The following is a 288,358-nucleotide window of genomic DNA, read 5'->3' as shown; positions in this document are numbered from 1 at the left end:
TTAGACATCACTTTTAGATCACTACTGCACAAACGATATTAAAAGGCATATAGTACCGGTAATACTACAATATGATGTTTCAGACCACCTGCCAACAGCACTCATACTACCATACCCACAACCACCAAACAGACAACAAACCGAACATACAAAAAGGCATTTAAAAAATTTTAACGAAGAACATTTTCTTAACGAACTCCAACAATCCCTTGACAGTAAATTCTACCAATTAGAAGACAACGTAACCTTAGAGGAAGAATTTGTAATGTTTATAGATACGTTTAAAAACATATTACGAAAACATGCCCCAATGCGACCCCTAACTAGGAAAGAAAAAAAACTAAAATGCAAGCCATGGATAACACCTGGCATAAGAAAATCAATCAAAAGAAAAAACAAAATGTTTCAAAAATACTACAAAACAAACGACACTGAAAAGCTCAAGGCATACAAAATATATAATAATCACTTAACCAAAACAAAAACTATGTCAAAACAACTATTTTACCAAAACAAAATAGGCAATAAAAAGACACAACAAAAATCTGGAAAGTAGTGAAAGAAATACTAAATAACAAAAAGCCTAAACAGGAAATTAAATGTTTATCAGTAAGTAATGATAATGTTACAGATCCTCAAATAATTTCAAACACACTCAACAAATACTTTCAAACAGTTGGGGAAACACTGGCCAAACAAATTCCATCTTCGACCAATGAATTAACAAAATACCTAAACAATCGACAACAAAACTCATTTTTTCGTTGGGCGACCACAGACTTTGAGGTATCAAAGTACATTGCACTTTTAGACCAAAAAAAAGGAGAAGGACCATACAACATACCAGTAAAATTTTTAAAACTTAGTTCAAAAGTCATTACACCATACCTAACGTATCTGTTTAATAAGTGCATAACTTCTTTCTCCATACCACAATGTTTAAAAAACAGTCATATAACCCCAGTTCCTAAAGTAAAATATCCCCATTTACCTGCTGATTTTCGCCCAATAACAACCTCATTAGTAACTGTAGCCCTCTATGAAAACATACTACATTCTTCAGATAATGGACAACATTACTGTACTGTATACATGGACCTATCTAAAGCATTTGACACAGTAAATCACTCAATATTACTCAGGAAGTTACAACATTATGGAATTAGAGGGGGGCCTTTAAATCTTTTGAAATTTTGTTAAACAAATCGCCTAAACGCAACAATTACCAGACAATGCAAATCACAATACTTACAAGTAAAATGTGGCTTACCACAAGGTTCTATCCTATCTCCAATATTATTCCAAATATACACAAATGATTTACCAAATGTCACAGACATGTCATGTAAAATGTATGCTGATGATACCATATTTTATGCGGCCTCTCTTGAATCAAAGGACCTACAAAAACAAATGCAACAAGAAATAATTAAAGTAGATGACTGGATGAGGACAAATAAACTATCACTAAATTATACAAAAACTCAATATGTAATAACACACAATAAAAACCTAAAATTGCAGATTTTTCACTTCATATAAATAATGTAGAACTCCACAGAAAGAACTCAGTTAAATATTTAGGAATTGTCATGGATGACAAAGTCAACTGGTCACAACACATTACAGCAGTATCATCCAGGGTCTCACAGTCCATTGGAGTACTATACAAAATTAAACAATACATAAATAAAAACACATTATTATTGCTATACTACGCCTTTATTCACTCCCACTTGCAATATGGAATAATAAACTGGGGACGAGCTAGCCAATCACACCTTCAGCATTTACAAATACTCCAGAACAGAGCATTGAGAGTCATATCTGGAATCAGCAATTACAGTCATATCCTTACAAAAACAATCTTCAAAGAAAACAAAATACTACAAATACAAGATATAACACAACTGGAAATTCTTAAATTCATGCACCATTACAAAAATAACTTACTTCCAGCTTTGTTTCAAAATTTTTTAAGACCTATATCTGAGATACATAGGCATAACACTAGACTGGGAGACGCAAAAAATTACTATGTTGAAAAAATACGTAGGATCTCGGGCCAAAAACAGCTTAAATATATAGGACCTAAAATATGGGCAACCTTACGTCAAGAACAAAAAAATCTCACCTTTAAACACTTCCAAGACAGTGTGAAATCGCAACTATTGCAATCGTACTAAATACAGCTTTATCATCTTCTATTGATTTTGTTTACTTTCTCACCATGACAACTAAATGTAAACAACGGAGCAGACGCTGCCCGAGGTTTACAAATTGGTCAACAACCATTTTACTTATTATTTACCACTAATTTTATTACTATTACTAATAATTGCCAGCCGTAGGCGCAGTCGCACAAACACGTGCGAAGGCACTGATTTAAAATAAATCCTGCAGTACGTAACCGTTGTATAGTACCTTCTGACCTTATCGTTTTTTGCTAGTTTTACATTGCTTTTTCGTATCTTATTCTTATTTCAAAAATTTATATAAAACCGTTAAAATCTACATACTTTTTATCTACGCACTTTTTGTTTCCAATTATTGTAACTTTCAATATTGCCACTAAATTTATTTATTTTTGAGGGGCAGCTCGACTCGATGACCGAATGGTCCTTTCGCTGTCCTTGTGTTATTATTTATGTTATTTTGTTTTTTCGATGTTTGCAAACATGCACAAAAATAAATTGAATCTGAATCTGAATCTGAAATGTGTGAAAAATATGAGTAAAGTGTAGGCGAAATGTTGATTGAGTAAAATGAGTAAAATGAATGAAATGTGAGTAAAATGTTTGTGAAATGTGATTAAAATATGAGTTAAATGTGAGTAAAATATAAAAGTGAGTAAAATGTGCGGAATATTACTGAAATGTGAGTGATATGAAAGGGACATATGTGAAACATCAAATAAATGAAATGTGTGTTAAATCTGAGCGAAAGGTGTGAAGTATTAAATGAGTGAAAGTGGGTGAAATGAGTGTAATGTGAGTGAAATGTGAGTGAAATTTGTAAAATAGTAAGTTAGTGAAATGAGTGTAATGTGAATGAAATGTGAGTGAAATATGAGTGAAATGTAAGTTAAATGTGATTGAATTGTTAGATAAATGTGAGATAAATGTTAGGGAAATAGTATTGCAATGTGAGAGAAATGTGAAATAAATTTGAGTAAAATATTCGTGAAATATGTTAAATGTAAAATGGATTAAATGTGAGTGAAGTGTGAGTGTTATGTGATTGAAATGTGACGGAAATATTACTGAAATGTGAGCGAAATGAGAAATGAGTAAACCGTGAGAAAGGTTAGAGAAATTTTACTGAAATATGAATGAAATGTGAGTAAAGTCTAAAATGGGTGAAATGTGACATGACTGAGATAATATTGAAATGAGTAAAATGTGAATGAAACGTGAGTGAAATGCAAAATGGGTGAAATTTGTATTGAGTGAGATGTGAGTGACATGTAAAATGAGTGAAGTGATATATTAGTGAAATGTGAGCGAAATGTGAAATGAGTGAACTGTGATTGAAATGTAGGTGAAATTTAAGGTAAGTGTGAGCGAAATGTGAGTGAAATGTGAGATAAATGTGAGTTAAACGTAAGTGAAATGTGAGAAAATTTGAGTGAAATGTGATGGAAATTTGGATGGAATGTGATTGAAATGTTACTGACTAAAAAGTGAAATGTGAGCAAAATGTATAAAATATGAAATGAGTGAAATGTGAATGACATTTGAGTTAAATTTGATTGAAATGTGAGTAATCTATCTTTGAAATATGAGCGAATTGTATTAAATAAGAAATGAGTGAAATATGAATGAAAGCCAAGTGAAATTTAAGTGAAATGTGAGTGAAATATGAGTGAAATGTGAGTGAAATTTGTGAAATATTAAATGATTAAAATGTGAGTGAAATGAGTGTAATTTGAGTGAAATGTAAGTGAAATGTGATTGAAATGTGTAAAAAATCAGTGAAATGTGGAATGAGTGAAATGTATGAGAAATGTGAAACAAATGTGAAAGAAATGTGCGATAAATGTGAGGGAAATGGCATTGTAATGTGAGAGAAATGTAAAAAAATAAATTTGAGTAAAAATATTCGTAAAATATGTAAAATGTTAAATGGATTAAATGTGAGTGAAATGTGAGTGTTATGTGATTGAAATGTGACGGAAATATTACTGAAATGTGAGCAAAATGTGAAATGAGTAAACCGCGAAAAATGTTAGAGAAATTTTAGTGAAATATGAATGAAATGTGAGTAAAGTCTAAAATGGGTGAAATGTGAAATGACTGAGATAATATTGAAGTGAGTAAAATGTGAATGAAACGTAAGTGAAATGCACAATGGGTGAAATTTGTAATGAGTGAGATGTGAGTGACATGTAAAATGAGTGAAGTGATATATTAGTGAAATGTGAGCGAAATGTGAAATGAGTGAAATGTGATTGAAATGTATGTGAAATTTAAGGTAAGTGTGAGCGAAATGTGAGTGAAATGTGAGATAAATGTGAGTTAAATATAAGTGAAATGTAGGAAAAATGTGAGTGAAATGTGAGATCAATGTGAGTTAAATGGAAGTGAAATGTGAGAAAAATGTGAGTGAAGTGTGCGAGAAATGTTGATTGAGTAAAACGAGTAAAATGTGAAATGAGTGAAATGAATCAAATGTGAGTAAAATGTGAGTGAATTGTGATTGAAATAAGAGTGAAAAATGTGTAAAATATAAAAGTGAAAAAAATATGCGGAATATTAGTGAAATGTGAGTGATATGAGATTAAAATATGTGAAATATGGAATAAATAAAATGTGTGCTAAATGTGAGTGAAAGATGTTAAATATTAAATGAGTAAAATGTGGGTGAAATGAGTGTAATGTGAGTGAAATGTGAGTGAAATATCAAATGAGTAAAATGTGAGTGAAATGAGGGTAATGTGAGTGAAATGTGAGTGATATGTGAGTAAAATGTGAGTGAAATGTGATTGAAATGTGAGCTAAATCAGTGAAATGTGAAATGAGTGAAATGTGAGAGAAATGTGATATAAATGTGAGGGAAATGGAATTGTAATGTAATAGAAATTCTAAAGAAATTTGAGTAAAATATTCTTGAAATATGTGAAATGTGAAATGGATTAAATGTGAGCGAAATGTGAGTCATATGTGATTGAAATATGACGGAAATATTACTGAAATGTGAGCGAAATGAGAATTGAGTGAAATGAGTAAAATGTGTGAAATGTGACAGAAATGTGATTTAAATGTGAGGGAAATGATATTGTAATGTGAGAGAAATGGGAAAGAAATTTGATTAAAATATTCGTGAAATATGTGAAATGTGAAATGGATTAAATTTGAGTGAAATGTGAGTGTTATGCGATTAAAATATGACGGAAATATTACTGAAATTTGAGCGAAATGAGAATTGAGTGAAATGAGTAAAATGTGTGAAATGTTAGAGAAATTTTAGTGAAATATGAATGTAAAGTGAGTAAAATCTGAAATTGTTAAAGTGTGAAATGAGTGAGATTTTAGTGAAATGAGAAAAATGTGAATTAAACGTGAGTGAAATATGAAATTGGTGAAATTTTGAATGAGGGAGATGAGAGTGAAATGTGAGTGACATGTAAAATGAGTGAAGTGAGAGAAGTGAAATATTTGTGAAATGTGATCGAAATGTGAAATGAGTGAAATGTGATTGAATTGTATCTGAAATTTAAGTGAAGTGTGAGTGAAATATGAGTTAAATGTGAGTTAAATATAAGTCAATTGTTAAATGCGTTAAATGGGTGAAATGTGAGTGAAATATGAATGAAATTTGTAAAATATTAAGTTAGTGAAATGAGTGTAATGTGAATGAAATATGAGTGAAATATGAGTGAAATGTAAGTTAAATGTGATTGAAATGTGAGATAAACGTGAGATAAAAATTGAGTTAAATGTGAGATAATGAGAGATAAATGTGAGTGAAATGTGAGAAAAATATGAGTAAAGTGTGGGCGAAATGTTGATTGAATAAAATGAGTAAAATGTGAAATGAGTAAAATGAATGAAATGTGAGTAAAATGTTTGTGAAATGTGATTGAAATATGAGTTAAATGTGAGTAAAATATAAAAGTGAATGAAATGTGCGGAATATTACTGAAATGTGAGTGATATGAAAGGGACATATGTGAAACATGAAATAAATGAAATGTGTGTTAAATTTGAGTGAAAGGTGTAAAATATTAAATGAGTAAAATGTGGGTGAAATGAGTGTAATGTGAGTGAAATGTGAGTGAAATTTGTAAAATAATAAATGAGTAAAATGTGGGTGAAATGAGTGTAATGTGAATGAAATGTGAGTGAAATATGAGTGAAATATAAGTTAAATGTGATTGAAATGTGAGATAAATGTGAGATAAATGTGAGGGAAATGGTATTGCAATGGTATTGCAATGTGAGAGAAATATGAAATAAATTTGAGTAAAATATTCGTGAAATATGTGAAATGTGAAATGGATTAAATGTGAGTAAAATGTTAGTGATATGTGATTGAAATATCACTGAAATGTGAGCGAAATGTGAAATGAGTGAAATGAGTGAAAAGTTAGAGAAATGTGATTGAAATATAAATTAAATTTGAGTAAAATCTATAATGTGTGAAATGCGATATGAGTGAGATGTTAGAGAAATCTGAGTGAAATATGAATGAAATGAGAGGGAAATGAGTGAAATGTGACTGAAACGTGAGTGAAATGTGAAAAGAGTGAGATGTGAGTGAAATGTGAGTGACATGTGAAATCAGTGAAACGTGAGCGAAATGTGAAATGAGTGAAATGTGATTGAAATTTATCTGAAATTTAAGCGAAGTGTGAGTGAAATTTGAGTGAAATATGAGTTAAATGTGAGTTAAATATAAGTGAATTGTTAAATGTGTTAAATGGGTGGAATGTTAGTGAAATGTGAGTGACATGTAAAACGAGTAAAGTTAGTGAAATGTGAGTGCAAATTAAATAAAATGTGGGGGAAATGTGAGATAATTATGACTTAAATGTGAGATATTGAGAGATAAATGTGAGTGAACTGTGAGAAAAATATGAGTAAATTGTGGGCGAAATGTTGATTGAGTGAAATGAGTAAAATGTGAAATGAGTAAAATGAATGAAATGTGAGATAAATATTTGTGAAATTTGTAAAATATTAAGTTAGTGAAATGAGTGTAATGTGAATGAAATGTGTGTGAAATATAAGTGAAATTTAAGTTAAATGTGATTGAAATGAGAGATAAATGTGAGATAAATGTGAGGGAATTGGTATTGCAATGTGAGAGAAATGTGGATTAAATTTGAATAAAATATTCGTGAAATATGTGAAATGTGAAATGGATTAAATGTGAGTGAAATGTTAGTGATATGCGATTGAAATATCACTGAAAAGGGAGCGAAATGTGAAATGAGTGAAATGAGTGAAAAGTTAGAGAAATGTGAGTGAAATATGAATTAAATGTGATTAAAATCTATAATGTGAGAAATTTGATATGAGTAAGATGTTAGAGAAATCTGAGTGAAATCTGAATGAAATGAGAGTGAAATGAGTGAAATGTGACTGAAACGTGAGTGAAATGTGAAAAGAGTGAGATGTGAGTGACATGTGAAATCAGTCAAACGTGATTGAAATGTAAGTGAAATGTGAGCGAAATGTGAGTGAAATCTAAGTGAAACTTGAGTGAAATGTGAGAGAAATGTGAGTGAAATATGAGTGAAATGTATGTGAAATGTGAAATAAGTTATATGAGTGAAATGTGAGTGCAATTTAAGTGTGAATGAAATGATGGTGAAATGTGAGTAAAATATGAGTGAACTGTGATGGAAATTTGAATGGAATGTGATTGAAATGTTAGTGACTAACAAGTGAAATGTGAGCAAAATGTATAAAATGGAAATGAGTGAAATGTGAATGAAATTTGAGTTAAATTTGATTGAAATGTGAGTAATCTATCTTTGAAATATGAGCGAATTGTGTTAAATAAGAAATGAGTGAAATGTGAATGAAAGCCAAGTGAAATTTAAGTGAAATGTGAGTGAAATGTGAGTGAAATTTGGGAAATATTAAATGAGTAAAATGTGAGTGAAATGAGTGTAATTTGAGTGAAATGTGAGTGAAATGTGTAAAAAATCGGTGAAATGTGAAATGAGTGAAATGTAAGATAAATGTGAAACAAATGTGAGAGACATGTGCGATAAATGTGAGGGAAATGGCATTTTAATGAGAGAGAAATGTGAAAAAAAGAAATTTGAGTAAAAATATTCGTGAAATGTTAAATGGATTAAATGTGAGTGAAGTGTGAGTGTTATGTGATTGAAATGTGACGGAAATATTACTGAAATGTGAGCGAAATGTGAAATGAGTAAACCGTGATAAAGTTTAGAGAAATTTTAGTGAAATATGAATGAAATGTGAGTAAAGTCTAAAATGGGTGAAATGTGAAATGACTGAGATAATATTGAAATGAGTAAAATGTGAATGAAACGTGAGTGAAATGCAAAAAGGGTGAAATTTGTAATGAGTGAGATGTAAGTGACATGTAAATGAGTGAAGTGAAATATTAGTGAAATGTGAGCGAAATTTGAAATGAGTGAAATGTGATTGAAATGTATGTGAAATTTAGGGTAAGTGTGAGCGAAATGTGAGTGAAATGTGAGATAAATGTGAGTTAAATGTAAGTGAAATGTGAGAAAAATGTGAGTGAAGTGTGCGCGAAATGTTGATTGAGTAAAACGAGTAAAATGTGAAATGAGTGAAATGAATCAAATGTGAGTAAAATGTGAGTGAAATATGATTGAAATAAGAGTGAAAAATGTGTAAAATATAAAAGTGAGCAAAATGTGCGGAATATTAGTGAAATGTGAGTGATATGAGAGTGAAATATGTGAAATATGAAATAAATAAAATGTGTGCTAAATGTGAGTGAAAGGTGTAAAATATTAAATGAGTAAAATGTGGGTGAAATGAGTGTAATGCGAGTGAAATATCAAATGAGTAAAATGTGAGTGAAATGAGGGTAATGTGAGTTAAATGTGAGTGATATGTGAGTAAAATGTGAGTGAAATGTGATTGAAATGTGAAATGAGTGAAATGTGAAATGAGTGAAATGTGAGAGAAATGTGATATAAATGTGAGGGAAATGGTATTGTAATGTAAGAGAAATATTAAAGAAATTTGAGTAAAATATTCGTGAAATATGTGAAATGTGAAATGGATTACATTTGAGTGAAATGTGAGTGTTTTGCGATTGAAATATGACGGAAATATTACTGAAATGTGAGCGAAATGAGAATTGAGTGAAATGAGTAAAATGTGTGAAATGTTAGAGAAATTTTAGTGAAATATGAATGTAATGTGAGTAAAATCTGAAATTGTTAAAATGTGAAATGAGTGAGATTTTAGTGAAATGAGAAAAATGTGAATTAAACGTGAGTGAAATGTGAAATTGGTGAAATTTTGAATGAGGGAGATGAGAGTGAAATGTTAGTGACATGTAAAATGAGTGAAGTGAGAGAAGTGAAATATTTGTGAAATGTGATCGAAATGTGAAATGAGTGAAATTTGATTGAAATGTATCTGAAATTTAAGCGAAGTGTGAGTGAAATTTGAGTGAAATATGAGTTAAATGTGAGTTAAATATAAGTCAATTGTTAAATGCGTTAAATGGGTGAAATGTGAGTGAAATATGAATGAAATTTGTAAAATATTAAGTTAGTGAAATGAGTGTAATGTGAATGAAATATGAGTGAAATATGAGTGAAATGTAAGTTAAATGTGATTGAAATGTGAGATAAATGTGAGATAAAAATTGAGTTTAATGTGAGATAATGAGAGATAAATGTGAGTGAAATGTGAGAAAAATATTAGTAAAGTGTGGGCGAAATGTTGATTGAATAAAATGAGTAAAATGTGAAATGAGTAAAATGAATGAATGTGTGTAAAATGTTTGTGAAATGTGATTGAAATATGAGTTAAATCTGAGTAAAATATAAAAGTGAATAAAATGTGCGGAATATTACTGAAATGTGAGTGATATGAAAGGGACATATGTGAAACATGAAATAAATGAAATGAGTGTTAAATGTGAGTGAAAGGTGTAAAATATTAAATGAGTAAAATGTGGGTGAAATGAGTGTAATGTGAGTGAAATGTGAGTGAAATTTGTAAAATAATAAATGAGTAAAATGTGGGTGAAATGAGTGTAATGTGAATGAAATGTGAGTGAAATATGAGTGAAATATAAGTTAAATGTGATTGAAATGTGTGATAAATGTGAGATAAATGTGAGGGAAATGGTATTGCAATGTGAGAGAAATATGAAATAAATTTGAGTAAAATATTCCTGAAATATGTGAAATGTGAAATGGATTAAATGTGAGTAAAATGTTAGTGATATGTGGTTGAAATATCACTGAAATGTGAGCGAAATGTGAGTGAAATCTAAGTGAAACTTGAGTGAAATGTGAGAGAAATGAGAGTGAAATATGAGTGAAATGTATGTGAAATGTGAAATAAGTTATATGAGTGAAATGTGAGTGCAATTTAAGCGAAGTGTGAATGATATGATGGTGAAATGTGAGTAAAATATGAGTGAACTGTGATGGAAATTTGAATGGAATGTGATTGAAATGTTAGTGACTAACAAGTGAAATGTGAGCAAAATGTATAAAATATGAAATGAGTGAAATGTGAATGAATTTTGAGTTAAATTTGATTGAAATGTGAGTAATCTATCTTTGAAATATGAGCGAATTGTGTTAAATAAGAAATGAGTGAAATGTGAATGAAAGCCAAGTGAAATTTAAGTGAAATGTGAGTGAAATTTGTGAAATATTAAATGAGTAAAATGTGAGTGAAATGAGTGTAATTTGAGTGAAATGTGAGTGAAATGTGATTGAAATGTGTAAAAAATAAGTTAAATGTGAAATGAGTGAAATGTAGGAGAAATGTGAAACAAATGTGAGAGAAATATTAGATAAATGTGAGGGAAATGGCATTGTAATGTGAAAGAAATGTGATAAAAAGAAATTTGAGTAAAAATATTCGTGAAATATGTGAAATGTTAAATGGATTACATGTGAGTGAAGTGTGAGTGTTATGTGATTGAAGTGTGACGGAAATATTACTGAAATGTGAGCGAAATGTGAAATGAGTAAACCGTGAAAAAGGTTAGAGAAATTTTAGTGAAATATGAATGAAATGTGAGTAAAGTCTAAAATGGGTGAAATGTGAAATGACTGAGATAATATTGAAATGAGTAAAATGTGAATGAAACGTGAGTGAAATGCAAAATGGGTGAAATTTGTAATGAGTGAGATGTAAGTGACATGTAAATGAGTGAAGTGAAATATTAGCGAAATGTGAGCGAAATGTGAAATGAGTGAAATGTGATTGAAATGTATGTGAAATTTAAGCGAACTGTGAGTGAAATTTGAGTGAAATATGAGTTAAATGTGAGTTAAATATAAGTCAATTGTTAAATGCGTTAAATGGGTGGAATGTGAGTGAAATGAGAGTGAAATGTAAAACGAGTGAAGTTAGTGAAATGTGAGTGCAAATTAAGTGAAATGTGGGGGAAATGAGAGATAAATATAAGTTAAATGTGAGATAATGAGAGATAAATGTAAGTGAAATGTAAGAAAAATATGAGTAAAGTGTAGGCGAAATGTTGATTGAGTAAAATGAGTCAAATGTGAAATGAGTAAAATGAATGAAATGTGAGTAAAATGTTTGTGAAATGTGATTGAAATATGAGTTAAATGTGAGTAAAATATAAAAGTGAGTAAATTGTGCGGAATATTACTGAAATGTGAGTGATATGAAAGGGACATATGTGAAACATCAAATAAATGAAATGTGTGTTAAATGTGAGTGAAAGGTGTAAAGTATTAAATGAGTGAAATTTGTAAAATATTAAGTTAGTGAAATGAGTTTAATGTGAATGAAATGTGAGGGAAATAGGAGTGAAATGTAAGTTAAATGTGATTGAAATGTGAGATAAATGTGAGATAATTATGACTTAAATGTGAGTTATTGAGAGATAAATATGAGTGAACTGTGAGAAAAATATGAGTAAATTGTGGGCGAAATATTGATCGAGTGAAATGAGTAAAATGTGAAATGAGTAAAATGAATGAAATGTGAGTAAAATGTTTGTGAAATGTGATTGAAATATGAGTTAAATGTGAGTAAAATATAAAAGTGAGTGAAATGTGCGGAACATTAGTGAAATGTGAGTGATATGAGAGGGACATATGTGAAACATGAAGTAAATGAAATGTGCGTTAAATGTGAGTGAAAGGTGTAAAATATTAAATGAGTAAAATGTGGGTGAAATGAGTGCAATGTGAGTGAAATATCAAATGAGTGAAATGTGAGTGAAATGAGGGTAATGTGAGTTAAATGTGAGTGATATGTGAGTAAAATGTGAGTGAAATGTGATTGAAATGTGAGCGAAATGAGTGAAATGTGATTGAAATAAGAGTGAAAAATGTGTTAAATATAAGAGTGAGTAAAATGTGGGGAATATTAGTGAAATGTGAGTGATATTAGAGTGAAATATGTAAAATATTATAAAATAAAATGTGTGCTAAATGTGAGTGAAAGGTGTAAAATATTAAATGAGTAAAATGTGGGTGAAATGAGTGTAATGTGAGTGAAATATCAAATGAGTGAAATGTGAGTGAAATGAGGGTAATGTGAGTTAAATGTGAGTGATATGTGAGTAAAATGTGAGTGAAATGTGATTGAAATGTGAGCGAAATGAGTGAAATGTGAAATGAGTGAAACGTGATATAAATGTGAGGGAAATGGTATTGTAATGTAAGAGAAATGTTAAAGAAATTTAAGTAAAATATTCGTGAAATATGTGAAATGTGAAATGGATTAAATGTGAGTGAAATGTGAGTGTTATGCGGTTGAAATATGACGGAAATATTACTGAAATGTGAGCGAAATGAGAATTGAGTGAAATGAGTAAAATGTGTGAAATGTTAGAGAAATTTTAGTGAAATATGAATGTAATGTGAGTAAAATCTGAAATTGTTAAAATGTGAAATGAGTGAGATTTTAGTGAAATGAGAAAAATGTGAATTAAACATGAGTGAAATGTGAAATTGATGAGATTTTGAATGAGGGAGATAAGAGTGAAATGTGAGTGACATGTAATATGAGTGAAGTGAAAGAAGTGAAATATTTGTGAAATGTGAGCGAAATGTGAAATGAGTGAAATGTGATTGAAATGTATGTGAAATTTAAGCGAAGTGTGAGTGAAATTTGAGTGAAATATGAGTTAAATGTGAGTTAAATATATGTCAATTGTTAAATGCGTTAAATGGGTGAAATGGGAGTGAAATGTGAGTGACATGTAAAACGAGTGAATTTAGTGAAATGAGAGTGCAAATTAAGTGAAATGTGGGGGAAATGTGAGATAAATATAAGTTAAATGTGACATAATGAGAGATAAATGTGAGTGAAATGTGAGAAAAATATGAGTAAAGTGTAGGCGAAATGTTGATTGAGTAAAATGAGTCAAATGTGAAATGAGTAAAATGAATGAAATGTGAGTAAAATGTTTGTGAAATGTGATTGAAATATGAGTTAAATGTGAGTAAAATATAAAAGTGAGTAAAATGTGCGGAATATTACTGAAATGTGAGTGATATGAAAGGGACATATGTGAAACATCAAATAAATGAAATGTGTGTTAAATGTGAGTGAAAGGTGTGAAGTATTAAATTAGTGAAAGTGGGTGAAATGAGTGTAATGTGAGTGAAATGTGAGTAAAATTTGTAAAATATTGAGTTAGTGAAATGAGTGTAATGTGAATGAAATGTGAGTGAAATATGAGTGAAATATAAGTTAAATGTGATTGAATTGTTAGATAAATGTGAGATAAATGTGAGGTAAATGGTATTGCAATGTGAGAGAAATGTGAAATAAATTTGAGTAAAATATTCGTGAAATATGTTAAATGTGAAGTGCATTAAATGTGAGTGAAATGTTAGTGATATGTGATTGAAATATCACTGAAATGTGAGCGAAATGTGAAATGAGTGATATGAGTAAAAAGTTAGAGAAATATGAGTGAAATATGAATGAAATTTGTAAAATATTAAGTTAGTGAAATGAATGTAATGTGAATGAAATATGAGTGAAATATGAGTGAAATGTAAGATAAATGTGATTGAAATGTGAGATAAATGTGAGATAAAAATTGAGTAAAATGTGAGATAATGTGAGATAAATGTGAGTGAACTGTGAGAAAAATATGAGTAAAGTGTGGGCGAAATGTTGATTGAATAAAATGAGTGTAATGTGAATGAAATGTGAGTGAATTATGAGTGAAATGTAAGTTAAATGTGATTGAAATGAGAGATAACTGTGAGATAAATGTGAGGGAAATGGTATTGCAATGTGAGAGAAATGTGGATTAAATTTGAGTAAAATATTCGTGAAATATGTGAAATGTGAATTGGATAAAATGTGAGTGAAATGTTAGTGATATGTGATTGAAATAACACTGAAAAGGGAGCGAAATGTGAAATGAGTGAAATGAGTGAAATGTTAGAGAAATGTGAGTGAAATTAGAATTAAATGTGAGTAAAATCTATAATGTGAGAAATTTGATATGAGTGAGATGTTACAGAAATCTGAGTGAAATCTGAATGAAATGAGAGTGAAATGAGTGAAATGTGACTGAAACGTGAGTGAAATGTGAAAAGAGTGAGATGTGAGTGAAATGTGAGCGACATGTGAAATCAGTGAAACGTGATGAAATGTAAGTGAAATGTGAGCGAAATGTGAGTGAAATCTAAGTGAAACTTGAGTGAAATGTGAGAGAAATGTAAGTGAAATATGAGTGAAATGTATGTGAAATGTGAAATAAGTTATATGGGTGAAATGTGAGTGCAATTTAAGCGAAGTGTAAATGAAATGTTGGTGAAATGTGAGTGAAATATGAGTGAACTGTGATGGAAATTTGAATGGAATGTGAGTGAAATGTGAGCAAAATGTATAAAATATGAAATGAGTGAAATGTGAATGAAATTTGAGTTAAATTTGATTGAAATGTGAGTAGATTACTCATTACTCATCTATCTTTGAAATATGAGCGAATTGTGTTAAATAAGAAATGAGTGAAATGTGAATGAAAACCAAGTGACATTTAAGTGAAATTTGAGTGAAATCTGAGTGAAATGTGATTGAAATTTGTGAAATATTAAATGAGTAAAATGTGAGTGAAATGAGTGTAATTTGAGTGAAATGTAAGAGAAATGTGAAACAAATGTGAGAGAAATGTGCGATAAATTTGAGTGAAATGGCATTGTAATGTGAGAGAAATGTGAAAAAAAGAAATTTGAGTAAAAATATTCGTGAAATATGTGAAATGTTAAATGGATTAAATGTGAGTGAAGTGTGAATGTTATGTGATTGAAATGTGACGGAAATATTACTGAAATGTGAGCGAAATGTGACATGAGTAAACCGTGTAAAAGGTTAAAGAAATTTTAGTGAAATATGAATGAAATGTGAGTAAAGTCTAAAATGGGTGAAATGTGAAATGACTGAGATAATATTGAAATGAGTAAAATGTGAATGAAACGTGAGTGAAATGCAAAATGGGTGAAATTTGTAATGAGTGAGATGTAAGTGACATGTGAAATGAGTGAAGTGAAATATTAGTGAAATGTGAGCGAAATTTGAAAAGAGTGAAATGTGATTGAAATGTATGTGAAATTTAGGGTAAGTGTGAGCGAAATGTGAGTGAAATGTGAGATAAATGTGAGTTAAATGTAAGTGAAATGTGAGAAAAATGTGAGTGAAGTGTGCGCGAAATGTTGATTGAGTAAAACGAGTAAAATGCGAAATGAGTGAAATGAATCAAATGTGAGTAAAATGTGAGTGAAATGTGATTGAAATAAGAGTGAAAAATGTGTAAAATATAAAAGTGAGTAAAATGTGCGGAATATTAGTGAAATGTGAGTGATATGAGAGTGAAATATGTGAAATATGTAATAAATAAAATGTGTGCTAAATGTGAGTGAATGGTGTAAAATATTAAATGAGTAAAATGTGAGTGAAATGAATGTAATGTGAGTGAAATGTGAGTGAAATGAGGGTAATGTGAGTGAAATGTGAGTGATATGTGAGTAAAATGTGAGTGAAATGTGATTGAAATGTGAGCGAAATGAGTGAAATGTGAAATGAGTGAAATGTGAGAGAAATGTGATATAAATGTGAGGGAAATGGTATTGTAATGAAAGAGAAATGTTAAAGAAATTTGAGCAAAATATTCGTGAAATACGTGAAATGTGAAATGAATTAAATGTGAGTGAAATGTGAGTGTTATGCGATTGAAATATGACGGAAATGTTACCGAAATGTGAGCGAAATGAGAATTTAGTGAAATGAGTAAAATGTGTGAAATGTTAGAGAAAATTAAGTGAAATATGAATGTAATGTGAGTAAAATCTGAAATTTTTAAAATGTGAAATGAGTGAGATTTTAGTGAAAAGAGAAAAATGTTAATTAAACGTGAGTGAAATGTGAAATTGGTGAAATTTTGAATGAGGGAGATGAGAGTGAAATGTGAGTACATGTAAAATGAGTGAAGTGAGAGAAGTGAAATATTTGTGAAATGTGAGCGAAATGTGAAATGAGTGAAATGTGATTGAAATGTATGTGAAATTTAAGCGAAGTGTGAGTGAAATTTGAGTGAAATATGAGTTAAATGTGAGTTAAATATAAGTCAATTGTTGAATGCGTTAAATGGGTGGAATGTGAGTGAAATGTGAGTGACATGTAAAACGAGTGAAGTTAGTGAAATGTGAGTGCAAATTAAGTGAAATGTGGGGGAAATGTGAGATAAATGTGAGTGAAATGTGAGAAAAATATGAGTAAAGTGTAGGCGAAATGTTGATTGAGTAAAATGAGTCAAATGTGAAATGAGTAAAATGAATGAAATGTGAGTAAAATGTCTGTGAAATGTGATTGAAATATGAGTTAAATGTGAGTAAAATGTGCGGAATATTACTGAAATGTGAGTGATATGAAAGGGACATATGTGAAACATCAAATAAATGAAATGTGAGTGAAAGGTGTAAAGTATTAAATGAGTGAAATTTGTAAAATATTAAGTTAGTGAAATGAGTGTAATGTGAATGAAATGTGAGTAAAATATGAGTGAAATGTAAGTTAAATGTGATTGAAATGTTAGAAAAACGTTAGGTAAATGTGAGGGAAATGGTATTGCAATGTGAGAGAAATGTGAAATAAATTTGAGTAAAATATTCGTGAAATATGTGAAATGTGAAATGGATTAAATGTGAGTGAAATGTTAGTGATATGTGATTGAAATATCACTGAAATGTGAGCGAAATGTGAAATGAGTGATATGAGTGAAAAGTTAGATTAAGGTGAGTGAAATATGAACGAAATTTGTAAAATATTAAGTTAGTGAAATGAGTGTAATGTGAATGAAATATGAGTGAAATATAAGTGAAATGTAAGTTAAATGTGATTGAAATGTGAGATAAATGTGAGATAAAAATTGAGTTAAATGTGAGATAATGAGAGATAAATGTGAGTGAAATGTGAGAAAAATATGAGTAAAGTGTGGGCGAAATGTTGATTGAATAAAATGAGTAAAATGTGAAATGAGTAAAATGAATGAAATGTGAGTAAAATGTTTGTGAAATGTGATTGAAATATGAGTTAAATGTGAGTGAAATATAAAAGTGAGTAAAATGTGCGGATTGTTACTGAAATGTGAGTGATATGAAAGGGACACATGTGAAACATGAAATAAATGAAATGTGTGTTAAATGTGAGTGAAAGGTGTAAAATATTAAATGAATAAAATGTGGTTGAAATGAGTGTAATGTGAATGAAATGTGAGTGAAATATGAGTGAAATGTTAGTTAAATGTGATTGAAATGTGAGATAAATGTGAGATAAATGTGAGATAAATGTGAGGGAAATGGTACTGCAATGTGAGAGAAATGTAAAATAAATTTGAGTAAAATATTCGTGAAATATGTGAAATGTGAAATGGATTAAATGTGAGCAAAATGTTGGTGATATGTGATTGAAATATCACTGAAATGTGAGCGAAATGTGAAATGAGTGAAATGAGTGAAAAGTTAGAGAAATGTGAGTGAAATATGAATTAAATGTGAGTAAAATCTATAATGTGAGAAATGTGATATGAGTGAGATGCTAGAGAAATCTGAGTGAAATATGAATGAAATGAGAGTGAAATGAGTGAAATGTGACTGAAACGTGAGTGAAATGTGAAAAGAGTGAGATGTGAGTGAAATGTGAGTGACATGTGAAATCAGTGAAACGTGAGCGAAATGTGAAATGAGTGAAATGTGATTGAAATTTATCTGAAATTTAAGCGAAGTGTGAGTGAAATTTGAGTTAAATATGAGTTGAATGTGAGTTAAATATAAGTGAATTGTTAAATGTGTTAAATGGGTGGAATGTTAGTGAAATGTGAGTGACATGTAAAACGAGTGAAGTTAGTGAAATGTGAGAGCAAATTAAGTAAAATGTGGGGGAAATGTGAGATATTGAGATATAAATGTGAGTGAACTGTGAGAAAAATATGAGTAAATTGTGGGCGAAATGTTGATTGAGTGAAATGAGTAAAATGTGAAATGAGTAAAATGAATGAAATGTGAGTAAAATGTTTGTGAAATGTGATTGAAATATGAGTTAAATGTGAGTAAAATATAAAAGTGAGTAAAATGTGCGGAACATTAGTGAAATGTGAGTGATATGAGAGGGACATATGTTACACATGAAATAAATGAAATGTGCGTTAAATGTGAGTGAAAGGTGTAAAATATTAAATGAGTAAAATGTGGGTTAAATGAGTTTAATGTGAGTGAAATGTGACTGAAATTTGGAAAATATTAAATGCGTAAAATGTGGGTGAAATGAGTGTAATGTGAGTGAAATTTGTAAAATATTAAGTTAGTGAAATGAGTGTAATGTGAATAAAATGTGAGTGAAATATGAGTGAAATGTAAGTTAAATGTGATTGAAATGAGAGATAAATGTAAGGGAAATGGTATTGCAATGTGAGAGAAATGTGGATTAAATTTGAGTACAATATTCGTGAAATATGTGAAATGTGAAATGGATTAAATGTGAGTGAAATGTTAGTGATATGTGATTGAAATATCACTGAAATCGGAGCGAAATGTGAAATGAGTGAAATGAGTGAAAAGTTAGAGAAATGTGAGTGAAATATGAATTAAATGTGAGTAAAATCTATAATGTGAGAAATTTGATATGAGTGAGATGTTAGAGAAATCTGAGTGAAATCGGAATGAAATGAGAGTGAAATGAGTGAAATGTGACTGAAACGTGAGTGAAATGTGAAAAGAGTGAGATGTGAGTGAAATGTGAGTGACATGTGAAATCAGTGAAACGTGATTGAAATGTAAGTGAAATGTGAGCGAAATGTGATTGAAATCTAAGTGAAACTTGAGTGAAATGTGAGAGAAATGTGAGTGAAATATGAGTGAAATTTATGTGAAATGTGAAATAAGTTATATGGGTGAAATGGGAGTGAAATATGAGTGAACTGTGATGGAAATTTGAATGGAATGTGATTAAACTTTTAGTGACTAACAAGTGAAATGTGAGCAAAATGTATAAAATATGAAATGAGTGAAATGTGAATGAAATTTGAGTTAAATTTGATTGAAATGTGAGTAATCTATCTTTGAAATATGAGCGAATTGTGTTAAATAAGAAATGAGTGAAATGTGAATGAAAGCCAAGTGAAATTTAAGTAAAATGTGAGTGAAATGTGAGTGAAATTTGTGAAATATTAAATGATTAAAATGTGAGTGAAATGAGTGTAATTTGAGTGAAATGTGAGTGAAATGTGATTGAAATGTGTATAAAATCGGTGAAATGTGAAATGAGTGAAATGTAAGAGAAATGTGAAACAAATGTGAGAGAAATGTGCGATAAATGTGAGGGAAATGGCATTGTAATGTGAGAGAAATGTGAAAAAAAGAAATGTAAGTAAAAATATCCGTGAAATATGTGAAATGTTAAATGGATTAAATGTGAGTGAAGTGTGAGTGTTATGTGATTGAAATGTGACGGAAATATCACTGAAATGTGAGCGAAATGTAAAATGAGTAAACCGTGAAAAAGGTTAGAGAAATTTTAGTGAAATATGAATTAAATGTGAGTAAAGTCTAAAATGGGTGAAGTGTGAAATGACTGAGATAATATTGAAATAAGTAAAATGTGAATGAAACGTGAGTGAAATGCAAAAAGGGTGAAATTTGTAATGAGTGAGATGTAAGTGACATATAAAATGAGTGAAGTGAAATATTAGTGAAATGTGAGCGAAATGTGAAATGAGTGAAATGTGATTGAAATGTATATGAAATTTAGGGTAAGTGTGAGCGAAATGTGAGTGAAATGTGAGATAAATGTGAGATAAATGTGAGATAAATGTGAGTGAACTGTGAGAAAAATATGAGTAAATTGTGGGCGAAATGTTGATTGAGTGAAATGTGTAAAATGTGAAATGAGTAAAATGAATGAAATGTGAGTAAAATGTTTGTGAAATGTGATTGAAATATGAGTTAAATGTGAGTAAAATATAAAAGTGAGTAAAATGTGCGGAACATTAGTGAAATGTGAGTGATATGAGAGGGACATAAGTGAAACATGAAATAAATAAAATGTGCGTTAAATGTGAGTGAAAGTTGTAAAATGTTCAATGAGTAAAATGTGGGTGAAATGAGTGTAATGTGAGTGAAATGTGAGTGAAATTTGTAAAATGTTAAATGAGTAAAATGTGGGTGAAATGAGTGTAATGTGAGTGAAATTTGTAAAATATTAAGTTAGTGAAATGAGTGTAATGTGAATAAAATGTGAGTGAAATATGAGTGAAATGTAAGTTAAATGTGATTGAAATGAGAGATAAATGTGAAATAAATGTGAGGGAAATGGTATTGCAATGTGAGAGAAATGTGGATTAAATTTGAGTAAAATAATCGTGAAATATGTGAAATGTGAAATGGATTACATGTGAGTGAAATGTTAGTGATATGTGATTGAAATATCACTGAAAAGGGAGCGAAATGTGAAATGAGTGAAATGAGTGAAAAGTTAGAGAAATGTATGTGAAATACGAATTAAATGTGAGTAAAATCTATAATGTGAGAAATTTGATATGAGTGAGATGTTAGAGAAATCTGATTGAAATCTGAATAAAATTAGAGTGAAATGTGACTGAAACGTGAGTGAAATGTGAAAAGAGTGAGATGTGAGTGAAATATGAGTGACATGTGAAATCAGTGAAACGTGATTGAAATGTAAGTGAAATGTGAGCGAAATGTGAGTGAAATCTAAGTGAAATTTGACTGAAATGTGAGTGAAATTTGTGAAATATTAAATGAGCAAAATGCTAGTGAAATGAGTGTAATTTGAGTGAAATGTGAGTGAAATGTGATTGAAATGTGTAAAAAATAAGTTTAATGTGAAATGAGTGAAATGTAGGAGAAATGTGAAACAAATGTGAGAGAAATATTAGATAAATGTGAGGGAAATGGCATTGTAATGTGAAAGAAATGTGATAAAAAGAAATTTGAGTAAAAATATTCGTGAAATATGTGAAATGTTAAGTGGATTACATGTGAGTGAAGTGTGAGTGTTTTGTGATTGAAGTGTGACGGAAATATTACTGAAATGTGAGCGAAATGTGAAATGAGTAAACCGTGAAAAAGGTTAGAGAAATTTTAGTGAAATATGAATGAAATGTGAGTAAAGTCTAAAATGGGTGAAATGTGAACTGACTGAGATAATATTGAAATGAGTAAAATGTGAATGAAACGCGAGTGAAATGCAAAGTGGGTGAAATTTGTAATGAGTGAGATGTAAGTGACATGTAAAATGAGTTTAGTGAAATATTAGTGAAATGTGAGCGAAATGTGAAATGAGTGAAATGTGATTGAAATGTATGTGAAATTTAGGGTAAGTGTGAGCGAAATGTGAGTGAAATGTGAGGTAAATGTGAGTTAAATGTAAGTGAAATGTGAGTGAAATGTGAGATAAATTTGAGTTAAATTTAAGCGAAGTGTGAGTGAAATTTGAGTGAAATATGAGTTAAATATGAGTTAAATATAAGTCAATTGTTAAATGCGTTATCTGGGTGGAATGTGAGTGAAATGTGAGTGACATGTAAAACGAGCGAAGTTAGTGAAATGTGAGTGCAAATTAAGTGAAATGTGGGGGAAATGTGAGATAAATATAAGTTAAATGTGAGTGAAATGTGAGAAAAATATGAGTAAATCTGGGCGAAATGTTGATTGAATAAATTGAGTAAAATGTGAAATGAGTAAAATGAATGAAATGTGAGTAAAATGTTTGTGAAATGTGATTGAAATATGAGTTAAATGTGAGTAAAATATATAAGTGAGTAAAATGTGCGGAATATTACTGAAATGTGAGTGATATGAAAGGGACATATGTGAAATATAAAATAAATGAAATGTGTGTTAAATGTAAGTGAAAGGTGTAAAATATTAAATGAGTAGAATGTGGGTGAAATGAGTGTAATGTGAGTGAAATGTGAGTGAAATGTGAGTGAAATTTGTAAAATAAAAATGAGTAAAATGTGGGTGAAATGAGTGTAATGTGAATGAAATGTGAGTGAAATATGAGAGAAATGTAAGTTAAATGTGATTGAAATGTGATATAAATGTGAGATAAATGTGAGGGAAATGGTATTGCAATGTGAGTGAAATATGAATTAAATGTGAGTAAAATCTATAATGTGAGAAATTTGATATGAGTAAGATGTTAGAGAAATCTGAGTGAAATCTGAATGAAATGAGAGTGAAGTGAGTGAAATGTGACAGAAACGTGACTGAAATGTGAAAATAGTGAGATGTGAGTGAAATGTGAGTGACATGTGAAATCAGTGAAACGTGATTGAAATGTAAGTGGAATGTGAGCAAAATGTGAGTGAAATCTAAGTTAAACTTGAGTGAAATGTGACAGAAATGTGAGTGAAATATGAGTGAAATGTATGTGAAATGTGAAATAAGTTATATGGGTGAAATGTGAGTGCAATTTAAGCGAAGTGTAAATGAAATGTTGGTGAAATGTGAGTGAATAATTAGTGAATTGTGATGGAAATTTGAATGGAATGTGATTGAAATGTTAGTGACTAATGTGAAATGTGAGCAAAATGTATAAAATATGAAATGAGTGAAATGTGAATGAAATTTGAGTTAAATTTGATTGAAATGTGAGTAATCTATCTTTGAAATATGAGCGAATTGTGATAAATAAGAAATGAGTGAAATGTGAATGAAAGCCAAGTGAAATTTATGTGAAATGTGAGTGAAATGAGAGTGAAATGTGACGGAAATATTACTGAAATGTGAGCGAAATGTGAAATGAGTAAACCGTGAAAAAGGTTAGAGAAATTTTAGTGAAATATGAATGAAATGTGAGTAAAGTCTAAAATGGGTGAAATGTGAAATGACTGAGATAATATTGAAATGAGTAAAATGTGAATGAAACGTGAGTGAAATGCAAAATGGGTGAAATTTGTAATGAGTGAGATGTGAGTGACATGTAAAATGAGTGAAGTGAAATATAAGTGAAATGTGAACGAAATGTGAAATGAGTGAAATGTGATTGAAATGTATGTGAAATTTAAGGTAAGTGTGAGCGAAATATGAGTGAAATGTGAGCGAAATGTGAGTGAAATCTAAGTGAAATGTGAGAAAAATGTGAGTGAAGTTTGCGCGAAATGTTGATTGAGTAAAACAAGTAAAATGTGAAATGAGTAAAATGAATCAAATGTGAGAAAATGTGAGTGAAATTTGATTGAGTAAAACGAGTAAAATAAAAAAGTGAGTAAAATGTGCGGAATATTAGTGAAATGTGAGTGATATGAGAGTGAAATATCTGAAACATGAAATAAATAAAATGTGTGCTAAATGTGAGTGAAAGGTGTAAAATATTAAATGAGTAAAATGTGGGTGTAGTGAGTGAAATGTGAGTGAAATGTGATCGAAATGTGATCGAAATGAGTGAAATGTGAAATGAGTGAAATGTGAGAGAAATGTGATATAAATGTGATGGAAATGGCATTGTAATGTGAGAGAAATGTTAAAGAAATTTGATTAAAATATTCCTGAAATATTTGAAATGTGAAATGGATTAAATGTGAGTGAAATGTGAGTGTTATGTGATTGAAATATGACGGAAATATTACTGAAATGTGAGCGAAATGAGAATTGAGTGAAATGAGTAAAATGTGTGAAATGTTAGAGAAATTTTAGTGAAATATGAGTGAAATGTGAGTAAAATATAAAATGGTTAAAATGTGAAATGAGTGAGATATTAGTGAAATGAGAAAAATGTGAATTAAACGTGAGTGAAAAGTGAAATTGGTGAAATTTTGAATAAGGGAGATGAGAATGAAATGTGAGTTCATGTAAAATGAGTGAAGTGAGAGAAGTGAAATATTTGTGAAATGTGAGCGAAATGTGAAATGAGTGAAATGTGATTGAAATGTATCTGAAATTTAAGCGAAGTGTGAGTAAAATATAAAATGGTTAAAATGTGAAATGAGTGAGATTTTAGTGAAATGAGAAAAATGTGAATTAAATGTGAGTGAAATGTGAATTTGGTGAAATTTGGAATGAGGGAGATGTTAGTGAAATATGAGTGACATTTATAATGAGTGAAATGAGAGAAGTGAAATATTAGTGAAATGTGAGCGAAATGCGAAATGAGTGAAATGTGATTGAAATGTATTTGAAATTTAAGCGAAGTGTGGGTGAAATTTGCGTGAAATATGAGTTAAATGTGAGTTAAATGTAAGTGAATTGTTAAACGTGTTAAATGGGTGGAATGTTAGTGAAATGTGAGTGACATGTAAAACAAGTGAAGTTAGTGAAATGTGAGTGCAAATTAAGTAAAATGTGGGGGAAATGTGAGATAATTATGACTTAAATTTGAGATATTGAGGGATAAATGTGAGTGAAATGTGAGAAAAATATGAGTAAATTGTGGGCGAAATGTTGATTGAGTGAAATGTGTAATATTTAAAATGAGTAAAATGAATGAAATGTGAGTAAAATGTTTGTGAAATGTGATTGAAATATGAGTTAAATGTGAGTAAAATATAAAAGTGAGTAAATTGTTCTGAATATTAGTGAAATGTGAGTGATATGAGAGTGAAAAATTTGAAACATGAAATAAATGAAATGTGTGCTAAATGTGAGTGGAAGGTGTAAAATATTAAATGAGTAAAATGTGGGTGAAATGAGTGTAATGTGAGTGAAATGTAAGGGAAATTTGAATAAATGTGATTGAAATGTGATTGAAATGTGAGAGAAATGTGAAATGAGTGAGATATTAGTGAAATAAGTAAAATGTGTGAAATGTTAAAGAAATTTTAGTGAAATATGAATGAAACGTGAGTGAAATGTAAAATGGGTGAAATTTGGAATGAGTGAGATGTGAGTGAAATGTGAGTGACATGAAAAATGAGTGAAATATTAGTAAAATGTGAGCGAAATGTCAAATGTGTGAAATGTGATTGAAATGTATGTGAAATTTAAGTGAACTGTGAGTGAAATGTGACTGAAATGTATGTGAAATTGAAGCGAAGTTTCAGTGAAATGTGAGTGAAATATGAATGAAATGTCATTGAAATGTGAGAGAAATTTGTGTAAAGTGAAATGAGAAAAATTTGATAGAAATGTAAGTGAAATGTGAAATAAGTTAAATGGGTGACATGTGAGAGAAATGTGAGTGACATGCAAAATGATTAAAATGTGAGTGAAGTGAGGGAAATATGACGAAAATATGAGTGAAATAAATGTGGGAAAACTATGAGATGAATGTGAGTGAAATGTGGGAAAAATGTCATTGAAGTGTGAGTGATATGTAAAATGAGTGAAATGAGTGAAGTGAAATATTAGTGAAATGTGAGCGAAATGTGAAATGAGTGAAATGTGATTGAAATGTATGTGAAATTTAAGGGAAGTGTAAGTTAAATGTTAGTTAAATGTAAGTGATTTTATAAATGTGTTAAATGGGTGGAATGTTAGTGAAATGTGAGTGACATGTAAAACGAGTAAAATTAGTGAAATGTGAGTGAAATTTAAGTGAAATGTGAGGGAAATTTGAAAGAAATGTGGGTGAAATGTGAGTGAAATGAGTGAAATATGACTGAAACGTGAGTGAAATGTAAAATGGGTGAAATGAGAGCGAAATGTGAGTGAAATCTAAGTGAAACTTGAGTGAAATGTGAGAAAAATGTGAGTAAAATATGAGTGAAATGTAAGTGAAATGTGATTGAAATTTGAGTGAAATGTTAGTAAAATATACAAGTGAGTAAAATGTGCGTAATATTAGTGAATATGAGTGATATGAGAGTGAAATATGTGAAACATGAAACAAATAAAATGTGTTCTAAATGTGAGTGAATGGCGTAAAATATGAAATGAGTAAAATGTGAGAGAAATGAGTGTAATGTGAGTGAAATGTGAGTGAAATTTGTGAAATTTCAAATGAGTGAAATGTGAGTGAAATGAGGGTAAAGTGAGTGAAATGTGAGTGATATGTGAGTAAAATGTGAGTGAAATGTGATTGAATTGTGAGCTAAATGAGTGAAATTTGAAATGAGTGAAATGTGAGAGAAATATGATATAAATGTGATATAAATGTGATGGAAATGGTATTGTAATGTGAGAGAAATGTTAAAGAAATTTGATTAAAATATTCGTGAAATATTTGAAATGTGAAATGGATTAAATGTGAGTGAAATGTGAGTTATATGTGATTGAAATATTACGGAAGTATTACTGAAATGTGAACGAAATGAGAATTGAGTGAAATGAGTAAAATGTGTGAAATGTTAGAGAAATTTTAGTGAAATATGAATGAAATGTGAGTAAAATCTAAAATGGTTAAAATGTGAAATGAGTGAGATATTAGTGAAATGAGAAAAATGTGAATTAAACGTCAGTGAAATGTGAAATTGGTGAAATTTTGAATGAGGGAGATGAGAGTGAAATGATAGTGACATTTAAAATGAGTGAAATGAGAGAAGTGAAATATTTGTGAAATGTGAAAGAAATGTGAAATGAGTGAAATGTGGTTGAAATGTATGTGAAATTTAAGCGAAGTGTGAGTGAAATTTGAGTGAAATATGAGTTAAATGTGAGTTAAATATAAGTCAATTGTTAAATGCGTTAAATGGGTGGAATGTGAGTGAAATGTGAGTGACATGTAAAACGGGTGAAATTAGTGAAATGTGAGTGCAAATTAAGTGAAATGTTGTGGAAATGTGAGATAATGAGAGATAAATGTGAGTGATTCTATTTGAATAAGATCTCTTGATATAATCTAAAAGTAAATAATGAAATGGCACAACTGAGAGGCATTTTGTTAGAATTGAAAGAAATGAAGAGCAAGCTTAAATTGCTTGAAAAAGTGTAAGAAAATGTAGAATTGATAAAAAACAGCACAAGTGAAACAAAAATCGAAGTTATGGAATTAAGAAATGATTTACAAATAGTGAAAAAAGAACTCCAAAAACAAAAAGAAGAAAACGAAAAACTAACAAGCCATTTACATTCATATGCATATAAAATGGACAAACTAGAACAATATGGTAGGCGAGAAAACATAAGAATTTATGGAATAGAAGAAACTGAATATGATAGAGATGACGGAGAAGAGCAATTCAAATTGCGAAGAAACTTTCAATAAACCTTACTTCAAATAAACTTAAAAGAGCGCATAGAGTGGGGAAAAAACGGGAAGGTAAAGATCGACCCATAATTGTGAGATTCAATTCTTTCAAAAAACGACAAGAATTTATGCAAAAAAGGAAAAAACTCCAAAACAGAAAAATCTACATAAATGAAGATATGACAACAATTAGGTACAAGATCTTTCCTTACTTGAAACAACACAAACAAGTTATAGCAATGGGAACAGTAAATGGAAAAATAGCAATCAAAATCGGAGAAAACTGGACACACATAGACACCCCGGAAGATCTGCTGCCAACAGGTTTGGTCATCGACTGGCAAGAATTAGCTAAAATATATGGACACTGACGCTAATGTTTAACATGTATAGTTTTGTTTATGTATATATATATCTGTAATATAATATTATTTCATTGTCATTATGAATAACACTAAAGATATAAATACTGACACTCACCCTAATCTCGCTGGAGATTTTACAACTCATTTATTAGGAAATATTGAACAATGTAAAGAACTAAACACAAAATATTTCAACACAGTACTAAACAACCAAGCAAACTCATCATTGGTCATACTTCATTGCAATGTAAGAAGCCTGAACAAAAACAAGCATAAATTAGAAGAGCTAATTAACCAGCTCAGCATAAAACCATCTTTTATTTTAATAACTGAAACCAGGCTATCTAACCAGAAAACACTCTTTGATACAAATATTGACGGGTATCAAATGCACTTTAAGCATTCCAACACAAATGCTGGAGGTGTGTGCATCTATTCTCAAAATAGTATATCTGTAAAAGAAAGGGAAGATTTACAAATCAGTATACCACAAGAATGTGAAAATCTATGGTTAGAACTAGGATTAAATAACAAAAAAACTATTATTTCTGTAATATACCGGCACCCTGAGCCAGACTTTGCAGCCTTTCAAAACGAATTTACAAAAAACATGGAAATCCTAGAAAAACAAAAAACAACATACTACATTGGAGGTGACTTTAATATTAATCTACTAAACACCAAAACAAATACGATACAAGCATACATAAACAATATAAATACAACCGGAAGTCAAATACTTATAGATAAACCAACAAGGTATGAACAACAATGTTAGCCATCACTTTTAGATCACTACTGCACAAACGATATTAAAAGGCATATAGTACCGGTAATACTACAATATGATGTTTCAGACCACCTGCCAACAGCACTCATACTACCATACCCACAACCACCAAACAGACAACAAACCGAATATACAAAAAGGCATTTAAAAAATTTTAACGAAGAACATTTTCTTAACGAACTCCAACAATCCCTTGACAGTAAATTCTACCAATTAGAAGACAACGTAACCTTAGAGGAAGAATTTGTAATGTTTATAGATACGTTTAAAAACATATTACGAAAACATGCCCCAATGCGACCCCTAACTAGGAAAGAAAAAAAAACTAAAATGCAAGCCATGGATAACACCTGGCATAAGAAAATCAATCAAAAGAAAAAACAAAATGTTTCAAAAATACTACAAAACAAACGACACTGAAAAGCTCAAGGCATACAAAATATATAATAATCACTTAACAAAAACAAAAACTATGTCAAAACAACTATTTTACCAAAACAAAATAGGCAATAAAAAGACACAACAAAAATCTGGAAAGTAGTGAAAGAAATACTAAATAACAAAAAGCCTAAACAGGAAATTAAATGTTTATCAGTAAGTAATGATAATGTTACAGATCCTCAAATAATTTCAAACACACTCAACAAATACTTTCAAACAGTTGGGGAAACACTGGCCAAACAAATTCCATCTTCGACCAATGAATTTATAAAATACCTAAACAATCGACAACAAAACTCATTTTTTCTTTGGGCGACCACAGACTTTGAGGTATCAAAGTACATTGCACTTTTAGACCAAAAAAAAGGAGAAGGACCATACAACATACCAGTAAAATTTTTAAAACTTAGTTCAAAAGTCATTACACCATACCTAACGTATCTGTTTAATAAGTGCATAACTTCTTTCTCCATACCACAATGTTTAAAAAAAAGTCATATAACCCCAGTTCCTAAAGTAAAATATCCCCATTTACCTGCTGATTTTCGCCCAATAACAATAACACCAGTACTGAGCAAAATTTTTGAAAAGATTATTCTTTTTCAACTTACCAACTTTTTTACTAAAAACAATACAATTACACCAGATCAGTTTGGATTTCGCAAAAACCACTCAACCTCATTAGTAACTGCAGCCCTCTATGAAAACATAAAACATTCTTCAGATAATGGACAACATTACTGTACTGTATACATGGACCTATCTAAAGCATTTGACACAGTAAATCACTCAATATTACTCAGGAAGTTACAACATTATGGAATTAGAGGGGGGCCTTTAAATCTTTTGAAATTTTTTTTAACAAATCGCCTAAACGCAACAATTACCAGACAATGCAAATCACAATACTTACAAGTAAAATGTGGCTTACCACAAGGTTCTATCCTATCTCCAATATTATTCCAAATATACACAAATGATTTACCAAATGTCACAGACATGTCATGTAAAATGTATGCTGATGATACCATATTTTATGCGGCCTCTCTTGAATCAAAGGACCTACAAAAACAAATGCAACAGGAAATAATTAAAGTAGATGACTGGATGAGGACAAATAAACTATCACTAAATTATACAAAAACTCAATATGTAATAACACACAATAAAAACCTAAAATTGCAGATTTTTCACTTCATATAAATAATGTAGAACTCCACAGAAAGAACTCAGTTAAATATTTAGGAATTGTCATGGATGACAAAGTCAACTGGTCACAACACATTACAGCAGTATCATCCAGGGTCTCACAGTCCATTGGAGTACTATACAAAATTAAACAATACATAAATAAAAACACATTATTATTGCTATACTACGCCTTTATTCACTCCCACTTGCAATATGGAATAATAAACTGGGGACGAGCTAGCCAATCACACCTTCAGCATTTACAAATACTCCAGAACAGAGCATTGAGAGTCATATCTGGAATCAGCAATTACAGTCATATCCTTACAAAAACAATCTTCAAAGAAAACAAAATACTACAAATACAAGATATAACACAACTGGAAATTCTTAAATTCATGCACCATTACAAAAATAACTTACTTCCAGCTTTGTTTCAAAATTTTTTAAGACCTATATCTGAGATACATAGGCATAACACTAGACTGGGAGACGCAAAAAATTACTATGTTGAAAAAATACGTAGGATCTCGGGCCAAAAACAGCTTAAATATATAGGACCTAAAATATGGGCAACCTTACGTCAAGAACAAAAAAATCTCACCTTTAAACACTTCCAAGACAGTGTGAAATCGCAACTATTGCAATCGTACTAAATACAGCTTTATCATCTTCTATTGATTTTGTTTACTTTCTCACCATGACAACTAAATGTAAACAACGGAGCAGACGCTGCCCGAGGTTTACAAATTGGTCAACAACCATTTTACTTATTATTTACCACTAATTTTATTACTATTACTAATAATTGCCAGCCGTAGGCGCAGTCGCACAAACAAGTGCGAAGGCACTGATTTAAAATAAATCCTGCAGTACGTAACCGTTGTATAGTACCTTCTGACCTTATCGTTTTTTGCTAGTTTTACATTGCTTTTTCGTATCTTATTCTTATTTCAAAAATTTATATAAAACCGTTAAAATCTACATACTTTTTATCTACGCACTTTTTGTTTCCAATTATTGTAACTTTCAATATTGCCACTAAATTTATTTATTTTTGAGGGGCAGCTCGACTCGATGACCGAATGGTCCTTTCGCTGTCCTTGTGTTATTATTTATGTTATTTTGTTTTTTCGATGTTTGCAAACATGCACAAAAATAAATTGAATCTGAATCTGAATCTGAAATGTGTGAAAAATATGAGTAAAGTGTAGGCCAAATGTTGATTGAGTAAAATGAGTAAAATGAATGAAATGTGAGTAAAATGTTTGTGAAATGTGATTAAAATATGAGTTAAATGTGAGTAAAATATAAAAGTGAGTAAAATTTGCGGAATATTACTGAAATGTGAGTGATATGAAAGGGACATATGTGAAACATCAAATAAATGAAATGTGTGTTAAATCTGAGCGAAAGGTGTGAAGTATTAAATGAGTGAAAGTGGGTGAAATGAGTGTAATGTGAGTGAAATGTGAGTGAAATTTGTAAAATATTAAGTTAGTGAAATGAGTGTAATGTGAATGAAATGTGAGTGAAATATGAGTGAAATGTAAGTTAAATGTGATTGAATTGTTAGATAAATGTGAGATAAATGTGAGGGAAATGGTATTGCAATGTGAGAGAAATGTGAAATAAATTTGAGTAAAATATTCGTGAAATATGTTAAATGTAAAATGCATTAAATGTGAGTGAAATGTTAGTGATATGTGATTGAAATATCACTGAAATGTGAGCGAAATGTGAAATGAGTGATATGAGTGAAAAATTAGAGAAATGTGAGTCAAATATGAATGAAATTTGTAAAATAATAAGTTAGCGAAATGAGTGTAATGTGAATGAAATATGAGTGAAATATGAGTGAAATATGAGTGAAATATGAGTGAAATATGAGTGAAATGTATGATAAATGTGATTGAAATGTGAGATAAATGTGAGATAAATGTGAGATAAATGTGAGATAAATGTGAGTTAAATGTGAGATAATGAGAGATAAATGTGAGTGAAATGTGAGAAAAGTATGAGTAAAGTGTGGGCGAAATGTTGATTGAATAAAATGAGTAAAATGTGAAATGAGTAAAATGAATGAAATGTGAGTAAAATGTTTGTGAAATGTGATTGAAATATGAGTGAACTGTGATGGAAATTTGAATGGAATGTGATTGAAATGTTAGTGACTAACAAGTGAAATGTGAGCAAAATGTATAAAATATGAAATGAGTGTAATGTGAATGAAATTTGAGTTAAATTTGATTGAAATGTGAGTAATCTATCTTTGAAATATGAGCGAATTGTGTTAAATAAGAAATGAGTGAAATGTGAATGAAAGCCAAGTGAAATTTAAGTGAAATGTGAGTTAAATATGAGTGAAATGTGAGTGAAATTTGTGAAATATTAAATGAGTAAAATGTGAGAAAAATGTGTAACAAATGTGAGAGAAATGTGCAATAAATGTGAGTGAAATGTGATTGAAATGTGTAAAAAATCAGTGAAATGTGAAATGAGTGAAATGTAAGAAAAATGTGAAACAAATGTGAGAGAAATGTGCAATAAATGTGAGGGAAATGGCATTGTAATGTGAGAGAAATTTGAAAAAAAAAAATTTGAGTAAAAATATTCGTGAAATATGTGAAATGTTAAATGGATTAAATGTGAGTGAAGTGTGAGTGTTATGTGATTGAAATGTGACGGAAATATTACTGAAATGTGAGCGAAATGTGAAATGAGTAAACCGTGAAAAAGGTTAGAGGAATTTTAGTGAAATATGAATGTAATGTGAATAAAGTCTAAAATGGGTGAAATGTGACATGACTGAGATAATATTGAAATGAGTAAAAATGTGAATGAAACGTGAGTGAAATGCAAAATGGGTGAAATTTGCAATGAGTAAGATGTGAGTGACATGTAAAATGAATGAAGTGAAATATTAGTGAAATGTGATTGAAATATCAATGAAATGTGAGCGAAATGTGAAATGAGTGATATGAGTGAAAAGTTAGAGAAATGTGAGTGAAATATGTATGAAATTTGTAAAATAATAAGTTAGTGAAATGAGTGCAATGTGAATGAAATATGACTGAAATATGAGTGAAATATGAGTGAAATGTAAGATAAATGTGATTGAAATGTGAGTTAAATGTGAGATAAATGTGAGTTAAATGAGAGATAATGAGAGATAAATGTGAGTGAAATGTGAGAAAAGTATGAGTAAAGTGTGGGCGAAATGTTGATAAAATGAGTAAAATGTGAAATGAGTAAAATGAATGAAATGTGAGTAAAATGTTTGTGAAATGTGATTGAAATATGAGTTAAATGTGAGTAAAATATAAAAGTGAGTAAAATGTGCGTAATATTACTGAAATGTGAGTGATATGAAAGGGACATATGTGAAACATCAAATAAATAAAATGTGTGTTAAATGTGAGTGAAAGGTGTGAAGTATTAAATGAGTGAAAGTGAGTGAAATGAGTGTAATGTGAGTGAAATTTGTAAAACAATAAGTTAGTGAAATGAGTGTAATTTGAATGAAATGTGAATGAAATATGAAATAAATGTGATTAAAATCTATAATGTGGGAAATGTGATATGAGTGAGATGTTAGAGAAATCTGAGTGAAATCTGAATGAAATGAGAGTGAAATGAGTGAAATGTGACTGAAACGTGAGTGAAATGTGAAAAGAGTGAGATGTGAGTGAAATGTGAGTGACATGTGAAATCAGTGAAACGTGATTGAAATGTAAGTAAAATGTGACCGAAATGTGAGTGAAATCAAAGTGAAACTTGAGTGAAATGTGAGAGAAATGTGAGTGAAATATGAGTGAAATGTATGTGAAATGTGAAATAAATTATATGGGTGAAATGTGAGTGAAATGTAAAAGGAGTGAAATTAGTTAAATGTGAGTGCAATTTAAGCGAAGTGTGAATGAAATGTTGGTGAAATGTGAGTGAAATATGAGTGAACTGTGATGGAAATTTGAATGGAATGTGATCAAAATGTTAGTGACTAACAAGTGAAATGTGAGCAAAATTTGTAAAATATGAAATGAGTGAAATGTGAATGAAAGCCAAGTGAAATTTAAGTGAAATGTGAGTGAAATATGAGTGAAATGTGAGTGAAATTTGTGAAATATTAAATGAGTAAAATGTGAGTGAAATGAGTGTAATTTGAGTGAAATGTGAGTGAAATGTAATTTAAATGTGTAAAAAATCAATGAAATGTGAAATGAGTGAAATGTAAGAAAAATGTGAAACAAATGTGAGAGAAATGTGCAATAAATGTGAGTGAAATGTGATTGAAATGTGTAAAAAATCAATGAAATGTGAAATGAGTGAAATGTAAGAAAAATGTGAAGAAAATGTGAGAAAAATGTGCAATAAATGTGAGGGAAATGGCATTGTAATGTGAGAGAAATTTGAAAAAAAGAAATTGGAGTAAAAATATTCGTGAAATATGTGAAATGTTAAATGGATTAAATGTGAGTGAAGTGTGAGTGTTATGTGATTGAAATGTGACGGAAATATTACTGAAATGTGAGCGAAATGTGAAATGAGTAAACCGTGAAAAAGGTTAGAGAAATTTTAGTGAAATATGAATAATATGTGAGTAAAGTCTAAAATGGGTGAAATGTGAAATGACTGAGATAGTATTGAAATGAGTAAAATGTGAATGAAACGTGAGTGAAATGCAAAATGGGTGAAATTTGCAATGAGTGAGATGTGAGTGACATGTAAAATGAATGAAGTGAAATATTAGTGAAAATGTGAACGAAATGTGAAATGAGTGAAATGTGATTCAAATGTATGTGAAATTTAAGGGAAGTGTGAGCGAAATGTGAGTGAAATGTGAGATAAATGTGAGTTAAATGTAAGTGAAATGTGAGAAAAATGTGAGTGAAGTGTGCGCGAAATGTTTATTGAGTAAACCGAGTAAAATGTGAAATGAGTGAAATGAATCAAATGTGAGTAAAATGTGAGTGAAATGTGATTGAAATAAGAGTGAAAAATGTGTAAAATATATAAGTGAGTAAAATGTGCGGAATATTAGTGAAATGTGAGTGATATGAGAGTGAAATATGTGAAATATGAATTAAATAAAATGTGTGCTAAATGTGAGTGAAAGTTGTAAAATGTTAAATGAGTAAAATGTGGGTGAAATGAGTGTAATGTGAGTGAAATGTGAGTGAATAATCAAATGAGTTAAATGTGAGTGAAATGAGGGTAATGTGAGTGAAATGTGAGTAAAATGTGAGTGTAATGTGATTGAAATGTGAGCTAAATCAGTGAAATGTAAAATGAGTGAAATGTGAGAGAAATGTGATATAAATGTGAGGGAAAAGGTATTGTAATGTGAGAGAAATGTTAAAGAAATTTGAGTAAAATATTCGTGAAATATGTGAAATGTGAAATGGATTAAATGTGTGTGAAATGTGAGTTATATGTGATTGAAATATGACGGAAATATTACTGAAATGTGAGCGAAATAAGAATTGAGTGAGATGAGTAAAATGTGTGAAATGTTAGAGAAATTTTGAGTGAAATATGAATGAAATGTGAGTAAAATCTGAAATTGTTAAAATGTGAAATGAGTGAGATTTTAGTGAAATGAGAAAAATGTGAATTAAACGTGAGTGAAATGTGAAATAGGTGAAATTTGGAATGAGGTAGATGTGAGTGAAATATGAGTGACATGTAAAATGAGTGAAATGAGAGAAATGAAATATTAGTGAAATGTGAGCGAAATGTGAAATGAGTGAAATGTGATTGAAATGTATCTGAAATTTAAGCGAAATGTGAGTCAAATTTGAGTGAAATATGAGTTAAATGTGAGTTAAATATATGTGAATTGTTAAACGTGTTAAATGGGTGGAATGTAAGTGAAATGTGAGTGACATGTAAAACGAGTAAAGTTAGTGAAATGTGAGTGCAAATTAAGTAAAATGTGGGGGAAATGTGAGATAATTATGACTTAAATGTGAGATATTGACAGATAAATGTGAGTGAAATGTGAGAAAAATATGAGTAAATTATGGGCGAAATGTTGATTGAGTGAAATGAGTAAAATGTGAAATGTGAGTAAAATGTTTGCGAAATGTGATTGAAATATGAGTTGAATGTGAGTAAAATATAAAAGTGAGTAAAATGTGCGGGATATTAGTAAAATGTGAGTGATATGATAGTGAAATATGAGAAACATGAAACAAATAAAATGTGTGCTAAATGTGAGTGAATGGTGTAAAATATTAAATGAGTAATATGTGGGAGAAATGAGTGTAATGTGATTGAAATGTGAGTGAAATTTGTGAAATATCAAATGAGTAAAATGTGAGTGAAATGAGGGTAATGTGAGTGAAATGTGAGTGATATGTGAGTAAAATGTGAGTGAAATGTGATTGAAATGTGAGCGAAATGAGTGAAATGTGAAATGAGTGAAATGTGAAAGAAATGTGATATAAATGTGATGAAAATGATATTGTAATGTGAAAGAAATGTTAAAGAAATTTGATTAAAATATTCGTGAAATATTTGAAATGAGAAATGGATTAAATGTGATTGAAATGTGAGTGTTATGTGATTGAAATTTGACGTCAATATTACTGAAATGTGAGCGAAATGAGAAGTGAGTAAAATGAGTAAAATGTGTGAAATGTTAGAGAAATTTTAGTGAAATGAGAAAAATGTGAATTAAACGTGAGGGAAATGTGAAATTGGTGAAATTTTGAATGAGGGAGATGACAGTGAAATGTTAGTGACATGTAAAATGAGTGACTTGAGAGAAGTGAAATATTTGTGAAATATGAACGAAATGTGAAATGAGTGAAATTTGGTTGAAATGTATGTGAAATTTAAGCGAAGTGTGAGTGAAATTTGAGTGAAATATGAGTTAAATATAAGTCAATTGTTAAATGCGTTAAATGGGTGGAATGTGAGTGAAATGTGAGTGACATGTAAAACGAGTGTAGTTAGTGAAATGTGAGTGCAAATTAAGTGAAATGTGGGGGAAATGTGAGATAAATATAAGTTAAATGTGAGATAATGAGAGATAAATGTGAGTGAAATGTGAGAAAAATTTGAGTAAAGTGTGGGCGAAATGTTGATTGAGTAAAACGAGTAAAATGTGAAATGAGTAAAATGAATAAAATGTGAGTAAAATGTTTGTGAAATGTGATTGAAATATGAGTTAAATGTGAGTAAAATATAAAAGTGAGTAAAATGTGCGGAATATTACTGAAATGTGAGTGATATGAAAGGGACATATGTGAAACATCAAATAAATAAAATGTGTGTTAAATGTGAGTGAAATGTGTAAAGTATTAAATGTGTTAAATGTGAGTGAAATGAGTGTAATGTGAGTGAAATGTGAGTGAAATTTGTAAAATATTAAGTTAGTGAAATGAGTGTAATGTGAATGAAATGTGAGTGAAATATGAGTGAAATGTAAGTTAATTGTGATTAAAATGTTAAATAAATGTGAGTGAAATGTGAGAAAAATATGAGTAAAGTGTGGGCGAAATGTTTATTGAATAAAATGAGTGAAATGTGAAATGAGTAAAATGAATGAAAGGTGAGTAAAATGTTTGTGAAATGTGATTGAAATATGAGTTAAATATGAGTAAAATATAAGTAAAACGTGCGGAATATTAGTGAAATGTGAGTGATATGAGAGTGAAATATGTGAAATATGAATTAAATAAAATGTGTGCTAAATGTGAGTGAAAGTTGTAAAATGTTAAATGAGTAAAATGTGGGTGAAATGAGTGTATTGTGAGTGAAATGTGAGTGAATAATCAAATGAGTTAAATGTGAGTGAAATGAGGGTAATGTGAGTGAAATGTGAGTAAAATGTGAGTGTAATGTGATTGAAATGTGAGCTAAATCAGTGAAATGTAAAATGAGTGAAATGTGAGAGAAATGTGATATAAATGTGAGGGAAAAGGTATTGTAATGTGAGAGAAATGTTAAAGAAATTTGAGTAAAATATTCGTGAAATATGTGAAATGTGAAATGGATTAAATGTGTGTGAAATGTGAGTTATATGTGATTGAAATATGACGGAAATATTACTGAAATGTGAGCGAAATAAGAATTGAGTGAGATGAGTAAAATGTGTGAAATGTTAGAGAAATTTTGAGTGAAATATGAATGAAATGTGAGTAAAATCTGAAATTGTTAAAATGTGAAATGAGTGAGATTTTAGTGAAATGAGAAAAATGTGAATTAAACGTGAGTGAAATGTGAAATAGGTGAAATTTGGAATGAGGTAGATGTGAGTGAAATATGAGTGACATGTAAAATGAGTGAAATGAGAGAAATGAAATATTAGTGAAATGTGAGCGAAATGTGAAATGAGTGAAATGTGATTGAAATGTATCTGAAATTTAAGCGAAATGTGAGTGAAATTTGAGTGAAATATGAGTTAAATGTGAGTTAAATATATGTGAATTGTTAAACGTGTTAAATGGGTGGAATGTAAGTGAAATGTGAGTGACATGTAAAACGAGTAAAGTTAGTGAAATGTGAGTGCAAATTAAGTAAAATGTGGGGGAAATGTGAGATAATTATGACTTAAATGTGAGATATTGACAGATAAATGTGAGTGAAATGTGAGAAAAATATGAGTAAATTATGGGCGAAATGTTGATTGAGTGAAATGAGTAAAATGTGAAATGTGAGTAAAATGTTTGCGAAATGTGATTGAAATATGAGTTGAATGTGAGTAAAATATAAAAGTGAGTAAAATGTGCGGGATATTAGTAAAATGTGAGTGATATGATAGTGAAATATGAGAAACATGAAACAAATAAAATGTGTGCTAAATGTGAGTGAATGGTGTAAAATATTAAATGAGTAATATGTGGGAGAAATGAGTGTAATGTGATTGAAATGTGAGTGAAATTTGTGAAATATCAAATGAGTAAAATGTGAGTGAAATGAGGGTAATGTGAGTGAAATGTGAGTGATATGTGAGTAAAATGTGAGTGAAATGTGATTGAAATGTGAGCGAAATGAGTGAAATGTGAAATGAGTGAAATGTGAAAGAAATGTGATATAAATGTGATGAAAATGATATTGTAATGTGAAAGAAATGTTAAAGAAATTTGATTAAAATATTCGTGAAATATTTGAAATGAGAAATGGATTAAATGTGATTGAAATGTGAGTGTTATGTGATTGAAATTTGACGTCAATATTACTGAAATGTGAGCGAAATGAGAAGTGAGTAAAATGAGTAAAATGTGTGAAATGTTAGAGAAATTTTAGTGAAATGAGAAAAATGTGAATTAAACGTGAGTGAAATGTGAAATTGGTGAAATTTTGAATGAGGGAGATGACAGTGAAATGTTAGTGACATGTAAAATGAGTGACTTGAGAGAAGTGAAATATTTGTGAAATATGAACGAAATGTGAAATGAGTGAAATTTGGTTGAAATGTATGTGAAATTTAAGCGAAGTGTGAGTGAAATTTGAGTGAAATATGAGTTAAATATAAGTCAATTGTTAAATGCGTTAAATGGGTGGAATGTGAGTGAAATGTGAGTGACATGTAAAACGAGTGTAGTTAGTGAAATGTGAGTGCAAATTAAGTGAAATGTGGGGGAAATGTGAGATAAATATAAGTTAAATGTGAGATAATGAGAGATAAATGTGAGTGAAATGTGAGAAAAATTTGAGTAAAGTGTGGGCGAAATGTTGATTGAGTAAAACGAGTAAAATGTGAAATGAGTAAAATGAATAAAATGTGAGTAAAATGTTTGTGAAATGTGATTGAAATATGAGTTAAATGTGAGTAAAATATAAAAGTGAGTAAAATGTGCGGAATATTACTGAAATGTGAGTGATATGAAAGGGACATATGTGAAACATCAAATAAATAAAATGTGTGTTAAATGTGAGTGAAATGTGTAAAGTATTAAATGTGTTAAATGTGAGTGAAATGAGTGTAATGTGAGTGAAATGTGAGTGAAATTTGTAAAATATTAAGTTAGTGAAATGAGTGTAATGTGAATGAAATGTGAGTGAAATATGAGTGAAATGTAAGTTAATTGTGATTAAAATGTTAAATAAATGTGAGTGAAATGTGAGAAAAATATGAGTAAAGTGTGGGCGAAATGTTTATTGAATAAAATGAGTGAAATGTGAAATGAGTAAAATGAATGAAAGGTGAGTAAAATGTTTGTGAAATGTGATTGAAATATGAGTTAAATATGAGTAAAATATAAGTAAAACGTGCGGAATATTAGTGAAATGTGAGTGATATGAGAGTGAAATATGTGAAATATGAATTAAATAAAATGTGTGCTAAATGTGAGTGAAAGTTGTAAAATGTTAAATGAGTAAAATGTGGGTGAAATGAGTGTAATGTGAGTGAAATGTGAGTGAATAATCAAATGAGTTAAATGTGAGTGAAATGAGGGTAATGTGAGTGAAATGTGAGTAAAATGTGAGTGTAATGTGATTGAAATGTGAGCTAAATCAGTGAAATGTAAAATGAGTGAAATGTGAGAGAAATGTGATATAAATGTGAGGGAAAAGGTATTGTAATGTGAGAGAAATGTTAAAGAAATTTGAGTAAAATATTCGTGAAATATGTGAAATGTGAAATGGATTAAATGTGTGTGAAATGTGAGTTATATGTGATTGAAATATGACGGAAATATTACTGAAATGTGAGCGAAATAAGAATTGAGTGAGATGAGTAAAATGTGTGAAATGTTAGAGAAATTTTGAGTGAAATATGAATGAAATGTGAGTAAAATCTGAAATTGTTAAAATGTGAAATGAGTGAGATTTTAGTGAAATGAGAAAAATGTGAATTAAACGTGAGTGAAATGTGAAATAGGTGAAATTTGGAATGAGGTAGATGTGAGTGAAATATGAGTGACATGTAAAATGAGTGAAATGAGAGAAGTGAAATATTAGTGAAATGTGAGCGAAATGTGAAATGAGTGAAATGTGATTGAAATGTATCTGAAATTTAAGCGAAATGTGAGTGAAATTTGAGTGAAATATGAGTTAAATGTGAGTTAAATATATGTGAATTGTTAAACGTGTTAAATGGGTGGAATGTAAGTGAAATGTGAGTGACATGTAAAACGAGTAAAGTTAGTGAAATGTGAGTGCAAATTAAGTAAAATGTGGGGGAAATGTGAGATAATTATGACTTAAATGTGAGATATTGACAGATAAATGTGAGTGAAATGTGAGAAAAATATGAGTAAATTATGGGCGAAATGTTGATTGAGTGAAATGAGTAAAATGTGAAATGTGAGTAAAATGTTTGCGAAATGTGATTGAAATATGAGTTGAATGTGAGTAAAATATAAAAGTGAGTAAAATGTGCGGGATATTAGTAAAATGTGAGTGATATGATAGTGAAATATGAGAAACATGAAACAAATAAAATGTGTGCTAAATGTGAGTGAATGGTGTAAAATATTAAATGAGTAATATGTGGGAGAAATGAGTGTAATGTGATTGAAATGTGAGTGAAATTTGTGAAATATCAAATGAGTAAAATGTGAGTGAAATGAGGGTAATGTGAGTGAAATGTGAGTGATATGTGAGTAAAATGTGAGTGAAATGTGATTGAAATGTGAGCGAAATGAGTGAAATGTGAAATGAGTGAAATGTGAAAGAAATGTGATATAAATGTGATGAAAATGATATTGTAATGTGAAAGAAATGTTAAAGAAATTTGATTAAAATATTCGTGAAATATTTGAAATGAGAAATGGATTAAATGTGATTGAAATGTGAGTGTTATGTGATTGAAATTTGACGTCAATATTACTGAAATGTGAGCGAAATGAGAAGTGAGTAAAATGAGTAAAATGTGTGAAATGTTAGAGAAATTTTAGTGAAATGAGAAAAATGTGAATTAAACGTGAGTGAAATGTGAAATTGGTGAAATTTTGAATGAGGGAGATGACAGTGAAATGTTAGTGACATGTAAAATGAGTGACTTGAGAGAAGTGAAATATTTGTGAAATATGAACGAAATGTGAAATGAGTGAAATTTGGTTGAAATGTATGTGAAATTTAAGCGAAGTGTGAGTGAAATTTGAGTGAAATATGAGTTAAATATAAGTCAATTGTTAAATGCGTTAAATGGGTGGAATGTGAGTGAAATGTGAGTGACATGTAAAACGAGTGTAGTTAGTGAAATGTGAGTGCAAATTAAGTGAAATGTGGGGGAAATGTGAGATAAATATAAGTTAAATGTGAGATAATGAGAGATAAATGTGAGTGAAATGTGAGAAAAATTTGAGTAAAGTGTGGGCGAAATGTTGATTGAGTAAAACGAGTAAAATGTGAAATGAGTAAAATGAATAAAATGTGAGTAAAATGTTTGTGAAATGTGATTGAAATATGAGTTAAATGTGAGTAAAATATAAAAGTGAGTAAAATGTGCGGAATATTACTGAAATGTGAGTGATATGAAAGGGACATATGTGAAACATGAAATAAATGAAATGTGTGTTAAATGTGAGTGAAAGTTGTAAAATATTAAATGAGAAAAATGTGGGTGAAATGAGTGTAATGTGAATGAAATGTGACTGAAATATGAGTGAAATGTAAGTTAAATGTGATTGAAATGTGAGATAAATGTGAGGTAAATGTTATTGTAATGTGAAAGAAATGTTAAAGAAATTTGAGTAAAATATTCGTGAAATATGTGAAATGTGAAATGGATTAAATGTGAGTGAAATATGAGTTATATGTGATTGAAATAAGACGAAAATTTTACTGAAATGTGAGCGAAATGAGAATTGAGTGAAATGAGTAAAATGTGTGAAATGTTAGAGAAATTTTAGTGAAATATGAATGAAATGTAATTGAAATCTGAAATGGTTGAAATGTGAAATGAGTGAGATTTTAGTGAAATGAGAAAAATGTGAATTAAACGTGAGTGAAATGTGAAATGGGTGAAATTTGGAATGAGGGAGATGTGAGTGAAATATGAGTGACATGTAAAATGAGTGAAATGAGAGAAGTGAAATATTAGTGAAATGTGAGCGAAATGTGAAATGAGTGAAATTTGATTGAAATGTATCTGAAATTTAAGCGAAGTGTGAGTGAAATTTGAGTGAAATATGAGTTAAATGTGAGTTAAATATAAGTCAATTGTTAAATGCGTTAAATGGGTGGAATGTGAGTGAAATGTGAGTGACATGTGAGATAAATGTGAGATAAAAATTGAGTAAAATGTGAGGTATTGAGAGATAAATGTAAGTGAACTGTGAGAAAAATATTAGTAAATTGTGGGCGAAATGTTGATTGAGTGAAATGAGTAAAATGTGAAATGAGTAAAATGAATGAAATGTGAGTAAAATGTTTGTGAAATGTGATTGAAATATGAGTTAAATGTGAGTAAAATATAAAAGTGAGCAAAATGTGCAGAATATTAGTGAAATGTGAGTGATATGAGAGGGACATAAGTGAAACATGAAATAAATGAAATGTGCGTTAAATGTGAGTGAAAGGTGTAAAATATTAAATGAGAAATATGTGGATGAAATGAGTGTAATGTGAGTAAAATGTGAGTGAAATTTGAGTGAAATGTATGTGAAATGTGAAATAAGTTATATGGGTGAAATGTGAGTGAAATGTAAAAGGAGTGAAAATAGTGAAATGTGATTGCAATTTAAGTTAAGTGTGAATGAAATGTTGGTGAAATGTGAATGAAATATGAGTGAACTGTGATTGAAATTTGAATGGAATGTGATTGAAATGTTAGTGACTAATAAGTGAAATGTGAGCAAAATGTATAAAATATTAAATGAGTGAAATGTGAATGAAATTTGAGTTAAATTTGATTGAAATGTGAGTAATCTATCTTTGAAATATGAGCGAATTGTGTTAAATAAGAAATGAGTTAAATGTGAATGAAAGCCAGGTGAAATTTAAGTGAAATGTGAGTGAAATATGAGTGAAATGTGAGTGAAATTTGTGAAATATTAAATGAGTAAAATGTGAGTGAAATGAGTGTAATTTGAGTGAAATGTGAGTGAAATGTGATTGAAATGTGTAAAAAATCACTGAAATGTGAAATAAATGTGAGAGAAATGTGCGATAAATGTGAGGGAAATGGTATTGTAAAGTGAGAGAAATGTGAAAAAAAGTAATTTGAGTAAAAATATTCGTGAAATATGTGAAATGTTAAATGGATTAAATGTGAGTGAAGTGTGAGTGTTATGTGATTGAAATGTCACGGAAATATTACTGAAATGTGAGCGAAATGTGAAATGAGTAAACCGTGAGAAAGGTTAGAGAAATTTTAGTGAAATATGAATGAAATGTGAGTAAAGTCTAAAATGGGTGAAATGTGACATGACTGAGATAATATTGAAATGAGTAAAATGTGAATGAAACGTGAGTGAAATGCAAAATGGGTGAAATTTGTAATGAGTGAGATGTGAGTGACATGTAAAATGATTGAAGTGATATATTAGTGAAATGTGAGCGAAATGTGAAATGAGTGAACTGTGATTGAAATGTATGTGAAATTTAAGGTAAGTGTGAGCGAAATGTGAGTGAAATGTGAGATAAATGTGAGTTAAATGTAAGTGAAATGTGAGAAAAATGTGAGTGAAATGTGATGGAAATTTGGATGGAATGTGATTGAAATGTTAGTGACTAACAAGTGAAATGTGAGCAAAATGTATAAAATATGAAATGAGTGAAATGTGAATGAAATTTGAGTTAAATTTGATTGAAATGTGAGTAATCTATCTCTGAAATATGAGCGAATTGTATTAAATAAGAAATGAGTGAAATATGAATGAAAGCCAAGTGAAATTTAAGTGAAATGTGAGTGAAACATGAATGAAATGTGAGTGAAATTTGTGAAATATTAAATGAGTAAAATGTGGGTGAAATGAGTGTAATGTGAGTGCAAATTAAGTGAAATTTGGGGGAAATGTGAGATAAATATAAGTTAAATGTGAGATAATGAGAGATAAATGTGAGTGAAATGTGAGAAAAATTTGAGTAAAGTGTGGGCGAAATGTTGATTGAGTAAAACGAGTAAAATGTGAAATGAGTAAAATGAATGAAATGTGAGTAAAATGTTTGTGAAATGTGATTGAAATATGAGTTAAATGTGAGTAAAATATAAAAGTAATTAAAATGTGCGGAATATTACTGAAATGTGAGTGATATGAAAGGGACATATGTGAAACATCAAATAAATAAAATGTGTGTTAAATGTGAGTGAAACGTGTAAAGTATAAAATGTGTTAAATGTGAGTGAAATGAGTGTAATGTGAGTGAAATGTGAGTGAAATTTGTAAAATATTAAGTTAGTGAAATGAGTGTAATGTGAATGAAATATGAGTGAAATATGAGTGAAATGTAAGTTAAATGTGTTTAAAATGTTAAATAAATGTGACTGAAATGTGAGAAAAATATGAGTAAAGTGAGGGCGAAATGTGAAATGTGAGCGAAATGTAAAATGAGTAAACCGTGAAAAAGGTTAGAGAAATTTTAGTGAAATATGAATTAAATGTGAGTAAAGTCTAAAATGGGTGAAGTGTGAAATGACTGAGATAATATTGAAATGAGTAAAATGTGAATGAAACGTGAGTGAAATGCAAAATGGGTGAAATTTGTAATGAGTGAGATGTAAGTGACATATAAAATGAGTGAATTGAAATATTAGTGAAATGTGAGCGAAATGTGAAATGAGTGAAATGTGATTGAAATGTATATGAAATTTAGGGTAAGTGTGAGCGAAATGTGAGTGAAATGTGAGATAAATGTGAGATAAATGTGAGTGAACTGTGAGAAAAATATGAGTAAATTGTGGGCGAAATGTTGATTGAGTGAAATGTGTAAAATGTGAAATGAGTAAAATGAATGAAATGTGAGTAAAATGTTTGTGAAATGTGATTGAAATATGAGTTAAATGTGAGTAAAATATAAAAGTGAGTAAAATGTGCGGAACATTAGTGAAATGTGAGTGATATGAGAGGGACATAAGTGAAACATGAAATAAATAAAATGTGCGTTAAATGTGAGTGAAAGTTGTAAAATGTTAAATGAGTAAAATGTGGGTGAAATGGGTGTAATGTGAGTGAAATGTGAGTGAAATTTGTAAAATGTTAAATGAGTAAAATGTGGGTGAAATGAGTGTAATGTGAGTGAAATTTGTAAAACATTAAGTTAGTGAAATGAGTGTAATGTGAATAAAATGTGAGTGAAATATGAGTGAAATGTAAGTTAAATGTGATTGAAATGTGAGATAAATGTGAAATAAATGTGAGGGAAATGGTATTGCAATGTGAGAGAAATGTGGATTAAATTTGAGTAAAATATTCGTGAAATATGTGAAATGTGAAATGGATTACATGTGAGTGAAATGTTAGTGATATGTGATTGAAATATCACTGAAAAGGGAGCGAAATGTGAAATGAGTGAAATGAGTGAAAAGTTAGAGAAATGTATGTGAAATACGAATTAAATGTGAGTAAAATCTATAATGTGAGAAATTTGATATGAGTGAGATGTTAGAGAAATCTGAGTGAAATCTGAATAAAATTAGAGTGAAATGAGTGAAATGTGACTGAAACGTGAGTGAAATGTGAAAAGAGTGAGATGTGAGAGAAATATGAGTGACATGTGAAATCAGTGAAACGTGATTGATATGTAAGTGAAATGTGAGCGAAATGTGAGTGAAATCTAAGTGAAATTTGACTGAAATGTGAGTGAAATTTGTGAAATATTAAATGAGAAAAATGCTAGTGAAATGAGTGTAATTTGAGTGAAATGTGAGTGAAATGTGATTGAAATGTTTAAGAAATAAGTTTAATGTGAAATGAGTGAAATGTAGGAGAAATGTGAAACAAATGTGAGAGAAATATTAGATAAATGTGAGGGAAATAGCATTGTAATGTGAAAGAAATGTGATAAAAAGAAATTTGAGTAAAAACATTCGTGAAATATGTGAAATGTTAAGTGGATTACATGTGAGTGAAGTGTGAGTGTTTTGTGATTGAAGTGTGACGGAAATATTACTGAAATGTGAGTGACATTTAAAACGAGTGAAGTGACTGAAATGTGAGTGCAATTTAAGTAAAATGTGGGGGAAATGTGAGATAAATTTGAGTGAAATGTGAGAAAAATATGAGTAAAGTGTAGGCGAAATGTTGATTGAGTAAAAGGAGTCAATTGTGAAATGAGTAAAATGAATGAAATGTGAGTAAAATGTTTGTGAAATGTGATTGAAATATGAGTTAAATGTGAGTAAAATGTGCGGAATATTACTGAAATGTGAGTGATATGAAAGGGACATATGTGAAACATCAAATAAATGAAATGTGTGTTAAATGTGAGTGAAAGGTGTAAAGTATTAAATGAGTGAAATTTGTAAAATATTAAGTTAGTGAAATGAGTGTAATGTGAATGAAATGTGAGTGAAATATGAGTGAAATGTAAGTTAAATGTGATTGAAATGTTAGAAAAATGTGAGGTAAATTTGTGGGAAATGGTATTGCAATGTGAGAGAAATGTGAAATAAATTTGAGTAAAATATTCGTGAAATATGTTAAATGTGAAATGCATTAAATGTGAGTGAAATGTTAGTGATATGTGATTGAAATATCACTAAAAAATGTGAGCGAAATGTGAAATGAGTGATATGAGTGAAAAGTTAGAGAAATGTGAGTGAAATATGAATGAAATTTGTAAAATATTAAGTTAGTGAAATGAGTGTAATGTGAATGAAATATGAGTGAAATATGAGATAAAAATTGAGTTAAATGTGAGATAATGAGAGATAAATGTGAGTGAAATTTGAGAAAAATATGAGTAAAGTTTTGGCGAAATGTTGATTGAATAAAATGAGTAAAATTATTGAAATGTGAGTAAAATGTTTGTGAAATGTCATTGAAATATGAGTTAAATGTGAGTAAAATATAAAAGTGAGTAAACTGTGCGGAATATTACTGAAATGTGAGTGATATGAAAGGGACACATGTGAAACATGAAATAAATGAAATGTGTGTTAAATGTGAGTGAAAGGTGTAAAATATTAAATGAGTAAAATGTGGGTGAAATGAGTGTAATGTGAGTGAAATGTGAGTGAAATTTGTAAAATAATAAATGAGTAAAATGTGGGTGAAATGAGTGTAATGTGAATGAAATGTGAGTGAAATATGAGTGAAATGTAAGTTAAATGTGATTGAAATGTGAGATAAATGTGAGATAAATGTGAGGGAAATGGTATTGCAATGTGAGAGAAATGTGAAATAAATTTGAGTAAAATATTCGTGAAATATGTGAAATGTGAAATGGATTAAATGTGAGTAAAATGTTAGTGATATGTGATTGAAATATCACTGAAATGTGAGCGAAATGTGAAATGAGTGAAATGTAATTGAAATGTATGTGAAATTTAGGGTAAGTGTGAACGAAATGTGAGTGAAATGTGAGATAAATGTGAGTTAAATGTAAGTGAAATGTGAGAAAAATGTGAGTGAAGTGTGCGCGAAATGTTGATTGAGTAAAACGAGTAAAATGTGAAATGAGTGAAATGAATCAAATGTGAGTAAAATGTGAGTGAAATGTGATTGAAATAAGAGTGAAAAATGTGTAAAATATAAAAGTGACTAAAATGTGCGGAATATTAGTGAAATGTGAGTGATATGAGAGTGAAATATGTGAAATATGAATTAAATAAAATGTGTGCTAAATGTGAGTGAAAGGTGTAAAATATTAAATGAGTAAAATGTGGGTGAAATGAGTGTAATGTGAGTGAAATGTGAGTGAAATATCAAATGAGTGAAATGTGAGTGAAATGAGGGTAATGTGAGTGAAATGTGAGTGATATGTGAGTAAAATGTGAGTGAAATGTGATATAAATGTGAGCGAAATGAGTGAAATGTGAAATGAGTGAAATGTGAGAGAAATGTGATATAAATGTGAGGGAAATGGTATTGTAATGTAAGAGAAATGTTAAAGAAATTTGAGTAAAATATTCGTGAAATACGTGAAATGTGAAATGAATTAAATGTGAGTGAAATGTGAGTGTTATGCGATTGAAATATGACGGAAATATTACCGAAATGTGAGCGAAATGAGAATTGAGTGAAATGAGTAAAATGTGTGAAATGTTAGAGAAATTTTAGTGAAATATGAATGTAATGTGAGTAAAATCTGAAATTGTTAAAATGTGAAATGAGTGAGATTTTAGTGAAACGAGAAAAATGTGAATTAAACGTGAGTGAAATGTGAAATGGTTGAAATTTTGAATGAGGGAGATGAGAGTGAAATGTGAGTGACATGTAAAATGAGTGAAGTGAGAGAAGTGAAATATTTGTGAAATGTGAGCGAAATGTGAAATGAGTGAAATGTGATTGAAATGTATCTGAAATTTAAGCGAAGTGTGAGTGAAATTTGAGTGAAATATGAGTTAAATGTGAGTTAAATATAAGTCAATTGTTAAATGCGTTAAATGGGTGGAATGTGAGTGAAATGTGAGTGACATGTAAAACGAGTGAAGTTAGTGAAATGTGAGTGCAAATTAAGTGAAATGTGGGGGAAATGTGAGACAAATGTGAGTGAAATGTGAGAAAAATATGAGTAAAGTGTAGGCGAAATGTTGATTGAGTAAAATGAGTCAAATGTGAAATGAGTAAAATGAATGAAATGTGAGTAAAATGTTTGTGAAATGTGATTGAAATATGAGTTAAATGTGAGTAAAATGTGCGGAATATTACTGAAATGTGAGTGATATGAAAGGGACATATGTGAAACATCAAATAAATGAAATGTGTGTTAAATGTGAGTGAAAGGTGTAAAGTATTAAATGAGTGAAATTTGTAAAATATTAAGTTAGTGAAATGAGTGTAATGTGAATGAAATGTGAGTAAAATATGAGTGAAATGTAAGTTAAATGTGATTGAAATGTTAGAAAAACGTGAGGTAAATGTGAGGGAAATGGTATTGCAATGTGAGAGAAATGTGAAATAAATTTGAGTAAAATATTCGTGAAATATGTGAAATGTGAAATGGATTAAATGTGAGTGAAATGTTAGTGATATGTGATTGAAATATCACTGAAATGTGAGCGAAATGTGAAATGAGTGATATGAGTGAAAAGTTAGATTAATGTGAGTGAAATATGAACGAAATTTGTAAAATATTAAGTTAGTGAAATGAGTGTAATGTGAATGAAATATGAGTGAAATATAAGTGAAATGTAAGTTAAATGTGATTGAAATGTGAGATAAATGTGAGATAAAAATTGAGTTAAATGTGAGATAATGAGAGATAAATGTGAGTGAAATGTGAGAAAAATATGAGTAAAGTGTGGGCGAAATGTTGATTGAATAAAATGAGTAAAATGTGAAATGAGTAAAATGAATGAAATGTGAGTAAAATGTTTGTGAAATGTGATTGAAATATGAGTTAAATGTGAGTGAAATATAAAAGTGAGTAAAATGTGGGGATTGTTACTGAAATGTGAGTGATATGAAAGGGACACATGTGAAACATGAAATAAATGAAATGTGTGTTAAATGTGAGTGAAAGGTGTAAAATATTAAATGAATAAAATGTGGGTGAAATGAGTGTAATGTGAGTGAAATGTGAGTGAAATTTGTAAAATAATAAATGAGTAAAATGTGGGTGAAATGAGTGTAATGTGAATGAAATGTGAGTGAAATATGAGTGAAATGTTAGTTAAATGTGATTGAAATGTGAGATAAATGTGAGATAAATGTGAGATAAATGTGAGGGAAATGGTACTGCAATGTGAGAGAAATGTAAAATAAATTTGAGTAAAATATTCGTGAAATATGTGAAATTTGAAATGGATTAAATGTGAGTGAAATGTTAGTGATATGTGATTGAAATATCAATGAAATGTGAGCGAAATGTGAAATGAGTGAAATGAGTGAAAAGTTAGAGAAATGTGAGTGAAATATGAATTAAATGTGAGTAAAATCTATAATGTGAGAAATGTGATATGAGTGAGATGCTAGAGAAATCTGAGTGAAATATGAATGAAATGAGAGTGAAATGAGTGAAATGTGACTGAAACGTGAGTGAAATGTGAAAAGAGTGAGATGTGAGTGAAATGTGAGTGACATGTGAAATCAGTGAAACGTGATTGAAATGTAAGTGAAATGTGAGCGAAATGTGATTGAAATCTAAGTGAAACTTGAGTGAAATGTGAGAGAAATGTGAGTGAAATATGAGTGAACTGTGATGGAAATTTGAATGGAATGTGATTAAAATGTTAGTGACTAACAAGTGAAATGTGAGCAAAATGTATAAAATATGAAATGAGTGAAATGTGAATGAAATTTGAGTTAAATTTGATTGAAATGTGAGTAATCTATCTTTGAAATATGAGCGAATTGTGTTAAATAAGAAATGAGTGAAATGTGAATGAAAGCCAAGTGAAATTTAAGTAAAATGTGAGTGAAATGTGAGTGAAATTTGTGAAATATTAAATGAGTAAAATGTGAGTGAAATGAGTGTAATTTGAGTGAAATGTGAGTGAAATGTGATTGAAATGTGTATAAAATCGGTGAAATGTGAAATGAGTGAAATGTAAGAGAAATGTGAAACAAATGTGAGAGAAATGTGCGATAAATGTGAGGGAAATGGCATTGTAATGTGAGAGAAATGTGAAAAAAAGAAATGTAAGTAAAAATATTCGTGAAATATGTGAAATGTTAAATGGATTAAATGTGAGTGAAGTGTGAGTGTTATGTGATTGAAATGTGACGGAAATATCACTGAAATGTGAGCGAAATGTAAAATGAGTAAACCGTGAAAAAGGTTAGAGAAATTTTAGTGAAATATGAATTAAATGTGAGTAAAGTCTAAAATGGGTGAAGTGTGAAATGACTGAGATAATATTGAAATGAGTAAAATGTGAATGAAACGTGAGTGAAATGCAAAATGGGTGAAATTTGTAATGAGTGAGATGTAAGTGACATATAAAATGAGTGAAGTGAAATATTAGTGAAATGTGAGCGAAATGTGAAATGAGTGAAATGTGATTGAAATGTATATGAAATTTAGGGTAAGTGTGAGCGAAATGTGAGTGAAATGTGAGATAAATGTGAGATAAATGTGAGAGAAGTGTGAGAAAAATATGAGTAAATTGTGGGCGAAATGTTGATTGAGTGAAATGTGTGAAATGTGAAATGAGTAAAATGAATGAAATGTGAGTAAAATGTTTGTGAAATGTGATTGAAATATGAGTTAAATGTGAGTAAAATATAAAAGTGAGTAAAATGTGCGGAACATTAGTGAAATGTGAGTGATATGAGAGGGACATAAGTGAAACATGAAATAAATAAAATGTGCGTTAAATGTGAGTGAAAGTTGTAAAATGTTAAATGAGTAAAATGTGGGTGAAATGAGTGTAATGTGAGTGAAATGTGAGTGAAATTTGTAAAATGTTAAATGAGTAAAATGTGGGTGAAATGAGTGTAATGTGAGTGAAATTTGTAAAATATTAAGTTAGTGAAATGAGTGTAATGTGAATAAAATGTGAGTGAAATATGAGTGAAATGTAAGTTAAATATGATTGAAATGAGAGATAAATGTGAAATAAATGTGAGGGAAATGGTATTGCAATGTGAGAGAAATGTGGATTAAATTTGAGTAAAATATTCGTGAAATATGTGAAATGTGAAATGGATTACATGTGAGTGAAATGTTAGTGATATGTGATTGAAATATCACTGAAAAGGGAGCGAAATGTGAAATGAGTGAAATGAGTGAAAAGTTAGAGAAATGTATGTGAAATACGAATTAAATGTGAGTAAAATCTATAATGTGAGAAATTTGATATGAGTGAGATGTTAGAGAAATCTGAGTGAAATCTGAATAAAATTAGAGTGAAATGAGTGAAATGTGACTGAAACGTGAGTGAAATGTGAAAAGAGTGAGATGTGAGTGAAATATGAGTGACATGTGAAATCAGTGAAACGTGATTGAAATGTAAGTGAAATGTGAGCGAAATGTGAGTGGAATCTAAGTGAAATTTGAGTGAAATGTGAGTGAAATTTGTGAAATATTAAATGAGCAAAATGCTAGTGAAATGAGTGTAATTTGAGTGAAATGTGAGTGAAAGGTGATTGAAATGTGTAAAAAATAAGTTAAATGTGAAATGAGTGAAATGTAGGAGAAATGTGAAACAAATGTGAGAGAAATATTAGATAAATGTGAGGGAAATAGCATTGTAATGTGAAAGAAATGTGATAAAAAGAAATTTGAGTAAAAATATTCGTGAAATATGTGAAATGTTAAGTGGATTACATGTGAGTGAAGTGTGAGTGTTTTGTGATTGAAGTGTGACGGAAATATTACTGAAATGTGAGTGAAATTTAAAACGAGTGAAGTGACTGAAATGTGAGTGCAAATTAAGTAAAATGTGGGGGAAATGTGAGATAAATTTGAGTGAAATGTGAGAAAAATATGAGTAAAGTGTAGGCGAAATGTTGATTGAGTAAAATGAGTCAAATGTGAAATGAGTAAAATGAATGAAATGTGAGTAAAATGTTTGTGAAATGTGATTGAAATATGAGTTAAATGTGAGTAAAATGTGCGGAATATTACTGAAATGTGAGTGATATGAAAGGGACATATGTGAAACATCAAATAAATGAAATGTGTGTTAAATGTGAGTGAAAGGTGTTAAGTATTAAATGAGTGAAATTTGTAAAATATTAAGTTAGTGAAATGAGTGTAATGTGAATGAAATGTGAGTGAAATATGAGTGAAATGTAAGTTAAATGTGATTGAAATGTTAGAAAAATGTGAGGTAAATTTGAGGGAAATGGTATTGCAATGTGAGAGAAATGTGAAATAAATTTGAGTAAAATATTCGTGAAATATGTTAAATGTGAAATGCATTAAATGTGAGTGAAATGTTAGTGATATGTGATTGAAATATCACTAAAAAATGTGAGCGAAATGTGAAATGAGTGATATGAGTGAAAAGTTAGAGAAATGTGAGTGAAATATGAATGAAATTTGTAAAATATTAGGTTAGTGAAATGAGTGTAATGTGAATGAAATATGAGTGAAATATGAGATAAAAATTGAGTTAAATGTGAGATAATGAGAGATAAATGTGAGTGAAATTTGAGAAAAATATGAGTAAAGTGTTGGCGAAATGTTGATTGAAGAAAATGAGTAAAATTATTGAAATGTGAGTAAAATGTTTGTGAAATGTCATTGAAATATGAGTTAAATGTGAGTAAAATATAAAAGTGAGTAAACTGTGCGGAATATTACTGAAATGTGAGTGATATGAAAGGGACACATGTGAAACATGAAATAAATGAAATGTGTGTTAAATGTGAGTGAAAGGTGTAAAATATTAAATGAGTAAAATGTGGGTGAAATGAGTGTAATGTGAGTGAAATGTGAGTGAAATTTGTAAAATAATAAATGAGTAAAATGTGGGTGAAATGAGTGTAATGTGAATGAAATGTGAGTGAAATATGAGTGAAATGTAAGTTAAATGTGATTGAAATGTTAGAAAAATGTGAGGTAAATTTGAGGGAAATGGTATTGCAATGTGAGAGAAATGTGAAATAAATTTGAGTAAAATATTCGTGAAATATGTGAAATGTGAAATGGATTAAATGTGAGTAAAATTTTAGTGATATGTGATTGAAATATCACTGAAATGTGAGCGAAATGTGAAATGAGTGAAATGTAATTGAAATGTATGTGAAATTTAGGGTAAGTGTGAGCGAAATGTGAGTGAAATGTGAGATAAATGTGAGTTAAATGTAAGTGAATGTGAGAAAAATGTGAGTGAAGTGTGCGCGAAATGTTGATTGAGTAAAACGAGTAAAATGTGAAATGAGTGAAATGAATCAAATGTGAGTAAAATGTAAGTGAAATGTGATTGAAATAAGAGTGAAAAATGTGTAAAATATAAAAGTGACTAAAATGTGCGGAATATTAGTGAAATGTGAGTGATATGAGAGTGAAATATGTGAAATATGAATTAAATAAAATGTGTGCTAAATGTGAGTGAAAGGTGTAAAATATTAAATGAGTAAAATGTGGGTGAAATGAGTGTAATGTGAGTGAAATGTGAGTGAAATATCAAATGAGTGAAATGTGAGTGAAATGAGGGTAATGTGAGTGAAATGTGAGTGATATGTGAGTAAAATGTGAGTGAAATGTGATATAAATGTGAGCGAAATGAATGAAATGTGAAATGAGTGAAATGTGAGAGAAATGTGATATAAATGTGAGGGAAATGGTATTGTAATGTAAGAGAAATGTTAAAGAAATTTGAGTAAAATATTCGTGAAATACGTGAAATGTGAAATGAATTAAATGTGAGTAAAATGTGAGTGTTATGCGATTGAAATATGACGGAAATATTACTGAAATGTGAGCGAAATGAGAATTGAGTGAAATGAGTAAAATGTGTGAAATGTTAGAGAAATTTTAGTGAAATATGAATGTAATATGAGTAAAATCTGAAATTGTTAAAATGTGAAATGAGTGAGATTTTAGTGAAATGAGAAAAATGTGAATTAAACGTGAGTGAAATGTGAAATGGTTGAAATTTTGAATGAGGGAGATGAGAGTGAAATGTGAGTGACATGTAAAATGAGTGAAGTGAGAGAAGTGAAATATTTGTGAAATGTGAGCGAAATGTGAAATGAGTGAAATGTGATTGAAATGTATCTGAAATTTAAGCGAAGTGTGAGTGAAATTTGAGTGAAATATGAGTTAAATGTGAGTTAAATATAAGTCAATTGTTAAATGTGTTAAATGGGTGGAATGTGAGTGAAATGTGAGTGACATGTAAAACGAGTGAAATTAGTGAAATGTGAGTGCAAATTAAGTGAAATGTGGGGGAAATGTGAGATAAATGTGAGTGAAATGTGAGAAAAATATGAGTAAAGTGTAGGCGAAATGTTGATTGAGTAAAATGAGTCAAATGTGAAATGAGTAAAATGAATGAAATGTGAGTAAAGTGTTTGTGAAATGTGATTGAAATATGAGTTAAATGTGAGTAAAATGTGCGGAATATTACTGAAATGTGAGTGATATGAAAGGGACATATGTGAAACATCAAATAAATGAAATGTGTGTTAAATGTGAGTGAAAGGTGTAAAGTATTAAATGAGTGAAATTTGTAAAATATTAAGTTAGTGAAATGAGTGTAATGTGAATGAAATGTGAGTAAAATATCAGTGAAATGTAAGTTAAATGTGATTGAAATGTTAGAAAAACGTGAGGTAAATGTGAGGGAAATGGTATTGCAATGTGAGAGAAATGTGAAATAAATTTGAGTAAAATATTCGTGAAATATGTGAAATGTGAAATGGATTAAATGTGAGTGAAATGTTAGTGATATGTGATTGAAATATCACTGAAATGTGAGCGAAATGTGAAATGAGTGATATGAGTGAAAAGTTAGATTAATGTGAGTGAAATATGAACGAAATTTGTAAAATATTAAGTTAGTGAAATGAGTGTAATGTGAATGAAATATGAGTGAAATATAAGTGAAATGTAAGTTAAATGTGATTGAAATGTGAGATAAATGTGAGATAAAAATTGAGTTAAATGTGAGATAATGAGAGATAAATGTGAGTGAAATGTGAGAAAAATATGAGTAAAGTGTGGGCGAAATGTTGATTGAATAAAATGAGTAAAATGTGAAATGAGTAAAATGAATGAAATGTGAGTAAAATGTTTGTGAAATGTGATTGAAATATGAGTTAAATGTGAGTGAAATATAAAAGTGAGTAAAATGTGCGGATTGTTGCTGAAATGAGAGTGATATGAAAGGGACACATGTGAAACATGAAATAAATGAAATGTGTGTTAAATGTGAGTGAAAGGTGTAAAATATTAAATGAATAAAATGTGGGTGAAATGAGTGTAATGTGAGTGAAATGTGAGTGAAATTTTTAAAATAATAAATGAGTAAAATGTGGGTGAAATGAGTGTAATGTGAATGAAATGTGAGTGAAATATGAGTGAAATGTTAGTTAAATGTGATTGAAATGTGAGATAAATGTAAGATAAATGTGAGGGAAATGGTACTGCAATGTGAGAGAAATGTAAAATAAATTTGAGTAAAATATTCGTGAAATATGTGAAATGTGAAATGGATTAAATGTGAGCAAAATGTTGGTGATATGTGATTGAAATATCACTGAAATGTGAGCGAAATGTTAAATGAGTGAAATGAGTGAAAAGTTAGATTAATGTGAGTGAAATATGAACGAAATTTGTAAAATATTAAGTTAGTGAAATGAGTGTAATGTGAATGAAATATGAGTGAAATGTATGTGAAATGTGAAATAAGTTATATGGGTGAAATGTGAGTGCAATTTAAGCGAAGTGTAAATGAAATGTTGGTGAAATGTGAGTGACATGTAAAACGAGTGAATTTAGTGAAATGAGAGTGCAAATTAAGTGAAATGTGGGGGAAATGTGAGATAAATATAAGTTAAATGTGACATAATGAGAGATAAATGTGAGTGAAATGTGAGAAAAATATGAGTAAAGTGTAGGCGAAATGTTGATTGAGTAAAATGAGTCAAATGTGAAATGAGAAAAATGAATGAAATGTGAGTAAAATGTTTGTGAAATGTGATTGAAATATGAGTTAAATGTGAGTAAAATATAAAAGTGAGTAAAATGTGCGGAGTATTACTGAAATGTGAGTGATATGAAAGGGACATATGTGAAACATCAAATAAATGAAATGTGTGTTAAATGTGAGTGAAAGGTGTGAAGTATTAAATGAGTGAAAGTGGGTGAAATGAGTGTAATGTGTGTGAAATGTGAGTAAAATTTGTAAAATATTGAGTTAGTGAAATGAGTGTAATGTGAATGAAATGTGAGTGAAATATGAGTGAAATGTAAGTTAAATGTGATTGAATTGTTAGATAAATGTGAGATAAATGTGAGGTAAATGGTATTGCAATGTAAGAGAAATGTGAAATAAATTTGAGTAAAATATTCGTGAAATATGTTAAATGTGAAATGCATTAAATGTGAGTGAAATGTTAGTGATATGTGATTGAAAAATCACTGAAATGTGAGCGAAATGTGAAATGAGTGATATAGTAAAAAGTTAGAGAAATATGAGTGAAATATGAATGAAATTTGTAAAATATTAAGTTAGTGAAATGAATGTAATGTGAATGAAATATGAGTGAAATATGAGTGAAATGTAGGATAAATGTGATTGAAATGTGAGATAAATGTGAGATAAAAATTGAGTAAAATGTGAGATAATGTGAGATAAATGTGAGTGAACTGTGAGAAAAATATGAGTAAAGTGTGGGCGAAATTTTGATTGAATAAAATGAGTGTAATGTGAATGAAATGTGAGTGAAATATGAGTGAAATGTAAGTTAAATGTGATTGAAATGAGAGATAAATGTGAGATAAATGTGAGGGAAATGGTATTGCAATGTGAGAGAAATGTGGATTAAATTTGAGTAAAATATTCGTGAAATATGTGAAATGTGAATTGGATAAAATGTGAGTGAAATGTTAGTGATATGTGATTGAAATAACACTGAAAAGGGAGCGAAATGTGAAATGAGTGAAATGAGTGAAAAGTTAGAGAAATGTGAGTGAAATTAGAATTAAATGTGAGTAAAATCTATAATGTGAGAAATTTGATATGAGTGAGATGTTACAGAAATCTGAGTGAAATCTGAATGAAATGAGAGTGAAATGAGTGAAATGTGACTGAAACGTGAGTGAAATGTGAAAAGAGTGAGATGTGCGTGAAATGTGAGCGTCATGTGAAATCAGTGAAACTTGATGAAATGTAAGTGAAATGTAAGCGAAATGTGAGTGAAATCTAAGTGAAACTTGAGTGAAATGTGAGAGAAATGTGAGTGAAATATGAGTGAAATGTATGTGAAATGTGAAATAAGTTATATGGGTGAAATGTGAGTGCAATTTAAGCGAAGTGTAAAGAAATGTTGGTGAAATGTGAGTGAAATATGAGTGAACTGTGATGGAAATTTGAATGGAATGTGAGTGAAATGTGAGCAAAATGTATAAAATATGAAATGAGTGAAATGTGAATGAAATTTGAGTTAAATTTGATTGAAATGTGAGTAGATTACTCATTACTCATCTATCTTTGAAATATGAGCGAATTGTGTTAAATAAGAAATGAGTGAAATGTGAATGAAAACCAAGTGAAATTTAAGTGAAATTTGAGTGAAATCTGAGTGAAATGTGATTGAAATTTGTGAAATATTAAATGAGTAAAATGTGAGTGAAATGAGTGTAATTTGAGTGAAATGTAAGAGAAATGTGAAACAAATGTGAGAGAAATGTGCGATAAATTTGAGTGAAATGGCATTGTAATGTGAGAGAAATGTGAAAAAAAGAAATTTGAGTAAAAATATTCGTGAAATATGTGAAATGTTAAATGGATTAAATGTGAGTGAAGTGTGAATGTTATGTGATTGAAATGTGACGGAAATATTACTGAAATGTGAGCGAAATGTGACATGAGTAAACCGTGTAAAAGGTTAAAGAAATTTTAGTGAAATATGAATGAAATGTGAGTAAAGTCTAAAATGGGTGAAATGTGAAATGACTGAGATAATATTGAAATGAGTAAAATGTGAATGAAACGTGAGTGAAATGCAAAATGGGTGAAATTTGTAATGAGTGAGATGTAAGTGACATGTGAAATGAGTGAAGTGAAATATTAGTGAAATATTAGCGAAATGTGAAATTAGTGAAATGTAATTGAAATGTATGTGATATTTAGGGTAAGTGTGAGCGAAATGTGAGTGAAATGTGAGATAAATGTGAGTTAAATGTAAGTGAAATGTGAGAAAAATGTGAGTGAAGTGTGCGCGAAATGTTGATTGAGTAAAACGAGTAAAATGCGAAATGAGTGAAATGAATCAAATGTGAGTAAAATGTGAGTGAAATGTGATTGAAATAAGAGTGAAAAATGTGTAAAATATAAAAGTGAGTGAAATGTGCGGAACATTAGGGAAATGTGAGTGATATGAGAGGGACATATGTGAAACATGAAGTAAATGAAATGTGCGTTAAATGTGAGTGAAAGGTGTAAAATATTAAATGAGTAAAATGTGGGTGAAATGAGTGTAATGTGAGTAAAATGTGAGTGAAATTTGGAAAAAATTAAATGTGAAATCAATCTGAAATTTAAGCGAAGTGTGAGTGAAATTTGAGTGAAATATGAGTTAAATGTGAGTTAAATATAAGTCAATTGTTAAATGCATTAAATGGGTGGAATGTGAGTGAAATGTGAGTGACATGTAAAACGAGTGAAGTTAGTGAAATGTGAGTGCAAATTAAGTGAAATGTGGGGGAAATGTGAGATAAATGTGAGTGAAATGTGAGAAAAATATGAGTAAAGTGTAGGCGAAATGTTGATTGAGTAAAATGAGTCAAATGTGAAATGAGTAAAATGAATGAAATGTGAGTAAAATGTTTGTGAAATGTGATTGAAATATGAGTTAAATGTGAGTAAAATGTGCGGAATATTACTGAAATGTGAGTGATATGAAAGGGACATATGTGAAACATCAAATAAATGAAATGTGTGTTAAATGTGAGTGAAAGGTGTAAAGTATTAAATGAGTGAAATTTGTAAAATATTAAGTTAGTGAAATGAGTGTAATGTGAATGAAATGTGAGTAAAATATGAGTGAAATGTAAGTTAAATGTGATTGAAATATTAGAAAAACGTGAGGTAAATGTGAGGGAAATGGTATTGCAATGTGAGAGAAATGTGAAATAAATTTGAGTAAAATATTCGTGAAATATGTGAAATGTGAAATGGATTAAATGTGAGTGAAATGTTAGTGATATGTGATTGAAATATCACTGAAATGTGAGCGAAATGTGAAATGAGTGATATGAGTGAAAAGTTAGATTAATGTGAGTGAAATATGAACGAAATTTGTAAAATATTAAGTTAGTGAAATGAGTGTAATGTGAATGAAATATGAGTGAAATATAAGTGAAATGTAAGTTAAATGTGATTGAAATGTGAGATAAATGTGAGATAAAAATTGAGTTAAATGTGAGATAATGAGAGATAAATGTGAGTGAAATGTGAGAAAAATATGAGTAAAGTGTGGGCGAAATGTTGATTGAATAAAATGAGTAAAATGTGAAATGAGTAAAATGAATGAAATGTGAGTAAAATGTTTGTGAAATGTGATTGAAATATGAGTTAAATGTGAGTGAAATATAAAAGTGAGTAAAATGTGCGGATTGTTACTGAAATGTGAGTGATATGAAAGGGACACATGTGAAACATGAAATAAATGAAATGTGTGTTAAATGTGAGTGAAAGGTGTAAAATATTAAATGAATAAAATGTGGGTGAAATGAGTGTAATGTGAGTGAAATGTGAGTGAAATTTGTAAAATAATAAATGAGTAAAATGTGGGTGAAATGAGTGTAATGTGAATGAAATGTGAGTGAAATATGAGTGAAATGTTAGTTAAATGTGATTGAAATGTGAGATAAATGTGAGATAAATGTGAGGGAAATGGTACTGCAATGTGAGAGAAATGTAAAATAAATTTGAGTAAAATATTCGTGAAATATGTGAAATGTGAAATGGATTAAATGTGAGTGAAATGTTAGTGATATGTGATTGAAATATCACTGAAATGTGAGCGAAATGTGAAATGAGTGAAATGAGTGAAAAGTTAGAGAAATGTGAGTGAAATATGAATTAAATGTGAGTAAAATCTATAATGTGAGAAATGTGATATGAGTGAGATGCTAGAGAAATCTGAGTGAAATATGAATGAAATGAGAGTGAAATGAGTGAAATGTGACTGAAACGTGAGTGAAATGTGAAAAGAGTGAGATGTGAGTGAAATGTGAGTGACATGTGAAATCAGTGAAACGTGAGCGAAATGTGAAATGAGTGAAATGTGATTGAAATTTATCAGAAATTTTAGCGAAGTCTGAGTGAAATTTGAGTTAAATATGAGTTAAATGTGAGTTAAATATAAGTGAATTGTTAAATGTGTTAAATGGGTGGAATGTTAGTGAAATGTGAGTGACATGTAAAACGAGTGAAGTTAGTGAAATGTGAGTGCAAATTAAGTAAAATGTGGGGGAAATGTGAGATATTGAGAGATAAATGTGAGTGAACTGTGAGAAAAATATGAGTAAATTGTGGGCGAAATGTTGATTGAGTGAAATGAGTAAAATGTGAAATGAGTAAAATGAATGAAATGTGAGTAAAATGTTTGTGAAATGTGATTGAAATATGAGTTAAATGTGAGTAAAATATAAAAGTGAGTAAAATGTGCGGAACATTAGTGAAATGTGAGTGATATGAGAGGGACACATGTTACACATGAAATAAATGAAATGTGCGTTAAATGTGAGTGAAAGGTGTAAAATATTAAATGAGTAAAATGTGGGTTAAATGAGTGTAATGTGAGTGAAATGTGACTGAAATTTGGAAAATATTAAATGCGTAAAATGTGGGTGAAATGAGTGTAATGTGAGTGAAATTTGTAAAATATTAAGTTAGTGAAATGAGTGTAATGTGAATAAAATGTGAGTGAAATATGAGTGAAATGTAAGTTAAATGTGATTGAAATGAGAGATAAATGTAAGGGAAATGGTATTGCAATGTGAGAGAAATGTGGATTAAATTTGAGTACAATATTCGTGAAATATGTGAAATGTGAAATGGATTAAATGTGAGTGAAATGTTAGTGATATGTGATTGAAATATCACTGAAAAGGGAGCGAAATGTGAAATGAGTGAAATGAGTGAAAAGTTAGAGAAATGTGAGTGAAATATGAATTAAATGTGAGTAAAATCTATAATGTGAGAAATTTGATATGAGTGAGATGTTAGAGAAATCTGAGTGAAATCGGAATGAAATGAGAGTGAAATGAGTGAAATGTGACTGAAACGTGAGTGAAATGTGAAAAGAGTGAGATGTAAGTGAAATGTGAGTGACATGTGAAATCAGTGAAACGTGATTGAAATGTAAGTGAAATGTGAGCGAAATGTGATTGAAATCTAAGTGAAACTTGAGTGAAATGTGAGAGAAATGTGAGTGAAATATGAGTGAACTGTGATGGAAATTTGAATGGAATGTGATTAAAATGTTAGTGACTAACAAGTAAAATGTGAGCAAAATGTATAAAATATGAAATGAGTGAAATGTGAATGAAATTTGAGTTAAATTTGATTGAAATGTGAGTAATCTATCTTTGAAATATGAGCGAATTGTGTTAAATAAGAAATGAGTGAAATGTGAATGAAAGCCAAGTGAAATTTAAGTAAAATGTGAGTGAAATGTGAGTGAAATTTGTGAAATATTAAATGAGTAAAATGTGAGTGAAATGAGTGTAATTTGAGTGAAATGTGAGTGAAATGTGATTGAAATGTGTATAAAATCAGTGAAATGTGAAATGAGTGAAATGTAAGAGAAATGTGAAACAAATGTGAGAGAAATGTGCGATAAATGTGAGGGAAATGGCATTGTAATGTGAGAGAAATGTGAAAAAAAGAAATGTAAGTAAAAATATTCGTGAAATATGTGAAATGTTAAATGGATTAAATGTGAGTGACGTGTGAGTGTTATGTGATTGAAATGTGACGGAAATATCACTGAAATGTGAGCGAAATGTAAAATGAGTAAACCGTGAAAAAGGTTAGAGAAATTTTAGTGAAATATGAATTAAATGTGAGTAAAGTCTAAAATGGGTGAAGTGTGAAATGACTGAGATAATATTGAAATGAGTAAAATGTGAATGAAACGTGAGTGAAATGCAAAATGGGTGAAATTTGTAATGAGTGAGATGTAAGTGACATATAAAATGAGTGAAGTGAAATATTAGTGAAATGTGAGCGAAATGTGAAATGAGTGAAATGTGATTGAAACGTATATGAAATTTAGGGTAAGTGTGAGCGAAATGTGAGTGAAATGTGAGATAAATGTGAGATAAATGTGAGTGAACTGTGAGAAAAATATGAGTAAATTGTGGGCGAAATGTTGATTGAGTGAAATGTGTAAAATGTGAAATGAGTAAAATGAATGAAATGTGAGTAAAATGTTTGTGAAATGTGATTGAAATATGAGTTAAATGTGAGTAAAATATAAAAGTGAGTAAAATGTGCGGAACATTAGTGAAATGTGAGTGATATGAGAGGGACATAAGTGAAACATGAAATAAATAAAATGTGCGTTAAATGTGAGTGAAAGTTGTAAAATGTTAAATGAGTAAAATGTGGGTGAAATGAGTGTAATGTGAGTGAAATGTGAGTGAAATTTGTAAAATGTTAAATGAGTAAAATGTGGGTGAAATGAGTGTAATGTGAGTGAAATTTGTAAAATATTAAGTTAGTGAAATGAGTGTAATGTGAATAAAATGTGAGTGAAATATGAGTGAAATGTAAGTTAAATGTGATTGAAATGAGAGATAAATGTGAAATAAATGTGAGGGAAATGGTATTGCAATGTGAGAGAAATGTGGATTAAATTTGAGTAAAATATTCGTGAAATATGTGAAATGTGAAATGGATTACATGTGAGTGAAATGTTAGTGATATGTGATTGAAATATCACTGAAAAGGGAGCGAAATGTGAAATGAGTGAAATGAGTGAAAAGTTAGAGAAATTTATGTGAAATACGAATTAAATGTGAGTAAAATCTATATAATGTGAGAAAATTTGATATGAGTGAGATGTTAGAGAAATCTGAGTGAAATCTGAATAAAATTAGAGTGAAATGAGTGAAATGTGACTGAAACGTGAGTGAAATGTGAAAAGAGTGAGATGTGAGAGAAATATGAGTGACATGTGAAATCAGTGAAACGTGATTGAAATGTAAGTGAAATGTGAGCGAAATGTGAGTGAAATCTAAGTGAAATTTGACTGAAATGTGAGTGAAATTTGTGAAATATTAAATGAGCAAAATGCTAGTGAAATGAGTGTAATTTGAGTGAAATGTGAGTGAAATGTGATTGAAATGTGTAAAAAATAAGTTTAATGTGAAATGAGTGAAATGTAGGAGAATTGTGAAACAAATGTGAGAGAAATATTAGATAAATGTGAGGGAAATGGCATTGTAATGTGAAAGAAATGTGATAAAAAGAAATTTGAGTAAAAATATTCGTGAAATATGTGAAATGTTAAGTGGATTACATGTGAGTGAAGTGTGAGTGTTTTGTGATTGAAGTGTGACGGAAATATTACTGAAATGTGAGTGACATTTAAAACGAGTGAAGTGACTGAAATGTGAGTGCAAATTAAGTAAAATGTGGGGGAAATGTGAGATAAATTTGAGTGAAATGTGAGAAAAATATGAGTAAAGTGTAGGCGAAATGTTGATTGAGTAAAATGAGTCAAATGTGAAATGAGTAAAATGAATGAAATGTGAGTAAAATGTTTGTGAAATGTGATTGAAATATGAGTTAAATGTGAGTAAAATGTGCGGAATATTACTGAAATGTGAGTGATATGAAAGGGACATATGTGAAACATCAAATAAATGAAATGTGTGTTAAATGTGAGTGAAAGGTGTAAAGTATTAAATGAGTGAAATTTGTAAAATATTAAGTTAGTGAAATGAGTGTAATGTGAATGAAATATGAGTGAAATATAAGTGAAATGTAAGTTAAATGTGATTGAAATGTGAGATAAATGTGAGATAAAAATTGAGTTAAATGTGAGATAATGAGAGATAAATGTGAGTGAAATGTGAGAAAAATATGAGTAAAGTGTGGGCGAAATGTTGATTGAATAAAATGAGTAAAATGTGAAATGAGTAAAATGAATGAAATGTGAGTAAAATGTTTGTGAAATGTGATTGAAATATGAGTTAAATGTGAGTGAAATATAAAACTGAGTAAAATGTGCGGATTGTTACTGAAATGAGAGTGATATGAAAGGGACACATGTGAAACATGAAATAAATGAAATGTGTGTTAAATGTGAGTGAAAGGTGTAAAATATTAAATGAATAAAATGTGGGTGAAATGAGTGTAATGTGAGTGAAATGTGAGTGAAATTTGTAAAATAATAAATGAGTAAAATGTGGGTGAAATGAGTGTAATGTGAATGAAATGTGAGTGAAATATGAGTGAAATGTTAGTTAAATGTGATTGAAATGTGAGATAAATGTGAGATAAATGTGAGGGAAATGGTACTGCAATGTGAGAGAAATGTAAAATAAATTTGAGTAAAATATTCGTGAAATATGTGAAATGTGAAATGGATTAAATGTGAGCAAAATGTTGGTGATATGTGATTGAAATATCACTGAAATGTGAGAGAAATGTGAAATGAGTGAAATGTGTGAAAAGTTAGAGAAATGTGAGTGAAATATGAATTAAATGTGAGTAAAATCTATAATGTGAGAAATGTGATACGAGTGAGATGCTAGAGAAATCTGAGTGAAATATGAATGAAATGAGAGTGAAATGAGTGAAATGTGACTGAAACGTGAGTGAAATGTGAAAAGAGTGAGATGTGAGTGAAATGTGAGTGACATGTGAAATCAGTGAAACGTGAGCGAAATGTGAAATGAGTGAAATGTGATTGAAATTTATCTGAAATTGAAGCGAAGTGTGAGTGAAATTTGAGTTGAATATGAGTTAAATGTGAGTTAAATATAAGTGAATTGTTAAATGTGTTAAATGGGTGGAATGTTAGTGAAATGTGAGTGACATGTAAAACGAGTGAAGTTAGTGAAATGTGAGTGCAAATTAAGTAAAATGTGGGGGAAATGTGAGATATTGAGAGATAAATGTGAGTGAACTGTGAGAAAAATATGAGTAAATTGTGGGCGAAATGTTGATTGAGTGAAATGAGTAAAATGTGAAATGAGTAAAATGAATGAAATGTGAGTAAAATGTTTGTGAAATGTGATTGAAATATGAGTTAAATGTGAGTAAAATATAAAAGTGAGTAAAATGTGCGGAATATTACTGAAATGTGAGTGATATGAAAGGGACACATGTGAAACATGAAATAAATGAAATGTGTGTTAAATGTGAGTGAAAGGTGTAAAATATTAAATGAGTAAAATGTGGGTGAAATGAGTGTAATGTGAGTGAAATGTGAGTGAAATTTGTAAAATAATAAATGAGTAAAATGTGGGTGAAATGAGTGTAATGTGAATGAAATGTGAGTGAAATATGAGTGAAATGTAAGTTAAATGTGATTGAAATGTGAGATAAATGTGAGATAAATGTGAGGGAAATGGTATTGCAATGTGAGAGAAATGTGAAATAAATTTGAGTAAAATATTCGTGAAATATGTGAAATGTGAAATGGATTAAATGTGAGTAAAATGTTAGTGATATGTGATTGAAATATCACTGAAATGTGAGCGAAATGTGAAATGAGTGATATGAGTGAAAAGTTAGATTAATGTGAGTGAAATAAGAACGAAATTTGTAAAATATTAAGTTAGTGAAATGAGTGTAATGTGAATGAAATATGAGTGAAATATAAGTGAAATGTAAGTTAAATGTGATTGAAATGTGAGATAAATGTGAGATAAAAATTGAGTTAAATGTGAGATAATGAGAGATAAATGTGAGTGAAATGTGAGAAAAATATGAGTAAAGTGTGGGCGAAATGTTGATTGAATAAAATGAGTAAAATGTGAAATGAGTAAAATGAATGAAATGTGAGTAAAATGTTTGTGAAATGTGATTGAAATATGAGTTAAATGTGAGTGAAATATAAAACTGAGTAAAATGTGCGGATTGTTACTGAAATGAGAGTGATATGAAAGGGACACATGTGAAACATGAAATAAATGAAATGTGTGTTAAATGTGAGTGAAAGGTGTAAAATATTAAATGAATAAAATGTGGGTGAAATGAGTGTAATGTGAGTGAAATGTGAGTGAAATTTGTAAAATAATAAATGAGTAAAATGTGGGTGAAATGAGTGTAATGTGAATGAAATGTGAGTGAAATATGAGTGAAATGTTAGTTAAATGTGATTGAAATGTGAGATAAATGTGAGATAAATGTGAGGGAAATGGTACTGCAATGTGAGAGAAATGTAAAATAAATTTGAGTAAAATATTCGTGAAATATGTGAAATGTGAAATGGATTAAATGTGAGCAAAATGTTGGTGATATGTGATTGAAATATCACTGAAATGTGAGAGAAATGTGAAATGAGTGAAATGTGTGAAAAGTTAGAGAAATGTGAGTGAAATATGAATTAAATGTGAGTAAAATCTATAATGTGAGAAATGTGATATAAGTGAGATGCTAGAGAAATCTGAGTGAAATATGAATGAAATGAGAGTGAAATGAGTGAAATGTGACTGAAACGTGAGTGAAATGTGAAAAGAGTGAGATGTGAGTGAAATGTGAGTGACATGTGAAATCAGTGAAACGTGAGCGAAATGTGAAATGAGTGAAATGTGATTGAAATTTATCTGAAATTGAAGCGAAGTGTGAGTGAAATTTGAGTTGAATATGAGTTAAATGTGAGTTAAATATAAGTGAATTGTTAAATGTGTTAAATGGGTGGAATGTTAGTGAAATGTGAGTGACATGTAAAACGAGTGAAGTTAGTGAAATGTGAGTGCAAATTAAGTAAAATGTGGGGGAAATGTGAGATATTGAGAGATAAATGTGAGTGAACTGTGAGAAAAATATGAGTAAATTGTGGGCGAAATGTTGATTGAGTGAAATGAGTAAAATGTGAAATGAGTAAAATGAATGAAATGTGAGTAAAATGTTTGTGTGATATAAATGTGAGCGAAAATGAGTGAAATGTGAAATGAGTGAAATGTGAGAGAAATGTGATATAAATGTGAGGGAAATGGTATTGTAATGTAAGAGAAATGTTAAAGAAATTTGACTAAAATATTCGTGAAATACGTGAAATGTGAAATGAATTAAATGTGAGTGAAATGTGAGTGTTATGCGATTGAAATATGACGGAAATATTACCGAAATGTGAGCGAAATGAGAATTGAGTGAAATGAGTAAAATGTGTGAAATGTGAGAAAAATTTTAGTGAAATATGAATGTAATGTGAGTAAAATCTGAAATTGTTAAAATGTGAAATGAGTGAGATTTTAGTGAAATGAGAAAAATGTGAATTAAACGTGAGTGAAATGTGAAATGGTTGAAATTTTGAATGAGGGAGATGAGAGTGAAATGTGAGTGACATGTAAAATGAGTGAAGTGAGAGAAGTGAAATATTTGTGAAATGTGAGCGAAATGTGAAATGAGTGAAATGTGATTGAAATGTATCTGAAATTTAAGCGAAGTGTGAGTGAAATTTGAGTGAAATATGAGTTAAATGTCATTAAATATAAGTCAATTGTTAAATGCGTTAAATGGGTGGAATGTGAGTGAAATGTGAGTGACATGTAAAACGAGTGAAGTTAGTGAAATGTGAGTGCAAATTAAGTGAAATGTGGGGGAAATGTGAGATAAATGTGAGTGAAATGTGAGTGGAATCTAAGTGAAATTTGTGTGAAATGTGAGTGAAATTTGTGAAATATTAAATGAGCAAAATGCTAGTGAAATGAGTGTAATTTGAGTGAAATGTGAGTGAAAGGTGATTGAAATGTGTAAAAAATAAGTTAAATGTGAAATGAGTGAAATGTAGGAGAAATGTGAAACAAATGTGAGAGAAATACTAGATAAATGTGAGGGAAATGGCATTGTAATGTGAAAGAAATGTGATGAAAAGAAATTTGAGTAAAAATATTCGTGAAATATGTGAAATGTTAAATGGATTACATGTGAGTGAAGTGTGAGTGTTATGTGATTGAAGTGTGACGGAAATATTACTGAAATGTGAGCGAAATGTGAAATGAGTAAACCGTGAAAAAGGTTAGAGAAATTTTAGTGAAATATGAATGAAATGTGAGTAAAGTCTAAAATGGGTGAAATGTGAAATGACTGAGATAATATTGAAATGAGTAAAATGTGAATGAAACGTGAGTGAAATGCAAAATGGGTGAAATTTGAAATGAGTGAGATGTAAGTGACATGTAAAATGAGTGAAGTGAAATATTAGTGAAATGTGAGCGAAATGTGAAATGAGTGAAATGTGATTGAAATGTATGTGAAATTTAGGGTAAGTGTGAGCGAAATGTGAGTGAAATATGAGGTAAATGTGAGTTAAATGTAAGTGAAATGTGAGTGAAATGTGAGATAAATTTGAGTTAAATTTAAGCGAAGTGTGAGTGAAATTTGAGTGAAATATGAGTTAAATATGAGTTAAATATAAGTCAATTGTTAAATGCGTTATATGGGTGGAATGTGAGTGAAATGTGAGTGACATGTAAAACGAGTGAAGTTAGTGAAATGTGAGTGCAAATTAAGTGAAATGTGGGGGAAATGTGAGATAAATATAAGTTAAATGTGAGATAATGAGAGATAAATGTGAGTGAAATGTGAGAAAAACATGAGTAAAGTCTGGGCGAAATGTTGATTGAATAAATTGAGTAAAATGTGAAATGAGTAAAATGAATGAAATGTGAGTAAAATGTTTGTGAAATGTCATTGAAATATGAGTTAAATGTGAGTAAAATATATAAGTGAGTAAAATGTGCGGAATATTACTGAAATGTGAGTGATATGAAAGGGACATATGTGAAATATAAAATAAATGAAATGTGTGTTAAATGTGAGTGAAAGGTGTAAAATATTAAATGAGTAAAATGTGGGTGAAATGAATGTAATGTGAGTGAAATGTGAGTGAAATATCAAATCAGTAAAATGTGAGTGATATGAGGGTAATGTGAGTGAAATGTGAGTGATATGTAAGTAAAATGTGAGTGAAATGTGATTGAAATGTGAGCAAAATCAGTGAAATGTGAAATGTGAGAGAAATGTGAGTGAAATTTGTAAAATGTTAAATGAGTATAATGTGGGTGAAATGAGTGTAATGTGAGTGAAATTTGTAAAATATTAAGTTAGTGAAATGAGTGTAATGTGAATAAAATGTGAGTGAAATATGAGTGAAATGTAAGTTAAATGTGATTGAAATGAGAGATAAATGTGAAATAAATGTGAGGGAAATGGTATTGCAATGTGAGAGAAATGTGGATTAAATTTGAGTAAAATATTCGTGAAATATGTGAAATGTGAAATGGATTACATGTGAGTGAAATGTTAGTGATATGTGATTGAAATATCACTGAAAAGGGAGCGAAATGTGAAATGAGTGAAATGAGTGAAAAGTTAGAGAAATGTATGTGAAATACGAATTAAATGTGAGTAAAATCTATAATGTGAGAAATTTGATATGAGTGAGATGTTAAAGAAATCTGAGAGAAATCTGAATAAAATTAGAGTGAAATGAGTGAAATGTGACTGAAACGTGAGTGAAATGTGAAAAGAGTGAGATGTGAGTGAAATATGAGTGACATGTGAAATCACTGAAACGTGATTGAAATGTAAGTGAAATGTGAGCGAAATGTGAGTGAAATCTAAGTGAAATTTGACTGAAATGTGAGTGAAATTTGTGAAATATTAAATGAGCAAAATGCTAGTGAAATGAGTGTAATTTGAGTGAAATGTGAGTGAAATGTGATTGAAATGTGTAAAAAATAAGTTTAATGTGAAATGAGTGAAATGTAGGAGAAATGTGAAACAAATGTGAGAGAAATATTAGATAAATGTGAGGGAAATGGCATTGTAATGTGAAAGAAATGTGATAAAAAGAAATTTGAGTAAAAATATTCGTGAAATATGTGAAATGTTAAATGGATTACATGTGAGTGAAGTGTGAGTGTTTTGTGATTGAAGTGTGACGGAAATATTACTGAAATGTGAGCAAAATGTGAAAAGAGTAAACCGTGAAAAAGGTTAGAGAAATTTTAGTGAAATATGAATGAAATGTGAGTAAAGTCTAAAATGGGTGAAATGTGAAATGACTGAGATAATATTGAAATGAGTAAAATGTGAATGAAACGTGAGTGAAATGCAAAATGGGTGAAATTTGTAATGAGTGAGATGTAAGTGACATGTAAAATGAGTGAAGTGAAATATTAGTGAAATGTGAGCGAAATGTGAAATGAGTGAAATGTGATTGAAATGTATGTGAAATTTAGGGTAAGTGTGAGCGAAATGTGAGTGAAATGTGAGGTAAATGTGAGTTAAATGTAAGTGAAATGTGAGTGAAATGTGAGATAAATTTGAGTTAAATTTAAGCGAAGTGTGAGTGAAATTTGAGTGAAATATGAGTTAAATATGAGTTAAATATAAGTCAATTGTTAAATGCGGTATATGGGTGGAATGTGAGTGAAATGTCAGTGACATGTAAAACGAGTGAAGTTAGTGAAATGTGAGTGCAAATTAAGTGAAATGTGGGGGAAATGTGAGATAAATATAAGTTAAATGTGAGTGAAATGTGAGAAAAATATGAGTAAAGTCTGGGCGAAATGTTGATTGAATAAATTGAGTAAAATGTGAAATGAGTAAAATGAATGAAATGTGAGTAAAATGTTTGTGAAATGTGATTGAAATATGAGTTAAATGTGAGTAAAATATATAAGTGAGTAAAATGTGCGGAATATTACTGAAATGTGAGTGATATGGAAGGGACATATGTGAAATATAAAATAAATGAAATGTGTGTTAAATGTGAGTGAAAGGTGTAAAATATTAAATGAGTAGAATGTGGGTGAAATGAGTGTAATGTGAGTGAAATGTGAGTGAAATGTGAGTGAAATTTGTAAAAAAAAAATGAGTAAAATGTGGGTGAAATGAGTGTAATGTGAATGAAATGTGAGTGAAATATGAGAGAAATGTAATTAAATGTGATTGAAATGTGATATAAATGTGAGATAAATGTGAGGGAAATGGTATTGCAATGTGAGTGAAATATGAATTAAATGTGAGTAAAATCTATAATGTGAGAAATTTGATATGAGTAAGATGTTAGAGAATTCTGAGTGAAATCTGAATGAAATGAGAGTGAAGTGAGTGAAATGTGACTGAAACGTGAGTGAAATGTGAAAAGAGTGAGATGTGAGTGAAATGTGAGCGTCATGTGAAATCAGTGAAACGTGATTGAAATGTAAGTGGAATGTGAGCAAAATGTGAGTGAAATCTAAGTTAAACTTGAGTGAAATGTGACAGAAATGTGAGTGAAATATGAGTGAAATGTATGTGAAATGTGAAATAAGTTATATGGGTGAAATGTGAGTGCAATTTAAGCGAAGTGTAAATGAAGTTTTGGAGAAATGTGAGTGAATAATTAGTGAACTGTGATGGAAATTTGAATGGAATGTGATTGAAATGTTAGTGACTAATGTGAAATGTGAGCAAAATGTATAAAATATGAAATGAGTGAAATGTGAATGAAATTTGAGATAAATTTGATTGAAATGTGAGTAATCTATCTTTGAAATATGAGCGAATTGTGATAAATAAGAAATGAGTGAAATGTGAATGAAAGCCAAGTGAAATTTATGTGAAATGTGAGTGAAATGTGAGTGAAATGTGACGGAAATATTACTGAAATGTGAGCGAAATGTGAAATGAGTAAACCGTGAAAAAGGTTAGAGAAATTTTAGTGAAATATGAATGAAATGTGAGTAAAGTCTAAAATGGGTGAAATGTGAAATGACTGAGATAATATTGAAATGAGTAAAATGTGAATGAAACGTGAGTGAAATGCAAAATGGGTGAAATTTGTAATGAGTGAGATGTGAGTGACATGTAAAATGAGTGAAGTGAAATATAAGTGAAATGTGAACGAAATGTGAAATGAGTGAAATGTGATTGAAATGTATGTGAAATTTAAGGTAAGTGTGAGCGAAATATGAGTGAAATGTGAGCGAAATGTGAGTGAAATCTAAGTGAAATGTGAGAAAAATGTGAGTGAAGTTTGCGCGAAATGTTGATTGAGTAAAACGAGTAAAATGTGAAATGAGTAAAATGAATCAAATGTGAGAAAATGTGAGTAAAATTTGATTGAGTAAAACGAGTAAAATATAAAAGTGAGTAAAATGTGCCGAATATTAGTAAAATATGAGTGATATGAGAGTGAAATATGTGAAACATGAAATAAACAAAATGTGTACTAAATGTGAGTGAAAGGTGTAAAATATTAAATGAGTAAAATGTGGGTGAAATGAATGTAATGTGAGTGAAATGTGAGTGAAATATCAAATCAGTAAAATGTGAGTGAAATGATGGTAATGTGAGTGAAATGTGAGTGATATGTTAGTAAAATGTGAGTGAAATGTGATTGAAATGTGAGCAAAATCAGTGAAATGTGAAATGTTAGAGAAATGTGATATAAATGTGAGGGAAATGGTATTGTAATGTAAGAGAAATGTTAAAGAAATTTGAGTAAAATATTCGTGAAATATGTGAAATGTGAAATGGATTAAATATGAGTGAAATGTGAGTTATATGTGATCGAAATATGACGGAAATATTACTGAAATGTGAGCGAAATGAGAATTCAGTGAAATGATTAAAATGTGTCAAATGTTAGAGAAATTTTAGTGAAATATGAATAAAATGTGAGTAAAATCTGAAATGGTTAAAATTTGAAATGAGTGAGATTTTAGTGAAATGAGAAAAATGTGAATTAAACGTGAGTTAAATGTGAAATGGGTGAAATTTGGAATGAGGGAGATGTCAGTGAAATATGAGTGACATGTAAAATGAGTGAAATGAGAGAAGTGAAATATTAGTGAAATGTGAGCGAAATGTGAAATGAGTGAAATGTGATTGAAATGCATCTGAAATTTAAGCGAAGTGTGAGTGAAATTTGAGTGAAATATGAGTTAGATGTGAGTTAAATATATGTCAATTGTTAAATGTGTTAAATGGGTGGAATGTTAGTGAAATGTGAGTGACATGTAAAACGAGTGAATTTAGTGAAATGAGAGTGCAAATTAAGTGAAATGTGGGGGAAATGTGAGATAAATATAAGTTAAATGTGACATAATGAGAGATAAATGTGAGTGAAATGTGAGAAAAATATGAGTAAAGTGTAGGCGAAATGTTGATTGAGTAAAATGAGTCAAATGTGAAATGAGTAAAATGAATGAAATGTGAGTAAAATGTTTGTGAAATGTGATTGAAATATGAGTTAAATGTGAGTAAAATATAAAAGTGAGTAAAATGTGCGGAGTATTACTGAAATGTGAGTGATATGAAAGGGACATATGTGAAACATCAAATAAATGAAATGTGTGTTAAATGTGAGTGAAAGGTGTGAAGTATTAAATGAGTGAAAGTGGGTGAAATGAGTGTAATGTGAGTGAAATGTGAGTAAAATTTGTAAAATATTGAGTTAGTGAAATGAGTGTAATGTGAATGAAATGTGAGTGAAATATGAGTGAAATGTAAGTTAAATGTGATTGAATTGTTAGATAAATGTGAGATAAATGTGAGGTAAATGGTATTGCAATGTGAGAGAAATGTGAAATTAATTTGAGTAAAATATTCGTGAAATATGTTAAATGTGAAATGCATTAAATGTGAGTGAAATGTTAGTGATATGTGATTGAAAAATCACTGAAATGTGAGCGAAATGTGAAATGAGTGATATGAGTAAAAAGTTAGAGAAATATGAGTGAAATATGAATGAAATTTGTAAAATATTAAGTTAGTGAAATGAATGTAATGTGAATGAAATATGAGTGAAATATGAGTGAAATGTAAGATAAATGTGATTGAAATGTGAGATAAATGTGAGATAAAAATTGAGTAAAATGTGAGATAATGTGAGATAAATGTGAGTGAACTGTGAGAAAAATATGAGTAAAGTGTGGGCGAAATTTTGATTGAATAAAATGAGTGTAATGTGAATGAAATGTGAGTGAAATATGAGTGAAATGTAAGTTAAATGTGATTGAAATGAGAGATAAATGTGAGATAAATGTGAGGGAAATGGTATTGCAATGTGAGAGAAATGTGGATTAAATTTGAGTAAAATATTCGTGAAATATGTGAAATGTGAATTGGATAAAATGTGAGTGAAATGTTAGTGATATGTGATTGAAATAACACTGAAAAGGGAGCGAAATGTGAAATGAGTGAAATGAGTGAAAAGTTAGAGAAATGTGAGTGAAATTAGAATTAAATGTGAGTAAAATCTATAATGTGAGAAATTTGATATGAGTGAGATGTTACAGAAATCTGAGTGAAATCTGAATGAAATGAGAGTGAAATGAGTGAAATGTGACTGAAACGTGAGTGAAATGTGAAAAGAGTGAGATGTGAGTGAAATGTGAGCGTCATGTGAAATCAGTGAAACGTGATGAAATGTAAGTGAAATGTGAGCGAAATGTGAGTGAAATCTAAGTGAAACTTGAGTGAAATGTGAGAGAAATGTGAGTGAAATATGAGTGAAATGTATGTGAAATGTGAAATAAGTTATATGGGTGAAATGTGAGTGCAATTTAAGCGAAGTGTAAAGAAATGTTGGTGAAATGTGAGTGAAATATGAGTGAACTGTGATGGAAATTTGAATGGAATGTGAGTGAAATGTGAGCAAAATGTATAAAATATGAAATGAGTGAAATGTGAATGAAATTTGAGTTAAATTTGATTGAAATGTGAGTAGATTACTCATTACTCATCTATCTTTGAAATATGAGCGAATTGTGTTAAATAAGAAATGAGTGAAATGTGAATGAAAACCAAGTGAAATTTAAGTGAAATTTGAGTGAAATCTGAGTGAAATGTGATTGAAATTTGTGAAATATTAAATGAGTAAAATGTGAGTGAAATGAGTGTAATTTGAGTGAAATGTAAGAGAAATGTGAAACAAATGTGAGAGAAATGTGCGATAAATTTGAGTGAAATGGCATTGTAATGTGAGAGAAATGTGAAAAAAAGAAATTTGAGTAAAAATATTCGTGAAATATGTGAAATGTTAAATGGATTAAATGTGAGTGAAGTGTGAATGTTATGTGATTGAAATGTGACGGAAATATTACTGAAATGTGAGCGAAATGTGACATGAGTAAACCGTGTAAAAGGTTAAAGAAATTTTAGTGAAATATGAATGAAATGTGAGTAAAGTCTAAAATGGGTGAAATGTGAAATGACTGAGATAATATTGAAATGAGTAAAATGTGAATGAAACGTGAGTGAAATGCAAAATGGGTGAAATTTGTAATGAGTGAGATGTAAGTGACATGTGAAATGAGTGAAGTGAAATATTAGTGAAATGTTAGCGAAATGTGAAATTAGTGAAATGTAATTGAAATGTATGTGATATTTAGGGTAAGTGTGAGCGAAATGTGAGTGAAATGTGAGATAAAAGTGAGTTAAATGTAAGTGAAATGTGAGAAAAATGTGAGTGAAGTGTGCGCGAAATGTTGATTGAGTAAAACGAGTAAAATGCGAAATGAGTGAAATGAATCAAATGTGAGTAAAATGTGAGTGAAATGTGATTGAAATAAGAGTGAAAAATGTGTAAAATATAAAAGTGAGTGAAATGTGCGGAACATTAGTGAAATGTGAGTGATATGAGAGGGACATATGTGAAACATGAAGTAAATGAAATGTGCGTTAAATGTGAGTGAAAGGTGTAAAATATTAAATGAGTAAAATGTGGGTGAAATGAGTGTAATGTGAGTAAAATGTGAGTGAAATTTGGAAAAAATTAAATGTGAAATCAAATGAATCAAATGTGAGCAAAAATTTGAGTGAAATGTGATTGAAATAAGAGTGAAAAATTTGTTAAATATAAGAGTGAGTAAAATGTGGGGAATATTAGTGAAATGTGAGTGATATTAGAGTGAAATATGTAAAATATGAAATAAATAAAATGTGTGCTAAATGTGAGTTAAAGGTGTAAAATATTAAATGAGTAAAATGTGGGTGAAATGAGTGTAATGTGAGTGAAATATCAAATGAGTGAAATGTGAGTGAAATGAGGGTAATGTGAGTTAAATGTGAGTGATATGTGAGTAAAATGTGAGTGAAATGTGATTGAAATGTGAGCGAAATGAGTAAAATGTGAAATGAGTGAAATGTGAGAGAAATGTGATATAAATGTGAGGGAAATGGTATTGTAATGTAAGAGAAATGTTAAAGAAATTTGAGTAAAATATTCGTGAAATACGTGAAATGTGAAATGAATTAAATGTGAGTGAAATGTGAGTGTTATGCAATTGAAATATGACGGAAATATTACTGAAATGTGAGCGAAATGAGAATTGAGTGAAATGAGTAAAATGTGTGAAATGTTAGAGAAAATTAAGTGAAATATGAATGTAATGTGAGTAAAATCTGAAATTGTTAAAATGTGAAATGAGTGAGATTTTAGTGAAAAGAGAAAAATGTGAATTAAACGTGAGTGAAATGTGAAATTGGTGAAATTTTGAATGAGGGAGATGAGAGTGAAATGTGAGTGACATGTAAAATGAGTGAAGTGAGAGAAGTGAAATATTTGTGAAATGTGAGCGAAATGTGAAATGTGATTGAAATGTATGTGAAATTTAGGCGAAGTGTGAGTGAAATTTGAGTGAAATATGAGTTAAATGTGAGTTAAATATAAGTCAATTGTTAAATGCGTTAAATGGGTGGAATGTGAGTGAAATGTGAGTGACATGAAAAACGAGTGAAGTTAGTGAAATGTGAGTGCAAATTAAGTGAAATGTGGGGGAAATGTGCGATAAATGTGAGTAAAGTGTAGGCGAAATGTTGATTGAGTAAAATGAGTCAAATGTGAAATGTGTAAAATGAAAGAAATGTGAGTAAAATGTTTGTGAAATGTGATTGAAATATGAGTTAAATGTGAGTAAAATATAAAAGTGAGTAAAATGTGCGGAATATTACTGAAATGTGAGTGATATGAAAGGGACATATGTGAAACATCAAATAAATGAAATGTGTGTTAAATGTGAGTGAAAGGTGTTAAGTATTAAATGAGTGAAATTTGTAAAATATTAAGTTGGTGAAATTAGTGTAATGTGAATGAAATGTGAGTGAAATATGAGTGAAATGTAAGTTAAATGTGATTGAAATGTTAGAAAAATGTGAGGTAAATTTGAGGGAAATGGTATTGCAATGTGAGAGAAATGTGAAATAAATTTGAGTAAAATATGCGTGAAATATGTTAAATGTGAAATGCATTAAATGTGAGTGAAATGTTAGTGATATGTGATTGAAATATCACTAAAAAATGTGAGCGAAATGTGAAATGAGTGATATGAGTGAAAAGTCAGAGAAATGTGAGTGAAATATGAATGAAATTTGTAAAATATTAGGTTAGTGAAATGAGTGTAATGTGAATGAAATATGAGTGAAATATGAGTGCAATGTAAGTTAAATGTGATTGAAATGTGAGATAAATGTGAGATAAAAATTGAGTTAAATGTGAGATAATGAGAGATAAATGTGAGTGAAATTTGAGAAAAATATGAGTAAAGTGTTGGCGAAATGTTGATTGAATAAAATGAGTAAAATGTGAAATGAGTAAAATTATTGAAATGTGAGTAAAATGTTTGTGAAATGTCATTGAAATATGAGTTAAATGTGAGTAAAATATAAAAGTGAGTAAACTGTGCGGAATATTACTGAAATGTGAGTGATATGAAAGGGACACATGTGAAACATGAAATAAATGAAATGTGTGTTAAATGTGAGTGAAAGGTGTAAAATATTAAATGAGTAAAATTTGGGTGAAATGAGTGTAATGTGAGTGAAATGTGAGTGAAATTTGTAAAATAATAAATGAGTAAAATGTGGGTGAAATGAGTGTAATGTGAATGAAATGTGAGTGAAATATGAGTGAAATGTAAGTTAAATGTGATTGAAATGTGAGATAAATGTGAGATAAATGTGAGGGAAATGGTATTGCAATGTGAGAGAAATGTGAAATAAATTTGAGTAAAATATTCGTGAAATATGTGAAATGTGAAATGGATTAAATGTGAGTAAAATGTTAGTGATATGTGATTGAAATATCACTGAAATGTGAGCGAAATGTGAAATGAGTGAAATGTAATTGAAATGTATGTGAAATTTAGGGTAAGTGTGAGCGAAATGTGAGTGAAATGTGAGATAAATGTGAGTTAAATGTAAGTGAAATGTGAGAAAAATGTGAGTGAAGTGTGCGCGAAATGTTGATTGAGTAAAACGAGTAAAATGTGAAATGAGTGAAATGAATCAAATGTGAGTAAAATGTGAGTGAAATGTGATTGAAATAAGAGTGAAAAATGTGTAAAATATAAAAGTGACTAAAATGTGCGGAATATTAGTGAAATGTGAGTGATATGAGAGTGAAATATGTGAAATATGAATTAAATAAAATGTGTGCTAAATGTGAGTGAAAGGTGTAAAATATTAAATGAGTAAAATGTGGGTGAAATGAGTGTAATGTGAGTGAAATGTGAGTGAAATATCAAATGAGTGAAATGTGAGTGAAATGAGGGTAATGTGAGTGAAATGTGAGTGATATGTGAGTAAAATGTGAGTGAAATGTGATATAAATGTGAGCGAAATGAGTGAAATGTGAAATGAGTGAAATGTGAGAGAAATGTGATATAAATGTGAGGGAAATGGTATTGTAATGTAAGAGAAATGTTAAAGAAATTTGAGTAAAATATTCGTGAAATACGTGAAATGTGAAATGAATTAAATGTGAGTGAAATGTGAGTGTTATGCGATTGAAATATGTCGGAAATATTACCGAAATGTGAGCGAAATGAGAATTGAGTGAAATGAGTAAAATGTGTGAAATGTTAGAGAAATTTTAGTGAAATATGAATGTAATGTGAGTAAAATCTGAAATTGTTAAAATGTGAAATGAGTGAGATTTTAGTGAAATGAGAAAAATGTGAATTAAACGTGAGTGAAATGTGAAATGGTTGAAATTTTGAATGAGGGAGATGAGAGTGAAATGTGAGTGACATGTAAAATGAGTGAAGTGAGAGAAGTGAAATATTTGTGAAATGTGAGCGAAATGTGAAATGAGTGAAATGTGATTGAAATGTATCTGAAATTTAAGCGAAGTGTGAGTGAAATTTGAGTGAAATATGAGTTAAATGTGAGTTAAATATAAGTCAATTGTTAAATGCGTTAAATGGGTGGAATGTGAGTGAAATGTGAGTGACATGTAAAACAAGTGAAGTTAGTGAAATGTGAGTGCAAATTAAGTGAAATGTGGGGGAAATGTGAGATAAATGTGAGTGAAATGTGAGAAAAATATGAGTAAAGTGTAGGCGAAATGTTGATTGAGTAAAATGAGTCAAATGTGAAATGAGTAAAATGAATGAAATGTGAGTAAAATGTTTGTGAAATGTGATTGAAATATGAGTTAAATGTGAGTAAAATTAGCGGAATATTACTGAAATGTGAGTGATATGAAAGGGACATATGTGAAACATCAAATAATTGAAATGTGTGTTAAATGTGAGTGAAAGGTGTAAAGTATTAAATGAGTGAAATTTGTAAAATATTAAGTTAGTGAAATGAGTGTAATGTGAATGAAATGTGAGTAAAATATGAGTGAAATGTAAGTTAAATGTGATTGAAATGTTAGAAAAACGTGAGGTAAATGTGAGGGAAATGGTATTGCAATGTGAGAGAAATGTGAAATAAATTTGAGTAAAATATTCGTGAAATATGTGAAATGTGAAATGGATTAAATGTGAGTGAAATGTTAGTGATATGTGATTGAAATATCACTGAAATGTGAGCGAAATGTGAAATGAGTGATATGAGTGAAAAGTTAGATTAATGTGAGTGAAATATGAACGAAATTTGTAAAATATTAAGTTAGTGAAATGAGTGTAATGTGAATGAAATATGAGTGAAATATAAGTGAAATGTAAGTTAAATGTGATTGAAATGTGAGATAAATGTGAGATAAAAATTGAGTTAAATGTGAGATAATGAGAGATAAATGTGAGTGAAATGTGAGAAAAATATGAGTAAAGTGTGGGCGAAATGTTGATTGAATAAAATGAGTAAAATGTGAAATGAGTAAAATGAATGAAATGTGAGTAAAATGTTTGTGAAATGTGATTGAAATATGAGTTAAATGTGAGTGAAATATAAAAGTGAGTAAAATGTGCGGATTGTTACTGAAATGTGAGTGATATGAAAGGGACACATGTGAAACATGAAATAAATGAAATGTGTGTTAAATGTGAGTGAAAGGTGTAAAATATTAAATGAATAAAATGTGGGTGAAATGAGTGTAATGTGAGTGAAATGTGAGTGAAATTTGTAAAATAATAAATGAGTAAAATGTGGGTGAAATGAGTGTAATGTGAATGAAATGTGAGTGAAATATGAGTGAAATGTGAGATAAATGTGAGATAAATGTGAGGGAAATGGTACTGCAATGTGAGAGAAATGTAAAATAAATTTGAGTAAAATATTCGTGAAATATGTGAAATGTGAAATGGATTAAATGTGAGCAAAATGTTGGTGATATGTGATTGAAATATCACTGAAATGTGAGCGAAATGTGAAATGAGTGAAAAGTTAGAGAAATGTGATTGAAATATGAATTAAATGTGAGTAAAATCTATAATGTGAGAAATGTGATATGAGTGAGATGCTAGAGAAATCTGAGTGAAATATGAATGAAATGAGAGTGAAATGAGTGAAATGTGACTGAAACGTGAGTGAAATGTGAAAAGAGTGAGATGTGAGTGAAATGTGAGTGACATGTGACATCAGTGAAACGTGAGCGAAATGTGAAATGAGTGAAATGTGATTGAAATTTATCTGAAATTGAAGCGAAGTGTGAGTGAAATTTGAGTTGAATATGAGTTAAATGTGAGTTAAATATAAGTGAATTGTTAAATGTGCTAAATGGGTGGAATGTTAGTGAAATGTGAGTGACATGTAAAACGAGTGAAGTTAGTGAAATGTGAGTGCAAATTAAGTAAAATGTGGGGGAAATGTGAGATATTGAGAGATAAATGTGAGTGAACTGTGAGAAAAATATGAGTAAATTGTGGGCGAAATGTTGATTGAGTGAAATGAGTAAAATGTGAAATGAGTAAAATGAATGAAATGTGAGTAAAATGTTTGTGAAATGTGATTGAAATATGAGTTAAATGTGAGTAAAATATAAAAGTGAGTAAAATGTGCGGAACATTAGTGAAATGTGAGTGATATGAGAGGGACATAAGTGAAACATGAAATAAATAAAATGTGCGTTAAATGTGAGTGAAAGTTGTAAAATGTTAAATGAGTAAAATGTGGGTGAAATGAGTGTAATGTGAGTGAAATGTGAGTGAAATTTGTAAAATGTTAAATGAGTAAAATGTGGGTGAAATGAGTGTAATGTGAGTAAATTTGTAAAATATTAAGTTAGTGAAATGAGTGTAATGTGAATAAAATGTGAGTGAAATATGAGTGAAATGTAAGTTAAATGTGATTGAAATGAGAGATAAATGTGAAATAAATGTGAGGGAAATGGTATTGCAATGTGAGAGAAATGTGGATTAAATTTGAGTAAAATATTCGTGAAATATGTGAAATGTGAAATGGATTACATGTGAGTGAAATGTTAGTGATATGTGATTGAAATATCACTGAAAAGGGAGCGAAATGTGAAATGAGTGAAATGAGTGAAAAGTTAGAGAAATGTATGTGAAATACGAATTAAATGTGAGTAAAATCTATAATGTGAGAAATTTGATATGAGTGAGATGTTAGAGAAATCTGAGTGAAATCTGAATAAAATTAGAGTGAAATGAGTGAAATGTGACTGAAACGTGAGTGAAATGTGAAAAGAGTGAGATGTGAGTGAAATATGAGTGACATGTGAAATCAGTGAAACGTGATTGAAATGTAAGTGAAATGTGAGCGAAATGTGAGTGGAATCTAAGTGAAATTTGTGTGAAATGTGAGTGAAATTTGTGAAATATTAAATGAGCAAAATGCTAGTGAAATGAGTGTAATTTGAGTGAAATGTGAGTGAAAGGTGATTGAAATGTGTAAAAAATAAGTTAAATGTGAAATGAGTGAAATGTAGGAGAAATGTGAAACAAATGTGAGAGAAATACTAGATAAATGTGAGGGAAATGGCATTGTAATGTGAAAGAAATGTGATGAAAAGAAATTTGAGTAAAAATATTCGTGAAATATGTGAAATGTTAAATGGATTACATGTGAGTGAAGTGTGAGTGTTTTGTGATTGAAGTGTGACGGAAATATTACTGAAATGTGAGCGAAATGTGAAATGAGTAAACCGTGAAAAAGGTTAGAGAAATTTTAGTGAAATATGAATGAAATGTGAGTAAAGTCTAAAATGGGTGAAATGTGAAATGACTGAGATAATATTGAAATGAGTAAAATGTGAATGAAACGTGAGTGAAATGCAAAATGGGTGAAATTTGAAATGAGTGAGATGTAAGTGACATGTAAAATGAGTGAAGTGAAATATTAGTGAAATGTGAGCGAAATGTGAAATGAGTGAAATGTGATTGAAATGTATGTGAAATTTAGGGTAAGTGTGAGCGAAATGTGAGTGAAATATGAGGTAAATGTGAGTTAAATGTAAGTGAAATGTGAGTGAAATGTGAGATAAATTTGAGTTAAATTTAAGCGAAGTGTGAGTGAAATTTGAGTGAAATATGAGTTAAATATGAGTTAAATATAAGTCAATTGTTAAATGCGTTATATGGGTGGAATGTGAGTGAAATGTGAGTGACATGTAAAACGAGTGAAGTTAGTGAAATGTGAGTGCAAATTAAGTGAAATGTGGGGGAAATGTGAGATAAATATAAGTTAAATGTGAGATAATGAGAGATAAATGTGAGTGAAATGTGAGAAAAACATGAGTAAAGTCTGGGCGAAATGTTGATTGAATAAATTGAGTAAAATGTGAAATGAGTAAAATGAATGAAATGTGAGTAAAATGTTTGTGAAATGTCATTGAAATATGAGTTAAATGTGAGTAAAATATATAAGTGAGTAAAATGTGCGGAATATTACTGAAATGTGAGTGATATGAAAGGGACATATGTGAAATATAAAATAAATGAAATGTGTGTTAAATGTGAGTGAAAGGTGTAAAATATTAAATGAGTAAAATGTGGGTGAAATGAATGTAATGTGAGTGAAATGTGAGTGAAATATCAAATCAGTAAAATGTGAGTGAAATGAGGGTAATGTGAGTGAAATGTGAGTGATATGTAAGTAAAATGTGAGTGAAATGTGATTGAAATGTGAGCAAAATCAGTGAAATGTGAAATGTGAGAGAAATGTGAGTGAAATTTGTAAAATGTTAAATGAGTATAATGTGGGTGAAATGAGTGTAATGTGAGTGAAATTTGTAAAATATTAAGTTAGTGAAATGAGTGTAATGTGAATAAAATGTGAGTGAAATATGAGTGAAATGTAAGTTAAATGTGATTGAAATGAGAGATAAATGTGAAATAAATGTGAGGGAAATGGTATTGCAATGTGAGAGAAATGTGGATTAAATTTGAGTAAAATATTCGTGAAATATGTGAAATGTGAAATGGATTACATGTGAGTGAAATGTTAGTGATATGTGATTGAAATATCACTGAAAAGGGAGCGAAATGTGAAATGAGTGAAATGAGTGAAAAGTTAGAGAAATGTATGTGAAATACGAATTAAATGTGAGTAAAATCTATAATGTGAGAATTTTGATATGAGTGAGATGTTAAAGAAATCTGAGAGAAATCTGAATAAAATTAGAGTGAAATGAGTGAAATGTGACTGAAACGTGAGTGAAATGTGAAAAGAGTGAGATGTGAGTGAAATATGAGTGACATGTGAAATCACTGAAACGTGATTGAAATGTAAGTGAAATGTGAGCGAAATGTGAGTGAAATCTAAGTGAAATTTGACTGAAATGTGAGTGAAATTTGTGAAATATTAAATGAGCAAAATGCTAGTGAAATGAGTGTAATTTGAGTGAAATGTGAGTGAAATGTGATTGAAATGTGTAAAAAATAAGTTTAATGTGAAATGAGTGAAATGTAGGAGAAATGTGAAACAAATGTGAGAGAAATATTAGATAAATGTGAGGGAAATGGCATTGTAATGTGAAAGAAATGTGATAAAAAGAAATTTGAGTAAAAATATTCGTGAAATATGTGAAATGTTAAATGGATTACATGTGAGTGAAGTGTGAGTGTTTTGTGATTGAAGTGTGACGGAAATATTACTGAAATGTGAGCGAAATGTGAAATGAGTAAACCGTGAAAAAGGTTAGAGAAATTTTAGTGAAATATGAATGAAATGTGAGTAAAGTCTAAAATGGGTGAAATGTGAAATGACTGAGATAATATTGAAATGAGTAAAATGTGAATGAAACGTGAGTGAAATGCAAAATGGGTGAAATTTGTAATGAGTGAGATGTGAGTGACATGTAAAATGAGTGAAGTGAAATATAAGTGAAATGTGAACGAAATGTGAAATGAGTGAAATGTGATTGAAATGTATGTGAAATTTAAGGTAAGTGTGAGCGAAATATGAGTGAAATGTGAGCGAAATGTGAGTGAAATCTAAGTGAAATGTGAGAAAAATGTGAGTGAAGTTTGCGCGAAATGTTGATTGAGTAAAACGAGTAAAATGTGAAATGAGTAAAATGAATCAAATGTGAGAAAATGTGAGTGAAATTTGATTGAGTAAAACGAGTAAAATATAAAAGTGAGTAAAATGTGCGGAATATTAGTAAAATATGAGTGATATGAGAGTGAAATATGTGAAACATGAAATAAACAAAATGTGTACTAAATGTGAGTGAAAGGTGTAAAATATTAAATGAGTAAAATGTGGGTGAAATGAATGTAATGTGAGTGAAATGTGAGTGAAATATGAAATCAGTAAAATGTGAGTGAAATGATGGTAATGTGAGTGAAATGTGAGTGATATGTTAGTAAAATGTGAGTGAAATGTGATTGAAATGTGAGCAAAATCAGTGAAATGTGAAATGTTAGAGAAATGTGATATAAATGTGAGGGAAATGGTATTGTAATGTAAGAGAAATGTTAAAGAAATTTGAGTAAAATATTCGTGAAATATGTGAAATGTGAAATGGATTAAATGTGAGTGAAATGTGAGTTATATGTGATCGAAATATGACGGAAATATTACTGAAATGTGAGCGAAATGAGAATTCAGTGAAATGATTAAAATGTGTCAAATGTTAGAGAAATTTTAGTGAAATATGAATAAAATGTGAGTAAAATCTGAAATGGTTAAAATTTGAAATGAGTGAGATTTTAGTGAAATGAGAAAAATGTGAATTAAACGTGAGTTAAATGTGAAATGGGTGAAATTTGGAATGAGGGAGATGTCAGTGAAATATGAGTGACATGTAAAATGAGTGAAATGAGAGAAGTGAAATATTAGTGAAATGTGAGCGAAATGTGAAATGAGTGAAATGTGATTGAAATGCATCTGAAATTTAAGCGAAGTGTGAGTGAAATTTGAGTGAAATATGAGTTAGATGTGAGTTAAATATATGTCAATTGTTAAATGTGTTAAATGGGTGGAATGTTAGTGAAATGTGAGTGACATGTAAAACGAGTGAATTTAGTGAAATGAGAGTGCAAATTAAGTGAAATGTGGGGGAAATGTGAGATAAATATAAGTTAAATGTGACATAATGAGAGATAAATGTGAGTGAAATGTGAGAAAAATATGAGTAAAGTGTAGGCGAAATGTTGATTGAGTAAAATGAGTCAAATGTGAAATGAGTAAAATGAATGAAATGTGAGTAAAATGTTTGTGAAATGTGATTGAAATATGAGTTAAATGTGAGTAAAATATAAAAGTGAGTAAAATGTGCGGAGTATTACTGAAATGTGAGTGATATGAAAGGGACATATGTGAAACATCAAATAAATGAAATGTGTGTTAAATGTGAGTGAAAGGTGTGAAGTATTAAATGAGTGAAAGTGGGTGAAATGAGTGTAATGTGAGTGAAATGTGAGTAAAATTTGTAAAATATTGAGTTAGTGAAATGAGTGTAATGTGAATGAAATGTGAGTGAAATATGAGTGAAATGTAAGTTAAATGTGATTGAATTGTTAGATAAATGTGAGATAAATGTGAGGTAAATGGTATTGCAATGTGAGAGAAATGTGAAATAAATTTGAGTAAAATATTCGTGAAATATGTTAAATGTGAAATGCATTAAATGTGAGTGAAATGTTAGTGATATGTGATTGAAAAATCACTGAAATGTGAGCGAAATGTGAAATGAGTGATATGAGTAAAAAGTTAGAGAAATATGAGTGAAATATGAATGAAATTTGTAAAATATTAAGTTAGTGAAATGAATGTAATGTGAATGAAATATGAGTGAAATATGAGTGAAATGTAAGATAAATGTGATTGAAATGTGAGATAAATGTGAGATAAAAATTGAGTAAAATGTGAGATAATGTGAGATAAATGTGAGTGAACTGTGAGAAAAATATGAGTAAAGTGTGGGCGAAATTTTGATTGAATAAAATGAGTGTAATGTGAATGAAATGTGAGTGAAATATGAGTGAAATGTAAGTTAAATGTGATTGAAATGAGAGATAAATGTGAGATAAATGTGAGGGAAATGGTATTGCAATGTGAGAGAAATGTGGATTAAATTTGAGTAAAATATTCGTGAAATATGTGAAATGTGAATTGGATAAAATGTGAGTGAAATGTTAGTGATATGTGATTGAAATAACACTGAAAAGGGAGCGAAATGTGAAATGAGTGAAATGAGTGAAAAGTTAGAGAAATGTGAGTGAAATTAGAATTAAATGTGAGTAAAATCTATAATGTGAGAAATTTGATATGAGTGAGATGTTACAGAAATCTGAGTGAAATCTGAATGAAATGAGAGTGAAATGAGTGAAATGTGACTGAAACGTGAGTGAAATGTGAAAAGAGTGAGATGTGAGTGAAATGTGAGCGTCATGTGAAATCAGTGAAACGTGATGAAATGTAAGTGAAATGTGAGCGAAATGTGAGTGAAATCTAAGTGAAACTTGAGTGAAATGTGAGAGAAATGTGAGTGAAATATGAGTGAAATGTATGTGAAATGTGAAATAAGTTATATGGGTGAAATGTGAGTGCAATTTAAGCGAAGTGTAAAGAAATGTTGGTGAAATGTGAGTGAAATATGAGTAAACTGTGATGGAAATTTGAATGGAATGTGAGTGAAATGTGAGCAAAATGTATAAAATATGAAATGAGTGAAATGTGAATGAAATTTGAGTTAAATTTGATTGAAATGTGAGTAGATTACTCATTACTCATCTATCTTTGAAATATGAGCGAATTGTGTTAAATAAGAAATGAGTGAAATGTGAATGAAAACCAAGTGAAATTTAAGTGAAATTTGAGTGAAATCTGAGTGAAATGTGATTGAAATTTGTGAAATATTAAATGAGTAAAATGTGAGTGAAATGAGTGTAATTTGAGTGAAATGTAAGAGAAATGTGAAACAAATGTGAGAGAAATGTGCGATAAATTTGAGTGAAATGGCATTGTAATGTGAGAGAAATGTGAAAAAAAGAAATTTGAGTAAAAATATTCGTGAAATATGTGAAATGTTAAATGGATTAAATGTGAGTGAAGTGTGAATGTTATGTGATTGAAATGTGACGGAAATATTACTGAAATGTGAGCGAAATGTGACATGAGTAAACCGTGTAAAAGGTTAAAGAAATTTTAGTAAAATATGAATGAAATGTGAGTAAAGTCTAAAATGGGTGAAATGTGAAATGACTGAGATAATATTGAAATGAGTAAAATGTGAATGAAACGTGAGTGAAATGCAAAATGGGTGAAATTTGTAATGAGTGAGATGTAAGTGACATGTGAAATGAGTGAAGTGAAATATTAGTGAAATGTTAGCGAAATGTGAAATTAGTGAAATGTAATTGAAATGTATGTGATATTTAGGGTAAGTGTGAGCGAAATGTGAGTGAAATGTGAGATAAAAGTGAGTTAAATGTAAGTGAAATGTGAGAAAAATGTGAGTGAAGTGTGCGCGAAATGTTGATTGAGTAAAACGAGTAAAATGCGAAATGAGTGAAATGAATCAAATGTGAGTAAAATGTGAGTGAAATGTGATTGAAATAAGAGTGAAAAATGTGTAAAATATAAAAGTGAGTGAAATGTGCGGAACATTAGTGAAATGTGAGTGATATGAGAGGGACATATGTGAAACATGAAGTAAATGAAATGTGCGTTAAATGTGAGTGAAAGGTGTAAAATATTAAATGAGTAAAATGTGAGTGAAATTTGGAAAAAATTAAATGTGAAATCAAATGAATCAAATGTGAGTAAAATTTGAGTGAAATGTGATTGAAATAAGAGTGAAAAATGTGTTAAATATAAGAGTGAGTAAAATGTGGGGAATATTAGTGAAATGTGAGTGATATTAGAGTGAAATATGTAAAATATGAAATAAATAAAATGTGTGCTAAATGTGAGTGAAAGGTGTAAAATATTAAATGAGTAAAATGTGGGTGAAATGAGTGTAATGTGAGTGAAATATCAAATGAGTGAAATGTGAGTGAAATGAGGGTAATGTGAGTTAAATGTGAGTGATATGTGAGTAAAATGTGAGTGAAATGTGATTGAAATGTGAGCGAAATGAGTGAAATGTGAAATGAGTGAAATGTGAGAGAAATGTGATATAAATGTGAGGGAAATGGTATTGTAATGTAAGAGAAATGTTAAAGAAATTTGAGTAAAATATTCGTGAAATACGTGAAATGTGAAATGAATTAAATGTGAGTGAAATGTGAGTGTTATGCAATTGAAATATGACGGAAATATTACTGAAATGTGAGCGAAATGAGAATTGAGTGAAATGAGTAAAATGTGTGAAATGTTAGAGAAAATTAAGTGAAATATGAATGTAATGTGAGTAAAATCTGAAATTGTTAAAATGTGAAATGAGTGAGATTTTAGTGAAAAGAGAAAAATGTGAATTAAACGTGAGTGAAATGTGAAATTGGTGAAATTTTGAATGAGGGAGATGAGAGTGAAATGTGAGTGACATGTAAAATGAGTGAAGTGAGAGAAGTGAAATATTTGTGAAATGTGAGCGAAATGTGAAATGTGATTGAAATGTATGTGAAATTTAGGCGAAGTGTGAGCGAAATTTGAGTGAAATATGAGTTAAATGTGAGTTAAATATAAGTCAATTGTTAAATGCGTTAAATGGGTGGAATGTGAGTGAAATGTGAGTGACATGAAAAACGAGTGAAGTTAGTGAAATGTGAGTGCAAATTAAGTGAAATGTGGGGGAAATGTGCGATAAATGTGAGTAAAGTGTATGCGAAATGTTGATTGAGTAAAATGAGTCAAATGTGAAATGAGTAAAATGAAAGAAATGTGAGTAAAATGTTTGTGAAATGTGATTGAAATATGAGTTAAATGTGAGTAAAATATAAAAGTGAGTAAAATGTGCGGAATATTACTGAAATGTGAGTGATATGAAAGGGACATATGTGAAACATCAAATAAATGAAATGTGTGTTAAATGTGAGTGAAAGGTGTTAAGTATTAAATGAGTGAAATTTGTAAAATATTAAGTTAGTGAAATTAGTGTAATGTGAATGAAATGTGAGTGAAATATGAGTGAAATGTAAGTTAAATGTGATTGAAATGTTAGAAAAATCTGAGGTAAATTTGAGGGAAATGGTATTGCAATGTGAGAGAAATGTGAAATAAATTTGAGTAAAATATTCGTGAAATATGTTAAATGTGAAATGCATTAAATGTGAGTGAAATGTTAGTGATATGTGATTGAAATATCACTAAAAAATGTGAGCGAAATGTGAAATGAGTGATATGAGTGAAAAGTTAGAGAAATGTGAGTGAAATATGAATGAAAATTTGTAAAATATTAGGTTAGTGAAATGAGTGTAATGTGAATGAAATATGAGTGAAATATGAGTGCAATGTAAGTTAAATGTGATTGAAATGTGAGATAAATGTGAGATAAAAATTGAGTTAAATGTGAGATAATGAGAGATAAATGTGAGTGAAATTTGAGAAAAATATGAGTAAAGTGTTGGCGAAATGTTGATTGAATAAAATGAGTAAAATGTGAAATGAGTAAAATTATTGAAATGTGAGTAAAATGTTTGTGAAATGTCATTGAAATATGAGTTAAATGTGAGTAAAATATAAAAGTGAGTAAACTGTGCGGAATATTACTGAAATGTGAGTGATATGAAAGGGACACATGTGAAACATGAAATAAATGAAATGTGTGTTAAATGTGAGTGAAAGGTGTAAAATATTAAATGAGTAAAATGTGGGTGAAATGAGTGTAATGTGAGTGAAATGTGAGTGAAATTTGTAAAATAATAAATGAGTAAAATGTGGGTGAAATGAGTGTAATGTGAATGAAATGTGAGTGAAATATGAGTGAAATGTAAGTTAAATGTGATTGAAATGTGAGATAAATGTGAGATAAATGTGAGGGAAATGGTATTGCAATGTGAGAGAAATGTAAAATAAATTTGAGTAAAATATTCGTGAAATATGTGAAATGTGAAATGGATTAAATGTGAGTAAAATGTTAGTGATATGTGATTGAAATATCACTGAAATGTGAGCGAAATGTGAAATGAGTGAAATGTAATTGAAATGTATGTGAAATTTAGGGTAAGTGTGAGCGAAATGTGAGTGAAATGTGAGATAAATGTGAGTTAAATGTAAGTGAAATGTGAGAAAAATGTGAGTGAAGTGTGCGCGAAATGTTGATTGAGTAAAACGAGTAAAATGTGAAATGAGTGAAATGAATCAAATGTGAGTAAAATGTGAGTGAAATGTGATTGAAATAAGAGTGAAAAATGTGTAAAATATAAAAGTGACTAAAATGTGCGGAATATTAGTGAAATGTGAGTGATATGAGAGTGAAATATGTGAAATATGAATTAAATAAAATGTGTGCTAAATGTGAGTGAAAGGTGTAAAATATTAAATGAGTAAAATGTGGGTGAAATGAGTGTAATGTGAGTGAAATGTGAGTGAAATATCAAATGAGTGAAATGTGAGTGAAATGAGGGTAATGTGAGTGAAATGTGAGTGATATGTGAGTAAAATGTGAGTGAAATGTGATATAAATGTGAGCGAAATGAGTGAAATGTGAAATGAGTGAAATGTGAGAGAAATGTGATATAAATGTGAGGGAAATGGTATTGTAATGTAAGAGAAATGTTAAAGAAATTTGAGTAAAATATTCGTGAAATACGTGAAATGTGAAATGAATTAAATGTGAGTGAAATGTGAGTGTTATGCGATTGAAATATGACGGAAATATTACCGAAATGTGAGCGAAATGAGAATTGAGTGAAATGAGTAAAATGTGTGAAATGTTAGAGAAATTTTAGTGAAATATGAATGTAATGTGAGTAAAATCTGAAATTGTTAAAATGTGAAATGAGTGAGATTTTAGTGAAATGAGAAAAATGTGAATTAAACGTGAGTGAAATGTGAAATGGTTGAAATTTTGAATGAGGGAGATGAGAGTGAAATGTGAGTGACATGTAAAATGAGTGAAGTGAGAGAAGTGAAATATTTGTGAAATGTGAGCGAAATGTGAAATGAGTGAAATGTGATTGAAATGTATCTGAAATTTAAGCGAAGTGTGAGTGAAATTTGAGTGAAATATGAGTTAAATGTGAGTTAAATATAAGTCAATTGTTAAATGCGTTAAATGGGTGGAATGTGAGTGAAATGTGAGTGACATGTAAAACAAGTGAAGTTAGTGAAATGTGAGTGCAAATTAAGTGAAATGTGGGGGAAATGTGAGATAAATGTGAGTGAAATGTGAGAAAAATATGAGTAAAGTGTAGGCGAAATGTTGATTGAGTAAAATGAGTCAAATGTGAAATGAGTAAAATGAATGAAATGTGAGTAAAATGTTTGTGAAATGTGATTGAAATATGAGTTAAATGTGAGTAAAATGAGCGGAATATTACTGAAATGTGAGTGATATGAAAGGGACATTTGTGAAACATCAAATAAATGAAATGTGTGTTAAATGTGAGTGAAAGGTGTAAAGTATTAAATGAGTGAAATTTGTAAAATATTAAGTTAGTGAAATGAGTGTAATGTGAATGAAATGTGAGTAAAATATGAGTGAAATGTAAGTTAAATGTGATTGAAATGTTAGAAAAACGTGAGGCAAATGTGAGGGAAATGGTATTGCAATGTGAGAGAAATGTGAAATAAATTTGAGTAAAATATTCGTGAAATATGTGAAATGTGAAATGGATTAAATGTGAGTGAAATGTTAGTGATATGTGATTGAAATATCACTGAAATGTGAGCGAAATGTGAAATGAGTGATATGAGTGAAAAGTTAGATTAATGTGAGTGAAATATGAACGAAATTTGTAAAATATTAAGTTAGTGAAATGAGTGTAATGTGAATGAAATATGAGTGAAATATAAGTGAAATGTAAGTTAAATGTGATTGAAATGAGAGATAAATGTGAAATAAATGTGAGGGAAATGGTATTGCAATGTGAGAGAAATGTGGATTAAATTTGAGTAAAATATTCGTGAAATATGTGAAATGTGAAATGGATTACATGTGAGTGAAATGTTAGTGATATGTGATTGAAATATCACTGAAAAGGGAGCGAAATGTGAAATGAGTGAAATGAGTGAAAAGTTAGAGAAATGTATGTGAAATACGAATTAAATGTGAGTAAAATCTATAATGTGAGAATTTTGATATGAGTGAGATGTTAAAGAAATCTGAGAGAAATCTGAATAAAATTAGAGTGAAATGAGTGAAATGTGACTGAAACGTGAGTGAAATGTGAAAAGAGTGAGATGTGAGTGAAATATGAGTGACATGTGAAATCACTGAAACGTGATTGAAATGTAAGTGAAATGTGAGCGAAATGTGAGTGAAATCTAAGTGAAATTTGACTGAAATGTGAGTGAAATTTGTGAAATATTAAATGAGCAAAATTCTAGTGAAATGAGTGTAATTTGAGTGAAATGTGAGTGAAATGTGATTGAAATGTGTAAAAAATAAGTTTAATGTGAAATGAGTGAAATGTAGGAGAAATGTGAAACAAATGTGAGAGAAATATTAGATAAATGTGAGGGAAATGGCATTGTAATGTGAAAGAAATGTGATAAAAAGAAATTTGAGTAAAAATATTCGTGAAATATGTGAAATGTTAAATGGATTACATGTGAGTGAAGTGTGAGTGTTTTGTGATTGAAGTGTGACGGAAATATTACTGAAATGTGAGCGAAATGTGAAATGAGTAAACCGTGAAAAAGGTTAGAGAAATTTTAGTGAAATATGAATGAAATGTGAGTAAAGTCTAAAATGGGTGAAATGTGAAATGACTGAGATAATATTGAAATGAGTAAAATGTGAATGAAACGTGAGTGAAATGCAAAATGGGTGAAATTTGTAATGAGTGAGATGTAAGTGACATGTAAAATGAGTGAAGTGAAATATTAGTGAAATGTGAGCGAAATGTGAAATGAGTGAAATGTGATTGAAATGTATGTGAAATTTAGGGTAAGTGTGAGCGAAATGTGAGTGAAATGTGAGGTAAATGTGAGTTAAATGTAAGTGAAATGTGAGTGAAATGTGAGATAAATTTGAGTTAAATTTAAGCGAAGTGTGAGTGAAATTTGAGTGAAATATGAGTTAAATATGAGTTAAATATAAGTCAATTGTTAAATGCGGTATATGGGTGGAATGTGAGTGAAATGTCAGTGACATGTAAAACGAGTGAAGTTAGTGAAATGTGAGTGCAAATTAAGTGAAATGTGGGGGAAATGTGAGATAAATATAAGTTAAATGTGAGTGAAATGTGAGAAAAATATGAGTAAAGTCTGGGCGAAATGTTGATTGAATAAATTGAGTAAAATGTGAAATGAGTAAAATGAATGAAATGTGAGTAAAATGTTTGTGAAATGTGATTGAAATATGAGTTAAATGTGAGTAAAATATATAAGTGAGTAAAATGTGCGGAATATTACTGAAATGTGAGTGATATGGAAGGGACATATGTGAAATATAAAATAAATGAAATGTGTGTTAAATGTGAGTGAAAGGTGTAAAATATTAAATGAGTAGAATGTGGGTGAAATGAGTGTAATGTGAGTGAAATGTGAGTGAAATGTGAGTGAAATTTGTAAAAAAAAAATGAGTAAAATGTGGGTGAAATGAGTGTAATGTGAATGAAATGTGAGTGAAATATGAGAGAAATGTAATTAAATGTGATTGAAATGTGATATAAATGTGAGATAAATGTGAGGGAAATGGTATTGCAATGTGAGTGAAATATGAATTAAATGTGAGTAAAATCTATAATGTGAGAAATTTGATATGAGTAAGATGTTAGAGAAATCTGAGTGAAATCTGAATGAAATGAGAGTGAAGTGAGTGAAATGTGACAGAAACGTGACTGAAATGTGAAAATAGTGAGATGTGAGTGAAATGTGAGTGACATGTGAAATCAGTGAAACGTGATTGAAATGTAAGTGGAATGTGAGCAAAATGTGAGTGAAATCTAAGTTAAACTTGAGTGAAATGTGACAGAAATGTGAGTGAAATATGAGTGAAATGTATGTGAAATGTGAAATAAGTTATATGGGTGAAATGTGAGTGCAATTTAAGCGAAGTGTAAATGAAGTGTTGGAGAAATGTGAGTGAATAATTAGTGAACTGGGATGGAAATTTGAATGGAATGTGATTGAAATGTTAGTGACTAATGTGAAATGTGAGCAAAATGTATGAAATATGAAATGAGTGAAATGTGAATGAAATTTGAGTTAAATTTGATTGAAATGTGAGTAATCTATCTTTGAAATATGAGCGAATTGTGATAAATAAGAAATGAGTGAAATGTGAATGAAAGCCAAGTGAAATTTATGTGAAATGTGAGTGAAATGTGAGTGAAATGTGACGGAAATATTACTGAAATGTGAGCGAAATGTGAAATGAGTAAACCGTGAAAAAGGTTAGAGAAATTTTAGTGAAATATGAATGAAATGTGAGTAAAGTCTAAAATGGGTGAAATGTGAAATGACTGAGATAATATTGAAATGAGTAAAATGTGAATGAAACGTGAGTGAAATGCAAAATGGGTGAAATTTGTAATGAGTGAGATGTGAGTGACATGTAAAATGAGTGAAGTGAAATATAAGTGAAATGTGAACGAAATGTGAAATGAGTGAAATGTGATTGAAATGTATGTGAAATTTAAGGTAAGTGTGAGCGAAATATGAGTGAAATGTGAGCGAAATGTGAGTGAAATCTAAGTGAAATGTGAGAAAAATGTGAGTGAAGTTTGCGCGAAATGTTGATTGAGTAAAACGAGTAAAATGTGAAATGAGTAAAATGAATCAAATGTGAGAAAATGTGAGTGAAATTTGATTGAGTAAAACGAGTAAAATATAAAAGTGAGTAAAATGTGCGGAATATTAGTAAAATATGAGTGATATGAGAGTGAAATATGTGAAACATGAAATAAACAAAATGTGTACTAAATGTGAGTGAAAGGTGTAAAATATTAAATGAGTAAAATGTGGGTGAAATGAATGTAATGTGAGTGAAATGTGAGTGAAATATGAAATCAGTAAAATGTGAGTGAAATGATGGTAATGTGAGTGAAATGTGAGTGATATGTTAGTAAAATGTGAGTGAAATGTGATTGAAATGTGAGCAAAATCAGTGAAATGTGAAATGTTAGAGAAATGTGATATAAATGTGAGGGAAATGGTATTGTAATGTAAGAGAAATGTTAAAGAAATTTGAGTAAAATATTCGTGAAATATGTGAAATGTGAAATGGATTAAATGTGAGTGAAATGTGAGTTATATGTGATCGAAATATGACGGAAATATTACTGAAATGTGAGCGAAATGAGAATTCAGTGAAATGATTAAAATGTGTCAAATGTTAGAGAAATTTTAGTGAAATATGAATAAAATGTGAGTAAAATCTGAAATGGTTAAAATTTGAAATGAGTGAGATTTTAGTGAAATGAGAAAAATGTGAATTAAACGTGAGTTAAATGTGAAATGGGTGAAATTTGGAATGAGGGAGATGTCAGTGAAATATGAGTGACATGTAAAATGAGTGAAATGAGAGAAGTGAAATATTAGTGAAATGTGAGCGAAATGTGAAATGAGTGAAATGTGATTGAAATGCATCTGAAATTTAAGCGAAGTGTGAGTGAAATTTGAGTGAAATATGAGTTAGATGTGAGTTAAATATATGTCAATTGTTAAATGTGTTAAATGGGTGGAATGTTAGTGAAATGTGAGTGACATGTAAAACGAGTGAATTTAGTGAAATGAGAGTGCAAATTAAGTGAAATGTGGGGGAAATGTGAGATAAATATAAGTTAAATGTGACATAATGAGAGATAAATGTGAGTGAAATGTGAGAAAAATATGAGTAAAGTGTAGGCGAAATGTTGATTGAGTAAAATGAGTCAAATGTGAAATGAGTAAAATGAATGAAATGTGAGTAAAATGTTTGTGAAATGTGATTGAAATATGAGTTAAATGTGAGTAAAATATAAAAGTGAGTAAAATGTGCGGAGTATTACTGAAATGTGAGTGATATGAAAGGGACATATGTGAAACATCAAATAAATGAAATGTGTGTTAAATGTGAGTGAAAGGTGTGAAGTATTAAATGAGTGAAAGTGGGTGAAATGAGTGTAATGTGAGTGAAATGTGAGTAAAATTTGTAAAATATTGAGTTAGTGAAATGAGTGTAATGTGAATGAAATGTGAGTGAAATATGAGTGAAATGTAAGTTAAATGTGATTGAATTGTTAGATAAATGTGAGATAAATGTGAGGTAAATGGTATTGCAATGTGAGAGAAATGTGAAATAAATTTGAGTAAAATATTCGTGAAATATGTTAAATGTGAAATGCATTAAATGTGAGTGAAATGTTAGTGATATGTGATTGAAAAATCACTGAAATGTGAGCGAAATGTGAAATGAGTGATATGAGTAAAAAGTTAGAGAAATATGAGTGAAATATGAATGAAATTTGTAAAATATTAAGTTAGTGAAATGAATGTAATGTGAATGAAATATGAGTGAAATATGAGTGAAATGTAAGATAAATGTGATTGAAATGTGAGATAAATGTGAGATAAAAATTGAGTAAAATGTGAGATAATGTGAGATAAATGTGAGTGAACTGTGAGAAAAATATGAGTAAAGTGTGGGCGAAATTTTGATTGAATAAAATGAGTGTAATGTGAATGAAATGTGAGTGAAATATGAGTGAAATGTAAGTTAAATGTGATTGAAATGAGAGATAAATGTGAGATAAATGTGAGGGAAATGGTATTGCAATGTGAGAGAAATGTGGATTAAATTTGAGTAAAATATTCGTGAAATATGTGAAATGTGAATTGGATAAAATGTGAGTGAAATGTTAGTGATATGTGATTGAAATAACACTGAAAAGGGAGCGAAATGTGAAATGAGTGAAATGAGTGAAAAGTTAGAGAAATGTGAGTGAAATTAGAATTAAATGTGAGTAAAATCTATAATGTGAGAAATTTGATATGAGTGAGATGTTACAGAAATCTGAGTGAAATCTGAATGAAATGAGAGTGAAATGAGTGAAATGTGACTGAAACGTGAGTGAAATGTGAAAAGAGTGAGATGTGAGTGAAATGTGAGCGTCATGTGAAATCAGTGAAACGTGATGAAATGTAAGTGAAATGTGAGCGAAATGTGAGTGAAATCTAAGTGAAACTTGAGTGAAATGTGAGAGAAATGTGAGTGAAATATGAGTGAAATGTATGTGAAATGTGAAATAAGTTATATGGGTGAAATGTGAGTGCAATTTAAGCGAAGTGTAAAGAAATGTTGGTGAAATGTGAGTGAAATATGAGTAAACTGTGATGGAAATTTGAATGGAATGTGAGTGAAATGTGAGCAAAATGTATAAAATATGAAATGAGTGAAATGTGAATGAAATTTGAGTTAAATTTGATTGAAATGTGAGTAGATTACTCATTACTCATCTATCTTTGAAATATGAGCGAATTGTGTTAAATAAGAAATGAGTGAAATGTGAATGAAAACCAAGTGAAATTTAAGTGAAATTTGAGTGAAATCTGAGTGAAATGTGATTGAAATTTGTGAAATATTAAATGAGTAAAATGTGAGTGAAATGAGTGTAATTTGAGTGAAATGTAAGAGAAATGTGAAACAAATGTGAGAGAAATGTGCGATAAATTTGAGTGAAATGGCATTGTAATGTGAGAGAAATGTGAAAAAAAGAAATTTGAGTAAAAATATTCGTGAAATATGTGAAATGTTAAATGGATTAAATGTGAGTGAAGTGTGAATGTTATGTGATTGAAATGTGACGGAAATATTACTGAAATGTGAGCGAAATGTGACATGAGTAAACCGTGTAAAAGGTTAAAGAAATTTTAGTGAAATATGAATGAAATGTGAGTAAAGTCTAAAATGGGTGAAATGTGAAATGACTGAGATAATATTGAAATGAGTAAAATGTGAATGAAACGTGAGTGAAATGCAAAATGGGTGAAATTTGTAATGAGTGAGATGTAAGTGACATGTGAAATGAGTGAAGTGAAATATTAGTGAAATGTTAGCGAAATGTGAAATTAGTGAAATGTAATTGAAATGTATGTGATATTTAGGGTAAGTGTGAGCGAAATGTGAGTGAAATGTGAGATAAAAGTGAGTTAAATGTAAGTGAAATGTGAGAAAAATGTGAGTGAAGTGTGCGCGAAATGTTGATTGAGTAAAACGAGTAAAATGCGAAATGAGTGAAATGAATCAAATGTGAGTAAAATGTGAGTGAAATGTGATTGAAATAAGAGTGAAAAATGTGTAAAATATAAAAGTGAGTGAAATGTGCGGAACATTAGTGAAATGTGAGTGATATGAGAGGGACATATGTGAAACATGAAGTAAATGAAATGTGCGTTAAATGTGAGTGAAAGGTGTAAAATATTAAATGAGTAAAATGTGAGTGAAATTTGGAAAAAATTAAATGTGAAATCAAATGAATCAAATGTGAGTAAAATTTGAGTGAAATGTGATTGAAATAAGAGTGAAAAATGTGTTAAATATAAGAGTGAGTAAAATGTGGGGAATATTAGTGAAATGTGAGTGATATTAGAGTGAAATATGTAAAATATGAAATAAATAAAATGTGTGCTAAATGTGAGTGAAAGGTGTAAAATATTAAATGAGTAAAATGTGGGTGAAATGAGTGTAATGTGAGTGAAATATCAAATGAGTGAAATGTGAGTGAAATGAGGGTAATGTGAGTTAAATGTGAGTGATATGTGAGTAAAATGTGAGTGAAATGTGATTGAAATGTGAGCGAAATGAGTGAAATGTGAAATGAGTGAAATGTGAGAGAAATGTGATATAAATGTGAGGGAAATGGTATTGTAATGTAAGAGAAATGTTAAAGAAATTTGAGTAAAATATTCGTGAAATACGTGAAATGTGAAATGAATTAAATGTGAGTGAAATGTGAGTGTTATGCAATTGAAATATGACGGAAATATCACTGAAATGTGAGCGAAATGAGAATTGAGTGAAATGAGTAAAATGTGTGAAATGTTAGAGAAAATTAAGTGAAATATGAATGTAATGTGAGTAAAATCTGAAATTGTTAAAATGTGAAATGAGTGAGATTTTAGTGAAAAGAGAAAAATGTGAATTAAACGTGAGTGAAATGTGAAATTGGTGAAATTTTGAATGAGGGAGATGAGAGTGAAATGTGAGTGACATGTAAAATGAGTGAAGTGAGAGAAGTGAAATATTTGTGAAATGTGAGCGAAATGTGAAATGTGATTGAAATGTATGTGAAATTTAGGCGAAGTGTGAGCGAAATTTGAGTGAAATATGAGTTAAATGTGAGTTAAATATAAGTCAATTGTTAAATGCGTTAAATGGGTGGAATGTGAGTGAAATGTGAGTGACATGAAAAACGAGTGAAGTTAGTGAAATGTGAGTGCAAATTAAGTGAAATGTGGGGGAAATGTGCGATAAATGTGAGTAAAGTGTATGCGAAATGTTGATTGAGTAAAATGAGTCAAATGTGAAATGAGTAAAATGAAAGAAATGTGAGTAAAATGTTTGTGAAATGTGATTGAAATATGAGTTAAATGTGAGTAAAATATAAAAGTGAGTAAAATGTGCGGAATATTACTGAAATGTGAGTGATATGAAAGGGACATATGTGAAACATCAAATAAATGAAATGTGTGTTAAATGTGAGTGAAAGGTGTTAAGTATTAAATGAGTGAAATTTGTAAAATATTAAGTTAGTGAAATTAGTGTAATGTGAATGAAATGTGAGTGAAATATGAGTGAAATGTAAGTTAAATGTGATTGAAATGTTAGAAAAATCTGAGGTAAATTTGAGGGAAATGGTATTGCAATGTGAGAGAAATGTGAAATAAATTTGAGTAAAATATTCGTGAAATATGTTAAATGTGAAATGCATTAAATGTGAGTGAAATGTTAGTGATATGTGATTGAAATATCACTAAAAAATGTGAGCGAAATGTGAAATGAGTGATATGAGTGAAAAGTTAGAGAAATGTGAGTGAAATATGAATGAAAATTTGTAAAATATTAGGTTAGTGAAATGAGTGTAATGTGAATGAAATATGAGTGAAATATGAGTGCAATGTAAGTTAAATGTGATTGAAATGTGAGATAAATGTGAGATAAAAATTGAGTTAAATGTGAGATAATGAGAGATAAATGTGAGTGAAATTTGAGAAAAATATGAGTAAAGTGTTGGCGAAATGTTGATTGAATAAAATGAGTAAAATGTGAAATGAGTAAAATTATTGAAATGTGAGTAAAATGTTTGTGAAATGTCATTGAAATATGAGTTAAATGTGAGTAAAATATAAAAGTGAGTAAACTGTGCGGAATATTACTGAAATGTGAGTGATATGAAAGGGACACATGTGAAACATGAAATAAATGAAATGTGTGTTAAATGTGAGTGAAAGGTGTAAAATATTAAATGAGTAAAATGTGGGTGAAATGAGTGTAATGTGAGTGAAATGTGAGTGAAATTTGTAAAATAATAAATGAGTAAAATGTGGGTGAAATGAGTGTAATGTGATCGAAATGTGAGTGAAATATGAGTGAAATGTAAGTTAAATGTGATTGAAATGTGAGATAAATGTGAGATAAATGTGAGGGAAATGGTATTGCAATGTGAGAGAAATGTAAAATAAATTTGAGTAAAATATTCGTGAAATATGTGAAATGTGAAATGGATTAAATGTGAGTAAAATGTTAGTGATATGTGATTGAAATATCACTGAAATGTGAGCGAAATGTGAAATGAGTGAAATGTAATTGAAATGTATGTGAAATTTAGGGTAAGTGTGAGCGAAATGTGAGTGAAATGTGAGATAAATGTGAGTTAAATGTAAGTGAAATGTGAGAAAAATGTGAGTGAAGTGTGCGCGAAATGTTGATTGAGTAAAACGAGTAAAATGTGAAATGAGTGAAATGAATCAAATGTGAGTAAAATGTGAGTGAAATGTGATTGAAATAAGAGTGAAAAATGTGTAAAATATAAAAGTGACTAAAATGTGCGGAATATTAGTGAAATGTGAGTGATATGAGAGTGAAATATGTGAAATATGAATTAAATAAAATGTGTGCTAAATGTGAGTGAAAGGTGTAAAATATTAAATGAGTAAAATGTGGGTGAAATGAGTGTAATGTGAGTGAAATGTGAGTGAAATATCAAATGAGTGAAATGTGAGTGAAATGAGGGTAATGTGAGTGAAATGTGAGTGATATGTGAGTAAAATGTGAGTGAAATGTGATATAAATGTGAGCGAAATGAGTGAAATGTGAAATGAGTGAAATGTGAGAGAAATGTGATATAAATGTGAGGGAAATGGTATTGTAATGTAAGAGAAATGTTAAAGAAATTTGAGTAAAATATTCGTGAAATACGTGAAATGTGAAATGAATTAAATGTGAGTGAAATGTGAGTGTTATGCGATTAAAATATGACGGAAATATTACCGAAATGTGAGCGAAATGAGAATTGAGTGAAATGAGTAAAATGTGTGAAATGTTAGAGAAATTTTAGTGAAATATGAATGTAATGTGAGTAAAATCTGAAATTGTTAAAATGTGAAATGAGTGAGATTTTAGTGAAATGAGAAAAATGTGAATTAAACGTGAGTGAAATGTGAAATGGTTGAAATTTTGAATGAGGGAGATGAGAGTGAAATGTGAGTGACATGTAAAATGAGTGAAGTGAGAGAAGTGAAATATTTGTGAAATGTGAGCGAAATGTGAAATGAGTGAAATGTGATTGAAATGTATCTGAAATTTAAGCGAAGTGTGATTGAAATTTGAGTGAAATATGAGTTAAATGTGAGTTAAATATAAGTCAATTGTTAAATGCGTTAAATGGGTGGAATGTGAGTGAAATGTGAGTGACATGTAAAACAAGTGAAGTTAGTGAAATGTGAGTGCAAATTAAGTGAAATGTGGGGGAAATGTGAGATAAATGTGAGTGAAATGTGAGAAAAATATGAGTAAAGTGTAGGCGAAATGTTGATTGAGTAAAATGAGTCAAATGTGAAATGAGTAAAATGAATGAAATGTGAGTAAAATGTTTGTGAAATGTGATTGAAATGAGCGGAATATTACTGAAATGTGAGTGATATGAAAGGGACATATGTGAAACATCAAATAAATGAAATGTGTGTTAAATGTGAGTGAAAGGTGTAAAGTATTAAATGAGTGAAATTTGTAAAATATTAAGTTAGTGAAATGAGTGTAATGTGAATGAAATGTGAGTAAAATATGAGTGAAATGTAAGTTAAATGTGATTGAAATGTTAGAAAAACGTGAGGTAAATGTGAGGGAAATGGTATTGCAATGTGAGAGAAATGTGAAATAAATTTGAGTAAAATATTCGTGAAATATGTGAAATGTGAAATGGATTAAATGTGAGTGAAATGTTAGTGATATGTGATTGAAATATCACTGAAATGTGAGCGAAATGTGAAATGAGTGATATGAGTGAAAAGTTAGATTAATGTGAGTGAAATATGAACGAAATTTGTAAAATATTAAGTTAGTGAAATGAGTGTAATGTGAATGAAATAAGAGTGAAATATAAGTGAAATGTAAGTTAAATGTGATTGAAATGTGAGATAAATGTGAGATAAAAATTGAGTTAAATGTGAGATAATGAGAGATAAATGTGAGTGAAATGTGAGAAAAATTCGAGTAAAGTGTGGGCGAAATGTTGATTGAATAAAATGAGTAAAATGTGAAATGAGTAAAATGAATGAAATGTGAGTAAAATGTTTGTGAAATGTGATTGAAATATGAGTTAAATGTGAGTGAAATATAAAAGTGAGTAAAATGTGCGGATTGTTACTGAAATGTGAGTGATATGAAAGGGACACATGTGAAACATGAAATAAATGAAATGTGTGTTAAATGTGAGTGAAAGGTGTAAAATATTAAATGAATAAAATGTGGGTGAAATGAGTGTAATGTGAGTGAAATGTGAGTGAAATTTGTAAAATAATAAATGAGTAAAATGTGGGTGAAATGAGTGTAATGTGAATGAAATGTGAGTGAAATATGAGTGAAATGTGAGATAAATGTGAGATAAATGTGAGGGAAATGGTACTGCAATGTGAGAGAAATGTAAAATAAATTTGAGTAAAATATTCGTGAAATATGTGAAATGTGAAATGGATTAAATGTGAGCAAAATGTTGGTGATATGTGATTGAAATATCACTGAAATGTGAGCGAAATGTGAAATGAGTGAAAAGTTAGAGAAATGTGATTGAAATATGAATTAAATGTGAGTAAAATCTATAATGTGAGAAATGTGATATGAGTGAGATGCTAGAGAAATCTGAGTGAAATATGAATGAAATGAGAGTGAAATGAGTGAAATGTGACTGAAACGTGAGTGAAATGTGAAAAGAGTGAGATGTGAGTGAAATGTGAGTGACATGTGACATCAGTGAAACGTGAGCGAAATGTGAAATGAGTGAAATGTGATTGAAATTTATCTGAAATTGAAGCGAAGTGTGAGTGAAATTTGAGTTGAATATGAGTTAAATGTGAGTTAAATATAAGTGAATTGTTAAATGTGTTAAATGGGTGGAATGTTAGTGAAATGTGAGTGACATGTAAAACGAGTGAAGTTAGTGAAATGTGAGTGCAAATTAAGTAAAATGTGGGGGAAATGTGAGATATTGAGAGATAAATGTGAGTGAACTGTGAGAAAAATATGAGTAAATTGTGGGCGAAATGTTGATTGAGTGAAATGAGTAAAATGTGAAATGAGTAAAATGAATGAAATGTGAGTAAAATGTTTGTGAAATGTGATTGAAATATGAGTTAAATGTGAGTAAAATATAAAAGTGAGTAAAATGTGCGGAACATTAGTGAAATGTGAGTGATATGAGAGGGACATATGTTACACATGAATTAAATGAAATGTGCGTTAAATGTGAGTGAAAGGTGTAAAATATTAAATGAGTAAAATGTGGGTGAAATGAGTGTAATGTGAGTGAAATGTGACTGAAATTTGGAAAATATTAAATGCGTAAAATGTGGGCGAAATGAGTGTAATGTGAGTGAAATTTGTAAAATATTAAGTTAGTGAAATGAGTGTAATGTGAATAAAATGTGAGTGAAATATGTGTCAAATGTGATTGAAATGAGAGATAAATGTAAGGGAAATGGTATTGCAATGTGAGAGAAATGTGGATTAAATTTGAGTACAATATTCGTGAAATATGTGAAATGTGAAATGGATTAAATGTGAGTGAAATGTTAGTGATATGTGATTGAAATATCACTGAAAAGGGAGCGAAATGTGAAATGAGTGAAATGAGTGAAAAGTTAGAGAAATGTGAGTGAAATATGAATTAAATGTGAGTAAAATCTATAATGTGAGAAATTTGATATGAGTGAGATGTTAGAGAAATCTGAGTGAAATCGGAATGAAATGAGAGTGAAATGAGTGAAATGTGACTGAAACGTGAGTGAAATGTGAAAAGAGTGAGATGTGAGTGAAATGTGAGTGACATGTGAAATCAGTGAAACGTGATTGAAATGTAAGTGAAATGTGAGCGAAATGTGATTGAAATCTAAGTGAAACTTGAGTGAAATGTGAGAGAAATGTGAGTGAAATATGAGTGAAATGTATGTGAAATGTGAAATAACTTATATGGGTGAAATGTGAGTGAAATATGAGTGAACTGTGATGGAAATTTGAATGGAATGTGATTAAAATGTTAATGACTAACAAGTGAAATGTGAGCAAATCTATCTTTGAAATATGAGCGAATTGTGTTAAATAAGAAATGAGTGAAATGTGAATGAAAGCCAAGTGAAATTTAAGTAAAATGTGAGTGAAATGTGAGTGAAATTTGTGAAATATTAAATGAGTAAAATGTGAGTGAAATGAGTGTAATTTGAGTGAAATGTGAGGGAAATGTGATTGAAATGTGTATAAAATCGGTGAAATGTGAAATGAGTGAAATGTAAGAGAAATGTGAAACAAATGTGAGAGAAATGTGCGATAAATGTGAGGGAAATGGCATTGTAATGTGAGAGAAATGTGAAAAAAAGAAATGTAAGTAAAAATATTCGTGAAATATGTGAAATGTTAAATGGATTAAATGTGAGTGAAGTGTGAGTGTTATGTGATTGAAATGTGACGGAAATGTCACTGAAATGTGAGCGAAATGTAAAATGAGTAAACCGTGAAAAAGGTTAGAGAAATTTTAGTGAAATATGAATTAAATGTGAGTAAAGTCTAAAATGGGTGAAGTGTGAAATGACTGAGATAATATTGAAATGAGTAAAATGTGAATGAAACGTGAGTGAAATGCAAAATGGGTGAAATTTGTAATGAGTGAGATGTAAGTGACATATAAAATGAGTGAAGTGAAATATTAGTGAAATGTGAGCGAAATGTGAAATGAGTGAAATGTGATTGAAATGTATATGAAATTTAGGGTAAGTGTGAGCGAAATGTGAGTGAAATGTGAGATAAATGTGAGATAAATGTGAGTGAACTGTGAGAAAAATATGAATAAATTGTGGGCGAAATGTTGATTGAGTGAAATGTGTGAAATGTGAAATGAGTAAAATGAATGAAATGTGAGTAAAATGTTTGTGAAATGTGATTGAAATATGAGTTAAATGTGAGTAAAATATAAAAGTGAGTAAAATGTGCGGAACATTAGTGAAATGTGAGTGATATGAGAGGGACATAAGTGAAACATGAAATAAATAAAATGTGCGTTAAATGTGAGTGAAAGTTGTAAAATGTTAAATGAGTAAAATGTGGGTGAAATGAGTGTAATGTGAGTGAAATGTGAGTGAAATTTGTAAAATGTTAAATGAGTAAAATGTGGGTGAAATGAGTGTAATGTGAGTGAAATTTGTAAAATATTAAGTTAGTGAAATGAGTGTAATGTGAATAAAATGTGAGTGAAATATGAGTGAAATGTAAGTTAAATATGATTGAAATGAGAGATAAATGTGAAATAAATGTGAGGGAAATGGTATTGCAATGTGAGAGAAATGTGGATTAAATTTGAGTAAAATATTCGTGAAATATGTGAAATGTGAAATGGATTACATGTGAGTGAAATGTTAGTGATATGTGATTGAAATATCACTGAAAAGGGAGCGAAATGTGAAATGAGTGAAATGAGTGAAAAGTTAGAGAAATGTATGTGAAATACGAATTAAATGTGAGTAAAATCTATAATGTGAGAAATTTGATATGAGTGAGATGTTAGAGAAATCTGAGTGAAATCTGAATAAAATTAGAGTGAAATGAGTGAAATGTGACTGAAACGTGAGTGAAATGTGAAAAGAGTGAGATGTGAGTGAAATATGAGTGACATGTGAAATCAGTGAAACGTGATTGAAATGTAAGTGAAATGTGAGCGAAATGTGAGTGGAATCTAAGTGAAATTTGAGTGAAATGTGAGTGAAATTTGTGAAATATTAAATGAGCAAAATGCTAGTGAAATGAGTGTAATTTGAGTGAAATGTGAGTGAAATGTGATTGAAATGTGTAAAAAATAAGTTAAATGTGAAATGAGTGAAATGTAGGAGAAATGTGAAACAAATGTGAGAGAAATATTAGATAAATGTGAGGGAAATGGCATTGTAATGTGAAAGAAATGTGATAAAAAGAAATTTGAGTAAAAATATTCGTGAAATATGTGAAATGTTAAATGGATTACATGTGAGTGAAGTGTGAGTGTTATGTGATTGAAGTGTGACGGAAATATTACTGAAATGTGAGCGAAATGTGAAATGAGTAAACCGTGAAAAAGGTTAGAGAAATTTTAGTGAAATATGAATGAAATGTGAGTAAAGTCTAAAATGGGTGAAATGTGAAATGACTGAGATAATATTGAAATGAGTAAAATGTGAATGAAACGTGAGTGAAATGCAAAATGGGTGAAATTTGAAATGAGTGAGATGTAAGTGACATGTAAAATGAGTGAAGTGAAATATTAGTGAAATGTGAGCGAAATGTGAAATGAGTGAAATGTGAGCGAAATGTGAAATGAGTGAAATGTGATTGAAATGTATGTGAAATTTAGGGTAAGTGTGAGCGAAATGTGAGTGAAATATGAGGTAAATGTGAGTTAAATGTAAGTGAAATGTGAGTGAAATGTGAGATACATTTGAGTTAAATTTAAGCGAAGTGTGAGTGAAATTTGAGTGAAATATGAGTTAAATATGAGTTAAATATAAGTCAATTGTTAAATGCGTTATATGGGTGGAATGTGAGTGAAATGTGGGTGACATGTAAAACGAGTGAAGTGACTGAAATGTGAGTGCAAATTAAGTGAAATGTGGGGGAAATGTGAGATAAATATAAGTTAAATGTGAGATAATGAGATATAAATGTGAGTGAAATGTGAGAAAAATATGAGTAAAGTCTGGGCGAAATGTTGATTGAATAAATTGAGTAAAATGTGAAATGAGTAAAATGAATGAAATGTGAGTAAAATGTTTGTGAAATGTGATTGAAATATGAGTTAAATGTGAGTAAAATATATAAGTGAGTAAAATGTGCGGAATATTACTGAAATGTGAGTGATATGAAAGGGACATATGTGAAATATAAAATAAATGAAATGTGTGTTAAATGTGAGTGAAAGGTGTAAAATATTAAATGAGTAAAATGTGGGTGAAATGAATGTAATGTGAGTGAAATGTGAGTGAAATATCAAATCAGTAAAATGTGAGTGAAATGAGGGTAATGTGAGTGAAATGTGAGTGATATGTAAGTAAAATGTGAGTGAAATGTGATTGAAATGTGAGCAAAATCAGTGAAATGTGAAATGTGAGAGAAATGTGAGTGAAATTTGTAAAATGTTAAATGAGTAAAATGTGGGTGAAATGAGTGTAATGTGAGTGAAATTTGTAAAATATTAAGTTAGTGAAATGAGTGTAATGTGAATAAAATGTGAGTGAAATTTGAGTGAAATGTGAGTGAAATTTGTGAAATATTAAATGAGCAAAATGCTAGTGAAATGAGTGTAATTTGAGTGAAATGTGAGTGAAATGTGATTGAAATGTGTAAAAAATAAGTTTAATGTGAAATGAGTGAAATGTAGGAGAAATGTGAAACAAATGTGAGAGAAATATTAGATAAATGTGAGGGAAATGGCATTGTAATGTGAAAGAAATGTGATAAAAAGAAATTTGAGTAAAAATATTCGTGAAATATGTGAAATGTTAAGTGGATTACATGTGAGTGAAGTGTGAGTGTTTTGTGATTGAAGTGTGACGGAAATATTACTGAAATGTGAGTGACATTTAAAACGAGTGAAGTGACTGAAATGTGAGTGAAAATTAAGTAAAATGTGGGGGAAATGTGAGATAAATTTGAGTGAAATGTGAGAAAAATATGAGTAAAGTGTAGGCGAAATGTTGATTGAGTAAAATGAGTCAAATGTGAAATGAGTAAAATGAATGAAATGTGAGTAAAATGTTTGTGAAATGTGATTGAAATATGAGTTAAATGTGAGTAAAATGTGCGGAATATTACTGAAATGTGAGTGATATGAAAGGGACATATGTGAAACATCAAATAAATGAAATGTGTGTTAAATGTGAGTGAAAGGTGTAAAGTATTAAATGAGTGAAATTTGTAAAATATTAAGTTAGTGAAATGAGTGTAATGTGAATGAAATGTGAGTGAAATATGAGTGAAATGTAAGTTAAATGTGATTGAAATGTTAGAAAAATGTGAGGTAAATTTGAGGGAAATGGTATTGCAATGTGAGAGAAATGTGAAATAAATTTGAGTAAAATATTCGTGAAATATGTTAAATGTGAAATGCATTAAATGTGAGTGAAATGTTAGTGATATGTGATTGAAATATCACTAAAAAATGTGAGCGAAATGTGAAATGAGTGATATGAGTGAAAAGTTAGAGAAATGTGAGTGAAATATGAATGAAATTTGTAAAATATTAGGTTAGTGAAATGAGTGTAATGTGAATGAAATATGAGTGAAATATGAGATAAAAATTGAGTTAAATGTGAGATAATGAGAGATAAATGTGAGTGAAATTTGAGAAAAATATGAGTAAAGTGTTGGCGAAATGTTGATTGAAGAAAATGAGTAAAATTATTGAAATGTGAGTAAAATGTTTGTGAAATGTCATTGAAATATGAGTTAAATGTGAGTAAAATATAAAAGTGAGTAAACTGTGCGGAATATTACTGAAATGTGAGTGATATGAAAGGGACACATGTGAAACATGAAATAAATGAAATGTGTGTTAAATGTGAGTGAAAGGTGTAAAATATTAAATGAGTAAAATGTGGGTGAAATGAGTGTAATGTGAGTGAAATGTGAGTGAAATTTGTAAAATAATAAATGAGTAAAATGTGGGTGAAATGAGTGTAATGTGAATGAAATGTGAGTGAAATATGAGTGAAATGTAAGTTAAATGTGATTGAAATGTTAGAAAAATGTGAGGTAAATTTGAGGGAAATGGTATTGTAATGTAAGAGAAATGTTAAAGAAATTTGAGTAAAATATTCGTGAAATATGTGAAATGTGAAATGGATTAAATGTGAGTAAAATTTTAGTGATATGTGATTGAAATATGACGGAAATATTACTGAAATGTGAGCGAAATGAGAATTGAGTGAAATGAGTAATATGAGTAAAATCTGAAATTGTTAAAATGTGAAATGAGTGAGATTTTAGTGAAATGAGAAAAATGTGAATTAAACGTGAGTGAAATGTGAAATGGTTGAAATTTTGAATGAGGGAGATGAGAGTGAAATGTGAGTGACATGTAAAATGAGTGAAGTGAGAGAAGTGAAATATTTGTGAAATGTGAGCGAAATGTGAAATGAGTGAAATGTGATTGAAATGTATCTGAAATTTAAGCGAAGTGTGAGTGAAATTTGAGTGAAATATGAGTTAAATGTGAGTTAAATATAAGTCAATTGTTAAATGCGTTAAATGGGTGGAATGTGAGTGAAATGTGAGTGACATGTAAAACGAGTGAAATTAGTGAAATGTGAGTGCAAATTAAGTGAAATGTGGGGGAAATGTGAGATAAATGTGAGTGAAATGTGAGAAAAATATGAGTAAAGTGTAGGCGAAATGTTGATTGAGTAAAATGAGTCAAATGTGAAATGAGTAAAATGAATGAAATGTGAGTAAAGTGTTTGTGAAATGTGATTGAAATATGAGTTAAATGTGAGTAAAATGTGCGGAATATTACTGAAATGTGAGTGATATGAAAGGGACATATGTGAAACATCAAATAAATGAAATGTGTGTTAAATGTGAGTGAAAGGTGTAAAGTATTAAATGAGTGAAATTTGTAAAATATTAAGTTAGTGAAATGAGTGTAATGTGAATGAAATGTGAGTAAAATATCAGTGAAATGTAAGTTAAATGTGATTGAAATGTTAGAAAAACGTGAGGTAAATGTGAGGGAAATGGTATTGCAATGTGAGAGAAATGTGAAATAAATTTGAGTAAAATATTCGTGAAATATGTGAAATGTGAAATGGATTAAATGTGAGTGAAATGTTAGTGATATGTGATTGAAATATCACTGAAATGTGAGCGAAATGTGAAATGAGTGATATGAGTGAAAAGTTAGATTAATGTGAGTGAAATATGAACGAAATTTGTAAAATATTAAGTTAGTGAAATGAGTGTAATGTGAATGAAATATGAGTGAAATATAAGTGAAATGTAAGTTAAATGTGATTGAAATGTGAGATAAATGTGAGATAAAAATTGAGTTAAATGTGAGATAATGAGAGATAAATGTGAGTGAAATGTGAGAAAAATATGAGTAAAGTGTGGGCGAAATGTTGATTGAATAAAATGAGTAAAATGTGAAATGAGTAAAATGAATGAAATGTGAGTAAAATGTTTGTGAAATGTGATTGAAATATGAGTTAAATGTGAGTGAAATATAAAAGTGAGTAAAATGTGCGGATTGTTGCTGAAATGAGAGTGATATGAAAGGGACACATGTGAAACATGAAATAAATGAAATGTGTGTTAAATGTGAGTGAAAGGTGTAAAATATTAAATGAATAAAATGTGGGTGAAATGAGTGTAATGTGAGTGAAATGTGAGTGAAATTTTTAAAATAATAAATGAGTAAAATGTGGGTGAAATGAGTGTAATGTGAATGAAATGTGAGTGAAATATGAGTGAAATGTTAGTTAAATGTGATTGAAATGTGAGATAAATGTAAGATAAATGTGAGGGAAATGGTACTGCAATGTGAGAGAAATGTAAAATAAATTTGAGTAAAATATTCGTGAAATATGTGAAATGTGAAATGGATTAAATGTGAGCAAAATGTTGGTGATATGTGATTGAAATATCACTGAAATGTGAGCGAAATGTTAAATGAGTGAAATGAGTGAAAAGTTAGATTAATGTGAGTGAAATATGAACGAAATTTGTAAAATATTAAGTTAGTGAAATGAGTGTAATGTGAATGAAATATGAGTGAAATGTATGTGAAATGTGAAATAAGTTATATGGGTGAAATGTGAGTGCAATTTAAGCGAAGTGTAAATGAAATGTTGGTGAAATGTGAGTGACATGTAAAACGAGTGAATTTAGTGAAATGAGAGTGCAAATTAAGTGAAATGTGGGGGAAATGTGAGATAAATATAAGTTAAATGTGACATAATGAGAGATAAATGTGAGTGAAATGTGAGAAAAATATGAGTAAAGTGTAGGCGAAATGTTGATTGAGTAAAATGAGTCAAATGTGAAATGAGAAAAATGAATGAAATGTGAGTAAAATGTTTGTGAAATGTGATTGAAATATGAGTTAAATGTGAGTAAAATATAAAAGTGAGTAAAATGTGCGGAGTATTACTGAAATGTGAGTGATATGAAAGGGACATATGTGAAACATCAAATAAATGAAATGTGTGTTAAATGTGAGTGAAAGGTGTGAAGTATTAAATGAGTGAAAGTGGGTGAAATGAGTGTAATGTGAGTGAAATGTGAGTAAAATTTGTAAAATATTGAGTTAGTGAAATGAGTGTAATGTGAATGAAATGTGAGTGAAATATGAGTGAAATGTAAGTTAAATGTGATTGAATTGTTAGATAAATGTGAGATAAATGTGAGGTAAATGGTATTGCAATGTAAGAGAAATGTGAAATAAATTTGAGTAAAATATTCGTGAAATATGTTAAATGTGAAATGCATTAAATGTGAGTGAAATGTTAGTGATATGTGATTGAAAAATCACTGAAATGTGAGCGAAATGTGAAATGAGTGATATAGTAAAAAGTTAGAGAAATATGAGTGAAATATGAATGAAATTTGTAAAATATTAAGTTAGTGAAATGAATGTAATGTGAATGAAATATGAGTGAAATATGAGTGAAATGTAGGATAAATGTGATTGAAATGTGAGATAAATGTGAGATAAAAATTGAGTAAAATGTGAGATAATGTGAGATAAATGTGAGTGAACTGTGAGAAAAATATGAGTAAAGTGTGGGCGAAATTTTGATTGAATAAAATGAGTGTAATGTGAATGAAATGTGAGTGAAATATGAGTGAAATGTAAGTTAAATGTGATTGAAATGAGAGATAAATGTGAGATAAATGTGAGGGAAATGGTATTGCAATGTGAGAGAAATGTGGATTAAATTTGAGTAAAATATTCGTGAAATATGTGAAATGTGAATTGGATAAAATGTGAGTGAAATGTTAGTGATATGTGATTGAAATAACACTGAAAAGGGAGCGAAATGTGAAATGAGTGAAATGAGTGAAAAGTTAGAGAAATGTGAGTGAAATTAGAATTAAATGTGAGTAAAATCTATAATGTGAGAAATTTGATATGAGTGAGATGTTACAGAAATCTGAGTGAAATCTGAATGAAATGAGAGTGAAATGAGTGAAATGTGACTGAAACGTGAGTGAAATGTGAAAAGAGTGAGATGTGCGTGAAATGTGAGCGTCATGTGAAATCAGTGAAACTTGATGAAATGTAAGTGAAATGTAAGCGAAATGTGAGTGAAATCTAAGTGAAACTTGAGTGAAATGTGAGAGAAATGTGAGTGAAATATGAGTGAAATGTATGTGAAATGTGAAATAAGTTATATGGGTGAAATGTGAGTGCAATTTAAGCGAAGTGTAAAGAAATGTTGGTGAAATGTGAGTGAAATATGAGTGAACTGTGATGGAAATTTGAATGGAATGTGAGTGAAATGTGAGCAAAATGTATAAAATATGAAATGAGTGAAATGTGAATGAAATTTGAGTTAAATTTGATTGAAATGTGAGTAGATTACTCATTACTCATCTATCTTTGAAATATGAGCGAATTGTGTTAAATAAGAAATGAGTGAAATGTGAATGAAAACCAAGTGAAATTTAAGTGAAATTTGAGTGAAATCTGAGTGAAATGTGATTGAAATTTGTGAAATATTAAATGAGTAAAATGTGAGTGAAATGAGTGTAATTTGAGTGAAATGTAAGAGAAATGTGAAACAAATGTGAGAGAAATGTGCGATTAATTTGAGTGAAATGGCATTGTAATGTGAGAGAAATGTGAAAAAAAGAAATTTGAGTAAAAATATTCGTGAAATATGTGAAATGTTAAATGGATTAAATGTGAGTGAAGTGTGAATGTTATGTGATTGAAATGTGACGGAAATATTACTGAAATGTGAGCGAAATGTGACATGAGTAAACCGTGTAAAAGGTTAAAGAAATTTTAGTGAAATATGAATGAAATGTGAGTAAAGTCTAAAATGGGTGAAATGTGAAATGACTGAGATAATATTGAAATGAGTAAAATGTGAATGAAACGTGAGTGAAATGCAAAATGGGTGAAATTTGTAATGAGTGAGATGTAAGTGACATGTGAAATGAGTGAAGTGAAATATTAGTGAAATATTAGCGAAATGTGAAATTAGTGAAATGTAATTGAAATGTATGTGATATTTAGGGTAAGTGTGAGCGAAATGTGAGTGAAATGTGAGATAAATGTGAGTTAAATGTAAGTGAAATGTGAGAAAAATGTGAGTGAAGTGTGCGCGAAATGTTGATTGAGTAAAACGAGTAAAATGCGAAATGAGTGAAATGAATCAAATGTGAGTAAAATGTGAGTGAAATGTGATTGAAATAAGAGTGAAAAATGTGTAAAATATAAAAGTGAGTGAAATGTGCGGAACATTAGGGAAATGTGAGTGATATGAGAGGGACATATGTGAAACATGAAGTAAATGAAATGTGCGTTAAATGTGAGTGAAAGGTGTAAAATATTAAATGAGTAAAATGTGGGTGAAATGAGTGTAATGTGAGTAAAATGTGAGTGAAATTTGGAAAAAATTAAATGTGAAATCAATCTGAAATTTAAGCGAAGTGTGAGTGAAATTTGAGTGAAATATGAGTTAAATGTGAGTTAAATATAAATCAATTGTTAAATGCATTAAATGGGTGGAATGTGAGTGAAATGTGAGAGACATGTAAAACGAGTGAAGTTAGTGAAATGTGAGTGCAAATTAAGTGAAATGTGGGGGAAATGTGAGATAAATGTGAGTGAAATGTGAGAAAAATATGAGTAAAGTGTAGGCGAAATGTTGATTGAGTAAAATGAGTCAAATGTGAAATGAGTAAAATGAATGAAATGTGAGTAAAATGTTTGTGAAATGTGATTGAAATATGAGTTAAATGTGAGTAAAATGTGCGGAATATTACTGAAATGTGAGTGATATGAAAGGGACATATGTGAAACATCAAATAAATGAAATGTGTGTTAAATGTGAGTGAAAGGTGTAAAGTATTAAATGAGTGAAATTTGTAAAATATTAAGTTAGTGAAATGAGTGTAATGTGAATGAAATGTGAGTAAAATATGAGTGAAATGTAAGTTAAATGTGATTGAAATATTAGAAAAACGTGAGGTAAATGTGAGGGAAATGGTATTGCAATGTGAGAGAAATGTGAAATAAATTTGAGTAAAATATTCGTGAAATATGTGAAATGTGAAATGGATTAAATGTGAGTGAAATGTTAGTGATATGTGATTGAAATATCACTGAAATGTGAGCGAAATGTGAAATGAGTGATATGAGTGAAAAGTTAGATTAATGTGAGTGAAATATGAACGAAATTTGTAAAATATTAAGTTAGTGAAATGAGTGTAATGTGAATGAAATATGAGTGAAATATAAGTGAAATGTAAGTTAAATGTGATTGAAATGTGAGATAAATGTGAGATAAAAATTGAGTTAAATGTGAGATAATGAGAGATAAATGTGAGTGAAATGTGAGAAAAATATGAGTAAAGTGTGGGCGAAATGTTGATTGAATAAAATGAGTAAAATGTGAAATGAGTAAAATGAATGAAATGTGAGTAAAATGTTTGTGAAATGTGATTGAAATATGAGTTAAATGTGAGTGAAATATAAAAGTGAGTAAAATGTGCGGATTGTTACTGAAATGTGAGTGATATGAAAGGGACACATGTGAAACATGAAATAAATGAAATGTGTGTTAAATGTGAGTGAAAGGTGTAAAATATTAAATGAATAAAATGTGGGTGAAATGAGTGTAATGTGAGTGAAATGTGAGTGAAATTTGTAAAATAATAAATGAGTAAAATGTGGGTGAAATGAGTGTAATGTGAATGAAATGTGAGTGAAATATGAGTGAAATGTTAGTTAAATGTGATTGAAATGTGAGATAAATGTGAGATAAATGTGAGGGAAATGGTACTGCAATGTGAGAGAAATGTAAAATAAATTTGAGTAAAATATTCGTGAAATATGTGAAATGTGAAATGGATTAAATGTGAGTGAAATGTTAGTGATATGTGATTGAAATATCACTGAAATGTGAGCGAAATGTGAAATGAGTGAAATGAGTGAAAAGTTAGAGAAATGTGAGTGAAATATGAATTAAATGTGAGTAAAATCTATAATGTGAGAAATGTGATATGAGTGAGATGCTAGAGAAATCTGAGTGAAATATGAATGAAATGAGAGTGAAATGAGTGAAATGTGACTGAAACGTGAGTGAAATGTGAAAAGAGTGAGATGTGAGTGAAATGTGAGTGACATGTGAAATCAGTGAAACGTGAGCGAAATGTGAAATGAGTGAAATGTGATTGAAATTTATCAGAAATTTAAGCGAAGTGTGAGTGAAATTTGAGTTAAATATGAGTTAAATGTGAGTTAAATATAAGTGAATTGTTAAATGTGTTAAATGGGTGGAATGTTAGTGAAATGTGAGTGACATGTAAAACGAGTGAAGTGACTGAAATGTGAGTGCAAATTAAGTAAAATGTGGGGGAAATGTGAGATATTGAGAGATAAATGTGAGTGAACTGTGAGAAAAATATGAGTAAATTGTGGGCGAAATGTTGATTGAGTGAAATGAGTAAAATGTGAAATGAGTAAAATGAATGAAATGTGAGTAAAATGTTTGTGAAATGTGATTGAAATATGAGTTAAATGTGAGTAAAATATAAAAGTGAGTAAAATGTGCGGAACATTAGTGAAATGTGAGTGATATGAGAGGGACATATGTTACACATGAAATAAATGAAATGTGCGTTAAATGTGAGTGAAAGGTGTAAAATATTAAATGAGTAAAATGTGGGTTAAATGAGTGTACTGTGAGTGAAATGTGACTGAAATTTGGAAAATATTAAATGCGTAAAATGTGGGTGAAATGAGTGTAATGTGAGTGAAATTTGTAAAATATTAAGTTAGTGAAATGAGTGTAATGTGAACAAAATGTGAGTGAAATATGAGTGAAATGTAAGTTAAATGTGATTGAAATGAGAGATAAATGTAAGGGAAATGGTATTGCAATGTGAGAGAAATGTGGATTAAATTTGAGTACAATATTCGTGAAATATGTGAAATGTGAAATGGATTAAATGTGAGTGAAATGTTAGTGATATGTGATTGAAATATCACTGAAAAGGGAGCGAAATGTGAAATGAGTGAAATGAGTGAAAAGTTAGAGAAATGTGAGTGAAATATGAATTAAATGTGAGTAAAATCTATAATGTGAGAAATTTGATATGAGTGAGATGTTAGAGAAATCTGAGTGAAATCGGAATGAAATGAGAGTGAAATGAGTGAAATGTGACTGAAACGTGAGTGAAATGTGAAAAGAGTGAGATGTGAGTGAAATGTGAGTGACATGTGAAATCAGTGAAACGTGATTGAAATGTAAGTGAAATGTGAGCGAAATGTGATTGAAATCTAAGTGAAACTTGAGTGAAATGTGAGAGAAATGTGAGTGAAATATGAGTGAAATGTATGTGAAATGTGAAATAAGTTATATGGGTGAAATGTGAGTGAAATATGAGTGAACTGTGATGGAAATTTGAATGGAATGTGATTAAAATGTTAGTGACTAACAAGTGAAATGTGAGCAAAATGTATAAAATATAAAATGAGTGAAATGTGAATGAAATTTGAGTTAAATTTGATTGAAATGTGAGTAATCTATCTTTGAAATATGAGCGAATTGTGTTAAATAAGAAATGAGTGTAATGTGAATGAAAGCCAAGTGAAATTTAAGTAAAATGTGAGTGAAATGTGAGTGAAATTTGTGAAATATTAAATGAGTAAAATGTGAGTGAAATGAGTGTAATTTGAGTGAAATGTGAGTGAAATGTGATTGAAATGTGTATAAAATCGGTGAAATGTGAAATGAGTGAAATGTAAGAGAAATGTGAAACAAATGTGAGAGAAATGTGCGATAAATGTGAGGGAAATGGCATTGTAATGTGAGAGAAATGTGAAAAAAAGAAATGTAAGTAAAAATATTCGTGAAATATGTGAAATGTTAAATGGATTAAATGTGAGTGAAGTGTGAGTGTTATGTGATTGAAATGTGACGGAAATATCACTGAAATGTGAGCGAAATGTAAAATGAGTAAACCGTGAAAAAGGTTAGAGAAATTTTAGTGAAATATGAATTAAATGTGAGTAAAGTCTAAAATGGGTGAAGTGTGAAATGACTGAGATAATATTGAAATGAGTAAAATGTGAATGAAACGTGAGTGAAATGCAAAATGGGTGAAATTTGTAATGAGTGAGATGTAAGTGACATATAAAATGAGTGAAGTGAAATATTAGTGAAATGTGAGCGAAATGTGAAATGAGTGAAATGTGATTGAAATGTATATGAAATTTAGGGTAAGTGTGAGCGAAATGTGAGTGAAATGTGAGATAAATGTGAGATAAATGTGAGTGAACTGTGAGAAAAATATGAGTAAATTGTGGGCGAAATGTTGATTGAGTGAAATGTGTAAAATGTGAAATGAGTAAAATGAATGAAATGTGAGTAAAATGTTTGTGAAATGTGATTAAAATATGAGTTAAATGTGAGTAAAATATAAAAGTGAGTAAAATGTGCGGAACATTAGTGAAATGTGAGTGATATGAGAGGGACATAAGTGAAACATGAAATAAATAAAATGTGCGTTAAATGTGAGTGAAAGTTGTAAAATGTTAAATGAGTAAAATGTGGGTGAAATGAGTGTAATGTGAGTGAAATGTGAGTGAAATTTGTAAAATGTTAAATGAGTAAAATGTGGGTGAAATGAGTGTAATGTGAGTGAAATTTGTAAAATATTAAGTTAGTGAAATGAGTGTAATGTGAATAAAATGTGAGTGAAATATGAGTGAAATGTAAGTTAAATGTGATTGAAATGAGAGATAAATGTGAAATAAATGTGAGGGAAATGGTATTGCAATGTGAGAGAAATGTGGATTAAATTTGAGTAAAATATTCGTGAAATATGTGAAATGTGAAATGGATTACATGTGAGTGAAATGTTAGTGATATGTGATTGAAATATCACTGAAAAGGGAGCGAAATGTGAAATGAGTGAAATGAGTGAAAAGTTAGAGAAATGTATGTGAAATACGAATTAAATGTGAGTAAAATCTATAATGTGAGAAATGTGATATGAGTGAGATGTTAGAGAAATCTGAGTGAAATCTGAATAAAATTAGAGTGAAATGAGTGAAATGTGACTGAAACGTGAGTGAAATGTGAAAAGAGTGAGATGTGAGTGAAATATGAGTGACATGTGAAATCAGTGAAACGTGATTGAAATGTAAGTGAAATGTGAGCGAAATGTGAGTGAAATCTAAGTGAAATTTGAGTGAAATGTGAGTGAAATTTGTGAAATATTAAATGAGCAAAATGCTAGTGAAATGAGTGTAATTTGAGTGAAATGTGAGTGAAATGTGATTGAAATGTGTAAAAAATAAGTTAAATGTGAAATGAGTGAAATGTAGGAGAAATGTGAAACAAATGTGAGAGAAATATTAGATAAATGTGAGGGAAATGGCATTGTAATGTGAAAGAAATGTGATAAAAAGAAATTTGAGTAAAAATATTCGTGAAATATGTGAAATGTTAAATGGATTACATGTGAGTGAAGTGTGAGTGTTATGTGATTGAAGTGTGACGGAAATATTACTGAAATGTGAGCGAAATGTGAAATGAGTAAACCGTGAAAAAGGTTAGAGAAATTTTAGTGAAATATGAATGAAATGTGAGTAAAGTCTAAAATGGGTGAAATGTGAAATGACTGAGATAATATTGAAATGAGTAAAATGTGAATGAAACGTGAGTGAAACGCAAAATGGGTGAAATTTGTAATGAGTGAGATGTAAGTGACATGTAAAATGAGTGAAGTGAAATATTAGTGAAATGTGAGCGAAATGTGAAATGAGTGAAATGTGATTGAAATGTATGTGAAATTTAGGGTAAGTGTGAGCGAAATGTGAGTGAAATGTGAGGTAAATGTGAGTTGAATGTAAGTGAAATTTGAGTGAAATGTGAGATAAATTTGAGTTAAATTAAGCGAAGTGTGAGTGAAATTTGAGTGAAATATGAGTTAAATATGAGTTAAGTATAAGTCAATTGTTAAATGCGTTATATGGGTGGAATGTGAGTGAAATGTGAGTGACATGTAAAACGAGTGAAGTTAGTGAAATGTGAGTGCAAATTAAGTGAAATGTGGGGGAAATGTGAGATAAATATAAGTTAAATGTGAGATAATGAGAGATAAATGTGAGTGAAATGTGAGAAAAACATGAGTAAAGTCTGGGCGAAATGTTGATTGAATAAATTGAGTAAAATGAATGAAATGTGAGTAAAATGTTTGTGAAATGTGATTGAAATATGAGTTAAATGTGAGTAAAATATATAAGTGAGTAAAATGTGCGGAATATTACTGAAATGTGAGTGATATGAAAGGGACATATGTGAAATATAAAATAAATGAAATGTGTGTTAAATGTGAGTGAAAGGTGTAAAATATTAAATGAGTAGAATGTGGGTGAAATGAGTGTAATGTGAGTGAAATGTGAGTGAAATGTGAGTGAAATTTGTAAAATAAAAATGAGTAAAATGTGGGTGAAATGAGTGTAATGTGAATGAAATGTGAGTGAAATATGAGAGAAATGTAAGTTAAATGTGATTGAAATGTGAGATAAATGTGAGATAAATGTGAGGGAAATGGTATTGCAATGTGAGTGAAATATGAATTAAATGTGAGTAAAATCTATAATGTGAGAAATTTGATATGAGTAAGATGTTAGAGAAATCTGAGTGAAATCTGAATGAAATGAGAGTGAAGTGAGTGAAATGTAACAGAAACGTGACTGAAATGTGAAAAGAGTGAGATGTGAGTGAAATGTGAGTGACATGTGAAATCAGTGAAACGTGATTGAAATGTAAGTGGAATGTGAGCAAAATGTGAGTGAAATCTAAGTTAAACTTGAGTGAAATGTGACAGAAATGTGAGTGAAATATGAGTGAAATGTATGTGAAATGTGAAATAAGTTATATGGGTGAAATGTGAGTGCAATTTAAGCGAAGTGTAAATGAAATGTTGGTGAAATGTGAGTGAATAATGAGTGAACTGTGATGGAAATTTGAATGGAATGTGATTGAAATGTTAGTGACTAATGTGAAATGTGAGCAAAATGTATAAAATATGAAATGAGTGAAATGTTAATGAAATTTGAGTTAAATTTGATTGAAATGTGAGTAATCTATCTTTGAAATATGAGCAAATTGTGATAAATAAGAAATGAGTGAAATGTGAATGAAAGCCAAGTGAAATTTATGTGAAATGTTAGTGAAATGTGAGTGAAATGTGACGGAAATATTACTGAAATGTGAGCGAAATGTGAAATGAGTAAACGGTGAAAAAGGTTAGAGAAATTTTAGTGAAATATGAATGAAATGTGAAATGACTGAGATAATATTGAAATGAGTAAAATGTGAATGAAACGTGAGTGAAATGCAAAATGGGTGAAATTTGTAATGAGTGAGATGTGAGTGACATGTAAAATGAGTGAAGTGAAATATAAGTGAAATGTGAACGAAATGTGAAATGAGTGAAATGTGATTGAAATGTATGTGAAATTTAAGGTAAGTGTGAGCGAAATATGAGTGAAATGTGAGCGAAATGTGAGTGAAATCTAAGTGAAATGTGAGAAAAATGTGAGTGAAGTTTGCGCGAAATGTTGATTGAGTAAAACGAGTAAAATGTGAAATGAGTAAAATGAATCAAATGTGAGAAAATGTGAGTGAAATTTGATTGAGTAAAACGAGTAAAATATAAAAGTGAGTAAAATGTGCGGAATATTAGTAAAATATGAGTGATATGAGAGTGAAATATGTGAAACATGAAATAAATAAAATGTGTACTAAATGTGAGTGAAAGGTGTAAAATATTAAATGAGTAAAATGTGGGTGAAATGAATGTAATGTGAGTGAAATGTGAGTGAAATATCAAATCAGTAAAATGTGAGTGAAATGAGGGTAATGTGAGTGAAATGTGAGTGATATGTAAGTAAAATGTGAGTGAAATGTGATGGAAATGTGAGCAAAATCAGAGAAATGTGAAATGTGAGAGAAATGTGATATAAATGTGAGGGAAATGGTATTGTAATGTGAGAGAAATGTTAAAGAAATTTGAGTAAAATATTCGTGAAATATGTGAAATGTGAAATGGATTAAATGTGAGTGAAATGTGAGTTATATGTGATCGAAATATGACGGAAATATTACTGAAATGTGAGCGAAATGAGAATTCAGTGAAATGATTAAAATGTGTGAAATGTTAGAGAAATTTAAGTGAAATATGAATAAAATGTGAGTAAAATCTGAAAAGGTTAAAATTTGAAATGAGTGAGATTTTAGTGAAATGAGAAAAATGTGAATTAAACGTGAGTTAAATGTGAAATGGGTGAAATTTGGAATGAGGGAGATGTCAGTGAAATATGAGTGACATGTAAAATGAGTGAAATGAGAGAAGTGAAATATTAGTGAAATGTGAGCGAAATGTGAAATGAGTGAAATGTGATTGAAATGCATCTGAAATTTAAGCGAAGTGTGAGTGAAATTTGAGTGAAATATGAGTTAGATGTGAGTTAAATATAAGTGAATTGTTAAATGTGTTAAATGGGTGGAATGTTAGTGAAATGTGAGTGACATTTAAAACGAGTGAAGTGACTGAAATGTGAGTGCAAATTAAGTAAAATGTGGGGGAAATGTGAGATAGTTATGACTTAAATGTGAGATATTGAGAGATGAATGTGAGTGAAATGTGAGAAAAATATGAGTAAATTGTGGGTGAAATGCTGATTGAGTGAAATGAGTAAAATGTGAAATGAGTAAAATGAATGAAATGTGAGTAAAATGCTTGTGAAATGTCATTGAAATATGAGTTAAATGTGAGTAAAATATAAAAGTGAGTAAAATTTGCGGAATATTAGTGAAATGTGAGTGATATGACAGGGACATATGTGAAACATGAAATAAATGAAATGTGCGTTAAGTGTGAGTGAAAGGTGTAAAATATTAAATGAGTAAAATGTGGGTAAATGAGTGTAATGTGAGTAAAATGTCAGTGAAATTTGTAAAATATTAAGTTAGAGAAATGAGTGTAACGTGAATGAAATGTGAGTGAAATATGAGTGAAATGTAAGTGAAATGTGATTGAAATGTGAGATAAATGTGAGGGAAATGTGAGTGAAATGTGAGATAAATGTGTGTTAAATGTAAGTGAAATGTGAGAAAAATGTTGATTGAGTAAAACGAGTAAAATGTGATATGAGTGAAATGAATCAAATCTGAGTAAAATGTGAGTGAAATGTGATTGAAATCAGAGCGAAAAATGTGTAAAATATAAAAGTGAATAAAATGTGCGGAATAGTAATGAAATGTGAGTGATATAAGAGTGAAATATGTGAAATATGAAATAAATAAAATGTGTGCTAAATGTGAGTGAAAGGTGTAAAATATTAAATGAGTAAAATGTGGGTGAAATGAGTGTAATGTGAGTGAAATGTGAGTGAAATATCAAATGAGTAAAATGTGAGTGAAATGAGGGTAATGGGAGTGAAATGTGAGTGATATGTGAGTAAAATGTGAGTGAAATGTGATTGAAATTTGAGCTAAATCAGTGAAATGTGAAATGAGTGAAATGTGAGAGAAATGTGAGAGAAATGTGATATAAATGTGATATAAATGTGATATAAATGTGATATAAATGTGACGGAAATGGTATTGTAATGTAAGAGAAATGTTAAAGAAATTTGAGTAAAATATTCGTGAAATATGTGAAATGTGAAATGGATTAAATGTGAGTGAAATGTGAGTCATATGTGATTGAAATATGACGGAAATATTTCTGAAATGTGAGCGAAATGAGAATTGAGTTAAATGAGTAAAATGTGTGAAATGTTAGAGAAATTTTAGTGAAATATGAATGAAATGTGAGTAAAATCTGAAATTGTTAAAATGTGAAATGAGTAAGATTTTAGTGAAATGAGAAAAATGTGAATTAAACGTGAGTGAAATGTGAAATAGGTGAAATTTGGAATGAATGAGATGTGAGTGAAATATGAGTGACATGTAAAATGTGTGAAATGAGAAAAGTGAAATATTAGTGAAATGTGAGCGAAATGTGAAATGAGTGAAATGTGATTGAAATGTATCTGAAATTTAAGCGAAGTGTGAGTTAAATTTGAGTGAAATATGAGTTAAATGTGAGTTAAATATAAGTGAATTGTTAAACGTGTGAAATGGGTGGAATGTTAGTGAAATGTGAGTGACATGTAAAACGAGTAAAGTTAGTGAAATGTGAGTGCAAATTAAGTAAAATGTGGGGGAAATGTGAGATAATTATGACTTAAATGTGAGATATTGAGAGATAAATGTGAGTGAAATGTGAGAAAAATATGAGTAAATTGTGGGCGATATGTTGATTGAGTGAAATGAGTCAAATGTGAAATGAGTAAAATGAATGAAATGTGAGTAAAATGTTTGTGAAATGTGATTGAAATATGAGTTAAATGTGAGTAAAATATAAAAGTGAATAAAATGTGCGGAATATTAGTAAAATATGAGTGATATGAGAGTGAAATATGTGAAACATGAAACAATTAGAATGTGTGCTAAATGTGAATGAAAGGTGTAAAGTATTAAATGAGTAAAATGTGGTTGAAATGAGTGTAATGTGAGTGAAATGAGTAAAATGTGTGAAATGTTAAAGAAATTTTAGTGAAATATGAATGAAATGTTAGTAAAATCTAAAATGGTTAAAATGTGAAATGAGTGAGATATTAGTGAAATGAGAAAAATGTGAATTAAACGTGAGTGAAATGTGAAATTGGTGAAATTTTGAATGAGGGAGATGAGAGTGAAATGTGAGTGACATGTAAAATGAGTGAAGTGAGAGAAGTGAAATATTTGTGAAATGTGAGCGAAATGTGAAATGAGTGAAATGTGGTTGAAGTGTTTGTGAAATTTAAGCGAAGTTTGAGTGAAATTTGAGTGAAATATGAGTTAAATGTGAGTTAAATATAAGTCAATTGTTAAATGCGTTAAATGGGGGGAATGTGAGTGACAAGTAAAACGAGTGAAGTTAGTGAAATGTGAGTGCAAATTAAGTGAAATGTGGGGGAAATGTGAGATAAATATAAGTTAAATGTGAGATAATGAGAGATAAATGTGAGTGAAATGTGAAAAAAATATGAGTAAAGTTTAGGCGAAATGTTGATTGAGTAAAATGAGTCAAATGTGAAACGAGTAAAATGAATAAAATGTGAGTAAAATGTTTGTGAAATGTGATTGAAATATGAGTAAAATGTGAGTAACACATAAAAGTGAGTAAAATGTGCGGAATATTACTGAAATGTGAGTGATATGAAAGGGACAAATGTGAAACATCAAATAAATGAAATGTGTGTTAAATGTGAGTGAAAGGTGTAAAATATTAAATGAGTGAAATGTGGGTGAAATGAGTGTAATGTGAGTGAAATGTGAGTGAAATTTGTAAAATATTAAGTCAGGGAAATGAGTGTAATGTGAATGAAATGTGAGTGAAATATGAGTGAAATGTAAGTTAAATGTGATTGAAATGTTAGAAAAATGTGAGGGAAATGTGAGGGAAATGGTATTGCAATGTGAGAGAAATGTGAAATAAATTTGCATAAAATATTCGTGAAATATGTTAAATGTGAAATGCATTAAATGTGAGTGAAATGTTAGTGATATGTGATTGAAATATCACTGAAATTTGAGCGAAATGTGAAATGAGTGATATGAGTGAAAAGAAAGAGAAATGTGAGTGAAATATGAATGAAATTTGTAAAATATTAAGTTAGTGAAATGAGTGTAATGTGAATGAAATATAAGTGAAATATGAGTGAAATGTAAGTTAAATGTGATTGAAATGTGAGATAAATGTGAGATAAATATGAGTTAAATGTGAGATAATGAGAGATAAATGTGAGTGAAATGTGTGAAAAATATGAGTAAAGTGTGGGCGAAATGTTGATTGAATAAAATGAGTAAAATGTGAAATGAGTAAAATGAATGAAATGTGAGTAAAATGTTTGTGAAATGTGATTGAAATATGAGTTAAATGTGAGTAAAATATAAAAGTGAGTAAAATGTGCGGAATATTACTGAAATGTGAGTGATATGAAAGGGATATATGTGAAACATGAAATAAGTGAAATGTGTGTTAAATGTGAGTGAAAGATGTAAAATATTAAATGAGTAAAATGTGGGTGAAATGAGTGTAATGTGAGTGAAATGTGAGTGAAATATCAAATGAGTAAAATGTGAGTGAAATGAGGGTAATGTGATTGAAATGTGAGTGATATGTGAATAAAATGTGAGTGAAATGTGATTGAAATGTGAGCAAAATCAGTGAAATGTGAAATGTGAGAGAAATGTGAGGGAAATGGTATTGTAATGTGAGAGAAATGTTAAAGAAATTTGAGTAAAATATTCGTGAAATATGTGAAATGTGAAATGGATTAAATGTGAGTGAAATGTAAGTTATATGTGATTGAAATAAGACGGAAATATTACTGAAATGTGAGCGAAATTAGAATTGAGTGAAATGAGTAAAATGTGTGAAATGTTAGAGAAATTTTAGTGAAATATGAATGAAATGTGAGTAAAATCTGAAATGGTTAAAATGTGAAATGAGTGAGATTTTAGTAAAATGAGAAAAATGTGAATTAAACGTGAGTGAAATGTGAAATGGGTGAAATTTGGAATGAGGGAGATGTGAGTGAAATATGAGTGACATGTAAAATGATTGAAATGAGAGAAGTGAGATATTAGTGAAATGTGAGCGAAATTTGAAATGAGTGAAATGTGATTGAAATTTATCTGAAATTTAAGCGAAGTGTGAGTGAAATTTGAGTGAAATATGAGTTAAATGTGAGTGAAATGTGAAAACAGTGAGAGGTGAATGAAATGTGAGTGACATGTGAAATCCGTGAAACGTGATTGAAATGTAAGTGAAATGTGAGTGAAATGTGAGTGAAATGTAAAAGGAGTGAAATTAGTGAAGTGTAAGTGCAATTTAAGCGAAGTGTGAATGAAATGTTGGTGAAATGTGGGTGAAATAGGAGTGAACTGTGATGGAAATTTAAATGGAATGTGATTGAAATGTTAGTGACTAACAAGTGAAATGTGAGCAAAATGTATAAAATGTGAAATGAGTGAAATGTGAATGAAATTTGAGTTAAATTTGATTGAAATGTGAGTAATCTATCTTTGAAATATGAGCGAATTTTGTTAAAAAAAATTAGTGAAATGTGAATGAAACCCAAGTGAAATTTAAGTGAAATGTGAGTGAAATATGAGTGAAATGTGAGTGAAATTTGTGAAATATTAAATGAGTGAAATGTGAGTGATATGAGGGTAATTTGAGTGAAATGTGAGTGAAATGTGATTGAAATGTGTAAAAAATCAGTGAAATGTGAAATGAGAGAAATGTGAGAGAAATGTGAAACAAATGTGAGATAAATGTGAGACAAATGTGAGGGAAATGGCATTGTAATGTGAGAGAAATGTGAAAAAAAGAAATTTGAGTAAAAATATTCGTGAAATATGTGAAATGTTAAATGGATTAAATGTGAGTGAAGTGTGAGTGTTATGTGATTGAAATGTGACGGAAATATTACTGAAATGTGAGCGAAATGTGAAATGAGTAAACCGTGAAAAAGGTTAGAGAAATTTTAGTGAATTATGAATGAAGATTGAGTAAAGTCTAAAATGGGTGAAACGTGAAATGATTGAGATAATATTGAAATGAGTAAATGTGAATGAAACGTGAGTGAAATGCAAAATGGGTGAAATTTGTAATGAGTGAGATGTGAGTGACATGTAAAATGAGTGAAGTGAAATATTAGTGAAATGTGAGCGAAATGTGAAATGAGTGAAATGTGATTGAAATGTATGTGAAATTTTAGGTAAGTGTGAGCGAAATGTGATGGAAATTTGAATGGAATGTGATTGAAATGTTTGTCACTAATAAGTGAAATGTGAGCGAACTGTGTGAAATGTGAAATAAGTGAAATGCGAGTAAACGAGTAAAATGTGAGTAAAATCTTAATGAAATATGAGTGAAATTACTGCAAAATGTGTGTGAAATTTGATTGAAAAGTGAGGGAAACATTGGTGAAATGTAAGGCAAATGTGTGAAATGTGAAATGATTGAAATGTTAAATTATTGAAATGTGAATGAAATGTGGGTGAAATGTAAAATGGGTGAAATTAGAAATGAGTGAAATGTGAAATCAGTGAAATGTGATTGAAATGCATCTGAAATTTAAGCGAAGTTTGATGAAATTTGAGTGAAATCTGAGTTAAATGTGAGTTAAATATAAGTCAATTGTTAAATACGTTAAATGGGTGGAATGTGAGTGAAATGTGAGTGACATGTAAAACGAGTGAAATTAGTGAAATATGAGTGTAATTTAAGTGAAATGTGAGGGAAATGTGAGATAAATGTGAGTGAAGTGTGGGCGAAATGTTGATTGAGTAAAATGAGTAAAATGTGAAATGAGTAAAATGAATGAAATGTGAGTAAAATGTGAGTGAAAAGTGATTGAAATAAGAGTGAAAAATTAGTAAAATATAAAAGTGAGTAAAATGGGGGAATATTAGTGAAATGCGAGTGATATGAGAGAGAAATATGAGAAACGTGAAATGAATGAATTCTGTGTGAAATGTGAGTGAAATGTTTCGTTAAATATCTGAAATATTGAATGAGTAAAATGTGGGTGAAATGTTAGTTAAATGTGAAATGAGAAAAATGAGTGAAATTTGAATGAAATGCCAGTAAAATATGAGTAAAATGAGAGTGAAATGTGATTGAAATATGAGTGAAATATGAGCAAAAAATAAAAGTGAGTAAAATGTGCGGAATATTAGTGAAATGTGAGTGATATGAGAGTGAAATATGTGAAACATGAAATAAATAAAATGTGTGCTAAATGTGAGTGAAAGGTGTAAAATATCAAATGAGTAAAATGTGGGTGAAAGGAGTGTAATGTGAGTGAAATGTGAGTGAAATTTTTGAAATAACAAATGAGTGAAATGTGAGTGAAATAAGAGTAATATGAGTGAAATGTGAGTGAAATGTGAGTGATATGTGATGTAAAATTTGAGTGAATTGTGATTGAAATATCAGCGAAATCAGTGAAATGTGAAATAAGTGAAATTTGAGAGAAATGTGATATAAATGTGAGGGAAATGTTATTGCAATGTGTGAGAAATGTTAAAGAAATTTGAGTAAAATATTAATGAAATATTTAAAATGTGAAATGGAATAAATGTGAGTGAAATGTGAGTCATATGTGATTGAAATATGACGGAAATATTACTGAAATGTGAGCGAAATGAGAATTGAGTGAAATGAGTAAAATGTGTGAAATGTTAGAGAAATTTTAGTGAAATATGAATGAAATGTGAGTAAAATCTAAATGGTTAAAATGTGAAATGAGTGAGATATTAGTGAAATGTGAAAAATGTGAATTAAACGTGTGTAAAATGTGAAATTGGAGAAATTTGGAATGAGGGAGATGAGAGTGAAATGTGAATGATATGGAAAATGAGTGAAATGTGATTGAAATGTATGTGAAATTTAAACGAAGCGTGAGTCAATTTTTTGTGAAATATGAGTTAAATGTGAGTGACATGTAAAACGAGTGAAATTAGTGAAATGTGAGTGCAAATTAAGTGAAATGTGGGCGAAATGTGAGATAAATATGAGTTAAATGTGAGATAATGTGCGATAAATGTGAATGAAATGTGAGAAAAATATGAGTAAAGTGTGGGCGAAATGTTGACTGAGTAAAATGAGTAAAATGTGAAATGAGTAAAATGAATGATATGTGAGTAAAATGTTTGTGAAATGTGATTGAAATATGAGTTAAATGTGAGCAAAATATAAAAGTGCGTACAATGTGCAGAATATTACTGAAATGTGAGTGATATGAAAGGGACATATGTGAAACATGAAACAAATTAAATGTGTGTTAAATGTTAGTGAAAGGTGTAAAATATTAAATGAGTAAAATGTGGGTGAAATGAATGTAATGTGAGTGAAATGTGAGTGAAATTTGTAAAATATTAATTTAGTGAAATGAGTGTAGTGTGAATGAAATGCGAGTGAAATATGAGTGAAAAGTAAGTGAAATGTGATTGAAATGTGAGATAAATGTGAGATAAATGTGAGGGAAATGGTATTGCAATGTGAGAGAAATGTGAAATAAATTTGAGTAAAATAGTCGTGAACAATATGAAATGTGAAATGGATTAAATATGAGTGAAATGTTAGTGTTATGTGATTCAAATATCACTGAAATGTGAGCGAAATGTGAAATGAGTGAAATGAGTGAAAAGTAAGAGAAATGTGAGTGAAATGAGTGAAATGTGAGTAAAATCTATAATGTGAGAAATGTGAAATGAGTGAGATGTTAGAGAAGTCTGAGTGAAATATGAATGAAATGTGAGCGAAACGAGTGAAATGTGACTAAAACGTGAGTGAAATGTGAAAAGAGTGAGATGTGAGTGAAATGTGAATGACATGAGAAATCAGTGAAACGTGATTGAAATGTAAGTGAATTGAGAGCGAAATGTGAGTGAAATCTAAATGAAACTTGAGTGAAATGTGAGAGAAATGTGAGTGAAATATGAGTGAAATGTAAGTGAAATGTGAAACAAGTTATATGGCTGAAATGTGAGTAAAATATATGTGAAATGTGGTGGAAATTTGAATGGAATGTGATTGAAATGTTAGTGACTAACAAGTGAAATGTGAGCAAAATGTATAAAATGTGAAATGAGTGAAATGTGAATGAAATTTGAGTTAAATTTAAGTGAAATGTGAGTGAAATTTGGGTGAAATGTGAGTGAATTTTGTGAAATATTAAATGAGCAAAATGTGAGTTAAATGAGTGGAATTTGAGTGAAATGTGAGTGAAATATGAGCGAAAGTGAGAGAAATGTATGTGAAATGTGAAATAAGTTAAATGGGTGAAATGTGAGTGAAATATCTATGACATGTTAAAGGATTGAAATTAGTGAAATGTGAGTGCAATTTAAGCGAAGTGTGAATGAAATGTTTGTGAAATGTGAGTGAAATATGAGTAAAATAAGATGGAAATTTGAATGGAAAGTGATTGAAATGTTAGTGACTATTAAGTGAAATGTGAGCGAAATGTATAAAATGTAAAAAGATTGAAATGTGAATGAAATTGAGTTAAATTTGATTGAAATGTGAGTAATCTATCTTTGAAATATGAGCGAATTGTGTTAAATAAGAAGTGAGTGAAATGTGAATGAAAGCCAAGTGAAAATTAAGTGAAATGTGAGTGAAATATGAGTGAAATGTGAGTGAAATTTGTGAAATATTAAATGAGTAAAATGTGAATGAAATGTGCGTGAAATGTAAAATGGGTGAAATGGGAAATGAGTGAAATATGAATGAAACGTGAGTGAAATGTGAATGAAACGTGAGTGAAATGTACAATGGTTGAAATGTAAAAAGAGTGAGATGTGATTGAAATGTGAGTGACATTTTAAATGAGTGAAATATGAGTGAAATATAAGTGAAATGTGAGGGAAATGTTTGCGAAATGTGAGTGAAATCTAGGTGAAATGTGAATGAAATGTGTGCGAAATGTGAGTGAAATAAAAAAGCAAAGTGAAAGTGAAATGTGAATGAAATGTGATAGAAATTTGATCGGAATGTGATTAAAATGTTAGTGACTAATAAGAGTGAGCGAAATGTGTGAAATGTAAAATGAGTGGAATTTGAGTAAACGAGTGAAATGTGAGTAAAATGTTAGTGAAATATGAGTGAATTTGCAGTAAAATATGAGCGGAAGGTGAGTGAAATTTCATTGAAATGTGAGGGAAACATTTGTGAAATGTAAGGAAAATGTGTGAAATGTAAAATGATTGAAATATGAGTGAAATGTGAATGGAGTGTGTGTGAAATGTGAGTGAAATGAGTGAAATGTGACCGAAACGTCAGTTAAATGTAAATTGGGTAAAATGTGAAAAAGTGAGATGTGAGTGAAATGTGAGTGACATGTAAAATCAGTGAAACGTGATTGAAATGTAAGTGAAATGTCAGGTAAATGTGAGAGAAATGTGAGTGAAATCTAAGTGAAACTTGAGTGAAATGTGAGAGAAATGTGAGTGAAATTTGAGGAAATCTAAGTGAAATGTAAATAAGTTAAATGGGTGAAATGATAGTGACATGTGAGTGACATGCAAAAGGAGTGAAATTAGTGAAATGTGAGAGCAATTTAAGCGAAGTGTGAATGAAATGTTGGTGAAATATGAGTGAAATATGAGTGAAATGTGATGGAAATTTGAATGGAATCTGATTGAAATGTTGGTGACTAATAAGTGAAATGAGAGCAAAATGGATAAAATGTGAAATGAGTGAAATGTGAATGAAATTGGAGTTAAATTTGATTGAAATGTGAGTGACTAATAAGTGAAATGAGAGCAAAATGGATAAAATGTGAAATGAGTGAAATGTGAATGAAATTGGAGTTAAATTTGATTGAAATGTGAGTAATCTATCTTAAAAATATGAGCGAATTGTGTTAAATAAGAAATGAGTGAAATGTGAATGAAAGCCAAGTGAAATTTAAGTGAAATGAGAGTGAAATATGAGTGAAATGTGAGTGAAATTTGTGAAATATTAAATAAGTAAAATGTGAGTGAATTGAGTGTAATTTGACTGAAATGAGATTGAAAGTGTAAAAAATCAGTGAGATTTGAAATGAGTGAAGTGTGAGAGAAATGTGAAACAAATGTGAGAGAAATGTGAGATAAATGTGAGGGAAATGGCATTGTAATGTGAGAGAAATATGAAAGAAATTTGAGTAAAATATTCGTGAAATATGTGAAATGTGAAATGGATTAAATGTGAGTGAAATGGATGTGAAATTTAAGCAAAGTGTGAGTGAAATTTGAATGAAATATGAGTTAATTGTGACTTAAATATAAGTGAATTATTAAATGTGTTAAATGGGTGGAATGTTAGTGAAATGTGAGTGACATGTAAAACGAGTGAAATTAGTGAAATGTGAGTGCAAATTAAGTGAAATGTGAGGGAAATGTGAGATAAATGTGAGTTAAATGTGAGATAATGAGAGATAAATGTGAGTGAAATGTGAGAAAAATATGAGTAAACTTTGGGCGAAATGTTGATTGAGTAAAATGGGTTAAATGTGAAATGAGTAAAATGAATGAAATGTGAGTAAAATGTTTGTGAAATGTGATTGAAATATGAGTTAAATGTGAGTAAAATATAAAAATGAGTAAAATGTGCAGAATATCAGTGAAATGTGAATGATATGAAAGGGACATATGTGAAACATGAAATAAATGAAATGTGTTTTAAATGTGAGTTAAAGGGGTAAAATATTAAATGAGTAAAATGTGGGTAAAATGAGTGTAATCTGAGTGAAATGTGAGATATATTTGTAAAATATTAAGTTAGTGAAATGAGTGTAATGTGAATGAAATGTGAGTGAAATATGAGTGAAATGTAAGTTAAGTGTGATTAAAATGTGAGATAAATGTGAGGTAAACGTGAGGGAAATGGTATTGCAATGTGAGGGAAATGTGAAATAAATTTGAGTAAAATATTCGTGAAATATGTGAAATGTGAAATGGATTAAATGTTAGTGAAATGTGAGTGTTAGGTGATTGAAATATGACGGAAATTTTACTGAAATGTGAGCGAAATGAGAATTGGGTGAAATGAGTAAAATGTGTGAAATGTTAGAGAATATTTAGTGAAATATGAATGAAATGTGAGTAAAATCTAAAATGGTTAAAATGTGAAATGAGTGAGATTTTAGTGAAATGAGAAAAATGTGAATTAAACGTGAGTGAAATGTGAAATGGGTGAAATTTGGAATGAGAGAGATGTGAGTGAAATGTGAGTGACATGTAAAATGATTGAAATGAGTGATGTGAAATATTAGTGAAATATGAGCGAAATGTGAAATGAGTGAAATGTGATTGAAATATATGTGAAATTTAAGCGAAGTGCGAGAGAAATTTGAGTGAAATATGATTTAAATGTGAGTTAAATATAAGTGAATTATTAAATGTGTTAAATGGGTGGAATGTTAGTGAAATCTGAGTGACATGTAAAACGAGTGAAATTAGTGAAATGTGAGTGCAAATTAAGTGAAATGTGGGGGAAATGTGAGATAAATGTAAGTTAAATGTGGGATAATGAGAGATAAATGTGAGTGAAATGTGAGAAAAATATGAATACAGTGTGGGCGAATTGTTGATTGAGTAAAATTAGTAAAATGTTAAATGAATAAAATGAATGAAATGTGAGTGAAATGTTTGTGAAATGTGATTGAAATATGAGTTAAATGTGAGTAAAATATAAAAGTGAGTAAAATGTGCGGAATATTAGTGAAATGTGAGTGATACGAGAAGGACCTCTGTTAAACATCAAATAAATGAAATGTGTGTTAAATGTGAGTGAAAGGTGTAAAATATTAAATGAGTAAAATGTGGGTGAAATGAGGGCAATGTGAGTGAAATGTGAGTGAAATTTGTAAAATATTAAGTTAGTGAAATGAGTGTAATGTGAAGAAAATGTGAGTTAAATGTGAGTAAAATGTAAGTGAAATGTGATTGAAATGTGAGATAAATGTGAGATAAATGTGAGGGAAATGGTATAACAATGTGAGAGAAATGTGAAATAAATTTGAGCAAAATATTTGTGAAATATGTGAAATGTGAAATGGATTAAATGTGAGTGAAATACAAAAATGCAAAAATACCACATATATAACTGATTTTTTTTTACATTTACGTATATAGTTAATATACCCAAAAGATGTATGGTGAATGCCCGCGTGCCCAGTTTGTAAAATATATAGCGGGCGGTAAGTGGCCGATACCGGATTTAGAGTATGCGCTATCGCCCCCTCCCAAGGTTTTCGCCCCCCAATTTTTCTTTTTCGCCCCCAAGGGGGCGATATCGCCCACTTTGCGAACCACTGATGTAATTGACGCCGATTGCTTCTCACATTCTCCCGGTTCCCCAAATAGTTGGGGAGCATAATATTTGAATTCGTACCACGAGTTAATTGTTTTTGACACATTGCAATTTGTGTAAAGACCGTCTCCTTCCTGTATTGTGCCAGCTTCTTTGATTCTTTCGTCAGTTCACCAAGAAGCTTTAAATTCAAACCGTGTGTGGTTGTTTAAGAGGCTGAAATAGGAGTCGCGTTTCGCTACAAGAATTTAGACTCATATAGCGTTCTGCGCATAGACCGGGGCGCATACAACGAACGTTATACGTGTATCCCCGGATTCGACCACCATTGCCCCTGGATCAATAACTGCATTGGCCGTCATAATCACAAGTAAATCGAAATGTGTATAAAATTAATTTATAAAACTTTTTTTTTTCAGAAACCGAAAACGGAATGTTGCAACAAATTAAATATACAACGAACCTATTTAAATTTAACTATGTTTACTAACACAAAACGCACCATATAGTTAAAATAAAATACATAGCATATTCTTTATTTTCAATGTTGATTTGTATTATATTTTTAAGGACCTTCTATGGCTTAGTGATTTTATGGCTAACCGCCAATGTTGTGATGCTCGCATCTTGCATCTTTGTCTTCATCAACAGTTTTCTGAAAATAAACATACTGGCATCAGGTAAAAACTAAGTAAAATAGTAATACAGCCTACGTTCGATGTAAAAATATTTGTTTTTGCAACCGAAGTCCAAAATCTGTATTTCCGAAAGTCCAAAATCTGTAAAAATGTTATGTTTTTATTAGTTTGCTGCAAAATTGTGTCAGACAATGGTTGCTTAATGTCCAACAGTTAAAAATAATATTCAATTTGACAAGCGCAAAAATCAGAATATACAATTCGGCAAGCGCCATTTGCGCTTTCGTTTTGCTGAAACCGCATCTTAAGCAACGCCTAATTTTATTTGTAAAACATTTTCACAATACAGTATAATTAAGTGTTCGCAATACTTTTCAAGGTTGTTGCTATTTTGCTGTAAAGTTTTGCCAGACAATAAAATATATTTACTTTTTACTTTTAAGACCAAAAGGGTAATCAAATGTACGGCACAGTTTAAACAAATTTAACTCGTTTGTTTTCAGTCAGGGGGAACCTTACCACCTACCGAGTAAACAAGGTATTGGGAAATCAGGATGAATATGTTGATGACGTTGAAGAGGGTGGCGCAAATCCCGAGCCGGTAACAAACTTAGCCGAGATGCGTTTGGGAGCGAGAATGCGCCTCCTCTTTTTTCTCTATCCCACAGCCATCAATTATCTGGAACAGATGACCGATCTGACCATTGTTATCTCAGGTACTAACTTTTTGCTGTGTTTATTTAATGGGAATGGTTTAACAGAGGATTTGCTTGTTATAAAACCGACATAGGCCTATTAAATTCAATTGGATCTGGAAAACCATTCTAAAATATTTAGTTGGTTTTACTTGAGAAAACACTCAAAGCTTTGTTTATAATGATAACATTTCTTTACGTTTGCAGTTACTTTGCGGAAGTTTACGAGATTCATCAACAAGAAGCGCAACCTTGTCACGCCCCTCAACACAGAACCGAATATTTAGCTTTCGACTTCACCCGAATACCTTAGACTTTCCCTTCTCACCTGCGTTTGGTCCTGCACACATTCTCACCTGTTGGTTATTGAATTAGGCTACAATTCGACTTTAAGTGAAGTTGTGCGATCTCGCTTTGCATTGCCCATTTTAAATTAACACAAACTTTATTCTGCCTAACGACATGCCGCAACAAGTAATGTTGCTTTTGGGCCAATGCCATTTTAGTTGCGTAATTATATAAATGGTTCATTAATCTTGAACATGAAAACTTTTAGAATAATTGTGCAACAGTTTTTAATTTATGGCTAAAATTTCGCATTTTTTATTTGCTTACAGTGTTTGATGTACCGGTATCTATCGCCGTTCTTGGCAGCTTCGGATTGAAATATAACAATTGTAATAATTTGCTAAGAATGAAAGTCTTTAATTAAAAAATATTAAGTATATTTTTTCGAAATATGCCAATAATTCAAACCACCTTAATTTTTTTTTCCATGCACCAGTTGTTTAAGATCAGGGGAACTAATCAAGAAAATAACGATCCTGGGGAAATTATGTTGATTAAAACTCACTCGTACACCACTTGAACCCTAGTGTCAGGGCCGGATTATAACCAATAGGCTAATAAGGCTATCGCCTTAGTGCCTGGAAAATTTCGGCCCTCAATTTTTTAAGGTTAAATTTTTGTAAGGCTGATAGTGATACAGATCCAGTACCGGTATAGTACAGTTTTTGCCTAAAAACGAATGACTGAGTCGACTCAATATGTGCCTTGTGTGTGAGTAGATAAATAAATCGTTTTATTTATGCTGCAAACGAGTTAAGAACTATCTATGTTGTGCTTTCACTTTTAAGGGGAACACACAATAAAACTTAAAAAGCAACAATCAATACCTAAAGCAGAAAAATCTATAAACTCATAGTATTAAGACCAATGACATAATAAAGCCAAATACGCCGATTACTGCCCAGTTCAGAATAAGATCAAAACCGTCCGAACAAGACCTAAATCTGTCCAAATGCGTTCTAAATTCATCGTAATATTGCCTAAATGGCCAAAATAGCGCCTGAAACTGTAGGGAGAGGGTTTGGGTCGATCGGGCGCTGTGTTAGGTCTGGCAGTGGTCGTTTTGGTGTCGACGTTAGACGCGCTAGTTTGACCGGCGCCATTAACGCGCCGCAGTTTTTGCATTGGATTTTTGGCCCTGTTTGGGGTTATTGGTGGGTAATGGGCGGGGTTACAAAAATGGGGGTTGAAATTATTAGGGGAGTTAACGATGTACTTAGGGGTGAAGTTTAAAGTTAGGTAAAGTGTTGTTTGGGCCTGATTCTGGCCATTTCGGTCTTATTCTGACGGGTTTTTGACTTATTTCAATTTAGACAGTACTACGACTATTAGGTATTGGTCTCCTATTTTGGTCTTATTCAGAAGTGTGTTTTATTGCGACGCTGATGTTGTTCTTATTTCGGTCTTATGGCTGGAGTCCCTTTTAAGCACAGATAGTGATGTTGTTAGAGGTTTGAATGCCGATGATATCATTCATAAGGTCGTTTAACACTGGACGCATCTGGCGTTGACATAAAACGTTTTCGGTTGCGAAAGTTGAAACAATCAACTTTGACGCTTTCTGTTAGGAGCGAGGAAATTTGCCGTTAACGCTGGCAACGTGTTATGTGTGAACTGGACGACGCTAGCGTTGAATGCCAGACGCCAACGCTAAAAGCAAAACGCGTCTAGTGTGAACCAAAAACGTATTGTATGGTAAGGAAAATGTAATTTTAATTATAGGCTACATTGTAATAGGGGAGATATGGGACCAGTGACTCAGGAGCTTTTTCCTCTTTTCATTTAAAATAGATATTTGAAGATTTGAAAGAATAAAACGATTTTTGAGGCAAAAAAGTAAAATTAAGTCATCTAATAGAATCTAGAACAGGGTTTCTCAACCGTGGCCCGAGGCCCCTTTGGGGGGCCACGGAGTTGTCATTGGGAGGCAACGGGCATAACTCTCTAGCTAGGTAGTAGTTTGCAAAACCCAACTACACAAATTTCTCTATTTATAAAATTTGCCTGTTCGTAGGGGTGTTGTATAATATTGTAACCTTTTATTGCGTTTTATCGCAAAGTTTTACGCCTAGTCGTACGTTTGCGAGTGGCAAGATTGGATAAAGGCCTGTCGTTGGAACGCAACAATTACTGTGCTACTTTATACGTAGCCATCCAGTGCGGCGTCAGCGTTTTTTCGGGCAGCCAATTACTTGACGATTACCTTCGCCTAATCTTTAAGTTTCCGTCAAATGCTGTTGGGCAAGCAACTAACTTGTAATGCCTGGTGCAGAGATTTCCCAATTCCTTAACGAGTTTGCAAAAGAACATCGTGAAACGCGCAAGGTGTGCTACAGGGTTACTCAAGGTCAATTTTTGGCCATATTCAGCAAGGTTATGGACAGCGTATTTGGCAAATAATAGTAACGCATTATTAAAATTAAAATCTAAGAATCAACTTGGTGAATGTAGTGATAAAACAGAGTCGAATACAAAAAAACTCGGCGGAGTCCAAAAACAAGCTTTGAAAGTAGGTGCATTTATTCAACTTTTTTCTTCTTATATTTTGAATTAAATACTGTGGTATGTTGAAGGGCAGATTAAACTTCACGTTACGGCCTCTAAATCCTATTTTACGGCGCAAATAAAACCTGCAGATAAAAAAACGTCAAAAGGGATCCACTGGTCCCACATCTCCCCTAAACTGTGAGCCTAAGACACTTAATTACATTTATTACATGTTTATATTATGTTTGTGTTATTTTTTTGTAGCTTCGTTTGCAAAATTAGGCCCTTCCCCGGTAAATAGCATTATGCCTACAGTACCCTTAATCCGGCCCTGCCTAGTGTACGCTAGATCTACGGATAACCCGCATCCTCACCTAAAATTGTCCGCTATTTTTAAAACCAAGGTTAGGCGAAAAATAAATAATGAATTGTTCTCTGAAAGATTATTCACGAAGTTAAAAGAAAAATACGCTTTCTTTTTTAGGTCGACCCCTTAAAATCTTACAAAAGACATTTCGAAAAAAATGTGTTTAAACCGCTTCTAAAAAATCTGGTTCAGGCCCTGTTCGACCACCTGAAACAAAATCCTCCGAAAATAAACTTTTTTTTCACAAAATAAACTGTTTTTTTCTATTGAGTGCATAACAACATAAAAGGTACGCGAAGTCGTTTTTGGTGGTACGCTGTACGCAGTATGTTTTTAAGTGAAATTAGAGTTTTACCAAAAGGTTAAGCATTTTTTTATTGTAATAAACTAAACATTCATCGTAATGATTGTATAGTTAAATATTTTATGGTTCTTCAACGATAGGAACTATTATCTTTCCGGAACATCTATGCAAACTTATTTTATGACATCATAGCAAAACAACAAAGGATCACAAAACTTGACTCCCAGCATCTTGCAAGTTAAAAAAGGAAAACTTTTTTGAGAGAAGTGGGCCGCATTTGTTTTGACATTTCCGGGCTAACAAATTAGCTCATCCACCCCTGTTAATAATCCTATATACATTTTGAGTAAAGTTGAGTTTTTCGACATTTTGTTGGTACGCAACAAGATCATAGAAGCTCGAGGTGTTACGCAGTGAAAAAAAGGTTGAGAACCACTGCTCTAAAAGTTACATGTTTTTTGACGTAACGTTATGACGTATTTTTGTGACATCATATTTGAATACCCACACAAAAGGCACTTCTTTAATTGACTATTTTCAAACGGCCAAATTTAAATTAAAAAAACATATGGTATGTCTTGTTAAGGATTTATGGGTGGTGTGAACAACAACCTTATGTGTTTCTTTGCATATGATTATAGTCTAGTTACTAGACTCTTGGACAGGGGCGGGCAACCTACGCAGACAGTTTCCGGTGTTACATGATAATGTGGCCCGCGGCAACAGTCTGCCGTAATCCCCCACTCCTTGCTTATTACAATTAGAGGACTCCAGCCATAAGATCGAAATAAGAACAACATCAACGTCGAAATAAGACCAACATAGAACTAGTACTTAATAGTCGTATACGTAAATGACCAGAATGAGGCCTATAAAACATTTTACCTAACCCCAAACCACACCCCTAAGTACATCACTAACTCCCCTAATAATTTAAACCCTAACCCATTTTCTAACCCCACCTATTACCCACCAATAAACCCCAAACAGGGCCAGAAAATCAAAGGGAAAAACAGCGGCACCATAACGGCGCCCTTCAAACTAGGGCGCCCCAAATTAGACACCAAAACGTTCGATACCCGACCCATGGCCCCCGATCGTCCGATTTCCTCTTTCTACAATTCCATGTGTTATTTTGGCCATTTAGGCCCGATTCCGAACAATTTAGGACTTATTTCGACAGATTTATGTCTTATTTAGACGATAAGTTCTTATTCTGTCGTGGCTATAACTGCGTATTTTGGTTTATTATGTCGTTGGTGTAAATACAGGTATTGTTGCCATTTAGGTCTTATTGTGTGTTCCCAAATTAGATTAAGAATTTACAATCAATATTTTCCCTTGGATTTTGTCAAGAAAAGTAAAGTTGCAAATTTAACAAGGATCGGATGCCCAAGTAGCCTACTTTTTCACTTAAGGTGGCAAAAAAAGCAGTACGTTTGCTGTGCAATGAAAGTGTTGCCGTGTTTAAAGAGTACAATATTAGCCGCCATTATGCGACAAAACATATAGGCTATGGCAGCACAATTAATATATATCGATCAGGAATCCGGCCCGCCTAGTACTTCATTTCCCATATCAGGCCCACCGACTGGAGAAGTTGACCGCCCCTGCTCTAGGAACTAGTTGACTAGAATCTAGATCAGCGGTTCCCAAACTTTTCTAAAAATTTTGCCTGGCGGACCCGTTGCAATTATTTTGATATTTCGCGGCCCTATAAAATTTCAAGGGTCAGTTGACCCATATTTCTTGTAATACACTAGTGCAGTCACGATTCTTTCTAATGTAACAACCTTCGAACTCAGGGTGGTCCACGGTTGACTGCATCGCGGGCCACAATATTTCTTGTATATTCTTTGCGGGCCACATAAAGTAGACTAAATGCGTACCAGGAGCGGATCAACGTTTTTCGTTTGGTCGAGGCATGAAATGTTTAAAGATAACGTTACAAAGTAATATCGAAAGACAGATACGCTCCAGAAACTTGCTTCTGTCGTGGAACTTGTGCGCAAATAAAATCGAATATTATGAGACTGGGAAAAGTGGTGTGCGCGAAGCGCGAAAATTTTGCGTATTTGACAAAAATTTTAATTAGAAGACTGCATTTTATAAGCGTAGAATGTTCGGGTAAAAGAGATGTTGCATACTCCCCGATCGCTAAATTACAAAAACGTTATCATTTCGTGCACAAAGGTTTAATTAACCAGATCAATTTGGCTGAAATTGCAACTGGGTTTGGACAACCCTGTTCTAACTAATGCGAACGATTCGCTGATAGCAGGTAGTACAACATAATAGATGCTTTATGATGTCACAATAGACATCATAAAACACGCTATGATCGAATAATAAAGCATAACTAAAGACAAGAAAGATGACAGATAATGTTTAAAACATAGACTAATGTTTAAAAACTTAAAAGACTAATTCTTCTTGCGGACCCTCTGAAACTGCTGTACGGCCCCATTTGGTCCGCGGACCCCAGTTTGGGAAGCGCTGCTCTAGATTATTTGTAATAAACCAAAACTGGAAGGTCGCTTAGTTTTCGAAAATCTGTAAAGGGGGTTTACGACAACAAATGGCTGTGAACCACTACCATAGACGTACCCTCACCAAAATGGGCGGATATGGGGATGCCACGAGACCAGGCCGTCCCAAACTGTGTTCTTTGCCTATTTTACCTATGTAAATGCAAATGTTTTCGCGATTCGAAATTATGTTGCTAATTTGTCTTAGCCCATTTGAATAAAATCGTTTCAGCTTCGTGCGTCTCATCTCACTTTCGAGAATGTAGTTTTGGCAACCCTATAAAGGCGTTTCTCGCTTTACGCGAATCGATAACATCTTTGTTATGGGGCCTTTGTATTGAAAGTAGCCTAATGCTCTTTAACTAAAAACTTTAACAAAAAAGGAATTGTACGGAGTTGTAAAATAAAATTATTAATGATGTCACATTTTAAGGCAACTTTTTGATGTTACGTTATGATGTAACTCTGTGAGGTCAATGGATCTATAAAAAAATTTAGTGGTCCCACTGTTAAACAAAAATCCTGGCTCAACCCCTGCTCACCACTAGCTTACAAACAAAACAAAGCACATTTAAGTTTGCTCTAAATTGTAAACAACAAGTAACGGTATAACGGAGTTATTTCGTTTGTCAATTGTTTTGCTGTTTTTACAGCAAGAGCAAAATGTTAGGGCAACTAAGCATATATATTTTGCTACTTCATAATCTGTAGAAAAAATATTCGTGATGCAATTCTCGACTTGTTCGGCTTCCGTTGCAAAAGCCCAGAGAGAGAATTGTACCCCGACATTTACGATTTCTACAACTTAAAGCAATTCCTATCGGATCACCATGAAAACGAACTGCACCGAAATGCCCACATGTCATTCCATCAGTGTCACAACCGTAGGGACAAAAATCACCACTAATCCGTGTCGTTGACTCGATGAGGTCGGAAATCGCTTTCGGTTGTGATTTGCTTCACTGATTATAACTCGTCGGAACTGGCACGAAGGGTTGCCATCCTCGCACGAAATCCATCATACAAAAGCTGTCACTTGGTCTGCTGATCTGCGCTGATCGGAAAACCTTTCTTTCCGCTGACAAAATTATTTTGACGCCTTTGGCTCGCGCCCCGTTTAAAAATAAGTATACGTTCGAAGCTGCACGTCGTTGCGGTTACGCAAGTAAATAATGATTTTCTGTACGCTACTTTGGCGTAATTTCATAATTACACACTGAATGGTGAGTAGGACGTAAAACTATAATTCGTTTTGATTGTACAGAATCCTTGGTTTTAGTTTTTCACAATTAGGCATACTAAATTTGAGCATGCACTGTTTTAAACCAGACAATATTAGATGCATTGGCATTAAATGAACACCTATTATTATAATTACTTTAAATAACGCGAAGTGGACATTACAACAAAAAGTTAATTTTTGACTTTCTAGCAGTAAACCACAATAAAATAATTCCAAACAACAACCTTATTTAAGCGACGAAATACCGTTTACATCAATCACATCAACAAAATAACTATGACCAAAAAATACCAAAAAAACTATAACAAAATTTCTGAAGATCGAACATGCCGTTGCACTGAGCTGGCAAAATAAGCTAAGTTGGGATTAAAATTAGTTTTCTTTATTTTTAGTCGTTGTAGAGGAGATTCACTAAGCTGAGGAGAAAAGAAAGCGTGTTGACCATCCGTTCTTAATGCGATATATCACGTCGGCGTTTATTTTTAGCGCAAAACAGAAATGACCGATGAAGGGAAGCTTATAATTAACGTCGCATATTTAGCGGCGAGATTCTTTCTTTTTCGGTAAACACCTAAAATTTTTCTAGTTTTCTATTTTTTGTTTTATATTACGTTAACCATCACAACTAAGTTACGTCATTATCACTTCAACATCAACAACATTATTCTGTTGCACCTTTTAATGATATTTCTAGTGATATTTCTTGTTGAGAAATTGTTTCACAAGCTGATTAAGCGTTAAATGTACCATTGAAATTTGTTCTGGTGTTCGTTCTTTTTTAGCAATCTCAATGTTGTTGTTTGTGAAATCTATTTTTCTATTGGGCGTATCCCCAAAATACGTATAGCTGTTGATTTTGTCGAGCCACTCAAAATATATTTATGTTTTGACAACTTATACAGATAAATGAGACAGATATGGGCGGATGCCATATTTTTTTACACGGGCCAATAAGCGATAAAACATATTTGTATGGAGGGTTATGCGGCGCACAGGTTCTCCTTACAATAAACCTTATATTTTTGGAAGGTTTTTTGCTACGTCATTTTAATTCTTGTCGTAACCTATCCAACCATAAGAAATATCGCAACGTGAATTTTAATTAATGTGATGTTGGAAACGTTTTTGACAGTCTTGCATTCGGTCTCTTTGGATTATAAATTCGTGATACGTTTTATTTTTAAAAAACACGTTCAAAGTTAATAAAATATTTCACATTTCACCACAAGTTTACATTTTATTTTGTAAGAAGCACTAAATCAATAGTAAATCAGGTATATGCTGTTAGTGCCCAAATGGAATACAAGTAAGTAAGTTTGGCTACTTTTGTTTAATGAATCTTCATTTTCACCTCGCTTGGTTTACTCAATATATATTTTTCTGATTTCATGATTTTCTAGACTTTTTACGTCAAAACCTAACTTTATTTTCGAATTATGTTAAATCAACACAAGAAATTCCTATACCGCGAGTATTGCACGATTTCAATAAAACTATAAGTAAATTAGCATATCTGTACTGTAGGAATATATGTTTTGATTTCTCTTCTCACTGTTAACGATCTTTGTAGCGATTTAATTTTCTGCGCCAAGCCAACCACAAGACCGCCAATGCTCTCACGGAACCCGGTGTATTGCTGCCGTACTTCCAAAATATCTCTCATTGAGTTTCATCGAGGAGACGTCAAAATACACGGGAGTTCTTGTCTCCAACCAACATGATTGATCGCGTGCGGTTGATCTTCACAATTTGCTAAATATCTGCGGAAAGGTGGCCAGTTAAACAAAACGCAGGGTTGATGGAGGGCGGAAAGCAGCGTTCTAATGTCGGGCACGCAATCGCCTCACGCCATGGAAAATTGTGAAATTCAGAAAGCAGGCATTTCAAACCATTTGATCTGTAACAACCTGAAGGGCGGTTAGCAGGCTGCTACAGGTTTCATTAGATTTAGTATTCTTTTTGAGACAATTTACCCGAAACACAAGTTTAAAAGGTTTTTAATCGTATCTTGGTTCTATAACGAGACATGTCTACATGATTAACTTTATATCTACATTAACTTTATATCTACACATTATACAACACAAAACAAGAAACATGCAACAAAAAAGCTTAATATTGCGTTTATGTATTCGTAATACCTATCACCAAATAATTTAACCAGACAGACAGTTGGTTAACAATTTATTTGTTTGGCTGTTCTAAATTAGGTTTGTGGCCGCAATCATACTAGCCATACGGTTGAAAGTAGTAGTCCTTAACCGTTCATGGTTTTGCCCCCTATCAAAGTCTCTCACTACTTGTGCTGTTCCATCTATTATTTAAATCGCCACGTTTATGAGAAATGAACCAAATAAAGAAATTCAAAGAAAAAATGCCAATTCATTGAAAGAATTCCTATATACACAATCACGTCGATTTCTTTGAAATACCGTAGTCAGTAAGCTTTCACTAACGTAAACTGGCAAATTAATTACGCAAGCGTTTCACGTCATCAGCTCCCTGATTCGGTCTGTAGAACATCGCTCAACAATAACAGCGAAATTAGACTTCAGATCGATCTTTGTGACCGAGTTTTATATTTTTTAAACGACGCATTTATCGGGCAATAAAAACTTGACTATGATTTTGGTTGAAAATGTTGTGCTCTGTTATCAAATCCAAACAAACAATGCTATTTTCAAGGTTCTCGTTAGCCAGTGCGGCCACAAATTAGGTGTAGTTGTGTTAAAGTAACGTTGGCAAACAAAAAAAAACATATTAATAGTGAAAATGATGTAGGATGAACTAGATCGCTTTTGTCGTTTTCCACCTGTTGAAAGGGTAACCTTTGTCGTATCCTTGTGATGTGTAGGCCTTCCCGGGAACATCAAAGCTTTGCGATCAATATTCGACATTAGCAGATCTCCGACAAATCCCAGCCTTAAATAAAGTCTTTCAAATCGGTTTGCCTTTTTCCAAGTTTGAACAGTTTAATCTCCACTGAAAGAACGACCTTCGGCGCTCGTGCGGAAATAGCCCGGCGAAATATTGACACGGACGTAACGCACGCAAGGCCAAACGTAGCCCGCTCACATTCTTCGCTACGCACTTCCTGATTACATTCTGTTGGGTGTAGCTAATATTTTTCCATTGATTTACTTGGGTGCACCAACTCACCCTTTGGAAAAAAATATCATCGGCGCTATATATATACGCATGTAAGATTAGTCTCATTACAAACAGCAGAACGAGATACTACAAACGCACTTACGATCTAAAGGAACTGTAGCAATTTATAATGGGCTTTACGAAACGCACTAGACACGTACTTTTACTGTTTTCGTTAACGATTTGCCTGATTACGCTTTTCGCCGATGCTCGTCCAGTCAGAACACGGGAACTTATGCCGGTACTGACAGATTTATCTTTTATGTTTTCTTAACTTTTGTTTATCATTTAGTTGTTTGTAGTTGTGGCGTACGCTGTTAATTTCACGTACACTTTTATAAACTTTATATCGTACTTTACACATTGGCATTAGTATATGCAGGTATTTATTGTATCACTTTACATTTATTACATTTGTTTGTTGCAGAGAATTGTTCCTTGTTACACACTTCGTCATCCTTTTGTTAGTGCACGGATCGACTACAAAAAAGCTATTCGATTAAGGTAAGGAAACTTAAAAAAATATTTTTTGTCGAACCTAAAACGAAAAAATTTATAAATGTTGTTATTTAAAGTAATAGTAACAATTATAAATATATTGTTCTTTAAAGTAATAGTAATACTACATACCCAAATATTTGTAAAATTAAATCGCGAACCTATATGTTACTGGGACTATAAGCTATTTTTGTTTCCGTCATTCCAAAGTGTTTGTCAAAAATTGTATATCTCGTATGAAAAAAAATAACTTTAAGATTCTTGCCGTGAACGCTCTGGTTAAGGAAATGTCTACAGCGATAAATAAAAGTGTTAATTACCCGCAGAAAATGATTAACGTTTGTAGCATGCCATTTTAAACTAACGACATAAACTCAGCACCAAACTCTAAAAATCATGGCGTTATAAATACCAGAATATTTCTCCACAACGCTTAAATATTTTGTTGGTCGTGAAATGATCACATTATGAGTAACCGAGCAATTCAAAATAGGCCCGTTGGCTTTGTTCGCGCGAATCTTTAACGCCTTTCTTAAATATCATGCTTTTAGCCAGTGCAACCTTAGCCGTTATGTTTTTTCACTCAAAACACTTTTGTCTGTCGTAATGTGACAATTTCAGATGAGAGGCAAAACGCGATACCAAGTGCTGAAATCGACATTTTTCCGATACAAGGGTAGTATTGGCGACGATTCGATTCCTGATTAAAAGTTTTTTCTCATGGTTAGCGCTCCAATTCAACGATTTCTAACTTGAAGAGGTTAGTAGGGAAAAAATCGCTTTAGTGTTGAAAAGTCAACACTAACTATGTCAACGCTAGAGCAATGACAAATTATAAGCCTTTTAATTTTTGCTATAAATATTTTTTGATATACGACGTCACATGCTACGTTGCAAGTTAAGTAATCTTAAGAAGCGTGATGTTCTTCGACAAACTGGTTTGCAATTATGAAAGAATTAAAGTTGAGTTAATCACGCTAAGTGCGAAAAAATACGTTCATTTTAGTTCCGGACATCAAAGTTTTTTTCAAAATGGAGACTTGACGCATTGGGCACATTACACGATTAGTTAGTCACTCTCAACTGATAATTTGTTTCCTCAACTGAATAACTGCACTGAAATCACGTAAAAAGTTCGCACTAAGTGCAAAAAATCACACTTTACGTTTATATTGTTTTCAAAGTCGGCTGGATCTAGTCACGTCCATGATTAAATGGCCTTGCCAAAATGTTATAGATTTACACAAACAGCATAAAATGCAAATATAGATAACTTTGCAAAAGTTGCGTTTTAGCGGACTGAATCGACACAGCGACAGTTGTAGGCCGGGAATTTCTAAAAAGGTGACAATATCATGCAAAGTTTATAGTATTAGTAACGCCCTAACGGTTTTTGCTTTGTGCCGTAAATATTTTCCTATTTTTTTCCACAATGATCTTTGCCAATTTATAGACCAACAACTGGCCGCTGTCTGCCTAGCCCATAAAATAAAACCCTACGTATTTTTACACCAGTTGACGAGTTAAAGAAACAAAATTTCCGCCTAAAGTGAAAAGAAATTTGTATTGACTTACGACTACCAAAACTTTGTTTTCTCAAATCTGTACACCGCGGCATAAGTTACCTTTAACGACCACAGTTTGAGCACCGCTGCTGTAGAGTTATGGCTGTAAAAACAAACATACGAATATATAGAAGTTTGTGTTTTTGCCGCTGGGCAACTTGTCTGCTGGTAAACCAGTTGCCTGATTTTAGAAGTTTCATGTTGTTCGGTTGCCTTAACATAAAACAATTTATCGTTTCAGTCAAATCCCGAAGTCGATAATGTGTCGGATTGGAAGATTTCGTGCCCATTTTCCAAGACGTCTTGATCGCTACCTCAACCGAGGGCCATTCTTTGCAAGGAATAGGAGATTCAGACAAAACTGAATGAAATTGCTCATTTGCGAATAATTTTAAAGCTTTTATTTATATGCTCACTGACATTTTCTGTTAACTTACAGTTACGTACTAAACTCGACAGCGTCTTAAAAATTTAAACGCGCCCCAGTATATGATTTTTCGTATTTCTTAATGAGACAAGAGTAAATAGTCATAATAATGTTACGTTTGCGTTTTTATTTTATTTTTTGCCGTTAGGGTTTGTTTCATACGAGATTACTTTAAAATAAACCTTATCTCCATCTCCATAATTTTAAGTAGCTCAACACTTTTAACATACTCTTTTCATAATATTTAAAAACAGCTTCTGGTAATTGTAATTGTTAACCAACGTTTCGGCAACCTATTTAAATCGCCTTTTTCAGGTCACTTTGTTTTGAATATTATTATTATGCCTGATAACAACAGTTTATATAGGCCTACTTTTTTATCTGCACACTCGTATATTTCAGTTTCTTATGTATTTTGCCATACTGTTTTAAAATTTAGTCTTGGTTCACTCGACGTCCGTTTGTTTATAAATACCAAAACATTCAAATAAAATTGTTTGTTCTTTACCTTTGCTATTGACCCTTTTGGTGTTTTTTCGCTTGTTTATCGTCCTATTTTTGTTCAATTTGATACAATGTACATGATATTTTAAATAAATAAAACATTTTAAGCATACACTTCTCTCTGAATTTCTGTATGTTTTTCGGGGTATGATTATTATTAAAAGAACATAATTTTTGTAATAAAAAGAACATAATAAATAAATAAAGAACATACTTTGTTCTCGCCCACGTTATCATTTTTTTGCAGGGCCAATGAAAAATAAAATGTTACTTCTCAGTTTTTTGCAAAATCAACCTTTTAATATTTTTTATTGTTGGGTATTTAACTGTGCCTTCTTTACCACATAAATTTATTCATGAAAATAAAATCCAAAAAAATATTTTTTTTAAATTGTCCAGTACCTTGCGCCCCTCAAATATGAAATAAGTTCCATCCCAAAACCAATTTGGTATTTGTAGATTACGTTTCAGCGAGACAACATGAAAATATTAAAGTTAAAAGTTTGCGTTCATTTGGTTTAGATTACCGAAAATTTACTTTAGGTTAGGCCTACATGACGCATTAGGAACTCCACAGCTGTAAGGCTACAAAAGTTGCGAACAAAGAAGCGGGAAATTTAGACAACGTGTTTACGCTACATGGAATGCAATGGTCATATAATGGGTAACGTTTATTTAAGTTGTTCAAAAATCATTGTCAAAACTTTATGGTGTTATACCAAACGCCTGTTGTACTATATGTCCGATAATTTGTGCATTTTTAACAGTTTCATTGTTAAAGTTGGCATAAATGTAGTTTTGGATAGGGCTTGGCCTGGTATCCTCGCTGTGCACAACTCATATCAACTGCACCGGATTTTGCTGACTAAACATAGTCAAAATCGGTCGGTAAAAGTAAAATATATAAAAGGGTCACCTTTAACCAATAAAACTAGCTCAAAAACGCGCAAATTGCAAAATCATGAACCATTATTGCAGCTATATCTAGCCTACATATGTGCAATTTTGCGATAAAGCATAAACGGCAGCCTAAAAGCAGGGTTAATACCAAGCGTCGCATGGAATTATTAAAATTAGTATACAAAAAGTTATATGTATTGTAATAGAGGTATAGCGCCCTCTACGAATTTATTAAATAACGCCGTAAATTATGCGACTATAGGAAATAATTGTACTGTGAAATTTTTGTTGTGTCATATATGCCAAGGTGTTCTGGTCTAATCCTATGTTATAACTTTGTTTAGCGTATCAGCGACTTGAAAATTTCTGCTAAATGCTCGCCTTTGCAATTTCATCTTATTATTCACGTTTTAATTATGACAAGCATATAGGCCTATACACAATAATTTACCAACCTTTACCTTTTTAAATTGAAATTATAATCGCCTCATCTTTCTTAGCGAACCACCACGTATCGTAGGAATACTATAAGATCAGTACTATTATATGAATTGATGGACTCCCGAAGCATCTTGAAATTTAACTTATCCTTCGTTAAGTAGTTTGATTAGCTTTTCATTGTTTTACAAATAAAAACATTTCTCTATCCTACAAAAACAAAGAAAAATCCCAACGATCATTTTTTTAAATGTGTACTCTTTATGATCATGACAAAAGTGTTTGTATATGTCTCTTCACTTCCCATCAACATTACTCAAATTTTTCTGATATATTTCAAATAGCAACACCAAAAAAGCATTTGTTATGGAACACCAAACAAACCGCAGTAAGAAAGCCTTATAAGCTGATTAAAATTCCTTGTAAATCCTCGTAAAAGGGTATATGAAATGTGAAAATGTAATGTTTCACAAACACTATAGCCTAATTTAAAAATTAGTTTCAAGTTGATCAGGATTTTTTTACTGAATTTAAGTGAAATACGGCTATACGACTCAGATTGCCTTTCTGTTTTTATACTAACGAACTTTTAATAAAACAAACGTATGCGGCTTTTCTGAAATAACGTAATTTTGTGTAGTGTAACCGGCCTTCATCACTGCAATGTAAAAGACGATTTTAACCAGCCGACGACTACAAAGGTCCTGGAAGTTCTCATTTGGCACTTTATACAATGGGCAAAACATCTTGCTTCACTATACACGCGTTGCACTTCAGAAAGCAAAAAAAATAAATTAATATTCGGGACGCTAGTATGAACCGTTATTTGAATGTATGTTAACGTTCTTCAGCGGCACAGTCTTTCTTATCCAAAGTGCCTCGCCGTTCAGAGTTTACAAATGCAGTTTAAGGCACAACAAATAGTGTCGGAAAAATAGGTTTGTGCATAATTAAAGAGATTACAAGGTATAGTAGGCCTGGTAATACTACCAGCACATACTCAAATTGATGAGAAATTGGTATCTTTCTCAAAAACATTTTTTGATTACATTCTTCAGGAAAGTCAGCATTTAGAGCTTTTCGAACCGGAAGAAGTTATATTAAAATAGAAGAAAAGAACGCAAAACAATAAATTAAATGGATAGAATTCTCAACACAGTTATCATTAACGGAATAGGCTCTTTAACTGTAACATTAAACAAAAAGAGAATTTATATGTTTTTGCTGCTTAAAAGGAAATAAAATTAACAGATGATTAGCCAAGCATGGGGCCACTATATTGCGCGAAAGCTGTCACCCTGTTATAAACAGTAACGCATTATACCAGTAACAAGACCAAGCATTATTTTTTGTTTGATTGGCTTTTATAACTTGGAATGCGCACCCATACTTCCCTGGAAGAATTCAATTCAGGAAATGAAGTTTCATTCGAACTTTTACCAGTATTTTTGTTCAAGGTGTGCTAAGCTCTCCATATTACCCACTTGGGTTTGGGAATTGGCTCAGCCGTTTCCGGTCGACTAACACTTTTTCGCCTCGTTAACCCGTCGACTTCAGTTTTTTTGTTGGTATCTTTCCTCTTCTTGGGCGGAAGACCAAGTTTCCTTCTCCTTTCATTTGCTTCTGCGTCTGTTTGTTTTTTGTATTCTAACATGTACGTCTTCCACGTCTTTCTCTGCTCCAAAACAATCACTCGGATACGGTTGAGCAACAGAAGGATCACAAGCACATTCTTGCACGTGAAGAAAACGTTCATGTGCGTGACTACTCCATAATGAAGCATTATAAAAAGCCTCGTGATAAGGAAAGGGCCATCCTGGAAACATATGCTCATCACCATGCCCCAGATCTCGGTGTAACAGCAAAAGCAGTCGAAACAGTACCTCCCTTGAAGTGTTTTCTCCACTTCCTCATCTGCGCGAAGGTTGTCGTGGACCTTTCCTCTGACCGGGTTTGTGCCGCTGAAATGACTCTCATCGCCAACTTCCAAATCTCGATCCCGCTTGCTACTTGCATCGCTACCATTGTGCTCGTCTTGCTCCGATCGATTTTGATCAACAGAATTTTCTTTTCTTGACTTAGAAAGTGCAGGTCGGGAGTCAGCCAGTGGAAGGGTCTCGTCTAAGTGACGCTCCTTTCGCCGTATCCCAGGTAACATTAGCGTGTCTTTTTCGGGTGCGACTTTTGATTTAGGCTTTGTCGTTTCCCCATTGCTCTGTTTTCCTTCGTTAGTGTGATCGCTGGTACGTCCATTCTGGACGTCAGCATGAGTTATAGGTTCGTCGTCATCATCGATCGAGGGAAGCTCTTTTGTGGCAGTAAGTACTAAACAAAACTGGAGTAGACTCCAACTCCATACGGCCATCACCAGGAACACTATTTCACGGTTTTGGCTCACCTGAGTAATATACGTTTGTGTTATTTCTACAGAATTGGAATTATATTAAACATATTTTGGTTTGAAGCTAAGGCAAACTACCCAATACCTTATCCTCGCCAAACACTTCTAACAGCTCGATTATATCTGCACCGGCAGCAATATTGACCAATAGGAGCTGTGACAACTCGTCACGTGACAACTCTCCTTTTGGCGCAATCCATTTACCAAACACAAGAACAAATATCAAGATTTGTTCGAGAGCCAACGTCCAACCTTCATCTGATAAATCGATGTTGATTCCAAGCTGTGGCAACAAAGAATTAAACAAATACTTGTAAAGTCGCATGAAAATCAGAAACTCTCAGTGTTTTATACAAAGCATTATAAAATGTCAAGTAAAAAATAGATTTTTTGCTATATATGGTGTTAGAAAGATCGGTTTTGTTATATTTTTAACACTAAATTTCAATAAAGCTGGTTAACACTAGACGCGTCTAGCGTTAACCTAAAACGTTTTTAAACAAACGCATAATAATTTCAACTCTAACGCTTTCGGTTAGAAGCGAGTAAATTTGCCGTTAACGCTGGCAATGCGATATGTGTGAACTGGATGACGCTATAGCTAGACGTTAACGCTTCCAGTGTGAACCAGCCGCATCAATTGCATTTTTTTATTCTTTCATTGCAAGTTGAAACTGGCTTAAGGAACATTTTCGAATAAGCTTTCGCTTGCAATAGTGTTTGAGAATATATAAAGAATAAATGACCTACAGTCATGTCTTGTATCGCAGTAGCGTTGGTCGTCGCAGTTTCCTCGCTACTATCCGTCAAGGTTGAAAGCCGATCGTTGAGCAGTTTGATTTCAAGCAACCAAATGCAGGGGATGCCCCCAAGAAGATAAAAAAATACGCTTGGAGTAACCCTGAAAAAGTGTAATCGATGAGTTCGGCCAAGTGGTTCAATCATCTAAAATACGGCAATACGTAATGTATAACTATCCTTGTTCCGATAAAAATATTGCAATATAAGTATAAATAAAATGACAGGAATGTTACATTGCATAAGCGTCGACTGAAATAAGTGTTTTTTTGCCAGACTCATGAAGCAATAATAATATTCGTTAATATGCATTTGCAGTTTTTTTGTCAAAACTATCCATCGAGGTTATACGTGCGAAGCCCTTAACTGTGGGTACGTTTAACAAACAAATTCCCTCCGAGCTGATCTAATCCGACACAGCCCGAGCAAAGCGATGCTTGGCAAAACACAACTTGCCACACAAAGTTGATTTAGGGCCTTCCAATCCGCGTTGAGGCGATTAAAGAGCGATGGATTGGGTATTATTCGTGCCTGGGTTCGGGGACTCTGTGTTTCTTGAGGAATGAAGTGCCCGCCAATAGCCAGTGTTTCAACAGGGCGATAATGTTGTTTCCGCCCTCGGCCCAACTTGCGCCGATGTAGGCCCCCTGATCGTGATGGAATTATTGTAAACTTGACATATTTTCGTTGTGAAACGTGCGACGAAGCAATTGATGCTTATCATCACTACAGCATTCAGTGTAAATACAATTCTGCGCCTTTAATATAGTCACAAAGCTCTGTGTCTTTAGCGCCCAAAAAGTTGTCCAAAAGTAAACCCGGTAAGACGTGACTGTCAGAGATGGCAAATGTGCTGTACACATTATGCCAATGCTTATTTATTCTTCCATGCAACAAATTTAGTGGAAGAACTAAAACACACACCATGGGTAATGCAAAGGGTGAGTAAAAGTATGCCGCAATGTTGGTACAGATTTTTAGTCGAAAGTTAATATGATGGATTAGTATTGAGGATCCACGGTTCGCCCGTTGTGCACAATAGCTTAACTTCCGACCACACGTGTCTCTTTATACATTTAAGCTAACAAACGTGAAATTATTTCGCTGTAGGGGATAAAAACTGCCCTGCTTTTTTAAACATACAGAAGCGTATAGGTATAACTAAGAAAAACTTATAGCGTAATATTCATGTAACAATTTTACAGTATCTGTGTAATTGTTGAAACAGTCAATTACTCTGGTTTATTTTGTTTTAATTAACAATAATACTTGATCTACACTAACCAGGCAAAGTTTGCGATTCTTTACACGGTATAGACCATTGGTTCTCAACAGGGGTGCCGTTTATCTTACTTAAGGATTCAAAGGTTTCTTGGGCTTCTAATTTTGATCTATTGCTAAGTTTCCAGGTACAAGTGTTTGTTCGCGGTTAGAGTGCAATAAGTCAAGAAATAGTTTTTACATTGTCTACAGTTGATATATGTTCCTTCAATGACGTTTGTTGTAATATTACAGATTACCAATTAGCGCAAATATAAGTACGAGTTCCGAATATTTATCTTATTTATAGGGTATACCGTAATCAAAACGAAACATCTGTTATAGACTTACAGCTATATGGGCATCGCATTGTTTTTGGGTGACGTTTTAAAAAAGTGTGGTTTACATACCGTCACGTTCTAATTTGACGTCGCATGGTAAAACAAGATAACCAGTCCAAATTACAAAAATACATCATTTTTGTCTTTTTACCTACCACTTCATTTCGTTTCCCCGGCGCACGAGGATCGTGTGGAGCATCTCGAGAACAAGAGGACAAAGCACAAAGAGTAGGAGCCAGTATTGTGGCTCTCGGAGAGCCACGGTTACGCGCCAAACGGCCAGAAAAGTAAAGAAGGTGTAGAGGCACCGAGACAGGATCGACTTGATGATGCGCAGAAGGATCTTCAGCAGGTTGGCGATCGTGTCGCCGCTGATCGTCCCCAGGCGTGTTCTCCACCGTTGTTTTCGCAAGCGATCCAAACACATGTTGTCGCTGCTCGGTGGCCCTGCTGTTGCTTCGTTTGTGCAAATGAACGCAAATCAGTTCGAGTCGCAGTTGGGTCGCTGTAGAGTTAGCAAAACAACATCTTGGGTTTAAAACACTATAATTAAAACTTTTAATTAACATGGCAAAACGCTAAGTTTTATTGTGGACTTTTTGAACGATTAATAACAAATAGCACACGCCGGCACACTGTATACTAAGAACAGCACATGAGAAATATATATTATGCTATTATTTTTTTTAATCGTCGTTGAGTGACAGCACCTAAAATTAAATTCCTGTTTTCAATCCGTACTCCTTACGGATTCTGCAATGTCCGACTCTTTTGAAGTCGAAGGACAGTGTATATTAAGGGTGGGCACTGGACAATTATCTTTTACAGAGGATCGCATGTAAAGCAAAAATGTTGGGAGTACTTGGACTTTTAGAAAAACTGTTATTTAGCCGGGAATTATGCAAAATTGTGTGACTGATGCCGAGTTTAAAAAGGAGGCGGCGTCTTATGCCGCGAGCAAAAAATTGCAGCTATTTAGTTTAAAAAAATAATTTTGGTAAAGATTTGAAATATTGGACACTTTGTTTATTTGCACATTGCTCGATATATTATTTATCAAGTTGGTATTTGTAATTAGGTTTTTGGGGCCTTTGACCTAACATATTTTAGGCCTCACAGAAAGCACGTAAAAAGTTCGAAGCAGAAAAATTCTACATATCCATTGTTTAAATTTCCAGTTGAAGGCGTGTTACTTACAAACATTATAGCCATATTTCAAAGACTTTGTACGTGTGGGCTGTATAGATTAGCGTAAAACACGAAAAAATGTATCAACTAAATGAGATTGGGAAAATTTTAAGAAGATGAAGGGAAGTTTTAAGAAAATGAATGGGTAAAGTGAAACTCATTTTTTGTTATATTTTACTGACCGACTACATTCGATAAGCGCGAAAAATTCATTTATAAAATAAAGTTTGTTTACAAACATATCTTCAACCCCTAAAGTGAAAATTTTTCTTCAAATACGTTAAGAAAGAATTGCAGATGAGTGATCAAATTCGTGTAGAAAACAACGATTAAGTTTCATGAAAAATAAGCCACAGGCCGAATTAAATTGCCCGTTCCGCGGGGCCGTACTTTGTCATGTTTTGGTATATATGGACGGCTTACATCAACTATACTAACGTGTCACCCAATATGTAATCGTGTAAGTAACTCAAACATTAAATTTACCTCTAATTAAAAGACCACCTCGAGAGGAGGTGAACGGTTACCACGATTAACTAATATTAGCACAAACTGGTAAAAACAACTATTTTAACCATTTGCCTCCAAATCCGCGTTCTGCCGTATATTTTCTTTTGTACGCTTATGTGCCGTCTAATATAAGTTATTTAGGTTACCTGTCAAATGTAGGTTATGCAAATTCAAGCAACAATTCAGAAGAGGAAATGTCAATTAGCCAAAATGCTTTTTAACTAGATATGCGCCATCTATACATTAGCATACAAAATTTGGCATAAAACACTTTTGTTGAAAGTATTTCATTGAGCTGCATAAATTAAATAACAGATTTTTCTGATTTACATCAGTTATTCTAACCGGTTCTCTTATGAAAACCGCACATATCGATTTTACTATATATGTTGTTTTGACATACTGATCAGGTTTAGGTTGATCAAGTTAAGTTTCTTATCTGGTTTTCAACATTTCTGAAACTGTCCTTATTAATGTTTAGAATAAATCACAAGTGGTCAAACCAATCGAAGACAAAGAATCGCATTTTTTTGTTTTGTTAAGCACAAACCACTTCTTTCAGATGGGTAGAAACGAATATCGCTCAGTTTCTCCCTCACTCACACATATCATACTTTCTACTCGCGAACTTTATTGTAAACGATACACACTAACTATACTAAGTATGCTACATTAACGCGATTTTATTCACAAGGGGGATTGGTTGCCCTTGTCATATCCCATCATCTAACATCTATTGACTTTCAAAAAACATCTTTCAATATTCCAAAAAAGTGCTACGATTTGAGTCCTAACCGGTCTCTTAAGAAACGAATTTTACACCTTACATTCTAAAAGTCTCAAATAACAATACCGTACCTTAGATTCACATAAAACTATGTAAAAAGTAGCAGGTCACAGCTTTTCCAAGTTAAACTTGATATATATTTTATACAAATAAATTGAACAGACATCAAACAGCCATCTTAGTTATATAACAAACGATCGGCGTGTATGACCATACTGAATTTTGCTGCTGGAATAATTTACAGCGTGCAAGCCGAAAACACTTCTTTTAATTATTTATTATTGTTTTAGCAATTCAGTGTCAGTAAGTCAGACATACACAGGGCCATTTAGAAGAGTTAAAAGTTGAATAAATCATAGTTGAATAGCTTCGCCTGAAAAAGGCCACAACTAATAAATTCTGCAACTTATTATTTCCAAAGGGCTAAAGTCAATGTAATACAGCAATTTAACGTGTCTTCATTTGACGTGTGTTTTGGCAACCAACACATCATTTATGACGTTGCGAGTTGGCTATTATACAGTAGACGTCTTACACAAAAATCTTAGCCTTTATGGGGTTTTGATTTAATGTCTGATTTCTCTCTTATCGTTCGGAGTTGTGTTTTTGATCACGTCAGATGTAAATAGAGCCTATGGAAATTCGGATGAAAGGGTCAAAACGAGTAGCAACTTTGCGATACACTTATGTTTTATTTTTACTTAAATAGTAAAGTCCAGCGAGGTAGAACACTTTCATTGTTGTTATTTTTTGTTGACTTTTTATAAGGGTTTGAAACTATAATGCTTTAAATTAGTTGTTTATGTAAAAACTTATAATAAATGACAGTGACGTTTACTACGTATACCGGCGTTGTAACGTGGTCTTTAACCAGGCATGTCAAACAACAAAAATAGCACTTTTTCGACTACGAAAGCAACTGCCTGTAATTGTTACCAACTATATATGCCGTTATAATTAATAAAAAAATAAAAAAACTGACTTTGTTGAAAAAAGGTACAATAGAAACAACGCTAAGATGTAAAATATGCATAAATTTTCTGCTTTTCCTGCAACATTTTGTTATAAAAATCAGTGCAAATATCGCACGTTGCTGCTGAACTTGATGAACGATAACCTTACAACATAAAGACTTCATAGGAAGTATCGCCCATTAGCGGTTCCTACAGTTTAGTAACAACGAGCCGCGATAAAAAGACCGTCGACGCCAGGGCCCAAAGTGGTCGGATGCCCCCTGCAGAGGCCGACACTGTCGGCTTCAAAAACCCTCGCGAAAACTTCCACAATATCAATGGCGCTGGCGTCAGTGTGTTGTTTCAGCAAGCGATTTATTCTTCACGGTTAGAACGATCGCTCCTATTGTGCGAAGTTTTGCGATTTCTGTGTCTTTTCGCCTGTCGTGTGTCCGCGCGCATCGAAGCCCACTCGCACTGAGCGAGCTTTGCCGAATGACAGCAGGCAACATTTTGAAACGTTATGAAGAGGCCAACTCACAGGAGACATGATTTGCGCGGAGGCGCTCTTCCGACAAGCAAGATGTCAAACCTCACGCAACAAGTTTACTTTTGCGAGCACATTACTCACTAGACAGGAACGCGGAAACGACAACTAATACCGCCTGCAGGACAATAGGACCCTTTTACCCCCTTTCTTTCGAATAGGGGAAGTCATAGCTCTGGGATATCGGCTCGTTTTTGCTGAGAGCGGCCTTTTACTTCTAATCCGAAACCAAAACGAGATCCTTTCGGGAATCGTTGGTAAAGCACAATTAAAAAATACATTACAATAATTTGGCAAACTAAAAAATGTCCTTTAAAAATCTATAAACAGTGCCCTAGATTAAGTTTTAAAAAGAGTCTTTGTTTTACTAATTTTACACTAAGGAAACTGTTGTTTCTAATTAATAAAACAATATATGCGCAGAACAATCTTTTTTGAGAAATATGGCTCATTTATTTCACTCAAATGTTGTTGTTCTTTATCCGGATATATGGTCTTTTTCGTAAGGTTACTTATATGTTTATTATAGCGTAACTGAAAAAGTAAAATTTGAGTTATAGTTAGGTTTCTGTGATATGACTTCAAGTAAGGTTCAATAAGTAGTAAACAACCACCAAGGCTTTGTTGTGTGTTTGAATTTGTGTGAAATTTCATTTATTCAATTCCACTGGTTCTTTTTTTCTAACTTTTAACATGTTCGATAAATCATTCAAGCGGAACAATAATTAAATTAGCTTCTATTGAAAAAAACATATTTGGCATTTGCTGCAAATTGTGCTAATTTAAACATATATTCACACTGCATATATGTTTAATAATTTTTAAAACGTTTTTTGCCTAAGCGTTTTTATGATGTTTGAATTTATAGACTATATCTATTTAGAAAATCGCATGTTACTTTAATAAGACTTACATCGGGAGGGGATCACACAATACAACCTTTAAGGCAACACTTAGTACAAGAGCATTATTACGCCGTGATATTACGACCAACGGAATATTAAAACCAACTACTGCCTTCACCTGACATGTTTTGATTTGTATTCTGACGAGTTTAGGTCTTCCGTCCTAGATATTATTACGCATTGGTTTTATTATGTCGTTAGTCGTAAACCAATGGTGTTCCCAAACTTTTTTTTTATTTCGTGGCCTAAATTTTTTTAAAACAGTTTGTGGCCAACCATGTGGCGTAACATTTTTTGTATGCCCTTTAGCCCATCATCTAAATAAGATATATCAATCTAATTGCTGATGTACATATAGCAACATTTCCTGTCTGCAATGTTCGCCTACATAGTCGGACAATTTTTCAATAAATGCATTGATTCTAGCAACATCCATATAATCATTTTTTGCTCCGGCTCATTTTAAGATTGGAATTAAATATCTGTATGACAACAAACTGAATTTAAAGCAATCTGTCGAGCTAACCCGCGTATCGGATGAAAAACAAAAGTCGTGAGATTTTATCTTTACATGTTGTTCACAAAATAGTAAAAATGGCCTTGTTCTTATATAGTTCTAGATATGCTAACAATTATTTTAGTAAACAAAACATGCAATATTTCCAAATAGCTTCATGGACTACTGACAATAGTCTTGTAGCCCATTCCTGGGCCATGGCCCACAGTTTGGGAACCACTGTGACGTAAACCATGGTGTTTTGGATAGTAGGCTACTTCAGATGCTGCTTTATAAGAACCATTTACAATTTAGATGCAATAATTATTACAAATAATCAAAACCCAACATTTCAATCGTTAGACAATATAGTGTACAAATATTCCCAGCACGACAATTTTCTGCAAAATCGTATAGGTTTTCTTATAAAATTAATTAAATTATTGTTTCGCTTGAATGATTTCATACACTATGTTGAAAACATTACACAATAAACAACTAGTATAAAACAATAATAGGCTATAAATTCACCTGTCGCACGAAAGCTACACTCTTTGGTGTTTGTTTACAACTTAATGGAGCCCTATTAGGAGTCATATTATAGAGAAAATGCTAGAAACTGACATAGCATCTTATTTTACTTTTTTCAGAGCACATAAGTTACCTTACGAGAACCCCATATCGCGGAATTAGAAGGTATTTGAGTAATATGAATACGCCATTTTTCTTAGAGAGGCTTGTTCTATTTTACAATTTTATAATGATTTTGAGAATCTTATACCATGTATGTGTTGCATGGCCTGGGGAATGAAATGGAATGACTCTTCCAAGGCCAGACTAGCTATAATTTTTTGGGGTTGATATATATAACATAGCTATATTAAACTACTCAAATTGCAAATATATATTTAAAAAAAAATCTGCACTGTTTTAGCAAACTATAGCGTACAAACATGCAATTTAACACGAATCTAATAGCGCAAAGCGTAAAAAACGCCTATTGATTTAAATTCGCAAAACATTGAATTTGCGAGGCGAAATGACACATTAGGCACTTAATAATTTATTGTTCAATATAATGGCATTTATTAGGAAGCAGCTATTTGGCTGCACGTAAACTATAATGGTTGCTAAACGTAGTCCTATTTGGGGTGACATAGGTTTTGTTAAATGTTTGCTTCGTTTAAATAACACTATTCTGCAAAATAAGTTTTTGCTATTTAGGCCATTTGTTTACAAAGACTTCGATTTCTAGAAATACGGCAAAGGGTGATGTGTAAAAAAATCCGTTTTCAATCAAGCAAATCGCATTCGATACGCTATCGTAATTGTGATCCCTAAAATTGATGTTTTATAGGGCCTAAATTTAAAGCAGCCGCCACTAAGAGGTTTTCGTAGTTTCGAGACTAATCACAAAAGTGAAACATTTAGAAGCTGGGAAACAAAAACTGTGTTAAAAGTGAAATTTTTGATAAAAGTCTGATTGCTAACTAAGTAAGGTTGCTTAAAGTATAGTGTTTAAATGTTTCTGATTGATTAATTTTTACTTCCGAAAATAGGCATTACCTTTAAACCTTCGAGCTGCTTGCGTCCCCTTAGTCATCACTCATCAGTATTACGTATGTAGTCCCCTGATTGCTGTACTTCTTTATTAAAGTGTATAATAACCACGCATCTCTAAAGCTTTTTAATACACGCGACGTTTTTCGGCAAAATAACACTAATAAAATAGATTGTGCAGTGCAGTGTTATCACAGTTCATTAAAAAAAGGTGAAAGCGTCGTAAAGTTTTGATCAGTTTTAGCGAATATATAAAGTTTACCTTGTGAACATTCTGTCTAAAAAATGGTATTAAAATACAAAAATTAAATATATGAAGCAACTACAACCAAAGCAGTAAATGCAACAAACCGTGTAAACTATTTCAACAATGTACAATGGATTGAAGCTCTTTCGGAAAATACAAGGTCAATCGCAAATTAAGGTTATGGCGAATAATAGCAGGTGAGTACGAAGCTAGGTAGAGTGGTAATATTAAAAAAAATATAGATTCAGTGCAAAGTGTGGAAATGGTTTTCAGAAATTGCAGATAAATTGTGTAAGATCTGTTATGGACAGTGTAGCATTAACGTATAAAAGCGTGGCGTTCCTGAAATGACAGAATGAGGAAAAAACACAATTTTGGACGATTGTCAAAAACTAAATCGATTTTGGACGACTAAAATCGATTTTGGACGATTAGATTTCGAAAGACGGAATAAACGTGAGAAATAAAACAGCAATTGCATTTTCGATCACGAATCCAGCAAGTATCAGTCATTAAGTTGGCAGAGACATGCCACCCCTCGGTTAACCCAATGCTGCTCCGGCACAGAAGAAGGTAATCTGCAACAAGTTGCAATTGGCACACTTTCACTATTTTTAAAATAAATGTAACAAACCAAAAAGTCGTGATCGCTTTGACACATAAATGATGTCCAAGACTTTGAAATTTTATTCCCTTACTGATAATCCTATATTTTAACAAAAAGTATTGCAATCCGATGCGATGCCAAATTACGTCATAACTATGCTCAAGCACTATAGATGGAATTGAAACATTCGAAGTTAATTTTTTCAGGTTATTAGGCCTAGCTCATTTCTTAGCGTTGAAAGGTTTAGCTGTATCCAGTTGTTTACATAAAAGGTAGAATGGCTGTGTTGAATCACAAACCATGGCTGAAACGCTCAAATAAATTTGCTTTAAGATCGGTACCGATAGCATGGCATGGGTACCGATACCACCGCTTTTATCAGGTATCGGCTTCAATCCGATATATATATATATATAATCCCTACAAATAGGATAAATTTGCATGTACTAAGGAAACAGAAAATAGTCATCACAGGAATGCTAACCGTTTATTTTAATCACATTTTATAGTATTGTGATGGGAATATTTTAAATCTATGAAATAATGTAAAAAATAGCCTACATGATAGTAAGAACGTAGTTGGTGGAATGACCAGTTGTAGATAAAATTCCTCGCCGGGCGCTGGTTTTGTACACGGGACACTTATATGACGTAACGTTCGTCATATCCTGCTTACACGTGATCTCATACGGTTCTAGCCAGATCTGTATGGCGTTAAATTAAGAAAAAGTAAAATCATACCACATTTATAAAAGTTGCCTAATGTACTAGCGTTATAAATACCGCCTTACTTATATACATCACAAGTAAACGTTTATTAGTATAAGCTATTTGCGTGTGGTTTGTAGAAGATTTTTCAAACGACCGAAAGGGTTTTGAAGTCAACTAAAAGGTTGCCTTCTACAATTAAAGCAGAAAATTAGCAGTTAGTCTTTGTAAGCATGTCGTTGTGTAATTTATAAATTTCTTAGCGATCCCCAAATCCAAAATTCGTTAAGGATACAACAGGGAGGACGTCGTAAAGCGTTTTGGTGTAAGACTCAACAATTGTATGATCGTGACGACACCATCTCGCACCCTCCATGAACAGTCCTTGAATATAAACTCCGATGGTCTAACAGAAATAAAAAGATAACAGATCACAATAATTAGTTTAACGTAAAAGATCACGCAAACTGCAGTGCGTGGCAATAAAGAAAAAAAACACCAAATTCTTACTTTCTAGAATCTAGATTATATGGTCGAATAAGCACACTTTTCCTAGTAGGGGGAATAAGAACCAACCTCTTTTGTTTGTTTGTTTGTTTGCTTTGTTTTATGTAGCATACCTTTCCATTTATGCGATTACCGCCAATGTGGTGCGTGTTTCGTCTATCTCTCACTCGCTTGTTTCCCCTCGTTTTAAATAAATAAAAAACATTCGAGGCAATGATGAACCAAAACAAAGGGAGGTTTAGCAAATGGCTAGCCCACCAACCCTAAGGTCGTTGAGCCCTCAGTAAAAAAAAACGCACACCCACATATATAAAAAACCTAAAACTAAACATGGAAAGAATAAAATCTAAATTCCGAAAATATAAACACTTGTGGAAACTAACCGGTCGGGCTCTGTGGTGATTTTCTGTTGTCACGTGATACCGAAAGTCGAGTTGATCAATTGGAATCTGGCGACGCCGAGCGTAGTTTTGCATACTCCCGGTCAGAAACGACTGAGTGAAGAAAAATCCCGATATCCAGAACACGACTGGTTTACCATGTGTCACCCACGTCTTTAAAATAAATCACATTACAAACTTTGGAGCATAATGGTTGGAGGTTGTAGTAAAACGTAATCAGAATATCAAAGCCCATCATGTTGAAAAGGAATAAAGAGTTATTCGAAATTTTTAAAATGCTACCTACCGCTGTATGGGCTTTGATATTCTTATTACGTAAATACTATTATGTTTTGCCAAAAAAAAAACAATCGGAACAACATTTTTCTGTAATAGTGTCAGAATGCGTGGCCAGAAGGCAATGTTCAAAACAGCAGTGGAAAAGCAAATATACGCTGTAATAAAATTAAAAAACTGAAAGCAGTCGCGGGTTTGCCTGAACTTTAGTTTGAATTTATTCTCATTAGATTATAAAGGCTATACGGATTTAATAACAAATACGGCGTTATAAAAACACGAACACAATTTTATCTTTAAATAAACCGTCTTATAGGAAACAAAAAAAATTGTAAATAGTTATGTTGAACTCGAACTTTTTAACAAACTCTAACGACTATCTTGTGACAGTAGTAAAGACGGTATTTTACATACCAGCAGTTTAAAAATGGGTACAAAATCTGCTTTAAACTATCAACTTCTACATTTCGCTACCTTGAAAAATTGAAGCCTTGCAATAAGATCAGCTATGTAACTTCCCAAGGGTTTTAAGGAAGGATAGGATTTAGAGGCCCATAATGACGGGACTTTTCCCACAAGCATGTTGTCAAGAACATCTTCTAGTTCAGATGAAAGCAACACCAAACCACGTAAGGCCCTCTTCAAATCCTTCAATTTAAAATAAAAAGTTAAAACATGGATAAAAGAGAAATCTAACTCACGTAAATTTTAGTTAGATATGAGCATACGTCAAATATTAATAGCTATGTAGAGCATCCCCTTTAGGTTCAAATATTGCAGTCAAATATTGTGCTGCAAACAATTTTGCAGTCAAATATTTTGCGGCAAAGAATACAAAATTACCGCTGCTAGTAATGCCTAACCAATGCTTTGCAATAAGACTTTTCTTAACCTTTACTGAATAGTGGCCTAACTCGCAATTTTTTCCCATCTCGTATAACGATCACCCATCTCGTATAACGATGGAATGTTCCTTTTGTAACTTAACGCCTTTAAGAACATTGCGAAATTTGCACCAGTTTTTGCATATTAGTCGCTCGCCCAATTACACTTGATTAACAATTAGCAATTAAGCAAACACTGCACTACATAGCTACATTTAAAACAAGCGCTATAAATGTGTCGTCACACCGATAAGCCTCAGGTAGCCTTATCATATTAAAAGAATACTTTTTTTAAAATGAAAAATTCAACGGTAATATCGTAAGGCTGTACAATATTTTTTCGGGATACCTGTAAACTACTCCTGACAATAGCAGTTAAGTTGTTAAATCTGATAAGTTCCTGAGCCAACACAGTGTTCATGCTCTCAGAGTAGTCGGTAGGATATTTTCCTTGAATTTCCTCCAAATTAAATTGATCTGGAAGCTTTGATAAAATGTCAGAGGCCAGCTCCTGGACAATAACCTGAAAAAAAAGAAAAAAATTAACCGCTTGTATTTAAGGCAAGTTGAATCAAAATCCGTTTAGCAGTTTAAGCTTTGTTTGCCAATCCTTAATTTCCAAAAAAGTACTTAAACTAAAGTACACTTTACGTTAGGTAATTAAAAAATGCCTAATTCAGTGATAATTTTCCCAAATACTAAAAATTGGAAACATTAGTTATCTATTGCATCATGTTGTTTAAACCCTGTTTTGTCGAGGACAAAAATTCCAACTGTAGCCTAAGTGCGACCATTAAATCTGTACAAACAACATTTTTTCTTATGAGGCCATTGCCGTACACTCCAAACCAGTGTTTTAGGAATTAAACCCTCTCCAATTTTTTTTTTTTGACATAACATAGTATGTATATGGCTACACAGTATAATTTCATGCACTTAGTGGCGCACCAGAGACAGTAATATATCGACCACATGTCATAACGTCATCCTTTTTTTTTTTTTTTTTTTTTAATAAAAACATAACGTCACGTTTTCGTCGGTTTATTTGAACGATATAACTTTTTCACATCGAGTGTCACAGTTTTTTAAATCAGCAGTAATAGTTAATATTGCAATGATCAGTCAAATATATCTTTAGTTGGAAATCGTTTTTTATTTAATTGAAAAATGATTCTGATTGGTAAAAAACTTGCTAAAGGGTTAAGAAATAGCTACGACAGGCAAACGACACCTGGAAATTCATGTCGATGTAAAATCAACCTATAATTATCATTGCAGGTCACAAGACTTCGTCTCAGAGCATTTAAACAAACACGTTTTACCTGTGGGGACTTTCCCCCAGCGGAGGTTGACAAGCGGGGCAAAGTCACGAGAATTCCATCAAACATTTGCTGCGTTTCGTGCTGGTCTTTAGAGATGTCAGCGTTTAAGTGGAAGCCAAACACCTGCGCAAAAGTACGCAAACCGTTTCGGCATTCTAAACTTTAAATAATATTATAGTAATTTATCTGTTAATGCTGAAGTGGTTCATCGAATACTTTGCACTACGTTGTTAGACAAAACGCTTGCTGAGATACAATGACCGCGATCCGAAACTTGCTGGATATTCTGCATTGTTTTTAAACAAAATCACTAAAATATTCATAAAACTCCTCTAGGATAACACAAACATGTCCATTTCCCTCATTATTTAAAACTATTTGTTAAATCCACTATTTTTAGTGATTTCGTGTGAACTGTAATTTTGGTAGTCTGGGACTGGTTACATACCGAACGACTTGATACAACAAATTTAAGTGATACTACAAATTTATCAATTAGTGAAGCAGGCATCCTGCACTAAACAAAAGGTGACGTGATCAAGAAGATATAAGTTTGGGTATCATCAATAGGGAAAATTCCAAAATTTTTAAAGAAAAAACAAATGAATAAAACAATTAAAAAATAATGGTGGCGGGAGAAACACCCGTTTGGTATCTTGCCATACTTTAGTGCTACATGTTCGATTATGTTAATAAAGTTTGGCAATGAATACAGTACTTTACAACAAAAATATTATGCAACAAAAAATAGTCGTACAAAAACATATTTTTGTTTTTTAAACTCCGTGCTGGTTTGAACTTTCAATTAGGTTCATAGATAAACGTATTGCAAATTACATCAAAATTCATTAAATTCGTACGGTTGAACGCCTCTATGTGTTGCGATGGCGCAAGAATAATGCTTTTTGTTGATCTAGTCAAGTGATTGCACCACACGAAAAAAGGCCATGTCGTGAACGCGATATTAGCCGATGCCCACTGTAGTTGGGTTAATCTGACTTTTTTATCATTGAATGGCGGTAATATCACTTGAAGTAAACAATCTTTATGGAACCTGGTGGATAATGGTTTGATTTGATACAAAACGTCTATCAGAAATATAGGTTTTACATATTAAACGTATACTTTTTAATAAAAAAAGAAGATATAAAACAAGACAATTTTCGGACACTCATTATCTGGGACCTGTGTTTTACGAGCACTATAGAGAAGCTCACGAGTAGGGCAATTATTTTTTGACCTATCAAATTAAAATTTTCACCGATTAGGAATACATTGATTTATGCAGCACATCGTTGTATGAAGTACTGCATTAGTGTCTTGCCGCCGTCAGTTCTTTGTTTTTGGTGTTTTACTGACAACCGACAGAGCACAAACTAGTTTTTTAGGGTTTAGGGAACTCTTAAAAATGCTTATAGTTAATTTTGTCATAAAAAGACAAACAGCTAAAAAGTTTGCAATAAAATCAAGACGCATGATAATTTTGGATAATTGTTATGTAAGCAGTGTAGCCTGAACGAACATGCTAAAATAAACCATGCTTGTATGCTTAATACAAAAGTTGTTTGATGTAATTCAAAACTAAAGTTTGTAACAATTTTGAACTGAATATGATAATTCCAAAAAGCCCACTACAGTTTTGTGTTCAATTTCTGCTGTTTGTAAACAATTTTAACTTAAAATAATTTTTAATTTTGACCTAACATGTGTATTTTGACGTAAAAAATAAGAAAAAAATAATCGCCTTACTCATAAGTCTTTGGAAAGAATTTAATTTACACTCATTACATACAATACAAATTAAAAAAATTAAGTCATATACAGTTAAATAGGACGGTTATAAATTACCAGCTCCTAAAATAAATTGCAAATTTTGTTCTATCTGGTTATAATTAGCATTTTTGTAAATGGATGATCTTGTCTCGCTCATATAATTAATGCAGGCTGTTGCCTGCTGAAAATACAACATTATTATAAAACGTCCAGACGTCCAGACTTTTTGTAAATAACCAATGTTGAAATTCATTTTAAAACTTGCCTAAATGTTATATTTTTATAAATTGCTTTTGGGATATTTTTGCCGAATCGTATGCTATAACTTTAACCTATAGACCAGGGTTTTTAAGTTTTTTGGCCGCGCCCTTTGGCACAATTTATGGAAACTCACTGACATATTTAGGTCAATGAAACTGAATACAAGAAATGAAACATCAAGGTTAACATCACCGAGGAGAATAGGTTAGTTAGGGAATCAAAATAAATAATGTGTGCAGGACTAAAAGTAGGTAGTTAAAAAGAAATATTCGTGTAAGCAAAACTAAAAAAAAAAATTGCACGGAGAATACTTCGCGCCCCCCTTGCGAACCCTTCACAAGAACAAAACATCGCAGGTAAGAAGTGTTTTTTATGTCGAGTCACTTGGACTGATGCTGGCTTCTCAACGATACATAGTTAGGGGGTATTATACATTTTCGGAAGGTTAGAAACAAAACCAGCAGAGAATAAAAGAATAATATAATCAACCCTTGCTACCAGCAAACAGACACAATGAAAAAGGCCAAATGACTTACATCGCTGTGTAAACATCACAAGGCTATACGTTGCAAATTTATTATTCCACGTTTTACGCGGAATACATTTTATAATACTTATAATAACTCTGGTCGGTCTTTGTAACGCCAGGTATTTTGTATAGTGCTTCAATTTGTTATTTAAGATTGTGTATTGCTGCCATAAAACGAATGGAAAATTTCGCCCACACAACAGTAAACAGCAAGTGGCGACCTAGCGCTGTTGCGACACATTTAATAATTTCCTGTATGCCTGATTGACCCAAGGTGTTTTTTTTTTTGGGACATACCCTAAGAGGTCCTGACAAAGACGCTGACTTTGGAGTTTATTTAATCATTTAATCGCGCCTACGTGGGTGAACAGTGGCACAATTAAAAGTAGATTGGTTGCAATAGTTATTGACTGCAATGTATAGTAAGGTAAAGACTATGAAGAAACGATACTTTGCGTAAAAAATTGGGTTTTTAACGTTTTAATCATTTTCTAGCAGTATAGATTTTGGTGTTTTTGATATGTTAGTATGGAATGTCATACAAATGTATAAGATTTAAAAAAAATGCAATGTTCTATATTTAATATGTTGGCACGATGGTCTTTAAGCTAACCATTATGGCATACTAAAGTAGCATCATTGTGTATTTATTAGGGGCGGATCAAGGTGAGGGTGTTTTTGTGATAGTTTTACCTACATGCAATAAAATATATTGTATTTGCTCATTTTAAGGGAATATTTTTGAATTTGATTCTCTAAAAAATGCAATTTCTGCCAAATAACTATATAGTTCGATGCATATTTTGTTTGTTGAAATTTAGAACATCTTTGCAATATGGCTATTGTATCGTGTGTTACATCTATCCAACTTTTAAAATAAGATAACCGAATGTATATTTTTAGCACTTTGTGTCAACATTTCACGTTATTTCTACGCAATAATTTAGTTTTGGTGTAAAGGTCTTCAAATATTGTGAACAATGTGCTAACTATTTTAAATGTGCAATGCAACAAGCCTTTTTTTATAAAGTAAATTTTGTCTTTTTAACCAAATAAACGCATGTTTTTACCGCTTCGCGCAATTAGCTTAATTTTCGTTTGTCACATCAGTTCATTCGAATTATGACTTAATTTCATTATAACGTCATTTCTGAAAAAATAACAGTCCCTCATAAAAATCACCCTCGATTGCAACTCATTTTGTTTGTTAAGTATTATTGTGCGTAAGACAAAAAAGGAGATTCTATATGGTTCGCCTGCTCGCTATTTCTCCGCTGGTGCGATTGGCAAAGGAGACTATTGGGCAATACACCATGGTGTCTGCTCTGGCCACCATGCAGCTGAAAGACTATTTCACATTGTCTTATATTTGTCAGACGTAGAATAGACTTCACAACTATTTTCGACTCGGTCGATTTCAGCAGTTTTCAATATTCCATTAGCGTAGTAGGGCATATCATCTGAGAGTGTACACTGAAGCCATATATGTTCTTTTTGCAGTTAAATTTTAAAATGACTCGGCTTAATAGCCAACTCTTCCACCCCAAAGGTTTGTTCCACGTTGATGACAGCGAAAAGAAAACCTTTCGAAACTAAACGTAAGTGAGAATGTCGTCATTTCGTTAAATCCTATCATAATTCATATTTTTCCTTTCACAGGACTCCAACAACTGAGGTCCATTGCAAAACAGAAGTTTAAAAAAGACCTAAAACATAAAAAACACCACTTTGATACGATCGCTTGATACGCAATCAACATGGCCTGGCCATTTTATGAGTATATATAGTTCAATGTTTGTGTAGACCAGTGTTTCTTAACCTTTTATGGTTAGCGGCACCCCTCAGAAATGACAAATAAATTGCGGCACCCCTTCAAAAAATTTTCGTAGGTAATTCACTAGAATGTCACAATAAACGGAACTAGAACAACACACATCAACTCTATAGAACGTAGGAAGTTATAATTCGATTTATTACACTCTAATGTTTACAAAAAAAGTTGTAAGAGTTGAGCAAATAACAGATTTTTAAAGATTCTCAAATACTTTGAAACATACCCAAGAATGCAACAAATCGTTAGTCATAATTATTAGTCCATTTATAATGTTTAATTCGACTTATATAGTTTAGACAAAACTTTCTCGCTTCGGCCATATTTTTGTAGGGAAACGGAAAAAACAGAGGCCAATCAGCAGGAACCATTAGAAGACGACCAAGAATCGCCTTCACCATTCGAAGAGAATGATGTGCCTGGGGATGTGAATACTTTACCCCAAGAGCAAATCGAAGTTACGCCAAGAATGCGTGAAAATTCCAACAACTACGAAAGCCAAGTTACGCCAGGAAATGTAAATGGAATGGAGTCTGCGATACAAGATTATGAAAGCCTCGGGGTTGAAAGTGAAACACACCAAACAAGGTTTGATCAAACGGAAAACGGGACTTTCAACGGCGAAGTTAACCGTGTTAGTCAACTTGCGATTCCACATCCTTATGTCAGGGCTAGTCTAATGTTCATTGTAATTCCACAAAATGAGGAAGAAGACGGTGAACTTGAAGAGGAAAATGCTTCCAACATTAAACTTGACCAGTAGGTTTGATACTGTTAAACATGTTTAAACAACAATGCTGTCTCAAAAAGGAATGCAAATAGCCGTTACCACAAATCATATTTCTTATAACACAGCAAAAAGTCAAACAGTATTCTCTTGGTAGATATATACATGTGTTATATCAAGTTAGCTTCGTATTTTTCATGTATTATTTTTGTAAATTAAGAATGAATTACTGATTAGTCTGCATTTGGGTAGTGGGATTTTTAGGCTTCCAGCTTTGCGCAACGTTATGCTATATAATGAAGCTATAGCTAAGTGTATTTTAGTCAATATATTAATAGTCATTGTCACTTAGAAAAAACAATAAAAATCTGCGTAAGTATGTAAGACAATATACTATGAAAAATTCAAAAAAAACATTACGTAGCAAAAAAGATAAACTATCACAGTTAACATGGTATTTGTATCCCTCAATTTATCTATTTCGCTAATTGAAACTAAATGGAGAACGTACACTGCTCATCTGTTGAAAGCTAATAGATAATTTGTCTATATGAAGTTTTTTTTATGAACTCTTTGTGTTGTGTTGTACAGTTCGAATGCAGAAAGATGCGAAAATCAGCGAAAAATATTAACAATTTTAATGTAACAGAAAGTTTTCACAAATATCTTTGTCGCGAAATATATGATCAGAATTTTTTTTAGCACAGGGATGGGCAACCTCAGGCACACGGGCCCACCAATGTAAATTACCAATGCCGCCACCTTTTTGTAAACTTGAAATAAGGCCATATAGCTTATTTATTTTGACTGTATTTCATTATAAATGCAAACATGTTTCGCGCTTAGACCAAGTCTTGTTCATGCATCTAGTGCAGTGGTTCCCAGCCTTGGGGTCGAAAGAGGTTGTCAAGGGGGTCGCCGAGTACCATTTGTTAAACAAAAAACGAGAAAAAAAACAATATTAACAAAAGATTAGCAATAGAAGAAGCTCTAACAAAAACTTTTCTGTTGATGTGATTTAATGAAACCAGCTTTAGTGAAACAGTCGTTGTTAATGGCGTTACCATTAGTATTGTTTTCAATCAATAACCAGTAGTTTTAGTATAATGGATAATTGTTATGTCATGATTGCACAATACTTTTTTGTGTGACGCAAATAGACTTTGAATCGTAAATTTTTGTTACCTGTTTATGATTTTGACGTAAACCCGGACTTTCTTGCCAAATTAAAAAAAAATGTTTACAATTTCAAACAGTTTGCCTAATTTTATATTGCTATATTATGGTTTATGTACAATATATATATCAAAATTGGGGGGTCGCGACAACAAAAAGGTTGGGAATCACTGATCTAGTGTGTTTGTGCTTTGAGAAAATTTGTGTGGGGGCTCCAAACTTTAAACCAAATAATCGCATTTTCTTTCGCTTCACTGTCTTCTTCTTGAATATAATTATACCCAATGTTAAATTTAAAATAACTCTAACCCTGATTAACAGCCGTTAAAGTTGTTAAAATAAAATGCCTAAAATCACACATTTTATCAACATAATTGTCAGTTTAAATTTAGCGGCCCGTTGCCTACCTTGTTTGTGGATGAGAGACGTATGAACGAATAAAAAGTATTTTGAATAATTGTTAGAATGTTTTGTTGCAAAACAACTATTGCCTTTGTTTTTTATATCATAAAGTATTGCGGTTAAAAACTGGTTATTCTAACCAAGTGGTTCTCAACCTTTTTTCTTTCGTGGCCCATTTTCGTTGCACAAAAATTATGTGGCCCAATAAATGTTTATGAAAAAGAAAACAACTATAAAATAGGTTTAGAATAAAAGACAGCAGAACATGTTTTAAAACAGATTATTTCATTAACCGTGCATTAGTGAGATACTATAGAGGCTATAACAATAAATTTACATTCCTTCCCAAGCCATTATTCCTGTAAAATTAAGTATGAAACTAAATTATTCAGTAAATCTAGCTTTTTTAAATTGTTCTGTGGCCCACTCAAAGTGTTTCCATGAGCGATGGCCGACTGGTTGAGAACCACTGTTTTAACCCAAGCGATTTTATTTCTTACCCAACGATTGCTTATTTTGTGTTTTGTGCTCTCACCAGGTGCTTTTACGATTTTTACGCTTTTGTGAATAAAGTTGTATATTATGATTATTAGATTTTATATTTCTGCTAGCAAATTGTTTTATACAACCAAATTAGAAAACAAGAACGTCATTTTTAGAAAGTTAAGTATTCTAACTATTGAGTTCAACTAAAACAAATAGGTCGTGAAATATTACTAACCAATTCACTAACTATTTAAAGTGAATAGTAACAATCAAATCGACAAAAAATTGCAGTGTTGAAATTGCAACAAAGAATTACTGATGCGCCAAATTGTGTGAACTGTGCAGGGTAAATCCGAAAGGCTTACCGAAATCAGTCGGCCTAGTCAGGATTTTCGTGCAAGCAAAGCCAGGCTGGAAAAACAACTAGCTTGCAGTGATCAAGGCAGGTCTAATTATGTGTGCCGTTATCTTTGTTCAGTACGACTTCAGAAGAGCCTTGTCACCGATTATACACATTGTGTGTATAAATGTTTATATTATACTATATTAAAGCAAGCATTTGTTGCCAAACACAAACAGGTTAGACTTTAACCTTGTCGAATTTTAAATTGAAACGCATGATGCAACTTAGGTTTAACAACTTCCTCTTTTCGAAAGGCCCCTATTGTGAGGTAACTGGTTCCTGGTTTAATGGCGCTACTTGCGTAAACAAAAGCGATTGGTGCCTGGCTCGTCGAGAGCGTTTTTAGCCTACAGTTCCTGAGATCTAATACAAATCTATCATGTGCTTTCTAACATGGCTGATGTCAAGAAACTTAAAAAGCATCTTACCTCTGGGTGTGTGTTTAACGGCAGTCCTTTAATGTAAGTGATGTACGCCTCGTAGTCGCTTTCAGATGGTGCATAGTAAATGTCACCGGCAGAAAACTTGTACTTGTCACTTTCGAACACCTCGCAGCACATGAAATTGCTGAGCAGGCATTTTAAAAGCCTTCGGTCGTGATCGTCAGTTACTCTGCCTCCATAGTTGCATTCACCTTTATGTTAATATTATGTTATTATGTTAAACCTAAATTGAAAGTTCCGCTGTACAACGCTACTTATTGCTAAGTTCATGGCTGCGCTTGACTTGATATGCTCGACTTAAAACGTAACGACTGGGTAAGCAGAGCGTTACATTAAGCAAACACTGACTTGTTAGGTTGGAAAGAAAGCAAGATGATTTGGCTCGAGCTGCATTACATACCCATCAAATTATCGTTTTTTTTCAGCTGTATAGTTTTGTATACCCATTTCAAGCCTCTTAAATCACTTTTCTGCCGATGTGCGATACAAAATGATTTTCTATTGTCACCCTTCCACGCTTACTCACAAAAAACAAGTTTATGTAAATACGAAGTGACAACTGGTAAACTAGGTTTGCTATACAAATGAAATAATTGGGTTGTACGCGTAAACTGGGCTAGATTGAAATAGTGTGTTACCTATGAGGTAATTCAGTGCAACGAGCGGGACTTCGTCGTAATCCTTAAGGAACATTTGCGTCTGTCGGACGCTAATCCTCAGATCGGATTCGTTAAAGCCATATTGGATGTTCCAACCAAGAGGCCCGAATTTGCGCCTCTCTTGAACCAGAGCGTGAAAAAAGCAGAGCGAAAAGAGGATTTTCTTCCAGGTCTGCGAACAGAAAAAAAAACATTTTTCAATACTAGGTTGATTTAATTAATTTTGAACGCAACTGAGTCTAACGAAAGTCATGATTTCTATTCGCTTATCGCTAATGTATACCATGCTTGCTCGAAAACATAAGATTAAACGTTTTGTTAGGAGTGATATTTCAGCACAGTATTAGCATTCAATAATCCGCACACATACGTGTTCAACAACTGTGATCTAGACCTTATAAAGGTGGTTTTCGACCAACGGTTACGGCTTAAAAAAATCCAAATAACATATGAAAAATAATTTGCAGCATATTTTTGTATTTTTAATATTATTGTAAGTATTTCTCGCTTGTCAACTTCAAAATGTAAATTATGACTTACGTCATTTATTTGTCACCACTGGCTTCATATATACATTAATGAGCTTCCGTAATTCACACAACTAATGTTTTTATTTACAGTGCCTCTTCTCTTAAGATCATTTTATTTTTTCAAGATTTTCCATTTTTTAAGATTTTGATACTTCAATCATGTATCTTTATATGAGTGTTCCTACTATGTGTTTTTGTTTTTCTTTCACTAAACATTTTTAGTCTTCTTGCGAAACTAAGTTTGGCTAGCAAAATAATATTTTCAACGCAGTTTGAAGAGCAATACTTTTAGCTAAAAATATAACAAAAAATATATAAAAATTAGATAACTAACGAAAAAAATAAAAAGTGTCCATTGAAAACTTGTTGCTAAAGAAAATAAAAGTATTTTAAAAGGCCATTTTATTTCTGCATTGACACCTTGCAACTATACCTTTAAAAATAATACTGTAGTGTAAAGTGCCAGGCTGCATTAATGTTTAGAACGAGTTTTTTTACGATCATGCAATTTTAACTTTAAAAACATAATTCAGATGTTGCCACTTGTTTTTTTACACCTCCTTTATTAACTTATAAAATTCTGGATACAAAGCTATTGTAAACACTAGTAAATTCTAAAAACCCAGCGCTGGCAACCCTGCCTTGCAATTTTAAAGTATGTTTGACAGGTAAAACAGTGTCGTCATTCAATGTACAAGACATCACAATAAAAAACAGAAAAACTTAGCTATGCTTTTATCAATTACATTTGCTGTTGTTAACACTATTGCATATTACGAAAGATCTAACTTCTAAACTTTACCAAATTTGAATTCAAAATTTTTTTTAAGATAGCGCAACATTTTTGCCAAACATTGAACACAGCCAGTTTATCCGTCTTATTAATTTAAGGGACTCTTGTTGAGTTTTTGTAAACGTAACGTGTTAGAAAGCGTTATAGTTGCTTCGGTAATACCGCTACACATTTCGACGTTGTATCGATGTCAAACGCATATAAATAAAGTCAGAATGCCAAACTTAAGTTAAACATTTATTTGGAAATTCTCTACTATATAAAATATTTCTGTAAATTTTGATTGTCGAGGCATATTAAAATCGTCAATATTTATAGCCTTTCATAAACGTTTCGACACTTGCTCCTTAGTGTTCACATCTAGGGTCCAATGTTACAGTCATCTCTTGTGCTATGTATGTCAAACACACCTATACGGTTTACAACAACAAACGACTGACCGCATCTTTCTCTTTGCCGCATCCGTGAAAGAAAAGGGCGTCAGAAATGGGGTCGTTCTTGTAAGAGCGAAGCAGATTGGCGCGCAAGCCCTTGGGTGGCTCGTTTGTCATCTTGACGCTATTCTGCAGAACGGGGACGGGAAATTCGGGCGAAGGATAGCTCGTCAGCCAGAGGCGAAACTCGGGACGAGTCGTTGCCTTGTCTGTTATTACCTGCATCACAAATAGGCGCGATTGGGTTACGTTGGTTACGATTAATGTGTGGCATTAGTCAAGTTATGGTTTGACATAGGCACGGAGTGTTAATAAAACGATAAAACAATGAACTTCAACTTTCTTACACCAGAAAGCAATTTTTGCCTAACTTTTTCCATTTATTTGTAAATTGCTGTATTTGTCTAATTCTAAATAGGTTAGTCAGGTGGCAATATATAAAGACAAATTGTATTGAAACATTGACAAGCTTTCGTTTAACCGTGCTTCATCAGGTCAAAGTAGAAACCTTTTTCTACTTTTACCACATATTTGAGATTTTTGCAAGTTATTCTTTTTCTCTTATTACGAAGTTGATGAAAGCTGTCTGTACTGTCAAAAATTGAGTTTGAATCTCTTACTAAAGCATGGGTTCTTAACCTGTGGGCCACAGGAGATTTTTGAGGTGGGCCACAAGGCTATATTCTTTAGTTTTGATTGCGTTATGTGTGGGTTATTATAAAATGTTCTTATTCTTTTTACATTTAGAAGTAATTCTTGATTGCTTACTGTACACATTTCAGTTGACTATAACCAATTTAAGAAGAACTTTAAGAAGTGAACAACGAAATATTTTCAAAACAAAAGTGGGTCACGACCAGTATTTTTTTAAGGTGTTTTGGGGGACCGAAACGGTCCCCCAAATTTCTCCAGTGGTTTCCCAAATTTTGGACTTGCAACTTTTTGAAATTTAAATGAAACACATGCGGTTTCTTAAAACTACTTAGCGGTCACCCAAACCAAACCTTAAAAAAAAACCCTGCTCACGACCATAAAAAAGTTAAGAACCCCTATACTAAAGGTTTTGTGAATATCCGGTAAGCTATCAGCCACTGATGTAACAACAAAAGCCTATAATTACCTCCTCGCAAATTCTTCGTAGCTCCGGCAACCACGATACGGCAAGGTGGCAGTTTTGCAAAACGATCCAGGATCCGTTGTGTCTGGCCTGTTCGATCATGCGTTCAGCGATGGGTCCCTGACCTTGGCCAAGAGAAATTGTGTGCATTCCCGAAGATATACCTATTAGAAAGAACCACAGCAGTGGAATAGTTGTTCGTTTAAAAAGAGCGTTTCAATGTGTACGTTTAAGTGTTGCCTTAAGTTTTGAAATGTCGGGCTTTGGTACGTGAAAAAAGCAAAAAAATAGAAAATAAAAAGGGTCCGTTTACAAAGTAGGCTTTACGCACAATATTTGGGTTAGGGTTAGCGTTTGGGTGTGGGTGGGTCAAGTAATTAATAATAATGCTTGACCCACCCAAACCCAAACGCTATCCCGTGCGGCATTTGCAGAACATTTATCAACAAATTTTGCGTCGGATCGGCAACAATACCACAGAAGGCGATACGTAGTGGTTTTAGAAAATAGTTTTTTTGAATTGCAAAAGTTGATGTCGCCTTGTTTGCACATACGACTTTATTCTATGCTCTGTGTAAAGACCACTTTTTTATCGAATCATAGCAATTCATGCATGGTAAATGTGGAAAATGCGGATTTGTAACTACTTGATCTGAAGTTAAAATGATGATTGTAATTCTACTCAGATTTTCATACAAATTTTCAAACCAGCCATGCACAACTGTGACCATTTTCACAGAGATAGATCAGGAAATGCGAAATCAATGCTGTATTTTGATCATACTATATGCTGGCTACTGACTAGTCATGCTTGATATTTTTGAGTAAGGTCATACACGAGGGTTGAATCTTGTTTTCGCACATTTATTTCTGCATTCCAAAATCATTTATATCGGCAGCTTATCTAAAGCGCAGTTTTTCTCTAACATACGATGTGGGTCGCCTTCCGTTCCAGTGGCATGATTGACAGCCAGGTCGTCAGGTGTTTTGGGAACAGATGTAATCTTGACGTTAAACGGAAGTTCCAGTAGAGGGGAAACCTGGTCTTTTCTCTTAGGCGCCAATGTCACTTCCGGTACGGCGTTTAAATTGGGCGGCAACAGGAGGTTCTTTTTGTTGTGCAAAGACTCGCCAAATCCCGATATGCCTTCAGACATTGCGAGCAGCTGGCTACTTATTTCGTTTGCAGTTAAACTTGGTGCTTCGGTGTTCATTGGGGGTCGTGGCGGGGACCTGGGCCGCAATGATGCTCTCCTTGAAAGTGGATTTCTTGGACTTTTTGGTGGCAGCGGCGCAGGTTCAACTACTCCTGGAGGTGATTAAATTAAGAACGGGTCCACATGCATAGCTCGTGACGTGAAACGAACACATGCACCAGTTGAAATTACATGATTGAATATGACATCAACAATACAGAGGTAACAAGATGACGTGTAAGGTGAACAAATTAGGCTTTAATATGTTGACAATGGCTAACCCATAAAATTAAATAGAAATTAAGAGTATACTTACAGTGTGGTACTAAAAAATGAATTGTAAACTAAAGGCTGATGACTAGAAATTAAGAATATACTAAAGGTGTGGTATTACAAAACGAATTGCAAACCAAACGAAGATAGCGCGATAAAACGTATTGAATTAACAACATTAAAAAAAAGTTACCCTTTTCTTCCGCAAACTTTACCAGGCTGGCCATTGGGTCAGCGCCGGGGGATAAGATGAATATAAGCGGAGTTGAATAATCAGAATCCTGGTAACTAGAGTGAAGATCAAATGTAGGTGGCTCGATGTAAATCGAACCCATCTTGTTCACAATGAAGCTCTGGTAACACCGTTAAAGGCATTCAGTCTGGCTATGCGTAGCATCATTATGGCAACAATAATTTTAATTATTATAGAAAGCGTATCGATGAAACAATGTTTCGTTTACCTGTACAGCAGGTACCACTTTATCCGGCCTTACGCATCTCACAAGAACTAATTTTTCAAGTTCACCCAATTTATCGTTCCAGGGTGAAGGAAATTCTTCCGCGTGGGGCGCTAAAGAGTCATAAAGAAACTTCCAACATTGAGGCTGAAAAAAATAAATGTTAATTTTTCGCAGTGATTTTTATTTCCCAATTTGGTGATACTGACAGCCTGAAGCGAAATTTATATGTTTAGCAGTGTTTTTAATTGACGACGTAAACCAAACCATGATAAACTTACATTTGACCTGAAATGGCGCATTAAACCGGAAAAGGCTGGCAAGTCGCTACAGCGAACAACCTCAGCCCACGACTTGTCGCTCAGCCAATCAGGAGCCGGGTTTGCAAAGGCGTTGTCCAATGCGATGCCACCGGTGAGCAGAAACCGCCAATGAGCGTCATTCACCTCACCCCTAACCGAAACAAACACGAGGATTCCGTTACATGACAGGCAATTTCATTATTAGGAATTATGTCCTATTCCAGCAGTCTCCAACCTTTTATTAACCGACTCCAATTTAAATAAACTGAAATCAACATTACGTGCGACCCCAGTGTGTTTTCAGATAAATAAGACTTTGAACTAAATAACACAAACAATTGATTATGCTTAAATTATACACAAGCTAAGAGAACTGTGGCTACACATGTGTAGCAAAATAAGAAGTTTAAATTAACGCTTGGATTTAAGGTTACAAATAAACACAACAATTTTGTAATTTGTTTTATCATTTTTCTTATTCTTATTGCGCTTGTTTAAACTGAAAGAAAAATGAAATCACTAAAACTGCAGTAACTGGGGAGTGATGGCGATCCCATCAAGCGTTTAGGCGACGCCACATGGGGTCGCGACCTATAGGTTGGAGATCACTGTTCTACAAGATATTTCGATAAAAAACACAATACGGTGGTGAAATACGCTAAAAAGAAAAAAAAGTTTATCATTATCTTTTTTGTAGAAACACAAGTAAGTACAGTAGTGCTCTTTAATTATGTAACAGATACTTGGATCACTTACTTTCCTTTTAATATTCCAACACAAAGCAGAAAGGAAAACAGTAGTTTGTCTTTTTCGAAAAGCGACCGACATACGTTGCCATATATCACTTGAGTGAAGTGATCAATTAGATACGAAATCCTTTCCTCCAATACGGACGATTTCTTACTTTGTTCAATCGACTGTTAAATAAACCAATAATAACTCACCAAATGCGTTGTAAATAAGTGTTTTCCACTGTTTACAAGGCTATAGGGTTTTATCTGGCGACTAATTTAGATAACACACCTCAAAGTAAAAAACTATATCAAATTTCCATCGTCATATTTAAAACGTCTAAAATGTTACATTGTTTATTAGTGCGGCAGTGTCCTTAGTTTTAGAATGGTTATTAGAAACGAAAATGCCAACACGAAATAAAGCACATTTATCACAGCATAATTCAGACTTGGGCACCTGGACGTAAAGGTTGATAAACCACCAGAGTGAGTACTGGTACATTGGATCAATGTGAGCCAAGTCAGAGATGACAAAGAAGAGAATAGAGGAATGGACGGCAACCGGCCGGTATCCATTACGTGTGACGTCAATCTCGAGTTCAGTCTTACTGGTGACCTTCTGCTCCTCTGAGATTTCGGCAGAGAGCTGTCGACTGTCGGAAAGTATCTTGATCGCGGTTTCATCTTCAAGGATGTTGCCTGCATATTTTAATCATGACAATATATTATATTTTGGCTGGAATGTTGTTACTTTTTTATACCCAATACTTTTTTATTGTCGAATGATACATATATGCCAAAACATAAACTTACTTTTATAATTTACCTTGAATTGAACAACATGTAAATTTGATTTTTGTGTTTATATCACATGTGCTATACCTTCTCTTGAGAGGACTTCGAGTATCTTATCTTCAATGTCTTTGAGCAGTCTCTTGTTTTTTGCACCTTCCAATATCAGCTTGTTTTTCTTTTGTTCCAGTTCCGGTCGATCTTTGGCAGCAACTAAGGTAAGGAGTTGATCCTCCAACCCAATTGGGGTGATCATAAAGTTAATTAGAGTCACCTGCACAGTTAAACTAGTTAGTAGTTGGGCTGTCGATGTTTTCTAAAATGTATTCTTCCTAAAATAAACAAATGTGAGGATTGTTTATACATCAATACTGCAAAAAAATGGTTTTATGTAAATATTGACAAACTATGTTAATCGTTTAGTCATTTTCGTTAACTAACATTTATTGCGATATATGTCTTATACATGTATAATTGTATATTGTATATACGACTAAACTAACTTTAAAGCCATACATAAGTGCAAAGCATATCGACACTCCAATCTTTGCATTTTTTCTGTAGGGCTTTAAAGTTAGTTTAGTGTTAAATACTCGCATATATCGGCGTATGATCACCAACAATAGTAAATTTAAGAGTAGCGTTTTACCTTAACGGACACTTCAGGGAGATAATGTGGGTTTCTTATCCTTGTACTGATGTAGAGTACAAAGTCGTGACTGTACTGGATGGTGTTTTCACCGAGCTTAATATACTCCATCCCACTTTGCTTGAAAGTTTGATGGAGAAGAAGTGGATCAAGGATCGTGTCAAGATGCTCGGGCACGTTTTCGATCAATAGTGGGTTCCCGAACTGAATTAAAATTGGATCTTATAATTCGGAGAAAATGGTGAGAAAACGAGATGAAAAACGCAAAGAAGGTTTGGTAAAGCGACCTTGTAATATCCCAAGTGCATAGTCAAACATAATGGCAGACTTGGACAACTAGATAATCCTATTTTTCTAATTCAATGAAGAGCAATAATTTTTTTAATGGTTTAAAACAAGACTTTTCTAAACCCTTTTTATACAAGATTGTAGGCTTGATATATTGGCTAATTTTCAGTGAGACGAGTTCAAAAGAACAACATGAAACTCCACCAACCTGAATACAGTTCTCAAGTGTGCGAAGGTAGTCGGCGTCGGTCAGTTTACAAACGTGCAAGTTGTTCTTTTTCTCCATGTTTTTCACCCAGAGACAAGCCTGTCCCTGGGGGTCAATCATTAGTGGCCATCGACTCGCGTTGTTCACGATGATAGCATTGTCAACAGAAGTACTAAAAACGAGAGTATTATAGTTCGAACTGTCAGAGTTCTATTTCGACTTTGCGGAACGGATTCGGCGGGACACAATGCCACGGCACCCAACCCACTATATTTTTGGACGAACTATGAGTCAATGAAAACAATTTCAAGATTCGTGTAATTTTTAGTTGACTTTTTAGTGTGTTTCAGGTTTACCAATTTCTTTGATTCGGTTAGTAAGTATTTTTATGTGGTGAACTCATTTTGTCAACTTAAACTTTAGGCATTTATTGCCATAAGTTAAAGTTTTTTTAAGTTCATCGAAATAGATGCTAAATCTGATGATGAACGCGATATTGACTATAGTTGATTTATTAGGCTTTACTACTAAGTTTTAACTAAAATGCAGAAGGTTGCTATTGTAAGCATTAAGTTAGTCTTATTTTTACTAGAGATAGATGCGATATATCGTATCGGCAATATTGTCTGATATTTGGCTTCTACCGATATAGAGGTATCGGTAATTTTGGGCCGACATTTTAGTATGAAAATGGTATCTTAAATATCAAACGGATCCTATTTTTAACTACCAAATTTGTTCTTTTGTTTCATTTTATGACTGACTCATTTTTATGACTGATTTAACATAGAGCTTGATTTACGGCATTATATAAAGTTAATATTTAAAATAGGAGCTGTATGAGTAAAAGGTAAAAAAACTAAATATTATTTGCATTGCATTAAAATCGTGTTGGTATCGGGCATCGTTTGGTGAAAATATAAAAAAATCAGTTATTGGTATTGTCCCAAAAAGTTATATCGGTCGTCTTCTATTTTTTATTCTTAAGACCAACATATGCGACTATTAAAATTAAAATAGATGCCATAAGTGCCAACTATAGACAACCATATTGTAAGACTAGGACACTACGTATGAAGATAATTCAAAATTATTTACTTGTCCTTCGGCAGTCCAGCCAATTTCCAGTCCATAATCTGAACGGGATCACCGAGGGTTTTGGCTAGAGAAAAGTCATCACTCACGGGGATGTCCCGTAGTTTACACTCTTCCCACCATTTCTTAATTGATTCCTGACAAAAGTACATAAAGATAGAAAAACAAAAAAATGCCTGATAGAGACACAATATCTGCTGCTTTGATAAGGATATAATATTAGTTTAACAGTGATATAAAAAGCGTAATTTAATGCAGTACGCAAATCTTCAACTCTGCTTTAACTGTGCACATTGCCCAACGGGGTCATTAATATAAATAACAAGTTACGCATATTTAAAAGGTAACTTGTTTTGTAAAGCAAAGTGCAACATAAGCGATGGAAACAAATACAACTCAAAGTTTGAAAACCTGAGTAATCCAGGATCAGACATTTCGTAAAATAAAATTCGATTCTTTCAAATTAAGGAACTGACGATGTTAGTATAGGAGAAATATATATTACCGTTACAAAATGTCTGATCCTGGTTTTACTCAGGTTTTTCAAACTTTCGGTTTTATTGTTAATATAGGCGTCAGCGGAACAGTGGTGGACAAGCGGAAACCCGCTGCCAGTGGTTTTGGATTCCATAAAGATACGCCCTTTTATATTATATAATATTTAGGCGATATAAGGTTTATTAACCTGTCGATAAATGGGGGTAAATGGTGGTAAGTAAGCTACTACACTGGATGACAAGAGCACATCGCCAACGATGTTGTGGTAGGTGTTGTGCAGAGTGTGCGTCATATCCGTCCAACGATCCCTCTCCCCTCCCAAACCACTGATTAGCTTCTCAGCTCGGATCAGCTTCACTTTGGTCAGCTCAATATTGTCTTCCAGATTCTAAACGGATTATTAGTTTGAAATGCGTATTAATTTATATAATTTATATCAGTGGTCAGCAACCGCCGGTCCGTGGACCAGTGCCGGTTCGCGAGGAGTTCGTTACCGGTCCGTAGCAAGGTTTCCAGGTTGAAATTTTGATTTAAACCCAAACCGTACGTAAAAAAAACTCGGTTGAAAAGCACTGATGTAGAGCACTTTCACAACATCCTAAAATGCGTTATTGTAAAATTAAGCTTCTCGTATGTACAATATATCGAAAAAGGGCCAAAATATCATGTTTTTTTTATCCTTAACCGTGTTTACCCTAAAGTACAATACAATAAAATCTTGCAAATAACGTCCACAATAAAATTAATTATTATTTTTATGTTCAGGCAGGATAGCTTTTAAAAACAACGTACCGGTATGCATTTTAATTAGTTTGTTGAAAAAAAGTTGTAATAAATTTCCATTATTAAGCATTTGTTGTTGTTTTAAGGCCGGTCCGCAACAAAATTTCAGTTTTAAACCGGTCCGCAGTGTAAAAAAGGTTACCGACCCCTGATTTATATCATTTATACCTATAGAGCTTTGTAAAACTATAATAAGACAAAAAATTCAAATTTAGTTGCAAATATATATATTTACGCGTTTCTTTGAACACCACATAACATGTGTAAGTAAAGTTGGCCACTTCGACGGTAAAGATACTCAGTCTAACGTTAACATTGTTGTTCAAACCTTTTTTTAAAGATGATAATTTATAGTTTTTTATTGAACTTTTTTATGTTAAAGTTTCTACAATTTTTTTTTAAGCTGCTACATAGCGAGCTGGATTTAAAGATTTAAAGCTGGATTATAGCGAGCATAAAACTCAGTATCAGGGGTTGAAGGTAAATGCCTTTTATACCGTAAAAAATGTTCTTAGCGGAACGCATAACAATTTTTTAGAGAATATGTCACTAAGTCATAATAGGACAAAGCATTTGCGCGTAAGAAAATTGGTTTATTGGTGTAAATTGGCCAAACGCCGTTTCGGACCGTTTCGGCATACTTTTAGCACTGTTCTCGATATAAACAGCCATGCTTTATGTCTATAGGACTTGATTACTTTTTTCTCAGTTAGCTTTTCCTGCAGATTATCATTGAGACGTTGAAGCTTGTTCTTGACTTCTGTCAGTTCGCCACGTTTTACTTCTAGCACCTCCATCTCATGAGCCAAGTCGCTTTCAGCTGTTAACAAACTCAGGCGCTTCGGTGCCACAACTTTTGCAACCCTACAAAATGCAACAAACAGAATCTATGTTAGATGAACATTTTCAGCTCTTTAGTTCGTTGTAAAGTGGATACAACAATTCACTGACATGAGTAGAATGTCGCTTCTATCATCATCAAAAGTTATTTAATATTACACAGTTCCTTAAAAAGTTTTTCAAATGATAAGTAACTGATGCTTTAAATTATTTCAACCAGCAGCTTGTTTTAAACTTAAGAAGACGATATTGGGATATTTGAAAAGAAACTCACACGCACATTTAGTGGGGCTAATATAATATTATTTCATATGTTCAATAATGCCTTGCAAAAAGCTACGATGCAAAAAAGTGTAATACAAATAACGATTACACATGTGACATATCTTTTCGACAGTGTTTGTTCAACCGAATTGGCAACAACAACAACAACAACAACAACAACAACAACAACAACAAATTAAACGCAACATAATCTAAAATGATAATATAAGTTGATTTCACCTGTCGTAGACTTCAATAGCTAGGACCCAGCTACACAAACCCTCACAGGCAGACGACACGTTACGAATCAGCTCCGGCTTGAAGTTCTGTTCACCGATGAAGCGATCCCGGATTTTTCTCATCACTGAAATCGGGATGTTGTCTTTGTCGTAATCCTAAACAGAAGATGGGTGTTGTGATGACAATACGAAACGTTAAAAAAACTCACCAAACGAATATTTTGCATGTTGTATGTTGTTAAACGCAAAACTATATTTTATCATTTTATTTATTTTTTATCTAATAGAAGCACTACAATCTATTATTTTACCCTGAGTGAATCCAGGAACTTCATATCGCCCAGCATTTTTTTTGCAGCAGGCCAAAAATCGTCAAATGCCCGCCCCATTCCGTCTGTTTTTCGGTCTGGCTTAATTCCCTATATAAAACAGGTAAAGTGAATTGATTAGTAGATCCAATAATTACAAACTGAATATGTAAAATATGAAGATATCTACCTTACACGTAAGTGACGACAATGACTAAAAATGGGAGCTAGACTTTCCTGTCTAAGTCAAAGAGCATCAGTCGACTGATGATGGCTTATTTTGTGGCGAAATATATTTATTTTTTAAATGACTAGAACTCATTAATGACTCTAACGAAGATACAGGAAAAGATCCAATAATTAGGCTATGTGGATTACAACTTTTATTTTTTGTACTCTGTAGAAAATGACTAAATATAACATGCCGCACTAAAAGTCTACAACTCACTGTAAAACAAAGATAGGTTAGCAAACATACTTTCAGAATACAAATGGCCTCCATGGTCATTTTGACGCCGGCCGGTGGGTTTTGCATCGTTTTGACAAGCGCAATATCTTGTTGTCGCAATGTGTTTAAAGCTGCAATGGCGGCGTTCATTGCTGGCATCGCAACAGCAAGTTGCTCCTCGCATTCCTGCTTGATTTTGGACGCGGCCTCGGCAGCTTAAATGTTACAAGCCTTGCGTTAAAATAGAGTCAATCTTTAAGAGTTTCTTAGGGGGCGCTGTGAAGTTTTAGGCCTAAATCAACAAATTCATGAAAATCGCGGTAGAGAAACGAGATATGGGAATATAGATCCATATTTGAGGTCAATATTTAAAATTACCTAGAAATATAAAGAATCAATTGATTTTTAAGAGTTAAATATAGAATAAACGAATTTGTTTGTCTGCCTTTTAGTTACCCGAGTGCTATTTTGGACATATTTAACATTGTCTGTTTAAGTACGTAAAATTATTTATACTTATCTTTAAAATATAGAAATAGGCTAGTTATTACTATGACAGGTTTTTCCAAAACACATACATATTTTACGTGTTATAATCAAGACATTTAACACAAAAAAATTCAACCTGCAGCTGCTACAGCCTCGTCTGCTTCCACCAACTTTTTGGCAATTTCCACCTCAGCACTATCGGCACTTATGTCAGCGACCAACCTTTCCACTTCCTAAACATAATCAAACCACAATAGTTGGACTTCGAACAGTAGTTTTTAACAGAAATATTGTGGCGTATTTTAACGCATAACGCGACTAAAAGTTTCGTTGGCATGAAACACAAACCACAAATTTCCCAAAATAAATATCTCGTAATTGGTTACAAACAGGTTACTTTTGTGGAGTATATTTACAAGGAATTTTACCTGGGTGGATGGATATAGTTTAGTTTATTAGGTGAAATGATTGGCGTAATGAAAGACAGAATTTCAAACATGGTGTATGTAAACTTGGTCTGTAACAGCCTATATATAAATAATTAATTAAATACAGTCTACACCGGGATGCTTTTTGGAAAGGTTTTTGGTCAATCCGTTTCACAAATCAGATTTTAGAATCAATTGGTGAACTTCGCATTATAAAGATTTGAAACAATTACCAAATTAGGAACATTCCACAAAGAAGGAGAAAGTCCACACAAGAAGTTTGTTTTAATTTGATTAGTAAGGGAACACAGAATTCCCAAAATAACCAATGTTAAACAGCATAGCACTTGTACTAGGTAACAAACAGCTTACCAGCGAGCTTTCTTCAAGTTGCGGTTGCAAGGCAGTTAAATCTTGTTGCATGACGTTGATCTGCGATTGCGCAAACTCCAGCTTTTCTAGACCGATCACATACCGATTCTTAAAGGTCAAAAGGTCAAGTCGCTTCCGTTGTAGAAGCTCTTTGAAGGTTTTGATGAGCTCCAGATAAGAAGTCGGTGTTATGTAGGTTCGCCGGCCCAGTGATTCGAAATATCTGCAAAAACGTTGCATTTGATAGCATTAACAGATTTCGTCCTGTCGCCTCTTTAAATGGGTTTCCTGCCATATTTGAAAGTTCCCAACAAAATAAGTGTTGCAATATTTTTCAAAAAATTAAAAAATAGACCCGATAACTTACAAATAGAAAATTATCCGGACCGAAAAAGTTTAAACAGAAATGTTTTTTCAGTGTTTATGCGTGGTGTATTTGGTGTAGCAATGCACTTAACACGTTTGTGATTTACATGACATGACGTATTTAACTTACTGTTATGTCGGAATGTGGGCCTTTGTATTAAGCAAACCCAGGTGAAATTATATACATTACAAACCAAGTTGTTTCGTTGCCAAAAAGAGTGGTAGTTCGTTATAGAAACAAAAATATTTTACAAGTTTCCGTATTTTTACTTATATTAGTCCAACATGACAATACTTTCACGGCCCAGAAAAAACGATATTCAATCTGGTAATGAAAAATATCTTAAAGTCCACTCGTAGTTTACAATACGACGAATATTGTAGAGGTAAAAATAATATAAGAAAGGTATGCGGTTTGCTGAAGATTATGGTGTTGACTTTTCTCATTTGAATCATGCTATCAATGTTAAAGAGTATTTAAGGCAGTTATGAAAATAATGGGGGTATCAACACTACTGATCGTTTCATACTTTGTTTATCTCAGTAAGATAAAATATACGATCCTGTAAATAAGGCGTCATTCGCCTAACGTCCGCAATCAAGCAATTTCAGTTTTAGTCACACTAAAAACAGTTCACTTCAGCCAGGGGATCGACTTAAAACACTTACCTGTCTGACAACGATCGCATGTCTTTGTGAAAGTGCTTGCACATCTGAACAGTGGCCTGTCGCATTTCCTGAGACATTTCTACCTCGTCGAAAAAATGGTAAGCAACCATTTCGAGTGCATCGTCCGGCCATGCCTAGATACAACATACCATACTTAGTTTTTTAGCAATGTCTACTTAATATTCAAGGAACATACCTGGAACCAATCGATTGTACAACAATTGATGAGTGAAGGAAAGTTGCGAAGTCTGGTGCGAAATGCTTCGCCGACAGGACTAAACGCTAGAATCATGTGAAGTGATCTGCATATATATTAAAACGGAGTAATGAACTTTGTACAATTAAACCGCCTATCTAGAACAATGGACAGGGAATTAACTAAAAAGTTTCCTTAAGCTTATCGATACCAAATGGACAAACATATAGCAATGGTGGTTGTTATTTTTGGAATTATATACCACATTTGTCTAATACCACATCATTGGACGTGTGTACGAAAGAGTCAAATCATGTGAACAGAATACACATCTTAAAAGCAAGTTTATATTTACAAAGGCACCTGTTGACTCTTTCAATGAATTTGTTGTAAAGGTTAAGCGGGGTAATCTCAACTTTATCGTCATTGTCTGCTTGTGCCACAATCTGCATTTTATCGATGATTTCAAGACGCTCTTCGTTTTCGAAAATATTGGGGATGTCTCCAGTATTGAGCAGAAGGTTAATATCCTCAAGAAACGATTCGTCCTGTTGAAATATTTGCAATGATACGGCAAGTGCGATTATATATTTAGGCGACTTAATTTTACTTTTTTATATTTTAGGGCAATTTCATGTAAAAAAAATGTAGAGTGTATTGAAAAAGCATTACCTATACAAACAATGAATCAGTTACTACAAAACAGGTTCAGTTACACAATAAAACGAACATACCTAAGAGTTTATTTAGAAAAAAGCATACCCAGAACACAGACCACGGATAAGTAGCCCTCTTTGGTCCACATGCACCTTAAACACTACAATGTCCACAGTGGCAAAAAAAACTGAACAGCTTTGATTTCTTGAAAGATGTTGAAACACCAACGATTTATTGTCAACTTTTATCCCTCTTTGGTAACAATCGTTGTTAAATCCCGAACACAATTTTGCCTTACCTTGATCTGATGATCGCCGAAAAGAAACACGATCGGCGTAAGTTCAACTCCAGCTTTCCACAATACTTTTTTCAAGTCGGACCTCCAGTCGGCCACGGAGTAGGACTTTGTGACGTTAACCTGGTAAACGTCATAATCGGCCATGAACGCTGCGACCCTGGCTGAAGACTGTCGTCCGCTACCACCTATACCTGTCAAAGAAAGTCATTTTTTTAAATCTCCCGCGGTTTCTTTACATAAATAGAACTACCAAAATCACTGAAAGATTTTTGTGAGATCGCCACTATAAGAAAAGTACAACTGGAGCACTTACATTTCCAATGTAACGGAGTTAATCCCCTAATTGTGTATCTACATAAATTTGAAAAACTTAATGGGAAAACTTTTAGTATTTAAAAACGTCTTTATAATAAGTAAATACCCGGGATTTAGTTTAGTATTGTTAATAATTTAAAACTATATTTGAAAATCCAGTATAAAATCAATAGTATGGTCCAGAGGTTGATGGCTGCGTTATTATGAGTTTAATAAATCCTATAATAGTAATCAAGGTGCGGTTTTTAAAAAATATACCTTCCAGAATTTAAGCTATAACTTAACTCGACTGAAATCATTAAGGCAGATGATATGATCTGTACGTGAGTTCTATTTTAACAAAATTTTCGAAAGTTAAGTATTTTGTGTTTACATAGACAAACACAATCGTTTTGTGTAGTAATGACAATTGGCAATACAAAAATACGCATACCTCAAAGAATGGTTAACGTTAAAAACACGAAATAGGACATGCAGACTAAAGACGTCTTACCAACAAGTAGTGCATGCCCATTGGGTTGCTTGAGTATTCTGCTGATTCGGCTCACGTGTTCGATCGCAAACTGAAACATGACAAGGTCCATTGGCGTCTTTGTCATTGTGTTGTAGTCATCTAGGTAACGCTCGATGGTCGAACGAAGTTCTGAGCAAAAAAATTGGCTTTGCCTGCAGACACCAACTGGGTCGATGGGACAATATTTTGTAAAGGTTTTAGCAACAACATGGTTTACTCAATGCTCTCCAGTCTTCACGAGTGTAAGTCAGTTTAAACCAAGTACACAATTTAGAAAGCAAAGCTAAGTTTAATTAGATGTAAAAAATGGATATATTTTACCCTTACATACAAGATCATCCGTATCTCAAAGACGCCAAAAAAATCAAATAAAATATAGCACAGATAAGCATAGGCCTACACTATTTAGGGGTAACACCACATGGGTATATATTGTAATCTAGCCCTCAGGAAGTAGCTGACGATTACGGAGTTCTCATATAATTTACCGGGACCTCTCAAGCGACCGAGCTGCGCCCAGGGCAGCCAGTCGAAAAACGACCCACAGCACCATTAAACGCTGCGACCTATTCGTTTAAACCAGGGGCGTATCCAGAAATCCGAAAATGGGGCTCCCGAATTTTCAACTTAGGGAATTCCCCATTTTTCCGTCTGACGTTATTGACGTTATAAAATAATGACGGGTCTCACGTCATAAAATAGCGATTGTAATATCGTCATAAATAATAAAAAAACAATCAGAAACAGCCAATTAACGTCCAGCAAAAGCGAACCTTTAGACGCAAAGGTAACACATGCGTCATTAACACTCGTGCGAGGTGCCAGTTGCGAAACTGCTTAGTATGCAATCGTTAACTCTAGGTGAAAAATGAAAACAATATCGCGAAATATATGTGATTGATTTTGGTAGAACAATGTGCGGGGCTACGCTAAATTACAAGCACGTCTTTCGTCACCTGCAATACTAAACAAAGATCGTTTTTACCTGGTGTTATGCGATTAACGCAACATTTTCGCCGAGCTGTGCTATGTACCAAGTCGGCTAAAATACAAGCACGTCTTACACCAACAATAATAGCGCGAACAGCGAGGAAGGTCAGCCGCCTAACTCTACGTTTTCAGCGAGAAAAAAACATAGACCGCTGATTTATTGTTGTTAATTGTTGAACACACGTTTAAGACGCGTCACCTAATTACATTAAAATATGGCCGCTTCGGACGGTGAGGTAAACCCTGACAAAAAACGATAATGTCACTTACAAAAAGGGAAGGGGTGTCCGCATCAGCCAATTGTTTATTGTGCGTCTAGCACTTTTTATTCACCTTGCATATCCTGTATTTCGTCGTAGAGTCTTTCGCTGACGCCATCTTCGATCTTTGGCGACATGTAGTCTCCAAAAAAGACAGATCGGATATGAGAGTCGGACACGTCTTTGCGTCCGGTCTGGTGAGACACAAGGTGCTGGAAGATGTTGTTCAGCTTCTCTTTGAAATGCATTGTCGTGATGGTCTAAAAAATATAGTATAAAAAACTCACTAATGCCAAAAAAATCATATTCGAGCATTAGGGATCTTAACGTATCGCAGTTTGACTTTGCGCGCTAGAAAATCTAAAACAATGGTAAACACTTTTATTCGTATCCTTCAGTTATACTTAACCTTGTTCGTTTTTGTTTGGGCAGTTATTAAATTGTTCCAAAAGTGCCCAAGATCCTCGTTAAAGTGAGAAAATTTAGGATTATTTTAGGCTCCCCGAGTTTCTCAGAAAAAATGTTGAGTCTGGACACACCCCATATAGTATAGGCAATTACAGAAAAAGCATGGCATATACAGAAAAAAATCCTAAATGTGTAGGGTTTTTGCGATAGCTGTTTTTACCATTAATGTACGACATCTACTTGATCTATAATTAAACATCAATAAATACCTTGAATAATAATATGTCACGTAAATGTATTAATATATTTTCTGACCCTAAAGCTTTCGAAAGCTAGCGTGGTGTCGTGATTTCCTTCAAACTTACCTTGACCATATTAAAGAACGTGTCTCTGTCCATGTTGTCCACAAGGCGGTCGTAAAAAACTCGATGAACTTCGTGGACCCAGAGTCGGGTAAGTTTAAGTGCTCCTGGTACTCCTTCTGGACACTTATCGCTTCTGAAGAGTAGGATGCCCTAAAGATGACCATGCCGGTTTGTAATGAATATAAGACACGCGTATTCGCGGTGATTTAATGCTCAAAGCTTTCCAAAAAAATCACATTACAAAATTTTTACAAGACTACTCTTTTCGGTCTAAAAAATGTGAAATGGAGTCTAATTCAGTGCAAGAAACGTTTTATTTTTTAACTAAACTATTTTTTTTTACTTGATTATTTTTTTTTTTAAATTCATTACGAATGATATTTATTAATCACCGTGATCACAATCGACCAGGATATAATGAAATAACATATTACAAAATAAATACAATATAAAGTTAACATCACACTACGAAACGACTATATTATTTCCATTAAAACAATGCGTAATAGAATACCTGAATAACACGTGCATAATCACGCAGATTGAATAAGTAGTGTGATTTGGATGGAGTTGGAAGAAACTTGGACATAGCTTGCATGTATATGTCGGTGGTAGCCCAAATTATGATGCGGCCGAATCGTCGTAACGCGTTGTCAAATCCCCTTCAATGGGACAAAGTGTAACTCAACAATTAATCCTGTGTAGTTAATAATAATAATTTGAAGAAAAAAGCTAGATTTGATAAGCATTCTGGTATGTTTAATAGTTTTAAGAGCAATATATTTTAATAATATAACAATTGAAACAATGCCTGGCAGAAACAGAATATTCAGATTATAAAAAATAATTCATGTTGTCTTATAAAGTTTTGCTTAGTAAGCCGCTTTATTCTGTCATTCAAACACGCAATGGTACTACTACGATAAAGTCATTTACCCACAAGAAGGAGTCGGTAATTTTTGTAGCTAAGGGAGCCAAAAAAGCCGTATATTTTGGTTGTATTTTCAGGAGAGCCATATTATATTTTTCAACATCTAATTCTAGAGTAAGCGCGAAAAAATACTGTGGCTGATTTTACAAAACGTTGATTACGGAGTGTCGTGGTACGAACAGGTCCTTTTATATGCAAAAGGATTTTATCAAATCGGCTAACAGCCACGAAAAGACAAACAGCACAACAGGATTAGCACAAACTGCGGAATTATACTTCCTTAAGAAAAATACAGTTTAAAAGGGGTTATGGCCGCGTGGAGTTTTATTCAAGTCATGATTAGAAATAAAGGCTTAGATTTATTTGCGGGGCTTACACTTTTAAAAGAGCCTTATTGAGTCCTTAAAAGAGCCCAAACGGCTCGCGAGCAATAGGTTCCCGGCCACTACACCACACAAAACTATTACTTTTTTTCACCAGACAAGCCTATTACTTTCCGATTACTTTTTTAATCCAATAAGTCTTTTCTTCTTTGATTTTCTTTTTTTTTTTCTTTTTCTAACTAACTAAAAAAAAGTAAAGAAAGTAAGAGTAAACCAAAGGGTAAAGGGGTAGTGGCTTCTTCTTCCCATTGGCCATAAAGGAGGCTGGGAATGCTTCAAGTGTCAGTAATAGGTTCAGGCCCAGACCTCAGGACAACCATTCCCAAAGGGAGATGGTGCCGCCACTTGGAGGTAGGGCCGAAGTTAAACTGCGCATCGGCAGAAGGTCCACATTTTCGCGTTTTTAGTTGTAGTGTAGGTAATAATATATGTGTCAGTATAAGTAATAATTTTAGTACTTCCGGCCAAAAAAACCCGGTGTTGCCCAGGGAAAAAATGCCAGGACACAAACTCTACAGTGATCCGGTTAAAGACCCCCTCAGGTATAAGTAAGTATGGGAAACAATGTGTCAGTTACCTGCTGAAGTGCCAGTCCAACATTGGTTGGAATATGGTTTTCATCGTTTCCTCATCAAAGGCGTTAATACCGATGACGTTAAAGTGACGCAAGAATCGCTCGGTGATTTCGTTTCGGCCGCCACCAGGGGGAGCCATTGCGCAAACGATTGAGATATCGATAAGGTGTAACACAGACGTATCCTAAAAATAAGTCTTGTCAGCAGCCATCAAAATTATTACGTTGGTATGCCTTATATGAAAACAGACAGATATTTTTTTATATCTTGAGAAGCGCACCGGATTTATTCGAATTAGGAAAACTGATGATACAATATATTTATATGGCGAAATGCATATTTGTATTAAACGTTTTTAGACCTTGGTGACTGATTTTCGTTCAAAGCGGTTCGCTTCTCAAGCTAATATACAATTTTAAAACTTTTATCGTCGGCATTAGGAGTTCTGTTGGAGGGCAAGATTCTGTTGTGGAAACACGTACTAAACAGATATTTTTTACGTCGAATTACGTTAGTTAACTGCAATAGGGATCTTTAAAGAAAAATATTTTGTGAACATCTTCGCTCATAAAAATGGCAAACGGATAAATGTTTTTTAAAAGTTAAAATCCCTATTGCCTGAACGTCGCGATGCCTTATCCTTTAAATTGACGTATCGATGAGTTCTAACGTTGATTTACCTTTTTATCAAACCAGTGACCATGGTCAACCCACTGACGTAGTAATTCAATTGGCGGTTGCGCCCCATAGCGCTCCTTAGCGGGCATATTCAAGTCGTCAACAAAAACAATCATTCTCTTGCCTGGTGAAGGCCCGTACATACCACGACGGCGTCTAGAGAACGAAACAACGGGATTTAACACAAATATCAACTATTCTATAAAATCACACATATTCGAAGACGTCAAAATACAACGCATCCACAACGTGCCAATTTAAACACGCCTAGTGCATTTGTTTTAAAGCATGATAGTTGTAAAGTTACATCGTTAAAACATTTGTTACGGGTTTACGGTAAAGTTTAAAGAGAGCATACCTCAGCCTGAAACTCGGACAACACATAACTTACCTGTCGAGTTTTGAGAAAATCATATCCTGGGTTTGACTAGCACTTGTTTGCGCCGAGAAATTCACGTTGCAGATGGCAAAGGATCGCTTCGGCAACTCACGCAAGTAGCCATTTGTTATTGCGGATTTACCAGTTCCGGTCGGACCCACCAATAGCAATGGGCTATTGTTGCCGCACAACTTTTTAAGGAAGTACTGCTGACGAAAGGTGTCGACGGTCTCGATAATGATGTTGTTCAACTGCAATGATCAGTAAATTATGAGAGAACAGTAATTTGAAGATATGAAAGCCTAAGCAAAACCAAGCAAAGCGAAAGCAAAGTTTCAGAAATTCCTAAACTAAATTGCACACAATCGCTGATAACAAGAAATATCCAAAATAGCAGTCCTATACTGTAGAATAGTGGCTCTTAGTTTGTTTACTCAATATATAGTAAGCACAAGGACTGGCTAATCTTACCGTTAATCTCACAGCCCGATGATCCTTCTGTTTACATCAAAGCAAGGTGGCGACACCATGCGGAAAGAAAGCAAAAGCATAGATCAATTTATAGCAAAGCAATAGCTGTAAATTTCAATCAAGTCAAAAGGTCTGGATCGAAGTGTGTTAACTCAAATTCGAGTGGGGCTTGGAGGACAAAATTTGACTTGCTTGAAATTTACGCGAAACAAATGTATATGCCTGAATCTACTTCAGCAGCTTTAAATAAAACTAAAGGCAGTCTAAAACTAAGCACAGATACACTGCTATAAAACAAAGTAGTTTACAATGCGTTTTTCAAATAGTTTTTTTTTTTGTTGTTGTTTTTTGTCCGATACCGAACTAATGCGCAATTTCTATCTTGAACGATATACTTATCAGAAGGTTTTGAACTGGTAACTAACCGTCTTAACGTTAAAGCAAACTTTGACCTACTACCCTTTACTTGTTTGGCATATAAGTGGCGTAATTTGGTATCGGAGCGTACAGCGATCGTTTTTGTCCAATTATCGGGTATCTAAATAAAATGTCGGCCGAAAAACTTTGATAAGCTCGCAAAATTTTACAGGCACGTTAAATACAAAACTAAATATTTCGGATAAGTATCTTATTGCTGGTTGTGAGTTCGTGTGTTTTGAAAAAATAGGAAAAACGCAATTTATTTTAAATATCTAAGGAGCATTTTAAACTATTTCGGGTATACGTGCATACTGGTTACAGATTCATCTATATAGAAAACATTTTCATATTAGGGGTGTGCAACCTGTGAGACACAAGCGAAGTTATGTGGCCGAAGCATTGGCTCTAGTCCAGGGCTTCTCAACCTTTTTATGGTCGTGGTTTATTTTAAAGGTGTTTTGGGGGACCGAAACGGCCCCCCAAATTTCTCCAGCGGTTTCCCAAAATTTGGACTTGCAACTCGTTTAAGCAAATATGGCTATTTTTGGTATTTAAATGAAACACTTGCGGTCTCTTAAAACTACTTAGCGGTCACCCAAACCAAACCTTAAAAAAAACCTGGTCGTGGCCCACTTTTGCCTTGAAAATTGTTTGTGGCTGACTTCCTAAAGTTCTGCTTAAATTGGTTACATAACTGAAATATTTTAGAAATCAAGAATAACTTAAAAATATCAAAAAAGAAGAATATTTTATAATAACCTACACATAACGCAACTGTCAAAGCCAAGCTTGAGACAAACCAAAGAAATTAACCGAATAAACCTAAACAAACCAAAGAATTAAACGAATAAAACTAAAATTTTCATCAACTTTATAATTTTCCAAATGCTTTGTGGCCCACCAGTGGGCCATGGCCCATCGGTTGAGAACCCATGCTCGAAACGAATGCTCTGACTAACTTTTTTGTATAAAAAACATGCTAATCACAGAGTCAATAAATCAGGAAAGGCGAAATGAAGAGCACTAAAATTCGGTTGAACGCCCTTTGATTTGAATTCGGCATTTCGTAACACACATGGGCGAGCATTTTTAACCTGGTTTATGAAATCCCCAGATCGATCATTACTGACTAATAGTCACGTGGTAAAATAATTTTAGGTTGCCATCGCATTAGTTAAGGTTCGTCTGATCGATGTGAAATGCGATTGGTCCGTGGTCTAATCCGAGTGCTCTCTTTTGGCCCGTCAGTATTAAAGGCTGCACACCCCTAGTCTATATAACATATACAAAAATGTAATATAACTTGTTAACATGCAGCCGTAGTGGTTAGTATTACACATCTAGAAAAACAACCAATGCGTTTCATATTGGCTTACAAACAATATTATTTTGTGGTAAGCAATTTTATCGGACTTTCTGACGTAATTATTGTGGCCATGGTGCAAAATAAAGTGATTCATACCGCCTGTAGTCAACTGTTAGACTATATGTTTTAGTATATCATGCACACGGTTTATGTAGAAACGAAAACTTGGATACATAACGTTTTTGTGAGTTTTTTTTTTATCTTGGAACGAACCAGTGAGCTGGTTTAGTTAAAAAACATTTGCATTTGCATACGCTTTCAAATTATATGTGGCACTCCGTGATATCTTGCAACCACAATTAAAACATTGTGCATACGATTCATGCGATGCACACATAACAATCAAGCGCAACTGTCGTGCAATTCGTGCAGTTACCTGTACATCCAGATGTTCCTTAAATGTCAATTAAAAAGAGTTAGCTTGGACATTCAAAGCACTTAAAATTCGATCATGCCCAGGGGCTTATCCAGGGGGGCACGAGACCATGCCCTAAAGTGTATTTATGCCTATTTTGACTACATATATGCAAAAAATTCGCACCCCGCGCGAAACTGTAATACGTTTCTAGTATGTTTTACCACACTTTTATAAAATCGTTTTTACCCAAAGACTTCGTGCTCATCGCACCCTCGAAATGAAAGGTTTAAAAACCTACACAATATAAATAACATCTATGTACATAATAAACAATACAAGTTTAAAAATAACAAGTTTTCTTAGTAGACAGACTTGTGATCATAAAGTAGTTACTTATAGTGTAAGTGAACGTAACAATGATTAATATGAAGGCAGTGAATAAGATGACAACTATGAATCGACTAAGAAACCAAGATGACAACTATAAATCGAAAAAAATCAACTATGAATAAAGAAGCTAAATTTAAAATGACTTTTATTTTACGTTACAAAAAGACATTTTAACAGGAGCCATGATTGCCGTTATTTCGATTGTTAAACGAACAAAATGTTCAGATAAACCATCGTACAGAAATTGTCCGCAGTAACCTTTTTTAATCCACACAATACCATATTAATCTGTCTAGATCACAATAATATTTTCTATAGTAACTACTTAGTCACTAACTAACCCTTATGGCTTCCGTTAGTTCCGGTTCTTTGGTAAGACTCGCCCATCGATGCCAAGATCCGTAGTTTTTTTTTACATACACGTAATCGAACACGCTCCCGCGTTTGGGAATCAGAAGGCTGCGGGCGATACGCAGTTCACGGGGACGGGGAAAACCCGACTTGACCCCGTCGGAATCGATAAGTTCGCGAAAGAAGTCGTTGAATCTGCAATCGTACAATTCCTCAATATACACCGCCAAACAATTTAACTTGTCGATAGACGCAAAAATGTTCGTTTGTACAACTGTTAATAGCAGAATACTCGTAATTAAAGTCAGACATACTTTTCTACTTTTTCTTACACTTTTTTATATTCTGCTATTACTGATCAAGAATTAAGGCCGACATTTATCTTGCAAGGGTCAAGGTGATTTACACTATCACATATTATTTAGTGCTATGTATAACTATTAACAAGGAAATTGGTGTGGCTGTAAATATTTAGGTTTTGGAAGCATTTCTAGCTGTTTTTATTATCTGTTGGAAATTCAAAATGATACTTTTCTCTGAAATTTTCCAAGACACAGGCACCGATTGACCATACGAGGGCGAAGAGAAAGTGAGCAATCACCATGTTTCCCCTCTCTTCGATCGCCTAAAACACGGAATTCAATATGTAAGTTTAGGAACACTATGCACGAGTCTGTATTGTAGCTTGATAACGAATTGCAAAGCCGAAAAGGTCGAGTAGATTGCATCATCTTAAATGAGACGTTTTGATACTTGTATCATTAACTAAAGGATATACAATCTCGTATCGAAACGTCTCAATTAGGATGATGTCGATCTACTCGATCTTTCTGGCTTTGCAATTTATTATTAATTTTAGGAGGTTTAAAAAATAAAATTTGCGGTTATCACTTACCATGTTACCAAATTCATGAGTGTTTTTAAGAAGAAAAAATGACATACACAATCAAAAAGTTATGATAAATGGGTTACATACGTAAAAATGATCAAAAGTGGGACAGTATTACGGAATCCTGCATTAGGGTGCATTCGATTTATTATATAAATATCAGTCAAACGATATAGTTATACTTCCGTTGAAACACTCACTTTAAACATATTGTTTGATTTAGTACTACATAACACAAATACTATGGGTTAAAAATAGTTAAAAAATTTAAAAATGGCCAACTTTGAACTATAGTTAAAGAATAACCTTTATGTCAGAAACAGATAATTTTCCATCCTGTGCGTCATCAGTCATCATCGTCGAAATGCTTTCGGTGTCATCGTCATCATAGGAGCTGTTGACATCACTGTTGCAAAATCAACTTATTAAAAGTCCTCTCGTTACTACCATTGGAAGACCGCCAATTTATTTATATGCAACTATCATGCCGATAAAAGAGAGAACGATACAAAGACGGTGTTGTTTTACACTATATGTCAAAATTAAAAAAAAAACGATAACACTTCAGTTGTCTGTTATAATATTATTTTCACTTGTAAACATTTTGGGTCCGCTGTTAAAATCTTATTCAAATATATACTACATTCTAACTCTAATTTAAATGTTAAGAATAATACACCGTCAAGAATAAAATTTACTTTATATCATGTTAAAACAAACCACTTTAATTCTGTAACTAAAGCAATAAGGTTTCGCATTTACGAAACAAGTTGAGATATTTCAAAATAACAGCCTGCACAATAGATTTTTGCTATTTTAAACACAAGATATCGCTCTGCTATTGACGGCCTCTTAACTGGTTTGAAACAGTGGTTCTCAAAGTGGCAGCTAAAAAAATTAGTGAGGCTTTGATATTCCGGTGACACACCAAAGTATTTTCTTATAATATCTAGAAGTTTTGGTGGCCTGGTTGAAAATGTTTAAGAATCACTGATTTAAACATAAAGCATTATATTTTATTGAATGCATGTAAGGCGAAACACACATATAAAATACAACTAAAACATCCTGCGTTGGTGAATACTTTTTGCAAGATGTGCAGACTGCTAGAATTGGAAACCCCTGTTTTTAAGCATTAGGCAAGCTTTACCAAAAATAAAGGCTAGGCAAGAAATAAACTTACGTTTAGAAATGGACGTGTTGAGGTGGTGGATGAGCATCAATATACGATTGAAAAAAGCAGGAAAGCAAAAAATCGAAGTTATTAGACAGCACAAGCAAGAATGAAAAGATATGCTGCGCTATCTATTTTAAAAGCAACAAAAGCAGTACTGGGTCTACAAGCAGAGGTATTCTTGAGTAGATAATTTACTTATTAATTTTTAAAACAGCATCGATAACATTAAAGTTGCCTTGGAAAACAAACATCTTTTACATTTTCCCAAAGGTAGAATTACACTACAAAAACCCAAAAGGTAGAATTACACTTTCCCAAAGGTAGAATTACACTACAAAACACAGTAGTTGAAACTACTTTGTTCGGCAGTGTTTTTCAGGGTGACAAAAATATACTACGCAAAGCTCAATTCAAACTAGAATATGCATCTCGATGTTTTCCGACTTACCCAAGCTCTTTGAGTAGAGCGCTGTATAACTTCAGCAGGTTGACAGTCATGTGCATATGGGAAAGCTTGAGAATTTGTTGGCATTGTTTGGACACAAACTGTAGGCAGGGCGGCAACTGATAAAAACAACTGGCGTTTTGACCGATCATGAAAATACTTTCGCATATAACAGATAGTCGGCCGAAATACAAAAATCATCTTTAAATTTCACATTTAGATGCCAAAACAAAATTTGTAGTTAAAAGTTACACAATATGCAGTTTTTACGTTAAACGTTATAGTAAACATTCTTACAAGCCAGTTGAATAGCATTCTAATATTATCTTTTTGTTGCTTTGTTAGTATTTCGGGTAATGAGGTTTGCATCCAAGACATCACCAAAGCATTGGTTCCCAACTCTTCAGGGTCCATGTATATCATTCCACACCTGCAAATTAATTTTACAAAAAGAAACAGTCAGAAAAAAGTTATGTGTGCGCTCGCAGACTTGGCAAATATTTGTGTGCTAATTTTTATGCATTTTTACGCTTTTTAGACTGTAAAAATTACATACAAGTCGTTCCAACCAAAAAATTGTATTTGAAGTTCTCTGTTGGATCTAAAGACTAAAATTGCCGTTGGACATTTTTGGTAAAATCCGAATTAGATTAGAATTATAACAAGAGCACTCAAGCGATTTACAAATTCGATTATAATTTGAATTAGCCGCATTTTGCTCTAATTCAATGAATTACTAGATTTATCTAGTTGTCGTAGTCTGCTCCAAGGTAGCCTACCTGCTGACGGTGGCTGGTGACGCTTGTTCCAAGTTCTCAACTTCGAACATCATGTTTTGCTTTGTATTCATCGCTATTATTTCGCCACTCATCAAACAGAGCTAAAACAGTTGCGTCACAAAAAATACACACAAATAACACTACAGAATTTATTTAATGAAAAAAATTGTGAGGATGAAAATTAAAAAAACATGAAATTAATTTGGCTACACTATGCACGGATCCGTAATGTACCTTGATAATAAAATTAGTTACAAACAAATTTATTTCGCAAAACAATTATTAATTAACGAAACACTTTTAATTGATTTATCAACTATAGCATTAATAGCGACGCAGTGTTGTTAATACTAAACCTACCTTTTTATTATCGTCCAGTACAGTATTTAGATTTTCAACCCAAACAGCATCAACCGGACCGTCAAAAATCAACCACTTTCTATTTTCATCAGTGTTGTTGGCATGCTCACGAAACGTGTTTGCCAAAATACCTGTAGTAAATGACAGGCATTGTCAATTCATCTACAAGTTTGGTAAAAACTTGCAGACAGTATACAACAAAAAGTTCGCCGACTACAAATTGTTAATAAAAGTCTCTGTTTTAAAGCAATCGTGTTTATTTTTTATAAACAGGATTCTACGATTTTTTTATGCTTAAAAAACATACCGTTGATACATCAAACAACATAATTAGACCTGTTTATCAAAACAAAAACGAGTGGTTCGCAAACACAAATAAATCATTCACAGGACATTTACCTGCCACCTGACGCACACACGAAGACAAAAAAATACTTTGTATATAAACGCTAACCGTCTGTCCACTCATGGGACACTGGGTCGAAGCTTCCGTAAAGTTGAGCCATTGTGACAGCTTTTGGGTTGATGACACGGTAGCGAACCTAACAAACGTTATAAAACATTTTTAAAAGGACATTGATTTTGGTTTAATAACCTAACCTTTATACTAGTATGATTTTTACTGTTTAACGGAGATGACCGAAATTTTTATTTTTTTTAGTAATTTACATTTTTTTGTAAATTATATCAACGCTACAAGTCAATATTCCCGAAGATAAGCCAACGAGTTTAAATATAAAATATAATAATAAATCATCTGTTTCATCCATACATTCTTTCAAAAACGTTTCGTTATAGACTCAAAGAATGGCTAGTTATAGGTTGTTTTAAGTGAGACTAAACTAGCAGATGAAATCGCATACGGGTGCGTTCAACATGAATACATATGTTTTTTTCCATGACAATTTACCGGGTATTCATCCACTTCGTCGGACACAGATACCTCCCCAAGAGCGGCTGTTAGCACTTTGTAGGCGCTGGTTTTTCCCCCGAGCGCCTTTCCAACGACCATGAATCCGTGGCGGACTTTCATCATTTCGTACAGCTGAATTATCTTCTCAATAAACCACGGAATTGGCTGGACAAAAGGAGCAGAACATATTTATCAAAAACTGTTTATTAATTATATCTTGCTGCAATGTTGCCCTGAATGTGTGACATTTAGAATCACCTTGACCCTTGCAAAACAAAAGTGGACTTTAACTCGTGATAGGTCACCCATAAAACTAGAAAACAAAACTTTCAAAAACTGTAAACATTATCATGGCCTTAAAACAGAAAATATAGTAACCGTATAGAGTAGCAATGCTAGTATTAGGGTCAGACAATAGATTATATATATCTTTTCAAGTATCGTTATAAAGTGTCTGACCTTAATACTAGCATTACTAGAACATTCTGCTTACTCTGCTGTAATATCTCCCTGTAAAAGAAATTGGTCTAATAAAGATCTAAAACAGGCAGACATAAAGACAAAATATGTCACGACGAGTTACTTTCCAAATGTCATAATGTTACTTTTTAGAGCCTTATCAAATATCACAGCCAAACAACAAAAAAACAGCTTCAAGTTAAAAGAAATAAAAACCTGCAAGAAATTCTGGGCAATATTGGATCGTATAGCCTTCTCCAGTAGGCCATGGTCGGGTTTCGGAAGTTTTACTCCCGGGAAGAGGTCAGATATAATCCCGTCGAAGAGTGGAATGTCGTGAGAGAGGAACTTGGGAAGATTGACGTCAGTAATGGCTCGCAACATTAGCTCGTCTTCCCGATGATCGACGTACTTCAACTTAAGGTTTTCTGATAAAACAAAGGATCATTTTTTATTATCTTTAAATAAGGTTTCCTAGCATACCGTTGAAAGGAATGTTTAATTTAAATGTGATCTTTCGGTATGTCACTGAAAAGAATGTTTTTTGCGTAAGATGACAAACATTAGTTTGTTTGAGTTTAGAAAATAACCTTAAATAAAACGCTATGCTTTTAAATAAACCTCACTCAAATATAATTTAGCGCAAAATGTCGAGGAAAACTATAAATTTAGGTAACATTTTGAACATTTTGAAGATTTTTTTCATTTTTAACATCATAAAGACATATTTGAAACGTTTAAAATGCACAAAACGAGATATACGAAACGTATAAAGTGTTACCCATACTGCTATAATGATTTCGCTCCTAACACCAACCATTAGACTCCAAAACTATAGGCTGTTTTTAATCTGAATTGATTAAGGTAAATGATCATTAATCAGTTGACGAAAAGGTATAAAAATATTTTACGCGTTATAAAAACGAGTCGTGAGTGTTCCTACCAGCGGTTGTAAGGACCGACTTGACTGCCCTCATGCCGTAGTCATAGTGATGTTGCGAGGAAAGTTGTTCCGAGCAAAGTCGGTAAGTCGCCACTATCTTGACGGCAAGGTTTCGCGCGTCGACGAATCCCATCGAGTAAAGCGAGATCTCGGCTATCAGGGCATAGTCGGGGATCATCATCGCCACCGTGCGGAAAAGAACTTTGAGGTTGTCAGGCAGTTCAGCTCGACCTTCATAACAGCAAACAACAATTGACAACCACCCAAATATTTATATATAAGTATTCATACAAACATGATGAAATAGCATGCTTTATTCCAATTTAAATTTGGAAGTTATTTGGTGCGTTTGGCTATGAGACGTGGTCATATACCTTTTAAAATATAGGGCTTGGATGAATAAATATTAAATAAAGTTTTAAACGTTAAATCTTATGCCATCTTGGAAATTAGGTAATATACTTAGAAAAGTATTATTTTTGCATATGTTTTACAACTATTCGAAAGTGCTTTTGAAAGACAGAAATATAGACTTTTGTCGCATTACTGCGTTGAACATTTTGATAAACAAAATTACAATATAAGGTACCAAAAAACGGCGGCACTGGCTTTCCGTCAGATTTGCATTGTTTAGTCATACATTGCACGGCATTTTTATTCTGACGAAATGTCGTAAAACATGCCAAGACATGTTGGAAAATTAATAGGGAAAAAATTAAACAAACGAAAATTGTAAACCAATAAACGCAAACTAATGTCAGAGTCACATAAAATTGATTGAAAAATCGTATGCGGCTCGCGGTTCGCGTTTTGGCTACCCCTGGTATTGTATATGTCTACTTAAGCTTTTCGATTCGAAAACCGTGGTACGTTTTAAATATAGAAATGGTTTACGTATTTGTCAATAATTAAATGCAGCCAATTTGAACGAATTTATATTGATTTGCAGTTTAGTTTACAAATAAACGAGAAAATAGTTTAGCTGTTATTCAACATGCATTGCCTTAAAGTTATTGTTTTGGTATTTAAACACAGTCAGAAAAAAATGTCAACCAGTCATTAGTGCTACAACAATTGGAATGTTAGGCAGGGGTGAAAGTAGACTATTTTATACCGTAACGATGAAAAATTACCGGATCTTAACAACATTTTCAAAGACGACGTCACAAAGTTACGTCATAACAGGAAGTTTAAAAGAAGTAACCTTCGTTCGAGTAATTCTTTAACCGGAACTCCGTTATAGACCGTTCTGGCTTACTTTAATTCGGTGAAATATCTGCGTTCCAACACCAAAATAATTTAATTTAAAACGTGTGGTTGATTTCACACGTTGCGAGACACACGTTAATGCTTTAGTCAGTCATTTTTACGTGTAAGCGTAACAGCCAAAACGGCGCTCGGTTGAGAATATCACAAACGGGAGGGATGCCAAAGTACAAAAACAGTAACCTGCGTATCCAGGATTCATGGTGATGAAGATGGTACATGATGGATCCAGGGATATCTCGGAACCTTCAAATACAAACATCTCAACTTGATCGGCCACTGCTCGTTGAATGGTTTGTATTTGCTGCGCCACAACAGAAAGAACCTGGCGACAAAAGTATTATGAATTAGGAGGCTAAAACCTGTGAGTTGCGTACTTCGGCGGTGAGTTATCTGGGGACTTTTGCAGCAACAAATGACAAATAAAAGTAAAACTAGGAACCCAGTTTAACAAAGGAAATGAGTATTTATCATTTTTACAACACAAAATAATTAATCTTGAATAACAAAGTTTGCCAAACCAAACTTTTGTTATAGTACTTTTATTGGTAAAATAATCGACGGAAATGGGTTTCAATGCACAATAAAAACGTCGAATAGTTATTCGGCCTACGTTCTGTCGCATTAAGAGCACGTCCAGGCGACAAGTTACTCGCAAAACGGGGCGACATGTTTTGTACGTTAAAAATCCTCGTAGTGCGTTAAGAAGAAATCATCAGTCGCCTGTAATGACTTCAAAAGCAACCGCTGACCATAGGCTACAAAGTGAAGCTTGCTGAAATTGAAGTGACTTCCTCTCCATATTGTTACCGGGTTGAAACTCCGGCCATTTAATCGAAACAGTCTGTTATATTGTGACGTCGTCCCACCAGCCTGTGTGAATTCGTCAAACTGTCAACATATTGCTCTACTGGTGTTTCGTAAATTGCTAAGAATTTCATGTTTTCTTTGCGTGGCAGAACCGCATAGTTATGAAATTTAATCAACTCTATCTGGTATAAAGTATATAAGGGATTTCATTTTATACCAAAAAGCAGTAGTCTCACTGTTCACTTCTGGAGTCAGATCGCGTACGTTACGGAGGTAATTTATTGTATGTGTATCGTAAGTACCTGTAAGTACTGTTTCTCGTTTGTTCGTTTGCAATAAATATTCTTTTATTGTGGTTCGCACCCACAATTTGGTTCATCTTTTGCGACGTGATACTGAACACGCATAATTCCTTCTGATCTACTAACATTCTAAAATAATTAATATTAACCTATTGGTTTGAATTAAATGTATTTTTAACCTACGCTTTTGTACCTATTTTAGTTTTTAGAAAATGATGTTCCAATGCCATCGGTTCAAGTTGTTTCACCTGATGATAACCTAGTAAGCTTTCATAACTTTACTTTACCTTATTTATCTACGGCCTCTTACTATCCTAACCTCTGAATATCATAACCTTCTTTTCCCTTATTCTCAGCCTTTGGCTAGTTTTATGATAGACGTTTAGTAACGTTTTTGGGTCATTTTTAGCACCTATAGCTTAAGTTATCGTTAACGCTGAGATGGGCCTCTCACCCATCAAATTGAATTATATCAATAGGCTCATTACGTAGGATGGCAGCTATAGTTTATTCGTAATTTTTGTGTGCGTTATGCGTTGTCAGATATTGATACATGCCTTGCTTCTAATTTAACGTACCACGCCTCTTTCTCTCTAAGCCGCCGACGTTGTAAGTATGATGCCGCTGAATTATGAGCTCGTTTTAATGTTGCTATATCGGTCGTACAATGCAGATTTAAACCGCGTTTGAGCTAAACTAAATTTACGGCATAGCTGTTCAAACAATTTGCAAAATTACTCCCATTTTGTTAAATTAAAGGTCAAACTTAACGCAAGAGAATGTTCTTCTCTCGTAAACTAATCTCTAAGTCTATGAACAGATAAATATATCTCTCACACTTACAGAAGTTGCACCTTCTGAAGTGCATTTCCTTTAGCGGCTAACGTGCCGTCTGGTCCTATATGGTTTACGGTGATTGATCATAGATATTACACCTTTGACTTTGTTGATTTGGTATTCTAAAACAATAGATTCTAGGGCGGCATTCGACTGACGGTTTTGCCTTTGAACATTAAATTACGATTTTGACAAGTACCTGTATTGTAAGTACAGTTTGTCGTTTGTTTGTCCGAATAAATATTACTCTCATTGTGGCACGCACCCACAAAATTAACTATGAATCACTTGTCCCCGTTTTGCCTTTGTTATCTAATTAAAACAAGTTTCTCGTATTTGTGAATAGTATACAGTACACGTTAGTGCAGGGGTGGGCAATTATTTTTAACCGCGGGCCGCATGAGAAACTTTAAATGTTGTGGCGGGCTGGGTCAAAAATAGGATCTCAAATACACGCAATGTGACGTCATACTCTGACGGTATAAAACAAATAGGTTAATGAACTTGTTATTACGTTTGGAATTGTGCTAAAATATGCAATTTAAGTCGAATTTGAAAAAGGCCACAAGACGTCGCGGGAAGCGCGAAAAAAATGCCCCTTTATTTGTTTTAAAATGTAAAATTTAATTTAGATTTAGAGGTGGCATGACACATTGAACAGAGATAAAAAATACACATTGCTTGATAAATTGGCGTTTATCAAGTTGTGGGGAGCGTTGACCCAAAAGTTAGGAATAAAATATGTAATTTTTTTTGGCCTTTTAAGAATTTAAGTTACCGATGTGTTATTTGCGTTACAATGGCCATATTGCAAAGACGATATAAATCAGGAGAAACACACAACATGGCATTAACTAAGTTAGGTTGACAAAATGTGAATCGGTATACTTCAAAGTTTAGAAAACCGTCGGTATTTCGTTCTTATTTTATAGACGGAATACTTTCGCCGAGGCGAAAAATTTAGAATAAGTTTGTTAAACTTTCGTTTGGGAGATTGTCACAGTGCATAGGACGCTATTTTTCTGTAAAGATGCACAAAAATCGCGTGTAACATACGAGAAACACAGAACATACCAGAAAACACAAAGATTTTTTGTTCAATATACATCAGTAGTAAACTGTCTGTATCTAAAAATATTGTGGTGTGTTGGAGAAAAAATGCCAAGATGTTTACCGCGATTGTTCTTAGTATGAATTTATAACACACAGTCAGACTTCTGTTTTTAATAAACAAAATATTATATACCGTTAACCTTTAGGTCTATACGGGGAATAAAATGTGTTTATATGTTCTATCGCAGAGGCGTGCAACATACGGCCCGCGGGCCACAGCACGGCCCGCGAGACCTATTTACGTGGTCCGCACAGACTTCGTCAAGTAGCCCATTGTTTTTTAAAAATTTTCACTGTGTGAGAAATTATTTGTAACGCAATGATTGGAATTTATCAATTTGTTTTACGTCACACTGTCCGAACTTCCAATATTGCGTCATAGTGTGCATTCTAGTAAAACTGCCTTGCTTTGCTTGCAAAAAAAGAAAGGTTGATTATGAAAGGTGGAAATTCAACAAGTAACAACAAGTAAGATGTAGTTTGCCTGCTTTGTCAAAACGTTATATCAGTAATAAAAGAGTATAATATTATAGTGTTTTAAGGGACACTATAGTTAAAAACACTCTGCTAATTATGATAGCGTTGTAGGTCAATTTCGGGTTGACAAAATGCTGCAATGGGATGGTTTCCACCACTAGAGGCGTTGCGTGAGTCAGATGAACAGTTGCGAGCGCCTATCTTTTACAATGGTAATCCGTGGTTTTCAATTACGTGTTTTCGCGCTTTGTTTTTGTAGAATCTATTATGAAGCTAATTATTCGTTTAAAGTTAACTTTAATTAATACCTATAATCAGTTTTTATTCGCAATTTCGTCAAATGCTGGTAGCGAGAAGTTGTTAAACATGTACTGTTACAACTTTAATTTTGTACTTAAAATAGGGTTTCGGTTAAAACCAGGAAGCATTTGCGTCAACTTTAAATTATAAATAAAATGTAATTAGAATATTTAAGGCCAGCTAGTTGCGAACAAAGCTGAAATAAGCATTTTTATGAGGGAATATTGTAGTTTTTTGTGGTACTGCTGTTTTTTAACCTTTGCATTTTGCAAGTTCATTCACACTTTTTAACAGTCATTTTTAATTCGAAAATATATCTTCTGTATAGTATTCTAAAGGATATTGTATTGCTTGTGAATTAACTTAAATTTTTCACCAGATATTTCTTTTGTACTCAACATTAATTTAACACCTTTTCGTACAAGATACCTCACATCTTAGGAAAATATTCGAGTGATCCACATCCTTTTAAAACAACTAACTATTTGTACTGTTTTGAAATGGGTGTAATTTTGTAAATGTTATCTTATTATAACCTTTCTTACAAGTGACCTCGTGTGGTTTTACCAAAATTGAATAAATATAGCCTGGAGCCCTAGAGCAGACACTATCAAGCAAGCTTGTGCATTTGGCTGAAAAATCAGGCACTTGCTGAATTCCGAAGAATATTTTAGCTACAGAACTGAAATCTTACATCTTGACAAAGAAACCGTATATTTGTCGAACAACGCCAGGACAATGAAAGAAGTTTGTCAGTTTCCAATGTTACAAACAAGTCACAACTACAATGAATCTTTTCATTCTTCAAATAGTAGTCAAATCACTAGAATAATATTGTACTGATTTTAATATGAAATTTAGTAGAATGTTTTTTACTTGTGGTTTTTTGTGTACTTCAGGTTTGTAAAGCATCAATTTAATTCGCAGCGTTTAAAACAACTGTATAATTATTTTGTTTCACTTAGTATCATACAAAAAATAAATGCATATTATGAAGTTTAATAAAACAAGCAAAACTGTTGACTTTTTGTTAGGTGTGAACTGTAGTATATGACATCAAGAACATGATTAAAAGAGTTTTTTAATGCAGGCTTGTTTGAATCTTCCCTTGTAGAAATTATATTTCCAGATTTGTCTGTTTTGATTCCAAACCTATAAAAACGATATAAATAATTTTTATAAGATAATGATTATTTGCTACAAATAAAACAGTATAGCAACTAAACAAGTGTATTTTTTGAATTATAGATTATTATTTATTTCAACTAAATCAAACACCGTTAAAGAATCCCATAACTTAAAAAAACTGCATATAACAAACTAATATAATCAGGGAGAACTAGAGGTAGAAAATAAACTTTTACCTGTTAGATCACTTGGAAAGCAGCATCTGCTTAAATTGTATTCCAGTACCAGTTTCTTTAGTTCCATAAATTGTTAACCCAGGAAGAGAATGCATAGCAGGTTTAATATTACCAAACAAGTATTTTCTAGAAGTTTACACAAAATTCTCACTAACTTCAGAAAATTATAAACAACATTATTAGTAAAAATTGACCAATATATCTAACTTCATTATGGTAAACCCTTTCACTTGGTAAATGCATGCTAGTTTAATGCACTTTCTGGACCAATAACTAGAAGCTTACCCCAAAACATACCACAGCCACCTTGCCAAACAAATTTCTCGTGAAAGATTTTCTGAGTGTGATAACAAGCTAAAATCGTAAACTAACTTAAATAACAATTCAGTCTTTGATTCGGGGAGTGGGAAAGGCGTAAATTACAACAATTTATTGCCAGGATAGTTTGATGACTGGAAAAAGCAATGTTCACATACTTCTTTGCGATAAAAATTGAAAAAAAATGGTCTGATAGTGACTACAGGGATAAACTTACCAGTTAAACCGGTCAAAATGTCGCAAACGGCCCTAATAACTGAATTATCGACCAAATAGTGCCAGTCTCAGACCTATCGCCATTGTAAAAAAATGCGACTTCATCTGAGTCGGTCCGCGCGACCCCTAGTGGTGGAAACCATCCCATTGAAAAAGTATTTGAGCAAACAACAAGAGGTATTTCATTGTTATAAGAAAGAGGTTGAGCTTGTTACAAAACTGGGCTATAAGTTATCGAAAGCAATTGCTGAAAAAGGAAAGCCTGTTCAAGACAAAATTCAGGAATCAGCTCACAGATGAGCACTTGTTAAGTGAACTTCGAGTTGGCACTTCTGCCAAAACTAACAAGATCTCTGGTGAGAGAAGATATCACACATCTCATTAATCGCTTAATGAGTATCTTGATTCTACACGGTTTTCCAATGAAAAAATTGTTTAAAAAATATATCTGTTGTTCGATTGTCCGGCCCGCACCACTATCATAAGTATACATTATAGTCCGCTGCGATAAACAGTTGCACGCCCCTGTTGTATCGGGTTTTGCTAATTTTAGCTTAATATAACCTCGAATGTTGCAGGAGCATCTAACTTTAAAGATACAAGCAGTGAATAAACAAACAGTCGGCATCCGGACACAAGCTTAATGCGTTTGAATCATAGACAATGCATACATCTACTATGCCGTCTTATAAATTCAGACTTGTTATGAAAAGCGTGGGCATTACGTTTGAAACACTTTTTGTACCATAGATCCAATGGCAGTTTGGATAGGGCTAACAAATATCGGGTGCTGGGGAAAAAGGGATTAATATTTCCTCTAAGGACGTAGCTATTTTGTATTTATAAAGTCAATGTCAATATAAAATAGTTAGGGTTACCTGGACTTACTTATCCCCCGACTTAACAATTACATTAACCATAGTAATTACAGTTATTTGAACAATAACGCCTGGCATGGTAGGCTATCAGTTGTTTATTGAGTAAATCCTTTTAAGAAGTCGTTTTATTTTCAGAGAAATAAATTTATGTCTTTGTAAACACCATGGGAGCGTTTTTCTGCTACGCTTTTGTAATTTTGGTTTACATAGCAGAAGGTCCACTTCGCTCAGTTGCAGGTAATTGGTGGATAAGCAAGGAAAGTTGTCCCAGTGTGGATATCAACTGCACAGCATTCAACAAAACCATAACTCTAGGCAACTGCATGTGTATAAATGTAACAGTTGCTTGCAAAAACATAACTGGATATTGCATCAATAAAAACAAAACTTGTGCGGAGATAGCTTGCTATGCTACAGAATGCCTGTCCAACACCAGATCGTGTATCACCACGGAACAAAATAACTGCTCATTTTCAACAAACGTTTGTGAGCTTGGCGAGGTCTTCGAAAAGGTCTATAACAGCGAATGCAACCACTCTTGTGACAACACTGATGGAAAATTGACTCAAATTGAAAAGGTTGGGAAGTACTGTTTTAGTGCAGTTTAAAGATACGCGTTCGCTTGCATTGATTTGCTCAACTTTCATGGACCTTCCTTGTAAGATGTTTTACGTTAAACAATTGTTTCAAAAACGATTTTTATCTAAAGTTAAGGCGAAGCGTTAAGCCTATATCGGCAGATGTTTAGAATCGATTGTTGTCAAGCCAGATATTGCAGAACAAAATTGGTACAATAAGTAATGCAGCATATAGCGAGCATTGTAGGGCTTGCTGAGACTAACGTACGTACATAAATTACCGAAAACAGCATGATTGAAATATTACACTCTTTCCGCTAAAATTGGCGTAAAAATGAAATAACTAGACAAAATACCCGACGTTGCCCAGGTTAAATAGAGTATGTGAATGTTTAATTTTAAAGAGAACTGTCGGAGTTGATCAAGTGATGTTAACTAATTACCGCTGCAACAAAGTCGATAATTTGCAAAGTCTACCTGAATTTACGTGATTAAATAAATCCCGATCATACTGGATTTTTATCACTTCGTATATTACTTTGTAACAGGTTCGTTTGGATTTGCTGGCTTCGTGTTACAACCGATGTATATAAAGTTACAGAAAGCGTAACACATTCGTTAGAGCAGTGATTCTCAACCGCGGCTCTCAGAGCCGCATGCGGCTCTCAACTCTACATTTTGCGGCTCTCACTAACGGAGAGAAAATTAGTTAGCAGTAGCAGAATTGCAACAAAGGAAGTAAAAGAATAGAAAAAAGTGAATGAATTTGATCAGCAAGGATCCCGAGTACGAAGTACTAATTGTTCCCGGGAAGTACTAATGTTCCCCGTTACTTTCGTCCTGCGTTTTAAAATAATTTTGTGGTTTGTGACGTCATAATATATTTAGTCTTGATCGACAAGCTATGGCAATAAGAAATAGCTGTTTCAACAGTGCAAATTAGTTAGCCTAGGCTAGCGTAATGTATTTTTGTTGTTTTCTTGTTGCTTTCTCAATGTTTTTTAATTATATGCCTACTGTTGTTTTTGTGCGGCTCCTTGCAAACTTTATAGGTTTGGAATGTGGCTCTGTCTCTATAAAAGGTTGAGAATCTCTGCGTTAGAGGGCTAAATAATGACACACGGTCTAATTTTAATCAAAGCCATCAAGCTGTAGCTTCGTTACCACACTACGTGTTACTCCCTCCCTGTAAAAGTTTGCTGAACCCGAAGCCGCGTGTTATAATATATAATCTACATAATAAAAGAGAAAGTTTGTGAGATGTAAGATATAAGTGTGTGGCAAGATGTTCGCACAGTCGGTGATGATTATAATATAAATTTTGAGCAATTCAACGTTGCGTCGCTTTAGCTCAGTGGTAGAGAACTGGTTTCGTGGTCGTGAGTTCAAACCTCATTGGTGGAAAACTATTGAAATGTTCACTTTCTGTTTACAATGTGTTGCATCACAGTGTTACGTCACACTCGATACGATTCACAAAATGTTACAATGCAAATTTAAACATGGTACAATGTTCCCAAGATTGTGTTTAAGCACGTATCCCAGGCCCCAGCGTTAGTTAATTTAATAAAGGTATATTTAGAAGTAGAGTTTAAGTAAAAGATAGTCCAAGTTTAACTTATCCGCGAAAAACTTTTTTTCAAGCGCAATTACCTGTCGGGAAATAAAAAAATGAAAGTAAGTATATTTCCTTAGTAAAAAAGTAAAATTTTAATGTTTCCAACTAAGCCTATTATGTTTAGGAACTTATTGATGCCTGTTACCACGTAAAGTTTAGGTAGAGTTCGCAAATTTACGAAGAATTTAATTTTTATTTTAAAACCGTTTGTTAGCGATAGTAATTGAGGCCAAAGCCTAATGACTTCTTACAATGTGTTTACCCACGCAATACTTAAAAACAAACAAAAAAAAATTTATTGCAACAGTTAACAGTAAACATTTGTTTTTTCAATGAGGATTTTTCTCACATTTGACGCAGTTTAGCACCGGGATTACGTATTTGCTTAAACATGACGCTCAAGCAAGTCTAAGCAATTGCTGCTGCAACCTAAAGTTTTACGTTTGGGAGTTATTCTCAATTGACAAACGTCACGGGTTTTCGTTACTTAAAAGTTGTATTGCATACTTAGCCAAGTGTTGTGCGCTATAGTTAACCGACTTCACATCACATGATTTGAAATTTCTATGTAGTGACACTCAGTTCAAACGTTTAGGCATAAGCAAATTTGTTATGACATTTAAAAAAATATGTTTGCATTATTTATGTCATTTACGAAGATCTTACGAATAACCGGTAAATATTCTTTTGGGTAATACTAATTTACGGAATGATAAATGGTCGGAAACGCTCACTAATTTAAGTATTACCCCGTTAAAACAAGTATTAAACCAACGCACAATATTTGGGTTAGGGTGGGGGTTAGCGTTTGGGTGAAGGTGGGTCAAGTGTTATTATATTTAATAATAATACTGTAAGCGTTCCGACCATTCATCCTTCCGTAAATTAGTGTTACCATATTCTTTGCAACCTGGGCAACGCCGGGTATTTAGTCTAGTTATTTCATAAAATGATTGCCGCAATGTAAGCAAATTGCAATGTTGTTTATTGCTTCTGTAATGGATTAGCTAAAAAAATCGCCTATAGCGCGTTATACTTGACTATTCACGCCACACATCATTAACCTAACGAAAACTATCGATCGGAAATTATTAGCAAACGTAAAAAACGGCCCTTGTGATAAAGCAATCCTTTAACTTGCGTGATATTCAAGTAATTTTGGTATCAAAACGGCGTACAGCCTAAAAATCCGTCACCCGATATTTTGCAACATAATTTTGCTACTGTAAACCTTTAAGCTTTGACAAAAATCAATGTTTTCTATTATATTGTCCCATCCCAGGGTAAGTTATCCTAAGTCGCCTGGTATAACGGCCTCTGACGCACTAGAACTAATGACCGTTTACAGTAAAAATAGCTTTGACCGAAGGAAGGCCATAGCAAGCTATACTTGGCTAATACGCTATAAACTACAAACGTAAATTGCAATAATCGCCCTGTTCTCACTGTCGGAGATAAACAAACGCTCTTTTGCTAATTGATGAAGCGGGAACTAGCAAGAAACTATAGCAGGAGGCATACCGAGGGGCCTACTTTAATTTTGTGCTAATTGAAGTAGGACCCTCGGTATGTCTCTAGTTAGTCACTTGCTGTTACCTTTCGAGTCGTTTAAAATATTGTCGATCGAACTTTGCTAAAGATCTTTTATACAGTTATAGGTTAATGAAATTCTTAGCACAACACCCAAGTGGAGCAAAGTGATGGATATGGTCAAATAAATATTCGAAAGATATACCGTAAGCAACGTTTTTAAAGTAATCCATTTGGGAGGAAGAAAATGTTTAAAACAAAATATACTTTTTCGACAAATTGGAAATCATATAGGGAATATTACCAACACAAATAGATTACGGAGGACAAGATTCTGTTGTGGAAACACATACTAAACAAATAGATTAATCAACATATCCGTGATATAACTCAGACTCATTGCAACGGAGAGTGCTACGACGGGGTGGAAAATGTGACGTCAAATTGTATAACAGCTGGTTGTACGCTGGTCGAAAGGAAGCGCTGCTACAACCCAAGCACCTGTTTGGGCGTTTACAACAATACAGCAACCACTTGCAGCAAATCCTGCGGAAAAGGCTACAGAAACCACACATCCCAATGTTTCGTTGGTAGGACGTAAATGCTGGCAAGATATTATAACATGCAAGCAAATATAAGTTTGTATGATTTTTCCTATATAGTATACAGTGTGATACAAATATCAGCAATAATTTTTTAACGCTACCGAAAAATCACACAACCAATACTTTTCAAACCATTTGCGTAAAACAGAAACTCACAGTACTAGAAGCGAAAACTAGGTTCGAGCTAAGTCCAACGCGATAAACATGGCCTGCATGGTTAAATCTGCCAGCTCACGTATACCGTATATTGATATATTGAAGATACGGTACTGAAGAAATGTAGTTTGGTGCAATTCAATATTAAACTTTGATACCATTTTGAACTGAACCACCATTTGAAAAACCTTATATTTTTCCATTATTTTAAACTAATTAGTCGACGATTTAATAACCAGCGTCTTGTTTTTCTTAGATATTTTAATAACTGTTTCTCTTTTTGATATTGCAAAATATTACCGAAACATTTTCAAGAGGTTTGCATAAACCTGAAAAAACTGACTAGCGTACCACCGTCGTCAGGAAAACAACCAAAACAAGTGTCTGACGATTCCAGTCTCATATATCATTATAATCAAATTTTGCAAAAAAAGTACTTCTAGGTCAAATTACGCATTTTTAGTGCATTTATTCTATCTGTAATGAAGGGGGTGCCTTAAGTTACAACTGTCAAGGCAGTGGTGGAAACAAATCCAACAGCAGCATTGAAGTGTGCAACGCGTATTCCTGCCCTAAGTGGACAAATTGGACCTCCTCAGGCTCCTGCTCTCAAACGTGTGGCGGCGGCTTCCAAAAATACGCACGACAATGCGTGTTTCAAGGCCTTGCGAACAACACCCTGTGTCCAGGTAGAAAAATAGATTCAGTGACTTGGTTCAACTAAAATTCGAAAATAATTTTGTTTGTAATAAATACTGAAAGGAAAGTTTATTAGGCTAAATTACCAATAAAATGCGGCTATCTGTATGCGTGTAGCGCCAAAACATACAACTTACTTAATTCAATATTATGCCAAATCTGTACAATATAGTCATCCATATGTGGTCCCAACTAGATCAAGCTAATTAGATCGATTTATTTATTTTTGCTTATTTATTTTGCTGATGTTGAACCGTGTTTGCCCCAGGCAGGCCTGCTGTATATCTATGAGTGATGTAATGTTTACACCAGCTTACATTTTTGGCTAAGCATCACAAAGTACTAAAATAATAATAAACAACTACTAAATTCAGTGGATTAAGAATTGATTCAAAAAATTGAAGGTTGTCGATTATTAACAAACTCAAACTTTACTACAGGAAGCAGCGAAAGGTATGAGGCATGCAATACGCAGATTTGCCCTTTTTGGACTAATTGGACGTCAACAGCGTCGTGTTCTAAATCGTGTGGAAATGGCCTTCAAGAATATTCACGTCAATGTATTTATCAAGGAGGAGTTCACAACACACTATGCTCTGGTAAATGACCCGCTAAAACAATAGCTGACTTACTTAACTGAAAAAGTGTGTAAAAGCTTTAAAACGTTAAGCCCCAATATAGAAAAACTTATTGTCAAAAATAGAATCAAATTAATTATGATTGTTGGCTGTCGAGTTGCAGAACAATAGAGTGGCTTATGTTTAAAGAATTAAAAAAAAGCATTCCTTTACATAACATTACAGACAAAATTTAACACAATTTTTGATAAAATTATTTTTAAAACAATTTGAAGCATTTTGACTGTTTGCACCGGTTCGCGCGCTCATGCTCTTATATTTAAATTGGCCTCAGAAACGGTTCCTATACGCCAACTTTATCAGCCTGTAGCCCGCCTAAATATATTTTTTGCTAATTTTCACTAACCAAATGCAAAAGTTTGGATTTTGTTTTACCCATTTTACGTGTCTACAGCCCAGCGCCGCAAATTCTCTGCGAAATGCAAGTTGGCCGAATTTAGCGTATAATCTAATAGGTCTATGTAATATCGCCAATGTATCGCGAGTAACACCTTTATAACTTTTCAAACAAGATAAAACCAAGTATGTGTTTGTGCGCGATCTTTTTGCTAGCTGTTCTTCTATTCAATTTTGGTATACATGGCCCTCATAGAAAAGCAAATGTGCTAATATTTTATTCCACGCCGCAACGGAAAAGAAGCGGCTATCTAATTCAAAACACAGCATCGAAACGTAAACAAACCGGATCTATAAAGATTTTACGCGCGAAGCGGAAACATTTTTTGCACTTACGTAGTTAAAATAGTCAAAAAGTATGTGAAATGGACTGGTGTCTAGTTTGTCAAATAGGCCGCGGGCCGTATTGCATCGGCGGGACGTAGGTTGCCGACCCCTGGTATAAAGGTTATAGTTGGACGTGAAACGGATAGAAAAGCCCATGTTCAACTTAAATAAAGATTTGTTCGAAACGTTCACAAAATACTACCTTTACCTCTGTATTGTCATTCTACAATACATCATCAAACAGATTTTAAACTTTTAATCGCCTATTTGACTAGTCGACTCCTTCAATTGGACTTTTATTACGCTTTCATTGCGAACTTTTCTTTGTTATTAATCTGACAAGTAAAATGACACCTAAAAATATACTATTTTTTACAGGTAGCATCACAAAAAAGGAGCCATGCAACACACAAATCTGTCCTTTCTGGGCGAGTTGGTCCCAGTCTGGCTCGTGTTCACTTACATGTGATCGAGGACAACAAACATATACACGACAATGCACGTACCAAGGATCTGTGAGCAGTAAATGCATAGGTACGAAAAACGCGTTTTTGAAAATTTACATTTACCCAGAAAGTTGTTAGTCCGTAGAAGTTTTATCCTTCGACAGTTTAACTCGATATACATCAATGAATGGCTTGTGATATGCTATATAATTACAAATTTGGTGTATTTAATGTCATGCTCATAATTTCCATTTTTTTATTTCAGGTTCTGCAACAAAAACTGAAATCTGCTACACACCTTGTCCGGCATGGGGAGCTTGGAACCAATGGTCACTGTGTAACGCATCGAACCAAATAAGAAGTGGAGTTCATAAGAGAACAAGGTAGAGCAGAAATGGGGGCATAATACATATCAGCAATCATAATGTAACGATGTCACAATTAAGTCATTCTTTGCGAATTAGTAGAAATGGCAAAAATATGGTGTTTCCTAAATTCGTTTGTGGTTGGAAATAATGACAACAAAAAGTTTAACTAATATATCATTATCATCACCATATGTTTATGTTTACAAACTTTGAATATTGTGTCCTTCTATATATGTACATTTATAACAGTAATTTTACTTTTGCCGTGGTCCTAAACGACTAAACGTGTTTAACACCAAGAGTTTGTGCTTATGGATACGATATTTTGCAGCACGATTTAAAACAGAAGTGTGAGAATTTATCTTTTTTACTTTATGGCAGAGTTTGTTATGTCGGCACAGCATTGGGAACTTGTGGTGGAAAATCGTCTGAAGATACATTCAAAGAATGTACTTGGTGGTATGTTTACGATTATATCTTTTTGATTTACGATTTTTTTATATTATTTTGAGCGGACTTTATGGCTGTAACGAAGTTTCATAACTAAAGTTCAACATTTCGATAAACGTAATCTAGTCAGGCTAGTAACAAAAGGCAATTTCGCGCGAATTCGCTTGGAAGCGTTAGGCCAATTTGAACGGGAACACACAATAAGACCTACAAAGCAACAATACCTAAATCAGAATAATTCTATAATACCATAGTGTTGGACCAACGACATAACTTTTCACGTTTGATTCTAGATGTAGGGTCATACAATCTATATGTTTTTTTAGGTTATTATAAAAAAATAACTGTTCATGTTCAGTAAAATGCTTTATAAAACAGAAAATCTTAAATCTAAACCTTAAAGCAAGACCTTTTATGCAACTTTATACGGTTTTAAGCTGTAGATCAGGGGTCGGCAACCTACGGCCCGCCACCTCTTTTTCAAACTATAGGCACAAGGCCATGTCTCATTTAACTTTTTGAACTATACGAAAATGCAAAAAAAATTTGCGCTTCGCGCGTGTCTCTTCTTTCAGTTTCAACTATATGCATTCTCCCTAGATTAAATTTATCGTAATTCTAGATGTTTAACGTAAGGAAAAAGGGCAACTATGAATTGATATTTTCGGTAGTGAGTAACTAAGTATATGTTAAAATGTGGTTTTATTTCAGCAAAAGTGAACTTGAAAAGTGCGAGGGTTCATCGCCTTGTGACCAGTGGAGTCCTTGGACCTCTGACCACTGCGTTGGTGGACAAAGTAATAACTTAAAATTTAAATTCTACGTCGTATCAAAACATTTTAAAAAAAGGTTTATAAAAATATCAGATAGCAGCTAAAATACAACAGAACAATTTAGACGCGAAAGACTTGTTTGATAAATAAGCGAATATTACAATTCGCAATAAAATGTTTTAAACAATCAAATAAATATCTACTACCGTAAATTATTTTCTGTCAGCTTTGCGTCGATACTGTCAAACAACGTGGAAACCAAGCTTGGTCAACTTAAACTGTGAAAATCAAGACTATGTCAAAGCGATCCCTCAAAACACTGATCCTGGTTTGTTTTACACCCTATAGAAGTTTTTTTGCTAATACCTCATTTCAGTTTTCTGCTAGCATGCTCGTTATTTAGTCCACCACATACTTACTGGGTTAGCCTTATAAATATTTTCAAAAGGTACAACTGCAGCAGTTGTCTTTGTGATCCTCATCGCTATATTTGTTGCTGTTTCTTTTGCGGCGAGATGGAAGTGTTACGTCATAATTGAGTTAAACCTCAATCGGGACAAAGTAGTTGTGCTTGCTAAAGATCAGAAAAACATTGAACTGACGAAGACAGTAAAATCAGCAGAAACCACAGACTTTAACGAGTACCATGATACGAAGAATAAGTAAGTTTAATAACCATTGTGCCTCTCGTTTAAAAAGGGCGTAAAAACATAAATTACGATCATATTCTTGTTTAGCACAGTTCCTGATAGTCATGATGATTTTAGCGTGGACCGACCTGATCTCAAAAATATTAAAAGAGGTAAAGTGTTATTACATCTAAAGAAGGAATTTAAATTATGTAACATAAATAAGGTGTTAAAATGCGGCAAAATGTTAAATAAATCAAAAAACGTGTTTTGACGTTGTCACTTGCAGATAAAGAGAAAGAGAATAATAGGGTGGATGATGAAAATTACACAATTATCATCGAGGATGGATACGGTAAAGCAGAATCAAAGGCCATAAACGTAGAGCCAGGTTACATCGTCCCAAACATGCTTATGTAAGTAGCCTAATAGCCTAAACGCAAGTAACGCTGCTTGAAAACCCACAACGTTATTTCACAATATTATTTAGGAGCAACCACGAATACGAAGGCAGTAGTCATCTTCTAGCAGTACATCCTATTAAAAACGGTAAATATTTCTAATCACTATTACTGACATAAATGACTATTACTGACATAAGTGACAAAAATATCCATCGCCGTATAAAACTGGCATAGTTCCAAAATAAAATTGAAATTGTCTAATGTTTCTTTTTTCGATTTTTAGTCTTAAAGACTTATCGTATTTTAAGACAGAAACTTTTTTTCACAGTTTGTTTTAATACGACTAAATATTCAACTCTGCCCTGTTTTTGCATATACAGTTAAATTAGCCAGGAAGTAGGCTACTGAACACGTTTTCTCCTCTGCATTGTTGTAAACTAAAGGTACTGATAAAGTTGAGAGTGCATACGAGCCTGTGGTCGCCCAGAGTCACTACGATGCCGTTTACAAAGAGAACGCGTACGAGTTACCAGGAAATAAGAAAGCAGCGAAACACGATTACGTAAATTGTGTAGTACAGTAAGTTTTTGAATGTAAATTGCTAACCTAGAAGCTTACAAAGTAATAATGGTTTTACAGATTTAAAGCTATAAACGTACCTCACAACTTAAATACAGTAACAAATGCTGTCGCCATTGCACAACAATAGTACCTTGCGGCTCTTAGGCATTCAAAAAGCAACCTTTCTATATAAAGCCACGCTTAACCTAAGCAATGCATGTCAAATTCTCATGAATAACATATAGTAATAAATAGTTTACATCAAAACACAAAACAGCCGAAGTTTGTCGTTGGATATCACATAACTAAAATCCGGCTAATTGGTAGATAACAACATTTTTGCAATAAAATAATTACGTTTACCAAACCGACCTGGTTCATTAAAATATGAACTTTCACAGAGTATACTTTTCTCAAATTTAATCATGTTTTCAGCGTTTAGAATAAAGAGTGTTTACATTACTATAATTATTTTGATGCTTGTGTTATATAGAAACAATACCAGTACTTCATCGGTTGATCAAAATGTACATGGTAAGATCACCACAAAATTGTATATTAAAACATATTAAAATTCAATAGTTTTTGTGTTGCCAAACTAACCTATCAGGCAACATCTTTAAATCTAACGCTGTTAAATATATTATAAACTCACAGACAAAGGAATTAATTTCCACAAAACACCAAATACAACAGCCAGCAGCTCAAACAAAAATGATTTTTTGAAAAAACTAGAGGAAAAAACAGAAAAAAGGTAGGTATGGGCAACAAAAAACAATAGTCTACATAAAATAAAATAAAGCATTTCGCGTTTACATTTAAAATCATTATCTTTTAGTTACAACGAGGTAAAAAGCCCAACACCAAAAGAAAAACAAACCGTGCAGTCAGGTAACGTAATTTTGTCTAATCGGTAACATTACAAGGTTAATCACGAGTCGAAAGTTGCATGCGCCTTTATTTATTTTACAACACAGTGCTCAGTAAAGTGAAAGCAATGTCCCAAGAGCTTCAAACAAGAAAAGCAAAACAACATAAAGACCCTGAAGAAAATGCCTACGAATCATACAGCATAACGTTCGTAAATTTCTATAATTTATTATAAGTGTTGTAATGCGCTTAAGTCACTATTTTTTAATGAAATGACTTGACTTTTTCTTTGACTTTTTTTTTAAAAAATTAATAAACTTTTACAAAAATGACTTGACGTGGGCATAAGTCATTGTGTCAAATAACTTTTAAAATTTTCAAGATTTGAATTGAGTGTTTTTATTCAATATTTTTCAACTAGGGCTTGATTTGGGTAACTGATGACTTGTTACCTAATGACATGACTGGTTTCTAACGCTGTTTAAAATAACAAATTCACGACAAGGCGTATTGTTTATACCTATTTATTGTATTTATTCAAGTTAGTTAAAAAAATGATTTCTCATTCAAGTTTGTTAAAAATGATTCTTATGAAATTAAGTAATTGTTTTGGTTATACGCTAGAGAACAGCCCTCTGCCACTCCGACTATTTCTTCCAAACCTGGACCCAAAGCCAATCCAGCTATATCTGCAAAACCTGCTCTTTCAACCAAGCCGCTAATCCCAACTAAACCGACAGAACAGGAGGACAAAAGCAAGATGATTAAGAATTTAGCACAAAGTAAGTTAGGTAAAATGCCAGATAAATAGTTGTTTCGAAATTTAGCAGATATATTTATTGTGTTACTAGCTCAACATAATTTTTATGTCAAATGACAAAGCAATAAATTAAATTTACCTTCAAATATTTGCATAGTGCTAAATAAACAACAAGCTTCAAGCCAAGTTACGTCGGTTCAAAACAGCAAGAATGCAAATACAAAGCCACAACCTGCACAGAATGCAAAGAAACCTCTCTTGCCTCCAAATTTTAGGAAGTGAGTTTCCATTCGCGAGGAAAATCAAGTGGAAAACCTTGTTTGTTTTAAAAGACGAACAATATACCTAAACGGCCACAACTGCAAAATATTCATGCTAAAAAGGCTGTTATGATTTGACGAAAATTTGTGCAAAACATGTCATGTTCTTCTACTTTTTCAATTTCGACCCAGTTATTTTGCTTTCTGCTAATTTCGTCCACACAAAAATCTAACTACGCTAACAACCACGGACAGCTGAGTTTGGTTCCTAAGGTGGCGGCAAAGACACCAAAAACAACTTTTCGTTTTAGAAAGGGCAGTTCGTATTTTAATATATATTAATATCCTTTTTGAGAACTACAATAAGTATTTAATCCCTGCCACCAGTTGCGTGCGTGTACGGCAACACCTTATGATGTGACGCTGTCAAACTATTACTCTAAATCTAGAATGTGGATGTGTTTTGCAAAGATTGTAGTTTTATGAAATGATAAAATACCAAACCCGTTGGAATAAGACCTAAATGGGCAGAATAAGGTCTATACAACCTTTTACCCGACTAAAAACCCCACCTTTAACGTTATCACTAACTCCCCTAATGACTTTAACCCTAACCCAATTTCTAAACCTACCCATTACCAGCACCTAACCCCAGAGAGTGACCACAAACAGATACTGTAGCTTTATAGATCCTATTGTGTGTTCCCGTTATGGACCTATTTATACTGTATATTGTTTCGTGACCTTTTGTGCGCCTATACGCTGAAAAATATGTCTTCTCGCGTTAATCACACCGTATTTTATTTTTTCTCGGGTTTTGTGTGTACCGGAGCATTTGTTCTGGTTAACCTTTTATCTCATTCGGCCTTTTTTTATTATACTTTGTGTTGCTTTGTCGAACATAGTTCTGCAAAGCTGTCAACAACTTAGTAAACGAATAGATAGCTTTAAACACAATTTAAAATCGAAAAGCGTATTTGTAACCATTTGTTCCGCTGAATAAAGTCTCGACAGTAAAAATTCTGTAATGTGTTTTAGTTATTTTGCCACAAACAAATAGATTATATTACTTGCATTTTAACGTCAAGCAAAACATATTATTTTCATTAAAAATGCCTATAGCATAACATGCATTATATCTAAAGTTCACTAATATTTTTCATTTCACTAAGGATAGAAAACGTTTTTTGCAAATATGAAAAGGAAAAAAGTCATAATCGCAGTTGCGTTATTTTATCTATTAACAAGATTTAAATGCGTTTAATTTTATTAAAACCTTAGAAAATTCATTAGTGTTCTCACTCGACTAAAAATATAACGAATTTTTGTCAAATTATTTGAGGTACCTAAAGAAAAAAGATGTCCTTTTTTTATATTAGTAGGACATCAACTTTTTTTCGATATGTGTTTGATTCAGATTACTTTTTAATTTGGAATACTTAACGTTAAACGCAAATAAGGGATTATATAGCCAGGAACTTACGTTCTATGAAAGCGATTTGCATTTAGGATAACCTTTCAGAGAACAGTGTTGTCGTCCATATACATGCTGTACCTGATTATTTACGTAAGTTTACACAGCATTGCAACGGCAGATATCTGGTTAAACTGGCTTTCTTGTGAAAACATAGCTGCAAACCCAAGACATAAAAGCTACATACAATGTTCATCCAGTGAAGAATTTAATTCTGAATTAGCATGTTTTAACCAAACAGAAGCATGTTTTAACCAAACAGAAGTTAACCAAACAGAAGTATCGAAGAACATTTACTGCACAGCTGTGTAACCAGATATAAAGAATGGAATGGTGTAAGTTGTGTATAAATTCTAAATAGGTAAAACGCAGTCTTCTGCTACTATATTGTCTCATTGACCGCATCAACAAGTAATAAAAACCGTTCTGGACAGCATAACAATACTAAAGAATGCTTAAAATTCATCTGCCAAGAAGATCAAAATACTGTTACAATCACAATAAAAGCATCTCATAATCAAAGCAATTACAACGGAATTTGGACAAGAAATATCCCACTTCGTTTAAATTTTGCAGTGGGTGTTTGGCCGAAACAGGTAAGCATGGTAAACATTAAATAGCTAAACACGTTTGTATAGCAATCTACCATGCAACTTTTAAAGCACAAACGCAAACGTAAATGCCCAAGAGGCCAAGACAGTTTTACAAATATTCCTTGCTATCACAACAAGTTGAATGAGAATGCTCTATTTTGGCATTCGTGCAGCAATTTATTTGGCAAAAATATTAGGATTTACTTAGCAAAGGCCGGTAAAATGACATCAGTTTTATAAAAGCAGTGGTAAAAGTAAAGCAGATCGGCCAGTAAAGGAGTACCGGTAACATGTATTCAGTTTTTACGGGGCCTTGTTCCAAATTTAATTCTTGCCTTTTTATTTTTTGCCTTTTTTGTGGTCCACTTTTTAAAGGTCGAAATAAGTCCTGAGGTTCTCTTATGGCGCGGACCCGCTAGTAAAATGTCTTTAGCCTGAGTCGCATATTTGCGCAAGGAATCGACCCACAACAGTATAGGTTTCTTGAGGTAGACGTCACGTAATGAAGCAACTTTGTGACGTAATATCTGAAAATTCTTGTTCTTTGCAGTAAGAAAATTATTTTGCACTTTAACCCCTGCAATGTATTTACGAGTGTTTGTTAAAAAGTAAATCCAATTACAAATGTTTACTTGTTCGGAAAAACTCAAAAATGCATTCAGTTCAAAAAATATAACCCCGTAAATATGGAATTATCCTATTTTATCTAACTGGCCAACACGCCAAGCAAATCTATTCCGCGGATCAGGTAAAATGAACAAAAACACATCAGAAAAAACAACAACGACAAACGTGGTACACAGCAGTTGTGTTTGGCGATTTGTACGTTTGACCTTGTTTTCTTGAAGATCAGCAGCTAATCTTGTGCATGCTGCGCGGAGTCGCTGTTGCGGTAACAATGCTTCTAAGTGCCTACATTTGCTGCCTTAGGAAGCGCGTCACTGTATCGCGTGGGTAAGTAACAACATGAAACGTCATAGGATTTTATTGCAGGACAAACAGCTGTCGATTGTGACTTATGAGCTCGGGTCAACCATAGTAAAACCCTATGGACCAGTGCTTTCCAACCTTTTTAAGTTCGCAGCACACTTTTTTATCGCTTTTATTCACCAAAATACGAACTTTATACCATTTGTTGAAACTTTAGGCCTATATAGAGCTTAGCCTACTGTTGTGAAACATTTCATTTTGCATTTTAACGTTTAAACAGAGGCCAGGGTGGTTCATACTTTATTGCAATTTGCTATGTACACGTTATTTATTTAAAAAAAATTAGATTTGGCTAATCACGCAACATTGTATGTCACTCTTTTTTGAAATGAACATTTACTTTAGTCAGTCGCATACAATAATTTATACTTTACCTGTATATGCTTGTCAAAACGCTTCTTACTGTGCTTCTTCTTAATAAACAAACTTTATTAATTTTACTTATTAGCAAGATCCAGCCTATTGGACTTCAAAAACGAAGTATGCTCCAAATAATTGGTAGGTAGTACCATCACCGTTTTTGTTGGTAATTGTTAGTCGTCAATGAGCACTGTTAGTGTTAGCAGCACCCAAATCACCGACTTGATATTAAGCCAGTGGCTTTTAAACTTTTTTGCTTGCGGTACACAAAATATTGCGTACACCGCGTCTGCACGGTAAGGCAACAGGTAAGTCACAACACATTTTAAAACCAGTAATTAAATGACTGGTGTGCGCATTCAAATGTTTCCCTGCATGTAGGCCTACATTTATTGATTTATTTTACAAATATAAAAAAGTTTAGCGGCGTAACTTGCGTATCTCTCGACGTTCAGTTGTCTGCCGCGGCACACGGCTTGCGAACTACTGTATTACGAGTAAATTATTAGGACTTTTTCTCATTTTTTCTCTAGTGTACATTCAAACTTTAATCAAAAGTATAATAAACACGTGGACAAACTGTTGCGCACAAGCAGCGGTATATTGAAACGCTATTTCTATGTTTAAATAGTATTACCCAACAAATATAACACCCAAATTCGAACAAAACAGGTTTACAGGCATTAAGCTTCAGACTATCGTGCGATATGTAACATTGCCGTTATTATCAATGAACCCAAATCATATCAAAAATCCATAACATTCCATTTTTTACCAGAATATCCGTTGTAAGAGTCCACTCTCACGTGATGGTATACAAAAAAATTCAATAATTTTATGCGACCCTTTAAACTTGTAAACTAACACTTCCGTCGCTAGAAATTATGCCCATTCCAGGTATAAGATAACAATAAATTAGCAAATCTATATTATGTCCTGGCATAATATAAATTTTGCATTTTAGAAACCAACGACGAAGATTCCTATTTGTCAACAGTCGAAGATAAAACACAAACCATATCTGTGACGAAAAATACCAGGTGTTATAACATTAGCAAGTGTCACTAATACGTTAATTATAGACATAAACCAATATATGACCAATAATTGTTTTCAAAGTGCTAGCAAGGCTTTTTAACACATTTCATTTTTAATTGTGGTTATACGCTTGTTGATCAAAGGCGTCACCAAATTCGTTGGGAAAACACCTTCATGAACCAGCACAGTAGTTCTCAGCTAAAAGATAAGACAAGTGAATATCCAACGTACAACGATTTCAAAAGATGTTCAAGTGAACACATGGAACCTATGCCTGTACAAAGCGATGCACAGTGAAAATTATTGATGTGCGACGGTTGTGTAATGAAAATATGTCAACATTAAACACATTTAAATATAAATTTGTAATTTATTTATACATTTTATACATTTTGATATGTAATAATATATAACTTTCTTACATGGTAAAATGCCATGCCAGGCCCCATCCTCCAACCAATCAAAGTTAATGGTACGTCGCTCCGACGCACATTCAGAAAATCAACAAATTGTGGATAAACAGCGTTCATACTAAAGTCACCATTCCTCGTGACTGGATTCATTAAAACGTAGGTGCATCCGTCAGTTGGAAATGACATAAAACCTCCAGCTTTAACCTCAAGGAAACCAAACCTGAGCACAGGGTACCATGTGGCCCTTTAAAGTCATACTTTTTCTTCGTCATAGACGATAACTCGAACAAATCACGATTTGTTCTAACGTCATCCGTACCAACGCCGCAATTAAACAATACACATGATATACCATCCTTAGGACAGCAGTCTTCTGCGAGATACAAACAGGTGCTTTATTATGAAAGGTAGTTTTATAGCGGCAATATGTGTTTTACTACAAATAGTTACGACAGTTGAAGGGAAGTCATGGGGTTTATGGAAGGAATGTGTTTCTGGAAATTGTTGGCAACACAGAGTGAAAGAATGCACTTTAAATGGAATAGTTACGTCGAAAATAAAGTGCGTCGCTGTAAACGAAACGTTTGAACAGATCTTGTCGAATGAATGTTCAGTTCAATGTAATGGAAAATGGAATTATTCAACGGTTCGTTATAAAGAATTTGAATTAAAATTTATTATTAATGCTTAGTAGCGAGTTATATTTTCTGTTAATCGAAAATCAAAAAAATACAAATAAAATAAATTGTTAAAACTTAATGTGAAAACAGCATAACTATTACGATTGTTAATATTAAAATATCTATATTAGCAAAAACAATTCCGATAAAAAAGGCTTTCTTCCATTAAAAAACGCAAAGAAAATAAAAGCAAACAACTGAAATACTGAGGAGGAACCATTTTTGTGTTACAAACAGATTACTGTGTGCAATGGCAGTTGTTACGACAGCACAAGTGTCGACATTTTGGAATGTTCGAATCATACAACTTGCAGAAGGTTTGATTACAAACGATGTTACAAAGAAAGTAGTTGCACTGGTACGTGGTTATCAAATGAAAATCCAAAATGTTCCAAAGAATGTGGTGGAGGAATTAACATACACTTGTTGAGATGTTTTGAAGGTAAGTTAAAGCTCTGTCATTTTAAAATAACCAATATACGAGTAGATTATTCTACAACAAATAACCAAAGGTAGTTTGGTTTCTTCATACAATTGCAACGGAACAAATGGAAATATAACGGCTGAAAGCAGACTTGAAACGACCCAGCCTTGCAACCCACTCCCGTGTCCAACATGGAGTGAATGGGTCGAAACCGCATCATGTCCACAATCACAATGTGGGGAAAACCACTCCAGGCTATTTACTAGTGAATGTACATACGGACAACTACCGAGTACATTATGCGACGGTAAATGTTTAATATGGTGTTGCTCAAATGCTAATTCCCTTAACATTCTACTTTCTGACATAAACAGCTGAGCGCAAAAAAACAACAAGAACGAGAAATGAAGTTTGCTCCCAGGACTGCACCACGTTAAAGCCAAGCAATAAAACTGATTCAAGTAGGAAATTCTATCGATATTTGTATATTAAGGCTTTTAATTTATTCACAAATCCCATTTTTATATCTGATATAATCGCTTAGCACGCCTACGCATAAATAATTGTAGTTAAAGTTGACAATGGTTTTATTGAATTCCAAATAAATTTATCCCATTACAGATCCACTAAGCACCACAACATTACAAGGAACCACATCAAGAACAACCACGGAAAAAAGTACAAAAACTTAAAAAAGTTTTTTTTTTGTAATATAAACGACGTTATTTTTTGCCTTAGCAGTGACCCTTGCGCCAATTATTATCTACTACGCGGCAGCCGGAGGCGGTGGTGGATTTCTTATTATCGTCATTACAATAGTTGTAACTGTGTGCGTGGTCAAAAAGAAAAGAAAGGCCGAGAAACAGAATAATGGCAAGGAGAAAAAGCAGCCGCCAACCAAACCACCAAGAAAAGCTTCTCGAGAGTTAATTGAGGATCAGGATGCAAAGTAAATTAACAACCTTGCCTTTGTAAACTAATGCGGAATATACTATACGCTAGCAATTTCACAGTTTCGAATAAAAAACACGAAAAAACAACCAGTAAATAAAACCAGTTTGTCAAATACATGTAGTAATAGCAATTTACTTCCAATCACAAAATTGATTCTATAATTTTTTTCTTTAATTTTACCTACAGTGAGCACGCGATCAACTTCAAACAAGAGGATATTACACCACCAGTTTTCCAAAGTAAGTGGGAAAAACATTGCACATAGAGAGTAACAGAAAGTAATTAAAACGAAACTTATCTAACTAGGAACCCAGTTACATTTGTTTGATGTGTTTGAACAAACTGCGACATACGTTAATATAATTAAGACGCGGATCAACATTATTCGGTCATCGATGAAATAAGCGAAATCAAGGCTTTGTAGCAGTGGTGGGCACACTTTTCTGACTAGGGCATATTTTTGATTATACGTGTGATTCAGCGATGATTTACTTTTAAAAAGTTAAAACCAAAAGTTCAATTGACCCTTATTGACCTTTTGTTGCATGTTGTCCAGGTTGATTTGTAATACAAATTCGGAGTCATGGACATTTTCAGATATAAGGTCACACAATTTCGTTACAACCTGACATCGTAAAACGTGACGGAACATTCAAAGTTTTACTTAGCGCCTAGTGTAAAGCAACAACAAGTTTTGGTTATAGTATGAATAGCGAAACTACCATTTGATTAAACACGGGTGGCCAAATCAAAGCGCACAAAGGTATCGATGTAATGGTGTTTAGCAATATTTATTTAACAAAAAGTTAAAAGGCCATTGGCCCCACAGGTTTATAATTGCACGGCGTATAAATGAGAACGGCGTATAAAATGAGCAAAACAGAATACAAAATTGCGGTTCCTAATTAGGAGATGCTTTCAAAGTTAACGCTCAATAAAACAAGCAATAAACTATGGATATATCAAAAAAATATTTGTTCAGGCTACAGTTTTCATATTTAGTAATAGTTCATGGATACTACAGACATAAGATCGATAGAAATAATATCAACTTAGAAATAAAACTTAATTCGTAAGACAATAATAGGAATGATAACCATAAAAGTCATAATAACGTCTAAATTAGAATAAGACCTAAACCCGTCGGAGTAGGACCTGAAAGCCAGAAAAAGACCGATCAAACCTTTTGCTTTTAGTAACCCCCAACCCCACCCCCGACTTTAGTGCTAAATCCCCTAATGATTTCAACCCCACCCAATACTGCCCAACAACTCAAAACAGTGGCAAAGAGTTCTGTGCAAAAACAGCGGCGCCCCCAACGGCGCCAAAACGTTGTTACCAAAACGGCCGTTGCCAGACGGGTGTCACCAAATAGCCTAATACTCCCTCTTTGTAGTTTTGGGGGGTATTTTGTCCATATAAGCTTTATTCCACTAAATTATAAACTTATTCCGATAGATTTTAGGACTTAAACAGATATTTTAAGTCTTATTCAGTCGTTGATATTACGTTGCATATGGATTTATTATGTATTTGATTTCTATACTATCACCATATAGATTTTTCGGCTTAGATATTGCTGATTTGCAGGACTTGTTGTGTCCCTTATTCATAGCTACGTGTACCGACTTTATCCCGCTTCTAACTTCTCCATAGTTAAGCCAGAGTTACGGAGTTGAAGCCGGGACTTTAAAGTAGGTTAATTTGGCTGGAGTCGAACTCGGGACTCGCAACTCGAGTAAGACTACAACTACTCCCGAGTCCAATGTGCGCTTGCTCAGTAGCACGTTTGGAACCAATAAGGCCGCAAACTGTTAGACAAAAGGTAGAATACATAGAGTGCAATATTTGCTGCCTACACATTGTGGTTGGGTCAGTTATTCGATATCTTCCAGAGTGGATTGCTGTATATCTAACGCCGGAGCCGGACTTGACATTATTTGGTCCGTCTGAGCCAACTCGAGTTGTTTTAAACCGACTCTACATCTGGGATCTAAACCCAAATGTAAAGATATTAATTATTTAGAGTTGCCATCTATGTTTTAAAACGCGCTCCCTCAAGACGTTTGCCATTTGCTTTTAGCAAGTCCATTCCAGCGCAACTCGGACAAATCAGCCTACACAACGATGAGCAGCATCAGAAGCACAAGCGGGGCCACTTTTGCGTAAGTTGTTTCAAAATTTTTATAAGTGTAGGATAACAAAAAAAAAATAGGACGCACTAAACTTTTTAGCCCGTACCCCCTATAATTTATTAAACTTCCCCTAACCCTTAAAGAGTGGTGAAATGGCACTTCTCATAGTTTTTGTTTCAGTATTGTGCCACTGAATTGGGAATCGTGTTTTGCCTTAGGTCTGACATTGCATGTCGCAAGACAAAAATAGTTCAATTTAAATCGGTGTTACTCTTAAAAAAACTGATGAAGGTTTACGCGCCGTGGCCCCCATATAAGGTTGCGGCTTGGCGAGCTCTCATTTACTTAACTATGTGCATTGCTGGCTATAACGTGCATTACCTTGTAAACAGAATGGAAGTCGACGTACCATCGGCTGATGAATCAGACGACTCGTGGAGTGGTGCGTTAATAAACATAACAAATCATTCTCGTGTATAGCACAACAAGGCAACCTAATTGGAGGATTTGATTTAAACCGGGCAATCTATAACAAAAGCTTTATTAATACCACACTTTGTTAATTTGTTAGATACTTCAGAGTTAAAAAAATATCCTCTATGTTTCACGTAGAGGATATTTATAAACCGCAGGATAATTATGCTAAACATTCTGTTGGCATATTAAAACTAAATTTACCTACCGATATCATGAACCAAATTTATGTTCATTTCCGTAATTTAGAATCTAACTACATAAATTCAGCATTGCGGTGTCTAGTTTTTAAAACAAAGTCGGCACCAGACTGAAGCAAAAACGTAAACAACATTTTATCGCCAGACGATTGGCCTGAAGATGACGAGTTGGATTCTCCGATCAGGCAGCAGCGACTAACTATAAGAAAGAGCAGGAAGAGTAAAAGAACCTCGCGCAAAACTGGACAACCCTTTAAACCAACTGCACTGCCAACAACATACGACACAATTCACGAAGTGAGACAGGTAGGTCAAACACGAATGATTAAAACCTAAGACAGTGGTTCTTAAACCGGGTACCGCGGCATCCTGGGGCGGCATTTCTAATGCCCAAGGGTGCAAATGATATTTAACAATCTTTAAGAATCTTAATTTTTGCTCAACACTTACAACTTTTTGTGTAGGACTAGAGTGGCATAAATCCTATTAAAATTTCCTACGTTGAGTAGAGTTGATGTGTGTTATTCCAGTTCCATTTATTGTGACATTCTAGTGATTTACCTACGAAAAAAACTTGTAAGGGTGCCGCAATCTATTAATTTTTTTGAGGGGTGCAGCAAGCCACAAAATTTGAGAACCACTCACTTAAGAAAAACTGCTTTTCTGGAACAACCAAACTGGTTGATCCGACGTAGAAAAAGTCCGAAAAATGCTAAGCAATAGAAAACAGATTATAAAGCCTATAAAAGGTAGCATGTTATTTATTCCCTAGGCTCCACCACCACCGGAAGAGCAACCCCCAGCACTTTTATATCAAGCAAAGATGTCGATTCCTGTGGCAACTCCTAGGACAAAGCGACCTACTTAATGTTCAAGATATATAAACTGTATATCTAACTGGAATTGTTTCAGTCTTTATTAAGTACCTATACGCTTGAATGTGTCGGCCTTTTTTGTGTGGTTAAGAGTGCTATAAGTTTCGCATCGTTTACTAAAAGCGTTGTTTTGATGATTTTTATAAACCTGTATGTCAAATTTATCTAAGCCTATATATGTTTATTAAAATGAGTTATTTGTTGTGCAAATGGATTTAACTTGTGGTAAGGGTTCTCTGTTTTATTTTGACCCTATACAACTTACGACTGTACCATATGCTATATACTACTAAATTAAAACAGCTATATAATTGTTTATTTCCTGTATTGTTAAATTTTGCGCTGTAAATTAAAAATCATTTCGACAAAATTAAAAAAAACGACTCTTTTCAATTAATTTTATCTACAGTGAATTTTGCACCGATGAAAGTTCTACAGACTGCTTTAAAGTTAAAATATTTTTTTTAAATACATAAGCACAAAATCGAAAAGTATTTTTTACACCATAAAAACGTTCTACAGACTGCTTTAAAGTTAAAATATTTTTTTTAAATACATAAGCACAAAATCGAAAAGTATTTTTTACACCATAAAAACGCAATAGTTATAGTCTTATTTTTCTTTGAAGAGTGTTTTTCCACAAGTTGTCCCACTTTAATCGAGAGTAAAATTCTTCATTCATCATTCATATATTTATCTTAATTTTACTGGGTTTTGAAAACAATGTATTCTACACATTGGTCATTTAAGTTCTTATCAATAAGTAAATTGCAAATTGCAGCGTGGTTGCCAGTAAAGTACAATCGTTTCAGTTTGAAGCACATTAACGACATTGTTGTTGGTACAGACTAAACGTAATTTAGAGAATAATCAAGTGTAGTTTGATGAATATAAAATGAAATGTCAAATTCAAATTTTTTTTATCTAAATTATGTTTCTAGAACAGAAAGTGTTAGCCCGTTTTGGTAGAATTGTTTTAGCTCACACATGCGGCATGCAGTTTTACAACTCAATCAAGGTAAAGATGTCTTTTTGCACTGCGAATGTTTTCCTTCTAAAAAATGGCGGTCATTTTTGTAAAGTAAAAGTTTTACTAACCGTGATTTAAAAAAATCTTTTTGCCCTAAATATATATTTGGTAAAAATAACTTTCAACACTTTTTTAAGCACCATAGCGTAACGCCGCTACTCTTTCTAAAATGCAAATTTCGATAAATTTGTCTAGGTAAAGCAATTTTTTTATAACATTTTTATATACAATAATAACATCGAGGCTTTGATATTGTAAGTGATCATAGGCGTAGCCAGGGGGGGCTGAGGGTCCATTAATAACTTTCGGCTGGCTACGCCACTGTAAGTAACACCTGTGTAACGTAAGACTTTTTTAACAAAATAAACGAACTGTATGATGCTTTTAACTGCTTAAGGATACTTCTTATGACGTCGTTTTTTGTCTTTGCAGATAATAACACTGACTTTAGGTGATTTGCGAATTTTGGTTTTTGGCAAAGAAAGACACATGAGCAGTTTTGTGAAATGTAAAGAATTTCGAAAATTATATTAGCCAGCAAGCTGAAATATATTTTATGCTTAAGTTGTTCCTTTTGCAAATGTCTTAGAAGTCGCAAGCAATTTAAATATAGCTTCGGTTTCAAATGCTGCCAGGGTTTGACCATATCTTGAGTTTATGTCGCCACACAGGCACGCCAATAAACAAGAGAAGTGTAAATAATCCTTGCTCAGTGTCGTAAAGTATACGTCGTGATAGACGAGAGTTGAAACAATCTATAACTATGCCAGCGCAATGTGACTAATAAATCCCTTTTCTTTTCCGGTCTGAGTAATTGGTTAATCTTACTGTCTGCGATAACGAGATGTGGCACACCATTGCTCGCTTATTTTGTTTAATTTCCACGAGAATGTCGCACAAAGATCTCGTGCTATTGGTAGCGCTAGTAATTTTGTATTCAGCAGACAAAGTTTTAACACAAAGTGGGTCATGGTCAGACTGGAAAACCTGCAATGACACCTCGGTGTGTCACTCAACCAGAATTAAGCAATGCAATGTGAGCGGGGTGCCAAAAAGCGGAAGTATGTGTGTAGGAACAAATGAAGTGTACGAGGAAGTTTTGTCAAATAACTGCACCGCTAGATGTTCCGGAGTTTGGATTTCGAAAACGGTACAACAACGAAGACTAAGTTTATAGTTCACAATTCATAAGAATCTGACATAACTATATCTTGGCTTGCCATTTTTTAGAAACGTAAATCCGGGACGTATGTTGAAAACTGAAATAAACTTAATGTTGACCAAATATAAAATAATTTAATGCTATTAATTAACTTACCGGGGTTGCGGTTGTTTTATATTTTGTCATTTTTATATATTTTTTCAGGGCCTTATTTTTAAGGGTGGTTTTTCTAAGTAATTTAAATTGTAACCGAAAGTAATGTTCCGTATTGTGAATAAAATGGGTCGGGTAAATACTTTCTACAATTAAAGTAGGATGCAGCTCTCGTGAAAGCAGCAACAATATTAGGCCGTACATGTTGGCAAAGGCGCTGTGTCCATAACAAATTCGTGTTGCCCTGGCCAAATTATTATCAAGCATAGGTTAAGCAAAATGTAAGATTCCAACAATGATACTATATAGGTTATATAGTATCATTGATTCCATCAAGCTGGCCTTTTAATAATTTTTACATATTATGTTGTACTGCGTCATTTGCTTGAGCCGCATGTTACTGTCGATGATTTAAAACGGTAATTTACCGTGTTACTAAAATGTTACGGATAGCGTAATATCCTGGCTTGAGTGCTAAATAGTGTGTAAAGTTTAATTTTCTCTAAATAAAACATTTTAATTTCTCTAATCGCTAATTGCTATACATGGATTGTGCCTGAAATGGGTTGCTAAGCACGTCAAACATTTTGTACGTAACGAAAACTATTGGCATATATATCAATAGGGAACACTCACTAACGTAAAACCTTAAGTTGTATAGCAGCCATTGTTCACGTTGCGAGATATTCAGCAAATACGTAATCCTGGTACCATGCTGCGTCCAACGTAAGTAAAATCTCGTTTGAAACTGAAAATTGGTTACTATTAAAACCGCCGCATTAAATGCGAAATTTTCCGAACTTTACCTAAATTTTGCGCGGTGACAAACATCAAGAAGTTTTTAAACATATAAGTCGTAAGAAACATTAAAACTTAGTACTATTAAGGCAATCAGTATGTTATGACTTAAATTTGATTTGTAATGATGAAAACCCACGACATTTATCGATCCAGAATTATTAACAAACGTTAAACTTGAATTGTAAAAGCAATTGTTTAGACTTGCGTAATCCTCAAGCAAATAATACCGGAACCAAACTGCGTCATGCGTGAAAAAAAAAACTTGAAGATAAAAATTGCTTAAGGGTTAGAGTTGAGAAAGAATTAAATGGCTAAACTCGAGAGTTTTAGGTTTTTTATTTTTTTGTAAATCTCAAATTGAAAAATCCGGGACAAATTGGTTAACCGGCCGGGACAAGGCCGTAAAACCGGGACTGTCCCGGCTAAACCGGGACGTATGGCAAGCCTAACTATATCAGGGACGTGCGGTCAGGGGAGGCAGGTGAGGCACTACCTCACCTGCCAACATCTGGCAAAGCAAAATGTATATTAAAGAGATGTTTATCACAGTATATATAATATATATTTAAATTATATTTATATTAATTATATTATAATTTGCTAAAGTACAGTACACATTGCATGTTTTTGGGTGCTTTAATTTGAATGGATTCCTGTAGTCCATACTCCTTCTCCGCAAATTTTACACTTTTATACCTAAAGCGTTATTATTTCCAATTTCTGTTGCGTTATTTATATCAAGCGTTCAAAATCGTTGAAATACGCGAAGAGAGGCAGTGCTAAGCTGTGCCTCTCTTCAGATCACAAAAGTTGTATATACTGCATTATGCGTGCTTTTTTCTTTCCCAATTCTCTCGGAAAACATGATAAACGATTTAGCTAGGATTTGAGGCATGCCTCAAATGTAACGTCCCAGCTACGAAACATTTCTACATTGACTTCTTGCAGTATAAAGGATTGTTTTTTATATAAAATTTAACTAAAATGGAGGAAAATTTACACTTTCAATCAATCTAAAGTTAGAGTCATAAATAAAGGCAAATCTGTTTCCTATTTAAAAGGTTTGCATCAGACGACTGGACAAAAAAATAACACGCAACTTTCAAAGAGATTGGTAAAAAAAGGAGTGGATGTGTCTGTCATAGGCTCAGCCAGGGGGCCACAGAAGCCATGACCCCCTAAAAATTTATAAATATTGTGTACTCTAAATAATATTTGTTTTGCAGTTCCACAAAAGTCGATCACAGGCATGCCAGAACTTCAATTGACGTGCACTGTTACGTCATAAACGATTTAGTTATTATTAAATTCGCTATAGGATACTTATTGGTGTAGTTTTTGCTTTTTAGTCGTTTTGTTTTTTCTCTCTGACTGAATGATTTTTTAGTATTGCACTAAAACTCAGTGAGTTGCTGCTCGAAACGGTTTGCTAGCGTATTTATTTGTGTTCGATACGCAGTTCATACAATGGCAAAAGCTAAACAACAAAAGTTTAAAATTTTTGCCCAGACCCCACCTTCCTAAATTTTTGGCTGGCTACGCTACTGGTGGCTGTGCTTTAAAAATATCGCCTTTTATACTTTCCCTGTTTCTTATTTTCAATTTTGTAATAAACGTGAAAGTGTGGGGCGCAGCCACAATAAAATAATGGAAACATTAAACATTCTATAAACATTTTTTCATTGTGGCTGCGCCCCACAAAAGCATGCCGCTAATTTTTTTATCTTTATTAGTACGATACCGTTTTTGTGATTGTTAAAGAAAAGCGTGGCTTGAAAAAATTAGTGTCTCACCATCTAGGAACGTCACCGCACGTCACTGAACTATATGCACTTTTATTGCTTGCCCATTCGATCGTTCAACATTACTATACACGTGACTTGAATGCTTTTGGTTCAACTAATAAATTTCTGCCAAATCAAAACAAACAGTTCGAAATTTACACGTTCATATATTCGAAAGTAAAGAGGGCATTGATCAGAAATTTTCTAACATTACTTTAAGCAAACTATCTTAGCCGTATTCTGTAACAGAAGTACAAAATAAAACTCAAAGTTTAAAAACCTGAGTAAAGCACTACAGATTAGTAAAAAAATTTTAAAACAAAACAGGCTGTCGGAAGAAGACTATGGCGTTCTGCAAGGTGATATCTAAGTAACGAAAGTGTTACGTGTGGGTCGTAATAAAAGAGAATTTGAAGTGGAAAAATATAAGCGACTTAGGCACATCGTAAATGTATTGCGTTACCGCGCAACAAATATGCTGTACGTTTGTACCTCTCAAAAAATTCTATATTTTTTTGACAATCGGATTGCGACTTAAGCTAATGCAGCGTGGTGTGTTGCCTATTTTTTCCAATATGTCAATTAAGAGGCCTATATAGAATACCTTGAAACACGGTGGATTGGCGCTTCCTTGTTTCACCGATATTGTTGTTTAACTTAAGACGTTTCTGCCAATTATTGCGCATTTTGCCGGTCCCTATACTTTGTTGTTGTGGATTTTAGACAAGGAAAAACAAAGTTTTATTGGCTAGACATGTATGCAACCTACACCTGAATTTGTCATGAAAAGCGGTTTATTGTACTTCTCAAACAATAAATATATGCGAAAAGCCAGTAAATAGCATACATCGCCGAGGCTACGTTTGCGAGCAAAATTTTACTGTACACCCAACAAGTCTATATTTGTACTAAAAATGCCTTAAAGACCTATTTAGCATGGTAAAACTCATATTTAATGTTGTATATATTTGTATAAATATGTGTGTGTGTATGTAAGAGATATGCTTGAAATCAGTCAAATTAGCGTTATTTAATATTTTTCTATGGTTTCAGGAAGGAATTTGTAACGGAACGTGCTACGATGCTATCCAGCAATCCCAACAAACTTGCTCAAATGAAAGCAGCTGCCTCAAAACGCAGATGGCGAGATGTTATAACAATGTTACTTGCATGGACTTTTGGATAAACCCGGGAGATGTATGCTCCAAACCATGTGGAACCGGATATAGAATAGAACGCCGAAGGTGCAAATCTTTTGGTAAACACTTGTTTTATGTCTAACTATTGCCTATAGTTATTTTAATTTTTGGTATTTAAAATTGGCTTAGGGCATAATTTTAAGTTTTTCTAGGCCTAAAGTGTAGGCTAGGCGTTCATTGTTTTAGCATAGATGCGAAAACATATTTTTTCATAGTAACATACTCAGTCGCCTACAAATGACGCAAAAAAGGCTTTCAAGTCAAGGGCGAGCCAATACCTTGTTATCAGTTAGGTTTCATACACTTGGTTAACTAATGCATTACACGGGCGGATCCATGGAGCACAAGGCTATTAACGCCCAGAGTACATTTTTCGCTAAATTTAACTATGGTCAGGGGTCGGCAACCTTTCATATACAAGGTGCCAGTTTATGAATAATTTTAAAATATTAACAACTCGCGTGCCAACATTTTTGCATGTTTGGTTTTGCACTGGCAACCAGGGCTGCGCAGTCGGTTTAAAACAAACCCGAGTCCGACTCCGGCTCAGACTCTACAGCAGGGGTTCTTAAACTGGGGTCCATGGACACCTTGGGGGTCCGTGAACTAACTTTAGGGGTCGGTCTATAAAGGCAAATTGAAATATTGATGCATATTTAGCAAATAATCAATTTTTCATAAAGAGTTTAGTAAAAAATAAAACGTTTGTTGCACTGAATGTATTTAGACTCCATTTTACTTAAATCTTCAGCATATTTCTGAAAGTCTATTTGTAATGTGACGTCATTTTTGACTATTTCTCGCCTACCATGGTCCACGCGATGCAAAAATAATTTTAGGGATCCGCGGTAAAAAAATTTAAGAAACCCTGCTCTACAGCCTGTATTTAACCCATTTACATAACTAAAATAAAGTTTATATTCAGCAAACCCATCAAAGGGATCATGGAAAATATGCCACCATATGCTATTCCACCCTAACAATCTACAGTTTGCTGCCGTATCAGTTCGAAATTTGTTTTTTTACTCCTCTTGGGAGACGCCATTAAACCCTATTTCGTAAGTTAAACTTTGTAAAGATACCCTAACCCTGCTGAAAAAACAAACTGTCACGGACACAATACTGTACTGTACCCGCTATTTTGGAATATACTTCGGCGCTTTTCAGCCGACCTAGAAGTGTTAGTTATCAATTTCGCTTTTAGCTTGGTTTCTCAGCCGCACAAAAACACGCGTGTTTATTTTTAATGTACAATACCCTGATTTAACGCACGCAGTAAATGACACGCCAATTTTAGGGCATTGTGACGTAATACGTAAGGTTAGCCGTAAGCAACAAGTGTAACGCCAACAATCTTTTTTTTCTTGTAAGGGTTTTCGAAAAAATGTTCCTGTTGCCGAATTTGGTTTAATGTCAGTTTTGAAATGTGCATTTTTCACTTTTTAACTGGTTGTTGTGCTGTTGCTAAATATTTTTCGGCAATTTAACCCAATAAACCAGGATAGTCCAATAGCATAAGCAAAATTCCAGATACAAAAGCAGGTTGCTGTTGCATATTTGTTTACGCACGAGATCGAGCAGGGATAGCAGGTTTTTGAGGTTGCTTTTTATGTCGTCACTTAATGACGTAACTTTGTATGGTCATCTCTGAAAATTTGCATGTCCTCTGGCAAGAAAATATCACTTTTACCACTGGTTATAAGTAAACTTTGTTCCTAATTTGATTTTAAAGCGTTCCTTGGAAATTTGTTTACCCGAGTATTGCCGTAATACACAAATTTCCATCTTTTTGTCATGATTCTTTTTTTGGAATGATTTAAAGAATCTCTTTGCCTTTAAAAATTGTTAGTCAAAATAAGACCTTAATGACTAATAGAATACAATTGGAATATTACCTATACTCTTCAGAATAAGTCCTAAACGGCCAGAACAAGATTTAAACAACCTTTCAACTTAACCTTTATTTCATTGCACGAAGGGTTGCTGTAGGTGTACCAGTATTTATACTATAAGTCTGTAACTCGTAGTAGGGTGAACCAAATGCCATCGCAGACTCACCGAATCTGTGGATCAATGATGCAAGCAAGCCAGGCTAGAAAAACAACCAGCCTGAGTGCAGAACTCAGAACCTCCGGCCAAACCGGGGCCGTCGCCCTCCCCCCAACTAAACTATCACAGGCTCCGAGGGGAGCGAGGCTAGAAACAACCCTACGCCAATGGTTGTTATATTCTGTTAGTACAAGCTACTTCATATTGAAGGGGATCTACAGTACCATATCATTCAATGAAAGGTACTTGCATCATTGATTGTCAGATTTGGATTGTCTGCGATGGCTTTTGGTGTACTAATGATACGTAAGTCGTAATCGTTGGTAAAAAAGCAGCTCCAGAAGGGCTAAATCACAGTTGTGGAACACATATATTTCTTATTAGGGCGCTAACAACTAAACTATTTTATATACAGCTACACTATTTGCAACGTATAGCTACAACTGCCCAGGAACAAATGGTAACATTACGGCAGAAGAAATCATACACCATACTGATAGGTTGTGCAATCTTATTCCTTGTCCAACCTGGAGCGAATGGGCCAGCACAATGTCGTGTTCACGTCACTGTGGCAATGGAGTGAGATATCTCTCTTCAAATTGTTCTCACGGTGGACAACCTAGCGTCTTATGTGATGGTGAGTCGTATAGTTATTTCAGCGCATATGCCTAAACACTACGAACCACAATCCAGCGGTGAAAGTTAGCCGGAACGATCCGTAACAATTATTTTTCTTTCAAACCCAATTGCGATAATAAAATGCTTCTAAATATATAAGTGTATATATATATATATATATATATAGGACGTGTGCATTCTATATCTGTGGTTTTAAAAAATACAGCAATTGATTTAAATTTTCATTACAAAAACACAATTAAAAAAAATATTAAAATTTTCAATGTTGGGTAGTCTACGATACAAGTCAAACTAAATTTTACAGGTGTTTCGGTTGAAAAATCATTGCCAACGGTAAAAAAATGTTGCAATGTTTATTATTTTCAAAACTGATTATTTTTTATTAAGCTATCCCCTTGAATCTATTAAACTAGGGGTTTAGTTTCATAGTTTTGCACGACATCGAAAGATTTTGGTTTCCTAAGTTTACTTGTTTTATGCGTCACTTCAACCCTAAAAAAAATTCTTTGTCAGTCACAATCTACATGATGTAGGCCTCTACAAAGGGCCTATTGTTTGACGTTATATGAATAACAATACATAAATTGGTTGGGTGCCTTCATTTCCATTCTGCGTATGGCCTTGGTCCGTCAAATTTTTTTTGTTATACGATGCCAAAGTCGAGACTTGATTTAAACCAAATCGTGATTTACAGTCAACAGATTATCGACGAATCGTACCAAAAACGAAACTTGCAATACTCAACCTTGTTGCAGTTCCTGGGGTTCATGGTCGCCGTGCGAGGAAGCAAATTGTCAAGGAAACAATTTCCTCACCCGACATCGGTAATACATGTGTTTTTAAACGTATCGGTATGATTTATGCACCTAATATGTATACAGCTACGTAACCAACTATACTGAAGTTAAATGCCAAAAACAAAAATAAATACATAACAAATTGTATTTTTTTATTTAGTAACATGACCTTTTACCTTTTAAGGCATTTCACTTTAACTTGGTCAAATAAGAAAAAAACTATAAAAAAATAATTATCAAATGACAGTTTTCTTATGGTCGTTTTAAAATCACACACAGAGAATGCAAGTTTGAGACAACAGAAGCAAATTCTTGTGTCAATGGAGGCAACAGCAGCGGCTGTACAGGGAATTCTTCTCTTGTAGGAAAGTAAGTAAAAAAATCATCTTAGTTTCTAACTTTATTAATAGCTTTTATATTTTTAATGTTTTTTAGCTTTACTCAACAAGAAATCATAAATAAAACTTGCGAAAACATTGCACACGAGTGCACGGATTGGTCGAATTGGAAAACTACTCAAACCTGCTCGTGCATTAACGAAAAAACTGGTAAATAAACAATGTTATTAATAACTAACACTTTTACATCGCCAATACTTTATGCAATCGTTTTTATTAAATCTTACTAAAATTATCTGCAGAAAGCAGACAGCGCAAGTGTATTTCTCACAACGCATCAACCAATGCTTGTCAAACAACGGCAGCCTTGACGTCGACTGTGATCGAGAATGCAACAAACACTGTCACGGAATTACTCCTAACAACACATCAAGGAACTGGAAACACTAACGAACAATTTGAACAACATAACGCATGTACGTAACCAAACACCATCCTAAAAGATAGGTCTATCTAATAAATAACACAATTAACCTACAACGTGAACGAAAGAATACCAATATCTCATAACAATACCAGCAGGCTGTGTTGCAAATTTTTGACATAGGCGTATCATGTTTACCTCAACATTTGTTTGTTAAAACTGCTTTCTATATCTAGCCTGGACAACTATGTGTATTAGGTCAGGTATCTTGAAATATATTTACATAAATATTTAAAAAAATGATAAAGCAAATCAATTGTTTAAAACGGAAAAAAGGAATCAAAATAATAAACATTTTCCTAATATTTAGTTTATACACATAAACTAAAATTGTTCTCGGCCGATGTACATACATCATTTTTTGCTACTTGATGTTCTAGCGTACTTGGCAATTGCGCTTGGAACGTGTGGATGTGTATTGGGCCTTGTTGTGCTGGTGTTAGTATTGCTTGCGGTGGTAAAACGTAAAAGGAAAAGCGATGATGGAACAGGACTTTACAGCATTCAACTCTCCAGAAACAACAGACGGACTAGAACTATATTGGCAGCCAACACATCGGGTAGCGATGGCGCCTCAAGTGGAAGGTACGGTTTATTACAATCGTAAAAATAAGCCCTCGAAGCCACAAACAAGTTAGTTACACAGGCAGCTTAACAATAAAATTAAGTTATACAAACCACCAAAAAAGTAAATTCATAACGATTCGTGTAGACTGTACGTTTTTAAAATATTTTCATTCGCTCTAAGCTTTTACTTGACGCTTCGACAAAACCTTATCGGCGTTTTAGAAATTCAGGCACCACTACAACGTCTGATTCTTCGACATTGTCACGAAAACAAAACCAATATGTTGACCCAAGCGAGAGGTTGGCTAACAGAACTCCAACGGGAACATGGGTAAAAAAACACCCAGCGCCTTTTGGTGAGCAAACAAAGCTGTTAATAGTTTCATGTTTGTAAATATCGCATGTTTTAAGCATTTAACTTGTTATTAATTTGTCAGAAAGGAAACATGTTGAGCAAAACCGAACCAAAAGCACCACCGTACAACCCAAGCAAAAACAAGGTATCAAACCAACTGCGTTTTAAATTTCTGGTTTGATATTTTATTTTAAATGACTTGACTGGAAACGCAAAGGAACAATTGCAATAAACATCCCTGACATAAATATAAGCGCTATGTTTATTAAACGTAGCCTTCCTTCATGTTACAGATGCTTTTTCGCCAGAAGATGAATACGAGGAGATAAACCATGGGCCTCGGCGACATGCAAACGGTATATTTTCTTAAAATAGTTTGCTGCGACAACGTAAGTAAATGGCCACATACGTTATTTTTCAGGCGAAAGCATAAATTCATTGGAGTCCTACATATCAATGCACAACATAATCTCCCCAACATACGAAAGCAATGTTGCTGTCAGGCGAGTTACATTGTTAAACGTCATATCCCCCCAGACACTCGTATATGACTAAGTCGTTAAGTCTGTTTCAATCGTTGTTCGGATGACGTAGCTTTCTCCATCATATCCTGGTGTCGATAATATTAAATCACGACAAAATAGACGTATCACCTGACTAAACAACCGCGTTGTTTGTGTTCACATATAGGAGGGGGACCAATCGACAAAGAAGCAGCAATGCGTCGTCAACCAACCCTTTGTCCAGTCACGGCTCCGTTTCATCAGGTAAACCGCTTACATAGAAAACTCTGTGAGGCGATGGTGAGTCTAAGCCTTTACCAATGAATATATCTATAAGGGTAATTCAAAGAAATAAATCTTTCCGACTAGATTGTTTTGTTAAAGCATTACTCAAGCAAGCGTTGCTTAGGTTCTTCAAGAAAGAAATCTGTCCGATTAGATTGTTTTGTTAAAGCATTACTCAAGCAAGCGTTGCTTAGGTTCTTCAAGAAAGAAATCTGTCCGATTAGATTGTTTTGTTAAAGTAATGCTTAAGCAAGCGTTGCTTAGGTTCTTCAAGAAAAAATCTAGCCGTATAGATTGTTTTGTTAAAGCATTACTCAAGCAAGCGTTGCTTAGGTTCTTCAGGCGAGAGTCGGGAAAGAAGCAGCACTCAGTCGTCGGTTACCAGCAACATCTGCTACTCGACGATCAATCCCGTCAACAAGGAAACGGAACGAGTTATCCACAAAAAGGCGAAGTCAAAGTCAGGGCGCAATTTTCAGCGAGTCGAACGTCCAGAGGCATTCAGTCGCGCGACGTCGCTCCGTGCCCAGGGCGTGGTTTCAGTTCGCGGCTCCTCACGCAGACCTCAATTCTCCACAATAACGGAACACAGCGCGCTGGATACACTCACCCTCCCACCGCCACCAGCACCACATGACAACGACTTGGTCGATGAGTACGAGGTTTGCAACAAAATCTAACTATAATTGAACAGCGTCTCTCGCACTTTAGGCAAGCATTCGCTAACATGGTGTGTAAAATAAATAATTCGATAAATAAATCATAGACTGGAACGTTTCGTCGTAATTACCTTTTCATTGCAGTAATCCATTCACAAGAAATAACTATTAATATTTGCTAGAATTTTACATTGTCTCGTTTTGATAAACTCGCAGGTGATGAATCGCCAGATAAAGAGTAACAGCTCGTCGCCATATATTAACAACATCGAATCCGGGTCTGGCGAACAACGCCCGACAGAATCTCACACGCAAGTAGCACAGAGACACATGTCGGTTGAAATAATAACGGACGAACCCATGCCGGAAGAAACAGCTTACAATGACACCCTTGAAGACCTTCCTTCTGTGTACAACGATGCAGTATCCTACGACCCCCAGGAAAATGTTTATGCGGGTGTTCTTTAAACTTAAGAAGTGAATTAAGAAAAAAACGAAAACATTTGTACCGCAGCTGTAACTAAAAGAAGCGAATGCCTTAACAACTTGTGTAAGTTAATTCGATAATATCGGCTGGAAACCGATAATTTAGCTAAGTGTTACTACACAAAAATACAGCTACCGAACATGCCTGTTTATGGAAACTAAAAAATATAAACTGTTTAACTTTATATGTACACTATCGCCTCGTCAGAAGAATTTACTTTGTCAAATCAAAGTGATTTCGTGCTAAAAGACAATCAGATATCTGTACACAAATCTCCCAACATTTACGATATTTGCATTATATGTTATACCTACTTTACGCTAGATGATAAAACGATATGTGGCGTCAAATAAGCTACAACAACAATATCGATAAGAGGCAAACACAACTAAAACGCCTTCATCCAAATAAAACCCCAGTGACACCAAAAGAACAAAACAAATCTTACCTCCAAGTCTATCCGGTTAAACTCGTCAAAGCAAGCCCAGGCTCCAGATTGTGCCAATCCTTTAAAGAACTTTCCCATAGCTTTGTAGTCCAGGCCGTCCGAACAATTAAACACGACACACTGTTTTGCGACAGCTTTGGCGAGATCTTTGCACGTTTCGGTTTTGCCGGTTCCCGCTGGGCCTTCTGGCGCACCGCCAAGGTTCAGTTGTAAGGCTCCCATCAAAGTCCTGCATCATGTTTTTGTTAATACCGTACAGATTGACTGTTTAACTATTAAGGCTTCCTAAACCTACTCGTTATCCGTGGCGTATCCAGGGGGGGTTGGGGGTTCGGATCCCCCTTTTCGTAAGTGATTATAGTTGTTTGTTCGTTTTTGTCAGGGTTCAACTCACTCACCGTCCAAAGCTGCGTGTTTTTTTAATGTAATTGGGTCACGCGTCTTAAGCTAATGCGAAACCAAAATCAAAATCGTTTCTTGTTTGGTCGACCTTAAACGCAGGATATATTTTCTCTTTCGCCTTTCGTTATTCGTTCGGGTTGGCTGATCAGCAAGTGTGTGTTCGACAATTAAGAACAATAAACCAAGCGGAAGCGGTCTCTGTAATTCATCGGGCCCGCCGACAAACAATACACAAGGTAATTTTAAATACTTTTAGACTATTTTAACTACGTAAGTGCGAAAAATGTTCGCGCTTTGCGCGAATGGTCTTACTGCGTTCGGTTTGTTCACGTTTTGTAGCGGTCTTTTGAACTGGATCGCGCTTCTCTACCGTTGTGCCGCGGAAGGATGCCAAGTGCGTCACGGACAAACGGAAAACTTATTCAAAAATATTAGACAAATATTTTTTAACTTTTTTTTTTAATTTTTTTATTTTCGGCAATGTAATAAAAACTTGCGAGAAATTTAAATAAAATGCCATTATACTAAAAAAATGGCGCTCGCTTCGCTCGTCAGGTGTGCACTTAAAAAAGTTAAAAACACACAACTAGATTAACTATAGAAGTGGCGTTTCTTCAAAGTAGTTTTATATGTATTTTAGCTGACTTGGCAAACAGCTCAGCGCAGATGTCGCGCTAATGGAATAACACCCGCGAAAAACGATCTTCGCTTAGTATTGCAGGTAGCGAAAGAGGTGCTTGTAATTTAGCATAGTCCCGTACATAGATCTACCTACCAAAATCAATCACATATATTTCACGGTCTTGTTTTTGTTTTTCTCCTGAACTTAATCATTGCACACTAAGCGGTTTACCTGGCAGGAGTGTCGACGACGCACGTGTTCGCTTTGCGTGTAAAGGTTCGCTTTTGCTGAACGTAATTAATTGGCTGTTAATACTGATTTTTTTATTATTTATGACGTAATTACAATCGCTATTTTATGTCGTCATATCCGTCACTATTTTATGACGTTAGTAACGTCAGACGAAACACCGGGGAATTCCCTAAGTTAAAAATTCGGGACTCCCCCTTTTTTGGATTCCTGGATACGCCCCTGCTCGTTATCTCAATAGTTTTATTACTTTTCCTACCAAAATACAGTATATTGAAAACGCAGCAGTTTAAACCAATGTATCATTTCTATCAGGACATATTTTTGATGTACTAAATTAAAATAGTCATACCCACCGAAAATAGTAAATAAAGCAACTGTATTACTGCTACTGATATGATTTCCCTAAATTACATTGTGTAATCTATTATAAAGCTTTTGCTTTTGCTTAAGTTGGTTCTCAGGCCTGATTGAACACATTTATCAAATTGGTGTACAATTGGGAAAACAATGGGTATACCTGTAGCATCGTTCAGTTAAGGGTGTTATAACCAGTCTTCCAGTGTTCCCAAGGTATTCATAATCATAGGGAACGGTTGTCGATATCATGCGAACCATAACAGAGCCGTCTTCCCAATAATATCGCATTTGGGCAATCCAGTTGAAATCTCTAACATCGCTCACTCCGCCTTTAGCCAATTGTGCGACAACATCCCGGGCTAGAGAACACCAATCATAAATATATAATACATAGTGCAACGTACTTTTACTGATACAAATAAACGTTGAGAAAGGCAGCATTATAGTGTTGACCAATAGACAAGTTAAAATAAAAATTTGTCCAAAATTCTGCAGATTTATCTCTGCCTGTAATTACTCGCGCAAATCAGGCAACAAAGTCGACCATTACATCAAATTAACGTGCGCAGAGGGTCAACAGTAGAAAATAACACAAAATAACAGAAACTTATCCCAACTTTTTTATTTAAATTCAAAGATTTTTTGCAAACATAAAAAAACACATATTAAATGCTGCTCACCATGTACGTCAATTGTGACAAGAGCGCCCAGAGTAACACGATTCATTTTACTTAATTTGCCTCGAACCAGTTGGATGATGTCATCAATATGCAGACTACAAACTTGCAAGTATCGCTTCAGGCCTCCTTCTTCCCTTATTGCCTAAGTGAGAGGAAACCTGTCAACTTCAATAGCAATGTGGTTGGCTATCATTTTACAACACGTGTTTTACAATCAAACATAACGAACATATGGGAACTTTTTGTTGTTTGATTGTGTCGTGAATTAATAAGGCGCAATAAATCAGAAAAAACATTATCGCGCGATAATTTATTTGTAAAGACATCAACAGCTGATAGCGGGTTGAGCAAGTAACGGCTTCTCTTGCTGTGCGAGACTAAAAATTCACACAGGAAAAGAAAGCCATAAAAAGCTCGGACACCCAAAAGACTTGCGATGTCCAGGTGAAAACGAAATAAATCGCACGTTTAAACGTTCACAACATTTTTCTAGGTTACTTTTAAAACCACTGTTAGTTTTCAGTTAGGTACCTGTGTGACCTCTGCCGTCCAGTAAATGCAGCTTGCAGCGAGGATGACCTGTCCAGGCCAACTCAAACACCAGTGCTTGAACGGAATTTGTGGATAAGATTCGACAGCATGTTGCATCGACTCTTGTATGCTAAGCTTCATTTCAGATTCGACCTAAAATAAATGCAATTCTGTAAGACAGGGTTTCTCAACATTTTGGTTTGTAAAACTTTGTGTGCGGCGACTTAACTACTAAGCGAACAGTATAACAGCGAAGCTATAGCGATCCAATTCTCTTTACCGCAGTTTTGTAAGCTTAAAGTAAACAAAACACAGAAATCAAATAGTATTATTGAACTTAAATGTGATTAATATGAGCCATATATTTCTATGGCTTTGCGCAATGCTGCAGTCGTCTAACCAAGCAAATCAAAGGGCGGCCCAGGTTGAAAAACACTGGACTAAGTGAAAGCATGACTAATCGCCATTACTATACGAAACATGGTCTCGTACAAGTTCTGCTCAAACTTTTATCTTTATATGTTGGCCTGTAAAAATGGGTGGGAATTTAACAGGTACCGGTACCATATGAAATATATGAACTACTGAACAATTTATTGAGTCGGTTAGTTTCATAATATAAATGCAGAAGGTTTTTCAACCAAACACGGTCCGTTTCTGCGTCTTCGTTAAAGTCCCATTTTAATTACGATCTATCTCATTGCCCCAGCATCCCTGGCCGGCGCCACTTCCCTAGACCTGTCAAAGTACAGCAAAAAGGAGTGGCTTTGCCAATATAGTTTGGTGGACGTATATTCAGCTTTCTTTATTTGAGACGACCAAGCAACGTATTATACTACAAAATCTTTTTCGAACAAATTAACCTGTCCGTTAGCTATCGACGAGGGTGCCGAGTGCAATGTATGACACCATTGCTGTGTGAAATTAAAAAAATCACACAGGAATGAAAAAGCCATTAACTGCACATGGCCAAAATGCTAACTCAAAAACGGCCAAATTTAATTAAAAAAAATTAAAAAATGCTAGCAACGCAATAATACAAATCGCATTTTATCATTGATTTAGCAACTGACCTCAACGAGCCATTTTTCAACGAGTCCGCGCGCGTCGGAAGGCTTAATGACGTTAGTTAGGTCGACAGTCTCATCTTCGGCCGACTGCATCGCAACAATTTCCTTGTCGTCGGTGAATACCAACCTCGCGATACCCTCGAAGCACTTCTTCAGGTGGGGCTGCACCCTTAGGGGATCTTTCGTCTCCGACAGGATCTCCAGTAACTCGTCGTTGGACAGGAAAAAAAACCTTGGCACGAACGTTGCAAATTTAACGAGTCAAATTGATCTTAAGGATAGTGCAACAAACGACTGGCAAAATGTCGAAATTAAATGTGCGTTTTTTCAATTCATAGTGTCACTTTATACGACAGTTTAATTCAACAACACAAAAAATTAGTTTGCTATTTTCCATTTTTAATATTTAAAAAATATACGCAAATAATGCAAGTGGCCGAGTCAATAGCAAATCGCGATCTGATGTGCTACAGGTATTGTACACTACTAGACAATTGTCAGTCACCATTTCGCACTCAAACCGATTTTACCTCGGAAAGAAGATTCGCTTTTGTTCTAGATATTCGTTGAGGCCCTTCTGTATGTTTTCCAGTAGAGATTGCGACTGCTTGAGCTTTTCGAGCATTGAAGGTTGTGAAAGAACAACCATTGCCTTTGTTTCCTCAGCAGCTCGCTTCATGATCGCCTTGTAGTACGCGTCAACCTACAAATTTCCACATGTGTTATTACTAGGGCCATTTTTATTTTAACCTAAAAAACATTATTTTTACTTTATTTTTGTCAAATTTTAACTTTATTTTAACCTAACGAAATTGCTAGTTTGTAGAGGCCACAGTTCTTCCTTGAATTGAATCCAGATACGCAAACATAATATTTTGTCGATTTCAGACCCAAACGTGATATTTTGTCGCAAAGTCAAGGTGTTTTATGGATGATAAAAAGTGTGTCTGTTTTTTGGGCGATAGATTTAGATTTCTTAGGCATTTTTGTATTACAGAATGTCAGTAGGCTATTCCTAAAATCCAAACTGTTGATCTTCGAAAAGACCACGTTTATCAAGATGAAGCGTTTTATAAAAATTATTTAAATACGTAGCAATAAATAAAAAAATGGACAATTTGCGATAAAAGTTACCGCTGATTCAAGTGGGCATTGTGACATATTTCCTGCTTTTATATGTTAATATGGTTTAATTGTGTCGCAGTTCATGATTGACAATGCTTCCACGACGATTTTTACAAAAATTACTCTTAAGAAACACAAAAACTTTGTCAAAAGCCATAATTTGACAAATTTTGACTTCATTAAAATTGTTTAACTTTATTGTAAATTTTAACTTTATTTTGACCTATAAACTTCTTAGAAACAGACCCCTAGGTGCTGAAAACAACTTTATTCTTTGATTCGTGGACAGACGAGGTCCTTAAAATTTTTTAACTTTATTGACTTTTGCGGGCCCTATAGTTATTACCAAGTGCGTTTTATTTTTAGAGGATTTGTCCTCTTTTAAAAAAAAGAACGGCCCTTCAAAAACACTTGAAAATTTTCAAATCACATTTTCTAAATTTTGCGTATTCTTACTAATGTTTTTAACAAATTTTATTTTTACGTGACTCTTCGGCATGACACCCAGTTTAGTCGAATCAGTTTTCAGCAAAAGTTTGAGAACTAATCTATTTTGTCTTAATTTAACTAGTTTGTATGTATTTTTCTTTGTTTTTTTGTTGTACATGCGTATAGTTATCTAAAAAGGGGTAAGATATTGATAAAAAGTAGCGCTTTGTGTGTTTTCTGTTCTTTTGGAGGCGATGGAAATTGCAGGCTTAAAGTATGACCCATGATGTAATTGTAATGTCTTCCGCAAACACAACATAAACAGCAAAAAATTGGGCATGACCGCTATTAAAACCTGTATCGTTATTTTCAAACACATGTTCGCCTTACTAGGATTAACCTCTGACAGTTTTACATCGACAAATAAAAGTAGAACCATGTTTCAAGTATCGGTCTTAGCATAGAGCAAATACTTTGTTTACTAAACAGTTTTACCTTTTGGTGTTGGCTGAAAATGCAATGTTAAAAGAAAACAACAAACTAAAAAATGTTGTTCTTTACCATAATTTGTACTTTTTTTGACAACGTCTTGCAAAACCAAGAAGAACAAACAAACCTGGGTAAACATTTTTCCTTCAACTGGAATTTGATTTCGAATGTCCTCCGAGCCAAATATGGGTTCTAAGTACATCCAAGCTGCTTGCACAACCAACCAACTGTCGATGATGTCACGAGCTCGTTGCTATGCAAGATATGAAATATTATTAAAGCTAAACAGTACAGCTAAAGTAAAATATTACGAAGCAGCTTATAAAAGAGCAATATATACATAGCACTTTTTACCCGAGCAAAATCAATTTGTTGTCGTATTGTCGGAGTAAATAAACTAGTTTTGTTTTCTTCTTTACCAATTTTTGTTCCCATTCGTCGATTTCCTCTACAAAAGGAGCAATGAAGGGAGATCCCTTCATGGTGTGCGTTTTCACCACGTGGTCATCGAGCAGCATCTGAATGTCGTCAACGGCGGAGAGAATTTTCAGGTCCGTGTCTCGATACGGAACCAAGCCAAAGTTCACGATTTCCCAGTCGTTTTTCATTTTGATGAGCGCCTGAAAGCGAAAAAGCACCAAACTAAAGCAGTTTTCACGGACCACAACAGTCTTTTCATTCGCCATGCGTAAGCTGTGGATACTGCAGGAGGGAAGTCATTTTCGTTGCGTGCTGCGATGTCAGAGATCTCTCCAGTCCTATACTGAGCCTGGGGGTAGATCGTGTGTGCCGCACTCCTTGTACAGCTTGGTATCCGACGCACGTGACGATAACGTAAGGCGTATACGAACAAAAATGCCGACAAGTTCGAAATATATTCAGATTTTTGATGATAGAAAAATCAAAAATAAACTAGAATATGCACAGCTGTTTATTGTAAACTAGAATTGCACGGCTGTTTTCAGTAACTTTTCTGTTGGTAATTTCGTTTAGGAGGGTTCCATAAGTTTTTGCCACTGCCGAGTATCTTAAGATTGATCGCATTTGCGCAGCCGGAACGCACATCAAGCTTCAACATCGCATTTGCACAACATGTGACAGATTTGTTATACGGTACAACTTAATTAATAACTTTTCCAAATACCTTTTCCAAGGCGTATTCCTTTCTAGCCTGATTGCTGATAAGTGTCAAATCTTCGAGATTTTTCTCCAGCTTTTTCCGCAAAACTTCGCTCAGCGCAGTTTCATCTTGCGGAGTTACATCAAAACCAACCTAATTGGTGCAAAAGTAAACTTTGTGAAAAAATATGGAAAGACTATGGTAATCACGAATGGTTTAAACAAACTTTTAACATCCACAATACATTGCCTTGTACTTTCTGGACACACAGAAATGCTCTACCTAAATATTAAATAGTAAAAGAAGCGTATTATTCAATAACGCACTTAATGAATATTAATGAATCTGTTAGCAATATTGAATTGAAGTTTAATGCAGGGATTTCCAACTTATATTTTTAGCGAATTACTAATATTACTCAGATCTTAGCGAGTTGCAAATATTTTACTCAGATTTAATCGAGTTACAATTATACATAATATATATTCAAGCGAAACTTTTGGCACTTAGCAATAAAACCTTATCAATCAATAAGCGACAATTTGGAAAACTATCAATGAAAAAATGATTGGGGAAGCTAATCCTTTACTTTTTAGCTTAAAAATCTTATTGCATTTTTTAAACCTTTAAGCACCTATAATTTTTGCGTAGATTGGGAGTTGCAAAGCAGAAAAAATGGTATAATCGCAGACAGACAATTACGACCTTATTTTTTATATGTAATTCCCCACACAAGGGCTTTGTGTGGGAGTTATTTTTGACGTAAATGTCACAACTAAAATACGCTCAAAATAACATTGTTCTAAATAAGATAAAAAAATCGGTTTAAAAACAAAGCAGTCTGACAGGAGACTTTTTGACTTCATTAGGTTAGCATGATTTAATTGTGCGTAGCGCAAATTATTGCATGACTAGTTAATAGAACATGCTGGAAAACCGAAAGGGAATCTGAAAATTTTCACAAAAAATCAAAAAATGATAAAAATGTTTTGACCACTAAGCCTTAAAAACGCTACAGACATAGAGTAAAAGCGTTACTCAGTGTTAAAATATCGAAAAAGCCAGTTGCAAAAGCCAATTTTTATTAAAATTATTAAAAAAACACACGAGTTTACTCGAAGCAAGGAAATCCTTTTAATTGCGTTGGGTAAAAAAAAATTTTGGTTAATTTTAACCATGATGTTACAGTTCTACACTGGAAAGTTGCGTAGAGCTAAAGAATGTGCGTATTTGTGTGTTTTGCCACAAAAAAGTATGTCAGTCGCTTCCTTTGGTAGGCGCATTACCAATAATCTTAAAAAACGGGTGAAGCATATTCTAAAAAGTGTGCAACTCTTTAACCTTCTCAGACATAAGGTCCCAGTGCCTCTGTTTGATGCCAGGGTTGCAGAGCGCGTTGATAAGAGGCATGTTGATCCGAAATTTCTCCAGCTTGTTCTTAATGGTAGCGGCAGCCTTGAGAGGTCCCATCAGGTCCGGGTGTTGAAATCGCTTGGTCAACTTGTAACTCGTCTTCCAAAGCTCTTGAACCTGGCAATGTTTTTTAAATATATATTGTAATGCAGATCTAAAAGGTTTCTGAAGGCATGCAACCTTTCGATCAATGGAACTGCGGTTCGCAAAACAATATCACTTACAACTTCTTCCACGACTTCGGCGTTGACTTGCAGCAGTGGCCCGTTCATCCATCGGTCATAATTCTTGTTAAAGGCTACAACATTTCGCCAGAGCCGTTCAAACGGATCTTTCTTCAATATAAGCTCCTGAATCTGCGGGTAAGGGCTAACGTGTCCAACATCCAGGAGTATCTGTTCACGGTTTATTTGTTGTTTCTTAAAAACAAAAATGAAAAATATAGTTAGTCTCTGTAGTAGTTTATTTGAAAACTTGTTGTTATATTGCTTTCAGGTTTACACAGGGAAAATACATTGACTTGGTTTGATCCACAAAAGCGAAACCGTTACCTCCTCAATAAAACCGTTGATTTGCTGTTGAATTTCGTCCAAAACATCAACGTATCTTTGCGCTTCGCTCATTCGCTCTTTCTTCTGGAACTCCTTAACCGCGTCGGCGACCTCTGCAAGCCGAACCTCAAGGTCATTCTGCCACATGCGGAGTTTGCTCACTTTCAAATCGTGTTCTTTTTGTAATCGTTGCTCGCTGAAAAACAAGATTACTTCCAGTCTAATGTAGCCTAGTAAGTAAATTGGCAACTCTTCATTTACAGTCAATAAATACAATCATTATTAAATTGAAAAAACATTCCATCCATTTTGTTACTAAATAACTGCATACAAATAAAAACAGGATTTTTTGTACTACTCTTCCTCTAAAAACTGACAGCAGATAAGAAAATTGTTTCGTTTTTTAAACTTATATTTGTATTTATAAAAACAAGTCAATAACTGCAAGGTATTGCCAAAACGTTTGTAAACTGCGAAATGTCGATTTTGTCAAATACCATGGCTTTAGTATTTTGTGAAACTATATTTCATGGCAAGAGAATCTTGTGCGTTTCGTACTTATTCTTGTGTACCTTTCACAGGCAAATATTAAATTACCTCAAATAGGGCAGTCAGTGATACATATTTTTGCACTTCGAAGGAATGCAAATTAGTTATTATGCATAGTTGACAGCACATCGTTCAAAAGTCAAACATGTTAACCAATACAATAATAATCGCGGCACTCGCATTTAAAGCCGTTTTAAAGAGGACACGTTAGGTAGAGCGTGATTAAAATATAAATTAAAAAGTAACAATTATAACTTAGCTATAATCCCCAAAATATAAGGTTTAGCTTAGCTTAATATTTTGATTCTAAAGCTTTATTCTTAAGATAAAAGTGCTAATTAAGAAAATCGCAAAGCTGATATAACAAACCTATTGCGAATTATAGGAATGATACGATCGGGCCATGAGAAGGTGTTGTCATTAAGAAGCACGTCATCTTTACAGAGGTAAGCGTAGTCCATCAAGAATAGGAGATTACTGGCAGCTATTGCAAGTTGGTCTTTTAACTTGATAAGTTCGCATGAAGCCAAGCCATCCACGTACTCCTGTAGTTCTACGAGGCCGTTGGTGCTTAAAAATAAATGCAGTACAATTTTAAAGCACAACAAAACTTGATCAATATCAGTTTTAACTGTAAAATATTGTGTGCCAACATTTATAAGTATTTGAGTGTTTACAATCAGTTTAACGTTTCTGGTTGCAGATATGTGCCCAACAATGAAATACTGACCCAGTGTAAAAGCAACTACCCAACAAAACGACAATTTTATTAGTGCAAATTGGTCTACTATTACCTTTGCACATGAGAAGTAATCTTCTTGACGATGACATCGTAAGTGGTGCAAATGGAACGATTAAAGCGACGCGAAATATCTATCACGTTGTCTATCATCATTTTTTGTAAGGTGGCACTTCGGTCGAGTAACCACTAAAATAAAAAATAAAAATTGCAAACGAAGATACGCAGTAAGTAGTTCAAAACTTGAACTCTAAAGTATATAAGAATATTTAACATAATGTTTAGAGGAAAATTAGCAAACAGTGGAAAAATCTCATATATAGGTTAGATCAGTGCTCCGCAACCTTTTTCCACTTGCGGCACACCAACAGAGCTAAATATATTCGGCGGCACACCTACGAAATATATGACGATCGACCATCAACAAAACCAAATAACCTGGGCTACTCAGAAAAAACAATCGATCGCGCCGAAGGAGCCGACAATTTGACCTTTTACGTTCTATTATTAGCAAGTTTTGTGTGTTTTTACGCTCTTTCTAAAATATCCTAATACGGCCAAAGGAACACCAGCCATAGAACTAAAATTAGAACAACATCAAAGTCGGAATAAAACAAATTTCGGAATAAGACCAAAATAGAACTATAATACTTATATAATCGTTATAAAGTCTAAATCGGAATAAGTCTTAAACCAATCGGGAAAATGCTTTAATGGCTAGAATAAGGACAATATATCTCTTTACCTAACCTCAAACCCCACCCCTAATTTCATCACTAACTCCCCTAATAAACTTAATTTCTTACCCCACCTATTACCCACCAATAACACCAAACAGGAGCAAATAACTCGATGCCAAACCATCCGAAGCCAGACCAATTGCTCCCCAAACGCCCCATACCCTCTTAGGCCTTATCCCCATAAATTTAGGACTTTTCCCGACATGTTAGGTATTTTTTTAGAAATTTTGGCTTTATTATGACGTTGGCCTAAATACTATTGTAAATTTTCTTGCTGTAAATTTTATTGCTTTACATACCGTTACTTTGTAGGCCTTATCCTGTAAATTGCAACCCCATTACGAGTCAGAAAACATTAAGAGCTTTTTATAAAATATTTGAAAAATGATGTGACAATTGAGCGTTGTACCCCTACATTCGTGCCGATTTTATTTTTTAGGACAGCAGACAAGGTTAATTTAGCAATCAAAAAATGCCAATAATACATTTACAGCAGTGGTTCTTAACCTTTTTCGAGCCGCGCCCCCTTTGGTAATTTTTCTATACCTCACGCCCCCCTACGAAAAGCAGTTCGACATTTTCAATGACATTTCACTGAGCAAACTTGAAAATAGTGAAGTTAGCTGTCGGTCAAAAAAAAAAATTGGGTTTAATTGGTTGAATTGGCGCTAAAATGTAAATTCAGAAGGGTTTTCGCATTGGGCACACAACAAATTGCTCGTGCTCGACACATTGATTTTTATCGAGCTGATATTGACAAACGTATTGTGAGGATATTTACTGGACCACAGTTGCAGGGCGGTGATGCCGAGTGCAAATTAAAATGTTAAGCGCAAAAATTAAACATTAAGTTAACGTGTTTCAATAGATGTGACGGCACACAATACAACGGCAATATTGCAAAAACGTAATAGTTTTGCGTAAAAAAGTTTAATCCCCCTGTTGCTAGCCTCTTACCCTATATAAAATATTGATAAAAAATAGTTCGAATAGGGGATGACTTCTAACGTTTATCAATAAGTTAACAAAATTGTTATTAAATAGGGGGGCCGTTATACATTTGATGATATGTAAACATGCAATGGCACTTTGGGATAGAACGTAGGAAATAAAAGAATAACAGACGCTTCGCGAGCGAAAAAGCAGCTTTAATAAGTCGTATAAGTTTTGCACAGAGCATTTCGTAACAGAAGTCAAGACGTAGAATTAGTTGTAACATAAGATTACTAGGAGAAAAGTTACAGTAAGCATAAATATAATTTTTACTAAACGTTTGCTCTACCTGGTTGAGTTCGGTGCAGTCTAAAAGAAAGAGGTGCATTGGAACGTGCACGGACAAACTACCGATACTTTTCGACATCGACTTGAGCTTTTCCAGTTCTTTGACGTAACTTCTTAAAGGAGGCTCCCGGTCGATGAAGTGCGCCACCTTTCGGTCAGTTTGAGGGTTAAGCAAATGAGCATAATCTGGCTCGTACACGGAGCGATATCTAAAATAAACCAATACCGCGGCTTTACAACGGCTTCCACCCTTACTTACGACAACTTATCAAAACCATGTTTTTGCTCAAAGGCACTTTTTATCACTTCCAGGTCACTTTTTTGCCCTTTTTTACACTTTTTCACTCTTTTTCACCGGAATTCCGGCACACTTCACGCAACAACACACACTAATTATCTCCGAATTATTTTACAACTAACAATTAAATTAGACACGCTTACAACATAGAATAAAATAAAAAATAAAATAATCTAACAAAAGAAAGGAAAACGTTTTACCATTTATTTAGTTGCAATATTGATGTATTTTTTTAAATTTGAGTATTTCTGAAAATATGATACATTGCAGCTACTTATCTACATTATAGAACAATATCGTCTCGGTATTTACTAAATGGCAACCCTTAACTTTAGATATAGCAGAAAACATGCAGACTATATTGAAAACTAAATATAGTCACTATATGCAGGATAAAAATCTGGGGAACGCATAAAAATCTGGGGAATAATATGGCTCTGATAAGTCCAAAAACGGTTAATTATACTACAGGTTTATTTGAGCTGTCAGCCTACTTAAGATGTTAACTGTCTTAATAATCTTAAAGACTTTCCAAAGAAAGTATGTGCATTTAAAACACATAAGATTGGCTCACTCGATTTTTAATTTAATTAAAAAAAATCTGTAAAAACACCAAGGTAAACATAGCGAGCCAAATGGTTTAAAATTTATCCACTAAACATAATCCTCAAGGAAAACAAATTTTAAGCCGATTCAAAGACTTTAATGAGAAAATCGTACTTTTCAATATGAAAATCAATTGACGGACAATCTCAACGCCGGTGAACGTTTGCTATATACACGGTTCAAAGCTCGATATTTAGCGTATTAGGCTATAAACAAGCCAAAAACTGTGCTTACCTGATTGGCCCGTGGCTGTTGTTCAGGACGACCGCACTTATCCTTTGTTTAGCAACTATAACAATCTCGTCATCGACTTCGACGGCTGATAAGCACATGACATTGACGTTTTCAAAAACTTGAAAAAGGTGCTGTTCTACACGTGGAATATGCTGGACGCTCTGCAGTAATGAAACTTTTTGTTGATAATACATATACTTTTGCCAATTGCATGCTGCTAGTAAGTTTTGTTGCTAGTAAGGTTAGAAGCAAAGAAGTAAACACACAAAACGTACATTTAAACTTATCATTGAGAATAACATAACGATACAGTAATCGGACAAGATTGATATGAATCGTGTATTCAAAACGGCAGGTTCGTTAGTTAAGTAGCCCAAACTTACCATAACAATAACGTCTATCACGTCGTGCAGCATTCGTATCAAATTTTCAAAAGTCGGCTCAAACGTCGTACTGGTATGGTTAGACTCTGGACGCTGTAAGTACATTATAAAACTTTCACGTGTGTTTGATTACAACTTAATCTCTTGTTCATTTTATTCAAATTAAACCATGCTTCATTCCACAAATCATTGTTTGACACGCTAGTGTGCGTTTGGTTGAAAGAGTGATTAACTATTTTTAAAATAAACAAAGGATTTTTAGGTCTATCATGTTTACCCAAAAACTTAGTCAGTTAGTAGAATTCCCGAAATTTTTAGTATATTCGCCTAACGAAAGATCATATAAACGTCTGTAAACGGTCATTTATTTAGCGGGGTTCAACAGATCCAAAGCCAAAAGTAATGTATTTTATATTGCTTAAAATATCCCAAGTTGAATTATTATTAATAAGAAGTTTATTTTTGCGCGTGAAGTTTAAGAAAAACAGGATTACCATAAAAACTAACCATAAAGAACTTGATTGGGTGAGGTTTTGTGGGAAGTTGCAATCCACTTTCGTTGTACAACCCCTCGTACTTGTTTCCATATCTGAATAAATATGATCAATAACTATTTATAAACACTTTTAAGTTTTATTACACAAAATTTAATGAAATGGATCCGATCCAAGTAGGCAAATGCCATTTAAATAAACGTAACTATGGGGATCGTAAGCTTTAATAAGAAGAAGAATTAAATTACCTGTAAAGCTCCAGGAGATGAATGACGTCATGAATAGAATTGCGCACAAGATCGCGAATGAGGTTTGACATAAGGGTTGCCACGCAGCCGAAAAAATGATCCATTCCTTCCATTCGCGACAACTGCAAATCGTCCAACAACTCGGTGTTATTACCATAAATGGACATATTAGGTAAATAATGATTTTGTGCATATTTAAACGAATCTTTTTAAAAAAAATAGGCAAAATTTAAAGGTTAATCACATAGAACTAAACTAAATTACTATAAAAATTATTATATCAACTCTAAGCGACGAATATGATACCGATCTCTATTTGAAAATAGTTTAATTACGAGCTATCATATTCTCATTATTTTAAACAACAAGGGCGAAAGAAGTCCTATTTTGTTAGTTTAACATTTAAGTTACATGTAATATAACTACTAAACATTAAATTTGTAATTTTGGTTGCAGTTTTTAGTGGCAGCGGGTAAATTGTTAAACACTTATTAACATAGAAAATAAAAATGCATGTCGCTTTGTCATTAGGTTGATTCGTTTGGTGTTTGATATAATTATTGTATTGCGCGTCCTGTGAGTAAAAAGAGGTTTTAAATTCTTTTATTGTCCGTCTAGGATATTTCATATTTTTAATTGATATATTTTACCTGAAAACATTAGTCCGAAGGTTTCTGATAAACAAGTGTCTATAAACATATTGCGCCTAAGACTATTTCACACATTTCTTACAAGATTCTGTCGAATTGTACTCTCGTGAGGCTTAACCAAAATCTAGCTTTCGTCGAGAGATGTGTGCCACTCACCTGACGCTAACCTCGGAAAAACTCTACTAAAAAAGGAAAGCCTATTTCAAACGGCGCGCTTTCTATGTCGAGTCAGATTCAAGACCAAGTAGACGCCATAAATTATTTACAACTCACTTCGTTTTCTTGATTTACGGATGCTTCTACACTCTCCCGCCTTCTGCGCACCGATTCTGCACACTCCTCGATCCAATGAGTGGTCAGCAAATCGGCGGCCATCTTGCTCGAGCGCTCCACCTCGCGGATAAGCTGCTCCACAGTGAGCGGCATCAACGAGTAGATGTTGGAGATGTCCACGAGACGGAAAGAGGAGTAACTGTAGTGAAAATTTTCCGTTGCATAATTATACTATGTCAATTACTTCCGTTGATATAGTTAGAATGTCAAAGCCCATACAGCAGCATAGGTATCATTTTGAACGTTTCAAATAACTCTTTATTTATTTAGAAACAATATTTTTGGACTTAATTTTATTTAAACGTAAAGACTCTTTACAAAATTACTTTGTTTCCCAGTTGTGCAGTATATCAGCATTCACTGGATGATTTATGAACAAGTTGCTTCGAATTTGTTCGCGGGACCTCTTTAGAGATTCGAACCATGGGTAGCGCCACCTACCGGAAGAGTTTGAAATCTGAAAGTACCACAATGATATAATGAATAATTATATGAAATGCCATTACTCGACTAGAAGTGTTTTTCACTCAATTTGAAATATAAGACCTTAAGAAGATAAGATGGGGTAGCCTGGTCAATAAAGCTTTTGTTAGGTAATTGAGTATTTTTGGATTAAGTTTGCTATATTTAAAGGAAACAACACAATTTAAGGAAAATCTAACAGCGGCTTACCTTTCGCGGTACGAAGACTCCAAGTCTTTGTTGCTCATTTGGGTCGAGAAGAATGTAGTCAAAAACAGCTTTCTTCAAACTCTCGGTGTGTATAAATTTTACTTCCTAAAACAAACATTTTTCGTCGACACTCGATATCGCCACTCTATACAATCTATTTGTTTTTCCTATAGGTTTCCGTATGCTTAAAAAGTTTTGTGCACTATAAGCAGTGCCCTATATCACAAAGGTATAAAGGTAAACTCCTAAAACTTGAGTTTCATTGCTAAGACATGAGAATTGCTTAAAGTTAAAGTTGCGTTCACAAGTTGTTCACGACAAAGACCATGTTGCACAATGTTGCTCTAAATATTTGACAAAGAACGTTTTTAGAAAAATCTACATTTCGATTTTCGATCAGTAACTATAGCAACAAGCGTTATGGTGACGTAGTAAAAATCATCACATCACAGGCGCCAACTTATTAACGACATGTGCTGGACCGGTGTACGCCTTTCTACTTTCATTACTAAGTTTTTTTATTTTCATTGTATGTCTTGTTATTTTTCGTTTGACGAAATAATGTAAGGCGACCCATCAGAAAACTTCTCGCGACCCCTTTAGTTTGTTAAACCTTGAGGTAGGGGGTAAATTTGTGGTAAACTATGTATTGTGATCGTCTTTATGTTCGACATTATACGCATGAACCTAGCTTAAATTTACAAGATTTACGTGAAACATATCCACAGTCTATTTATACCTGGAGTAGCTCTCTTATCAACTCCGACCAAGCGACACGCAATTTGGGGCTGAGCAAAGTCAGGAAGTTCTCCACCCAATCATTCGGCAACATAGAAATCATACTAGGATCAATGGATTTATCCATGACATTGTAGTATCTGCGGAACGGAGTTAAACTTCATCCCTCGCCATAAAAACAACACTATGTATAAAATCAACACCCACATTTTAAAAGTTTTGTGACATTTACAGCTAAAATGCAAATATAATATGTATATATATAATCGTTGTTAGCTAACTACTTCTCGTGCAAGCTGTTTATAAAATGTATACCTTTCAATGTATTGCGGTGCCGGTGTAGTAGGTCTTGACAGGCCTTGAGTTGAAAAAGTGTGCGAAGGGAAAAGTACATCGAGAACAGCTTGCGTTGCTTCATCATGTGTCCTTTAAAGGTAACACATTACCACAACCATTACACAAACTCCACAATGGCAAATAGTAGCAGTGTTTTCTAAAGACTAAAATTAAAAATAAAAGACTAGAATATGACTGTTTGAGGGAAAAAATTTGTTTCCTAACGTGTAGGTGCCTAAAAAAATATGACACATGCGGTGCCCATAAAGATTTACCGCTTACATAAAACACGATGTTCATATACAAGAATCTATTGTACCCGACCTTAAAGTTGTTACGGCAGGTAACCATCACAGAAGATTCTAACGGAAATACAGTTTTACCTAGCAATTTTTAACCCTATATACAGATATATTTAACATTTGAACCAACAATGGAGGTACATTAATAAGCACTATCGTTAGGGATCATGTTACGTAATTTTTTACTTTTTTAGTGGTTTTTTATGCAAAACAGCCGAGATACTTAAATATACTGACAAGTTTAGTAACATAAACAAAATTTGGTTCTCTAGGATTTGTCTTACACTGGTGCCAAACAGCAAAATATAAGCAAGAGAAAAGTAATCAATCAAGCTCCGTTAATATACCTCAATCCCATGTCGTCTTCGCTCTCAACGTACTTGGTCTCATCACTGCCCATGTCGCTTCCTTGAGGTGTGAGTTGACGACTCTCAGTCCCCACTCCACTTGTGGATGAAGCCAGGTCGAACACTGCGCGGGGAGTTTGTGGCAAATCCGGTTGATAAACCTCGCCTAAATGTGATGTAGTAATAAAAAGCGGTTTTGCGGCTTAAGTAACGTTTTGTTAAAAATGGCTTTTCGCTCTGACACGCTTTTTTAAGAAATTGGAGGTATTCGTTCTGTTTACCGAGGCGGCTATCGAGAAAAGATGACGAATTTTTAAAACAGCGAAGCACATAAAAAAAAAGAAGGAAATTAGGGAAACTAAATGCGTAAAAACGGAAAAATTACTCTTCCTTTTCATAAAATAAATTGGCACGTCATGGACCATTGAAAACCCGACCATTGAAGTTTCGTTTTAATCTGGCCCTCCGATTCGGACTTTTCTAAACCCTATTCCACTAATTGGGATCAATTTGGTTAATACTTTTTGATAACTATAAATAAACACACTATATTCGTTTTGATGTGTGGGACCTAGTACATAAAACAATGAAATCATACGTGAACGATAGTAAGTCGTAACACTTAACGCCCTACCCTCGATTCGAGCATCACCGAAAACACTGTTTCCTCCGCTTTCTGTTCTGCTTTCTTTGCTCAGAACACGCGAGGATACTCTTCGAAACGACTGCGCGATCTCGTTCGTCACATGATACATGGCAGTTGATTGTGACATTGTATTACGAGGAGAAGAGTGCGAACTTTCAGCAGCAGCCTCATGAAAAAGCATTTGTTTAAAAGTAAATCATTTAAACCAACTGCAAAAGTTCGACGGAGTTTATTATAACACTACATAAAAATCTTTTTAACAACCTATAGTCTCCCAAAATTTATTAAAGTTTATGTTTTATGTAAAAACTTGAAGGATTGAAAGTATAAACCATTAGACACAAATTATGCATAAGCCTTAATTAGATAAGGTCTCCGCACAAGGTGTGCCGAAAGACAATACCAGGTGTGTCGCGCCGTTCTTGACGGTGTTGTATTTTTTTCAAGGGTATATTTCAATAATATATATTGTTTTGTTTTCAATAATAGAGTATTTTTGCATGTTGGATAAGGTGCGGTAAACCTTATCAGTTCAATTTGATGAGATCAACCTTCAGAAACAATGTTGTTAAGCAGTGCGGATTTCAGAGATTAATTATTTAGCCCTAATGAATTGTTTAGACGTTGGTAAACGCAAAACCAAACATTATTAGCATACCCAAGTAGAAGACGAAGTTCGTCTATTTGTTGGTCTTGCAAGATCACCTTTGGCGAAAAAGAATAATGACTTTCCTCCAGGGTTTTCGTTGTTTTTGTTGACGCGATCAAAATCGAAGTGTGGCATTTTCGGAGTACTTTCCGCAGCATCTAAACGTTATGTCAAAATGTTGATCATGGTTATATAACGTATACAGAACAAAATAAAATAATCGTTACGTTATGTTTGGAGTCGATAAACCTAATATTATTAAAAATAAAAGTCGTCAAGTACATCAAAACTTAAACAGCAAAATAACAACAGAAGCCTAAGTTCGCTTCAAGCATTTAAACTAAGTTTAGGCAATCTGATTGTTTCGATTTGAAAGATAGCTTTACTGTTGCCTGCTGCTGTATCTTCAGCGAACAATATGCGGGTATTTGTATTGTAAAAGTTCGCCTTGATAAGCGAAAATTTAACCTAAGACTTTTAAAGCTATGAATCGTTTGGACCGAGAAACTTAAATGAGTAAGCCGATTGGTCTGTCACTAAATTGTACCGTGAAGTTTGGTTGAGTTGTAGACTCCGTGTGGACCTCTAGCCGCCGACGGAAAAAAGAAGCGCGACTCGGCTGACCCGTGAGTTGCAATGTGGCTAGTTTGCTGCTCGTTCGGAAGAAATGTAAGTTTGCGACGCATCTTGGAGCTGGCTTGCTGCGGCCGTTGATCGGGAGAAAATCTTAACGGTAAATTTGTTCGACATTACAAGGTTTGCGCGTTTTCGTTATCAAAATAGGCAGTACGAGACTTACGTGTAGCTGTTGCTATGGTAATTTGCCGTTTTGGCGGATGCCTGATGACTCCTTAAGGATGCTTGGTCATGCATTTTGACTTGGGCAGTAGTAAGAGGTTTTACATTCGATTGGAAAACGTTTTGTGAAATATCGCTTAGAAGGGCATCGGAGTGGTGGCCGGTCAGACGTGCAGGCAGGGAACGTCTGTCAGCGGCAAAGCTGTGGTCACGGCGGCGATAACCTAAGTGATTTCGTTAAAAGGTCAGCTGGACAACAATACAAATATAGGACGCAACGAAAATAATTTAACTAAAACTAAACAATCGAACTGGATGAAAAAACGACAAAATATCGCTTATTTATTTATTTATTTTACAATATTTTTACTATTTATCTACTTGTACAGATAAACTGATGATACCATTTATTTCTATGGCAAAATGCATATTTACATTAAAAGTTTGGACCTTGCTGACTGATTTTTGTTCGAAGCGCTTCTCAAGCTGTAAGATATCGCTTACAATTAAATTTAAAAGAAACTTTCCAATATTTCTAAATAGGGTTTCGTGAACAGAACAAGGCATTCAAAAACTACATTACTTCAACAGATCACCATTATATTTCATACCAGACGATCTTTGCTTTTCGTAAATAATGGATGTCGAAAGATTTCTTGCACAAGGACTATAATTGTTTCCAATGGAGTCGCTGAAAAAACAACCACGGAGAAAATGTTAGCAATGTTGCAATACAGTTGTACACATGTTAAACTTATACTAAAGTATTGGTAGATCCTAATTCTTTGTTTGTTGTGATTTGTTACCTGACTAATCTGTAATGCTTTTCCTCCTTAAATGGGACAGCTTTTGTCCGAGAACCCCTTTGAAGAACTTTGGGATTTTCGCTAAAAGCGGGCTAAAAGAAAAGAAGTGTGTAAATAATGCAAGAAAATTGTTTTCCAGCAAAAGTTTTTTATAAAAATACGTATTTATCCTGTCAGAATGTATTCCAAATACGGCGACGCTTTTATTCATCACTGTACAATATATATTTAATGGCTAAGTCAAGGGGGACGTACTGACAAATAAGTAGCGTAATACTAAACAATCCATACCGTACTATTAACCAAGCCAAATATGAGCTTAATATTCACATCGTGCGAGCCACCGCGTTACAAAGAAACTAAGGTGAGCTACATCGGCTGGAGTGAGACAAGGCAACAAAGCAGGCTGGTGGCGAACTTGAGCAAACAGGGAAAGCAAATACGAAGCACTGCTGACCTGTGAAACGTCTAAGGGAGGCAGATGTTCGATGATGGAGGGCCTCCTTCCCATTGCCCTATTTGGAGAAGTCATGTTTTGTGTGGTTTGTGAAATCTCCATGGCAACACCGTTTACCGCGATGTCGGTTTATCGCTATAATTCTTACAAAGCCTACATTGAGTACCTGTTTTAAAATACATAAATAAATAAATAAATAAAAGTTAGAATACTTTAGATAGACATTAGAATTTACTAATCGAATACCTCTCAGGTTTACTGTAGTCAATTTAGTATGACTGATGTTCTCAGTACTATACCAATTTGCCGCTCAGTTAGGATTAGTTACTAGACGCTAGCCAAAAAGGGTGGATAACTTTTGAGAGAACGGTAATCTCGGTAAAGGGGTCGCGACCAACACTCTTTGCCACTACAAAGGCACCGAAACGATGCTTCATATTTTAGTTTTCCAAAGCGGTACGCTATAGCCTTTGGAACAACTATTCCCTTGGGAACTGTGTTAAACTTCTCACACTGCTTGTGAATTTTTAATTTACTTATATTTGGCCGAGTCACAAGGTATTTTAAATATTAGCACGGTATCGTACCAAATCTAGTCAATAAATGAAAGATTTTCATTCAAAGTTGTCAGATAAAACTGATGTAAGATTTCGAGCTTATTTAGCGTTTTCAATAAGATTTACACGATATACTACGTCTCTTAGATAGTAGAATTGACACTAACACTAATATCTATTCATAATGCTCATATTGGTGTAACTCGTGACAACTGGTAGGTTCATTTCCTGTTTATGCGACAATTGTTTTAAACAATTTTTTGCAGCTGATTTTTCACGGCACAAAGATTGTAATAAAAACTAAAGCATCACCAAGAAATATTTAATTTTGTCCTTTCCAATATACTAACAACTTTCCTAAATTAAAGTGAGGTAACACTACGTCCTACCAGAGACGATGACACTTCTGCACTCATATTTAAAATCCGTTTGTACGGTCACCCCTTACAGAAACAATAGTCAGGAAAAAAGCTTAAAAGTTGTCGACCAATGGGACTGGCTGCAAACATGTTTTCAGAACAGCAGAAATCGAACCGTTGAAATGCGTTCATTATTATGTCGAATATGACTTCCATTGAAACATTGTTAACGCTCACGAGCTGACCGCTGGCTCACAAAAGAGGTAGGGATCAAGACGGGAGTCTTGCGCGCAGACAAAGGCTTTGTTAGGCGTAGATTGTTGATTTTAGACGTAGCTGGGCCCATAGAAAGCACTAAAACCCGACAGCAACGATAAGACGGTTTCCAAGCGAGACAATTAATGGCGAATTGTGCGTAATGCCAACACAGATGCCAGACTCAGAAATTCAGTTCGTCGATATTACCATTTTTTAACAGCGAATAGCGTTCCGCTAAGGTTGGGGGAAGTTTCAGCTCTTGGGTACATAACAGCGCATTTAAAAGTAACGGTTGCTGATAGCGACGAATGCTTTTCTAATTTAAAGCTCAAAAAAGAGTTTTACCTTTTAATATTACAATCATGTAGCAACGTTGGAAATATGACGGTGTGACTGTTAACAAATGCGGTTAAACACCCGTGTAGAAAGACTGTTACTTGGTGCTAATTGATTAATTCTATAGGATTTTCAATGCAGAATTTTGCGCGTAACTTACTTGCCCAGCCTCCTCGATAAACACAAAATAAAAATAAAAAGTAAAATAAAACAAAATATTTTTGAAAAATTGAATACCGTACTTAAAAGAATATTTTATTTTTAGTAAAAGAGTACTCAAATATTCGTAAATTAAGCGCTTAATTTTAAATTGCAATTAACTAATTTTATTGGAAAATATGTAGGCCTACTGATTTTATATTTCCTTCCTGTAAATTAGTTATAGTTTTGTACAATTTCGTTAATTTAAAAGATTTTCTGCTCTACGCTATGATAAGCCCAATGTTCAATTTATCAAACTGTAAAACATGAAAGAGATTTCGGATTAGCCTACCTGAGGTATTATCAAACAAAACAGAAAATCTCTGTTTATGCGTAATCACCATTAGCATTATTTGTCTAGTTTGATTAGACACATGTTTTATTCGCTAATCCGCGTTGTTAGTGTAACGTTGTCATTGTTCACCGCTAATTAGATTATTTGCTAAAAGCGACGGTTGTTTGTCATTGGTGTTCCTAAACGACACTCGGACAACAAAGGTTTGGTGGCCGACGATCGGAAAAATGCTACTCGGCAAACTGTCAGTGACAACTGAGATGCAACAAATATTTGGCGAAGAAAAAGTTAAACGATTTCCGTCATCAAAATCATGGCAATCGGGGTCACACGCATTTGGGCGTTAACGAAACTAATGTCATGAGGAAAACAACGTTAGCGCTACAATATCTGCAATGATTAATGAAGAACAAAACAGCAGTTGTATCATTATTTGGCCAATAGGTACCCGGAAAGTGTCTCGTTGTTTAGGCCCAGTTTGAATAACATCATAAAAATATGTCATCTTACCCTCTATAATGCACCCAAAATATTAAGGCACTTTTGTGTAGTTGGTTAAGCTAAACCTTACTTTTGTATATAGTTTGTTCAATATCAATTTTTGTTATGATGTTTAAAAGCACGTTTTTACTATGTATATTCAAATAAGCTGGGTTTGTATCTATCAATAAAGTATTAAAACTATTTTTTATTGGAAACGTGAGCTACTTACGATATAAAGAATGAACAGTCGTTCCCTTTAACGGCAAAAGTCGATGTCCCGTAAGTGATTTCAATAGGGCAACTCGCCCGCCATAACTTTTTGTTGTGATAGCAACCCAATAAAAGAATGCAGCGACCGTTAAACCGTTGAGAAATAAGATAACAACGATACAGTTTGGTCATCATCTCCAAGCAAAGACATTTCAACCATTCTTTCTAAAGTAACTGGCGTCTAACGTCGGCCAAGTATACAAACTGATTTAGCGCAACAAAATTTCCTTGACGTAAACAACCGTTCAATGCTGCAATTTAAATAGGAACAAAAAAGCCCTCACAACAGGATTAGGGAAAAACGCGACGAAAACAATGGTTAACGGGATATTGCGGTTTGCATATTTCCAAGCTTTCAATTGCGCTGCGGTATCCGTATCTCGAGGACGAATTTAGCGGACGAGTTCACAAAAAAGGTTGATTTGCATTTCACAAAGATGATGGCAGCAACCGAATAACCCGAGCCTGTTGACCGTTTCACACCAACACAGCAAACAAACGGCATTGTTTCGTCACCAACCAGGATGCTGCCGTTCTCCGCGGTAAAGCGTTTGACACTTTCTCCATCTTACTTTCCCGGACACTCAAGTGCGTGCTTGTGTCTAAAACCGGCCTATGGGAATCCTTTATGCAAGACGAACAACGCGCCCTGTTTTGGCACCGGATAGTTTGCCCCTGTTTGGGGTTAGTGGGGGGTAATGGTAGGGGGTACAAATTTTGGTCTTATTCCGAGTGTGTTTTTTTTTCGACGTTGATGTTAGTGCAAAATCTAGTGCAAAATCATTTTGTTGTTTAAAAACTTGAAGTTTCACCATGTCCCAGAATTAGCCCCCATCGACTAAAACAGGTGAAAAACAAGCGTCGCAGGTGCAAAATACGAATTTCATATTCGAATCCAAAGGGGATTCGGATCCAATTTTGCTGTTTATAGGGTAATTGGAACCGATAGGATTTAATGTTTTGCCGCCGATAGTTGCACCTAATTGTACATCCGCGAGTGGCAAGTTAAGATAAAGGTCTGTAGCTGTGGTGACGCATTTGTAGTGCTTGGTTTAAATGTAGCTTTGTAGTGCAATGTCAGCGTTTTTCGGGCGACCAATTACTTCGCGTCTCGCGATAACCTTCGCCTAATGAAGTGGAAATCAAGCGTTATTGAGCAAGCGACTTAGCCTACGTGGAATGCCAGGTGCGGAGTTCGCAATTTCCTTAACTGCTGTTAAGCATAAGTAACACTTCTTTGTAAAACGCAATGGCCTTGGACAATATGCGCTACAGGGTTACTTAAGGTCAACTTTAGGCCAATATTCAGCGAGATAATGCACAGCGTAATCGTGAAGTCTGAGTTATGGCAATAGTAACGGTATATTCTTTGCAGTACATTAGTTGACTGCATAACAGATTTACGTTATTCAAAAAAAGTAGAACTCACACATAACAATGTTTTTTAAAAACAGGACCGAATTGCTGAAGAGTTCATTGTGTAGTGTTGCATTGTACTAACTATATTGGCAAAATATTAATTTTTGGCAACAAACAGGACATGTTTTACAGTTTACACAACTGCCTCAAATGACAGTTGTTAGGAAACTTAAACATTTGGGAGATTATTTTTTATTACAATATACACATGTTAGCAAATTGTTTTGCGATTTATTGCTGTGGCTGTGGGCCCTGTAGGTTATATTAAGAATAACCCCTCCCCCAAACAAATTCGATATAATTTAATTAAAATATACTAGGATTCGATATTATAAATTCGAAACCTAAAGTTCTAGAATCCCTGCCTGCAAGGCAACAATATTTGAAGCAGGATAATCTATAATATCATAGCAGTAATAAGATCGAAATCGTCTGAATAAGACCTAAACCTGTCGGAATACGTCCTAAATTCAAGAAGGTCTAAATAACGCCTGAAACTGTAGGGAGAGGATATGGGACGATCGGGTGGCGTTGGTCTGGCATCGGCCGTTTTGGTGTAGGCGTTTGTATGTCCTATAGTTATGACAGGGCGCCGCTGTTTTGGCACCGGATTTTTTACCCCTGTTTGGGGTTAGTGGGGGTAATGGTGGGGTTAGAAATTGGGTAAGGGTTAAAACTATTAGGGGAGTTAATGACGTACTTATGGGTGGGGGTTGGGGTTAGGTATAAGTTGTATAGGCTTTAGGTCTTATTACAACTATTAGGTATTAGTCCTATTTTGGCCTTATTCCAGACTGCGGTGTTATGACTGGAGTCGCTTTAGAATATGGCCAGTGCATTGTGAGTAACACCCATCCCACTTGCCTCATAAAAACGTTTTTGCCGACTGGAACCAAACAAACAAAATAAGCAAAATAATCCTTCAGTTGGATAATAGCAGACAGCAGTTTGTTCAAAAAGCATGCCTTTTATTATTCCTTGAAGTATGACGTCACGTCATGACGTAATGTGCGATGTCCTTCCTAATTTTTTTTAATAGAAAGTCAATTGACCTTACACTAGTATATAGCCCTGAGCCCATCAAAACTTAAATCCAGCCCTGATTTATGGATTTTTCTTATAATCCTCAGTATCGCTATCTATTGGCATTTTCCTATAAATGTTTTTGTATGTCAGTAAAACTATGTGAAAATAGGTGCCTGGCTGATTTGAAGTGGCAAGGAAAACTATAGCCAAGTCAAAGCCCCTTCAGTCTGCAGAGGGCACAATGGTGCGCAATAAAGTGGTACAATCTTTCTCAAGATGCGCTTATAAGTGCTGCGATACGTTAGCAAGTTCCCTCTGTTATTGTCAGTTAACTTTTAGTAGTTGCACTCCAATTTACCATTTGGAAAATGCAAAATACCGAAGTTACCTCGAAACCCTACATTTGACAGACGAAAAATAAATTTACTAATTCGAACATAAAAACGTGGAATTTTTCGATTCAAAACACATTAAATTCGAAATCGTATAAGGTTTAGGCTACTTGTAAGCAGGAGCGACCATGTCCTTTTTCGGCATTAGGTCAAACGAGAATTTTTAAAGTGAGCGACAGCATGTCAAACATAATTATAGTGCTACTATTCTCGGTAGATTAATTATATAAGCAAAATAACTGGACTACTTATTCAAATATTAGTGTAGCGGCCTAAAACTGAACCCCCTATGGGACACATATTTTCTTTCTGCGGGCGGCATTTGGACCGGTGCACACCCTTAATTTACATTCCTGTTGATGTATATGTGTGGCGTAACCATTCTGTGAGGGCATCCGGCAGAATACCAGCTAACTTCTGATCTGGAAGGCCGAAGTAAGAAGCTTTTAAACCAAATTAAAACCGTTTAAATTTGTAAGATCGGCTGCTGATTTCCAGTTAAAGTTATTCCATTAGTTCGTTTAAAACTAATATTTACAACGAATTGTTCATTCCATATCTGTATTTTTGGGCCTTGCATAATACTATGTTTTAGAAACGGTGATCAACACATACATAATACTAAACGATTAAAACTAAAAGCCGAAATTAATGGTAATAGCGTCAATAGCAAATAAAAGTAGGCATCAACAAGTGGATATATATTACAGTTAACTGCATTAATAATTTTGACCAACCGTTCTCGGCCACATTGCTCAATAAGTCCTCGTGTCGCTCCAGTTCCCCACATTTACTCCAAACCACTCTATAGAAAAGTACCAAAGGGCAAAACAAGTTTAAAAGTCGGTTGGCCTATGAGATATAGCTAAAGCGTTCCAAATCGATGGTAGTGTACATTACTACATTGTACACCACACCGACTAACAGTGTGGAGTGTCGGGTAGGCCACTGGAAGATGTTGGAAATCAATATTTGCTAACTGATAGCCAACAAGCCACACTTAGCCTGCTTCACAATTAGCCTACAAATACTATGCTAAATAGCTTAAGATGAATAAAGCAATTTTTTTCTTACCTCTACTACCTATATTAAAACGGCAATCTTATCGTAACACTTTATTTGCGACAACGAAGAAATATTAGATGAAGGTTTTTTTAGATTTATTAAATTATTATATCAAGTCAGTTGTGTTCAATCAGGATTGTCCTTTAGACAGTAACATACTACCGACAGGGGTAAGAAAATTACCTTTGTTGTGAAACGCTCAAATGAATGTGAAACACTAGCGTTAACTGGTTATTCTTGTAGCCGAAATTATTGTTAAGTACGAGAACCACCTTGTTTTCTGAATGCTGAACCTGAATCTTGTCTATGGTTCGCCTACATGTAGGCTATAACAGCATTTTTTTACCGGATCAGAGTCAGCGTTTTTGGCGTCGAGGCAATTTCAAGTGACAGCTAAGTCTATCAATAATAACATCCGTTACATATCTCCATTTACTGTACTTTTCAAGCGCGAAAAAATTTTGTTCAAAATAATAACAGTTCAGTCAAATAAGAGAGTCGTACAAAATAAACTTATTCTACAATGTGCAATGCTTGGACTCGTAACTGAAACAAAATATCTCGTAACCACAAATAAGCTGAAAGAGACCGCACAGCTTTCTGCGTCATGTCGTAAATACACTCTTAGGGACACTTTAAACAGCATCAAGCACCCCATTACGTCACAATACTACTATTGCCAGAGAGTGGCTGTTTATTCCCGCGCCTTTTTAGATGAGACCAAGCCCTCCGTGCCGCACATATAACTGTATATGCAGTGCCACAAAACCCAGTGAAGAGTCTTGGAATGTGCTCTGCTCGATTGAGAAGCAACAATGTTTAAAGAGATAAATCGAAATTTGGCACAAGGTTAGGAACAAACTTGACGATCTTTACATCTTCAGCCTTTTATGTCTATGACTATCAGTTAATGATATATTTTGTCTTCCTTTTCATGAAATATACACGCGACAACACGAGAAGTGCACAACACTCTTACAAATACTTTATATTTTGAGCTTGTGTTGCATTTAAAACAAAATTTCGTCAAATAAAAAGTATTAGCTGTTATTAGTATCATCACTTAGTATTCACAGACGTTGTTAACAAAGCACAGTGTGTTCATATTACTGCCTTCACGGCGGTTTCCAATGGCGATATGCCACCGTAAGGGGAACATTTTAACACTAATTCTTTCTCGGTCTCCTTTTTCATACTAAAGAGTCTTTTGATTTAATTTTTACACATTCTTGCCTAAGAGAGAAACTCCCCATTTTCTTAGTATAACCCGAGAAGGCGTTTTCCATCAAACATTCTGCACAACTAATACGAATATAGGCTAATATCCAAAGCATTTTCTTACATTTTTATCGCAGTAATGCAAACATTAGAAATTTAAGTTAATAAAACTTTATTAATATGTCAAAAAAATGCAGTGTGTTTTTAAGATTAGCCTTACACCCTTACCATAGTTTCGCCTAAAAATAGAAAACGCTGTCGGATTCGCAATTATAATTCGTCGCAAGAAAGAGCAACAAAGGTACAGAACGAATGAAAGCCAATATTTAAGCGAAAGCGCACTTGAATATTTTAATATTTTTTTCGTAAAACACTCGAGTCAATGTAAACTTGTAGGTTAGAAAAGTAAGGTTTTCTTTGTTCTTTGAAGTAGCCTACTTGTAGATATTTGTCAAGCAGGTTTGCAAACGAGTTACACTGCTCGTGTTGGTTACACCTTTTTTGTTTATCGTGGTAGGTTGGTTGGTTACCATTTTTCGTTTAAAGTTGAACTTTCACCACAGAGTTCAAGACAGACAGCTACCTTTCATAAATAGGTGATGCTAAAATTATTATTTATTAATATTATCAATCTTACATGAACCAATTATTAGTGCCTTTTTATAGTTAAAGTACATCAAACGAAACAGTACGATTCGTTTGACGGCAGTATGGCCAAGTCGTTTTAATAAGTAGGAGCAATAGACGAAGTACGAAACGACATTTTTAGGCGAACAATTTAACAATTCTACTCTGCGACGTCGGTCAACCAAACCGACATTTGCTAAATCAATAAAGACGGCATTATTGGAAGCGTGACAATTCTTCCGTTGTGCTACCTGGGTTGGTCGCCGATGTTTGGATAGCATAATGTACGACAATCGTTTCGTGTTATGGCGGTTTTAAAATTAACCATGCTTTGTGTCGTGGTTGTGTAGCCACGGGTTTGATGCCAGTTTGCTCGAGTAGGTACTGTACACAGCCGTTGGATCATTTTTGCAACGGCCGCCGAGCTATCGATGGAAACCAACAAAAGAAATTCTGGCGCCAATTCCAACTGCTTGGCAGTGGATCTAAAACAAATCTAACAACAATGAGCACACTGGGAATAATACCATGTCCCCATAATACCATATGTCAGCAACTATTGTACCGCATTTCTGTATTCTTGCAGGTTTAAATAGAAAACAAAATAGAAAAAAAACATCGCAAAACGCAAAAGCACATAAAAAGAAAAATATTCATCAGTACAAAAAAGTTTTAACAGGGCTGTTCACGAAAAAACTAATATGAAAGGCAAGACATGCATTGCGCTTCTATTTCGTGAAGGCTGTGTGAAATGGCGATCTTAGAAAGTTAATCGTCAAAAGTAACGGTAAAAGGCAAGGCACATGATCAGACTAAACTTCGGTAAGGAAAGGGTAAACATTTTTATTCCTGTGATAGCAGGCAGTTAAGTTTGTTAGAGCCTTCAACTAACACATTCTAAAGTTTTAAAGACAGCAAATAAAATTTAGAAGAAAAAATGAAGTAGACTGAATTCACAGTTCTTTAACCGAAACTTCTCAACAGGCAAATGTAGAAATATTACTTAAACAGTCATGATACCACTCAAAAAACTTTTAGAAAAAAGTTAGCATGTAACTTTTGGTTTGCCACACATTCCAAATAAGAAAACAAGTAGTTCCAAGGTTATACACTTCCTGGAAGGGTCGTCCAACTTTAAATCTTTCCATGATACACATTTCCACAACATTTCTTATAATTTAAACATGTAAGCGTAGTTTCAGAACTGTGATCAACATACACATTTTGTCTGTCCATCAAAAAAGGCTAATAATAATAAATCCATCGTATGGCGATGTAATAATTTCAGGCAAACAGTCGAAGTAAACTAAATGTACTGCAATAAAAAAATATTTCAATATTGTAAGAAGGTAGGCTGTAGTTCTATTTTGTTGCCATTTTTTCTGACAATATTGCTTATCAGACTTCACAGTGATGCAAATCTACCCACCACATCGGCTACCAACTACATGAAAAAGTGGAATTTATACGCCATCTTGTGGCCAAATTTTGCGGAAATAGAAAACAAAACAATGTGTAATGTATTGCACGTCTACCTAGGCAGCGGTTTGAAGACTGTTGCACGGTTTATTTATACCTTAAAACAAATGGCAATAAGTATCACAAACAATTGGTTTAGTAGCACACACAAAGAAAGTAGAAAACAGGCAAAATAATACTGCCACAAATGTTAAGCCACAAGTTGTGCAAAATCATTAAACAATTTCACCTAGAGGTTGCTTAAACTGATTTTCGATCTTAGGTGAGTTACTGTAGCTACGTAAGCGGGTGGTCTTCGACTGATTCACAACAGCGCTGTGGTCAACCAACTGGCGTTCCAGGGAAGAAATTTCGCACCTGAAATCATAATTATGTTTCATTTTTTTTTTTTTTAAAGAAACTTTCTAAAAATAAAAAACGCACAATACAGTATCATTTAAATAAAAAATCTGACTAAAAACAAAATTATTCGCTTGTTTTTTTGCCGCCCTGTTCCAGAATCCGTGTTTCAGAAACAAACTTGTTCAGTTTAATTACAATACAAGATTTAATTATAGTGTATACACACTAAACGGGTAATAGATTTTATACACTTTTAGTAGATCGTATTTTCGAAATAAAAATCCATTATAAGAAAGGAACAAAAAAAGCACACCCCCTTACTTCAACGTCTTTAACATTTCTTCAACGTCGCGAACAGTTGATGAGATCTCAAGAGATGATGAACGCCGGTTCGTTTCATTTTCTAGTAAAAATACGATCCACACAGTTAACGAAATTATATTAACCACAAAATCAATTCAATTTTTTTATACGAGATAATATCAAGGATTTGAAATGAACCCGAATCTAACTTATATAAAACGGTTTAGATCTAATTTTGTCCGAACGGTAAGGGAACTAGGCCGGTTTTTATAGGATTTAAAAAGGTAAGAGGAACTAAACCGAATATTTTTAAAAAATCTAAAGAATAACAAGACCGGAATCTGTTAAAAATAGTGGGGGCGCTATCTGCGCTGGCATGCATGCGATAGGTAGACGTGAGATTTTTTGCACAGATGTTCATTTTGGCGTTTTATTTTGATTTTTGCCAGGATCCAACTTGATTTCGGTGTACTTCCCCCCCGTATAACCCCCTAAACCCCTCATTTTTGGAATTTAAAGTTATTGCTAATTAACGTATTGATGACGCCATCGTTAAAAGTCGTAAATACGTCAAATTTGTTTCTTAACCTCCTTTTTAGCTTATTATAATCACTTTTTATTTGATTTTAAATACCATTTTTGTTTTTTAGAATTAGAAAAATATTCCACTCAAGCTATGACGTCATAATGACGTCACATTTTTTTTCTTATTTACGAAAAAATGAGATTCAGTGAAGAAATCCTAATATATAATGTAAAAACCAATAAAATGCAGTATAATTACTTGACGTAAAAAATCAATCAATTACGAAACAATTAAAAATGCATTTGACAGTCAAGTTTAAGCTTAAATTGCAAAAAAGAGGTGTCTTTTTAGGAAAGTTTTAGAACAGGTAAAGTTGTTATTAATAACAGGTTAAAGTGAAGATTATATTTTTACCATAGACAAGGTCAACTTACTATTAAGTCAGAAAGGATTTACATTTAACGATCTCTTTTAACATTCAACTAGAAAGTAAGATCTTAAATTTAAAACAAGTATGTCTTTTTTAGCACTAAAAAAGGTTTCTGAGTATATTCAGGAAGAAAAAAACGCAGCAACTCCATTTAAACTTATCGATTTGGAATCACGGTACCATTGTATTCTTCAAAGGTTTGGTATAGAGCAGAATTCGCATTCTTCCAGGTTTTACCAATTGTTAAACAGCGAAATTCCAGACTTACAGGATTTCATTTCAAATGCCAACATTCGTTTTGTTTCCTTAAAATCCTCCACCCATAGTCCTTGTCCACGTGATTCGACCAATTCCAAGGTATCCAACAGTTAATAGGCTATTTCTTCCAAAAGGTACCATTTTGAGAGACGACTTTCTTACAATTGTCAAGAAGACTCAGTACCATCCAAGCTTAAATTATTTTTATCCCACTTACTCGAAGATCATAAAGTATCTGTTCAAGATTCCACTATGGTCATTTTTCGCAAGCTGTGAACACAATTGCTCAACTGATTTTATTTAACTTCCATACGTAAGTTTTCATTTTAATATTGACAAATTCAATATAACAACAACCTAAACTTAAAAATATATATGATATTATTCACAGGCGTAGTCAAATTCATACCGAAGCACCTAAACGAATCCGGCACCCATACGCTCGGGAAACACCTTTACCGATCTACATTAGATTGGCCACGTATTCCAAAACCGGATTTAAGCAATTATTTAAGATATACAACCACCTTGGTCTTTCGCCATGTTATGAGAGAATTGTACAGCTTGCCAATCAATACGGTAACGCAGTTGTAAATAACTTTTTCGTAGATAA

The 288,358-nt window shown here is 33.0% G+C and overlaps 5 protein-coding genes across 13 annotated transcripts in view; 2 read left to right on the top strand and 3 right to left on the bottom strand.

Moving 5' to 3' along the window:
* Positions 1-155,486: 155,486 nt before the first annotated feature.
* On the bottom strand, positions 155,487-159,251 carry LOC146148724 (uncharacterized). The gene is made up of 4 exons (XM_083388316.1): positions 158,980-159,251; positions 157,176-157,326; positions 156,511-156,708; positions 155,487-156,422 (listed from the first exon to the last, which is right to left on the bottom strand). The coding sequence occupies exons 1-4, from the start codon at positions 159,249-159,251 to the stop codon at positions 155,487-155,489; spliced, it is 1,557 nt and encodes a 518-aa protein (XP_083244442.1).
* A 7,186-nt stretch (positions 159,252-166,437) lies between these two features.
* On the bottom strand, positions 166,438-276,029 carry LOC146148721 (dynein axonemal heavy chain 3-like). The gene is made up of 85 exons (XM_083386481.1): positions 275,902-276,029; positions 275,445-275,536; positions 275,250-275,329; positions 274,640-274,862; positions 274,388-274,566; positions 273,850-273,998; positions 273,180-273,357; positions 272,546-272,711; positions 271,876-271,986; positions 271,562-271,700; positions 270,823-270,927; positions 270,477-270,607; positions 270,091-270,289; positions 269,168-269,289; positions 268,933-269,014; positions 268,426-268,518; positions 268,043-268,203; positions 266,906-267,113; positions 264,939-265,072; positions 264,514-264,714; positions 263,596-263,791; positions 263,269-263,463; positions 262,973-263,161; positions 261,656-261,784; positions 260,931-261,131; positions 260,639-260,764; positions 258,999-259,171; positions 258,472-258,700; positions 257,399-257,551; positions 256,868-257,009; positions 256,348-256,546; positions 254,555-254,783; positions 211,705-211,846; positions 210,256-210,486; positions 209,529-209,740; positions 208,851-209,018; positions 208,395-208,482; positions 207,941-208,071; positions 207,581-207,681; positions 207,099-207,231; positions 206,805-206,920; positions 205,486-205,585; positions 204,821-204,915; positions 204,281-204,485; positions 203,568-203,585; positions 201,406-201,432; positions 200,947-201,185; positions 200,558-200,711; positions 199,880-200,061; positions 198,503-198,650; positions 197,989-198,138; positions 197,289-197,475; positions 195,945-196,094; positions 195,137-195,327; positions 194,545-194,729; positions 194,182-194,287; positions 193,986-194,119; positions 192,951-193,173; positions 192,287-192,383; positions 191,692-191,876; positions 191,217-191,324; positions 190,907-191,061; positions 190,261-190,426; positions 188,967-189,167; positions 188,285-188,418; positions 187,187-187,358; positions 186,691-186,894; positions 186,132-186,315; positions 185,707-185,948; positions 185,272-185,432; positions 184,495-184,666; positions 184,217-184,360; positions 183,949-184,108; positions 183,218-183,595; positions 182,290-182,450; positions 181,176-181,388; positions 179,392-179,584; positions 178,739-178,944; positions 170,723-170,845; positions 169,750-169,923; positions 168,991-169,164; positions 168,223-168,393; positions 167,628-167,738; positions 167,186-167,328; positions 166,438-166,595 (listed from the first exon to the last, which is right to left on the bottom strand). The coding sequence occupies exons 1-85, from the start codon at positions 276,001-276,003 to the stop codon at positions 166,523-166,525; spliced, it is 13,437 nt and encodes a 4,478-aa protein (XP_083242607.1). The 5' UTR covers positions 276,004-276,029; the 3' UTR covers positions 166,438-166,522.
* LOC146148723 (uncharacterized) lies at positions 173,839-178,115 on the top strand. Of its 2 annotated transcripts, XM_083386482.1 has the most exons (3): positions 173,839-174,883; positions 174,945-175,062; positions 175,450-178,115. In XM_083386482.1, the coding sequence occupies exons 2-3, from the start codon at positions 175,043-175,045 to the stop codon at positions 175,877-175,879; spliced, it is 450 nt and encodes a 149-aa protein (XP_083242608.1). In that variant the 5' UTR covers positions 173,839-174,883; positions 174,945-175,042; the 3' UTR covers positions 175,880-178,115. The 2 variants fall into 2 exon arrangements, with proteins under 2 accessions (XP_083242608.1, XP_083242609.1); XM_083386483.1 differs by having other exon boundaries at positions 173,839-175,062.
* Positions 218,282-231,151, top strand: LOC146148722 (uncharacterized). Its single transcript, XM_083386795.1, has 20 exons — positions 218,282-218,714; positions 222,257-222,452; positions 223,112-223,312; positions 223,763-223,921; positions 225,062-225,217; positions 225,395-225,512; positions 225,879-225,956; positions 226,659-226,744; positions 226,947-227,048; positions 227,169-227,382; positions 227,458-227,522; positions 227,639-227,765; positions 227,840-227,898; positions 228,197-228,332; positions 228,808-228,848; positions 228,972-229,068; positions 229,153-229,205; positions 229,292-229,391; positions 229,809-229,966; positions 230,102-231,151. Exons 1-20 carry the CDS (start codon positions 218,301-218,303, stop codon positions 230,224-230,226), a joined length of 2,685 nt encoding a protein of 894 aa, XP_083242921.1. The 5' UTR covers positions 218,282-218,300; the 3' UTR covers positions 230,227-231,151.
* An 8,935-nt stretch (positions 276,030-284,964) lies between the features above and the next one.
* The window catches only part of LOC146148720 (uncharacterized), a 19,678-nt gene continuing 16,284 nt past the window's right edge, over positions 284,965-288,358 (bottom strand). For 6 of the 8 annotated variants that reach the window (XM_083387343.1, XM_083387344.1, XM_083387346.1 and 3 more), the window contains exons 20-21: positions 286,550-286,631; positions 284,965-286,243 (exon numbers count right to left, since the gene is read on the bottom strand). In XM_083387343.1, coding sequence (XP_083243469.1) covers positions 286,102-286,243; positions 286,550-286,631 — 224 coding nt within the window. In that variant the 3' untranslated portion in view covers positions 284,965-286,101. Of the gene's footprint in view, positions 286,244-286,547; positions 286,632-287,371; positions 288,016-288,358 lie in introns of those variants that run through there. The other 2 variants (XM_083387349.1, XM_083387350.1) reach the window with 2 other exon arrangements.

The sequence above is a fragment of the Ascidiella aspersa genome, chromosome 4 (genome assembly GCF_963924565.1).
Source record: "Ascidiella aspersa chromosome 4, kaAscAspe10.2, whole genome shotgun sequence".
NCBI lineage: Eukaryota > Metazoa > Chordata > Ascidiacea > Phlebobranchia > Ascidiidae > Ascidiella > Ascidiella aspersa.
Note: the sequence above shows the minus strand (reverse complement) of the source record. Positions and strands in the feature narration are given on the sequence as shown.

What these genes read in the sequence shown, in the direction of transcription:
- LOC146148722 (XM_083386795.1), top strand. Translation starts at nt 218,301, where the DNA reads ATGGGAGCGTTTTTCTGCTACGCTTTTGTAATTTTGGTTTACATAGCA. An exon ending in ATCGTCCCAAACATGCTTAT is followed by an intron (nt 227,766 to 227,839) that starts GTAAGTAGCCTA and finishes AATATTATTTAG; the next exon opens with GAGCAACCACGAATACGAAG. An exon ending in TACGTAAATTGTGTAGTACA is followed by an intron (nt 228,333 to 228,807) that starts GTAAGTTTTTGA and finishes TGTGTTATATAG; the next exon opens with AAACAATACCAGTACTTCAT.
- LOC146148721 (XM_083386481.1), bottom strand. Translation starts at nt 276,003, where the DNA reads ATGGAGATTTCACAAACCACACAAAACATGACTTCTCCAAATAGGGCA. An exon ending in CGGTGATGCTCGAATCGAGG is followed by an intron (nt 272,712 to 273,179) that starts GTAGGGCGTTAA and finishes CATCACATTTAG; the next exon opens with GCGAGGTTTATCAACCGGAT. An exon ending in CATCTCCTGGAGCTTTACAG is followed by an intron (nt 269,015 to 269,167) that starts GTAATTTAATTC and finishes ATATTTATTCAG; the next exon opens with ATATGGAAACAAGTACGAGG.
- LOC146148724 (XM_083388316.1), bottom strand. Translation starts at nt 159,251, where the DNA reads ATGTGTTTGGATCGCTTGCGAAAACAACGGTGGAGAACACGCCTGGGG. An exon ending in CGGGGAAACGAAATGAAGTG is followed by an intron (nt 157,327 to 158,979) that starts GTAGGTAAAAAG and finishes ACACTTTTTCAG; the next exon opens with GGTTACTCCAAGCGTATTTT. An exon ending in AAGTGTTTGGCGAGGATAAG is followed by an intron (nt 156,423 to 156,510) that starts GTATTGGGTAGT and finishes TATATTACTCAG; the next exon opens with GTGAGCCAAAACCGTGAAAT.
- LOC146148723 (XM_083386482.1), top strand. Translation starts at nt 175,043, where the DNA reads ATGGCCTGGCCATTTTATGA. An exon ending in ATGGCCTGGCCATTTTATGA is followed by an intron (nt 175,063 to 175,449) that starts GTATATATAGTT and finishes ATATTTTTGTAG; the next exon opens with GGAAACGGAAAAAACAGAGG.